Below are 236,996 nucleotides of genomic sequence, written 5' to 3' on the forward strand. Positions count from 1 at the left end.
TTTAGTGCCTTAAACAAATTTTTACTGTTAAGCTGTGAACGAAGCAGCTGTTTTACCCTTCGCATAAACTCAGTAGTTATCTCAGTTTTCATTTGCTTATGGTCAATTTTCTGCGCCTGCTTTACCCCAAGATATTTGTACATATCGTTTTCGCCCATGGCCTCGATGTTCTGGCCATTTTGCATATCGAATCCTCCGGGTTGTACCTTTCCTCTGACTATATTCAAAACACGGCACTTGTCTAGTCCGAAGTGCATGCTAATATCATTAGAGAATGTTTCTACAGCTTTTAGCATCTGTTCTAGGTGTTCTCGAGTGGAAGCCATTAATTTCAAATCATCCATATACAACAGATGATTGAGCTTCGCTACCACAGTATTATTGTTTCTAATGCTAAAACCTGAGTCAGTGGAGTTTAATAGCTGGGAAAGGGGGTTCAAAGCTAAGCAGAACCACAATGGACTCAACGAGTCTCCTTGAAACAGGCCCCGGTTGATTGCGATATTTTCGGTTTCGATATTGTTTTCACCGGGTATTTGGAGGTGAATTTTAGTCTTCCAATCTCCCATTATATGCCTTAAAAAGGTTATCATCGACTTTGTATATTCTTAATATATCTATAAGCCATTCATGCGGTACTGAATCAAAGGCCTTCTTATAGTCAATAAAAGCAGTAAAAAGGTTCCTTTTTTTTGTGAATGCCTGGTTAGAAATGACTGAGTCGATGATAAGTTGTTCTTTGCAACCCATGGAACCCTTAGCGCATCCTTTCTGTTGAGGCTCTATGATATTGTTTAGATCACAGTGTCGGTAGATACGCCGGGTTACACAGGATGTATCCAATTTATACAAAGTTGGAAGACAAGTAATTGGGCTGTACTTGGATGGATCTTGGGTGTTATTTTGATCCTTTTCTATTAAATTAGTAGTTCCCTGAGTTCAAAATGATGGTATTTCCTGCGGATTAGAAATAACATGATTAATTAATGTTGATAAACAATCATAAATACACCAAAACTTTTTAAGACAGAAGTTCTGAACTCCGTCTGGTCCAGGGGATTTCCAGTTATGAAGCTCTTTGATGACATTTGAGACCTCTTCAGTCGTGAACGGTTCGTAGTTAGCAGTAACGTAGTGGTGACAGTTGTGCGTCGTATCTTCTATCCATCCAGCATTGTTGTTAAAAGCAGCTGGTGTGGAAAGTTGATTTTCCCAAAACTCATGAATTTCTTCTTGGCTTGGGTAAGACTTGTCGGCACTTTCTACGGTGGACTTGAGTTTTCGGTAGAACGCCTTCTCGGAATTTTCAAAAAGTGCATTGTCACTTTTTCAGTTGTTACTAACTTTGTACCTCCTTAGACGCCCTGAATAGATGGAGAGTTTTTGCTTTAATGTATCCAGACACTGTTGGGCTGTGTTATTGTCTGGATCGTATCTCGAGTGTCTTGCAGTGTTCCGCATTATTTCTTCAGCTCTCCTAATAACTTTTCTACTTGGTACTCCTCGTAAATATTCTGTGACTTGGCCAATATCCCTACGCAGTAATTCAATCTTCCCTTGCAGTCTTTTTTCCCAGGGTGCAATTCTGTTACCAGTTCTTCCGTTATTAGTACCCCGTCGTGTTCTGATCTTAATGCCCATTACATTAGCAATTGCTGTAGCTGCACAGTAGATGAGCATATGCAAATATTCTAATGTGTGAGCTTCTACGACGTAATTGGGTAGGACTTCAGTGTTCACAATTTGTAACAGCGCACCTAGTTTCTTACAAGAGTTAATTCTTGGTAGCGGTGGTCTGCTAAGTGGGTTTGTTCCATTAAACTCTTGTACGGCGCAAGCCATTTCGTTTACTAGGCTATCACGTAACTCGTTTTTTTCCTGCGGTGTATTATCAGGTTGAGTTTCTGGTATGGGAAGCTCAGGAATCTGCTCATCAGGGATTTCATTAGGAACTTGATCTAAAATTAGCCCTTGATTGTTAATCTCCCGTTCGACTTCGCTTTTGATGGTATCGCGTCTAGCCTCTGAGATAAGATTATTTCTGATGATTACCTGGTATTGATCTGATACTCGTTGCTCCGATACTTGAATATCTGGGTACTCTCTGCAAAATTCGGCATACAGCTGTTGTCGGTAGCCGATCGTTTCTTGACCGAGGTTTGTCACCTTGTAGTAGAAGCGCAAAATGTTTTCATTAATGGACGCAGTCCATTTCATGCGCTGCCTCGGTCGTCCCGCTTGAGTGAGCGCCGGCTGAGGTTCCAGCGCAGCACCTTCGGCGGGTGGAGCTCTTGTTGATGTTTGGCTCGCTTATGGTTGTGGTTGTGGTTGGGCTGTAGCTGATTGTATGACAGGGGCCCGCCTCCTCAATACTCTGCCACCGACGTCCCGCATGCTGTCACGTCCAGCGCCGGCTCCAGACGTGCCCTGGCGATCCCCAGGCAGCGATCCTAAACATAAATCATAATTCTCCATATTAATGGGTTTGCATTTTATACCTACTGCCAGGTGTCAGTTTTTGTTCCACGGCAAATATCCCTGCTACTCTCTGGGTACTGGCGCTACGAATACCCAGAAAGCATCCCCCATTCGCAGAGGGCCGCGCCTGATAGAAGAACTGACAAAAAACTCCCACAGGCATTATTATTATTATTATTCCAGATTTAGCCATACGGCTCACACTCCCTCTGAGGGGAAAATTGACTTATCCCAGATACCTACGGTATCAAAAGGATTGAGCTCTGGTGGGACTCTTTCCGTGTTATCGAGCCCTAGGTGACTTGGAATGCAGGTGTATCTCCCAGTAATTTTCTTACACTTCTGGCCGTCGCAAGTAGTACAGCTTTCTGCATGGTCTTATAAATATGTTCATTGAGACCCAGCTTTTTTATGCTTTCGAGGAGGGTCTTCGGAATGACTCCAGTAGTAGACATAACAATAGGTATCGTCTGGGTACTTTGCATTCTCCATTGTCTCCGTATTTGAATTTCCAGATCTCTATACTTGGCGATCTTTTCAGTAAATTTACTACGTAGATTATTGTTGTTAGGTATCGCCACATCAATTAGTGTTGTTTGTCTTGTTAATTTATTAACTAGTACGAGATCTGGTCTATTATGTGCCACTGTTTAGTCTGTGAGCACACTGCGGTCCCAGTATAGCTTGTAGTTGCCATCCTCAAGCATACTCTCAGGAACGTATTGATAATATAGGAGATGGTCCGTTTGGAGAAGTCCCAGCTTGTTAGCTATCTCTTGATGAAGGATTTTTCCCACTGCGTCATGCCGTTCCTTGTATTCAGTTGCAACAAATGCCTGGCAGCCCCCTGTAATATGTTGGATGGTTTCTTGGGCTTGACATCCATATCGGCATCTGTCGTTTTGAACCTGAGGGTCTTTGACGATATATTTCAGGTAATTTCTGGTTGGTATAACCTGATCCTGAATGGCCAGTAATGAACCCTCCGTTTCAGGGAACATCTTTCCTGATGTCAACCAATAGTTCGACGCTGTATTGTCGACATAGTCTTGGCTAACGTCATTGGGATGTCGCCCGTGCAGAGGTTTACCCATCCAGGTGCGCAGTTTTTCGTCCTTAGTAAGGTGGTTTATGCGCATTTCTGGTTCCCTCAGTTTGATCGGTGTTGTGTCATCTACTGCGCAAATTGCGCGGTGTAGAGTAGATGTCTCAGCCTGCATCTGAAAAAAAGTTCTTAAATTAGCAATCTGTTTATCTAATTGCTCAACTATATCCATAAGTCCTCTTCCTCCTAAATACCGGGGTAATGTCGTTCGTTCTACTGCACTTTTAGGGTGGTGATTATTATTATTATCCAGATTTAGCCATACGGCTCACACTCCCTCTGAGGGGAAAATTGACTCATCCCAGATACCTACGGTATCAAAAGGTTATTATTATTATTATAATAATAATTATTATTATTATTATTATTATGTAATCGCTTAAATTATTGAATTATTTTTTCACTAACTATGTATTCAGTGATTACAATAATTTATACTATACAATAAAAACTAATACTTTATCGAGAAAAGAGGAAAAGTGATAAAGTGATTTTTTTTAATAATATATTGTTAGTATGGAACGCTTATATAAATTTTTGAACATCTTTAACAACAAAATACTTAGATCACGGAATATATCCTGGTGTATTCTCTGCTTGGATCTACCATAAATAATGAACAATAGATAACTTTTTATTAATTTCACGTCTTAAGTCAATTATTTATCAAATACACTATCAATATTATTTAATAAACAACTCAAAATATTCCTGACGTCGTGTCAACTATTTAAAATTTTCACTGTCTTGTCGGCACATTATGTTGGACTGAGTACCCTGTATGACAAAGATAGCGAATGTTCGATTTGAAAAATATCACCACGGACATGGTGTTGATTTTTTTCGAATCCTGAAAAAAATAATGTAGATATTTTTTAAAAATTTAAACGCATAATGAAATACATTATTATCGAGGGCCGAAAGTCTCTTAGAATAAACAAAAAGTTTCTTAGAATAAACAAAAAGCATTAGTGAATAATTTTGCTCCCATCCCCTTAAATATTTTCTTTTTTTTTTGGAATTTCCGTTCGGTGCTATATTCGGTGCATGCTCATGAATAGACATAAAGGTTTATTTGGCCTACTCATAGACGTACCAAAACACCGAGTCGGTACGACTGAAAGGTATTCATTAAACAAAAAATAACTATATATAACAATATTTTAGTTTTTATGAAGAAACAGAAAAACACAAAATCTTTTATTTGAATAAATCTAATTTAATTACAGTTTTAAGATCAGTCATGTTTAGGTATTCCAATATTGTATACCTTATTTCTGATGGTAACTGAGGTGCAATTTTTTTCATTATTAAGTCGGCGTCTGTAAGTAATTCCATTCTTTGCAAGCCTTCCTTAACTCTAAGTTGCACCAACGGACTAATATTACCATATATCGAGAAATCTTTAATATAATCTTCAATATTTTGTAACTCGTTTTTAATATTGTCGTTATATAAATATTTAAAAAGCGCGTTAACATTATTGGAGTCACAAATTATTTGATATAATGAAACAGTACTATTCTTTATTAATACACTCTTCATATTTGTTATTTGGTTTTGGCACTCATTATAGTATTGTAATAATTCTTTGATGAAAGGACGATCATCTTGAATAATTGTCTCAACAGGATTGTAAATTAACACGGTGTATTTGATTATTACTTTTGCAAGATCCATTAACTCTGTCAGTTTTGAAATTGGAGAAATACTTGGCAGATAATTTAAAGCTATCGATAAAGAAGATTTGCCTTTATATTCAGCTTCTTTTAAATCCGCTCCATTTAGAATTAAGAGCTCTGCAATCTCTGTGCGTAAATTGAGTATTGCAAAACATAAAGGAGTAAGTGTAGTTTTCTTGTTAACGTCTGCACCATTCTTAATCAAAAATTTAACTATTTCAATCTCACCCCATTTACAAGCTACATGCAGAACAGTACATTTTTGACTTGTACCGAAATTAACGTCTATCCCTATGCTAATAAAATATTTTACAATTTTTAGATAATTGGGTTCATATGCACAATGGAGTTTATTAGAATAAGTCCAAAATCCCTCCTCTAGGTTACACACTGCACCGTTTTTTAAAAGTAACTTAACAATTTCGAAATACTTTTTACAAGCTAAATGCAAAGGAGTCAAATTATAGATATCTTCAACATTTATATCGACTCCTTTTTCTATAAGGCCATGAACAATTTTAGCTTTGCCTCCTAAAACACCATGATGAATTGAACTCCGATTCTGATAATCTTTGAGATTCACGTTAGCGTTATTTAACAGCAAGAAGTCTACTACTTCCATGTGACCTCTATAGGCAGCCATTTGAAGAGGCGTCATTTTGGTATTTTCATTTATAATATCTATATCCATCCCCTTTTTTAAAAAATATTTAATAATTTTTATATGTCCTTCCTTAGCTGCAATATGAATTGGCATATCTCCATCGAAGTCTGAACACTGCATATTTGCTCCAGCTTCTGTGAGTAACCGAACCATTTCAATATTATTCTTGGCAGTAGCGAAATGTAAAGGACATTGCTTTTCGGGATTATTTACTGAGTTTACATCAGCACCGAGTTCCAATAATTTTTTGGCTAAGCCCAAGTCTCTGAAATCTACAGCTTTATGTAGTGCCGTAGAGCCATTGGAATCTACTTCATTAAGTATTGCGCCACCTTCAATCAACTGGTGAGCTTCTAGTTTTTCCAATTCTGTTGCCAAATGGCGTGGAAAATCACTCCATTTAGCTTTTCTCCACCACATTTAAAAATACTTGTTAACACTGCGTTGACTTTATTAATGACACAATTTTGATCTTTAAATGTCTGAAATAGAAATGGACATAAAGGTTAGAATTGTCAAAAAACACCAAACGTCAGACCGCTAAATTTCTTCTTCTTTTTTGGGGTTTTTGGTTTCGCTGCAAGGCGATTACCAGCACGCTTATTATTTTAAATTAATGAAATATTTTCCAAAAATTAACTATTTTTGAACTTGACCTTAAGAGGCTACAGTAGCGATCAACAGGTAGCAACAAACGCGTTCCAAGGTTGCGGCTCTAATGTTGAATATTTTGTCGAGATATTTGGCACACTTATTCGTAATATAATAAAGAATGGCGGTACAGAGCCCAATTTCAGAAATATGTTAGTACGTGGAAATTACTCTATAACTAAATAAAATATTGAAAAAAGGAGCCTGTACCGCCATTAAGAAGAAAGAAAAATAAACTTTCTTCAAATAAACTTTTTTATCCCATGCCTAGATTTTATGTAATCTTGGAACTACTAAAATTTTTTATTTCTAACAAGAAATCGAGCATATTATAACTAAATAACTAATTAGGCAACATAGAGAAATTATCACTGTCATTTTGACAAACATGCGTCAGATTTTCTCTAATCTGTTCTGTCATCTTTATCGATATCTGTTCAGTGCAGTAGTGTGTTAATTTAAGAATTCGTTATTGTTATTTCATTGGAAAGTAGTGTTTATTGATAGTTAATTTATTATATTTGTTGTTGTTCTATAAGTTGTTGGCCTCTTTGAAAGAATAGATTGTAGTTAATTGTGAGTTTTAGTTATATGTAGGTAGGTACGTATATTTTACGTAAAAATATTTCGAATTCTAATGCGAGTATATAAAGTTTTAGGAGGATTTTTTATTCTATAAATATTATCAATACTTTAACAAAATGGAAAAAGTAAATCAAACGAAAAATAAAGTGAAACCTTCCAAGAAAAAGTCCATTAAAAACCGTGCCAAAATTATGCGAAAATCGAAATTTGTTTCGCCTCACAAAAAAAAATGATTATTTATTATTGTTTTACTATTAGATATTTCATGCAAATACCTTTCTAAATACCTATCTTAACATAAAATTTGCACCCATTTTGGTTTATTTTTATAAATATCTATTTATTAATAATAAAATCGTTTTCTATTACATACTTCCATTTAGCGCGACTATGATATTGTCACAGTATATAGAGGTTCCACAGTAAAATCACTCTTCTGTCGACGCTTTGATCTCAGGAAGTAATACCGGCAGTACGCAATTGGTAATTCACCAGTGGTGGAAGCGGGTTTTCCCTGTTGAAAGCCGTACGTTTCTATGCGAATAGCAATGCGAAAGTGGGGCAAAAGCGACTGCCAACATTGCGCGGTCGCCATGCGCGACTACAGATTTTACTTCCAATTTTTCGGAGAGTGGTTCTACTGTCCCTCTTTATATTGTGATATTGTCAAAATATTAATCTTAGATAATGTCAAAGATTACCACTGTTGCCAAAGTTTATGATACTATCTCCCGAAGTTATATTTTGTTGCTACTTGTTGATTGCTAACTGTTTACTCTTAAGCTTTCGAGGTGTGAACAACTTCTGTTTGCGATGCTGTGTGAACAAGCGATGCGCTGTGCACTCATCAAATGGTAACTGTATTATACAAGCGGTCTGCCTTATTTATTTTTGAATTACATGAGGAATCTGCAGCTAGTGTGATGTGAGTGAAAATCTAAATGATTAAAATCAATTGTATGTACTTGTATTTTTATTTAACAGGAAATTACAACTTCTTCTTCTTCTTCTTCTTCTTTTTGTATAGACATGACTCTGTTTTCTCAATGTGCCTCTAGTAAGGTGTCGTTCCATCGTTTTCGTGGTCTTCCCACTGATCGTCTTCCTATAGACCATTCCAGGGTGACGTCATTTGACAGCGACTGGAGGGCAAAGATCTTGTAAACAAAGTAGGTTAAGTGTAGAAAACCATTGTTTAATTTAAGAATATGATTAAAATACCAGCGTTTTGTTCAGTTGTAAAGTGTTCCAGTAAAAGCAAAAGAGATAAAGTGAGTTTTTTTATAATACCAGCCGCATTTAAAGACCGAGATGTTTTAAATCACTATAATCACAATGCACTGTAAAAGAACGACGATATAGGTCAAGAAAACTGATTTTCTGATTATACCGGGTTTTGCATCCCCTATGAGGGTGTCCTAATCTAATATTTGAAATTGCTGTAGTTAAAACCACAGATTTCTTATAATAAAACGAGAAAATAGCAAAAAGAACACCGTAAACACAATTTTTGCCCCTCAGTGACGCTGTCAGTCGCGTGACCTGGTATGGTCTATTTTGTTGTCATTCGGCTTATGTGGTCATTCCATTCAATTCTTCTGTTTCTTACCCAGTTATTAATGATTTTTTTTTAATTTAGCTAATGCCTCGACAACTAATGGCCATTGGCATGGTAGGTACGGTAAATTTTTACAGTTAGGTACCTAGTGTCATGTGTAGTGTGAGTGTAGAGTCTTGTTACTTTGCAAAGTCGACGTCATTGTCTTTGCAAAGAGACGCTAATTGTATCCGAACGTCTGCGGTCCCTCCGGTGAGTACCGATCCTACAAGGACAGAAACCATTTTCATTTACTAATTTATTAGTCCATTGAAAAGTTACATTTAGGGTTGCATTTCTTAGAGGAGTCAATTTTATTTTTTTAATGTGTAGGGGGTTCAGTAGAAGCTTAAGTTCAAGTTTTTGGGGTCGCCACCCTTGTCCCCCCGGCCGCCATGTTGGAAAAAGGGGTGCAAAGGGCTTTCGCGCTGTATCTCCTAAACTAGCAATCCTACAGAAAATTTAATTACACATAAAATGTAGCAAATTAAATTTTCTACAATTTTATGTGTATTACTTTTTATCGTCAAGTGACCAACAAAAAAGTTAAAGACAAAAATTAGAGAAAATTTTGTAAGAAGTTTCCTTTTGGAGGTTATAACTTTTTTTTGTTCATTTCACAATAAAATAAGATCACAGCGATTTTGTAGAGGATTTTTCAATGAACAATTTTCACTATAAAGTTGTTTAATTTTATTTATTATCTAGGTTTTACAGCGCTCCAAACTTGAGCAAATTCTCGAATTCTCATAGGAATACAAAAAAACAATATTTTTCTATCTATACAGGGTGTTTCATTAATAATTTTCCATATAGTAATTGGAGAAACCTTAGCACATAATACGAAAATTTAACCTAAAACACTTAAATATAATGTTTTTCCTTACTGAGTTACAGGGTGTTTTATCCAAAAATTTAAAAATTATTTTTGCTCAGCATTTTAAAACTATTTAACGTATCCTTTTCATACTTGGCAGTAAGTACAGATACTGTACAAACTACTAAATTATGTTAAACAAACGTTTGTGGCTATTACCAGAGGCGTACGACGTGGGAAAGTGAATGGTTGACCCTTTCCAAATTTTACGCCACTGGCGAAATTGCTATTTTAGTTCAATTTTTGGATTCTACAATACTTTCTATGAAAATAATATACTCTTCATTCGTAACGATAAAGTCATTAGTTTTAGAGATATTTGAAGTTAAAAATGAAACGACACGGTTATTTTGATCAGTGTATTGTGTCGCTTCATATTTAATTTCAAATATCTCGAAAACTAATCATTGTATCGATACGAATAAAGAGTATATTGTTTACATAAAAAGTATTGTAAAATCAAAAAATTACACTAAAATATCAATTTCTTCAGTGGCGTAGAATTTGGGAAGGGTCAGCCAGCCACTATCCCCTGCCATACGCCTCTGGTAGTAGCTAGAAACGTTTATTTATCTTAATTTAGTAGGGTATACAGTACCTACACTTTCTGCCAAGTATGATAAGGATACGTCAAATCGTTTTAAAGTACTGGGTACAAATAATTTTTAAATTTTAATCAGATGAATCATATCATAAATTAATCAAAATACCTGTGCCGTTTCATATTTAACTTCAAATATATCTAAAACTAATGACTTTATCGTTACCAATGAAGAGTATATTATTTACGTAGAAAGTATTGTAGAATCTAAAAATGGCACTAAAATAGTAATTCCTCCAGTGGCGTAGAATTTGAGAAACGTCAACCATTCACCATCCCCTGTCGTACGCCTCTGGTAGTAGCTAGACACGTTTGTTTACCATAATTTAGTAGGGTGTATAATGGTAGTCGCACTTCCTGCCAAGTATTAAAAGGATACGTCGAATGGTTTTAAAATGCTGAGCAAAAATAGTTTTTAAATTTTTAGATAGAACACCCTGTAACGCAGTAAGGAACCATATTTTATTTAAGTGTTTATGTTAAATCTTCGTATTTTGTGCTGAGGTTTCTCCAGTTACTATATGGACAAATTATTAATGAAACACAGGCGAGCAGCATCAACCGTTAAGCCGACCACGAAAATAAAATTTAAGGTGAATGACTAATTTTGGTCTACATTTATGTTTTTGAGGTCGCTGAATCTGAATATGAAGTTTATTTTTATCTAGAGTTGGTGGAACATGTTCAAAAATAAAATTTTATACAAAAATGCCAAAAATAAATTTTGATGATTTTTCAAATTTACCTCGCTTTATCTTTGGTCGCTGTAAATATTTCCTTTTGAAAATTTTACTGTCATCTCTGAAGTATGTAGATAATAATGAAATTTGTCCAAAATGTTTAAACTCATTAAAAAAGGAGTAGTTAATTTTTAAACATTTTGTCATCATATTTCGTTAGTCGTTAGTTTCATGTTTACTTAAAAAAGTTGAGAGACAAACTTTTTAGTTTATAATTTTAACCAACACAACAATAATAGACCTGGATCCCGCGTAAGAAAGAAAAGTTGAATAATAGCAAGCTGAAAATTTGTTAATAGCTTAACGGTGTCTAGTCGGACAAACATTGATGCACGGGAACACTGAAACAGGGGAAGTTTTAACGCTGGAGCATGATAAACGTGTCGTCCTGACAAGTTTATGATGGTGAAAAATAGCAAGTTGTTTTTAAGTTTATTCAATAGCCAACGTTATATAATATATGAAAAAATGTTTGTCCGACAAAAAGGTTGGGCATTTTAACGAGTCCGACACGTAGAACATGTCACATCACACGAATTATGTTGGTGATGAATAGCAGTCTGATTTTTGCATGAGAGTTTAATGAAAGGTTAAAAAAGCAATTGGAAGTTCTGTCCGACAAAATTAATGGGAAGTTTTCGTAGTCGGACATTCTAAACAGGTAAGATATAGACAAAAATGCTGGTGATAAATAGCTTTCCGACAAAGACGAAATTTAATTAAGTAAATTATTCCTTACCAAGAATGACTGTTGTCGGAAAAAAATAAGGGGTAGATTTTGTAGTCGGACAATTTAAAAAAATAATTTTTTAAATTTCAATAAGGGGTGATTATTCTATGTCAAAAGTATCTGCAATCAATTACAATCGATATCTTTCGATTTATGTCAACATCATTTAGATACCTCACTGTAATACATTTATAGTAGATCAGGCAAATTATATTATGGATTGAGTGGTCTAGCTATCTTTGTCTGCCACATGCGCGGGATCGCTTGGTTAAAAGAGATAGATAGACCACCTATCGACTTTTTGCACTGTATTCCCTGTCTACCCTTATGTCTATGGATACATTTCCATTTAAGAAAAACTGTCACTTTTGACAATAATTCATAATAAATTACAATCGTAACTTCAAATTTAAACTAATCGATTTATTTTGGCAGCAAATTATTTCTTGCCATGTGACATATTAATTACATTATTATTTCATTTGTAGAAAGTTGAGAAAAATTACGTTATACAATTTTAGTAATAATTTATTTAGGTACCCTTTTTCAATCAAGCACAGCATTATAGCACGAATAATGATATTCAATAGAACTTTCACAATTATCTTGCAACTGAACCTCATTGAATTGATGACCAAGTATTTTACTAACTTTGTAAAATGTTCGAAAATTACTCAAAAATTTTCCGTTGAATGGTTTCACTTTTGATTTGGCGACTTAAAATTTAAACTGTTGACACTCAAAAATAGACACAAAAACACTCCATAGTTAATATAAATTTTAATTTCCAACACACGTTGCAAACAGAAACTCAGAGACCATGTACTTTCAAATACTACTTTGTATAGCACAAAGTGTCACACTGACAAATGCAGCCTTCTAATACATACTTCTAAGCATAATGTGTCATATTTACGTCTATTCTTAAAAGCACCGAAGTTTTAGACTCTTCACATTTTTCAATGTCGTTTACAGGATTAAGATTTGAGTATGGAAAAAAATGTATACAACGTTTTTTGTAGGAAATTTTCCGTACTTTCTGATGCGCCTAATTAGAAAACCCTAAGAGATTGATTTCATATGTTCTTTAACATTTTTTATTGTCATTTTGAGAATATCTAGAACAAACTCAACCCAAAAAAATAATTGTTTTGCAATATATACATGCATTGAAACTTACCTCACTGTTTTTGGAGTTGCATGTATATATATGCACATGCAAATATGTGAATATAAATAATAATATACAACTAAAATAGCTTTATCAATATGTGACTAAGTCATTCTGAAAAAATGTTTTTTATTTATTTCCTTCGATTTGCCCAAACTTTTTGTCCGACATATAACTTTTTGCGTTACAAAATATAATTTGTACATAAACAAATCAAAATTAGCTTGCTATTTATCACCAACATTTTTGTCTATATCTTACATGTTTAGAATGTCCGACTAGGAAAATTTCCCATTCATTTTGTCCGACAGAACTTCCAATTGCTTTTTTAACCTTTCATTAAACTCTCATGCAAAAATCAGACTGCTATTCATCACCAACATAGTTCCTGTGATGTGACATGTTCTACGTGTCGGACTCGTTAAAATGCCCAACCTTTTTGTCGGACAAACATTTTTTCATATATTATATAACTTTGGCTATTGAATAAACTTAAAAACAACTTGCTATTTTTCACCATCATAAACTTGTCAGGACGACACGTTTATCATGCTCCACCGTTAAAACTTCCCCTGTTTCAGTGTTCCCGTGCATCAATGTTTGTCCGACTAGACACCGTTAAGCTATTAACAAATTTTTAGCTTGCTATTAATCAACTTTTTTTTCTTACGCGGGATCCAGGTCTATAAAATATAATTCACGAAAAGAAGTTTTTTGAAAAATTTTAAGTCAAAATATAAGTACAATAGGAAAAATGTATGTTACTTCATAGACAAGCACACCCCAAAAAATGCTTATATCTCGAGATCCTGACCACGGTGCGGTGAATGGCTAATTTTTATCATACTTTATGATTTTGATATCACAAATCGTTTTTTTACTCTTCTTAAGAATTTTGCATTTTGCAGTTGCGTCATTCTTCTTCTGAACCGACGAATTTGTCCTCAAACAACTTCTTGGGCCTTTTCTATATAAATATGCTTAGGGTTATAAGTTTTATAGTGGGGAGAAAGGTCAAAAACAGATTAATAATAGCATAGGAATGTTAAAATCATAATAAATTGTATGAATAAAAAATATATATAGATAGAAAAGTAAGCCTAACTTTTGTATTTATTGTATCCCTATGAGCATTCGAGAATCTGGTCAAGTTTGGAGCGCTGTAAAACCTATATAAATAAATAGAATTAAACAACTTTATAGTGAAAATTGTTCGCTGAAAACCTCTCTACAAAATTGCTATAATATTATTTTATTTTAAAATGAACTGAAAAAAAGTTATAACCTCCAAAAGGAAACTTGTTAAAAATTTTTTACATATTTTTGTTTATATCTTTTTTGTTGGTCACTTGACGATAAAAAGTAATAGAAACAAAATTGTAGAAAATTTAATTTGCTACAGTTTATGTTTAATTAGATTTTCCGTAGGGTTGGTAGTTTACTAGATACAGCCCGAAACCCCTTTGAACCCCATTTCCAAGATGGCGGCCGGGGGACAAGGATGGCGACCCCAAAAACTTAAACTTAAGCTTCTACTGATCCACCCTACACACTAAAGAAATAAAAGAAATAAAACTCCTCTAACAAATGCAAGGTACGGCTTAAAAATGTAACATTTTAATGGGCTATATTCAGGGGTCACCAATTAGCGGACCGTGGTCCGCATCCGGACCGTGAGCTAGTTTTGTGCGGACCGTCAACAAATTCAGAATATACCTAGTGTTTGGCAATTTTAATTAAAAAACTTTATTAAAAATCGGTAGAGATCTCACTTAACAGATGAATATCTCACCCTATAACCCGGTCTATATAGACATTTCAAATAACAAAAATTGCCGGAGAGCCAAATTTTGGTGTAGAGCTAGGGTATACCATAACAAATAAAGTTTAAAAAGTCCCCATCGATCCCACGTGTGCTGCAAAAGTTATTCGGGGTCAAAGGTCAAAATTTGAGATTTTTTGGATTTTTTTCGAAAACGGTAAGTTTTATCAAAAAAAACCTTAAACCAAAGTTGTAGATCTTAAAATTCTCTAAAAAAATAGTCCTTACTATTTTTTTCCTAAGAGTTGCCATTCCTGAGATATCGCGATTCAAAGAGTCACATTATACATGATATGCACACGTTTCCACACCACCTGTGAGGTAGTGTACTCGGCGCGGTTTATGGAGCTCCAAAAAAAATTATTTGTCTTGATAAATACCGATACTTAACTTTTGTAAAAAATACGCGAAACATGAAACAAGTACAACTATCATGTCTTCCTCCAACATCAGCATCTGCTTTTCAACATTTGTATCGAGTATATTATCAAGTTCAAACATGGCTAGGCAATGAACTGAATCCAGAAGACTGGGGTTGGAAATTAATAGATAATACTCTGGAACCGATTAAAACCTTACTCCCACCTGCTCCAGAAAAACTCCTTAACACTATTTTTTGCAATTGCAAAAAAGGTTGTAGTGCCAAATGTGGATGTAAAAAAGTCGGGTTGCTGTGTTCTCTAGTGTGTACCAACTGCCAAGGTCAGTCTTGCTCAAATATCCAGTTTAGTACAACAGAGGAAGACTCCTGTGATTTTAATGAAGAGACCAATGACTCAGTCACAGTTGAACAATTTCTGAACATCCAGCAAGAGGAAGAGGAAGAAGATGAAATCGAAGAAGACTTGACTGTTGAAGTAGACTTTCAAGAATATGAATCTGATTAAAATATCTAAAGAAATCAAAACAATAGTTAACCTAATAATCAATAGCAATATCAATAATCAATATCAATAATAAGGTAATATCTAGAACTTGACCGGTATTGTTTCCTTAAATTATCCTAAAATTGTCAAAACAGTTAGTGGAGTAGGCCTACAGGGGAAACCACGGTAAAAAAAAACGCGCCGAGTACACTACCTCACAGGTGGTGTGTGTGCAAATCATGTATAATGTGACTCTTTGAATCGCGATATCTCAGGAATGGCAACTCTTAGGAAAAAAATAGTAAGGACTATTTTTGTAGAGAATTTTAAGATCTACAACTTTGATTTAAGGTTTTTTTTGATAAAACTTACCGTTTTCGAAAAAAATCCAAAAAATCTCAAATTTTGACCTTTGACCCCGAATAACTTTTGACGCACACATGGGATCGATGGGGACTTTTTAAACTTTATTTGTTAAGGTATACCCTAGCTCTCCACCAAAATTTGGCTCTCCGGCAATTTTTGTTATTTGCCAAGCATTTTGATGTCTAAGTTGACCGGATTACTAATGAGCCTCAGTTGCACTAAACTCACTCCAAACTTCAGACAGGTTGTACATAAAAAATGTCATTTTTCTCTCTGATAATTTAATTTTTAAAGAGATTTCCCCTTTATGGTTATACTTACTAATTACTAATTTTGAAATTAAGTAAACTGTAATAATATAAAATTGTCATGTTTCATTTTTTTATATTCATTTTCTCTCTACTATATGTTAAGTAGGAGTACTTTTCAGATGTGCATTTAATTAAAATAATTTTCAGATTTAATAAGTTTGCAACAAACGCCTTGCATTGCAACGAATGTAGAAAAGATATCATGTTAATTAGCATTTTGTACTATGTATGATTATTTCTTTTAAATTTCTCAGTTTTCTTTCTACAAAATTGAAGATGTCTAAAAACTTCATTAGCATTCAAAATATAAATTCATAATTTTTAAAAATATTCTCAGTAACAATTTACAATATTGCTGTTTTCAATTTACAATATACTGATAATAACATCAAAACAAAAAAAAAACAATCAGATATTATTAGTTTTTCTTTCCATATTAGTCCATGTGTGAGGCCACTTTCGTATGAAAAATGTTTCTGACTCGATTTCTTTGCGGATTCCTGTTTAAAAATGTTCCCTTTTAACAAATCAGAAGGGTGTCGGGTGAAACAATTTTTTAAGCAAATTCAAAATTACTTTTTGGCCTCGAAAAATGTATTTTTAGGTTTCTTGGGTAATTATAAACAATAAAGGTCTCTTGTCATATTTCTGAAAAGTTGATAGTTTTCGAGTTATAAGTGATTTAAAATCTGAAAAATTCGAAAATATGCATTTGCGATACTTAAAAATTCTTAAGTTTTAATAAAATGACAGGTCTTTTTTATATTTAAGATGGCCCAAAAATGCTAAAAACATATTTTCGCGGGCAAAGAAAGTGATGTTTTGAATTTGTTAAAAAATATATTAAACAATTTCTGCTTAAAAATTTCGCCCGGCACTCTTCTGATTTGTTTATAGGGGATATTTTTTAACAAGAATCCACAAAGAAACCGAATCACAACAGTCAGACACAGGCAGCATAAATCCGGACCCCGGAAGTGTCATAGGTTTTCGAAACGGACCCTCAGGGAAACTAATTGGTGACCCCTGGGCTATATAATAAACGAAAAACTTCTGACCCTGGCGAGATTCGAACTCACGACCTTTCGGATTTTTCGATCCAAAGGTAGGCGCTCTTACCACTGAGCCACGGAGGGGGTTAAAGTTATTAATGTTATCCACCTTCCATCTCCGTCACATTACAACTAACTTAAAAAATCTAATCATCTGTGTCTCTTATAATATACTACAACAACAAAACTCACATTCTCCACTTTTTCAAATTTTACAGGAACTAAAAAAAATTATAAAATTTAAAAAATTAACTATTTTTCATTTATTTCTTTTTTGTAAATAGTGTAACATAAGCAACAGTTTTGATAGCTTATAAAATTTTTCACTAGCCTAATAATGCAGAAATTCCACATTAAATGTTGGAGAATGTGATTGATGTTTATTATCGTTTTTCGTATTTTTGTTTACTTGACTTCTCTTTGCTGGAAGCAAAATATACTCTACGTCTATATTCTTTGGTGGAAGTATTAACTGAAGTAACGTTTGATTCCATTTTTTAAAAGACTTATTTAAAAATACAAGATTACATTAAGATATTAATTAATTATTGTAAATTACTAACTAAAATATCAAAAACCATTCACTACTATACAGCTAGTATAATATCCAACCGCACAATGTTTAAAACACATAGGTTATATGACCGAAATGCATGCCTCTGATTGGACTTCAGGGAGAAAAATGTGAGTTTTGAAAATGACAAGTGTTTTTGTACTTGATTTTATATTGGATATTGTTAGTTTTGGTTATCATCCTATATTACAAATTATGTAAAAATTATATTAAAAAAAAGTCATTTTTGAGAAAAGTGGAGAATGTGAGTTTTGCAGTTAGCTCACATATCAATAAAGCAACGTCCGCTCATCCATAAAGGAATTAGTTACAGGTATCTTCGGATAATTTCTTTTATATTTTGATAGGATACTATGGTGTTTCTGAAGCTGCAAAGGGTTGACTCGTATATTTTTTATTGAATTTTAATGAGCAAAACAGTCATACCAAGTTTTATTTGGTGAAATATTTGAGTTATTTAAGATTTTTGATTTCTTTAACATTTTTCAATTTGATAAATTGAAACCCATATATCCCATGTAAAATGTTAGTGGTCATTACCAATACGCTGAATTGTACAGCGGCGTTGTTCAGTATTAAAAAAAGAGGATATGCAAAAAAGCATATATCTTTTTGATGAAAGGAAAAAATCTAAAACACAACACGTTACTTGAGAAAATTATGGCTAGGTCACAATCGGAAGTCTTTACTCAAGGAACCAATTACACTAGTATATAACTACATTTTATATATTTTTCATATAGATCAGAACAAAGACTGTTTAAATATTTCCTTCTTTTGTTTTCACCCAATTTTGAAAAAAAAAAATACGAAACCTTTTAATTATCCACGTCCATCTGTCCGTCTGTCTGTCTGTGAACACAACTCCTCCGTCATTATACCAGGTAGAATGACAAATGAGGTGTAAAATTAAAGCTTATAATCCAAGGATGGTAATAAAGGTAATAAATTTGACCTAGGCTGTCTGCCCGTCCGTCCGACCGCCAATATAACTCCTCCGTCACTATATCAGGTAGAATGACAAATGAGGTGTCAAATGAAAGCCCATAATCCAAGGATAGTACTAAAAGTGAGAAATTTGACCTAGACTGTCTGTCCGTCCGAACGCGAATATAACTCCTACGTTACTATACCAGGTAGAATGACAAATGAGGTGTAAAATGAAAGCTTATAATCCAAGGATGGTACTAAAGGTGAGAAATTTGACCTAGGCTGTCTCTCTGTCTGTCCGTACGACCGCGAATATAACTCCTCCGTCATTATACCAGGTAGAATGACAAATGAGGTGTCAAATGAAAGCCCATAATCCAGGATACTACTAAAAGTGAGAAATTTGACCTAGACTGTCTGTCCGGCCGAAGGTGAATGTAACTCCTACGTTAATATACCAGGTAGAATGACAAATGAGGTGTCGAGTGAAAGCTTATAATCCAAGGATAGTATTAAAGGTGAGAAATTTGACCTAGGACGTTCGGTTTTAGAAAAGCAACCAGAAGTACTGTTTTAAAGTCACCGGAATAGTACTAGCAATATATTATTCGACGCGCCCATCGCAAGACGGGAACAAATATATACTTCCGGTTTCATGAATTTCTGTCCGTCTGTCTGTCCGTCCGTGAATATAACTCCTCCGTTAATAATACGGATAGAATGACAAATGAGGTGTCGAATGTAAGCTTATAACCCAAGGATGGTATTAAAGATGAGAAATTTGACATCAGACTTCTTGTTCTAGAGTTAAAACTGCAAGTACTGTTTTTAGAGTCACCGAAATAGTATAAGCGATATATCATTCGACGTGCCTTAGTAAGATGGGAAAATGTACAATGTCGGAAGCACTTCTGCCAGAAGTGCCAGAGTCGCAGAAATAGTACATGTAACACATCAATCGAAGCGTATTGAAAAGTTGAGTTTGAATCTTTAGTTCCGATTTTGAAATCATTTCTTTTTAAACAGTGATGATGATGACCCAAAGTTTAGTAAAAATGACTCGAAATTAGTAAAATCGTATATCAATCGACGCCGACGCAAAGTTACACGAAGAGTTCAAATATCGACTTCCAGTTCTACTTTCGATTACTTTCGGAGCGCGAATTATGAAAAAAAAAATAATTAGAATTTTTTTAGATTTAATAATAATTTTTTGTGGATATAAATATCTCACGCAATCTCGTGTATATGAATGAAACCCTCAGTAACCTTATAAACAACGAAATAACAAGTTTCAGCAAATATTATTACATAATAATATTTCCTTCTTTTTGAAATTTCCGTTCGGTGTTATATTGAGCTCATGCTCATGAATAGACATGAAAGTTCATTTGGCCTACGCATAGAAGTACCAAACACCGAGTCGGTGCGGCTGACAGATATCATTGAATAAAAATTTAACTTTAACAATATTTTAGTTTTTATGAAGAAACAGACAAACACAAAATCTTTTATTTGAATAAATCTAATTTAGTTACAGTTTTAAGATCAGTCATGTTTAGGTATTCCAATATTGTATACCTTATTTCTGATGGTAACTGAGGTGCAATTTTTATCATTATTAAGTCAGCGTCTGTAAGTAATTCCATCCTTTTCAAGCCTTCCTTAACTCTAAGTTGTATCAACGGATTAATATTACCATATATCGAAAAATCTTTAAGATATTCTTCAAGATTTTGTAACTCGTTTCTAATATTGTCGTTACAAAGGTACTTAACAAGCGCCTTACCTCTATTGAAGTCGCAAATTATTTGGTATAATGAAACAGTACTATTCCTTATTATTACACTCTTCATACTTGATATTTCTTTTTGGCAGTCCTTATAATATTGCAATAATTCTTTGAAGAAATGATAATCATCTTGAATAATTGTATGAGAGGGATTGTAAATTAACACGTTGTATTTGATTAAAACTTTTGAAAGAACTATTAAATCTGTCTGCAGACGTGCAGACATTATATATTTACGTGGAATATACTCTAAAGCTATCGATAAAGAAGATTTGCCTTTATATTCAGCTTCTTTTAAATCCGCTCCATTTAGAATTAAGAACTCTGCAACATCTGTGCGTAAATTGAGTATTGCAAAGCATAAAAGAGTAGAGTCTTCTTGTAAACCTGCTGTTTCTGTGTTGGGTAGAGTTTTCTTGTTAACGTCTGCACCATTTTCAATCAAAAATTTAACAATTTCAATTTCACCCCGCTTACAAGCTACATGCAGAACAGTACATTCTTGACTAGTACCGAAATTCAGGTCTACCCCTATGTTGATAAAATATTTTATAATTTTTAGATAATTGGTTTCAGACCAATGGAGTGGAGAATAAGTCCAAAATCTCTCTTTTAGGTTACACACTGCACCGTTTTCTAAAAGTAACTGGACAATTTCTAAATTCCCTTCTCTACAAGCTAAATGTAAAGGAGTCAAATAATGGATATCTTCAACATTTATATCAACTCCTTTTTTAATAAGGCTATGAACAATTTTAGCTCTCTTTCCTAAAACACCATGATGAATTGAACTCCGATTCTGATAATCTTTGAGATGCAAGTTGGCGTTATTTAACAGCAAATAATCTATTACTTCTATATGGCCTCTGTGGGCAGCCATTTGGAGAGGCGTCATTTTGCTGCTTTCATTTATAATATCGATATCTATCCCCTTTTCTAAAAAATATTTTATAATTTCTATATATCCCATGTCAGCTGCAATATGAATCGGCATATTTCCATCGTAATCTATACACTGTATATTTGCTCCAGCTTCTGTGAATAATTGAACCATTAAAAAATTATTATTTTCAGTAGCGAGATGTAACGGACCTTGCTTTTCAGGATTTGTGATTGCGTTCACATCTGCACCGTGTTCCAACAAATATTTGGCTACTTTTATATGCTCGAAATCCGCAGCTATATGTAGTGCCGTAGAGCCATTGGAATCTACTTCATTAATTATTGCTCCTCCTTTATTTTCAATCAGCTCTTTCACTTTAACTAGTTCTCCTAATTCTGTTGCTAAATGGAGTGAAAAATGAGCCATTGTCCACCACATTTAAAAATACGTGGAACACTCAACGAACTGTCAATACTGTCAGTATTGACAGTTCGTTATACTGTCAGTATTGACAGTTCGTTGGTAACACCGCGTTGACTTTATTAATGACATTTTGATCTTTCTTCTTCTTCGTTTTCTTTTTGGTCTCGCTGCAAGGCGATTATCAACCCGATTTACAGGCGATTTTGATGTAGGCTAGTTATAAGCCATATCAAAATCGCTCACTATAAATACACTCTGGGCCAAAATTAACCGGCCACCTTAAAAATGGGTCATTTTTGATGTCTTATATCTCCCAAACCTGTTGTCCGATTTAAGTGATTTTTTTAATATGTTATAGCCTTATTCCTTGACAATATGGTTATAATAATATTGTTGCTAAACAGGTAAATTTTCATTGTATACTTGTTGTACTAATAAAACTGTGTTTTTTTCTTAAAGTTTGCATCACCCTGTGGAATATTCTAGCATTTGTAGAATACTGAAATTAAAACCTAACTATAGCCTCATGCTTTATCAACATTTTGTTTTTTGATTGATTCGCTTACGTTGGATAATAAGAAAGTTAGGTGCTTTAACAACTAGACATGTTTTTTATCAATACAGGGTGTTGTTAAAAAAATTTGGCAAAGTATAAGGGGTCATTCTGCATGAAAAAATAATAACACTTTGCTTTGTAAACTTATGTCCGCAAATGCTTCGTTTCCGAGATAGGGGGTGTTGAAATTTTTCTGACAAACTGACGATTTATTTATTACTTTAAAACCGGTTGAGACATGCACATGAAATTTGGTGGGTTTTAAGACGTAGTTATTGCACATTTTTTGGCGTGCAATTAAGCATTTAATATTCACCATTGCCGCGCATACGGGTAATATGAGCCATCATATGCGCGCCAATGGTGAATATTAAATTCTTAATTGTATGTCAAAAAATATGCAATAACTACGTCATAAAACCCACCAAATCGCATTTGCACCTCAACCGGTTTTAAAGCAATTAAATAAATCGTCAGTTTGTCAGAAAAATTTTAACACCCCCTATCTCGGAAACGAAGCATTTGCGGACATAAGTTTATAAAGCAAACTATTATTGTTTTTTCATGCAGAATTACCCCTTAAACTTTGTCAAAATTTTTTAAGAACACCCTGTATTGATGAAAAACCTGTCTAGTTGTTAAAGCACCTAACTTTTTTTATTATCCAACATAAGCGAATTAATCAAAAAACGAAATGTTGAGAAAGCATGAGGCTATAGTTAGGTTTTAATTTCAGTATTCTACAAATGCTAGAATATTCCACAGGGTGATGCAAACTTTAAGAAAAAAACACAGTTTGATTCGTACACCCGGTATACAATGAAAATTTACCTGTTTAGCAACAATATTTTTATAACGATATTGTCAAGGAATGAGGCTATAACATATTAAAAAAATCACTTAAATCGGACAAAAGGTTTAGGAGATATAACACATCAAAAATGACCCATTTTTAAGGTGGCCGGTTAATTTTGGCCCAGAGTGTATCTGAATAGATTTCTCAAAATTTCCCAAATAGGCTATTGATTATGTTCAAAATAAGAGAGCTAAAAGGAACTACAACGTTAAGGGGATTTTATTGTCTCAAATTGTCAATGGACCTCTAAATTTGAAAAGACCGCGGCGTGCTACCATTTAGAGGGGTGCGTTTTTGAGAAAGGGGTGAATTAGTCCCTAGACACAGGGTAAATTAGGGTGAGTTATATGCACTTTTGGTACAAACACGTCTACAGGAAAATTGTTCCAGGTTAAATTTACTATCGAAGTATCACATTTTAAAGTCAAGAATCCCAACCATGAAGTACTTCAGCTTCTTGTCAACGAACCCCAGATGCGAAGGCTCAAGAGGACTAAACCGTTCAAGCTCGTGTAATGTGTTAAGTTGTGCCGGGCTTAGTTAGTGTTGTGCATTGTATTTGTAGCCACAACAAAGACGTGAGCAATTAGTGAAAAGCAGAGTCAGTGCTGTGCTGTGTAACCACAACAAAGAAGTGGATTTCATGTAAAAAAAGCTAGGATGGACCAGGTCGGTGGCGCCCAAAATCCCGACAGCCAAAATCCCGACAGCCAAAATCCCGACAGCCAAAATCCCGACGGCCAAAACACCGACACGCCAGAATCGCGACACGCCAGAATCGCGTCACGCCAGAATCGCGACATGCAACAATCCTCGCATAAACAAAAATCACGTCCACTACATTTTGAATATTTATTGTTTCCTTTTCAAATGCAATACCAAATCATATTATAGAATATCGAAATTGAAAAATTAATTAATTACTAATAAGTACATTCCTAATTATTATTTATTTTAAATGAAACAATCATTAAACACTTCATTTTATAATATAAAAGCTATACTTACTGAAATGGAAGGTTGTAAGTGACATGATAATATCTATTATATGAAAGTAAACTTGAATTCAGGATTTGATTATACATATAGTATTGGACTATATATTGGCAAAAAAAATAATGTAATTCATATACCCATGTTAGAAATTTTATTTAGAAAATTAATTCATATTAAATGGTAAATACTTTTGTGTAGTAACAAATATTAAAAAACAGATGGCCATAAACAAAAAACCAGAAATAAATGTAATTATATGTTAAAAAGGAACTTATCAAACCTGTCGGGATTTTGGCGTGTCGGGATTTTAGCGTGTCGGGATTTTGGCCGGTCGGGATTCTGGCGTGTGGGTATTTTGGCCGTAGAGATTTTGGCTGTCGGGATTTTGGAGTAGACCCGGACCAGGTAACATCTAGTTTACAAACATTTTTTAGGGAAATTGGGTTAAACAAAAAATACTGATTAATCTTGTAGATTAGGTGTATTTATATTGTTTTATGATAAGTAGAAGATGGAGAGAAAATGTATTAGAATTTAAAAAAGTAAATGGAAGAATATCTTATTTAAGGATAAAGAATAGAGCTGCTAATATCTCAATGATAAATATCTATGCACCCACAGAACAAGCCGATGATCAAGAGAAGGATGATTTTTATGAAGCTCTAGAAAGGCTCTGTGAGGAAATTAAAAATCATGACACACTTATAATTCTAGGAGATTTCAATGCAAAGATGGGTAAAGAGGAACATTGGAGATCGGTAGCAGGGAAAGAAACAGCACATGACACAACAAATGAAAATGGAACAAGAGTGGGCAATCTAGCAACAGATATGAATATGTTTGTAGTAAGTACTAAATTTCGGCACAAGCTAGAGCATAAAATAACATGGCTTATTCCAGGAAGAAATACAGGAAACCAAATTGACCACGTTCTAATAAATAAAAAGAGAACAAGAATGATCCAAGATGTAAGGTCATATCGAGGCTAGAGTTGCACAAGTTTGACTTGAATGTTTGAAATTGACTTGAGTTTGACTTAATTTCAAGTCAAACTCAAGTCAATCCTTCTGACAAATAATTCAAGTCAAGTCAAACTGGTAAATGGTTACAGGTTTGAAAATCCAAACTGTTTGTCAAACTAGTTTGAAAGAGTTTGAAAAATGATTTATTTTGTAGATTTATACTTTTTGTCGACATAGAAATGTTAGTTGCGAAATAAGATAACAAAATTATAAATATAATCAGTCCCATATGAAAGTAACTTGATACAGGCAGCGATTAAGTCAAAATAGAGTCCTAAATTCAAGAATCTATTTACGCCTAAAATTGATTGCTGGCAAGTTTCGTTTTATCGGTAATCATTGATTATTTCATGCATTCTATTCACTTTTTTCACTATGAAAAGGCGTTTGATAGTATCGAGATGTGGGCCATAGAACAAGCTATTAATAATTGTAGAATAGATTCGAGATATAGACAACTAATACATAATATATATGAAAATGCAACTATGATAGTACAACTAGACGAAAATACAAATCCCATCCCTATTAAGAGAGGCGTGAGACAAGGAGACGTAATATCGCCAAAGCTTTTCAACCTAGCACTAGAAGACGTCTTCAAAACGACAAATTGGTCAACCTATGGGATTAACGTTAATGGCAAGAAGCTAAACCACCTCAGATTCACTGACGACATTGTGATTATAGCGAGCTCATTCGAGGAACTGCAAATTATGATGGAGGAACTCGCAGGCAGCTCCCAATACGTCGGCCTGAAAATGAACATGAAGAAAACAAAAATAATGACAAACACAGATGACCCCAGACGCATAACTATAAATGGCAGTGAGATAGAAAAAATCCAGGAATATATCTACCTAGGCCAAATCCTGAAACTAGACAAAGAAAACCAAAGTGCGGAAATTAATAGAAGAGCGAGACTAGCATGGGCAGGATTTGGAAAACTTGGTTGGATACTTAAGAACCGCAAAATACCTCAATATTTGAGAACCAAAGTGTTCAACCAGTGCATCCTTCCTATCATGACATATGGGTGTCAAACCTGGACCCTAACCAAGGCAAATATGAATAAACTAGCCACAACACAAAGAGCTATGGAAAGAGCAATGTTAGGTATACGACTGTCAGATAAAAAGAGGAACGACTGGGTAAGATCAAAAACAAAAGTCGAGGACATAACAACAAAAGTTGCCAAACTTAAATGGAGCTTCGCAGGCCACACTGTTAGACAAAAAGACCAACGTTGGAATGCAACGATACAACATTGGAGACCTTACCAAAGTAAACGACCGAGAGGAAGACCACAGATGAGATGGGTTGATGATATTAAAAGAGTAGCCGGAACGAATTGGAAATATGTTGCTCAGGATAGAGACCGATGGAAGGAGTTGGGAGAGGCCTATGTCCAAACGTGGACGATAGAAGGCTAAGAAGATTAACTTTTTTATATTTTTATTTGAGTGTTACCAATAGATTACAACAAAAAATTCGTTGCATGGTTTTTTATCATACCAAGTGTAATTTAATCTACTTCAACAAAAATTTATGAAGGAACAACAAAATATAAATATATTTTGACAGAGCAGGTTCAATGAATTTTTTGTAATTTTGAATCAGATGTCGTTTTAATGAACTAGTTCCACTATTTGCCATTTTATAACGCTGTTCTTTATTTTTACATATTATGCACTTTGCAATTTTCATTGTTTTTCAATTGCCTGCAGTAACATCAAATAAATCAGTATATTGCGTTTTCTTAATTAATTCTGTTTCGTCTACAGATTTTTTCTCTTAATTTTTGCAGTGTGAATTCCTTCAAAATCAGATTCAATTTGTTCTGGTACGGATTCTGATCCGAAAAAGGTTCAGGTTCAGACATTATCGCACAATGTATACACTTCAAAACGAACGTAACAAACAAGCCAATCATATACATATTAGCAGTGTACAGGTTCAGACCAATCCAAATAACTCAAAACAAAAGGCTATCAATTAGAATTAGAAATAAACACGTTGCGCAATATGATATTCAAACTTCAAACTGTTTGAAGAAGTTTGATTTCAAGTCAAACCTAAAGATATCGAAATCAAGTCAAGTCAAACTTTTTTACAAAAAAGGTTTGGTTTCCAAGTCAAGTCAAGTTTGATGAGTAAAATCAAATTAGTTTGACTTGATGCATCTCTAATCGAGGCGCGGATGTGGGATCTGATCACTTCCTTTTAATAGCAAAGCTTAAGCTAAGAATGATAGATATGGAGAAAAAGAAAACAAAAGGAAGAGATGGAGAATAGAAGAGTTAAAAACAAAGAAACGGCAATATCAACAAGAAATGGAACAACAGCTATTGGAAAATATAGAAAATGAAAACATTAAAACAGACTGGCAAAATATACGAAAAAGTATAGAAAACACAGCAGATACAGTGCTAGGAAGAAACTATGTAGAAAAAATGAATGACTGGTTCGACAATGAGTGCGAAGAAATATTAAAGAAGAAAAAATCAGCAAGACTCAAATGGTTAAGAACGGGAGTCACAGATGATTACAGAATATACCAAAAAATCAGAGGAGATACCACAAAACTAATAAAACACAAAAAGGTGAGGTGGATTGAAGAAACCATGGATGCACTGGAAAAAGACACAAAAAACAACGGCAAGCTGTATAAATATATTAACAAGCAAAATAAAAAATTAAATATGGCAACAATAGAAAAGAAAGAGTGGCAAAATTATTTCAAAAATCTCTTAACGCAAGAATATATACAAGCAAATGAAGATGAAGTTTTGGAAATAACAGAAGAAGAACGGCCTGAACAAAACATACCAACGGCAGAAGAATTTAACGAAGTGATAAACCAACTAAAACAAAATAAAGCAAGGGGAACAGACTGTCTAGTTAATGAGTTGATTAAATATGGAGGAACAGCCATACAGCAAAGATTGCATAACCTAATTAAACAGATTTGGATAAAAGAATCAATGCCTAAAGAATGGGAAAAAGGGTTAATGGTTCCGATATTTAAAAAAGGAAACCCAAAAGTTTGTGAAAACTACAGAGGTATTACTCTTCTAAATGTAGTTTATAAGATCTTGACCACAATGATAAATAAACGATTGATGGAGCATACAGATATAAAAATAGGGGAGAATCAAAATGGTTTTAGGAAAGGAAGATCTACCGTAGATGCCATACACATAGTGACTCAGACAGTCGAGAAATTCTATGAATATGACATGTGGCTGCATATCCTCTTTATTGACTTCAAGCAAGCATTTGACAGTATTAAGAGGCCAGAAGTAGTAAACGATATGAGGAATATAGAAGTACCTGGAAAGATAATAAGACTCATGGAAATGACGATGAAAGAATCAAAGGCATCCGTATTAACGCAGGAAGGAACAACAGAAGAATTCGAATACAATGCAGGAGTAAGACAAGGAGATGGGCTGTCAACTACGCTCTTTAACATAACATTAGACGCCATAATTAAGACGTGCAAACTCAATGGGACGATCACCAACAATTCAATCCAGATAGTAGCATATGCTGATGACCTAGCGGTGCTGGCAAGAGACAAAAGAACCTTAGATGACATAACCAGACAAATTGAAAAGGAAGCGGTGAAAAGAGGCTTAACAATAAATGAAGAGAAAACTAAATACATGAAAATAGAGAGGAAAAAGAAAGATACAGAGGAAAGAAATATAAAAATCGGAAATTATAATTTTGAAATAGTCAGTAATTTTCAATACCTGGGAGTCACAATTAACAACAAAAATGAAAGAAATATAGAAATTACCAACAGAATACAAGCGGGTCATAGAGCATATTATAAATACAAAAGTATTTTAAAAAACAAAAAAATCAGCAGGGTTACGAAAATCCGAGTATATAGAACAGCAATTCGAACAGTGGTGATACATGGGGCAGAAACCATGAGCCTAACAAAGAGGGAAGAAGAAATGTTAAAAATATTTGAAAGAACAATGGTAAGAAGAATTTATGGACCAAAGAAAACAGTGCACGAAGATTATGAAAGGCTCTTGAATTTAGAAATAAGAAACATACTAGGAGGCGAGGACATAGTGAAAGCTATAAAAACCCAGCGACTACGGTGGTATGGACACTTAAGAAGAATGGGAGAAGAAAAAGATGTAAGAAAAGTTACAATGTGGAACCCAAATATAACAAGGGCGAAAGGAAGACCAAAAAACAGGTGGGAAGACCAGATATTGGAGGACATAAAAAGATTGGAAGTGGAGACAGAAAATACAGGACCGGGACATATGGAGGAAAATAACAGAGGACGCTAAGAGGAACCCTAGATTAGACTAGTTAACTTGAGAGAAGAAAGAATGTGGAGTGACTCACCACAATAAATGAGTCAATGAGCTCAATAAGAGTGGCTCCAACTCCGCACGGAGTGTATAGCCTACATATACATATATACAGGGTGAGTCACCTCTAACGGGACGGAAGATTACAGCGAAATAGTAGAAGATTTGAAATTTTTTTTAAATTAGTAGTTTGCAGGTTCATAAAATCTACATTTTAAAATTATTTTGAAATATACAGGGTGTCCCAATAAATGGCGGCGTATCAAAGTTATATTTTTTCTTATGGAACACCCTGTATTTTATTGCATTTTTTATTGTCCGCAAAAAATAAGGTATAGTTTCATAAGGCTTCCCTATACCTATGTACAGAGTGTTCTGAGTTATGGTGACTTTTCTTAAAATGTAAAGTTTTAAAAGAAGGCTTATTGTTAAGTTATTTAAGAAATTATGAAAAAAATACTTTTACATCTAAATAGTCGGATATTGGTTAAATATATTCCATGATTAATTATTACACAATTATTTACAGGGTGTTCAATATTTACAGTTTCATTATTGGATTATTCAATGCGTTATACAGTGGCGGCTCGTGGAATTTGAGCAGGGAGGGCGCAGATAATAACAATTGCACACAAAAATTTGCCCTCAGGGATTTAGTAGGAATTTGATCAGGGGCAGCGGGTTTTCATTTTTCTATCGGGTGCAAAGTGGATTTCCATTTACTATTTGAACGGTGTCTTTGCAATTTTTTCCCTAGAATGTTTGCTGAGAACTATTGTAGGTTTATATACGCAGATGGGCAAATATGACGGCAAAGCTTTTGACGCGGCAAACGGTTTCAAGTTCGTAGAAAACATTAAATTGGCGTTACGCAGGTAAACGCAATGAAGGGCAATACTCAAATAGGGGCAATAATTTTTACGATGGGCTGGTCGGCAAATTTCTCAAATTATGGGAAAAACCAACTTTACCGACTTTCGGCTCTGGTCAAAATAAAATAGTTAGGTACAACTTACAGGAACTAGGTACCTACTACATATTTAAATTTTCAAATACAAACAAATTTGATTTATAATAGTTTAATAGTTCTATTCAAGAAATACACTACAACATTGCGTTCGTAATAATTAATACATTACAATTACTTTTTAAAATTAAAATCGGCTCTACGGTCTTTCATAGCAATAAATTTTTCCATAACTTTTTCCTCGAAATCATTGATCCCATCATGAAGTAAATTTCGGTTTATGGACATCATAGCTAGGGCATTTAGTCGATCATTAAGCATTGTGTTTCGCAAAAATGTTTTTATGCGCTTAAGGGTTGAAAAACAACGTTCCGATTCTGCAGTTGTCGTTGGAGTTGTCACAATAATTTTTAACACCATTATTGTTTCTGCAAAGGTTTCGGCAAGATTATTCTCTAACATAAACGTGAGAATGTTCATAGCTCCAACAATTTCTTTTAAGTCTGGCCTCGAATATATTACTTCTAATTCAGTCTTTAATCTGGTCTTGCATAACACGGGATAACAAGTAGTTACAGCATCTAGAATATTAACTGGAAAAGTTTTCGAATATTTTGAGTACATGTCTTTGTTGAATAGTTCAGCCGCTTGCAAATGGCCCCGATAAGAGAACCTTTCCTTCATTTGTGTTGTTATTACATCACACACCTTCTTGGCAATAACACTTCGCATATTATCATCAGTTCTTCTTCTTTTAGCACTTTCAAAATTTGATTCAAAACTTTGTAACGAGTAAGCGATAGACTACCCCAGCTAATTGAAACAATATTCGAAAATATTACCCCAACTAACCAAGATAGCCATCGTTACACCCTTAGCTTAGCTCAGTCACTCAGGTGTGTGTTGGTCTTGTCCCAACCTCAGATATGAACTATGAAAATTGGAATGGAAGCAAACAAAACAATATATTTTAACTAATCATGTTTATTGTTCATAAAGATATAATAAATAAAATGACTTGTAAATTGCATTAACAAATGTATTTAAATTCTTGCCAAAAACTAACAATTCTGGATTATACTTATGGCTTTTGGTAGCTGATGGTATCTTCTTGATGTCGTATGGTACTGCTGCTGGTTCTGCAACGGGCTCTGGGGTTGTAGGTGTTGTATTCCACCAGGCCTACGGATGTTGGTCGTTGCAGTCTTGGTTATGTGGTTGCAGCCCTGATGACATGGTCCTCGTTGTTGTATCGCCGGCGATTTGAGGGTTGTTGAAACTCCCGGAGGGAGAAAAGTGGTTTCTTTCCAAAAAACTATAAAATAGAGACACATATCAATCATCAAGAAGAAAAACCAACGTGTGCCATCTGCCGTTCTAATCGTCAGAAAGAGTAGCAGATGACAAGAATAAATCAAATGAAATTTAGATGAGAATAGTTAAAATTCTGATTACTAAACGTGCATACATGTAAATTAAAAGATAATTATATTTGAAACTAAAATATCAGAACACATGGTCTGACATTGGAAGTTAGGTTAGATAAAAAACAATTAGAAAAACTGTTAGACGGAGAAATATAATCACAATATAATGTTATCCTTACCCCAAGAGATGATTTGATGAAATAGAAATGATTTATTTTTCGAATTACATGCCTTTTTAAGGATTAATTTTTCCCTTCCAGTGTATGTCAGGGAGTAGGGGGTCAAGTCGATGAAGTGACACTGTCATTGAAAACGACATTTAAAATGACAACCAAGTACTATGAAGTAGCGGCATGTTCCGTATTGAAAATACAGATATTTGGAGAGTATGAATATACGATGTATGTTCAGTATGATGATTTAAATGAAAGAGATATATTAAATAGAAGATAATAAAAGAGGGTAATAAAAGAGAGCGCCAACCGATTTTTAAAGGGGAAAATGGGTAAACCAATTAGAAGAAGATAATTATTAATGAAATATTAAAGAAAATAAGGTAAAATAATTATTTTAAAAATAAAATATCAAAGATGTGACGTTTGTAACGTTACACACTCCTCTCACCCATCAGAAAAATTTTGAACACAGGTGAGAAATTTTTCTCAAAGAAAACAGGAATGTTACACACTCCCTCCACTCATCAGAAAAATTTCGAACACAGGTGAGAAATTTTTCTCACAGAAAATAAGAAGACAAAGTTCTAACCAGAAATAAATATATGCTGTAGTAATCGTTCAAAACAAATCAAAAATAAATACTCATAATAAAGTAATTATTAAGTCAATGTATATCGTTAATTTAAATTATTATTCATAAAAAATTTTAAAGTACCAAAATAATTTTCAGATGTTACTCTGGGGAAAATAAAAATATTACCCAATGAATTGTAGTATTCATCACACTGTAAAATATTTATTCATTATAAATAAATGACATCAGAGAATATCTATCTCTGGAAAAAAAAATAAATGTACTTTAAAAAAGTATGAAATCAATTTAAAATTATAAAGATTTATATAAAGTGTAAGTATTAATCAAATTCAACTAAAAATCCAAGTAAGTAATAATTAAAGGTAAATAAGTTGACCTAAGCCAAATAATGTTGTTATTTATAAAAATGAATTGCAAATATTCAGGTATTTATATAAAGTAAAAGGCATATTATAACCAAATTTAAGTAAATATTAGGGATATCACATCCTATATAAAATAAATAAATAGCTATTGGAGCTACTAACAACAACTGAATCTCGAACAAAATAACAAGTACTCGGATAACAAGTACCTAAAGTAAGGTAATAATATATAATAATCAATATGATAAGGTGAGTAAAAGCATATAAGTAGATAAAGATAACATAAGTATAATATGATAAAAAGAAATGCAAGTGCAACTATAGATAAACCATTAAAAAAAATAAGTACCAACTATATGGAAAGCCAATAAGACAAAGTTCTACACCAAAGGGTTTGAAAAAACTGCATAAAACCAGTCCTAAAAGACTTAACCAATAAGTTAATAAAGAGAGAGAGAGATAATGATACATAATGCAAATGCTACTTCCATCAAATACATACCAGGGATCTACACTAAAGAAAAAAATATAGATATAAAAATGCATAAATATGATTTGCAAAGATGGAAAATAACAAATGCTAGTAGCTAAACTACAATCATACTTCAAAGCGCCACAATTCTACACCAGATTTCTAAAAGTAGATATGCATAGAATTGTTTGAACTCCAAAAGAAAAAATTTATAAAAGACATCATCCTAAAAATAATATACAGCATTAAACTGTATATCAACAGTCATTAAGACCAAAAAAACGGAACTCAGACTCAATAGATCTGGCCCAACCCTATGGATAACTTATATGTACCCTAGGAAAAAAAACACTAGGTGTCTATGCAGCTATATATAAGCCATACACAACTTATAAGTGCCGGATGAGGCTTTCGTGCTAATCTGTATCAAAAATCAGTACAACACCCAAAATAAAATAATAAAACAATAATATATAGATAAATAGGGCATTGTTAAATAAAAAAGATGTTAAATATGATGTTTATCATAATTAATATAAGTGCACTAATGCAAAAAATTGAAAAATGTAAAATATCAAGATTTACGAACAAAAAATTTTTTGAGATTCAACACAAGAAGAAGAAGAATGATTTAAATTAATATTCTGAATACGTAAAGAAGAAGAATAAGAATAAAATACCTCAATGAAAGAAAAGAAGTTGAAAATTGTCCTAGTCTTTACTATACAAGTAAAGTAGTATATACCATCCGAACAGAAAGTTCGACGGAAACAACAAAATTTTTGGTAGTTGTACAAAATGAAAACAACTAGGAAATATAAGAATAAGTAAAAAGTAATTGAAAATAAGTAATAAAACAAGATTTAAATGCACTTTAGAGTACACAGAAGTACCTATGAAAAGAACATAGAAGAAATAGTACGTATAAAAAGTACAGAAAATATGACAATAAATGGAAAAATTCTCTTGGGTTTTGGAAAGTTACGACAAAATAAGAGTAATTAAAGAAGAACTACCAAAAAAAACTGGTTAAATTGAAAAAACAGAAAAAACACCATGTGGACATTACTATCAAGGTCCTATCATAAAAATTAGCCAAAAAAAAAGTAGGTAAAAAATATCAAAATGTTAAAAATACCAATATTTGCAACTGTAAATGTATTTTAAATCAATTATGCTGAAATATATAATTAAATTATTGAAACTGGTAATACTTTTTGACCCATAACATGTGAAAATATATAAAAATTAGTCAAAAAGGTAGTCAAAAAGTACCAAAATAGATAATATATATAGATTTACTGCAAAAATTGAATATAAAATGAAATATGTGAAAATAGTATTTATTAATGCTTGTTGTCTGCTACCAAACCACACATTCACAGCTCGATTCTTCGGATAAGACAAGTGCGTTGGTGCGCCAGTGTAATTTAATTAAAATTTTAATTTCATCTTTAATTTCATCAGTATCATTTCGAATGTTGGTAATACTTTGCTCAAAAATTTCTAAGTCCTTCTTCAATTCAACACTGTCCTTATTTCTTGATTGGAGTTGATTATAAAGTATATCGACTTGCGGCAAGACTTTATGGAAAATCGTTAACCAAAACATAAATTCTGGATCTTCTAACGCTCGCCTCAAGCCAGAAGCCTCATTGGGAGTAACACTCTTTTCACATCTGTCCTCGACCTCTTCAAAAACTTCTATAAGTTTCTCACGATTTTCATATACAGAATTAACCGTACGAATATTATAGTTCCATCTAGTGACGGCCACTCTCGGTAATCTTTTATTTACTATTTCTTCTAAAATATCGCATCGATGGGAAGAATTTGAAAAAAACGATGGGATAGCTGATAGATTATTAAAAAACACTCGCACTTTAGGGTTTTGCGATGCGGCTTTCTGCATAATTAGGTTTAATTGATGGGCATAGCAATGTATAAAATGTGCACTGGGATATTTCTGTTTAATTTGGATTTGAACACCGCTGGTAGAACCGCTCATAACATTTGCACCATCATAAGTTTGCGCTATTAGTTTTTGAGGAGTTTTTAAAATTAACGGATCTATTTCGTTTTCAATGCAGGTTTTTAACCCAGCTGCTGTTTTATCCATAACCCTTAAAAAGCCCCAAAAATTTTCATAAATGGAATCTTCGTAGAAATACCGTAATATCAATACCATTTGACAATTATTTGAGACATCGGTGGTTTCATCGCATTGGATAGATAAAAAGTCGGCCTTTTCAATTTGATGGGAAATTTCTTCCCGACAAACTAGTAGCATACAGTCCAAAATATCATTTTGTATGGTCTTGGAGGTTCCTTTAAACACAGTTGCTTTCTGTAAATGTTCTTTAAGTGTAGCATCCAACTCTGCAGTAAAATCTATCAACTCTCTAAATATTCCTCGATTTTCAGATCCCTCGCTTTCGTCATGACCTCTAAGTGCTAGTTCAAAAGAACCGCAAAATTTTACACAGCTAATAATTCTTTTCAAAATGTGTCGGTTTTTTCTGACTTTATTATTGTGTAGTACTAAAGACTCCCTGTATGCAGAACTCAATTGTGTTAAAATATTGACTTTGCCAAGCAATGCGAACCCTGTGCATGAATTAATATGACCACGAGACGATTCATGTTTTTTTATTTTTGCAGGAAGGTGGTGAAGATCTTTTATCCCTGTTCTTGCCCAATTTCGGTCCATCCCTGATCCGGCATTGTAAAGTAATAAACACGGGAAACAGTACAATAAATTCGAAACGTCACAACCACAAATCCAATTATTTCTTGTATAAATGTCTCTTGAAAAATGGCGGGTGAAACTTCTGTTTTCTGCTTTGCGTTAACTTCAAATTTGGCAACGGCCTACCCAATTCTTTAATTTTTAACTTATCTTCAAGTGGCAGATTGGAAAAGTTCGTATTTAATATATTATGAACAGTATTCATGATGCTAAAATAAATTCGTTCTAATTAGCCCATGTGTTATAATATGAAAAATATGTGTACTTACGTAATAAGAATAAGTGAAACTTTAAACACTACTACTGCAAACTTTTCCACTGCTTTCGCTTTATTGTTGTCAGAGATAACTGCTTGCAAAGCTTCTTGCCGCGTGCTTTCTTGCTCACTGAGGCCGCTAAAGAAGTGCGGCCAAAATGCAACATCACGCAACGTCTGAAGATGAGTGGGAGTGTTGGTCGACCGTCCTCGATTGCTATGGTTTTACGTGGCCGCACTTCTCTTGCGCCCAAATATCGTGCGTGCCCTCTCAACGTGGTCTCAACCATCGCCTACGTCCTATAAAGCTATGACAAGCTGGTTGAGCGTCGAAAAAATATCAGACAGTCTTTTTATGTGAATTTCAACAAATTAAAATTAGAATAGAAAATGTTGAAGTTGGTTGTATCAGAATTTTTTAACCAACATTATATCTGGGAGGGCGCGCGGCCATGCGGCCTCAAAGAGGAGCCGCCACTGGCGTTATATGATGCTTATTTTAAATGGAACACCATGTATATTAATATACCCTTATACTAAACGGAGTCACCTCTTTCGAATGGTATATGAATGTCCTATACCTAGGTCTAATAGTTATTGCGTAATTTACAATTATTTAAATTCTTAATCTGTAAATCGAGTTTAAAACAAAAGATGTATCTCATTGTATGACATTGTCATTGTATGACAGTAGGGTCTGGTAATTATTAAAAATATAAACATCCGTGTATGATATTCAAATTTAATTGTTCCTAAAAATGAATAATCACGTTATCTACGAAAGAGTAGACATGGTACTTTGCATTGGGGAGTGTTTGCCAAATTGTATCTTACCTTCTTAAGTTTACGCTCAAAAGTATCCTAATAGAAGACACCCAAAAAAGGACGTTTTTGAGAGATTTCAATAGATTCCGTGCTACTGGTAATGTTTCACACGGAAAGTTAAATAAAAATAAACCAGTTATTTGTGATGACGTCAAGGAGCTTGATGTCCTGCTTTCTGTTACGGAAAACCCAAATACTAGTAAAGAAAAAATTTCGGGTGAATTGTAAATCAGTCAAACGACTGTTAGAATACTTAAGAGAAACCACTATTATCCATATAAAACTCAACTACACCAGTATTAGACCAAACAGGATTATGATAAATATTTAACTTATCGTTTATGGACTTTAAACTTTATGGAAGATCCTGATTTTTTAATGTATTGTATACAGACCTACTTTTCATAATAATGGTCTAGTAAATAGACGTAATTTTGATTTCATTATGATACAGTAAACAAACATTTATTTCGTACAGTTTGAAAATCGATTGTGACTATAAATATTATTTTTAAAACCAATTTACCGTTTAAGAAAATTGTAAATTACGCAAAAACTATGACTCCTAGTTATAGAACATCCCTATACCATTCGAAAGAGGAACCTGTGCTTAGTACAATAATTTATTAATATACTTGGTGTTTTATTTAAAATAACCATCATATGACACATTGAATAATCCAATAATGAAACTGTAAATTTTGAACACCCTGTAAATAAATGTGTAATAAATAATCATAAAATACATTCAACCAATATCTAAATATTTAAATGTAAAAGTAATTTTTTTATAATTTCTTAAATAACTTGAAAATAAGCCTTCTTTTAAAACTTTACATTTTAAGAAAAGTCAACATAACTCAGAACACTCTGTACATAGGTATAGGGAAGCCTTATGAAACTATACCTTATTTTTTGCGGACAATTAAAAAATGCAATAAAATATAGGGTGTTCCATAAGAAAAAATAAAACTTTGATACGCCGCCATTTACTGGGACACCCTGTATATTTCAAAATAATTTTAAAATGTAGATTTTATCAACTTACAAACTACTAATTTAAAAATTTTTTCAAATATTTTACCATTTCGCTGTAATCTTCCGTCCGGTTAGTGGTGACTCACCCTGTATATTGTTTTAATAAAAAAAAAGTCAAAAATATTTATTTTTACAAAAATTTATTCAAAAGAAAAGCAAGAAAAAAAAACACGAAAGAAGGCAAATTTGTTTTTTGCCCCATAACTTTTTTCCACAGGGATATAGCATTGCTTCAGCGAAAAATAACATCCATCCTTCCTCTTTAAAACGAAGTTAGGAAAAAATCTCTAGGATTTATAGTTTCCGAAATAGAATTTTTCAAATTTCGCCGCTCACAAATTTTTTGCCATTTTCCCTATTATTTCGCAAACATTTTTCTTTAACTTTTTTCTACGAATTTCTAGGTATATGCATTAATATGCAATGGTGCCTTTAGTAGAAAGAGAAGTAAATTTTCCTTTAAAATGGTCTATTGTATAAGATTATATGGCTATTTTTAAGCAAGTTATGCTTTTTCAAGGTTTTATACTTTTAATGATTTTTGATATTTTTAATGATTATTTTTTAAATTTTTCATTATGACTTCTTTTCTTGTACATTTAGGTATATACATTGTGGAATAAAAAAGTTTATTTTCTTTACTTAAAAATGGTGTATTACAAAAAATTCTAGGACTATTTTTAAACAAGATATCTGTAGGATATCCAAGGGTACCTTTTTAATTTTTTTTTATTATTTTCAATTAAAAGAATATAATTGCATATTATAACATAATTTTTAATTCCAAATACCTTTTCTTAATAACACTTTTCGATATTGTCAAATATAAAGGTACTTTATTCTTGGGCGAAATTCATATTTTTAACATATCTAAATATACAGGGTGTCCCGAAAAGATTGGTCATAAATTAAACTACAAATTCTGGGGTCAAAAATAGGTTGATTGAACCTCACTTACCTATATACAATAGTGCACACAAAAAAAGCTACATCCCTTTGAAGTTACAAAATGAAAATTGATTTTTTTTCATATATCGAAAACCCTCAGAAGTTTTTTATTGAAAATAGACACGTGGTACTTTTATGGCAGCAACATCTTAAAAAAAAATTAAAGTTAAATTTGTGCACCCCATAAAATTTTTATTTGTTGCATTAAACCTACCCCAAACTTTTGTGTACGTTCCAATTAAATTATTATTGTGGTACCATTAGTTAAACACGCTGTTTTAAAAACTTTTTGCTTCTTAGTACTTTATCGATAAGCCAGTGTTTATCGAGATATTTTGAATATTTGTCGAATCAACCACATATTAGTATATGGTTAAGTACGATTATAGAGACCTGTTAATAATCTGAAAATTTATTTATAATTTACATTTTTAGGTATATTTCGAAGAAGAAGCTACATCTCGATAAAAGGTGACTTATGAAAAAAAGACTAAGAGGTACAAGTTTTAAAAACATTGTGTTTAAGAGGATCGGTACGTATTTTCGGCTGCAATGCTATCCAAATGGGGATTCATTTTCTTCGAATCCTGAGAAAACTAATAAGTATTTTTGAAAAATTTAAACGCAGAATGAAAGATCACATTATTAGCGAGGGCCGAAAGTCCCTGAGAACTTCTATAATGTTTATTTTAATAAGTTACAGGGGTGAAAAACTAAGAGAAAATTTAGTGTGATTTTTAATTTCAAATATATTATTCAAAATAAACTTTTTATTTATTCTAAGGGACTTTCGGCCCTCGGTAATAATTTAGTCTTTCATTCTGCGTTTAAATTTTTCAAAAATATTTATTGGTTTTTTCAGGATTCGAAAAAAGTAAACATAATGCCGTGGTAATATTTTCCAAATCTATCTTTGTCTTACAACGCACTCAGCCGAATATAATATTGTCAGCATATATTGTCAGTCAGACACTGACAATCAGTGACAATTTTAAATATTTGACATTGCATCGGGAATATGTTGAGTTATTAATTAAATATTATTGAAATATAGTGTATTTGATAAATAATTGATTTAAGACGTGAACTTAATAAAAAGTTCTTTATTGTGTATTATTTGTGGAAGATCCAAGCAGAGAATACATCAGGATAATATATTCTGTGATCCAAGTATTTTGTTGTTAAAGATGTTCAAAATTGTAAGCGTTCCATAACAATATATTATTAAAAAATCACTTTAACACTTTTCTTCTTTTCTCGATTGAGTATTAGTCTTTGTTGTACAAATAAATTATTACAATCACTGAATACATAGTTAGTGAAAAAATTATCACATTTATTAACTGAATTAATAATTTCCAATTATAAAAATAACAGTTATCCAAGAACATTCAAAACCCATCTCTTTAAATTAATGATGACATTTTCAAGTAGAATGACATTCTAGTAATGTTTACATATCAATACCAGTGTGAATTTTACTACACGTAATTTGCCGTGTAAAGACAGAAAAAGTAGGGATACACGTAAAATATTTGCGAATTATGTACCCATAGCCTTAACTAATGGTACCACAATAATAGTTTAATTGGAACGTACACAAACATTTGGGGGTTTAAAGGAACAAAACCCCCATAAAATTTTTACGTAAATATATTGAAAAAGAAACCGCATCTCGATAAAAACTGGCTCATCGAAAAAATACTAGGAGGCAAAAAAGTTTTAAAAACGTTGTGTTTAACTAACGGTATGTACCACAATAATGAATTAATTGGAACGTACACAAAAGTTTGGGGGGGGGGGGGTTGAAGGGAACAAAATCCCCATAAATTTTTTATGGGGTGGACAAATTTCACTCTAATTTTGTTTTAAGATCTTCCTGTCATAAGAATGATACATGTCCATTTTCAATAAAAAATCTCTAATAGTTTTCGATATATTGAAAAAAATCGATTTTCATTTTGTAACTTCAAAGGGCTGTAACTTTTTTATGATCACATTTGTACCAAGGTAAGTTAGGTTCAGTCGAACTATTTTTGACCCCAGAATGTGTGGTATAATTTATGACCAATCTTTTCGGGACACCCTGTATAATAAAAAAGTTGTAATGAGAAATTTAAAAATAATCGTAAAATATATCAAAAAGCATTATAAGTATAAAATTTGAACAACCGTATCTTGCTTAAAAATAGCTATACAGCCATCTACACAATAAACCATTTTAAATATGATTGACTTTTCTTTCTAAGTGCTGCGTTGCATATACCTAAAGCTACGTAGAAAAAAGTTACGGAACAAGGTTTGAGAAGTAACAATGAAAATGGGCAAAAATCGCTGTGAGTGGCGAACTTTGAAAAATAATATTTTGGAAACTATAAATCATAGAGACTTTTACCAAACGTCATTTCAAAGAGAAAGGATGAAGTTTTTTTACTGTGAAGCAATGCCTATACCTATATCCCCGTGGAAAAAAGTTATGGGACAAAAGACAAAATTGCTATCATTCTTGTTTTTTTCTTGCTTTTCTTTTGAATATATTTTTGTAAAAAAGAAGTATTTTTGACTTTAAAATCTAATGTTTTGATAGTAAATTTAACCTGGAACAATTCTCCTGTAGACGTGTTTGTACCAAAAGTGCATAGAACTCACCCTCATTCGCCCTGTGCCTTAGGACTACATAATCAATAGCTTAAAACGTCAGACCCCCTATTTGAAATTTAAGAAATATTTTCCAAAAATTATTTTCAAACTTGACCTTAAGCTTTCAAGGTGTGAACAGCTTCTGTTTTGCCGCGCTAAAGTCTTCCACGAGTTTATGGTCTAAACCTAGCTAACAACCCCCGGTGTTGTTGTTAAGTGTGCATATATAGACGAGAAAATAAAATATTAACCTCTAACTTTTTTAAAGTAAGACAGATCGTTATGAAACGTTTGGATTGGATTCGTCAAAGCTTCAAGAAAATTGTTGACCACTTGGCATAAGGGACAAATGAAAATAACATTGTTGTAAGCGGAAAATCCATTTTTCAAAGTGCATCTCAAAGTACGTCTCAAATTAAAAATAATTGTTGCGGAATATAAAAAATAGAAGACGGCAAAATATTACAAAATATTACGGCTAAAAAGACGCATACTGATTCGTCAAAGCGAACTCATCTGATTCAAAGATATGTCCAAATTGACAAGTTACCAGTTGCTGGAATATACAGGGTGTTAGTAAATAAGAATGAAAAATTTTAAGGGCTAATTCTACATGAAAAATTAATACCAGTTTGCTCTATAAACATATGTCCGCAAATGCTTAGTTTCGGAGATACGGGGTGTTGAATTTTTATTTCAAACTGCCAATTTATTTATTGCTCTAAGACCAGTTGAGCTATGAAAATTAAATTTGGTGAGTTTTAGGAGGTAGTTATTACAAATTTTTAGACATACAATTTAGAATTTTGTATTCATCATTGGCGCGCCTACGGGCAATGGTCTGAATTTTTTTATAGAAAAAAATAGTACGCCACTGAGATATTTCGAATTAAAAATTATTTTTAAATTTCACGTCTAATTTATGATAAAAATCCTTTCTTGCCTTTTTTTATATGATGCACCGTTTTTATGCAGAAAAATAAAACATCTTGGCGCGTATTTTTCATTTCTATCATCAAGAACTATCCAATACAATAATACTAAACTAGAACAATAACAGAAAATATTACTAATAAGATTTCAACTAGATGCAAAGCTGCAAGAAATGTTTAAAATGATCTCCTTTACAGATAAGAGAAGAATTTTATATTCATCATTGGCGCGCGTACGGGTAATGGTCTGAATTTTTTGAAGAAAAAAAGAGTACGCCACTGAGATATGTCAAACTAAAAATCATTTTTGAATTCCTCGTTCAATTTACGACAAAAAATCTTTCTTTACTTTCTTTCATACGAGGCGCCGTTTTTATACAAAAAAATAAAACATCTTAACGCTTACGAAGTATTTGAGGTAGTTTCCATATGCATAGAAACTTGTTCAAATACTTTGTAAACGTTAAGATGTTTAATTTTTTTGCATAAAAACGGCGCCGCATATGAAAAAAAGGCAAGAAAGATTTTTTGTCGTCAATTGAACGAGGAATTCAAAAATGATTTTTAGTTTGACATATCTCAGTGGCGTACTATTTTTTTCTTCAATAAATTCAGACCATTACCCGTACGCGCGCCAATGATGATTATAAACTTCTTCTGTTACCTGTAAAGGAGATCATTTTAAACATTTCTTCCAGCTTTGTACCTAGTTGAAATGGTATTAGTAATATTTTCTGTTATTGTTCTAGTTTAGTATTATTATATTGGATAGTTCTTGATGATGTATTAAGAAATGAAAAATATGCGCCAAGATGTTTTATTTTTCTGCATAAAAACGGTGCACCATATGAAAAAAAGGCAAGAAAGGTTTTTTATCATAAATTAGACGTGGAATTTAAAAATAATTTCTAATTCGAAATATCTCAATGGCGTACTATTTTTTTCTTTAAAATAATTCAGACCATTGCCCGTAGGCGCGCCAATGATGAATACAAAATTCTTAATTGTATGTTATGAAATTTGTAATAACTACCTCTTAAAACTCACCAAATTTCATTTTCATAGCTCAGCTAGTCTTAGAGCAATAAATAAATTGGCAGTTTGAAATCAAAATTTAAACACCCCGTATCTCCGAAATTAAGCATTTGCGGACATATGTTTATAGAGCAAACTGGCATTAATTTTTCATGTAGAATTAGTCCTTAAAATTTTTCATACTTATTTACTAACACCCTGTATATGATGGCGGAATTGGATTTGAGTCTACCAGGCTCTCTGCATCTTCCATGCTCCCATGCATTAGTCTCTAATTATCCTGGTATGTGCTCAGGAGATGAAAGATGAGGCTTGAGCAGGCAGGATCATATCAATACAAAGAGCACTGTCTAATGTTGCGCTGACCAATAGGGTCAATTTGATAAGGGTACCGGGGCATACAGCTGAGGAAGGGAACGCACGAGCTGACACCCTGGCAAGAAGAGCTTCCTCTCTGCCTGTGGGACTTAAACCTGTGATTGCACTGCCCTTCAGTACTGGTCGAGGTAGTATCAAGCAGCGGGGGAGTCTCTTTTGTGGAGATTCCAGGATTCTTGCACCGGTGATGGAGGTATGTGACAAATAGTGGGGCCATCCAAAAGTCTTACAGTCCAACTTCTCCTTATAAGCCGTAGAAGATGCTCTCTGATGGCCAGTATGCTGACTGTCTACTGTAGACTTAGACGGCATCTACATTTACTTAGATTAATCGGAACGACTCAGATTTGGTTTGGAGCCCCTGCTAATTCTAGAAGATATGGGAGTTCGGTACAGTCTAGGCTGTTCGGATAAGGTGGGCAAAGAAACGCCGAAGACCAGATCCTTATGGACCTAGTCTGTATGGTAAGGGTGATAAAAAACCTGCCTTAGGAGATCTAAGTGACAAGTGTCTGAAGTGGACACAAATGTACCCCATCTACCATCACCATGATCACCAGGTAACGTTGACGATGCTCCTTAACACGATATTTTGATAACCTTGTATAATTTGGATGTTACTTTTTTTTGCACAGCCCCATAATTGTATCCCATATATGTCCAAATTGGTTTAAGTACTTGCCTATACAATAATAATTTATTGTAAATATAAAGAGCGAAATTTTCTCCCATCAACCAGTACATCTTTCTAAATTTAATTTCTAATTGTTTTTGTTTCGAATTGTTAAAGATTCTTCACCAATAACTAGCTAGCAAACTTCTCCAAATCGACCATCTCCCTTATTATCAATACGTCCTAGATAGAATTCTTGAAAACGACAACTACAAGCTATACTGGGATTACACGGTGCTCACAGACCAATCAATGGCATACAATAGACACGATCTCATACTTGTTAATAAACTTGGTAGGCAAACAACATTAATAGAGGTGGCGATACTTAACAACAATAATCTGCGTGTTAATCACAACAAAAATATCGCCAAGTATAGAGATCTCGAAATACAAATAGGGAGGCAATGGAGAATGGAAAGTACCCAGGCAATGCCTATTATTCTTTTTACTACTGGAGTCATCCCAAAGAATCTCTTAGAAAACATCAAAAAGCTGGGTCTAAATGAACATATTTACAAGACCATGCAGAAAGCTGTGCTACTCTCAACATCCAGATGCGTACGAAGATTCTTTGGGAGATATTCCGGCGTATCAAGCAGTGGCGAATCTACAGGGAGGGATAATGGGGAAATTTACCCCCTTCTTAACAAGTTCCAAAATTAAAGAAAAAAATTGTTGAAACATAAAAATATATTAGCTGACTTGAAACTCAAACCACAGACAGACAAATTCAACCCAATAAACTCGCTAGTTATGAAAATTAAGGGAACTTAATGCACATTAGTTATATTATTTATATCGTTTATGTAGTTTGGGTTTATCTTTTTTATGTCTTTTGATTGGTGTTTTATTGGAAGCTCCCCCCTCCTAAAGCAAATTTCCCCCCTCCCAAGGCAAAGGTCCGTAGATCCGCCACAGGTATAAAGTCACCTAGGGCTCGATAACACGGAAAGAGTCCCACCAGAGCTCAATTATTTCGATACCCTAGGTATCTGGGATGAGTGAATTTTCCCCTTAGAGGGAGCATTGGCCGCATGGTTAAATCTGCACAAATCTGCTAAATACATATTCTCTATTTGGGGTTTTTACTAGTTATTAAAAATGCTGCTTCGTTCCACGTTCACATTCCATAAATCTTCTGCATCGTCGCTCATCATAATACATAATTGGTGAAGTGTTTTGCAAAAACTCTTTTCTGCTTCGTGAAAATAAATTCCTAAACTTCAAAACCATACAAAAATTACTTAAAAGCAGAAAGTCCTGCTCATCGTTTACTCGTTTTTAAAAAACAATCTTCCATAATTAATTTAAGTGCAGTTATTTAGAGTGTTGATTAAAAATTAAATTTTTTCGCGGAAAAAACCCTTTTTCATGATTATAAATTAAATCAAAGCCAGACTCAAACCCCGTCCTGTTTCACCATTATCACGGTTGACTAATTTTCAATTTGCTTACATAGATTGGATAAAAAAAGGCCAAAATAACGACGTAAAAATAAGTTCAACGGCTTCAGTCAATTGGACTGGGCTATATTTTTATTTTTCTAAAAACAGAGCTTTCTCCCTTATAAATTTTAAATGTAACAGACTAAACAAGCCATAAAATATAATAAAAGCAGCCTTCTCTGAAAAATAAACTGCAGGCGCATTTGAGATAGATAGATTTATTTAACTACTTTACAAAAAAAATTGTTTGTAGCAAGTCAAAATTACAAAGTCAAAATAAAGAATATAAAAATTACAAGGTATATAAAATCACAAGGTATATAAAACAGAAATATAAAACACAACTTATAAATATGTATCACAAACAAGAGTATAGATTAACAAAAAATATTTTGTGTCACGGTAAGCATTTCAGTAGATGTTCTGCAATGAGTCATATATTCTTCCGAGCAATAAAAGCAATGTTTCAACAGATACCTTTTTATTACTTTTTTGAAACTGTTACAGCTTAGCTGTTTAATATCTTTTGGTAAAATATTGTAGTAGTTATAATTAAGACAATTTTTATCTGAAAGACGCAATCTAGAGCGATTTGTTCGTAAATAGTGACAGTAGAGTAGGTAGCGGCATAATTTTTAATTTGATGAAGAGAGGTCGGCAATGTTCCAGATAACTAACCCCTGCTAAAATCCGGATAGCTTTCTTTTGCATCCTAAAAATTTGAAGAGCATTTGTTGAATTGCCCCATAAGATTAATCCATAGCTTAGGTGTGAGTGAAATAAAGAAAAATATGTCACCTTCAATGTCTCAAAGTTGACAACCCTTGCTAGTTGACGAATAAGAAACAATGAACTAGACAGCTTCGCCTTTACTTGTGAAATATGAGCCGACCAGTTCAATCGATTGTCTATGGTTATTCCTAATAGTTTAGCAGTGTCTTTGTCATCTGGATCGCCATGTAAACCACTTGCAGATATAATCAAGTCCTGCGTTTTTTCAGTATTGAGTTTTAGTTTGTTCGCAGCAAACCATGTGCTAGATTTATCAGAGACTTCCTCGTAAGCCATTTTTAAATCCTCATTTTTATTACCTGATATTATGTATGTCGTATCATCCGCAAATTGTACTGATTTGTACGGAGATATGAAATGAGGCAAATCGTTGACATATATAATGAATAAAAGAGGTCCCAAGACCGAACCTTGTGGGACTCCATGTTTTACGGGTCGAAAATCGGAGAGATAACCTTTAGACACTACAGCCTGGTGTCTACCACATAGGTACGAAGAGATAAGCTTAAGAGGGATACCTCTGATTCCATAATAGTTTAATTTGTGGAGCAAAATGTCATGTGAAACGCAGTCAAAAGCCTTCGACAAATCGCAGAGAGAAATTGCTATGCGATTGCCACGTTCAAGCCCCTCAATCACCTCGCTCACAATATTATATACCGCGTTTGTAGTAGAACGAGCACTTCTGAATCCATATTGCGAGTTGCTAAAATAACTTTTAGACTCAAAATAAGAATATAATTGTTGTTTGATCACCTTTTCAATCACTTTCCCGAATGTAGAAACAATGCTTATGGGTCTGTAATTGTCAGCTTTCGAGGAATCACCTTTTTTATAGATAGGTAGTACCTTTGAGTACTTTAGTGCTTCTGGAAATACTCCAGTTGATAAAATTAAGTTAATAAGATGAGTGAAAGGTGTTAAAACTATTTGGTAAGTTTCTTTTAAAATTTTGCTATTAATTTCGTGAACGTCCTTACAATTGGAATTATTAAGAGATTTAATTATTTGAGAGATCTCATCTTCCACAACGGGTCGGAAACAAAAGGACTTACTCGGGGAAGGATAGTTTCTGTAACTGAAGAGGATATCGTTATTAATAGTGGGAAGGGATGTAATTATATTCTCTGCGATTGTAATAAAAAATTGATTTATTTCTTCTGGAGATAGATCTGGTTGTACCGAACTGGAACTTGTATTGCCTCTTTCGAAGTTTAATATTTTCCAGCAGTCTCTAGGTTTATTATTGGAGTTAGTAATAAAACCAGAGTAAGCCGACTTTTTAGCATTTTGTAACTGCCGATTATATTCATATTTTTGTTGTTTATATAGTTTGAAAATATCGGGATCCTTAGTGACATCTGCAATGTGTTTAATGAGAGAAAGATTAGATCTGTAAGACCTTAATTCGTCATTAAACCATTGCACGGGTGTTATTTTAGCAGTTTGTCGTACTTTTTTTAATGGAAAAAACTTTAATATTAAGTTGTTATAAGTTTCAGTTAAAAAGAACATCAAGACATCGGGATCGTTATTGGTGTCATAGAAAAAGTCCATCTTTGTACTAGCTAGTGCATATTTAAGCTTCTGCAAACCAGAAGAAGTAATAGACCGTTGAAGTGATTGATTAGTGTCAACAACTTTAAGATCAGAATCAATAGATATAAATTGTGCTCGATGGTCAGAGAAACAAGGTTCAAATACGCCCATTCTGTAGATATTTTCAGAAAAGTTAGTCATAATGTTATCGATGCAACTACTGGATTGAGATGTGATTCTAGTATAATCGTTTATCGTTATTTCTAGACCAAAAGACATTAACAGATTTTGAATATCATAAGAAGAGTCAGATTTAATTTTAAAATTTATATTAAAATCCCCAAGTATAATCAGTTTGTCTGCTTTGTTAAGTAAGAATGCTATAACATTCTCAAAATTCACCAAGAACAAGTCACAGTCACCATTACCTGATCTGTATACAGTTAAAACATTGGTTCTCATTGAAGGTATATAAATTGCACAAAACTCTGAAGTTTGCTCTACGTTATATTCATTTAGATTAAGAGAAGAATACATAAGATTTTCTTTTACATAAATTGCAACGCCACCTTGCTTCTTTTCAACCCTACAGAAAAAGTTAGCTAGTGAAAAGCCGGAGATGTTAATTAATTTTAGATTTTCTTCAGTTTGCCAGTGCTCTGAAAAACATATGACGTCATAGAACTTTTTATCCGCAAGAAAAGCATTGATCATATCGACTTTATTTGATATACACTGTAAATTGACATGAAACATGCTTACCGTGCCTTGTTGAATTAGGTTATTTTGAAAATTTGATGGAGGGTTAACGGTCGTTTCTTCATCCTTCATTTTATTTGAGTATGTGTTGGACGCTTCATAAAAAACCTGCTTACATAAGAGCCTACGGGCCATAGTTTTGGGTCCATCGCTAAACCAAAATGTTGTTCAAAAATTGAGACTTTAAAGGATGAATATATGTTGGGATGCTTAGGCGTTAAGGACGTACATATCACTTCTGGAAAGTGTTTTTCTAACATCTTCTTAAGATTATCTGCCGTTGTATGCTGGTTTACCCTAGTAACATGAAGATGACTAAATTTTGGGACACCACTGATTTCAGAGTTTTCATTATTGCCAATAACAATAGGTCCATTCCTTCTTTTATACCTAACAGTTTTCCATTCTTGCCCATTATTATTTGGAACTGGAACCGAATTTTTACTCTCAGTATTTATCAAATTCTCATCGTTTGTTAAATTAATGATATCTGAACATTTTGCCTCCGTTTGTATTCTTAAAATATCAGCTGATAATTGTTTATTATTTTCGATTAAGGAAACAACTTGTTTATTTTTATTGGTACTATTTTTAAATAGAGTTTTTGTTGGGGAACTCCTTTCTTTATCAACAACTAGACTTTCATTTACAGCAACATTTTTTGCGGGTGTAGTGTTTTCGTTTTTTGGATATATTTTACTGCTAGACTGTTTCGGTCGTTCAAAATTTGGGTCTCTGTTTGAATGGTTGATTGAATTCGTATTTTGTTTTGTAGATGGCGGCATGATCAGCTATTTGCATATATTTAAATAAATCTAGTTGTTCCTTCAATAAATTTATCGTAATTTGTTGATTTGATATTATTGTTTCATTCTGATGAATAATTTTCTTTAAGTACCTTATTTCAGTTTGTCTCGGATCCTCATCGTCAGCCTCACTATCCAAGGTTTTGTTTGGTGGATCACTTAACCTCACACTCTCCTCACAGCATATAACTGTCTCATCATCGATATATTTGATCGATTTTAGTTGCTTCAGGCAGCCACTATGGGATAACGTTCCACAATTCGCACATAATAGACCACTTTGTGCAACTTTATAACACTTTTTACAACACTTAACTTCCGAGTCGTAAATACGACCGTTCTTCTGAGGCGCCATGTTTCTTTTTTTTTTTAACCGATGTAATCAAAACCGATGAAATCAAAAACAACGGATGAGATTTTAATATACAAATAAGTTAAACTGGATATAAACCTTATATCATGAAAAGTCACGTCTCAAATTTGAGATACAATAAAAAATATAAAAATTTGAATTTTACTAGATAATCCAGGCGTACCCATTGACAGTAGAAAGGTTAATCGTAACACCTACACTTGGTAAAGAGCGGCCAGTGAGATTAATAGTCGTGAATTGTATTTGCTAGCGGTGAATAATAGTAAATATGTCCAAACGAAAGACTCATACCGACATAATGCAGTATGCAGTTTATAAAAAAGCCATGTTCTGAAGTAATATCTCGGTCTACTAATGTTGCCGATAGTAATAATAGGCCTATGTAATAGCATTTACACTAAGTCCTGTTGGACAAGGAATTGGGCAGGGAATTGGGCAGGGAAGTAAGCAGCGTGAATGTGTAAATAGCTCACTCGCGCTGCCGCTGCTCATGGTACTGCCATTCCACGGCGCTCCCAAAAAAGTCGGTTTTCGGGATGGAAGCCAAAGGACTGGCAGCGCGAGCGCGAGTGAGTATTCACATTCAACTACTCTCTCTCACTTGCCGCTGGCAAAGCGGCAAGTGTAAGTGAGCAACACGATGCTGTCGTCACATTCCATTCTTGACAGTCGTTCGGTAAATGAGTTGTGAGGACATTGGCGAGGAACTGATGTGAACACCTCACTCGCGTCGATATCGTATTCCGGGCAATATTTCCGGCAGAGGCAGCAGCAGTGGCAATGGCTGAGTATATATCCGGCATTAACGTCAGATGCCGGAGACTGTGTGTGTTTTATTCGGGCCTAAAGCGTGTGAAAACTTTTGATAATAACTATCATAAAACGGCTTAATTAAAATGCAGCAACTTTAAAAAAGTGTCTGAAGGTAAGATAGAAAGAGAAAAGGAACATCTTGACGAATGTCAAAATTTTCTATGTACTTTAAATGTAATCATTTTTTTCGAATCTTGAGAAAACTAATAAGTATTTTTGAAAAATTTAAACGCAGAATGAAAGATTACTTTATTACCGAGGGCCGAAGTCCTTTAGAATGCATAAAAAGTTGCATTTGAATGAAATATTTGAAATTAAAAACACACTAAATTTTCTCTTAGTTTTTCACCCCTGTAACTTATTGAAATAAACATTATAGAAGTTTTCAAGGACTTTCGGTCCTCGGTAATAACGTAATCTTTCATTCTGCGGTTAAATTTTTCAAAAATACTTATTAGTTTTCGCAGGATTCGAAAAAATGAATCCAATTTAAATAGCATTCAAGCCGAAAGTTCGTACCCATCCCCTTAATGAAATTGCAAAAACAGTAAGCAAAAATCGAATGAAACTTGTTCCGATTGTAAAATCAATTATTTTGTGCGGTCAACAAAACATTACTTTAAGAGGGCACGTAGATGATGGTACTAATCATCTGAATCAATCAATAATTCAAACGAAGGGAACTTCAAGGAACTTCTTAAATATACAGTTGATGTAGGTGACCAGATTCTGGAACACCATCTTAAAAATGCCCCCAAGAATTCAACGCTTATAAGTAAAACAACGCAAAATGACTTCATGGACTGATGTAGCACTGTTATTGAGAAAAGAATTGTTGAACCGGTTATGAAAAGCAAATATTTTTCTATTTTGTTAGATGAAACAATTTACATCAGTTCGATGAACAATTAACATTATGTGTGCGATATGTAGACAAAGAGAAGTACTGTTTAAAAGAAGATTTTTTAAGATTAGCAGGGTGCAGGATTTAACTGGAGGACATTGCCAAGCGTTATAATACGAAAACTCACAAACTTAGAGTCCGTTCACATTTAGGCGCTTACGCGAGTTAAGCGCCTGTCATGAGAACGGGACGCATCTAAACATTCCGTATATGTATTTGGACCATAGGAGTTTTCTATTGGTTCGTTGCAGCACGCGGTAATATTTTAACCAATAGGCGGCGAGGTTCCAGATGCATATACGGAATGTTAGTCGGTCCCAAATTCATATACGGAATGTTAAATATCGTACACCGAAAAAGATAAGATTTTTTAGGGTCTTTTAAAAGGAGATTGATTTTAAAATACTTGTTACTGTATTATTAAATAAAAATAAAACAATTATAGTATTTAGAATGTTATTTGGTTCGAAATTCATATGCGGAATGTTAATTATTCGTAGACCAAAATAAATATATAAACCAAAATAAATAATATTTAAAACACAACCGCAAACGTTATAACCAAGTTAACATTTATTTTCGTCTGATAGCACACAGCCCTAAACTTCAACAGAATTGAATTGAATAGCTGAAACAGATCTAAACATACTTATAGGTCTGGGTCCCGCGTATGAAAAAAAAGTTAATTAATAGCAAGCTGAAAATTTGTTAATAGCTTAAGGGTGTCTAGTCGGATAAACTTTGATATATGGGAACACTGGAACACGGGCAGTTTTAATTGTGGAACAGGTTAAAAATTTGGAACGATCACACCACGAAAACGGCACATTTATTTTGTCCGACAGAACAGACCTAAACTCTTCGAACAGAGATTAAACGCTCATGCAAAAATCAGACTGCTATTTATCACCAAATGGGCGTTTTAATGAGTGGAACATGTAGAATATGTCAAATGACAGGAATTATGACAGGTGATAAATAGCAGTCTGATTTTTGCATGAGAGTTTAATCTGTGTTCGGAGAGTTTAAGTCTGTTCTGTCGGAAAAAATAAATGTGCCGTTTTCGTGGTGTGACCGTTCCAAATTTTTAACCTGTTCCACAATTAAAACTTCCCCTGTTCCAGTGTTCCCATATATCAAAGTTTATCCGACTAGACACCCTTAAGCTATTAACAAATTTTCAGCTTGCTATTAATTAACTTTTTTTTTCATACGCGGGACCCAGACCTATAAGTATGTTTAGATCTGTTTCAGCTATTCAATTCAATTCTGTTGAAGTTTAGGGCTGTGTGCTATCAGACGAAAAATTCTGAGAAAGCGAAACCTTAGTCAAATAACGAAATATATCTCTCAAATCTATACCATCCCATTTATGAATTTCGCACCAAATAAGTACCTAATCGTTGTTTTATTTTTCTTTAATAATACATCAATAAAATAGGTATTCTAAAATCAGTCTCCTTTAACTGATTAATAAAAAGTCCCATTTTTGGTCTACGAATAATTAACATTCCGCATATGAATTTCGCACCAAATAACATTCGAAATACTATAATTGTTTTATTTTTATTTAATAATACAGTAACAAGTATTTTAAAATCAATCTCCTTTTAACAGACTCTAAAAAATCTTATCTTTTTCGGTGTACGATATTTAACATTCCGTATATGAATTTGGGACCGACTAACATTCCGTATATGGATCTGGAACCTCGCCGCCTATTGGTTAAAATATTACCGCGTGCTGCAACGAACCAATAGAAAACTCCTATGGTCCAAATACATATACGGAATGTTTAGATGCGAACGGGACCTTAACGCTAGATATTTCAACTCTTCGTGGGCAAGGTTACGAAGGCGAAGCTAATATGTCAGGAAAATTACGTGGTGCTCAAGCGCGAATTTTGAAAGAATAGTCTTTAGCATTGTATATGCACTCTGCCTCAGCAATGTATATCTGGGACGAATGAACTTTCTCCTTTGAGAAAGTGTGAGCCGTATCGCTAAATCTGAAATAATAAAGCTGTGCTGCTCTCAACATTCAGATACGTAACAAATTTTTTGGATGATACTCCGACGTAGCAAGCAAGTCACCTGCGGCTTGATAACAGCACGAAAGGGTTCCACCAGCGCTCAATCCTTTTGATACAGTAGGTATGTGGGATTAGTGAATTTTATCCTTATACAGTAGACTCTATAACGAACACGGGTATTCCGAGGTTTCGCTTATAACGAGGTACACTATATGTTCCATGAAATTCCTATTGAATTATAACACCTCTATAACGAGGCATATTTGATTATAACGAGAAAAAATGAAATCGAAGAATATGTTTCTTTACCTGTTTTTGGCGCGGTGCTGGCCATAAATAAATACAACTGTCTGTATACAGGAATACCCAACATATGTGTGCTTATTGAGGCGAATGCTGTAATAAACTCCACCGCCGGCTGTAATAAACTCTTTCCTGTTTATCTATCGACCGATATTGAATATTGTAGGAAATTTACAATTTACGATGGCCAAGTTTTATTGATGAGGTCGACCATCGACACCTAATAAACTACATAAGAGGCATCAAAACATTTCAGTGGTGGTAGTATCCACAATATTATTGCTTGATATAACGGGATCCGCTTATAACGAGGTAATTAGTTTGCCATTTCAGCTCTCGTTATAGAGGGAGTCTACTGTAGTAAGTGTGAGTGTGGCTAAATCTGGATAAAATAATATTTGCGGGTAAGTCCGCCCCCCCCCCATATTATGTATTTCTAGATCCGCGCGGGCTGAAGAAATTTCTATCTTGAACACTGCTTATTTCAGAAATATTTTGCGTATTCTTGCAAAATTGTGTGCTTATTTTGCACTTTTGTGCCATGCTTATGATTTGGTCTTTTCTGAAAAGACTTGTTCTTTGAATGTTAGAAAAGTACATGGTACTTCTACCACAAATAAAAAGGAGGCAAGGGACTATAGAAAGTACCAAGCAATTTCTATATTGCTAGTAACAGTGAATCAAAATTATAATTAAAAAAATACAAAAAATACAATTAAATTTTTATGGAATGACAAGAAAAAAAATCTGGAACATTAACAAGATAACACCTAAAGTTGAAAAAAGAAAAGAACAGTTAGAGAGTAAGATCAAAAAAATAATGGAGATTGTGAATATGTTCAACAGCATGGATCAGAAAGGAATTAATTTCTAATCTGATCCTAATTTTTTTTATAATTTAAGGAAAACCATCTTTATAACTCTATCTATATTCCTCTGTTTTACATAGGTACGTCAAATATTCGTACTAATATGCACTGGGCCAAAATTAACCGCTCACTTTAAAAATGGGTCATTTTGATGTCTCGTATTTCCTAAAGCTGTTATCCGCTTTAAGTGATTTTTTTAATATATTATAGTCTTATTCTTTAGCAATATATCTGTAATAATATTGCTGCAAAACAGGAATATTTTTATTGTATATCGGATGTGCGAATCAAATTGTGTTTTTTTCTCAAAGTTCGCATCAGCCTATACAATATTTTAGCAGTTATAAAATACTGAAATTAAAACCCAACTATAGCCTCATGTCTATTCAACATTCTGTTTTTTGATTCATTCGCTTATGCTGATCCATAAAAAAGTTAGGTAATTTAACAACTAGCCATGTTTTTAATCAATACAAAGTGTTTTTAAATAAGTATGGCAAACTTTAAGGAGTAATTCGGCATTAAAAATAATGAAAGTTTGCTTTTTAAACGTATGTCCGCAATTGCTTCGTTTTCGAGATAGGTGATGTTGGAATTTTTCTTACAAACTGACAATTTATTTATTACTTTAAAACCGGTTGAGATATGCAAATGAAATTTAGTGGGCTTTAAGACGTAGTTATTGCACATTTTTGGCATACAATTAAAAATTTGATATGCACCATTTGCGCGCATATGGGTAATATGACGGCTCCTATTACCTGTATGCTCGCCAATGGTGAATATTAAATTCTTAATTATATGTCAAAAAATCTGCAATAACTACGTCTTAAAGCCCACTAAATTTCATTTGAATATCTCAACCGGTATTAAAGCAATAAATAAATCGTCAGTTTGTCAGAAAACTTTCAACACCCCCTATCTCGGAAACGAAGCAGTGGCGGATCTACGGGGAGGGAAAATTCCCCCCTAACAAGATCCAAAGTTAAAGAAAACAAGTGTTGAAACATAAAAATATATTAGCTGACATGAAGCTTAAACCACAGACAGACAAATTCAACCCAATAAACACACTAGTTAGGAAAATAAAGGAAACTTAATGCATATAAGTTATTATTTAGTATGTCTTTTAGTTAGTTTGGATATGTTTTTTTTGCAAATTTCTAGACCCGCCACTGAAACGAAGTATTTACAGACATACGTTTATAAAGCAAAAAGTCATTATTTTTCATGCAGAATTACCCCTATTTCATGCAGAATTTACAATACTTATTTAAAAACACCCTGTATTGATGAAAAACATGACTAGCTGTTAAAGTACCTAACTTTTTTATGGTCCAACATAAGCGAATGAATCAAAATACAGAATGTTAAGAAAACATGAGGCTATAGGTGGGTTTTAATTTCAGTATTTTATAAATGCTAGAATATTCCACAGAATGATGCGAACTTTGCGAAAAAAACACAGTTTGATTCGTGCACTCGGTATACAATGAAAATTTACATGCTTATCAACAATATTATTACAGTGCCAAATCGGACAACAGATTTAGGAAATACAAAACATCAAAAATTGCATATTTTAAGGCCATTAAGCCTCACTTGAAATTCTTGTACCTAGTTAATTTTGGCCCAGAGTATCGTTACAGAAAACTCCTTTTACAACTTAATAAAAAGATTTTTCATTGAATCGAATAAAACTAAGTCGAATGGACATTGTCCCGAAAAACTGCGAGTAAAAATAAAATTCATTTCCCGGGATTATAAAAAATCATTGATTTACTGCAAGTCTTTACAGTTGGAGAGCGCGGTGGGGGTAGATGCGAACCAATCAAAATAGATTATTTCCGAGGCACGCCTTTTATAAATGTGCTCTCTTATGTTTTTATTTCTTTTTTATGAGGATTTTATAGCCCCTACCACCGCAACAAAAGCCCTCTTGTTTTTATTTCGGTATTGCTCTGTGCTGTGATGCTGTGTATATGCCATGCCACGTTACTATACGAGTATGGTCCGACAGGGTTGCCGCTTGAATTCGCACGATTTTTCCGGAAAATATTTTTGTTTTGCTTTTATTATCTGGTTTACACTTATTGGAGCTAAAATTGTTCGAAAAAATAAAAGATGGATGTATTCATTTCGAGAAAATATAACCTTACCGTACAGCATGTGAAAATATTGAAAAATTGCAACAATTCGAGTAATCTTGGAATTCTTGTAGGGGAGAATGGGGGAATGGGAACCACTTAACTATATTCTTTAATAAAAAACAAATTTTAAGTTACATAAAAGATCGGTCCAGGTTAAGAGCTAGTTTAAAATGTTAATTATCCTTCCCTATTATTATTGCGTCAATTTATTTAGTTATGTTAAAGTTATTATGGAATTACTACAAAGAGTGAATGGCTCCAATTGTCCCAATAGGTAATGTAATAGGAACCACAATTTATTTTAAGTTTTATCTGTATTAAATTTTTAATTTTTTATAACAAAAATAGTAATAAATTGTTTTCAACTCATTTTGTTTAAACAAAAGTCACAGAGATAATCTTTAGCTGTGTCAACCCCCGAACAATCTGCACGTACCCATCGACCACAAGCTGTACAGCGATACCACAGTTCTGCCATTAAACGCTTAATGGTTCCCATTACCCGTTTTGTTTAGACAATTTTAACTTATGAAAAAAATTACCAAAACCAAGTGATTAAAAAGCAAATCACATGTAGTTGTTCTTTAGGTAGTTAAATTTAGTTTGCATAAAATAGTTTTGAGGAAAAACATATTGGGACCAACTTACCGTGAATTTTGTAAACCACGTGTATTATAACGATTACTGCAAAAAGTCTATTATGCTCACACAAGAATCAAACAACTCTGAATAAACATCTGCAACGATGTCGCTGCTTCTCTGCATTGTTGGTAGCGTGTCGCCAGTTTTAGCAAGTATTTAAAAGCGCGTAATTTAAATAAAACTGGGTGGTTCTCATTACCCGATGGCTCCCATTTCCCCATTCTCCCTTACCTAGTTCTTCTTCATCAATTTCATTTATTCCAGATTGGATTGTGTAGTTTTTGCATTATTTCGAGTTACCTTACACTGCTCTTGCAAACTTGTCATCTATGTTCTCTAATCGCTGGTTACTCCTTCAAATGAGCAGTATCTTTTTCCTTTCTGTCGTCAGTTGTGGGATATCTAATTTTTAGGATGCTATATCTACTATTATTTCTAGTAGCACTTTTATTTTTCCGAAATCAAAACATCTTCTGTTTTTATTTTGAGTTTTTTGTTAAAGATTTTGCAGTGTGCTTAAATAACTTTTCTTTTCAAACCAGAATAAAAATGTGAACTGTGTTTTCTTTATATTAATGCCCTTCTAGAACATTTCTTATATTTTCTCAATTATAATCTATTTCTCAAAATAAAGTTCAAATTTCTTGTATCTGAGGTCATTTACCCCCCACCCCCGTCTCCACATTAAACTTTAGGAAAATGAATTTTTCTAAAAATAAAAAAGTTTGTAAAAAATAAAATTATTTATTTATAAAATACAATTATTACATTCTAAATAAAATCCTTCTAACCTACATCTACTAAATTTACAATCAAGATGCAGCAGTAGAAATAAACAAACCAAGACACGTTAAATGCTACTAGGAGCACTCCCGAATCATAATTTACAATGTATAAACTTTGGAAATCATGATTTGGGATTTACAATGTATATACATTGTAAATTTGATTTGGGAATGCTCCTAGCCTAGTTAGAACAGGACTAATCTGTAAAAAAACGTCTATTTTTGGATGTGAGAGGTGGCATTCGGATTTTTGCAGATAAAGTTAGGTGACACCTTCAATAATAATAATTGACCTATGCTCCTTCTCAAATATGCCCGGAACATTAATAAAAAAATTAAAATATTTAAAAATTTCGGAAAACCGATTATTTTCTGCTTTCTTTGCTTATAACTTTATAACGATTCGTTTTGGAACAAAGTCGTAGAGAAATAAAATAAAGATAATTGAATTTTCTATTATATACGACTGGTCAAAAATGTCTTAAGGTATTACCTTTTCTGCAATATAGCAATAAATACAAAATAAGGGGGCAAAATACGCCTGTTGTTATTCAATGTTTCTTAACCACTTTGGTGGCACTTAGAACCTTATTAATTCGCTTAGAAAATTCTTATAACACACTTAAAGTGTTTACCAAATTTCATTAAAATCGACCTAATAGATTTTGCATACTAAATTTTCAATCTAAATGCTTTTAAAAAAGTTCAAATTATTTAAAATCTTTCTGAAGAAAAAGTAGACCATTTAGAAGTTGGCTAATTTTTTTACATATAAAGAGGTGTTTTACCTATCTAATACACTTTACAGAATTAAAATCGCATTATTTAAGGGGCCTCAGCAATGTTTTACAATTATAAACAATTTTTTGGCTTATAAAAAAATAGCTTTATTTAATAATAAAAAAATTAATTTCTAGCAATGCAAATAATTAAAACCGGTGTAATTTGACTTAAACTTTCAAATGCTGTCAGCAGAATTGCTATTTGATTTTTTTTTATTTTATTCTGGCCTTGGTTATATACAATTATTATTCGTTCATAAGTATAAAATTGTCCAGTATACACTTAAAAATAAAAAAAATAAAGCTTACAAATAACAATGCCTACGTACATGTTAATAAATACAACTATATTATTTTTTTTTCTTTTTCACTACGGTAAGAACTAAAAACATACATAGGTTACAAAATAATATAATTAATTAGAGTAAATATCTCATTCATACATTACATAATACAAAAGAAATACTTATTCATTCAAACGATTAGTTTTACATTCACATTTTAAATTTAATTTTTTGAAGAAATGTCATAATTAGTTTAAAAATTTTAATGTTATCCACACTTAATAGCACATTTAAGTCTAGGGGAGTACTTAAACCTGCTTTCAGCAATTCTTGTAGCAGCCACATACTTGCATTGAGATTTAAGGGACAGTTAAAAAATATATGATTTAGATTAGCTATGCTAGTTCCAAAGTCACATCTGCCTGTTGGGAGAACTCCGATTTTATGTAGATGCTTCGGGAAACATCCATGATCTACTTTTAATCTTAGGATCGTCGACACTGTATTTCTACTTAGTGCAACAACTTTGTAAAATTGGTTAACAGCTACTGTTGGTTGTAATTTAAACAAATTAGTGCCTGTACTTTCACCGAACTGAATCCAACGTCTATCCCATTTACATTTAATATGCTGTTTAACGTATGCAAAAAGATTTGCTAAAAAAAAACTAATTGATTTTTTAATCAAAAGTTATTTGCGTTCAAAAATTGCAATTTTTCGATTATTTTAAAGTTCCACCGCGTTGATCTCGAAAACTATGCATCCTACAAAAAAACTTGTAAGAACATTTTTTGCTTAGAATTACCCAAGAAATACAAAAAAATGTTTTATTTTGCGAAAAATCGATGTTATGTAATTCCTCAAATTCTTTGTTTATAACAATCTTATCGACATCCAGATCAACTGTTAACCAAAAAATTCGTGTTCTACGGGTCAAAATACATAAAAAAAACTTGGGTAAGTCCATCTAAATAAAGAAGCCCGTAGCAACCCCTCCTGGCCACAGCACTAATTTGTTTATAAGCCAAAAAATTGTTTATAACTTTAAAACATTGCTGAGGCTGCTTAAATAATCCGATTTCAATTCTGTAAAGTGCATTAGATAGGTAGAGTGCTTCTTTATATGTAAAAAAATTGACAAATCTTTGTATGTTCTAGTTTTTGTTGTGCAAGATTTTAAAAAATTTTAATTTTTTAAAAAAAGTTTAGATTGCAAAATTATTATGCAAAATCTAGTAAGTCAATTCTAATGAAATTTGGTGGACAGTTTTAACACATTACAAAAATTTTCTAAGCGAATTAGGAAGGTTTCAAGTGTAACCTAAGCAAGGTGATAATTTAAGACATTTTTAACCAATCGTATCTGATATAAAATTTAATTATGTTTGTTTTTAATACGACTTTGTTCCAAAATGAATCGTTTTAAAATTATAAGCAAAGAAAGTAGAAAAAAAAACGAAATTTTTTGAAATTTTTAAATATTTTATTTTTTTTTTGTAATGTTCCGGGCATATTTGAGAAGGAGCATAAGTCAATTATTATTAACGAAGTTATCACCTAACTTTATCCGCAAAAATCTGAATGCCACCTCTCACATCCACCTAAAAACAGATCCTGGTCTAAGCAGCATTTAACCTGTCTTGGTTTGTTTATTTCTACTGCATCTTAATTGTTAATCCTACCTTCGCACTTCATGCACTATGTACTGAAAGAAAGTAGTGCCTGACTTACAAAACATAGAAATAACTTTGTCTATCCTTATTTAAACATATTTATTTGCAAAACATAAAACAAATAAAATTTCACAAAAATATTGTACAGATCACAAAAAATCAAAAATCTACATTTGGAAAAAAATAAAATGTGACTTTGTTACAAATATTTGACGACGTTTTTTGATAGTTCAATAAACAAAAGAAAACAATTAAAACGTACACTCTCTATTTATAGGATAATAATTACACAATATAAAACAATCACCAAAATAAAAAAACACATTATTTCTTATAAAAAATTAAAAGTTTGTAAAAACACTCGAAAACCTTCTCAAAAATGCAACAGGTGACAGATGGCATCATTTAGAAGTTATCAGAAATCAGTAATAATAAAAATATAAGCCAACTATTGCTATCTAGTGACTAACAGAATATGCCTCAACTTACGCCTCAAGATAATATACGCCTCAGATAATATAGATTGTTGGTTATGTGCGGTAGACGACTTTCTCATCTTTTCGAAATCTTATTTCTTTTAATTTTGGAAATACTTTTCTTAGCTTCATACTTCTGGTCTGAGATTGGTGCTCTACTTACATTAGATATAATGTAATTGGAGCAAACATATAATGACGAAGAATCACTCCAAAATATATGTGAAATCTTTAACAAGACCAGAGAAGAACATCTAATAGAAAAGAAAGAGAAGAGGAAAAGTTGGATGAATGACAATGTACTGCAACTTATGGAAGAAAGAATAAAATCAAAGAACAATAAAATAATGAACCTACAACAAGATTCAAAGACATGTCTTTACGTTTTTACATAGTGTGTTAAATTGTTTAAATTTGTTAGTACCTGTTTGTATATCTGTTCATTATAATTTATAATATTTATCTTTTAAATTTTGTGAAAATTTTATAATGTAGGTACGTACTCTTCTGATTTGTCAAAAACAAAAGAGATTTTGTATATTTGATGAAATAAATTCTATTCTATTCTATTCTATTCAAATAAGAACCGAAATACGAAAGGTCAAAGAAAATTAGGTACTTATTGAAAAAACTTACCTATATGTATGTTTTTATACACACTTCTGATAAATAAAAGGATTGGGAAGAATTATATTTTTTAAGTGTGTAAAATTATTAATTATAATTATATAATTAATAATTGATTAATAATAATTATACACTCACCGGCACAAAATTCCGCCACCTAAAATTTTTGATTAAGTTTGATAATCTATAACTTTATTACTTGTACTCCGATTTTCAAGATTCTTGACTCAGTTGGTAGCTACATGTATTGATGTCGTTTTGTTCCGGTAACAAAAATTTTTTGCTTAAATGACATTATACGGGGGTGAATGGAATGGTTGTAATTTCTCCTAACTTTAAAAAATTCTGTGGAAAAATTGGAGAGCTGATTTTGTTTCATACTCATTTTGTGTTATCCTGGAGGTATCACTAAGGTTTTGTTTTTTGAATTATCCGAATATCTCTTTTATTGTAAGAGCTGTAAATAAAAACTTTCTTTGAAGGTGTATTTCATTAAAATTATCAAGCGCACTAAAATTAACAAAACAAAACAAAATTAACACCACAACATAACAATTCAATAGCGGGTATGTCAACCTCTTGCAGCAAAAACTGCTCGCAATCAGTTTGGCATCGAATAAAGATGTGTTATCCTTGCCTGGGGAATAGCTCGATATTTCTCTGCGAAAGCCATAACTGTACCAAATTTTCTAAAGGCCTAGGATGACGGCAAATTTTTATGCATGTTATGATTGTAAGTATATTTGTTATATAACTTTTTTTTCAGAAAATGCGTATTTAAAATTTTTGCCAACAATTATTATCGTTCAGAAATCATTTTTTCTTTGTGGCATTTTTCAATGTGTTTGTGTGCGTTTTATTCTTTTATTTTTTTTTTAATTTTTGGTATTGTCTTAAAAATCACATAATATGTAGTAGAAGTATAACTTCTTACGTGCGTACAGAGTACACACACATTCTTGTTTGTTACCGGAATAATACCAAGCGATATCAATACATGTACCTACAAACTGGTGCAAGAATCCTGAAAATCGGAGCACAAATAATAAAGAGCAACAAATGAGTCAGCGCCCCCTCACTGCCCTCTCCTACCCATGCCTTTCGCTACATGTCAGGAAAATACAATGGTCTCCAGGCTCATTTATCAAGATTAACAAACTTCCAATTTACATTTTTTGTGCAGCACACTCGCTTTAGTTGGAGTAAGTGCTACTGAAAGTTGTGTTGGAGCAATATCGTATTTTGGATTTGTTTAGTCCCTGTATAACTTTTTTTCAGCCTCTACCCACCGTTGAGAAGCTAAGATCAAATGCTTAAATTAAACTCAACTAAGCGATCCTATTCGCCACGATCTAAACCTTGTCCTTAAAAGAACAATCAGCACTAGATGGACTGCAAGGGCTGATGCAACAAGAGCTTTGTCTAAAGGTTACAACGCCTTCAAATCTACTTTTCATACTCTTGCTGAAGACCCTAATCAGAAAGCTGAAACACTTCGTACGGCTAAGTGTTTGTTTGAGTTTTGGGCAACAATTTTATAACTCATCAACGCTGTCAGTAAACAATTACAGAGAGAAGAGATTGAACTTGAAACTGCAGTTCCGCTTCTTAATTTTGCTTATTACTACGAGCAGAAGGTCTGCGATCTACAATACTCTGAATATACCGACGAGAGTAAACAAACGCGAGCAAGGAAACTACATTTTGATGATGCTAATTGCAATGAAGTTTTTCTACAGGGTGGAGAAAAGTTAAAGGTTGAAACGAATCTACCAATTTTCGATAAGCTAATTATTGAGCTGAGTCGTCAACTGACAGCGTACGAGTCACTAACTCAGTATTTGGTGTTTTGTGTGTTTTTCCAAAACTGAGTGATACTCAAATAAAGGAGTGTGCTTCAAAACTACATAAAAATTATGCTGATGATATTGAACCTGAAATTTAAGATGAACTACTGCAGTTCAAATATTTTATAGTCCATATTCAGGACTTGTAGCGAAAACAATTTATTCCCGCTTAATAGTCTTTTTGGGTTATTTATGAGAACAAATTCGAATCGAAATTTCGAAATTTGTCAGTAGCTTGTAAGATTTATCTTATAGTCTAAGAGCTGGGAGCGGATTTTGTGCGTGATAAGTAATATGGAAAAACTATACGGGGATATGTTGAATTAGTTGTGTACATGACTTTCACCAACGGCCGGAAACCAGAGTGGGGGCCGAGGGTAGTTATAAGGGGTCAAAGTCGCGGTTTTTATTATTTTTTTTATGACGCTCATGATCGAGATAGTGCACCAAAATTTGGAAATAAGTAGGTTATGACGTACCCAAGTAAAATCTCTAGGGGCGCAACGCTGCGTGGCCCACAAAGGGGTGGAGGAAGGGGTGAATATAAAAAATATAAGGTTCTTTTTGCGACGTTCGTGATTGAGATAGTACACCAAAATTTGGATATAAGTAGACCATGACATAAGTAAGTAAAATCCCCAGACCCGGAAACCAGAGTGGGGGAGGAAGGTAGTTATAAGGGGTCAAATTCCCGTTTTTTATTATTTTTTTTTGTGACGCTCATGATCGAAATAGTGCACCAAAATTTGGGAATAAGTAGGTCATGACGTATCTAAGTAAAATCTCCAGGAGTGGAACGCTGCGTGGCCGACAAAAGGGTGAGGCAGGGGTGAATATAAAAAAATGTAAGGGGTTTTTTGCGACGTTGGTGATTGAGATAGTGCACCAAAATTTGGGAATAAGTAGACCATGACATAACTAAGTAATATTTGCAGAGGCGGAAACCAGAGTGGCGGACGAGGGTAGTTATAAGGGGTGAAATTCGCAGTTTTTATTATTTTTTTTTGTGGCGCTCACGATGGAGATAGTGCACCAAAATTTAGGAGTAAGTAGGTCATGACGTAGTTAAGTAAAATCTCCAGGGACGGAACGCTGCTTGGGGTACAAAAGGGTGGTAGGCAGGGGTGAGTATAAAAATATATGGGGGTTTTTTTGCCGTTCGTGATCGAGATAGTGCACCAAAATTTGGGAATAAGTAGATCATGACATTACTAAGCAAAAACTCCAGGGGCGGAACGCTGCGTGGACGACAAATGTTGTGCCAGGCCAAAAAAAAATAATACACACTACGACTTTAACCCCATAAAACTGCCCTTATCTCAAACTCTGGTTTCCGGCTCTGGTGATTTTACTTAGCTAAGTCATGGTCTACTTATTCCCAAATTTTGGTGCACTATCTCAATCTAGAACGTCGCAAAAAACCCCTTATATTTTTTATATTCACACCTACCCCCACCCCTTTATCGACCACGCAGCGTTCCACCCCTGAATATTATACTTAGTTACCTCATGACCTACTTATTCCCAAATTTTGGTGCGTCATCTCAATCATGAGCGTCACAAAAAAAATAATAAAAACGGCAACTTTGACCCCTTATAACTACCCTCGTCCCCCACCTCTGGTTTTCGGCTCTGAGGATTTTACTTAGCTTTGTCATGGTCTACTTATTCCCAAATTTTGGTGCACTCTCTTAATCACGAACGTCGCAAAAACCCCTTATATTTTTTGCTTTCACCCCTGCCCCACCCCTTTGTCGGCCACGCAGCGTGCCACCCCTGGAGATTTTACTTAGTTACGTTATGACCTACTTATTCCCAAATTTTGGTGCACTATCTCGATCAAGAGCGTCACAAAAAAAAATAATAAAAACGGCGATTTTGACCCCTTATAACTACCCTCGTCCCCCACTCTGGTTTCCGGCTCTGGGGATTTTACTTAGTAATGTCATGGTCTACTTATTCCCAAATTTTGGTCCACTATCTCTATCACGAACGTCGCAAAAAACCCTTTTTTTTATATTCACCCCTACCCCCACTCCTTTGTCGGACACGCAGCGTTCCGCCCCTAGAGATTTTACTTAGTTACGTCATGACCTACTTATTCCCAAATTTTGGTGCACTATCTCGATCATGCGCGTCACAAAAAAAATAATAAAAACCGCGACTTTGACCCCTTATAACTACCCTCGGCCCCAACTCTGGTTTCCGACCATTGGTGAAAGACTTGTACACAACTAATTCAACATATCCCCGTATAGTTTTTCCATATTACTTATCACGCACAAAATCCGTTTCTATCTCTCCGACTATTACGCTAATGATTACAAATGCAACAGGCGAACAGTCATTTTCAAAAATGAAAATTATTAAAAACTGTCACCGTTCGACAATGGCACAAAATAGACAGCATTTTCCTCAATTATGGCTACTGAGAATGATGTGCTCGAAAATTTGGAAGTTGAAAATACTGTTAAGTAGTTTTGTTTCTATGAAACTCAGAAAAGTTGCTTAGTAATAATTATTATAGGCCTTCGACACTTGCCTTCGAGCCGAAGGCAAGTGTCGTTTTTCATCATCTTTCATCTTTTTTTTCCATTATTAGAAAAAATATTATAAATTAAAATCGTTTCTTTATTGATAATTAATTATAACAAAAAAAAACTAAAATTCTTTTTTATTACAAAATTCAAGCAACATTATATAAATAAACAGTTTTTTAGCGATTTGTTTTATTTCTTCAAGCAACACGTTTTACAAAATGAAACAAAAATTTAAGTTTAAATCTACAAAATGTCCACTAATATATCAAAGGAATACCGCTCGGAGATGGAGGAGTTATCCGAGGTATTGGAGGGAAAAGACAAAAATTTCTTAAGGGGCCTCCTAGCTTGGGCTGCCTAGGGGCCTCAAGATTCTTAATCCGGGACTGCTGGCCGTATACCATTAATTGCAAAAAAAAATTTGAAGATTTTTTTTTCTTTATAAAAGGTATATTTACTTTAAAAACCCTAATAGAGACTGCGAATATAGAAAGCCTATCATATAGACTGCGAAGAAAAAATTAGCCGTACATAGTTTTGTTTTCAGAATGCAGTGGGTACGAGAGAGGCTCTCTTTAGTATACAAGTGTTATTTCAACGATGTAGAGATGTAAATTGCGATATTTATGCATGCTTCATTGATTACCATAAAGCATTCGATACTGTAAAGCACGAAAAGGTGATGAAGATATTAACCAATATTGGAATAAAATAAACACCTTTGATCTAAGAATTATTAGCAATGTTTACTGGAATGAAAATAGCGAGAAATGGACTGCTGCAAATAATCTTACAGGAACGTAGAAAGAAAACGAGGATCAGGAAGGCAAAGGATTTACTATCCGGACAGAGGTAGGAGGATCCGACGTTACCAAAATCAAACGTGAGGTCCCTCAGGGATGTATACTATCACCACTTCTGATCACAACATATTATATTCTGAGGAAATCTTTCAAGAAGCAGTGGACAATGTTGAAGCAGAAATTCGAAATAAAGGAGAATGTTTTAACTATTTAGAATGGGAAATAAGCCACAATATTATTAAAAAATGATTTTTTATTAACGTTTCGACGCCCAAATCGGGTGCCGTTGTCAAAATACAAAATACTATTGTATTTTGTATTTTGACAACGGCACCCGATTTGGGCGTCGAAACGTTAATAAAAAAAATCATTTTTTAATAATATTGTGGCTTATTTCCCATTCTAAATAGTTAAAATTGTAAAAATGCCACAAGAAAATAGCTTCAGAACAACATAAAGGAGAATGTATCAATAACATAAAATACGCAGACGACACGGTGGTGTTCGCTAACAGTTCTGAAGCCCTCCAGGAATTAATGAATAGAATTACAGGTCAGAGATATGAACTTTCACTATACATTAAGAAAACAAGAACATCTCTAAAAAAGAACAGCCATTTGGACGAACCAGTTTGAACGGTCAACACATAGAAAGGGTAAAAACTTACACCTAGCTTAGTTACTAGTAGTAATAGCTAGTAAAAAAATCAGGTTACTATGATGTTAAATCTTTCCTATACTGTTGAACGGAGTTGAGTCGTGGACTCTCACAGGCGCCAGCTGCAAGAAAATTGAGGCTTTCGAAATGTGGCCTTATTTTCGAATCCTTAAGATGTCTTATACTGACCACGTTACTAATAAGGGTGCTTTATTAAGAGCTGTTAACCACAATAAAAAAAGGCTAAATCGAATATCTCGGTCACATCATGAGGAACAGCAAGAAATCTTGGGCTGAGAACAATAATGTTCCAACCGCCATTTCATAAATTTTTCAGGAGACAAATTTCTAATTTTAAACTATCATAACTTCGTTATTTGAAGGACTGTAAATCTTAAAATTATTAACAGTAAATTGTGATAACGCCTCATGTTAGAAAATGTTATAAGTAAGATTCTAATGTGCAATTTTGTAACATATTTACTGACGTATGCAGTGTACTTGGAACCTTATTGCACTATAAGCCTTGTACTTGCAACCTTATGGAATTATAAGATAAACATTTCACAAAAATGTTAAATTTTCCAAAAATTCTTAGCGCAATTGGTGAAATTAAGATATAAGTTTCAAAATAAAACGAATATTTATTTTTAAATAGAAAATCATAACACAAAACATATTTTTCCTAAATGTAGCTTATAGGTCTGGATCCCGCGTATGAAAAAAAGTTGATTAATAGCAAGCTGAAAATTTGTTAATAGCTTAAGGGTGTCTAGTCGGATAAACTTTGATATATGGGAACACTGGAACAGAGGAAGTTTTAATTGTGGAGTAGGTTAAAAATTTGGAAATTTTCACGCGGTCAGACCACGAAAACGGCACATGTATTTTGTCCGACAGAGCAGACTTAAACTCTCCGAACAGAGATTAAACTCTCATGCAAAAATCAGCTGCTATTTATCACCAAATGGGCGTTTTAATGAGTGGAACATGTAGAATATGTCAAATGACAGGAATTATGACAGCTTATAAATAGCAGTCTGATTTTTGCATGAGAGTTTAATCTCTGTTCGGAGAGTTTAAGTCTGTTCTGTCGGACAAAATAAATGTGCCGTTTTCGTGGTCTGACCGTTCCAAATTTTTAACCTGTTCCACAATTAAAACTGCCCCTGTTCCAGTCCTGTTCCAGTGTTCCCATAAATATATCAAAGTTTATCCGACTAGACACCCTTAAGCTATTAACAAATTTTCAGCTTGCTATTAATCAACTTTTTTTCATACGCGGGATCCAGACCTATTAAACAACAGAAGTTAAAATGAAAATAAACGAAATACTTATTCATTATGGAAAAACCTAATTAAATTGGTTAATAAAAGTATATTTATTTCGTTAAAATCATATAATAGAAGTATAACTTCCTATGTGCGTAAAAAGTACAGACACATTCTTTTTTTTTATTTATGTTTTAATAAAATTTTTTAGAAAGTAAATAGTGAGTATTAAAATTAGTTTGATATTTAATTCAAATACAAATAAACTGTTACAGTGGCGCACCTAGTAGAATTTTCCTTTGGGGGGAAGTTGGCTTGGGCACCAAAATTTTTTTGTATTGTTTTCGCAAGACAAGTTACATTTTCCTACCACTCTTTAAATATTTTTTATAAGCGCTGAGTGGGGACAAATCCCCTTGGGTACGCCACTGAAAGTATATTTATTTCGTTGAAATCATAAATAATAGAAGTATCAATTCTTACGTGGGTACAAAGTACACACACTCTTAATTTTTCTAAAGTACTTGTCGCTTGGAACCTTATTGCCCGAACCTGAAAGCATTTCAGGTACTTGAAACCTTATTTCATCCTTGATTACACCGCCATCTAGAAACAATTCAACGTTTTTCAACTATCATTCGATGCCGAATTCTTTATTAAATCGAATTTTTTTAAAAAACCGATTTTGTAAAAAATGTCTCTTGAAACCCTATTGTTCTCAACCCTCGAAATATGGACTGCTGCAACTAATCTGACAGGGAAAAGTAGAAGGAAAACGAGAACCAAGAAGACAAAGGACTTACTAGCTTAAAAATCTATGTAGGTACGTGGTCCAACACAACAACCACAAATCTTTTCAGAGAAGCAGTGTGCAAAGTACAGATTGCCATGATGGTTGCCGATATTCGAAATAGATAGACAATACAAGAAGAAGAAGAAATCCATCTATGAATGCCTGAACACCAATTTCTTCCAGAAAATCTTTAGGCGATTGAGGGTACGCCAAATGTAATAATCTTTTATGAACGACTTTAAATTCTAGTAAGATTTCATTATGTTTTTGATATCGAACTTGAAGCTGACTGTGAAAAACCTGCTTTAGATGCTGCTAGCCATATCCTGCTTTAAAGGCTTGAGCGAGAGAGGTATAACTGAGTGCATTTTGAGTAATAAATTGCGATACGGTTGCCTCTCCTCTAAGTGACACTACTAAAGAAACTGTCATTTCTTTCTTAATCCAGCCATTTGCTATAGCTGCAGCTTCGAATTGAGAACGATAAGTTTCCCATGCTGGTTGATCCTTGAATAGGGGCTATTATAAAATATTTACTAGTTCTAATTGTGCCTGGTTCAACTGTGAAAGATTATGTCTCACATTGTAGACCAGGGCGCATCTGTAAAAATATTAATACATTTGGACGTTGAGAGGTGACTCAAATTTTTTTGCAGAAATTGCTTGAAAATAAATCAAATAATAATATTTGAGTTATCCTCCCTCTCAAAAAGGTCCGGAACATTGTTTAAATAATCAAAATGTCAAGAAATTAAGGAAAAATTCGATTTTTTTCTTCGTTTTTTGATTATAACTTTAAAAGTATTCATTTCCGAGAAAAGTTGTACTAGTATAAAAGTGGCGTATGTAAATTTCCTACAATATAGAATTGGTTAAAAATTAAAAAAATAGTCACTCTTGTTACAAAATAGCAATGATTGCGAAAAAACCATACAAAAACAAGTATTCGCATTTTACGTTTTTAAACCATTTATGCTACACTTAGGACCTTCATATTTCACTCAGAAAAACTTTATGATACAGCAAAATAATACTGTAAATTTCACTAAGATCGGTTTAATAGATTTTGCAAAATAAATTTCGCAATCCAGCTTTCTCAAAAAAAAATTCATTTTTTCAAAATGTTACAGGACTGAAAATAAAGCAGACTGAAAGTTGAATTTTTTTTTTGCTTATAGAAATGTACTGTACCTTTCATTTGCAATTTTGCTGAATTAAAATCGATTAACACCACGGCGTCAGGAATTTTTTTAAATAAATATTAATTATTGGTGCTACGCGCAGGACAGCGGATAGTTTGCTCTGATTGGTCATTCCAATGACCTTTGATAATGATTGATACATTTTAATTTTTATTACATTTCGATGTAAATAAATAAATTTGTTTATTGCAAAATAAAAACACATACTCTATCCTTTGAAATAACACTTTTATTAGCAAAAACTTTCTTTGTTCATATATTTTAACTTAGAGAATAAAAGTTTATTGTTTTTAAATATATGCAATAATTGTTTAAACAATATTTCACAAACAATAATAAAATTAGTTTGATTTTTGTGGAATTAAAATATTAAAATACAACAAAATATAGAGTAAGAAAATAATATATTAGATAAAGATTGGAATAAATTTTGGTGGAAATCAACTTGTGTGAATCGAACACCGCTGTCCTGCGCGTAGCACCAAAAATTAATGTTTATTTCAAAAATTTCCTGACGCCGTGGTAATTAATCGATTTTAATTTTGCAAATTGCAAATGAAAAAAAAAGTACACTTTTATAAGCAAAAAAAAATTTCAACTTGCTATCTGCTTTATTTTCGGTCCTGTAACATTTTGAAAAAATGAATTTTTTTTGCGAAAGCTGGATTGCGAAGTTTATTTTGCAAAATCTATTAAACCGATCTCAATGAAATTTACAGTATTGTTTTACTGTATCATAAAGTTTTTCTGGGTGAAATATGAAGGTCCTAAGTGTAGCATAAATTGTTGAAAAACGTAAAATGCCAATACTTGATTTTGTATGTTTTTTTCGCAATTATTGCTATTTTGCAACTAGGGTGACAATTCTTTAAATTTTCAACCAATTCTATATTATAGGAAATTTAATTACGCAACTTTTATGTTAGTACAACTTTTCTCGGAAATGAATACTTTTAAAGTTATAATCAAAAAACGAAGAATAAAATCGAATTTTTCCTTCATTTTTTGCCATTTTGATTTATTTAAACAATGTTCCGGACCATTTTGAGTGGGAGGATAACTCAAATATTATTATTTGATTTATTTTCAAGTAATTTCTGCAAAAAAATTTGAGTCACCTCTCAACGTCCATCTCAAAACAGATGCGCCCTGGACTATTACTGAGACAAATATACACAAGCTAAGGTAAAAATTTTTCTTTATAAAGATCTAGTTCTATTAGATTTTAGATCGTTTTGTTTTTTGTTCTACTATTTTGTTTTCTTATTCGTTATTTTACTAGTAATTTGACATACTTCTAACTTAAAATGTTCAGGAATATAAGATAAACTATTTATGATTTCTACCTCTAGTTTTCTACGCTTCTCCTTCTCCTCCTCTAACTCGAATTGACTGACAGAACTTCTTCTTTGACCACTAGTCCCCTAGCTGAGCTCTATAAAAAAATTGTTTTACTACTTTGCAAAAAATGACTTATATAGAACAATAAAAAAATATAAAAAAATTTTTTCAAGAAACGCTTTTCTTTAGTTACGAGTGATTAAAATTAAGAATATAAAAAAATCAACTAAAAAGCAAAAAATAAAAAAAATTGAAAAATCTAACACATTCGTCAAAGAAAAGCGTGGCGCGTCTTCATCGAATAAACTGTTTTCGCCCCACGCTTTTCTTTAACGAATGTGTTAGATTTTTCAATTTTTTTAATTTTTTGCTTTTTAGTTGATTTTTTATAATATTTTTAATTTTAGTCATTCGTAAATAAAAAAAAGCGTTGCTTTAAATTTTTTTTCATATTTTTTTATTTTTTACTTTTTAGTCTTACACTTTTCAAACATTAAAATATATGGTCATTACGTACATCCAGAAGAGAACATATCAGAAATGAAGACATTAAAAATCGAATGGGAATAGAAGGAACAATAATGAAAGATATAGAGAGAAGACAACTGATCTGGTATGGACACGTAAACAGAATGAATGACGAGAGACTTCCAAAACAATGTCTGGAATGGCAACCTCCTGAACATCGGAAGCGAGGGAGACCGAAAGTTAATTGGACCACCGGCATCCGGAAAGCGATGAGCGCGCGAGACCTCAGGGATGACCTGTGGCAAAATAGGAAGGAATGGAATTTGGGAATCGGACAACGCCGCAAGACGTTCTAAACCGATCATATATATATATATATATATATATATATATATATATATATATATATATATATATATATATATATATATATATATATATATATATATATATATATATATAAATATATCGTCATGTTTAACAAAATATGTATAAAACATATGATGTACAAACATGAAAAGTAGTCGGAATCGGCAAAAAATTTGAAACTTCATTGTTAATTTATGACGCATAACGTAAACAATTAACGTAAAAAGTGAAATTATGTATAGTTCATATCATTAGCTACAATCCGTCAAAGTTTCAAGTTTCTACATTGTAAAAAACAAGAGAATTTAAGCATTTTCCATTAAAATCTTTTTTTTTATTTAAACAATTAATAAACATAAAAAAAAATTTTATTGACTATTCGTGTATTGATTCGTGTCTGCAAATTTTCATTCATTTTCATTGAAGAAAATGCAGTCAAATTAACGTCTAAAGATTTGACGCAAACTATTGAACTAAAGAAAAGCGTTTAAAAAAGAAATTAGTTTTAACAAATTTCTTATTCTACTGAAATCAGTGACTGCAGAGAACATATTGCAACATTGTCCACGTTAAATCCACTATGTTACAGAGAAAAATGCATTTTTAATTGCCCTTCTATTTAACTTGTTCATAACATGTTTACAGTACATTGAATAATCAGCAGATAAATAAATGTTTTTGCTATAACCATTAATATGGGATTTTATATAAAATTGTTCAATTTAATTAATTTTTTAACTACCTAACAGTCATTTAGACCATTTTATCGGAAATCAGGAAACGAATTAAATTAACAGGTAAAATATTTAAATTTATTTAACAAAAACGTTTAATATTTATAAATAGTTGCTCTTATAATATAGTCTGTAAATACATATTCCAATATACTCCAGGGAAATAAGGCAAAACTATACGTTCGAGATCCTTAAGGTTGGGCCACACATATCCGAACCGAGCCCGCACCGCGAATTTACAAAACCTACACTATATCAGTGGGCGGAGGTAAATTCCTCACCAACCAGTAAAAGCATATAATCCGACAGGTATTTTCCTCACCAAATTTAAAAGTTCCTATTAATCCGGTAGGTATTTTCCTCACCAACTCACAGGTAATAAAATAAAAAATATAGGTTTAATTTAAGAATGTCTCTTATGAAATCATCCGAAATCCGAATACAAGACGTTAATTTCCTTGCATTATAATAATAGTTTATAATATAGATAATATGCAAGACGTATAAATTATTATTTTAATATTTACTATAATAAGACAGACACTTTGCAAAATCCATTCTAGTCATTTGATTAGACTGATATCTTATTAGTAAATTTACTACATTTTTCAATTTCAGTTCAACTTGTTTATCTTTGATAGGTTTTGCAATATGCAAACTTTAAATTTTAACATACGTATCTACCTGAAATTTTTTAATTTTTTCAAAGAAAATATATATGGATGGATGCGTATTACAAAACGATAAATTAAAATGCGAATGAAAAGATTCGCAAGCATTCGTAATACGAATAACAGAAGAATTTGCCTCTGTCCACAAATATGGGGAGAATATGGCATTTTCGTCTATATAAGTTTCAACTAAATAATCAACATATCTATCTTAAATTTAATTTCCTGGTTTGCATGACATTAAGTCAAACACAGAACAATCTGAAACGTCTTCTGGTTTTATATATAAGGCCAAAAGCATGTTTGAACCACTTGCCTCTTTCAGAATCATTTTAATATTCTGATAATAAATCAAGAGACCAAGACATTTCTTATAGGTACCAAGCTTAGTGTAGGTGAAATTTACAACCATATATTTCAGTGTTCGGACACATTTCAATGATTGCATTCCTTTTCAAAATCTTCAAAAATTTTACTAGCATTAAACTCAATTTTGAGAGCTTTAAAAATTTCTGATTTTAACAAATAAAAAATATTGTTGTAAATTTCTGTTTTTTTTTTGTTTGGCATTAAACAGTATAATAAAGAAATATAATGCCCATTAATTAGCCCATGAATAATGAATAATTGCAATGTGCCATCCATATAATAAAATTCAATGTGGCTAAAAGTCTTATATTTGTTTCACAACTAAATACAATTATCCTACTTTTGACACAGTTTATAAAGAGAAAATTTTCCCTCTTGGTTGTTTTTTGAGCACACCCCGTCACAAATTCTTAAACCTCATCAATATTGGAAGGAAGTCGACCAGGCATTATTTTTCGTCGATAGTTATATTTTTTTTTATGTAACTGACAACAATCGTAGTAATTGTTTCAGACAAATTAGCTGCAAGTGCTTGGCGTATAATTTTTGCTGGTTTTTTAATTCTCTTCGGCTTTACGTTTACAATTTTACAATACCTAGTTAGAAACAATTTTTCGATCTAACTTCTGACAATCTGGTTCATGATTATGTTGTCGGCTACTTCTAGATATTGTAAAAGTTGCACCAATAGTAAAAAATTTCGCACTACAAGTTGTTTTATCCTCCAGAACACTTCTTCACTTTTTAAAACTTTCACTTTATAAAACATAACATTTTCAAATACCAATACCGCGTAAGGTTTACCGCGATCAATTTCTATTAAACATGCCATTTTCGTCAAAATTCCAATTGTGACTAAAAATAAAATACTATAATTAATTAATTAATTATTATAATTGTCGGTACCTACTGTAATTTATTAGTAGATGAATAATTCAATTGAATGCCTTTTAGTAAAATCTACCTGAAATAATCTACATTTTGGTCTTGGTGAGGAAAATACCTGTGGGATTATGACATACCCTTATAAACGCAGGCAAAAGATTATTTTGGTGAGGAAATTACACACGCCGATTTCAGTCATGGGGGCGACTGAATTCGAGTAGGTTTTGTATGCAGAATATTAGTTACCTACATATCCTATGCTATTTCGGTCCAGAAATTAACTGTATCGGTGTAGGATTTGTAAGCGAAATTTTTTATTATTATTGAGCAAATGTCTATACTGTTTCAGTCATGTAAGTAAAACTAATCAAATATTTACTAAGTGGATTTATTATTATATCATAAAATTTAGATATGTTTTGAAAATTAAAATGAATAATATATATTTGGATAATATTAAAAATTAAAAACAAATAAATAATTACTAATATACGAATATATACAGTATGTCCCTGTAAGTTGGAACCATATGGAAAACTTTTTTGTCATTGATTTTACGAAAAAAAAACATATTCTTCATAAAAAGTTCTGCATGGTCTAAAACCGAAGATGCAATCATCTGATATTACTTTTGCATTATTACATCTGATATCACTACTAGTAAGTTTTATTAATAGTATATGAGAAATGTCAAAAAATATGAATTTCTGTTAAGAGTAAAGTAGATATCTTTAGAGAAAAAATTTCAATTTTTTATCAATTAGAAGAATGTAGTAGCATATTAGAAAATTATTTTTAAGTCCAAACAAATTTTCGTAATAACAATTTTCAATCTTGTGAAATATATAAAGGTACTTTACTCTTGAGATAAATTCATATTTTTTGACATCGCTCGTATACTATTGAAAAAGCTTGATATCAGATGATTGCATCTTCGGTTTTAGACCATGCAGAACTTTTTATGAAGAATATAATTTTTCGTAAAATCAATAATAAAAAAATTCTCCATATGGTTCCAACTCACATTGATATACTGTATACATATATTCGTACATTAGTAATTATTCATTTGTTTTTAATTTTTAATATTATCCAAATATATATTATTAATTCTAATTTTCAAAACATATCTAAATTTTATGATATCATAATAAATCCACTTAGCAAATCTTTGATTAGTTTTACTTAGGTACATGACTGAAACAGTATAGACATTTGCTCAATAATAATAAAAAATTTCGCTTACAAATCCTACACCGATACAGTTAATTTCTGGACCGAAGTAGCATAGGATATGTAACTAATATTCTGCATACAAAACCTACTCGAATTCAGTCGCCCCCATGACTGAAATAGTATAGGTTTTAATTAGGTATATAGTATCCAAAAAACCCATTTGCAACCTGGCTGGGTAAGGGTTAGGTCACACATCTCACCGAGTCCGAGCCAGCATGGTCATTGGCCAGCCATGCTGGCTCGGACGCGGTGCGGATATGTGTGACCCAAGTGTTAAGCGCCAACATAACAAATTCCTGTCTAGAAATTGTTTTAACTGCTGCTGCTACCAATGAACGTCCATCATCTTCTACTCTTGCAGTTCCTATTGAGCTCTTTTCTCAGGTGCAAGGATGTTTTATTAGTTGCCAAGGGAAACGTAAACCAAAAATTCGACAGAGCTCTTTGGTGTTTACTTGTACTCCTGTTATGTTGGAAATAAAACCTAAAAATGAGCCTAAAGCTGAGGCTGAGCTGAGTTAAAAAGATGAGGAAGAAGATTTTTCTAATATTTCTCATGACGATGAAAAGGACTGTGTTTGTACTTACTGTAACGACCGTTCATCATCATTCAATCTTCGCTTGTCCACTGCTGAACCAGAGCCGTAACTACGATGTTGGGGGACCCGGGGCAAACGTGATCTACCAGGGGCCCTAGCGGGGAGTTTGGGGTGTACCCCTCAGCGGAATGGGGGGTCCGGAAAATTGTTTGATGTTTAACCCCTTGAAAACTCATGTTAATGCATTCCATGACTGAAGTTTCTTGTACCTTCATATTGCTATTTTAGTTGACCTACACAAAAAATTTTGAAAACACCTTATTTTAAGCTAAATAATTTTGCAAGTACCATCTATATAACATCTTTTCTGTTTTCATAAAAATATACTATATGTAATGTTAATTACATTGTTCGACTACAGTGTGGTTCCTTTCACGTACCAAGATGTAGTCTGTGCCTCTGTGGTAAATTGGTTAAGACAAAGTAGCTGGGATTGGTGGCCCCTATTCCGGTTGCATTTTAGTTTTTATTTCGCCAAAATGACTCATTTCCTCAGTAACATTTTTTATCTTTACGAAAGGTCTCGGGGGCCCCAGCTTAGCCCGAGCCTCCTCTTCTAATGACGCTTTAGGTTTTATTACGCCGAAATAACTAATTTCCTAAGTAATAATTTAAATTTTTTATGTTAAGATCTCGGAGGCCCCTGCTTATCCCCCTAAACTTTATGTTGAGGTCTAGGGTGCCACTGTAAGGTCTTTTTAAAATTGTGTCATTTGAAAATATTTCGTTAGGATCGGCTTTTAAAATACATATTTTATTTTCCTCGTTAAAATCTATGCACGGCCAACCAAACGAAGGTCCCAGCGGGGCCCACCTTGGCCAGGGGCCCCGGGGCACTGCCCCGGTTGCCCCAATGGTAGTTACGGCCTTGTGCTGAACATAGATCCTCATAATTTTCCATTTGTTTCGATCTTGTGCCTCTTGTATCCAATTCCTATGACAACGTTTCAGATCATCAGTCCAACGTGTTGGCGAACCAATTCTGCTTAGATAGGCATCATCTCTTGCTCTCTATTCCAGTATCTGCTTTGTCCATTTGTTATCTGTCACTCGATCCAAGTGACCTGCCCAGTTCCATTTCAGTGTTGTTATTCTCTCTACTGCAACAGCCGCTCCTGATCTTCGTCGTAGCTGGCGGTTTGGCATCTTGTCTCGCAGTGAAACGCCCAACACGACTCCATCGCTCTTTGTGCCACACGGATCTATGGCATTGTTCTCATTAATCTCAAATAAATGTTGTCTGTTTTTCTTTTTCTACATATATATTTGTTGCTAAAAATGTTAATTAGTTCCGATAATTTAAAGACCAAAAATGATGGATGTACATAGGTAGGTTATGGATGTGCTGTGAACTACCCAGTGGCGGCTCGTGATTTTTACAATAGGGGAGGCTATACCTACCTAACTGTAAAATATCTAGACAAATTTGCACTAGCACAAAAAATGCGCCAAAAAATGTAATTTAAAGCCCCATTTTTTTGACCACTTTTTATTTACATTTCATAATGTCATCATAATTCATAATTTCATAATATCATATCATTTTAAAAATAGTTAGTCTAATTGTAAAAGTTTAATGCCAAAGTTTGTGTCGTTTATTTGTTAACAATTCCATCTTTGAAGTAGATGTGCATATCAAAATAAATACAGATTTGAAGTTTTGCAGTCCATACAGGTTGAAGGTTTACATTTTTTAAGATACTCGACTGAATTTTTTTAATTCTAAACGCGGCCTACTGCGAATCCAAAAACACGATAAATTACGATATTTTGCTTTGCGTTACAGATATCGGAAAAAGTTATTTGAACAAATTGTTCCAAATATTATTCTAACCCCACATACCAAATTGTAACAAAATTCGCACTTTTAGTTTTTTCATTATTTTTAATCAGGACCCTAAAATTCGTTGTCCCGAGATGCACGCAACGGAGCCGAAAAGCTAGTTAGCCTCCGTTGGTAAATCTCCGGGCAGCGTGTGATGACACCGTAGATGCCACTCTTAGGAGACCGGGTCTCCTTAAACGTCTGCTGCGCTGTGCGGAGAATTAGCAACGGAGGCTGGCCGGCTTCTCGGCTCCGTTCATGTTCATTCATCTCGGGATAACCCAGGGTCCTGCCTACAATAATAATAAAAAACTTAGACGCAATCATGCGTCTAATGCTAATGCTCCGTGCGTATGGATATTTAGTGATAATATGGAATTTACACGTTGTATAATAGTGAGAGTACTTGTTGTTTTTCGTGATTCAAGATAAACAAAACAGTGTAGCGTCTGTAGAAAATTTATGGGGAGGCTATGCCTCCCTTGCCTCCTCTGACGAGCCGCCACTGGAACTACCAATAAAAAGTTACAATACGAAAACAAAACTATACCTATGTCATTTTGTACACATTTCCCCTAATGCAATTCTCAATATAAAACACTTGTAAAACTGTTCGAAACTTATCCAAGAAAAATCTAATAACAATCTTTCCGAAATACTAAAAAAGAATAAATCCTTAGTAGATAGGTGTGTAACATAAAATATATTGTAACTTTCGTAACTTGCGCCAATTGTGAATTAATTAAATAATTTTTGATTATTGAAATTATAAATAAAAGAAAATGCTGAGTTACTCAATACTAAGTTTTCTTTAAGAATATACCATTAATATTTTACACATACAGTGGAACCTGCTTAATTCGAACTTCCATAATTCGAAATCTTCTTTAATTCGAATTTTTATTCTGGTCCCTAGCATTTTCTATATAAGTAGTGATAAAAAGTCGTGAATAATTCGAATTATATTTTGGATAATTCGAACTTTTCTGCTATCTTTTCTGAATATCTTAGAATCTTTTGTCATTACTGAGAAGCTAAATTCTAAAAAGCAGCTAAAAATTTTGGATCTCTTTGGAAAAAATAAATTCGGTCTTTTTTATAGCTTGCAAATGTTTTAATTGATATTTTTGGCCGAATTTTGTTAGCCAATTTTTTTAGGTTGACAAAACTCAGGCAAGAATAGGAACAAAATCATCTCCAAGCGATAAAAATGATCAACTACTGTTTTTTTGCTGATCATCTACTGATATTTATCATTTGCAGATGTTTTGTAGGTAATCCTTGTTTTTGTAGATTTATTTTTTAATTCGAATTTTTGGATGATTCGAATTTTTTTTAACGGTCCCCTGAGATTCGAATTATCCAAGTTTCACTGTATTGTAGTTAAAAAAATATAAAAGTAGCGAGATTATCTTATACAATCATATATTTCATTGTCTTATATTTTCACGACTCCTTTTTCAAGAAAAATAATAAAAATTCAGTATTTATTATTTATGTGTTATTATTTCCCAACAATCTTTAAAAATCAACCGAAATATCGCTGTATATCTGGTATAAAAGTGCAACTTAAGGGCGCTACAAAATCGAATCAAAATATAAAGAAAACTCCACCCCTTGAAATAGCTCAAGCCCAACCCCCGTACCGGTCTAAGGGTGGCTTTCACTACAAATATATCAGTTCAGTTAAATAGCTACCACTGCGCAGAAGGGTGCTTGTAAATCTCATCCTGCTCACTTTTCTATATTCATTTTCACCACGTGCTTTTGTACGGTATGAGATTGTCCAGTTAAAGCATCATTATGTATCAGAGTACGTTGCAATACTTGAACAGTCATCGAGAAAAGATGTTGAAGAGCATCAACAACCACCAAAATTCTTTTTCTATGGAAAATCTTCTTTCGAACGGTAAGATTTCTCCGGAAAATTTGGATACTAGCAAAGATTCCGAAGAATTCAAAACTTCCCCTAATCCCCACCAGCACAAGATGGAAGATGAAGACGACAGATTGTCCCCGATGTCTTCCGGTAGTTTGCAGGCCGAGAAAAACGACGTTTTTCTACGGTTCAATAGTTGTTTAAGAAATAGGATATGCTCGAACTGTGGTAGATTAGACTGTAACTTTTTGCAATGTAGACTCAGTGACGGTATTAAAGATTCTAAGCCCGTATTAAAGTTCAGTGTTAGTGCTATATTGGGAGACGATAAACTTCAACAAAGAAATAGTAATAATAATAATGGTAAGTTAATATTTTTTTAACCATTTATTTACTTACTTATTCGTCGATTTATACAACATATTCTGTTTGCCATTTACCACATCTCAATTATTGCCATTTCTTCTTATCATATTTATTATATATTTTATCTTCTTCAGTGAGGTTTGTTCTTTCATTGCTGTTTTTGTTCAACCGTTTCACTGTGATCTAGGACGTTCAAGCTCTTAGCGGTATTCTTATTTGGTGCATTCTTCGCATATCTCCATACCAGAGTAATTTTCGTTTTTCTATGTCATCTGTTAGTGTCTACTTCACATTCATTAGTTCCCTAATTCGTTAATTTCTCACTTTGTTCATTAGTGTTAACCTGCAGCTTCTTCTCCAAAACATCATTTCCATTGTAGTTATTCTGTTTTCTATTCTTTTATTTGTTACCCACGTCTCTGAGCTATACAGTGAGCAAATCTCCACTATTGTTTAAAGATTTATTGTTTAGTTTTGTCTGTAATATCGTCGCTCTATACAGGGTGACCCGAAAAGATTGGTCAACCCAACTTACCTTGGTACAAATCTGCTCATAAAACCAGTTATTGCTCTTTGAAGTTACAAAATGAAAATCGATTTTTTTCAATACATCGAAAACTGTTAGATATTTTTTATTGAAAATTTAAATGTATCATTCTTATGGCAGGAACATCTTAAAACAAAATTATAGTGAAGTTGGTCCACCCCATAAAAATTTTATGGGGGTTTTGTTCCCTTAAACCCCCCAAACTTTTGTGTACGTTCCAATTAATTCATTATTGGGATACCATTAGTTAAAAACAACGTTTTCAAAACTTTTTGCCTCTTAATATTTTTTCGATAAGTCAGTTTTTAGCGAGACGTGGCTTCTATTTTAATATATTTTACATAAAAATTTTATGGGGGTTTTGTTCCTTTAAACCCCCCAAAGTTTGTGTACGTTCCAATAATTAAACCCTCATTGTGGTAGTTAAACACAGTGTTTTTAAAACTTTTTTGCCTCTTAGTCTTTTTTTGACAGGTCACCTTTTATCGAGATGTGGCTTCTTTTTCAAAATATACCTAAAAATGTAAATTATAAATAAATTTTCAGATTATAACAGGTCTCTATAATCGTACTTAACCATATACAAATATGTGGTGGATTCGACAAATATTCAAAATATGTCGATAAACACTGCCTAATCGAAAAAGTACTAAAAGGCAAAAAAGTTTTAAAAACATTGTGTTTAACTAATGGTGCCACAATAATAATTTAATTGGAACGTACACAAAAGTTTGGAGGGGATTAAAGGAACAAAACCCACATAAAAATTTTATGGGGTGCACAAATTTCACTTTTTATGGGGTGCACAATTTTTTTTAAGATGTTGCTTCCATAAGAATGCCACATGTATATTTTCAATAAAAAATCTCTAAGAGTTTTCGATATATGAAAAAAAATCGATTTTTATTTTGTAACTTAAAAGGGCAGTAACTTTTTTGTGTGCACTATTGTATATAGGTAAGTGAGGTTCAATCAACCTATTTTTGACCCCAGAATCTGTGGTATAATTTATGACCAATTTTTTTTATTTTATTTATTATATCCGTTTCGTCTAATCCTGCGTTTGTTGAAGCTGCCCCCAACCATTTACATTAATTTGTAAATGGTTGAATACTAAGAAAATTTATTAATAGCAAGCTGAACATTTGTTAATAACTTAACGGTGTCTAGTCGGACAAACTTTGATGTACGGGAACATTGGAACAGGGGAAGTTTTAATTGTGGAACAAGTTAAAAATTTAGAACGTCAGACTACGAAAACGTCCAATGTATTTTGTCGGACAGAATTTCCAATTGATTTGTTACCCTTTCATTAAACTCTCATGCAAAAATCAGACTGCTATCTATCACCAACATACTTTCTGTCATTTAACATGTTCTGCGTGTCGGACTTATTAAAATGCCCAACATATTTCTCGGAAAAACATTTTTTTCATATATTGTACCCATAAAGTTTGTAATTGAATAAACGTAAAAATATTCTGCTAGTTTTTACAACCATAAACATGTCAGAATAACACGTTCCACAATTAAAACTTCCCCTGTTAAACTCTACTGACTAGACACCGTTAAACCAGTAGGTAACTTTTTTTGAGTATGCGGGATCCAGACCTATTATCTCCAGGTCTTCTGCGCTGTTTCCGATGACCATGTATTGCGATTTATCATAATTAAATTTCAAACCAACAGCTTCCAAAATCTTCTTCTAGCTTTTTCATCATGTAGATTATGTCGTCTTTTTCTTCTGCTAGAACTATTTGAGCATCGGCAAACAAAAGATATGGATATAGTTGCCGTCAATTTTTACTCCAATCTGTTCTTGCTCCACGTTTTTAGTGTTTTATCTATATACAGTGTAGATGAGGTTTTTACCCATTTTTATTACACTAATTTTTGTCTAGTTTATCGAACAATAACTTCTGTTGACAGATAAAAAGTATAGTTAAGTATAGGATAATAAGGTATTCGGTCAACAATGTTATTTACTCATAATTCGAAATTTATACTTTGGTTATAACTTTATAATAAACACGATTTACTATTTTTGTTGGGAATAATCCGCAGTTTTAATTTAAAATAAGTTTATTTTGTCGTTTCGAATACCTCAAAACACGATTTATGTATGTATTTGAAACGTGAACTACGCATAAAAAGAGTTAGATGCTGAGATAGGTATATGAGGTTCAAAATTTGAAATAAAAGCATTTGACACAGATCAAAGTGTAATTTAATATTATGTAATATGTATAACATGTTGCTTCTCGCACTTCAATCCCCGCAATCGTGGGTCTACCAGTTTGCTCTCCTATTTCTTAGATTCGCATGACGTCTATTGTGTTAAGATTTAAAGCGTCTATCTATATACATGTACCTTATTTTTGTGTTTGAATGGAGTATAATGTAAGATCTATCTAGGATATTGCTCTTATTCATATATTATAAGTGCTCGTACCAATTTTTTTTATTCAGCTTAATGCCTCGACAACTATTAGCCATCGGAATGGTACAGTGAATTTTTTACAATCTGGTACCTAGTGTAATGTGTAGTGTGTGTGTTGAGTAAGTGTCTGGTTACTTTGCAAAGTCGACGTCATTGTCTTTGCAAAGAGACGCTAATTGTATCCAAACGTCTGTGCGGTCCCTCCGGTGAGTACCGATCCCATAAGGATAGAAACTATTTTCATTTATTAATTTTTAATACCTAAATGAAAAATAAGATTCGAACTCACGACCTTTGGGTCCAAAGGTGCTCCTACCACTGAGCCACAGAGGGGGTTTCGTGGCAAATTAATTGTCGTGCATCTGTTCTTTCGTCAATAGAATTGTCTAAAACACAATCACAATAAAGATGCAGTAGAAATAAACAAACCAAGACACGTTGAATGTTACGAGGAGCACTTTCAAATCATAATTTACAATGTATACACATTGTAAATCCCAAGTCATGATTTACAAAGTTTATACGTTGTAAATCATGATTTAGGAATGCTCCTCCTAACATTCAACGTGTCTTGGTTTATTTCTAGTGTTTCCTTTTAAGTTGCTCAGTTCTTATATTATAGTAAATTTAAGATATGTATATATAAAAACTGCTCTTTTTTTAGCAAGTGCATTTTCGGCGTTTTCAGTGTATCTTTATTTTCTTTGTTATTTGCCAACTTGCTGCATATATGTAGTGATTGGTTCCGCTATACTTCTGTATAAATAAATTATTGTTGTCCTAAAGTTTTTGACCATAATAGAAAGTTTAGGCTTTGGATAGTTACTCATCCTTGAATTATTCTGTAATAAATATTATTCAGCTATACAAGTCCCTATCTATACAGATATTTATGTTCAAATGTTATCGAATCTTCTAGTTTACTTCCAACTACGATCATATAATATGTTTTATTTATAGTACCAACCAAGATATTTTAGAAAACCTATTTTAATCCTATTTCAAAGTCATTTTTATTTGAGTAGTATCTTTAAATTTCGAGAGATGAACATACTGAATAGCAGGTATCATAATTATTAAAAGTACAATAGATTAAAATTCACACCATTCACATACAAATGATTTTGTAATAAGCTTAAGATAACGGTTTTCTAAAATATCTTAATAGGTACTATACATTTTTTTGCTCACCATATTGTGTATTCTTCGATTAGTATTCTAGTCAAAAATGTCGTGTCGTTTTCATTATCCGCTATTATAATCTTGTCATCCACAAACAACACGGTATAACAAGCTAAATTTCCTTCGTTATCTTCATTATTATCTTTGATTTAAACCTTTAGATGTTTTAAAAGGTCATCATATTCTCCCTTCTGATTTTTTACTGCTTTTCATTGTTTGTATAGGTATAATATACAGTGTGTCCTAAAAGTGATGAGTACAATTCATAATTTTGTTCCTGATATAGTTTGGTAAAAACCGAAGATATGTCGATTTTTGTTTATGAACTGTATTTTTTTTGCTGTGCATCTAATGTCGGTACCTACATCTAATTTTTTCTGTCATATTTGTCGAAGTTATGATATGGTATTATCAACTTTATTTTATGTAGGACACCCTATATTTAATTGCAGAAATGAACAGCTTCTAAGACCAGTTCAACGCTATTGGATTTAACTGTCCTTCTGTTTGTAATTACTTTATGAAATATTCGAGAAAATGTATAAAAATTACTGTTCACACAATTCAACGTTATTCGTGAGTTAATCAGTTTCTATTGTTTTCGTTTATTTACCACCCATTTATTTTTGGCATTACAAAAGATATGGATGCAAAAAGTTTATGAAAATTGTATCATCATCATCATTGGTTCTACAACCCATGGTGGGTCTTGGCCTGTTCCAGAATCAACTTCCATTCCTTTCTATCCTTCGCCTTGGTTTTCCAATTTCGCACTCCTAACACTCGCAAGTCGTCTTCCGCCTACTTCTTAAATCGTGCTCCGGGTTTGCCTCTTCTCCTCATTCCATCCGGTCTCTGGCAGTCTCGGATTAAGAATCTTGAGTCCCCTAGTCAACCCAAGCTATGAGGCCCCTTAAGAAATCTAGGCTTTCTCCGTTTCTAATAATTTTCAAGGGTTGTAGGGTTGTGTTATAGAGGTAGTACCTTTAATCGGAACGACCACATCGAGCGTCATAGACGGGAGATGGTTCTTGATAACTGGTCCTCATAAGACACCCAACTCTCACTTATGGCTCCACGTGCCACACCCTGGGCAACTGCATTGGTCTGCAGGCTAAACTAAGTGAGGGTAGGTAGCCAGATATGGTGAAAATAGCAACGTCTGTACCCAGAATGGGCGGTTGCAAACGGCGTCTGTTCCATAGTGGGCGGCTGAATACTAAGCCTGGAAGTGGCATGAAGGAAGGCAACGGGATACCACCTTCATTATTTTTTCCCAAGAGAATCATGAATACATTCAACTCAGAAATATCCGGAGGTATAAATGGTTCCCCAATCGGATCTCCGGGGGGAACGGTCTTGAATGTTAGAAACATACGAGCAAACTTAAGAAAGACATTAAAGATAGGCACCTGGAATACACGCAGCTTATTTGAAGCCGGGAAGCTGGCTAACCTAACTCAAGAAATGTGCAGAATCGATCTAGATATCCTAGGGATCTCAGAAACCTGGTGGCCTGGATCCGGTAAATGCACCACAGAGAGCGGAACATTCTTTTACTCAGGCAATGACGACCGCGATCATAGAAAAGGCGTCGGGATTATGATAAGTAAAAAATTGATGAGAGCTGTCACAGAGTTTGTACCATATTCCGACCGCACAGCCTTGGTAAAACTTAAAGCGAAGCCAAATAATCTCAACATCATACAGGTCTATGCACCAACTGCAGATGCAGCAGATGAAGAGGTGGAAAACTTTTATAGTGAAATCAAAGAATTGCTTAAATTGACAAAGAAACATGATGTTAACATAATTATGGGAGATTTTAATTCCAAAATAGGGAAAGGCAGCTTTGAAGACATAGTTGGACCTTACGGTCTTGGAACAAGGAACGAAAGGGGTGACCGACCTGTACAATTTTGTCAGGAAGAAAACATGAGAGTTACCAACACATGGTTCCAACTCCACCCCCGTCGCCTTTATACTTGGAAATCTCCAGCCGATAGAGCTCAGAACATAATAAGAAATCAGATAGACTTCATTCTCATCAACGGTAGATTCAGCACAACTGTCAAAAGAGCTTGCACATATCCTGGAGCAGATGTGCCTTCTGACCATGTACTATTAGTGGCCGTCATAAAGATCGCTCCTTCATGCAAAAACAAGCCTGAAACTCAACAACAGATCGCAATGGATAAACTGAAAGATCCAATGATACAAGCAGAAATAAGTAATGAAATAAACACACAAATTCAAATATTGACGACAAACGTTACCGAAGATCTAACACCAACATGGAATACGATTACAAGTGCTGTAACAGACATCATGAAAAGCAACTTGGGGTACAAACCAAAGAACAAGAAGCAAAAATGGATGACAGAAGAAATACTATTACTAATGGATGAACGACGACGACACAAGAATGACCCAGATGGCAGCAATATGTATAAAAACATTAACAGGCAAATAAAAGCAAAGATAAGAATAGCAAAAAATGAATGGCTTAAGCAACAATGTATCGATCTAGAACATTTACAACGACAACACGACGATCGGAATTTACATAAAAAGCTTAAGGAGACTGCTGGAATATACAGAAAACGAAGACCAACTATTATAGTTAATCAGGATAACCAGGTAGTGCTAGGCGAAAAAGAGAAAATTCATATATGGGAAAACTATATCCAGGAGCTCTTTCATGACGAAAGACCCATGAGTGAAGTTTATACAGACGACCAGCTGACTGGCCCTTCAATCATAAAGAGGAAATAGAAAAGGCAATATTATATTCAAAAAACAATAAGGCACCTGGACCTGATGAAATCCCTTCAGAAATACTTAAACTCTTAGATGAAAGGGGAATTTCAGCACTACATAAAATATTTAATTTTATTTATGAAACTGGTTGCTATCCTCAGCAGTGGTTGCTCTCTACATTTATTCCCCTACCCAAAAAAGTCAATGCAAAAAGATGTGAGGATCACAGACTCATTAGCCTAATGAGTCACACTTTAAAAATATTCTTAAAAATACTACATCAAAGATTATACAAAAAATGTGAATGGGACATCAGTGATTCTCAGTTTGGGTTTAGGCAAGGTTTGGGAACAAGAGAAGCAATAGTAGCAACACAGGTGTTGGTCCAAAATTATTACGATCAGAGGAAGGACGTATTCCTGTGCTTTTTAGACTACGAGAAAGCGTTTGATCGTGTCCAACATCACAAGTTAATGCAGATCCTCAAGAAGCTTGATATAGACCAAAAAGACATAAGATGCATTGAAAACTTGTACTGGTATCAGGCAGCACAATTAAAAATAGACAATTCTGTATCCAAATCCATACATATAAGAAGGGGTGTTCGGCAGGGATGTGTGCTTTCCCCTCTTTTATTTAACATTTATTCGGAAGCCATATTTCAGGAGTCTTCGGAAGATGCAGAGATGGGAATCAAAGTGAATGGAGTATTGATCAACAACATACGATATGCTGATGATGCTGTCTTAATTTGCGACAACATAGCAGATCTTCAACAACTTGTCACTATAATCGGAGAATACAGTAAGCGAATGGGACTAGAGATTAATACCAAAAAGACCAAATTCATGATCATCTCCAGAAACTTAGATGCATTTGAAAACTCCACCATAACACTGAATACTAAGTCCATTGAGAGAGTGAGCAAATTCAAATACCTAGGAACGTGGCTTTTTGAAGACTGGGCATCGGACAGGGAAGTAAAATGTCGCATTGAGCAGGCTCGACAAGCTTTCGTAAAATTCAGGAAGGTACTGACCTGCTCAGAGTTCGACCTTACACTGAGACTAAGGTTTACTAAATGCTACGTGTGGTCGGTGCTGCTATATGGCATAGAGGGCTGGACACTCAAAAAGAGGGATATAAACAGATTAGAAGCCTTCGAAATGTAGCTTTATCGCCGTATCCTAAAGATACCATGGACAGCGAAAGTCACAAATGTGGATGTCCTTAAAAGAATCAACCAAGAACGTCAGCTTTTCGAAAACATCAAGAAAAGAAAAACGGCGTATTTGGGTCACATCATGCGAAACGAAAAATACCAGTTCCTTCAACTTATAATCCAGGGTAAAATTGAAGGCAGGAGAGGAATAGGACGCAAGAAAATGTCCTGGCTCCGAAACATAAGGCAATGGACAGGGATTAACGACATACAATCTCTGATACACATTGCAAGAAACAGAGAGTTAATGGAAAATGTGATCGCCAACATCCATTAGTGGATTTGCATTTGAAGAAGAAGAATAATTTTCACCATTTTTGACCATGTCCGTTCGCCTGTTGCGAAATAACCCAACATGACTGTGTAGCAGAAATAGTTTTGCCTGCAAGTCTTGAAGCTATTTGAACTGCTCTAGTTCATCTTCAAGTTCAGATTCAGTGTCATCAAGATAGTTTTCATGTAGTTTTACCCAGCACACTCATTTATTAGAGTATCACTCAATTTTGTAAAAACACAAAAGATCAAATACTGAGTTCACTGACCCGTACACTGTTAACCGACAACTCTGCTCAGTAATTAGCTTATCGAAATTGGTGGATACGTTTCAACTTTTAACTTTTGTACACCCTGTAGAAAAACTTCCATTGGAATTAGCATCATCAAAATGTAGTTTTCTTGCTGGTTTTTGTTTACTCGCGTCGGAATATTCAGAGTATTGTAGATCGCAGGTCTTCTGCTCGTAGTAAGAAAAACTATGTCTTTGGGATTAAGAATTCCAAAAGTGAATTTAGAAGTTGAACTGCAGTTTGAAGTTCAATCTCTTCTCTTCTCTCTGTAATGATTTACTGACAGCGTAGACGCATTCTAAAATTGTTGCCCAAAACTCATTCATTATGTATGTTTCTTTACATTTCTTTCAACAAACACTTAGCCTCATGAACTGTTTCAGCTTTCTGATTAGTGTATTCAGCAAAAGTATGATCAGCAGATTCGAAAGCGTTGTAACCTTTAGACAAAGGTCTTGTTGCATGTCCCGTGCAGTCCATCTTGTGCTGCTTGTTATTTTAAGTACTAAATCGTGGCGAATGATATCGCTTATATTCGCAGATATTTATAGTGGAGTTTCATTTAATCATTTGATCATAACTTCCCAACGGTGGCTAGAGGCTGAAAAAAGTTGTACCTACACGGTCTGAACAAACCCAAAATACCATATTCCATTTGAGGGAGAATACGTTAGCCAATCTCTTTGAATTATTGTTCCACTGATATATTGTCGAAAAACGATTGATTTTGTAAAAGTTTTGTATTGCCTTCAAAATTTCTTTTTGGTGCTGAAAAACTTTCATCAAGATTTTTACATTCTGAAGACCTTTCCCGATCCAAAATTTCCGTACTTCTTCAGTTATTGTATTCCGTAATCCTATCTCGTTTTCCGAATTTGGGACCCAATTATTTATTTAGCTTAAATTTCTAAGTTAGTTTCGGTTTCTGGTTCTTTAACTTCTTGAACTGGAATAGAACTGTTGCATGTTTTTTCATCTTCTTCAGTTACGGAAGCTTTGTTTCACTCAGATATTTCTATTTCACCACGTGCAATTTTATTGGTTGCAGCTTCACTAACTATGGATTTCCGTGTGAAACTGAATTTAAGTAAGTTTTGGTTCTGTTTTCGATCTTGCTTAAAGATCTTTTCTTTCTCCTTCTTTTTCTTGCGTTTTCCTGCTCCACTCTCGAATCGTTTTTCTTATTTCCATCTGTAGTATCTACTGTTCCTATTACCAAAGCGCATTCATTAGCGATTTATTCTTACAACATGGACTTTCTGTGTGAAAAAAAGTATGCATTGCAATGTAACTTCATACGTCCACCATCACTCTTATGGTATTGCTCGATATTTGAATTTTTCAACATTTATAGTTTTAAGTTAATTATAATTATTACTTTTTCGCTTTGGGCCCTGCGAGGCCCCCTTTAGGGCCGTGGCCCCTAGGCACCTGCCTACTTTGCCTATTAGTTAATCCGACAATGGTCTCTGGCTATAAATGTGTTTCGACGGCTCCACCTCATTCATTCTCTCTAAGTGGCCTAGCTACCGCAGCCTGTTTGTTTTAACAGATCTACCAATACTATGCTCACTATAAAGGTGGTAAAGCTCAAAATTATTGTGTCTACGTCATAATCCGTTTTCCTGCACGCCTTTATAGATACGTCTGAGGATTTTACGTTTAAAAAAGCCTAACCGTTCTTCATCACTCTTTTGTTATGGTCCACGTTTCTGACGCGTAAGTGAGGACGGGCTTGATTAGATCAATATTTTTCTGTATATCCATATTTTTGTTCTTTTTGTGACTATTTTTGGTGTTAAAAGTTTCTCTACCCCATAGTACACTCTATTTGTTACATATAACCGTCTGTTAATTTCTGCAGTTACTGTATTACTTTGGTTGATTTGTGAGCCTAGATATACGAACTCTCTTACTCCTTCGAAAGTATATATGTTCCAACCCTTAGATCTTCAGGTTCTGCTACTTGATTATTAAAAAATTATAACATAGCTGGTGATTATTTGACATAAACTATCTGAAGTGAAGTTTGTACGTTTACGTGAGAGACAAAGAATAGGAATTTTTATTATTGTGGGTTGTGGGGACAAATTACTCAGTCAGAAAGAGGTGTGCGAATTATTTAATAACAAATATGAAGAACAGAGAATTATCCTTACTAAAAGACTGATGAAAGTTATTACTACAGAAATGAACGTATTAGAAACCATAAGAGGAATTTCTCTCAGAGATAGAATAAGGGAGAAACTGGAGTCCAGAACATGCTAAAATAAACACGAGCATGACGTCGCAAATGGAGAGATCATGTCGACAGAATGGACCTAGTAAAAATCTCAACATGGCCAAAAACATAGCAATTATACATACATACATATCAATGCCCAGTATCCATGTATTTTATTGTGTCGTTTAGCAATTGCTCTTCTATGAAGGTTTTATAAGAGGACGTAAGTTTTTTACTCATTTTTTATGTAAAAAAATCTTATCTTAAATGTCCTTTTTAGGAAGCTCTGATGATGGCACGTTATGTGTTGAAAGTACTTAGCTGATAATAAAACATTTTTTACACACTATCAAAAGTTTTTTGAGAACATACACCTGTTTGCCGTTTAGACCAAAAACATATCAACCCAATACAGAAAGACCACTAGTAACACCCTGAAGAGGTGGTATGACAGTTGGATATCAATATCGTAAGAGCTGGAATGATGAAATAAACAGTACTATGTCCTACAAGAAAAAGAAGAAGAAAAAGAAAGAAGAAGAGGATTATTCAAAAAACTTTATTTGATACAAGTGGAAGCTTCAGGGGCACCAAGCAAGATGAGTGAAAATGATCAACAACTTTTTGAGTGCTTTTGAAAATCCTCATGCCTCAGTTCTTTCTTTAGGTAACAATTTTGAACTCAAAAATAAAAAATAGTATGCTTTTAAAGACAAAATTATTCAAGAATTGTAATTACACTCTCGTAATATTGAAGTTTTCTATATTCATTTCCATTACGTGCTTTTGTACGGTATGAAATTGTGCAGTTAAAGCATCATTATGTATCAGAGTACTTTGCAATACTTTACCAGTCATCGAGAAAAGATGTTGAAGAGCATGGACAGCCACCAAAATTCTTTTTCTATGAAAAATGTTCTTTCTAACGGTAAGATTTCTCAGGAAAATTTTGATTTGGATTCAGCATAATCAAAAATAATAAGCGGCCAAATCTATGAGTAGAACTTGTTACCCTAACATATTTGTAAACCAACAAAAAAAATTTTACAAAAATATAAGCTTGTTTTCCGAAACAATGTAAATTTTCGATCTACATTGACTCCCCTGTATATTATTGTGTTTCAATTTATCAATCAAAGATAGAATAAAATTTTTTATTTTTTTTTAACGCGGGCACATAAATTTGGTACACCCTGTATATTGATTTGTAAATATTTATTAGAAGTTAGCTTTCACGCAAGGTGGTTTCTCCTTAATGAATTTTTCCATGAAGAATAATAAAAACATTTGTAAATAAAAGTGAAGTGAAAGTTATTTAGGATTTTTATTTTAAACCGATTGTTTATTACGGGAAAGGTGGAAGCCATAGGTAATTAGTTCTTAAAAAATTTAGGTAAAGAAAGTTTGGAATTTTAATCTCTTTTTGTTTAACCCCGAGTAAATTTTGTAGAATTTCCCGAAAGTAATTATTATGATGGTAGGAATATTTTTGAAAGTATGAGTGGGTGTTTCGAATGAAAAAAAGAATGGGGAAGAAGAAATGTCTCTGATTGGTTTGGCAATTTGGAATGGGAAGGGGAGAAGGTTGAATTTTCAGATAGTTTTGGAAAGAGGGATTATTGTGTGTTACCGGCAGCCGAAAGGAGCAGTCAAAGGTTTTCGTGAGTAGTTCAGAAGCAAGTACTAGTGGTTGTTTTGATAGTGAGAGTAGCTGAAAAGTGGAACGAGAGACAAATCAAATCGAGAAGAAATACCTCTTTGATTCTGTAAAGTCCAAGAGAGTAAGTTACAAGAATTATCGTTATTAAAATTATTTGTGACACCAAGTAAAAACGATACTTGGGTCTCAGGAGATTATTGTTGAGAGAAAGAGAGGAGAGAGATTTGGAGTTTATTGAACGAGTCCTGGTCAAAGGAAACCTGGCTTGTGTTTTGGAGAAATAGTTGCTGGTATCCTGCTGGATTGTTTGCTGAGAACGGAGAGGGCTTTGATTGGTAGCCTAACATAATCAACAAGGAGGAGCTGTTTGGGTCAAGAGGAGACATCATTGTGTGTGAATCAAAAAGTTCAGTCAATAACCTATGTGATAGATTTTCTTTATAATCAGAAGTTAAATTTTTTTACGTAAAAGCATATGCATTTAAGATTCCAACATTTCAAAAATTTAATAGGAAGTATAAGTAATTTGCGAATACCAAATTTGTTTGTTTAGCTTGTTTTTTATTAAGGGTATCAAGAACAAAGCAATAAATATTTGTTTGAATTAGATTAATTTATATGGTAAAAGTTTCTTTTGGACAGTTATGCCCACAGGATTTAATTGATAAATTTATAGAGCATTGCTTTTGATAATAAAGGTATTTGTATGTGTTTATTTATGATTTTTCTATTTATTTCCTTTTCCTATTTTATTCCGATAAGGATCAAATAAGAGATACTGAAGCTACGAGAAAGGATAAGTATAACCTAAGACAATTTAATTAAATCTTTTTTGACAAAAGGCACCCTGAGATTTTTTTCTTAATATTTTTGTTTTATGTATGATTTGCGTTAATTAAATAATTGATCAAATAAATAATAATTAATATAAAAGTAATAGAGAGCAGATCATAACAATATAATATACTATATCATAAATTATCATGATACAAATAAAAGTTTGTTACAAGATTCTTCCTCTCCTTGTCTTTTTTCCTTATGCCTATTATTGCGTCGGATTATGGTGCGTTAATTCTTTCGCCGATTTTTTCCACTCTTTTCTCGTTTTGGCTGGGCGTTTCATTTCTTCTTTCGTTTTCCCTCGTGCATTTATTATGTCCTCTATTTGATCCCTCCGATTCTTTCGGGGGCGCATTCTTCTCCTTTTTGTCGTGTTTCCCATTTCCAGAATTTTCATGGGCATCCTTTCTGGTTTCATTCTTATCACATGTCTATACCATTCTTGTTGTTTATCTTGGATATGATATAATATTTCCGTTCTTCTTCTTATTTCTTCATTTCTTATTTTATCTCATTTTGATTTTCCTGCGATTTTTCTTAAGCGTTTCATCTCCATGGCTTCTATTTTTGACTCATGTTTCTTCTGTATTGTCAAATTTTCACTTAAATAGGCACTGGTCTTGTTATTGTATTATGAATCTTCCTTTTCACTTCCATTTGTAAGTCTTCATGTTCTAGCAGGCGCGGATACAGGGGGGGTCAACGGGTCCATGGACCCCCTATTGTATTGGACACCCACCCATGACCCCACAGACTATTTCCGTGTTTCATCCGTAACCAGGGCCGCGCCGAGTTATTTACGAGTTATTTTCGAGTAAATTTTCGAGTTATTTACGAGTTAATATGTTCATTTTTCAACAAAAAAAACACGTTTTTAGACGGTTTTTCGCAAATAACTCAAAAATTAAGTACTTTATCGAAAATAGATTCTTAGGAAAAGTTTTTTTCAAAATTCCCTTCAAAATTTCAAATTTTTTTTTTTTTTAATTAAAATCAATTTTTTTCAAAAATAAGCACTTTGAAATGGTGAAACTTCCAGATCATATAAATATACAAAGTGAAGTAAATTGTAAAGCTGTAACGATTAATTTCATTTTGGAATGCTAGTTATTAAGCGGAGATTTTTACGATGTTTTTTTGGCAAAAAAAAAGGGACCAACTTTATTTTCAGCGTTACTGGCTTACTTTTGCTGCTAGAAACTTTTTGAAAAAAAAAAACAAAAACAAAGCTTTTTCTAAAGACTTTAAAAAAGCTATAACGAGTTTTGCCCGAAAAGTGCTTCATTTTTGCGTTATTTCACGTTGAAATGTTCGATTTGGAATTTGACGAATAAGAACCCACTTTTCTCGAGCTACAACTCTTCCTCTACTAGATCTACCGATTTTATGCGTGCACAAGTTTTAAAAAAAAATTTATAAGCTATATTTTTGCTAAGAACATTTTTTTCAATAAAATACACACTTTTTGTGTTATTTGTGAAAACCGTCTAAAACCATGGTTTTTAAGTTGAAAAATAAACATATTCACTCGCAAATAACTCTAAAAATATTGACTTAGTGAGAAAACTGTATATGGAACAAAAGTTGCTTAGAGTTAGTCAGTTTATCCATTTCCGGACTTAATTTTATCGTATATTTTTTCATCCCCGACGACGCAATATCAATTATTTTCTTTGTTATAAATTAGCTATGTATATGCCAAATTTCATATCAATCCAAGAGGTTCTTTAAAATACGGAGCAAAAAAAGTAAGCAAATGGACTATATAGACCAAGTAATGAAGCTTAAAATAGGACAAAACCTCGCAATTTTTATAGAATGGATCGATTTGCTTGAAAATTTGAGAATAAGTAGTGGATAGTCCAAGGATCAAAATCTATATCATGCCAAAATGCGCTTTTACCATGGGGATGGTTGCCACCCCATCTCGGGGGTGAAAATTTTTATTATATTTTGACCACAAGAGTTGGTAAAAACATTCATTATAAGCAAAAAACGTTCTATACATTTTTTTGATAAAATTAATAGTTTTCGATTTATTCGCTATCGAAAGTGTTAGTTTTGTATCGAAAAAAAGAATGTGTGTGTACTTTGTACGCACGTAAGAAGTTATACTTCTATTATATGATTTAAACGAAATTAATATACTTTATATAATAAATATACTTACAATCATAAAATGTATTAAAAAAAAACAAAAAAGAAAGTTTCTATTGGGACTCGAACCAGCGCTGATAAGAGCGGTTGGTATTGGAATTCATTTGCCTTCTCCGCTTAGCCACGGACACTATGTGTCATTATTTACGAAGATCGACTAACTAAACGGATTAAACTTGTGATATTTTGATATTTTGAAAATTGATCAAATTATTTTAATTTTGAATTGAAATGATTTAGAATTGAAAAAATACAACAAAACATAGAGTAAAAAACAATATATTAGGTGAATATTGATAAAAATTTTGATGGTAATCAAATTATATAAATAAAAGTATTACATACTATGTATTTTGGCAGATCAAATAGGTAGGTTTATACCCATGATACATTAACAATGATTACGTACCTGTTGCTTTTAAAAACTATTTAAAAGTCACTACAATATTATAAACTTTTTTGTTTCTGTCCTCACAACAATAAAACTAATATATTATACATTTGTTTACCTTTAGCTTTACCTCCAAACCACAGCTGCCATATCGGATAATTTTTGACATGTCATTTGAACATCCAATCAGAACAAAGTTATAATGCGCATGCGCCGGGCTGATAGGTTTTAACATATAAAAAAATCACCCTCTATCGCCGGTAAAGAAGTATAACTTCAAAAATCTATGTTTTTAATCAGTTTTCTGCTCATAACTCAAAAATTTTCGTTTTCTCAAAAAAACTTTACTTAACAAAAATGAAACTAATTAAAACTAATTTAAAGTATTTAAAAATATGTATCTCCAGAAATAAAAAAATCTCTAACTAAAAAATTAAGTGACTTAGTCACTTAATGAAAAGAATATCAATCCCTATTTTTTCAGCAAAAAAGTTGTCGTAAACAACCCCCTAATCACCACCCTAATTAAAATTTTCATTGACCTGATTTGGTTTTCTTGATTTATGTATTGTTATTAGGTTCTAGAAGTTTGATCGGCTTAGAATGATTATTTTAAAAAAAAAATGGAGTTAAAAGCGAATTATGAGTTTTTGTAGTTTGGTAAAAAATACCCTTTTCTTCAGAATAGAAAGATTAGCATCAGAGATACGAAAAAATTATTTAAATATGAAATTGTAGTTTATTTAATTCCCAAGAACTTGGTTTGCAAACATTTTTTTACGGCAAAAATTGAGTGAGCTATTGACAATTAAAACTTGTAATATCATGCAAAAACCGACTTTACCAACCCTTTCAATGCCACCTCTTTTTGTGACTGAGAGTTTTAAAAGGATTTAATATTAATAGTCTTATATATCTTGTAAAAACCTACAAAATTCTTTTTTAACGAACTTTCTAAGATAAAAAATAAAAAAGTTACGGTTAAAAATCAATATATTTTTTTGAAAAAAAAAAGAGAAATCCAATTGGAAGCATAGTAATGTAAGTTAGCGGTGTTTTTAGTCATTGTACTTATTTATTCTTGTTTATTTATGTATTATTAATAGATTCTAGAAGTTTGACTTGCTTAGAATGATCAGTTTTTAAAAAACTGAAGTTTAAAGCGAATAACGAATGTTTGCAATTTGGTAAAAAATGCCATTTTCTTCAGAATATAAAGATTAGCATCAGAGATACGAAAAAATGTTTAAATATGAAATTGTAAGTAATTTAATTCCCAAGAACTTGGTTTGATTAAATTTGTTCTATGGCAAAAATTGAATGAATCGTAAATGAGTATACCATCGAAAATCATTGATTTTTTAGATATAAAACTAACACTTTCGATAGCGAATAAATCAAAAACTATTAATTTTATCAATAAAATGTATAGAACATTTTTTGCTTAAAATGAATGTTTTTGTTAACTTTTGCGGTCAAAATTTGATCCATGGACTATCCACTACTCATTCTCAAATTTTCAAGCAAATTGATCCATTCTGTAAAAATTGCGAGGTGAAAAGCTTTGGTTCCTGGACTAATAATAATAATTATATATTTATTTGTTCTCTGATAATATAATCGTTGTTTTTTGTAAATATTTATAATATTCATAATAACTTATTAGTATATTACTTTACTGCTGCTGAAAATCTAAGAGCAGAAAAAAAGGGTTACTAAGAGGGCCATGCTAACAATCACAAGGAGACAGAATACCAAATAATATCAGGCAAAGAACAAAAATCAAAGACATAGTAGAACATGTAGCAAAAAATAAGTGGAGATGTGCAGGTCGTGGCAAGAACACCGAACAATGGCTAGACTAGAAGATTATTGGAATAGCGACCGCGGGCGGACAATCGGATAAACGAAGCAGAGATCGACCATCAACGAGCTGGCGTGACGATGTGAAGAGAACTGCCGGGAACTGGATAGCTGGTAGCTCAAGATAGGGAGACATGGAGAAACTTAGAGGAGACCTATGTTCAACAGTGGACGATAACGGTTAGATTATGATGATGATACTTTCCTAACACATAAAAATAGTTTGTAGGTATACCGTATAACGTTTCACTAAGCTACAAAAAACTACTTACAAAGGAAGGACGAAAAGGGCGCCTAAAATTACTTGCCCCGGGGCACTTGAAAGCCTTGGCGCGGCCCTGTCCGTAACACGGAAAGAGTCCCACGAGAGCCCAATCCTTTTGATACCGTAGGTATCTGGGATGAGTGAATTTTATCCTTAGAGTAAGTGTGAGTCGTATAGCCTGGATAATATAATATTTGCGGTAAACCTGCCCCCTCCCCTATTATGAATTTCTAGATCCGCACCTGGGTCCTAGTATAGGTTTATTTAAGGCATAAAATATTCGTGTCGATTTTTTTCCTCTGTTTGCTATTTCAGCGTCTATTTTCCCGTCGTCAGTTATTATACTCCCTATAGGTATTCATAGGTTGATGTTTTTTCTAATGTTATCTGATTGCACTTTATCTCTTTGTTGTTTAGGTCCTCCTTGTTATTTATTATCATTGTTTTGGTTTTGTCTATGTTTATTTTCATTCTTATCATTTCAATTTCTTTAGTCCATATATTAAGGTTTTTCTGCATATTATTTTTAATATTTGCTATAAGCACCATATCATCTGCGTACAGTAGACTATTTATTTTTACTGGTTCTAAATTTTTGTACCCCATTTAGGTGGTAACTTTTTGTCCTCTTGTTCTGATATTTTTTATTATTCGGTTCATTATTATTACAAAGGAAGGGGCTGAAACTATCGCCTTGTTTTAGTCCATTGTAATTTAGCGGTCAGAGGAAACTCGTCTGACCGCTGTCCTCCAATTTGTAATGTTACAAGATCAAAATTGTTAATTAAAATTAAAATATGAACTGTATGAGATTTAAATTCTAATTTAAGGTGATATTTAATGATATGTCACTATGATATGTTGTAAAAAATACATCTGAGATCTGAGGTTGTACGCTATCAAACAAAACCGAATATTAAAGAAAATTTCATACAGTCCAACACTATTATCTTTAGAGATTACCAAGCAAATGAAAAAACTGCCCTTAAAAACATTCCTCATTTCATAACACCTTATGAAAACATCCCATTATGTAACTATCTATTAACAATGTTCAACAAACCATTGTATTGCGGGTTCACAATGGTCTTTTTTGGCGATAATCCCCCTGTATATTTATAGTAAGGATTTAAGAAACGCACCAACAAAGGGCATTTTTATTAGCTACATTGTGTTTTCATAAGGCCCTGTGAGACTGTTCTTTTCATTGCAATAAATTGAACAATATTATTCAATAATGCAGAACATGATCGTCAGTTGTTTTTTTAAGGTTCGGGTGATTTTTTTAGATCCCCGTAATAAAAAAGGGCAAAATGGGCGTACATAATAAAGAAATGTATTTCTGGGATTTGTGATGTATTAGTGTTGGGCGTGTGAATGTATATTAATAGCTTGTAGATTTATTATGACCGGATTCCCGGTTCCTATATTTGCAAGTCCCCAGATACTTCCCAAATAAACTGAGAAGTGTGAAAAACATTCAAACAGTTGCACCATTTTGAGCGTCCAGTTTGGGGTGGAGATGGGGGAGAAGTCGGTAAATTAGTAGTTTTTTTACGTTTTTCGTCAATAGTTCTAAAACTATGCTTTAGCGTACACAATATTCTATACAAAAATGTTCTACATAAAATTTAAAACAAAAAAGATCCTATACATAATTTTTATAAAATCAACGGTTCCAGAGTTACGGAGGATTAAAAGTGGAGGTTTTCGATACTTTTTATATTTTTGGGCAATTGATGATGATTTTGGGTGGTGAGGTTGACGTTTCTTCAAGGGCTTATCATTAACATACCATCGGCCACTGAAATACCAAATTTGATTTATAAAACCCAATCCTGTTAAAGAAAATCAGTAGGAAATTGGCATCTAATCTAATAAGGCAATATGCCATAATCTAAGTTTGAAATTAAATTTATTTGATGATGTTTTGATTTCCACTTGAAAATTTTTATCAAAATAAAAATAACAATTTTCGAAATGAAAATCGAAAAGTCAAATATATTTAATTTTCACTATAGTCCTATAATATTACAGTAGAGCGTCGATAATCCGAACCCTGGTAATCCGAATGTTCGCTAATCCGAACGCAAAAAAAAATTATAAAGTTAAAAAATATGATCACGGACCGAATTTTTGGATTTAATATGACAATATGGGCAAAATATGACCGCGGATTTTTGTTTTGTTTATGCAGAAATACATACAATATATTTGTTTATTATGCAGGTGTTTTATTCCTTGTAACTAAAACGTACGTACATATGTACTATGTTTATGAGCTTTGTATGTATTTTGAACATAGGTTCGATAATCCGAACAATTTGATAAAATCGGAACTACCCCTGTACCAATTAGTTCGGATTATCGACGCTCTACTGTATGTATTATGTATTCGCTTGTTTATACTACTGCTGTATCTCAAAGCTGGCATGTCTTTTTTCAGTTGCGTACGTAATTGTCCAGGCTTTAACTCCATATAAAAGGACAGAGAATACATAACATCTCAATACTCTAGTTCTAATTTATATTCCCAGTTTTTCATTACATAATACTGTTTTCATCTTATTGAAAGTACTTCAATTTCAAGCCTGCGGTCCCATTGTTCATTTAGCACACATCCCAAATAATTGTATCTGGCTACTTTCTCTAAAGCTTTTCCTTTAACGTAGAATGTTTCGTCTTCAATCTTGTTCTTACTGACAATCACGATTTTTTTTTGTGTTCAGCGCCATTCCAGACCTCTCGCAGTACTGCGTAGTGTGATAGACCAAAATTTGCTGTCCGCTATCGTCTGCATATTCTGCATGTATGAGATTTTTCACTAGTGTTACGTTAATTGATATGACTTCATTGATGTCTTCTATTGCCTCTTTAAACATTTCTTCTAACCACAAAGTAGAGGGGATAGTACCAGGGGCGGATCCAGAATATCGATTAGGGGGGAGGCACATAGGCTACAAACTCAAGGAGTCTGGAATATACACCAATAAAATCTATTCTATCTAGTGTATTTTTGATCCGCCTGGGGGTCACGTGCCCTCGTGCCCCACCCCTGGATCCGCTACTGGATAGTACACATTCCTTGTCATACTCCCCTTCTTACTGGAATCTGTTTAGATTTTTGTTGGTCTACTCGAAATATAGTTTTCTGATATTGGTATAAATGTGTAATGATTCTCACATCCTGATCATCTATTTCTGTATTCCGTAATATGTTTGGCTTCTGTGTTGTATTTTGTCGAAAGCTTTCTCAAAGTCAACCAGACATATGAATACGTCACAGTTCGCCTTTCTATGGGTGTTTGTATAGTAAATAATGCCTCTCTAGTGCCAAAGCCTTTTCTAGATCCCAGTTGGTTTCCTGCTATGCTATCGTCTAGTTTTTTCTAGACACGTCCATGGAACCCTCGCCAGAATACTTTTAAAACTTCTTCTCCTTCTCTCTCCTTCTTTTTGTATAGACATGACTCTGTCTGTTTTTTCAATGTGCCTCTAGTAAGTTGTCGTTCCATCGTTTTCGTGGTCTTCCCACTGATCGTCTTCCTATTGGGGAACCGTCTCTCTCTGTCCTGACTACCCTATTTATTGTCATTCGGCTTATGTGGCTAATCCATTCTATTCTTCTGTTTCTTACCCAGTTATTAATGTTATCCGCCTCGTATCTCCGTCGTATATCTGTACTTCTAGCTCTGTCCCATAGAGTCTTACCATCGATTTTTCGAAGGGTTTTCATCTCCGCTGTTTCGAGCCATCATTTTGTCCTCTCTGTGTCGGGTCGTGTTTCTGCCGCGTATGTCATTATTGGTCGGATAACTGTTTTGTAATTTCTGCCTTTCATTTCTTTTCCGATATTTTTATTTCTCCATATTGTGTCATTCAGGCAACCTGCGGCTCTGTTTGCTCTATTCACTTGATCTTCCACTTCTGTTTCGAGCCTTCCGTAGCTAGATAGTGTGATGCCTAGGTATTTAAACTCCATCACTTGTTCTATTATCTGACCTTCCAGCTCCAATTTACATCTTATTGGATCTGCTGTTATAAGCATGCATTTTGTCTTTTTTGAGGAAATTAACATGGTAAATTTTCTGGCGATTATGTTGAATTGGTGCAGCATACGTTGTAAATCACTCTACGTACAAACATACGTTGTAAATCTTCACTTTGAGAGATTAGTATTGCATCGTGCTCATAGCAGATTATTTTAAGTTGTTTTTCTCCCATTTGGTATCCTTTTTTAATTCTTACTTTTTTTATTATTTCGTCCATGATCAGGTTGAACAATAAAGGACTCAAGGAATCCCCCTGTCTTATCCTATTGCCGGCTTTAACTGGGTCAGTTAGTTCATCTTCCACTTTTACTTTTATTGTGTTGTTCTGGTATAATAGATGTTTTCTATCGTTTTAATTATTCCCAGAGGTACCTCTCTCGAGTATAACATGTGGATAGCGTCCTTTAATGTGACCCTGTCAAATGCTTTCTTAAGGTCCACGAAACATAAATTATAAATATATAATTTATAAATATATATCGCGTTATATTCGCTTCTCATTATAAATATATAGCATCAGTGCATGACCTTCCCGACCTAAAATCTTGTTGTTCTTCTGCTTATGTTATAATTTCATTCAATTTGTTTGTTGTCACTTTTGTTGTTAATTTTAATGTTGTGTTAATAAGTTAATCCCTCTGTAATTCTCCGGATCTGATTTATCTCCTTTTTTGAAGAGAGGTATTAGGATGCTTGATCTCCATTCTTGTGGTATTCTGTTTTGTTCTATTATTTTTTGTATTAGTTTTAATAGTTGTTTAGTTAGATCTTGTCCTCCGTACTTTAGGAGTTCGTTCGACATTCTGACCTCTCCTGGAGATTTTCTATTTTTTCATTTTCTTAATGCTTCCTTTACCTCTCCCTCCTCGATGTTTATTTCTTCATTTGTCGTAACTTCAGGTGTTGGTGGTTCATTATCGTCGCCTTTAGCAAATAGAGATCGGAGTAGTCTGTCCATGTTTCCTTCTGAATGTGTTTCGCTTTTATTAATTCGTTCATCTCCTTTCTTTGCCCTCTGATCATTCTCCATACTTCTATTTGTGTTCCGTAGAAGTCGTGTTCCATCTATTTTGAGAAACTCTGCTGGTGCTCCCTTTTTATTTGCCTCACTAAAGTATCCGTTTCGTTTCTGATTCGTTTGTAGTGGTTGTATGCCTGTTGTGTTTGTTTTGTTGTGTATTGTAAAAAGGCTTTCTTCTTTTATTCGCATTTTATCTTCACTTTTAAAACATGGTTGTTCAAATTGATCGTTCTATAGTCCTCACATTTCATTGCGTTGGGTTGTTTCGGTATTGGGATGAACTCAGTTGTTAGCCATTCTTTCGGAATTTCTCCGATTTAGTAAATTTACAATAGTTGAATAATTCTACTATAATTATAATTATCCATATGTTTCTCTGTTAGTAATCTTAAAATTTCTGTAGGTATTTCATCCGGTTCCACGGCTTTAACATGCTTCCATATCTCCATCTCTGCACTTTCAATTACTATTTCGTAATTTTTGAAATAATAAATAAATAATAAAAATATCAACATCCACGTTCAAACGTAAGGTAAAGTAACATTTTTTAAAACTCTTCTTTAGAAAATCTTCACCTCAAAGTTTGTCTTGGACTACGAATATAATGGTACAATAAAGACACAAACAGTTAGAATATGTGAAAATCTTCCCATGGATCGGTGGCACAGTTATTGCTACTTGAGGCGTCCGAGTAGCCATGGCAACGTTTTCCAGAGAGAGAGAGAGCGCGCACACTTGACGAAGGTGTTGAAGTGTGTGACGTCATTTGCTCCTCCGGTGCAGGCGACGGCTCGACTTGGCACTTTCCCGACGCCCCGACGCCACCCTGTCACAGACAACTTGATATTTACGTTGAGTAACGTGGCTGGAAGATGTAAACACCACTAATTTCTAATTGGAATAGGGATAATAGATTTACACTGCAGGATACTTCAGATGTTGAAGGGTTCGTGGAGGTTGCAGATCCTGGAAGTTTATCGTATTGTGCTTTCGGTTTCATTATATTGTAGACCAAAATATGTTTGAAAATATTGCTAACCCAAGTTTCTTTTTCTTCTTCTTTTCTTGATACTATGTTCGTTTAAATGGGTACCTGACAAATATTTATGGTTCATCATAGAAATAAACTGAATTGTGTTAAGGGTTTAGTAGTGTGGTATATTGAAATAGGTCAATATAGTACCTAACTAAGACATAGTATGCAGCATTTCACAGTGGCGTCAGTTTATTTCAATTTTGTCTAGAATATACGAATATACGTTCAGGTACTCACTGGAAAAGCCACTGGAAAAGTCAGTACTATACCTATTATATACGCGTTGCGTACGTCCTATCCTATTTATGTATACATACACATAATATAAATATATTCGTACACAATTTATTTCGGCGAGGTGATGACGGTCGCAAATTCAATACTTTTTCCCCATATAAAAAGTGCACAACCTCCCTAAAGAAGTTTTCACTTCAAAAATGTATTTCGTCGAAGCGATGACGGTCGCTAATTTAATACTTTTTTCCCATCCAAAAAGTGCACAACGTCCCTAAAGAAGTTATCACTTCAAAAATTTATTTCTTCGAAGCGATGACGGTCGCTAAATTAATACTTTTTCCCCATCCAGAAAGTGCACAACGTCCCTAAAGAAGTTTTCACTTCAAAAATTTATTTCGCCGAAGCGATGACTGTCGCTAATTTAAAACTTTTTCCCCATCCAAAAAATTCACAACGTCCCTAACGAAAACAGACTGTTCACCTTTGGTTCTCTTCACTGGACATTTGGGAAATGTCCAGTTTCAGACTTTGGCCTATATTGATATATTCTTGGACTTATTTTACCTAAATTCTATTTCTAGTCATACGTTTCGGTATGGGGTCATCTGTCTGTGCTTGTCATTGTTTTTCTTTAATAAAAAAATTGTATCAGAACAATATTTTTGTTTTGTCATTTCTATTTTAGAGCGACTTATTGGGAGCTATCCTCCATCATGGTCTGTAGTTCTTCGAATGTGCTCACTATAATCACGTTGTCGTCAGCGAACCACAGGTGACTTAATTTGTTGCCAATAACGTTGACCCCTTATGTTGACCAATTTGTAGTTTTGGCCAAGTTGGCCCAGCCGTTACAATTTCCTAGTGTAACTTATCTTCAGGGGCGGTTTCTCCATTGGTTCACTTGTGCAGTGAACACCCAATCAAATTTCAATAAAACACATATTTTTAAAAATCTCATAAATATCATTAAAATATTTTTTCTTAAATCTCATAAATATCAGTATCATTAAAATATAACTGTATTTATTAATCTCATAATTTAGCACAACACCGCTACGCTAGATGCACGTGGTAAGTGCAGAATTCAAATTGAACCCAGCCACTATACAGTAACCCTATAGAAGAACGAGAGCTCTTAAATCCGTGAACCAGTGATTCTCCTATCTTAAAACATTAACGATTTGTGCACTGCACACAGAGACCGGGGCGGATCGTTTCGATTCACAGTTTGGCATTTTCTGTTGGGGGATTTTATTAAATACAATATTGGTAGGTAGTTTTTTAGGATGGAGCCTTATTCAGTGAAGTTTATAAAAGAAAATGCAAATAGTTTTGAAAATCGACTTCTTATAAAAATAATGGACTAACTTGGCTGGAGATAAGCTTGGTACAAGAATGTGCAATAAGAAACAAAAAGTTTAAACATCGTTTTAAAGTTGAACAATATAGAAAAACTTCGTGATTGTGTGGGTGTGATAAACTACATTCTTTATTTTGTTTTCCATGTTTAGTATTTTCAAAGAATAAAACTATAATTTCAATCTCGGTCTTTGGATGCCGTTAAAATAAACGGATTTTTAAACAGTTTTGACAAAGCCATTTCAATATTCGTAACTTCTGCCTTCACCTTCACCACCGAAGAAGCGCCATCATTCAGTAGGTATCATATTCTGCACAAAACAAAAAAAAGTGTGTGACATCCTGACTAATCGGGTCAAAGATAGGTTTCATTTTACATCTTTTGGCGAGGCCCCAAAAATTTTTCGCCTGCAGCGCTTATTCACCGTTTGTATAATTACATTCTTTAATTGAACACCCTCCTTAAATTACCACGAGCCGCCACTGCTTATCTTATTCTTCCGCAGTTAGCTATTGGTTACCTACCAACAAAAGTGTATGTACATATGTGTAACAATGTTTTCGATGTTTCATTTAACGTAACCTAGTAGCATTTAACGTGTCTTGGTTTGTTTATTTCTACTGCATCTTGATTGTAAATTTAGTATAGTTGTTTTGTTTCTCTTCTGATTGTCGAATACTAGAGACGAGAGTTTAAGGCTGGTGTCTTTGCTCTTTGTTTAGGTATTCCTCCTCTAATTAAATTTTTAATTATTTCTACAATAATGATTTTAAGTCATTTTTTGAATTTATTTCACCTGCTTCGTATTTACCACTCTTAAATAGTCACTTTTCATATTTCTTCTTCTTTTTCTCGCAGCACTACAACCCAGGCTGGTCTTGGCTTTTATTTCGAACAGTCGTCCTTTTGTCAGTGGGTAACACTGTGGTTCTTAAATCTGACCATATGTTATCTCTCCATCGCAATCGTGGGCGTCCTAAGTCTTCTTTGTCCTGTCGGGGCTTCTTTCCAGATTAACTTGGGAAGGCGGTCGTTAGGGAGTCTATGGACATGGCCAGCTCATCTTAGACGTTGGGATTTAATCTCTTGGACTACGTCGCTAGTCCTATACAGTAACCTCCAAGCTAGTAGACACACGCATACGTTGAGCTTATACGGTCCTGGACCTTTCACTTGTTGCACTGTTAACTTTTATGCAGAGAAGTAAAAAGTTCACAAAAGTAAACAACTAGACTAGTAAACATTTGTTAGTTTATTTAAGTTAACTGCAGATCGAGTATATGTAAAAAACATCACAGTGCTACGGATTTCTTTTGTTTTGATATTCTTTTGCTCGTTAAACCTATCAAAAAAACAATTCTAATTTAATATACGGTTACGTGGAAGAGCGCTTCTTAGCTGGTGTTTCTAGGAACATCATCTAAGAGCGAACGTCGCCTTTTGCTTTATGATAATTATTACTGTTTGTCTAGTTTGTATTTTTTTTTTTGAAAAAAAGCAATAAAGTCATTATTAATATTATTATTATTATTATACTGTTACGATTGTTCTGCAAGATTGATCCTACATGGAAAAAATACCTTGATGTAAAGAAGAAGTACTAAATTGAAGAATATTCGAAATGTCATAAAATAGCCCAGAAATATCGAGTGACGTCTAGAACGTCAGAAAATGTACATAAATTTAGAAAGTTAATAGGCCTGGATTCCGCGTACCAAAAAAAAGTTTATTAATAGCACGCTGAAAATTTGTTAATAGTTTAACGGTGTCTAGTCGGACAAACTTTAATGTACGGGAACACTGGAACAGGGGAAGTTTTAATTGTGGAACAGGTTACAGGTTTCGAACGTCAGACTACGAAAACGTTCCATGTATTTTGTCGGACAGAACTTCCAATTGATTTGTTACCTTGTCATTAAACTCCCATGCAAAAATCAGACTGCTATTTACCACTAATATAATAATTCCTGTCATTTGATTCGGGTCTAGGTGTCAGACTTATTAAAATACCCAACATATTTGTCGGACAAACATTTTTTCATATATTATTACTCCATTAAAATGTTACATTTTTTAAGCCGTACCTTGCATTTGTTAAAGGAGTCAATTTTATTTCTTTAATGTGTAGGGGGATCAGTAGAAGCTTAAGTTCAAGTTTCTGGGGTCGCGACCCTTGTCCCCCGGTCGCCATCTTGGAAATGGTGTGCAAAGGGGTTTCGCGCTATATCTCGTAAACTACCAACCCTACGGAAAATCTAATTAAATATAAAATGTAGCAAATTAAATTTTCTACAATTTTATTTCTATTACTTTTTATCGTCAAGTGACCGACAAAAAAGATTTAAACAAAAATATGTAAAAAATTCTAACAAGATTCCTTTTGGTGGTTATAACTTTTTTTCAGTTCATTTTAAAATAAAATAACATTATAGCAATTTTGTAGAGGGTTTTTCAGCGAACAATTTCCACTACAAACTTGTTTAATTCTATTTATTTATATAGGTTTTACAGCGCTCCAAACTTGACCAGATTCTCGAATGCTCATAGGGACATAATAAAAACAAAAGTTAGGCTTACTTTTCTATCTATATGTATTTTTTATTCATACAATTTATTATGATTTCAACATTCCTATGCTAAGTTGTTTGAGGACAAATTCGCCAGTTCAGAAGAAGAATTACGCAACCGCATATTGCAAAATCCTTAAGAAGAGCAAAAAACGAATTTTTGTTATCAAAATCATAAAGTATGATCAAAATTAGCCATTCACCACACCGTTGTCAGGATCTCGAGATATAAGCTTTTTTGGGGTGTGCCGCTTGTTTATGAAGTAACATAACTTTTTTCCTATAATATTTTGACTTAAAATTTTCCAAAAAACTTCTTCATGAATTATATTTTATTGTTGTGTTGGTTAATATAAACTAAAATGTTTGTCACTCAACTTTTTAAGTAAATATGAAACTAACGAAATATGATGACAAAATGTTTAAAAACTAATAACTCATTTTTTAATGTGTTTAAATATATAGGACAAATCCCATTGTTATCTACATACTTCAGAGATTAAACAGTAAAATTTACAAAAGGAAATATTTACAGCGACCAAAGATACAGCGAGGTAAATTTGAAAAATCATCAAAATTGATTTTCGGCATTTTTGTATAAAATTTGATTTTTGAACATGTTCCACCAAATCTCGATAAAAATAAACTTCATATTCGGATTCAGCGACCTCGAAAACATAAAAATAGACCAAAATTTGGTCCTTCACCTTAAATTTGATTTTCGTGGTCGGCATAACGATTGCTGCCGCTCGACTAATACAGGGTGCGCCAAACCTCTGGTTTTCTTTGATTACGGCTAAATGATGGGATATACAAAAAAATATTTTTAACAAAATTAATGTATATCGAAATCGTCGATAATTTAAAATTATTTTCGATTATACAGGGTGAGTCAGAACGACGGTACGAACCAAAGTTTTGTTTTTTTAAATAGAACACCCTATATATTAAATCATTTTTGAATATATTTTTTAAAAATATTAAGAATTTGTATAAGGTATTATAATCCTAAAGTTAACAATTTTCGAAATATTTACACTTTTATTCAGAAAAATGGTAATATTCAAAGGGCTGTGAATTAGGCTTTCAAGGTAATAAAAATTTAAATGATATTCCAAAGTTTTTTTAGTATACTGTTATTTTTAAATAAATTAACATATTTGACATATAGCCATAGAGTATAAAGTGTGATCACTATTTGCAAATACAAAATTTTCTCATTTTTTTTAAATGGGACACCCTGTATATGAGTATTTCCTTTTGTAGTAAATATTTCAACCTTTCTTTTGGTATAAGTTTGTATGCACCTAGCATGTTTCGTTTTGTAGATATTTAAAAAAAAACTAAAGATTTTACGTTTTTGCGGATTTTTTATTAAAAAAATTTTTTGCAAAAAAAATAATTATAATCTGGTTCTAGAAACATCCATTAAAATATCAAATATGAAAATAAAAACGTAATTAAAGATTAAAATAAATCGCATACTAGTACAATTTAATTGAATTTAATAACTTAAAATTATTTTACAAAAAATATTTTACCATACTAATGAATGCCTAAATTAGGTACTAAATTAAATAAACAACCAAATATGACATCTACCCTAGAAACTTTTCTACCCTAGTAACTATATTGTACCCAATTTTGTTAGTTAAATTGTGTATCAGTTTTTAACTTTTTAATTTACCTACATCTTGAGAACGTATAAAGTATGCTTTGAAACAAATGAACGTTATAGAAGTATATTATGAAGTATGTAGTTGTGTCACAAAACTGGTAATAATCATACCTATTCTGTAACTCATTTCGATGATAGAAGTCAGTAAAATCGAATAGAAGTGACCAAGTCGAATAGAAATAGTCCAAATCCGTATTCCATAACTACTTCGGAATCTCTACAATCGTAATGTGAATAGAAATCACTTCGACAGCATTTACCCTGTCGAGATGAGATTCCGATTATCGGAATTGTGGTTGACGCAAGCGCATTTTGTTTTGTTTTGACGTTTATATTTTATATATAAAAATAATTAATTACATACTACTTATTTATAATTATTTACAGTATTTGTACCTTTTTTTAGCTGCTTAATTTTTAGTCTGTGGTGTTATTTGTTTAGAGAACTATATATATTTCATTTAGACATGTTGTACGAGTATGAATAATTGGACCTAACCTTATTTATTTGCTACTTGGCGTCTGAATGTTTCCCATTCACATTGTTGCCATATTTTGTTCGTATATTTCTTGTACAATTGCAATCAATGGTATAATGCACAAGAATAGCTTGATAAATAAATATTATACCAGTATACTTGTATATTTATCAGTCAACGCTCATAGCCTGAACAAATTATAGAAAAGATGCCATTTTTGGGAAAAGTTGTTTAGCAGTTATTTCAACTGAAATCGAATCTTAAAGATTGCATATTATTAGTAATATCAATTTTAAATAATTTATTAATAATAATGAATTAATAACATCAATTTAAATATCTTTGATTTAAAAGCATTTATACTTCTTATCTTCACTTATCTTTTTTATTTATCAGTTTATCTTCTTTTTTATATCAATTTTAATTAACTTTAATTTAAAACCATTTATCCTCTTTTAAGCTTTTTGCATCCAGTATTTACACGAATATTTTATTTACTTCTCAAAACTTTGAGGATAGTATGAAGAAAGTATGAAAACATTGAGGAAATGGCAACGGTGTCATATCTCAAGTAACAAAATAGGTCACAGAACACAATTTCGCTGGTTACTGCGCGGCTGCCACCTCCTCAGAACCGCGTGAAATAGAAGTCAGAGATTCCGATTACGATATGAGTTACAGAATACCGATCCAAACACAAAAATGACGCGATAGATATCAAACATTCCGATTTTGGGTAATTACGATTCGACTTGGTCATTTCTATTCGATTTGTTAAAAGTTACAGAATAGGGCTGAATTTCTAATGGTTTCGCCCAAAACAAATAATGTCATATCCACCAATTGTTCGATTGAAAAATTGAAATTTAAAATATAAAAAATTGTTACAAAAATTTCAACTACAAAAGTATTACCAGCTTTTGTGACACCAGTTAATATTATTTATATTAATAAATAATTTGGCTGATACATTTAACATTCATTTGTTTCAAAGCATACTTTATAATTATGTTCTCAAGATGTAAGTAAATTTAAGAGGTAGGTAAATTAAAAGTTTAACTGATCTTAGTCGTAAATACAATATACTAACTAACTAACTAACAATTAATTTGGTACAGGAAAGTTTCTGTGGTAGAAAAATTTCTAGGGTAGATATCAAATTTGGTTGTTTATTTAATTTAGTAACTAATTTATGAATTCATTAGTATCGTAAAATATTTTTTGTAAAATAATTTTAAGTTATTAAATTCAATTGAATTGTACTAGTATGCGATTTATTTTAATCTTTAATTACGTTTTTATTTTCATATTTGATATTTTAATGTATGTTTCTAAAACCATATTATAATTATTTTTTTTGCAAAAAATTTTTTTAATAAAAAATCCGCAAAAACGTAAAATCTATAGTTTTTTTTTAAATATCTAGAAAACGAAACATGCTAGGTACATACAACCTTATACCAAAAAGAAAGGTTGTAATATTTACTACAAAAGGCAATACTAATATACAGGGTGTCCTATTTAAAAAAAATGAGAAAATTTTGTATTTGCAAATAGTGATCACACTGTATATTCTATGGCTATATGTCAAATATGTTAATTTATTTAAAAATAACAGTATACTAAAAAAACTTTGGAATATCATTTAAATTTTTATTACCTTGAAAGCTTAATTCACAGCCCTTTGAATATTACCATTTTTCTGAATAAAAGTGTAAATATTTCGAAAATTGTTAACTTTAGGCCTATAATACCTTATACAAATTCTTAATATTTTTAAAAAATATATTCAAAAATGATTTTATAGGGTGTTCCATTTAAAAAAAACAAAAAAACAAAACTTTGGTTCGTACCGTCGTTCTGACTCACCCTGTATAATTAAAAATAATTTTAAATTATAGACGGTTTGGATATACATTAATTTTGTTAAAAACATTTTTTTGTATAGCCCATAATTTAGCCGTAATCAAAGAAAACCAGAGGTTTGGCGCACCCTGTATATACATACAGGGTGGGGCATTATTATGACAAAGTCCAATTACTCGTTTGTCGTAAGAGATACGAAAAAAAGTTATTTAGGTAAAAGTTGGGGAATTGATAGGACCATAATTTAAAAATATTTTCAAATATACAGGGGCGTGCCTATTGACAGGGTGACACAAACTTATGTTTTTTTTAATGGAACACCCTGTATATTTTTACATTTTTGGATTCTCCTTAATGTTTCCATTCTTAAAATATATGGTTTTGTAATGTTATACGAGGTAGTTTAAAAGTTAATTACGTTTTTTTGTTAGGTTTACACCCAAATTTACACCCTGTAGAATTGTAGTGATTTGGCATCAAATTTTTATTTTATGTTTAAACGATTTTTAATATAGTCTACTATTGTTAAGCATTAACAGTATAGCGAAATGTTAAATTTTAGTATACAGGATTGGTCGAAACTCGGAATGAGTATTTTCTTAGTTTTATTAAATGGAACACTCTGTATTTTAGTATTGTAATGAAATGATATTTTATGGTACTTATTTATTTCTTAAGCATTCCCTATACCTAAGTGCTTTAATTTGTAAGTTATTCGTGATTCTTTAAGCTAAACATTAATTGCATTAAACATTAATTTTTCAAAAAAAAATACATCATAATCTATTCTGATCCTTAATTTATTAATATTGGATGAGATATCCAAATAAATTCGTAATTAAGATTGTTGGTGCGCAAAATATTAATAAACACATACAATATTCTACTTAGTCGGTTATGACACTAAATTTCCTTAAAAATTTGACATTATACTATTTTAATAGTTTCAGTTGCTTTGTTTCCATTACTAATATGAATTTTTCTAATGAGGAACTCATAAGATTTTTGTGCTAATGGAGTATAACAAAAATGTGCTACTAGCAATAAGAATTTTTCATCAGAAATTCCCTTATAGACGACAACTAAGAAGAGAAATGTTTAAAAATATACTAGAACGGTTTTAACGGACTGGACACTTGGATTATGATAAATCTGATCGAACAAAAAGTATTGTACTAAGTGAAGAAAACAGGAATTAAATGTAATCCTTAGTGTCACTGAGGATCTGCATATTAATACGACCGTTCTTACAATCTAAGTATCTAGTCTGTTGAAACCGTTTTAGTATGCTTTCAAAAGTTTCTCTTTTTGGTTGTCGTCTATCAGGGAATTGCTGATGATAAATTTTTATTGCAAGTAGCTCACTTTTGTTATACTCTCCTAGCACAAAGCCATTTTAATTGGTTCCTCATTAGAAAAATTAATATTAGTTAATTAATATTAACAAATCAACTGGAACTATATAAATAATATAATGTCAAATGTTTAAGCAAATTTTGTGTCATAGGATAGCCAACTAGGGAGAATTTTGTATGTTTGATTAATATTTTAAGCACCAACAACCTTAACTACGAATGTATTTGAATATTTAATCCAATATTAATAAATTAAGGATCAGACTAGATTATTATGTATTTTTTGCCGAAAAATTATTTTTGATTGGATATTTTCACGGCCACCTAATAAAATTTCACTTAAATTTTGTTGCAATTAATGTTTGGCTTAAAGAATCACGAATAACTTACAAATTAAAGCACTTAGGTATAGGGAATGCTTAAGAAATAAAAAAGTACCATAAAATATCATTTCATTACAATACTAAAATACAGGGTGTTCCATTTAAGAAAACTCAGAAAATACTCATTCCGAGTTTCGACCCACCCTGGATTAACAGTAGTAGACTATATTAAAAATCGTTTGAATATAAATAGAAAATTTGATGTCCAATCACTACAATTCTACAGGGTGTAGATATTGCTATGAAATTAACAAACAAACTTAATAATTAACTTTTAAACTACCTCGTATAGTATTACAAAACCATGTATTTTAAGAATGGAAACATTGAGGAGAATCCAAAAATGTAAAAATATACAGGGTGTTCCATTTAAAAAAAACATAACTTTGTGTCACCCTGTCAATACGCACGCCCTTGTATAATTGAAAATATTTTTAAATTATGGTACTATGTATGCCCCAACTTTTACCTGAATAACTTTTTTTCTTATCTCTTACGACAAACGAGTAATTGAACGTTTTCACACTAATGCCCCACCCTGTAGATAGAAATATATTTTGTTTATTGTAGTCCTATGAGAATTCGAGAATCTGGTCAAGATTGGAGCGCTGTAAAACCTAAATAATAAATAAAATTAAACAACTTTATAGCGAAAATTGTTCATTGAAAAATCCTCTACAAAATTGCTATGACGTTATTTTATTGTGAAATGAACGGAAAAAAAGTTATAACCTCCAAAAGGAAACTTCTTACAAAATTTTCTCATATTTTTATTTATAACTTTTTTGTTGGTCACGTGACGATAAAAAGTAATATATATAAAATTGTAGAAAATTGAATTTGCTACATTTTATCTGTAATTAAATTTTCTGTAGGATTGCTAGTTTAGAAGATACAGCGCGAAAGCCCTTTGCACCCCTTTTTCCAATATGGCGGCCGGGGGACAAGGGTGGCGACCCCAAAAACTTGAACTTAAGCTTCTACTGAACGCCCCTACACATTAAAAAAATAAAATTGACTCCTCTAAGAAATTGCAACCTAAATGTAACATTTTAATGGACTATATATAAAGTTTGCTATAAACTTAAAAACAACCTGCTAGTTTTTACAATCATAAAATTGTCAGGATGACACGTTTCACAATTAAAATCACGTTCCACAATTAAAACTTCACCTGTTCCAGTGTTCCCATACATCAAAGTTTGTCCGACTAGACAATGTTAAGCTATTAACAAATTTTCAGCTTGCTATTAATCAACTTTTTTTTGATAGGCGGGATCCAGGCCTATAACAATTTATTTAACAGTTGTGTTTGAAGTTTATAGTTGTCATTGTGTTTTAATTATGGGCCGGATTAGTCCATAAGCTTAACAATTCGGTACCCCTGCGTATAAGCGTGGCGCTTACTGTTTACCAGATTGGCCTCGGCATTTGGTGTTGGTTAGTATTCGGGTCGAGATAAGGTCCAAAGATTCCTCTGAGGATGATTCTCTCAAAACATCTTAGTTTTCTTTCCTTTGCTTTTGTCAACGTACACGTTTCTCACCCTTACATGAGCAACGGTCTACTCACTGTTTTATATATCCTGATTTTTTATGTTCGTGTTAGACTCTTAGATTTAATAGCGTTGTAAAGACTATGCATGGAGAATTCAGGCAGCAGTGTTTGCTGCCTGAATTCTCCCTTTTATCGTTTCCATGATATCGTTATCTGCGGTAATTGTCGCTTTGAAATATTTAAAATTCTCCACTCTTTGAAAGTTGTATTGGTTTTTATGTGGGTTTATTGTAACATTTTGCCCCATTCTATCTCGTCTTTTCTGCCTGTTAATGCACATATATTTTGTCTCCTCTTCATTGACCTTCAAACCAGTTTTTTTGCCTCTACCTCTCGTTTATTGAAAGCCTCCTTCACATTGGTAACTGTGTTTCCCACAATCTCAATGTCATTCGAGTATTCTAGTATGTAGTAATTTTGGTCCATTTACTGTTAGTGTTCTGTTCTAATTTGTGCTGTTCTTACTACTATCTCCAGGATTTTATTAAAAAGGAGAGGTGACAGCGCGTCTCCTTGTTTCAGAGCACTGGTTGTTTCAAACGATTCCAAGAGTTTGTTATCTATCCGTACTCTGGATCTACATATATTTACATATATCTTAATGAGCTGGATAAGTTTTTTGGAACTGAAAGTTTACCATTGCATTCTCCATCTGATCCAGATCGGATAAAAAGAGTAATACGTAAGCATATCTTAAACTTTTTGTTGGTTTTTTTCTTTAGTTCACTTTTTAGTTACAGTGATTAAAATTTGTTGGAGAGAAAAGGACTACTATAGATAGATGCTAGGATGTTGATACAAAACCGCAAAGAATGGGAGAAATTCTTAGAAAGTAGATAGTTCAATAATCTAATTATTTCCCTATATATTTGATTTAATTAGAACTGGTGTTTAAATAAATGTTTTGATCATTTTAAGCTTCTGAATCCAATCCAATGAAAGTCACATTCCTTAAACGAAAATTAAGACGGTGAAGTGGAGAGAGCTTCTCTTCCACCATCAATAAACAAGGCTATATTGTCCGCTCGGCAAAAATGCTCGTCCGAGTAACAAGGGGTTGATTCTGGCGCGCGTCAGCTGTGGCGGCACTTAGCTTCGGCTTACACTGTATCCGTCCTAAAGCCAGAGGGCCCTAAGGGCCCAAATCCCGCTCGTACCGCCGCCGACTAAATCTTTTGCTCTGCCGGCCTCGGCCTGTCGAAAAAACCTGCCGCCGCATTTCGCACGTATTAATTCAAACGCGCCATTCCGAATGCTAAATTCGGGAATAAATTGACTTGCATCCGTACCAATTTTATTTTATTCCATTCAGATGCCGCCTTCACGGTCCTCGGCGCCGCCACCATCGTCGAGAGAGGTATCATATAAATCAGAGAATGTGTTAGGGAAATTTTCTCCTTCTCTGCGGGATTGTTTTTAAAATGCCTCTTTCTGCAGATGGCTGCCTTATAATAGAGGTATGATTGAAATCACCGCAAACTGGGAAATTTACAGGATAAAGTTGGAGAAAATCATCCAGATTCATTGCATAAATAAATGTATGAATTTTTAGTAGAGTATGATTTTTAGAGTAGTTCAAGGAACATGCGCGAGTCATACTATGAACAAGAATTTGGAAAGAAAATAATTGTTACAAATTTAAGAATAATCTAAATCAATTCGAAGTTTTAGATCCGAAAATCTAAAGACATCTACTGGAACCAAGTTCTGGCGACAACCCAAATTCATGCCTTCTAAAATTTGCAAAGCAAACGAACGATAAATAAGAAGATGGCTAGGGGGAATCTAAGCTTGTGTTTATAACCAGTCTATTTATCTAGAAGACCAAGGGGCATCTGTAAAAATATTAGTACATTTGGATGTTGAGAGGGGACTCATATTTTTTTGCAGAAATTGCTTGAAAATAACTCATATAAGATTTGAGTTATCCTTCCACTCAAAAATATCCGGAACATTGTTTAAATAATCAAAATGGCAAAAAACGAAGGAAAAAATCGATTTTTTTTTCTTCGTTTTTTGATTATAACTTTAAAACTGTTTAATTCCGAGAAAAGTTGTACTGACATAAAAGTTGCGTAATTAAATTTCCTATAATATAGGATAAGTTAAAAATTTTGAAAATTGACACCTTTGTTGCAAAATAGCAATAATTGCGAAAAAAAAATATAAAAAACAAGTATTTGCATTTTACGTTTTTGAACCATTTATGCTACACTTAGGACCTTTATACTTCACCCAGAAAAACTTAATGATATAACAAAACAATTCTATAAATTTCATTAAAATCGGTTTAATAGATTTTGCAAAATAAATTTTGCAATCCAGCTTTCGCAAAAAAAAATTCATTTTTTCAAAATGTTGCAGGACTGAAAATAAAGCAGACGGCAAGTTGAATTTTTTTATATATAGAAGAATACTGTACCTTTGATTTGCAATTTGCAAAATTAAAATCGGTTAACTACCACGAAGTCAGGAATTTTTTTAAATAAAAATTAATTTTTGGTGCTACGCGCATGATAGCGGATACGTTTGCTCTGATTGAGTATTCCAATGACCTTTGATAATGATTGATAAATTTTAATTTTTAGTACAGTTCGAAATAAATAAATAAATTTGTTTATTGCAAAATATTTATTTATTAGGCGCAACAGGCCTTATAGGCCTAGGGCTAAAATGTTTACATTTCTGAATACATAAATAATATACTAAATAACTTAATATAACTTATAAAACTTATAAATTCTATTTAATTACACTTCAGTCTTTTTATACACTCCTTCACCACCTCCCTCCATATCCTTCTGTCCAATGCTAGTTCTTTCCATCTCTCAAGTCTTCATACACACTGTCCTTCCATCTTTTCCTTGGCCTGCCTTTCCTCCTCTTTTGTATTGGTCTTCGTGAGAGTACCATTTTTGGCATTCGTTTACTTCCCATTCTCTCGATGTGCCCCAAGTATCGTATTCTCTGTGCTTTGATCGTCGTCGTGATCGTTGCCTCTTGATATAGTTCTTCCAATTCTTTATTATTGCAAAATAAAAACACATACTCTGTCCTTTGAAATAATACTTTTTTTTAGCAAAAACTTTCTTTGTTCTTATATTTTAACTTGAGAATAAAAATTAATTATTTTTAGACATATGCATATGCAATTGTTTAAACAATATTTCATAAACAATAATCAAATTAGTTAGATTTTTGTGGAATTAAAATATTAAAATACAACAAAATATAGAGTAAGAAAATAATATACACTCACCGGCACAAAATTTCGCCACCCAAAATTTTTGATTGAGTTTGACAATTTATAACTTTATTATTTGTGCTCCGATTTTCAAGATTCTTACACCAGTTTGTAGGTAGATGTATTATTATTGTTTGGTATTATTCCGGTAACAAAAAAGTTTTGCTTGCGTGGCATTATACAGGGGTGAATGGAAGCGTTGTATTAACTTTCTTTTGTCTGTTTAAAAAATTCTGTGGAAAATGGAATAGCTGATTTTGTTACATAATCTTGTCATATTATCCCAGAGGCATCACCAAAATTTTGTTTTTTGAATTATCCGAATATCTTTTTTCTTGTAAGAACTGTACCATTTTTTGTAAATAAAACCACTGATTGACTCATAAAATAGAGGTTGCATTGATAAGATTAGAATGGCCCGCAAGCAGCCCAGATCTCAATCCTATTGAGCATTTATGGGATGAACAAAAAAAAGCTATTTGCCGTCATCCCAGACCTTCAGAAAATTTGGTACAGTTATGGCCCTGGTAGAGGAATATCGGGCTATTCCCCAGGCAAGGAAATAGCTATTTGTATAACAAGGGAGGAAAGTGCTACTTTTCCTCCCGAGAATGAAGTTTACTGCCCGACGCGTAGCGGAGGGCAGTAATCATTCAAGGGAGGAAAAGGCACTTTACTCCCATGTTATACATATGGTTTTTCCACCTTCCTCAAATAACAAATCATTTTTTTCATTTTTACTTAATTTATGTATGTAACTAACTAACAAAATTTATTAAAACTAAAACTAACAAGTAGGTACAATATAACTGTCAACTGTCAAATTTAAGTCAAATTATTAATGTAAACATTGTTAAATCAAAATAACAATTTACTGTTTTTTACCATTCTGCAAAATACAGGGTTTTTATAAATAAACGTTAAAATGTATAGATACTTACGTAATAGAAAATAGATATTGTACAAGGCGTCAATAAGTTATATTTCATGAATGAAATACCATGACGTCACTTCTACTTTTCCTCCCTAGGGAGGAAAAGTACAACTTTGCTCCCTAAAATCAGGTCCGGAAAAGTATACTTTCGGTAGAAGTAGGTGGAAAACACATTTTTATTCAAATAATTGATGGATTCGACCGTTACTTGATGGAAGTTCATTTTATCTCACAATAAAACACTGAAAAACGTTTGTTTTTCTATACTTCCACAAAATTTATTACAACTAAGTGCCTTTTTCAAGTGAGAAAGGCACTTTGCCGAAACAGCTGTAGTAATAACATAGTTGTAATAAATTTTGTGGAAGTATAGAAAAACAAACATTTTTATTCGATGCTAAACGGATTGCGAGCAGTCGTTGCTGCAAGGGGTGCACATACCCGCTATTAAATTGATTTGTTTTGTTGTTAATTTTGTTTTGTTTTGTTAATTTTAGTGCGTTTGATATTTTTAATTAAATAAACCTTCAAAGCAGTGTTTTTATTTACAGCTCTTACAAGAAAAGAGATATTAGGATAATTTAAGAAACAAAACTTTAGTGATACCTCCAGGATAATACAAAAGGAGTTTGAAACAAAATCAACCCTCCAATTTTTTAAAGTTAGGAGAAAAAACAACGCTTTCATTCACCCCCGTATAATTCCATCTAAGAAAAAATTTTTTGTTACCGGAATAATAGCAAACGACATCAATACATGTACCTACAAACTGATGCAAGAATCTTGAAAATCGGAGGTACAAATAATAAAGTTATAGATGGTCAAACATAATCAAAAATTTTGGGTGGCGGAATTTTGTGCCGGTGAGTGTATTAGATAAAGACTGGAAGAAATTTTGGTGGAAATCAACTTGTGTGAATCGAACAGTTCCACGACATCTCGTAACGCGACAGTTCGTAACCGGACAGTTGGTAACGGACAATTCGTAAGAGCGACAGTTCGTAACGGCGACACTTCGTAACGGCGACAGTTCGTAACTATACAAATTCGTAACGGACAATTCGTAACCTCCACATTGAATTATTCTGTTTATTGTTGTTAACGTGGAAACTAACTGTTACTACAGTTATAAATGAAATTATGTTTATCAATTTAACAAATCAGTATCAAGATAAACATTTTTAAGGCATTTCATATTTCGTGTTTCAAAATGTAATAAAAGTAGTTAAACCAAGTATTAAAGTATTACAAGCCATCCCTCTTATCAACTATAGCCGTTGATTGAATGCCCCAAAGCTATTACCAATCACAAGGCTTATTATAATAACAGGTAATTATAATCTTTCCTTTACAAAATGTTTATTTAAAAAGTGTGAAATGTCTAAAGACGATTGTCAGATTAAAGATTTCAGGAATTAAGTACTTCATCGTTCCTTTGTCTAAGTATATGTAAAAAGAAAAATAAGAGCGATACAATTTTAAAAATAATGTTCAAAGTTTCTATGTATTTAAATATATTTGTTTGTGTTTCAAGACTTTCAAATATTCTGAAACACGAAATATAAAATGTTTTGAACATGTTTATCCATACTGATTCGTTAAATTGATAAACATAATTTCAATTATAACTGTAATAACAGTTGGTTTCCACGTTAACAAAAATAAACATAATAATTCAATTTGGACGTTACGAATTATCCGTTACGAATTTGTATAGTTACGAATTGTCGCCGTTACCAAGTGTCGCCGTTATGAACTGTCGCTGTTACGAATTGTCCGCTACCAACTGTCCGGTTACGAACTGTCGCGTTACGAGGTGTCTGGTCACGGAATCGAACACCGCTGTCCTGCGCGTAGCACCAAAAATTAATGTTTATGTAAAAAGATTCCTGACGCCGTGGTAGTTAACAGATTTTAATTTTGCAAATTGCAAATGAAAGGTACAGTATTCTTCTATATGTATAAAACATTTAAACTTGCTATCTACTTTATTTTCAGTCCTGCGACATTTTGAAAAATGAATTTTTTTGCAAAAGCTAGATTGCAACATTTATTTTGCAAAATCTATTACACCAAACTTAATGAGATTTACAGTGTTGTTTTACTACATCATAAAGTTTTTCTGGGTAAAATATAAATGTCCTTACATTTAGCATAAATGGTTGAAAAATGTAAAATGCCAATACTTGTTTTTTATGGATTTTCGCAATTATTGCTATTTTGCAACAAGGGTGACAATTTTTAAAATTTTTAACCAATCCTATATTGTAGAAAATTTAATTAGGCAACTTTTATTTTAGTGCAGCCTTTCTCGTAAGTGAATACTTTTAGAGTTATAATAAAAAAAAAACGAAGAAAAAATCGAATTTTTCCTTCATTCTTTGACATTTTGATTATTTAAACAATGTTCCGGGCCTTTTTGACTAGGAGGATAACTTAATTACTATTATATGAGTTAATTCCAAGCAATTTCTGTAAAAAAATAAGAGTCGCCTTTCAACGTCCATCTCAAAACAGATGCGCCCTGGACTATAGGTAAAATTCCATCGAATATTGGTTCCCTTTGCTCAGATAGGAGTAAAACTAATAGAAAATGAAAGATCGTTAATATTTCATTTTATTTCAGAAATAGACCATCATCCTGTTAAGTACGTTTCACTCTTTTGAGCTCTTCAGAGAAGCCTACGGTCTGCTCTGAACCAAAAAATGAACTGTCTCACTAAACAAAATTATAAACAATAATTTTCTTTTAGACGCTATAGCGACATCTAATTAACACAAAATTCGAAGTTTTAAAACCGAAAATCTAAAGACTTTTACTGGAACCAACTTCTGGTGACAACCCAAATTCGTGCCTTCTAAAATTTGCAAAGCAGACGAACGACTAATAAGAAGAAGACTAGAGAAATTTAAGATTGCACTCCACAAAAGAGCTCAAAAGAGTGAAAAGTATGTAAGAGGATATGGTCTACCTCTGAAATAAAATGAAATATTAACTGTCTTCATTTTCCATTAGCTTTACTCATATCTGAGTACAGGGAACCAAGATTCGATGGAATTTTTATTATTTATAATTATTTTACTTAGTGAGACAGTTCGTTTTCTTTTTGGTCAGAGCAGACCATGGGCATTTCTAAAAAGCTCAAAGGAGGGAAACGTACGTAAGAGGATGATAGTCTACCTCTGAAACAAAATGAAATTTTAGGTGTCATTCATTTTATAATAATTTAAATGTTGGTCAACTCAACCATTCTGCCATACTCCTCACAGCAAACGAAATTGTTTTTCAAAATCAGTCCTCATAACTAACTAATAAACTAACGGTTTGACTAATTTTACAACTGCACTTATACTGTCAGACAAAAATAATGATAAGCATTGGTGAGAAAAGGACAGAACTGATCGAAATCAACTGAGGAGTGAGACAGGGCTTCAGCCTTTCCTCACTCCCTATAAGATATACATTGACGGCGTCCTAAAATTGGTTTTCCAGAATCTACATTTCTTTGTTTCTTATTCTTGTGGTGCTTTCTCCATTAGTGGAGGTTAGCGACTACAGTGGCAAATCTGTCTCTATCTAATGCGGCTCCAAACAAAGATGTTGAATCAAGGCCGGTCCAGTCTTTGATGTTTCTAATGTTTCTGATGACCCCGTTTTCCTTCAATCTCATTTTCCTTTCGTTTCTCATTGCGTGTCCCAGGTAGCTAACTTTTATAACTTTGATGATCTTCGGTAGTTCCATAATATGTACCCATCCTCCTCAGAACATTTTCGTTGGTGGTTTGGGTTGTCCAAGGTATTTTCAAGATTCTCCTATAAAGCCAGAGTTCAAAGGCTTCTAACTTATTCATCAGCGTTATGTTCAGTGGCCAGGCATCGCTTCCATTTATTTGTGTAAGCTAATCAAATATTAAATCTCTTTGGAGTAGAATAAGTTTATTAGAGTTTATAAAATGATCAATTTGTTATAGAGTAATTAATAGGTAATATGTTAGAGTAGAGAGTTGTTAACTTCAGCTTTCACCATCGTCGAGAGAGGTATCATATAAATAAGAGAATGTGTTTCTCTGGGAAATTTTTCTCCTTCTCTGCGAGATTAGGTATGATTGAAATCACCGCAAACTGGGAAATTTACAGGATAAAGTTGGAGAAAATCATCTAGATTCATTGCATAAATAAATGTATGAATTTTTTTAGAGTATGATTTTTGGAGTATGACTTTTAGAGTCATGCCCTGCCCTAGGGATTTTGCCGCCCTGAGCAACCGCCGCCCCCACCCCCTTCCCTTGGTAGACACAAAAACAAAAATTTCACCATCGCTCTTAGTTTTCTGAAAGCTATCACTTAATGCGTTAAAGGTTGTGTCTATAATTTTTAAATAGAAGTAAACTTTATATCGTGTCTCTATATCTATGTACGTCTATACTTTCATCTTCAGTTTTATAGACAAATTATCTTTTCACTTTCGTATTTCTTGCAATTGCTGTGCCTCCGATTTTCATATTCTCAATTTATAACTTTGATACTGGCTCTCTTGTGGCTGTCAAATAGCCCTGGAGTTTTAAATCACTTCTGAGAGACTTAAAATGGATTTCCGTTTTTTAAATAAATTTACAGCTTGATACACTTGCATATTAATACTCTGCAGTGATTGTGCATCGCTGACTACGTTGATGTGAAGTAAAATGTCATGCCATATTACCACAGAGCAAAGAAGAGTAAAATCACGGATTTGATTTGCCAAACAGCTTGCCTCATGAGCAACCATTTTATCGTTGTTTTTATTGACAGTGATTTCTACAAGAGCATTGTAGATTTCTTCAATTTTGTATCTAATGGGAGTAATTGCATCAATTCTACTTTCCCATCTAGTTTCGAACAAAGGTTAGAAATATGATTTTTCAGTATAGCCCCACGATGAATAGATGCTGATGAAAAGTAAATTTTTGTCAGTAAAGAAAAGAGAGAAACTGCAAACTGTGAGGCTTTAGCAGCATCATTTATGACTAAGGTGAGTGAATGGCTAGTATTGACTAGAACATGGGACAAAAAATGCTCTAGGATTCATTTTCAAAATTCTGTTTTTAACTCCCAAGTTCTTCCCTTTCATGTATGCCCCATTATCATACATCACACCCTTGTCCTCTCATATCTTCCAAAGGTATTCACTGTTCATTCAGTTTTTCCAAAATAACTTCTGTAAATCCCAAGCCAGTGGTTTTCGTTTTCACACTTTGTGAACAAATCTAAATCTACAAAACGTAAAACAGTAGTTATCTTTTTCACTCCAGCAATATTAGGTATATAATCTAAAATTATGCTATAATACTTTCATCATCATCATCATCCAACCAATTCACGTCCACTGCTGGACATAGGTCTCCCCCAATTGTTTCCACACTTCACGGTTTTGTGCTGATTGTTGCCAGTTTTTACTAATCCGCCTGATATCATCTGTCCACGCATCGTGTAATACTTTGCTGATTTCAAAAAGTTTAAAATTTTATTTTTGATTTGTTCATGGAGAAGCTAAATAATTACGTTTTGGATACGTTTTCCCAAGTAGTGATGCTGTTTGGTACTACCATTCGTTGTTCTCCTAATGTGCTCTTATAAAACAGAATCCAATTTTTCAAAGAGCTCAACAAGCTTTAAAAATTACCATGGTTGTGATTAAAAAGTTTATCAGAATCGCCCCTAAATGGAAAACACTGTTGTGCTAAGAATTTATTATTGATACAAGTCGTTCTATTACATTTTAGAACTTTTTGTGTTTCTTCGTCTATGGATTTGCTCTATTCTAGTCTAATAAAATTGCTAGTTCTACCCACTGTCGCTGTGACTGTAGATGAGCTGGAGACTTAGCGTGATCTGACTTGGCGAGTAGTTTTGATACCATTATTCTTATACGATGAAGAAGAAGGAAGTGTTGTCGATTTCCGGTCGAATGAACAATTGTTATTGTTTCACTTTTTTAATTCTCGTTTTTACAGAGGCATTTTTGCCGCTCTTGTTTATAATGTTGATTTTTTATAATATTAAAAACATAATTTATTATTTCTTTAATTTCAAAAATTGGCTTTTCAAAAATTTGCCACCCCTAAATTTTTCGCCCTGGGCAGCCGCCCAGTTAGCCCACCCCTAGGCCGGGCCTGTTTGGAGTAGTGCAAAGTATACTCGTAATACTATGAACAAGGACTGTGGAAGGAAAATACCTCTTACAAAATTTAAAAATAATTAAGTTTAGGTCTACTTAAACTTTTCTTCTCGCATACTCCTCACGGGAAACAATATTGATTTTCAAAATCAGTCACCCTTAAACTGATTTTTAAAATTTAAAACTTAAATACTCCTTAAAATGATAAAGTTTTTAATTTAATTTCTAAGAAACAATCAATTTTATCAATTAGAGTGATATGAAGATGTAGATGTATGAAGATGTGGAGTTATATTTTTTGTCCTTATTGTGGGGTTGGTCAGCAGGAATACACTTATTTACCCATCAGTACTTTATTGGTTGTTAAACACAGTTGTTTAATATCGATAGTACCCAGCTGATGATGCAATCATTACATATTTCTCTAAGCGGCAGGCAACCCAAACCTAACTGAGTCTCTCGTAATCTAACTAATAATAATCCCCGTACTATTCCGGGTTTTTCTATTTATAAGATCGATTTGTTTGTATAAAATTTACTTTCACTTCTATGTCAAGTTTGTATACGTACGATATAAAAATATGTTTACTGCTTACTAAGCAGAAGTCAAAGTGTCATCAAAATGCGTGCTCACATTCGTGGTACACATTGATCGTCTGTTGGTTATTTAACAATTTATATAAACGATATCATTATCATCATCATCACGTAGCGCTACAACCCTGGGTGGGTCCTAGCTGACTGTACAACTTTCTTCCAATTTTTTCGGTCTTCCATTAACCTAAGGTCAAATGGGATGTTCATTTTTCGGAGATCTGCTTGGATATTATCTCTCCATCGCATTCTGGGACGTCCGAGTGGTCTTTCGCCTGTAGGAATCTCCTCCCATACCAGTCTTACAAGTCTCTCGTTATGAAGTCTGTTCACGTGGCCTGCCCATCTTAGTCGCTGTGATTTAATTTCTTTGACAATATCGGTGTCATTGTAAAGTGCTTTTAATTCGATGTTGGTTCTGATCCTATACTGGTTTGTGTTAATGTCGTGGTGAAGTCCGAAAATGTTTCTAAGTATATTCTATAAACAATACCCTAATTAAGAATTTCGTATTTTAAAAGGATTTTAGAATTATCTGAATATTGAGTTAAAATATTGTACAGTGGTTAAATTTATAAAAATTATGGAATATAAAAGTACGTAAGGAATGTACAAGGATTATGGAATTATGGAATATACAAGGAAGTAACACAAAAAACACTACTAGCTGTTTTGGCCAAAGTCTCCGTTCCTTGCAGGTTAGAATCAGCCTTTTTCAGCATTACTTTGAGCTAGTTGCATAGTAACGGTTAAGCCTTTTGATGCTGCTGCATCATAGATTGAATTTAGTAGTACATTATTATATATAGGGTGTAACAAAAGTAGTGGACCGGTCGAATATTTCGCGAACTAAACATCGGATCGAAAAACTGAAAAATACGTGTTCAATCATTTTCAAAAATATATCCAATGTCACCAAACACCAACCCCTACTACACCCCCTGAAGGTGGGGTGGGGGGTAACTTTAAAATCTCAAATGGAAACCCCTAGTTTTTCTTGCAGATTTCGATTCGTTACGTTAAAATAAGCAACTTTTATTCAAGACATTTTTTCGACCTGTGGATAGATGGCGCTATAATTGGGAAAAACGATTTATCCTGATACCATAGGTAAATTATAGAAACGGTCTAATATCTCGAGAAATACACTTCCAAATGAGAAACCAAAAAACAGGTTTTTAATATTTTTCGAAAACCTATCGACAAACACCAAAAATGACCCTCCAACCCACCCCCTGGAGACGGGGTGGGGGGTAAATTTAAAATCTTAAGCAGCAACCCCCACTTTTTATTACAGATTCGAATTCGTCATGAAAAATTAAGCAACATTTATTCGAAACATTTTTTAAAATTGCTGATAGATGGCGCTAATAAATCGTATTTTTCCAATTAAAGCGCCATCTATCAACAATTCCAAAAAATGTTTCGAATAAATGTTGCTTAATTTTTCATGACGAATCTGTATCTGTAATAAAAAGTGGGGGTTGCTATTTAAGATTTTAAAGTTACCCCCCACCCAACCTCCAGGGGGTGGGTTGGAGGGTAATGTTTAGTGTTATTCGATAGGTGTTCGAAAAGTATTAAAAACATTTTTTGGTTTCTCATTTGGAAGTGTATTTCTCGAGATATTAGACCATTTCTATAGTTTACCTATGGTATCAGGATAAATTGTTTTTCTCAATTATAGCGCCATCTATCCACAGTTCGAAAAAATGTCTTGAATAAAAGTTGCTTACTTTTACGTAACGAATCCAAATCTGCAAGAAAAACTAGGGGTTTCTATTTGATATTTTAAAGTTACCCTCCACCCCACCTCCAGGGGGCATAGTGGGGGTTGGTGTTTGGTGTCATTGGATAGATTTTTGAAAATGATTGAACATGTATTTCTCAGTTTTTCGATCCGATGTTTAGTTCGCGAAATATTTGACCGTTCCACTACTTTTGGGACACCCTGTATAATGAATTTCTACGGCTGTCGCCGCCTCTCCGTATCCAGCTTCCAATTTTTTCTATCGTAACACATATCTTCATCTACTTCAAGATCGAGGTGGGTTTCATGATTTCTCTGTATTCTATTTTCTAGTGGTATTTTGAAAGTGAAAAGATTGTCTACCGTTAAACGTCCCCCACGAATGCCAGCTTGTTCTTCAGCTTGTTTTCCTTGAATTTCTTGTTCTATTTCATTTTTTAATATCCTGGAGTATAATCTTCCAATCGTGCTGATGACTGCGATTCCCCCGTAGTTTTTGGGGTTATTTTAAGGCTCCTTCTTATGTATGGGAGTAATATGTGATGTTATCCATTCATCTATTTTTTTCTTTTTCTCCATTTAGAGATCTTTCGAAAAGTTTTTTAAGCATATGTCATAGTTTGGGTGGTCCATATTTTATCAATTCAGGATTCATTCCTCCAGCTCCAGGTGCTGTAGTAGTACATTATTAAATGCGCCTCCTATATGTAGAAAGTTTAAGTATACCCCCTTAAAGAATTTATTGCGATTTACAAAGTACCTCTAGAGGGACTGTTTAAGGAAGTGCAGTTGCTTAAATAATCGCTCTCTGGGGTAAACAAATTGAATAACTTATAAACTACACTGGGGTGCAAAATTAACCGGACACCTTAAAATGGGTCATTTTTGATGTCCCGAATTTCCTAAACCTATTGTCCGATTTAAGTAATTTTTTTAAAATGTGATAGCCTTATTCTTTAAAAATATCGCTGTAATAGTATTGTTGCTAAACAGTTAAATTTTATTGTATACCGGGTGTACCAATCATACTGTGTTTTTTCTCAAAGTTCGCATCACCCTGCGGAATATTTTAGCATTTATAAAATACTGAAATTAAAATCTAACTATCTCCTCATGTTTTCTCAACAATTGGTTTTTTGATTCATTCGTTTACATTAGACCATAAAATAGTTATTTATGAAACAGTTCTAGGTCTGGATCCAGCGTATGAAAAAAAAGTTGATTAATAGCAAGCTGAAAAGTTGTTATTAGCTTAAGGGTGTCTAGTCGGACAAACTTTGATATACGGGAACACTGGAACAGAGGAAGTTTTAATTGTGGAACAGGTTAAAAATTTGGAACGGTCAGACCACGAAAACAGCACATGTATTTTGTCCGACAGAACAGACTTGAACTCTCCGAACAGAGATTAAACTCTCATGCAAAAATCAAACTGCTATTTATCACCAAATGGGCGTTTTAATGAGTGGAACATGTAGAATATGTCAAATGACAGGAATTATGACAGGTGATAAATAGCAGTCTGATTTTTGCATGAGAGTTTCATCTCTGTTCGGAGAGTTTAAGTCTGTTCTGTCGGGCAAAATAAATGTGCCGTTTTCGTGGTCTGACCGTTCCAAATTTTTAACCTGTTCCACAATTAAAACTGCCCCTGTTACAGTGTTCCCATATATCAAAGTTTATCCGGCTAGACACCCTTAAGCTATTAACAAATTTTCAGCTTGCTATTAATCAACTTTTTTTTCATACGCGGGATCCAGACCTATTCGTGAAGTATGCTTTTGGCGGACGCACGCGATTTTTAGAGCACGAGCGACAACGGAGCGAGTGCCATACATCGCGTAAGTTCGCAAAAAGTACTTCACGCACAGTTTCATACAATATTTTATCTACGATAAACAAATAAAAAAACTGTAACTCTTCGTCACTGGAATTCATTCCTTTTCTATAATTTTTAGAACTTTGACATTTAAAAATCCTAACTAGTTTCAAACCACAAAACTGTCAAAAATTTTGTTGTAAGTCATTGCTCATATTGTCATCACCATGACAACGCGAAAGTTAAGGATATTTGATTATATGAAAGTGTGCCAAAAAACCCATTGAAAGTGTGCGAAAAAGTAAATCCCATTTAAAATACATTGTTACTTCACGCACACTTTAAACCCTTCACGCCCTGCTATCTATAATGACAGTTTTAGAGTAGATAAGGTAGATAGAGTAGAGTAGATAAAGAAGTTAGGTATTTTAACAACTAGCCATGTTTTTCATCAATACAGGGTGTTTTTAAATAAGTATGGCAAACTTTAAAGGGTAATTCTGCATGAAAAAATAATGACAAGTTGCTTTATAAACGGCAAATGCTTTGTCCGCAAATGCTTCGTTTCCGAGACAGGGGTTGTTGAAATTTTTCTTACAAACTGACGATTTATTTATTGCTTTAAAACCGGTTTAGATAAGCAAATGAAAGCTGGTGGGTTTGAAGACGTAGTTATTGTACATTGTTTGATATACAAGTAAGAATTTAATATTCACCATTGGCCGCATACGGTTAATATCAGCCGTTATATTACCCGTATGCGTGCCAATGGTGAATATTAAATTTTTAATTGTAAGTCAAAAAATGTGCAATAACTACGTCTTAAAACCTACCAAATTTGCATATCTCAAGCTGTTTTAAAGCAATAAATAAATAGTCAGTTTGTAAGAAAAATTTCAACACCCTCTATCTCAAAAACGAAGCAATTGCGGACATAGGTTTATAAATAAAACTGTTATTATTTTTTCAAGTAGAATTACCCCTTGAAGTTTGCCATGCTTGATTAAAAACACCATGTATTGATGAAAAACATGGTTAATTGTTAAAGTACCTAACTTTTTTATGATTAAACATAAGCGAATAAATGAAAAAACAGAATGTTGAGAAAAAATTAGGGTTTTAATTTGAGTATGTTATAAATGCTAGAATATTCCACAGAGTGATGCGAAGTTTTAGAAAAAAAAACACAGTTTCATTGGTACACCCGGAATACAATGAAAATTTACCTGTTTAGCAACAATATTATTACAGCGATATTGTTAAAGAATAAAGCTATACCATATTAAAAAATCACTTAAATCGGACAAGTTTAGAAAATTCAAGACATCAAAATTGACCCATTTTTAAGATGTCCGGTTAATTTTGCACTCCAGTGTATTTGTACGATCGGTTTAAAATTTAGCACACTTTCATAGCTTGTTAACCGCCACATTTTTGAGTAGTTGTGTTACATATCGTTATGCAAAAACAAAGTTATTAGCATTTATAGATTACATACTGCAAAAATCAGGATTTTTTGCAATTATCTCGGTCAATTATTTATGTATTTTAATTTAGAAACCCTAAAATTAAAGAACTTTTTGTGATTTACAACTTTTATAAAATGTAAAAAATAATTTTATAATGTATATTTTTCTCTAAAATGTATAAGAAACGTTTTATAGGCAAAAACATTATTTTTTCCACTTTCTAAGATTGTTTAAAAAGAAAACAAAGCAAAATCAGCTATATGTCTTCACGAATTTTTTATCAGCTATCCATCATATACCATTTTAAACCTTCAAATATTTGAATATGATTTTTACGTGAAATGAATGATTTTTTTCCAGATGGACTGGTGCATTAATTGATAAAGTAACAGTTGAAATAAACCTAGTGGTAATAACTCAGTTATAAAAAAAGCTAGGACCATAGATCTTCCTCTACAGCACTCGATCGTGTTTTCCATTTTAACGAAATTTCCGTTTGTTTGTCCACAGATAATTTAGTGCACGTAACTGCGACAGCGGCGGCAGCGGGAGTGGGCCCACCTAGTTTATTGGGCCTCTCGACGTACCTCAACAATCATTCAACGTCGATAGCCAAACCTGTTGCCAGTCGGCCGCCACATTTCAACCCCCACCTTTTACTGGCGGCGCACTGTAGGCCGCAACCCTACTTGACAGGTAAAAACAAATAAATAATAGCTCAATTAATACTTTTACTGTTAGTGCATAACAAAAAAGATTTATGGATTTTTTGTAAGTTTATAAAATATAGACTGTTTGAGTTTAATGTTTGAAACAAAAAAGCTTCAAAAATATCTTTGAGATCTGGCATACCGAATATTGTTTATGGAAAAAGCATCAAAATAATGTTGCTTCACTAATATAACTAGAGAGATTAGATTAGACTATATAAGCAATATTGACATCCCCGAACTGGATAAATAGTCCAGAGAAATAAGATTTTTCTCGTGACACATCCCCTCCAGGCCGAAACCAAATTTTTTGAGTAGTATGGACATATATAATAACCTTTTTTGCACGATTGATCAATTTTGACTGTTTACCGTGACAGATTTTACGTCAGTAGGTGACATTTACTAGCAACTCGACGGTAAGTAATCCAACTCGACGGTAAGTACTCCAACTCGACGGTAAGTAATTCACTTACCGTCGAGTTAAAAAATCTCTTAATTTTAATTTATTTTTTGATAGAATAAAGAAAACTAACGAATTATTTATTAATATTGAAACTTATGGTACAATTTGTTAAATTATTTAATGAAATCCCACTTGTTTGGGCTGTGGTTTCACTTCTAACAGAAACTCCTGCAGAATCGCATACATTAGTAGTATGTATTACTAGTATTGCACAATATTTTTTCGGCAAAATCTATTTTATTTTGAAGAGAATCTTCTACATAGCTTTCTGCCACTGTTGATGAACGCCAACCTCCATGACGCTTTAATCCGAGGACATCAACACCTTTATTAGCCAAAAGCGTTGCTGATGTCCGCCTGACCGAATGGCCAGTATGGTTCTCGGGATTAGGCAAATTTAAGAATTTGGCAATTTGAGAAGGCCAGCCCCCAATTGTCCCTTTCCCTGTTACTTGAGCACAACATTTTCCTTTGGCGTATCTTAAGAACAAATGATTTGATTTTACTTGTAATGGACGAAGTTTTATATACTTTTGCAGAATTTCTAAATATGGAATTTTATCGTCTGGTTTATTAACGACTGTAAAAGTACGCTGGATGTTCGTTTTTGTATTGGGTACTTTTACAATCATTAAACCATCGGTTTGTTGGATGTCATTCATAGTAATATTATATAATTCTTCTCTTCTACAGGCACCAGATATTCCCAATATCATTGCGACCTACAAATTATGAAAAAATCTTCATTAGAGTATTTCTTTTACCTAAACTGGCTTATATTACCTTGTGAACTAGAAATTCTTCATCCGGTGCTTCCATCAGAAATTTTTCAAATTGCTCCCGTGTAAAAATGCTTGCTTTCTTGGGCCTATAGCCAACATTTTTTCTCTTCAAATACGCGATCAAAGTTGAAAACTTGGAAATATCAATGCCATCATAAAGAAAAACGGTGGATTTAATCATTGAATAGTCTGCCCAGAGGCTTCCAGGAGCTTTCAACTGCATATGTCTTTGAACGAAATATGCCAATAGAGTCTTTTCTTCGATTCTTAAATTCTTGCCTTCGCACCATTTTTTAAAACTTTGGTAGGTATTTTGATAACGGATTTTGGATTTTTCGGGAATAATTGCGGAACACCCTTCTTCCCAAGCCCGTTCAATTTCTTCAAATTCACTTTCGCTCATATTTTAATTTATAATAATCAAAATTGTACTTAAAATTATTGACAACTAAATAAAAACTCAATTCTCCATTGTTGTTATGCACCCTAGTTACTACCTAACAACCAAAGTATCTATCTTGATAAAATGAATGAAACTAGTCAATATGACGAAAATGTTTAATTTTATAATTTATAATGATATCAGTCGTGCAAAGAACGTTATAAGCATGTCGAACGTTAAGGGTAACCGATCTCAGACAATAATTGGACAAACAATTGTCTTCGATCGGTATAAAACCCTTAGATACCGTTCTCCATACTTAATATTCTACCTATATGTTTCCTGCAGCCGATTTTGATGATATACATAGTTATAAACAAATGAAGATCAAAAAACGGTAAATTTTCGCTTTTTTCGTCTATAACCAAAAAGTTAAGCATTTTAAACAAATTTGAGAGTAAGAAACTCATAAATCGTCTAAAAAATTTCAATATGGCGTTCGCTGAATATGTCTATCCTTATTGGTTGCTTAGAAAATTTCAAAATAAATCATAAATTTTGAGTTTTTATAAATATTCATAACTTATAAAAAAATTAACATAGAACCTTCTTATTACAAGAATTGCTGAAACGTCTGATGCTTAAATTATATTTTAAATTTCATAACAATTGGTCAAATAGTTTAAAAGTTATTTAATTTGTTTAACCAAAATTCATTTTTTTTGCAACACTATAAGTCAAAAAATTATGAGGTTACAGTAAGACTTCTGACAGTTTATGGAAGAAGAACATAATTTATACTATCTACTTAATTAAAAAAAATTACAAAAAGTAATTTTAAACAGTGTAAAATTGTTTTGCAAAAACACGTCGATTTTTTGCTTACCTAAAAACAATTAGAATAACTTTTTAACCGTTACCCGTAGAAAAATTATTTTTTCATATTTGGATAGACTGAATTTTTATTACACATTTAGAAAGAAAAACAATTGTCCTAGGACAATTAGGGACGAAGTTAGCCCCCAGTTTTTTTAATTCACATGTTTTGGCAAAATAATTTTGCAGTATTTAGAATTATTTTTTGTGATTTTTTTAAATTAAATTAATAGTATAAATCTTCTTCTTTCATAAACTATACAAAGTATTAATGTAACTTTATCATGTTCTGACTTATAGCGTTGCAAAAAAAATTAATTTGGGATAAACAAATTAAATACCTTTTAAACTATTTGACCAATTGCTTTGAAATTTAGGGTATGATTTAAGCACCAGAAGTCTCAGCATTCCGTGTAATAAGAACGTTCTAAGTTAATTTTTACATAAGTTATGAATATTTATAAAAACTCAAAATTTATGATTTATTTTGCAATTTTCTAAGCAACCAATAAGGATAGACATATTCAGCGAACGCCATATTGAAGTTTTTTATTCGATTTATGAGTTTCTCACTCTCAAATTTGTTTAAAATACTTTTTGGTTATAGACGAAAGAAGCGAAAATTTACGGTTTTTTGATCTTCATTTGTTTATAACTAAGTATATCATCAAAATCGGCTGCAGGAAACATATATGTTATTGATTGGAAATATATATGTTAAAAAATTTGGTTTCGGCCTGGAGGAGGTTGTGGCACCAACAGGATATTTTTTTCCCTTATTTCTCTGAACTAAAATAGAGATCCTTTATACTCCTTATTATATCAAAAATATAGAATGTCAATCTTTGAGATCTTCAAAGTTATATAGATGTAGCCATAATAGACTTATTTGGGAGAAAATAAAAGTTTATTTGAAACTTCAAAGATTGTCAGTTTTCTTTGACTTTTTATTCACTTATTTATACTTACTTACTTACTTAAGCCGTCACTTTTTATTTATACTTACTTACTTACTTAAGCCGTCCTCTTGTATCTCGGTGTCGAGGTAAGTGGAGAAATCAGACGTCTCCATGCCTTTCGGTCAGTAGCTAGTCTCTCTTTTTCTCTCCACCCAATATTCCTTTTTGCGCAAGCCTTTTCAATATCCGCGTTCCATGTTCTTGCTGGCCTGCCTCTTCATCGTTTGTTGTCGGATGCCGCTTTCCATACCCTCATTACAGTTCTACCTTTACTCATTCTCGCCATATGTTCGAACTACGATAACTGTTTCGTTTCAAGTCTGTCAAAAGTCCTTCCAATACCGCACCTTTCACCTTTCACGTATGTCTTCATTTCTTATACGATCACGTCTGGTCACCCCGGATACCGCACGTAAATATCTGATTTCGCATGCTTGAATTGTACTACGGATGTTGTCGTTCACTGTCCATGTTTGACTACCGTAGAGTAGCGAGTAGCACCAGCTCGTATACAATTTGAAATATGTACTTTCATTTTTGTTCTCAGGCTTACTTCTTTCTTCCCAATAGAACTTTTACTTAGTGCATAGTATAATGTTATTGCACTCCTTACTCTGCTGTTTATTTCTGGTTCTATATTTCCTTGTCCATTCATTGTTGATCCTAGATAGGTACTTGAAGTCCTCTACTTGTGTAATGGTCTCATTATTCAGCTTTACATTTATATTTTCTTGAGTTTTCGATATTATTAAAGCTTCTGTTTTTTCGATATTTATATTCATCTCAAATTTCTTAAAAGCTCCATTCCAAACATTCACATTTACTTGCATTGCAGTGAAGCCCACCTAGTTTATTGGGCCTCTCGACGTAACTCAACAATCATTCAACGTCGATAGCCAAACCTGTTGCCAGTCGGCCGCCACATTTCAACCCCCACCTTTACTGGCGACTCACTGTAGGTCGCAACCCTACTTGACAGGTAAAAACAAATAAATAATAAGCTCATACAGAAGTAAAAAACTTCGATTTGTACACTGGTATAAAAGAGTTTATTAGAAAACTTCTTAAAATGTCATCCAAATGGATTGCAAAACGTTTTAGATCTAAATTAGATCATCTTCAGTGCATTCTGCTGAGTAGATGAAACTAGCACACTATTAAAAGTGGTAACCTCAAAATATATGGTTTACATGGTATTATTTGTAGTATTACTATATTTTGCTAATAAATACAAATTTAATCAGTGAACAATAATTGTTTTCATTCAATTCTCATCTCTCACTATTTAAAAGATCAGTCTAGAAAACTGATTTTAGAATATTTATCATTAATCGTTAATAAAACACGAATATATATCTACGTTATGTCAATTGACACTGACCTATGGTATAAAAGTAAAATAATCTTTAAATTAACAAGTAATTTTAAATATAGCTAACACAGCCCTTTGGAACATTTATTACTTACTTTTGATAATAGGGTACCGATAATAATGCATTTTATGATAGGGTCTATTTTTTCACCATTTCAAAAAGTCATAAACATTGTTATGTATCTGTTATTTATTTCCTTTAATAAAATAACACCACCCAGATGCTTACCTATTATTGTATGTGTTGGTTTGGGACAATTTATCAGCTTCTGGCATTACTACACTATGTACATATTAAAATTTATTTACTTTTCTGAATAATTTAATTTTGGAAATCAGAATTTTTAGAAAATATGCTATATGTCAAATATTGCAAAATATCTTGTTCTGGAAAATATTACATACGTGCCAATATGGTATATTAATCCTGTGTGGGCGATACATTGTTTACATTTAATCCCAAATATCGATATATATTGTTATATTTCTATTTGATATAAAAATTAAAATTTGATAATTATAAACAAAAGTCACTTTAATATAAAATATTTTTAATTTTCTCAACCACGGGCATATAAATTTAGAACAACCTGTATACAACAAATTGTTATATTTAATTTTAAGAAGTGATTAAAACGATACTCGGAACAATGCGCTTAAAATAAAACTAAAGTGAAATCGAAAATAGGTCATTATCGTTGTTCGCGGAAGGTTCAATCATTAGCCGATGCTAAAGAAGACTTAGTGAAAGTAGATAATAGATCATTAAATTTTGTAATTAGTAGAAAGTAATTTTTAGAATGGGAATTAACTATTTTCTTTGAAATCCATTAAGCATATTTAGAAAGTTTAAAAATTGGTTTTGAGGAATACTGCGAATGAGAGTTGGTGGTGGAATTTTGATTTGTGAATCTGGAAGGGATATTTAGAAAGGAGGGGAATGAATGACAAATAGAGATCAGAATGTTTTGAGCTGTCGAGAAGTGAAGTCGAGGAGTAGACGGTAGTGTTCGAGGAGTGAGAAAGTCGGTGTAGTTCCGTGAGTGTGGAGTATCTATCGTAGAACGAGAGGTAGGCCAAGTTGAGAGTAAAAGAACCTCCTTGAGCCAAGAGTTCCCGGTAGCTGATTGCAGTTTCGAAAAAGGTAGAAGACAGCATCACAACAGAAGCAGGAAACGAGAGCTATACGAGTTAGTTTCAGAGGAGAACATTACTGGAAGCCAGGACGAGGTTTGATTGCAGCCAAGGACAGCAGGAAACGGGTCTTATGTGAAGACATTCTCAGTGCACCAAAAAAAAAGGTCAGTCTCATTTGTTTGGACATGAATGTATGGGTTTTTTCGTAGTAAATACCACATTTAAAATTGAGGAAACATAATCAATAATATCAGAAAAGCTTCATCAAACTTAAATAGAATTGTTGCTGATAAATCATAATAGTTAAATGTTAATAAAAACTTTCAATTGGAAATCAAAAGGAAATAAGATTCCCATGTATAAATGTTATGTTTAAGAATAATAAGATATAGCAAATATTAAGCAGTGATTGCCATTTAAATAAAATAAACAATATTTTGATTACAATTGTAACCCATATGTGTTATTATTCTACTCTTTTCTTTCCTATCCCGATTAGGAACCATTAAGAAATACTTAGAAGCCACGTATGTAAGTAATTAATTTTATAAAAAAGCCCTGAGATTGAAAACATATTGATATGTGATCTGGTAAATTAATTAGATTATTATTAAAGCATTGATTAAATTAAATGACATATAAAATTATTATCTCATATCAATAATCAAGATCACAACAACTGTCGTCCAACGTGGAGGGCATTATAAAGTATTTCTAGTGGCAAATTTGAAGGATAGAAAGAGTAAAGCCGGTATTTGAAAATTTATATGCCTGTGGTAAAAAGTGAGATACTTACATTTGATAACATAAAATTTTAGATCTCTTTGGGTACAAATTTTACATAACTGATTTAATATTTTATTTTTACGATATTACATTTGATATATTTATTGACAATTTATAATATTTGGGTGAGAAAAAGTCGTCTTGGTAACATACTAGTAAAATTTCATATTTGGCGGGGACAGTACTTCTTGAAAACAAATGTCTGTGACAAGAAGCCAAAGCAAAGACAACAAAAAACAAAAAGAACATTCAAATCAAGAGAATAATTCAGACCAAGAAGACATTTTAGACACGACAATCATGGCATCAGAACAGCAAGAATTATCAGGAATAGATAAAATATTACGAATGATGCAACTCCAGTCACAAAGAATGGAACAAAAACTGGATGAAAATCAACGTGAAACGAAACAAGCCATGGAAGAAACATCAAAGAAAATGGATAAAAATCAGGAAGAAACATCAAAGAAAATGGATAAAGTGGAGCAAAAAATGGATGACAATCAACAGGAAACAAAACAAGCCATAGAAGAAAACAACAGAAATATAGAGAGTATTAAGAAGGAAATGGTTAAAAAAATAGAAGAGATTGCAGAAAAGAGCGAGAAACAGGAGTTAGAGATTAAAGAAATCAAAATCAAAATAAAGGAGATAACGAATTGCCAGAAAAAAGAAATGGAAAGTTTGGAAAACAAGTTGCAAAACGCTATTCAAGCAGACATAGAAGAAGTGGAAAGAAAGATTGCGGAAATCAATACTCAACAAAATGTCGGAGAAAGAAGAGAAATGGTTATACATAGCACAGATGACGTGAAGATAAGGTTTGGCGGGGACGTAAGAAGATTACACCCAGTGCCGTTCATAAATAGCCTGAAAAAGAAAATACAGCACATCGGAAATTTCGAAACAGCAAAAGAAACTATCAGAAACCATCTCAAATATGAAGCAAGCCTATGGTTCGATAGTAAAGAAGAAGAATTCGGCAATTGGCAACAATTTGAACAAAAATTTTTGAATTATTTCTGGGGAAAAGTCCAACAATTGGAAATTAACAAGGAATTGCAAAATGGGAGATACAATGATAGGATGGGTGTATCAGAAAGGACATATGCTTTGCAAATTTACAATAATGCAAAACATTTACAATATAATTACTCATCGGAACAATTAGTCGAACTGATTGCAAGACATTTCGAGGAAACGCTGGAAGACCATATCACATTGCAAAATTACAAAGACATAGATAGTTTATGCCAATTCCTACAAATAAGAGAATCACGTCTAAGAGAAAGAAAATCAAGAAGGTCGCGAGAAGATTACAGGCCCCGAGAAACACAAGATTACAGAGATAGAAATCAAAATAGGAGGGACTATACAAGACGAGATTTTAATCCCAGAAGGGAAAACGAAAATAGAGACAACGGAAGAGGAAATTATGAACAAAGAAATAGGCAATGGAATGAGGACAGAAATCGAGAATACCAGAATAGAAACACCACACGCTCAAATCAAGAAAACAGAAATAATGGTAGACAAAATGAACAGGGATATCGAGAAAACCGAAACAGATCCGACAGACCAAGAGAAAATAGAAGAGAAGTAAATAATACCCAGACAGATGAATATGACGGAGAGAGACATTATGACGAAAATATAAACAACGATGAGCAACCGGCGTCTTTTCACGACGGCGCTCACTAAAAACCAAAAATCAAACAGGAATCTTTTGTCACCCCAAGGAGTTTATTAAATTGGCAGGAAACAACGAAAAGAAAAATGGAGTTAATTTAAAATTTGTGGATGGATTTATCAACGAGAAACCAATTAAAATTATGATAGACACTGGATCTGAAATAACATTGGTCAACAGAAAACTAATAGAAGAAGTTAACTTAACGAATTTAATTTATAAAATACCTAGGGTAAATTTAGTGGGCGCAAACAAACGGACATTGGCAACTATAAATGAAGGCATACGAGTAATGGTACGACTGGGCAAGAAAATGTATGCACTACAATGTGTAATAATGCCAAACATGTCACATGACATGATAGTAGGAGTGGACGAATTGGCAGAAAAACATGTAGTGATAGATTTTAAAAATAATACGATGAAACTAACAGAAGAAAAAGAAAAAGAACAGGACAAGGAACATGAGAAACAAAATACGGACGAATCAGGTAAAGAACAAACAGTGGAAATGAATTTGGCAGCGAAGCAAGGACAAAGAAGAAAAAGGAGAAAAGGTCAGAAAAAGATAAAAGAAAATGAAACCTGTGGCTCCTCAAAAGAAGAGTTGAGCCCAGAAGAAGAAAATTTGAGAGTATCAGAAACAAAGGAAACCTGGGATTCCTCAAAAGAAGAGACGGGCTCAGGAGAAGAAGAAATAAAGCTAAAAAATGAAAGTGAAAAGAATATGATTGAAACAGTGGTATTTGAAGAGGAGGTATATGCAAACGAGGATGCAGAATGCACGGTAAACATGTGTGAAGAATCTGAGAAAAAAGACAGAAAATTGATATGTGGAGAAGGGAAAGAAAAAGAATTGCGGTTGATGTTACGAAACTACGAAAATTTGATCAATGAGGAAAACAGAGTGGCTAAAAAGTACGAACATTCATTTGAGGTGAAAAACTTGGGAAATTTTCGATCAAAGACTTACCCGATTCCATACAAGTATCGACAAGAGGTGAAAGAAGAAATAAATAAAATGTTGGAAGATCAAATCATCGAAAGATGTGATTCACCATATGTTAACCCGATTGTGATAGTAAAGAAAAGCAGTGGAGAATTGAGATTATGTTTAGATGCCAGGAATATCAACCAGCACACTGTATCACAATATGAATCACCTCTAAACATCGAGGCCATTTTTGGAAGAATCACCGGGTCACACATATTTTCGAAAATTGACTTAAAACACAGTTTTTGGTTGATACCGTTAGCTGAAAAGTGTAGAAACTACACCGCTTTTTCTATTGATGGTATTGTCTACCGGTTTAAGGTAGTGCCGTTTGGATTGCAGAGTGCTTGTGCTGCACTCGTCCGAGCTCTACATACCATTTTGAATCGCCACGAAGATTTCATAGTTCATTATATCGATGATTTATTAATTTTTTCACAAGATACTCAGAGTCATCTGAAACACATAGAAATAATTCTGGAAGAATTGGACACAGCGGGATTGAAATTAAACATTGAAAAATGTCAATTTTTTCAAAAAGAAGTCATTTATTTGGGTTTTCAATTGGACACCAAAACAGTAAGATTATCCGAAGACAGAGTCAAGCTCATAGATGAATTCCCAAGACCAACGAATTTGAAAACATTGAGAGGTTTTCTTGGCACGATTAATTATTTTAAAAAACTGATTCCCGATTTGAGCCAAAAGGAAATCCCTCTGATAAAGTTGCTTAAAAAAGGAATAAAATGGAATTGGAAAGAAGAACAGGAGGAAGCTTTCGAAACATTAAAACGAGAATTCGCAAAAGGAACGAAAATATACCACCCCATTTACAATTTACCTTTTATACTCCGAACTGATGCGTCCATACAAAAATTTGCAGGAGTTCTGTCTCAAATACAAAACGACCAAGAAGTTCCGATATGTTTTATATCGCGAGTGACTAAAACACATGAGAGAAAATATAGTGTTACAGAATTGGAGCTTGCCAGTGTACTATATTGCGTAAACAAATTGAGGTTTTACTTATTGGGAGCAAAATTCACAATCGAAACAGACCATGCAGCTTTAGTACATATCATGAAGAATAGATTAGTAAATAATAGAATACATAGAGGCATTCTATTATTACAGGAGTATGATTTTGAGTTCCGATATATAAAAGGAAAAGACAACATAATAGCCGACGCTCTAACACGGGATGAGGACACCGGAAAAAAGGAAACAATTACTCTACAGGTGGGACTGAATAGATTAATACAAGAAGAAGGGATATATTCGTTAAATGAGATAAGGACAAACCAAGAAGACCTAGAGGAAAGAGAGAAAAGAAGAGCGGAAATAGAAAATGACATATATTTTAAGAGAATAGACGGAAAGGAACTATATTTAGTGACACAGACATTGGCCGAAAAGATAATAAAGAAATTACATGAGGACAATGGGCATATCGGTAGCAGAAAAGTTTGGCTCGTTTTTAGGGAAAATTACATCAGCCGACAGGATTACCGCATTGCAAAGGAAATTACCCAGAAGTGCGATGTATGTCAAAAATATAAGAGTCGGAATTTCAAAAACGAAAATGTTGCCAAAAATATTGAAGCCCGAAACAAACTAGACATTGTAGCAATAGATATGTTAAGCGATCTAATTATGACCACTAAAAGGAACAAACATATTCTGGTAATGGTGGATGTGTTTTCAAAATACGTAAAATTATATAGTTGCCGCACCACAAAGGGGGAGGAAATATTAAGAAAAATCGACAATTTTATAGCCATAGTAGGAACACCAAAAAAGATTCTACTGGACAATGCAACGTATTTCCGAAATGATCGTTTCAAGGGACAACTTCGAGAACGAGGAATAGAGACAAATTTTGTCAGCATCAGGCATCCACAGAGTAATCCTTCGGAACGATTCATACAGGAAGTGACGAAATTTCTTCGCATTGCAACAGATGGTCAACATCGCCACTGGGACAGGAAAATGGCGGAAATAGAAAGGTATCTAAATACAATTCCGAGCACAGTAACAAAAGAGACCCCAGAATACATCATGAAGGGTGTACTGCCGATAAGGCCATGGGAAGACCAAGAGCCAAAAGAATATCAACAGGTGATTGAAACCGTACAGAGAAGATTACGGCGAAGCAACGAAAAATATATCCAAAGACAGGAACAAAATAGAAAAAGAAGACCAGTGACTTTCCAAAAGGGTGAAAAAGTACTCGTGAGGGCATTACGAGTATCAAATCTTCCTGGGGGCATTTGCGCAAAGTTGATGCCTGTTTTCGAAGGTCCGTACATCGTGAATAATGAAAATGGGATAAATAGTTATGAGTTGAGGCACAGGAACTCGGAAAAGATCCGAGGAATTTATAATATTCACGATGTATACAAATATCACGAATGAAAGACAGAATTACATGAAGTAGATAGTAAGTTAGGATATAAGACGTAGATTAAAGTAAGGAAATATACAGGGAGTTGGTTTTGCCTCGAGAAAATTTATTTAAAAATGCAGATAAATTTTATCGAATACAAGGCGGGGATTTGTTATATTTCTATTTGATATAAAAATTAAAATTTGATAATTATAAACAAAAGTCACTTTAATATAAAATATTTTTAATTTTCTCAACCACGGGCATATAAATTTAGAACAACCTGTATACAACAAATTGTTATATTTAATTTTAAGAAGTGATTAAAACGATACTCGGAACAATGCGCTTAAAATAAAACTAAAGTGAAATCGAAAATAGGTCATTATCGTTGTTCGCGGAAGGTTCAATCATTAGCCGATGCTAAAGAAGACTTAGTGAAAGTAGATAATAGATCATTAAATTTTGTAATTAGTAGAAAGTAATTTTTAGAATGGGAATTAACTATTTTCTTTGAAATCCATTAAGCATATTTAGAAAGTTTAAAAATTGGTTTTGAGGAATACTGCGAATGAGAGTTGGTGGTGGAATTTTGATTTGTGAATCTGGAAGGGATATTTAGAAAGGAGGGGAATGAATGACAAATAGAGATCAGAATGTTTTGAGCTGTCGAGAAGTGAAGTCGAGGAGTAGACGGTAGTGTTCGAGGAGTGAGAAAGTCGGTGTAGTTCCGTGAGTGTGGAGTATCTATCGTAGAACGAGAGGTAGGCCAAGTTGAGAGTAAAAGAACCTCCTTGAGCCAAGAGTTCCCGGTAGCTGATTGCAGTTTCGAAAAAGGTAGAAGACAGCATCACAACAGAAGCAGGAAACGAGAGCTATACGAGTTAGTTTCAGAGGAGAACATTACTGGAAGCCAGGACGAGGTTTGATTGCAGCCAAGGACAGCAGGAAACGGGTCTTATGTGAAGACATTCTCAGTGCACCAAAAAAAAAGGTCAGTCTCATTTGTTTGGACATGAATGTATGGGTTTTTTCGTAGTAAATACCACATTTAAAATTGAGGAAACATAATCAATAATATCAGAAAAGCTTCATCAAACTTAAATAGAATTGTTGCTGATAAATCATAATAGTTAAATGTTAATAAAAACTTTCAATTGGAAATCAAAAGGAAATAAGATTCCCATGTATAAATGTTATGTTTAAGAATAATAAGATATAGCAAATATTAAGCAGTGATTGCCATTTAAATAAAATAAACAATATTTTGATTACAATTGTAACCCATATGTGTTATTATTCTACTCTTTTCTTTCCTATCCCGATTAGGAACCATTAAGAAATACTTAGAAGCCACGTATGTAAGTAATTAATTTTATAAAAAAGCCCTGAGATTGAAAACATATTGATATGTGATCTGGTAAATTAATTAGATTATTATTAAAGCATTGATTAAATTAAATGACATATAAAATTATTATCTCATATCAATAATCAAGATCACAACAATATGTTCCCATATATCGAAAGTTGAATATCGATAGAAAAATATCGATACAGTTTTAAAATATATCGATATATTTAATATATCGATACATCGTTGCCATCCCTAGGTTTGACTGGTCAAATCCCGGTTTCATGAAATTAAGTTTTGACGTTTGCCTAACTAAATTAGTCTAATCTAGGTTTGACTAGTTAAAGGCCGAAATGGAATTTATTTCGGGGTTTGACTAAGAACGTTAGTCAGACCTGAGGATTGTTTAGTCAAACCTAGGAGTGCCTGAACTTCGGGGTTTGGCTATAACATATTGATGTGATCTTGATTATTGATATGAGATAATATTCTTATATGTTACTTAATTTAATCAATGTATTAATACTAATCCAATTAATTAACCAGATCACATATCAATATGTTTTCAATCTCAGGGCGAATTATAAATTAATTACTTACTTCCGTGGCTTCTAAATATTTCTTAATGGTTCCTAATCGGGATAGAAAAGAAAAGAGTAAAAAAAATACACATATGGGTTACAATTATAATCAAAATATTTTTTATTTTATTTAAAAGGCAACCAATGCTTAATATTTGCTATTTCTTATTATTCTTAAACATAACATTTACAAATGGGAATCTTATTTCCTTTTGGTTTTCAATTGAAAGTTTTTATTAACATTTACCTATTAGGAGTTATTAGGAACAACTCTATTTAAGTTTGATGAAGCTTTTCTGATATTATTGATTATGTTATTCAATTTTTTATGTGGAATTTAATACGAAAAACCCATACATTCATGTCCAAACAAATGAGACTGACCTTTTCCTGGTGAACTGAAAATGTCCTCACACAAAACCCTTTCCTGCTATCCTTGGCTGCGATCAAACCTCGTCCTGGCTTCCAGTGATGTTCTCCTTTGAAAAACTAGCTCGAATAGCTCTCGTTCCTGCTTTTGTCGTGATGCTGTGTTCTACCTTTTTCGAAACTGCTATCAGCTACCGGGACACTCTGGGCTCAAGGAGGTTCTTTTACTCTCGACCTGGCCTACTTCTCGTTCCACGATAGATACTCCACACTCACGGAACTACACCGGCTTTCTCACTCCTCGAACACTACCGTCTACTACTCGACTTCACTTCTCGACAGCTCAAAACATTCTGATCTCTATTTGTCATTCATTCCCCTACTTTCTAAATATCCCTTCCAGATTCACAAATCAAAATTCCACCACCAACTCTCATTCGCAGTATTCCTCAAAACCAATTTTTAAACTTTCTAAATATGCTTAATGGATTTCAAAGAAAATAGTTAATTCCCATTCTAAAATTACTTTCTACTATATACAAATTTTAATGACCTATTCTCTATTTCCACTTAGTCTTATTTAGCATCGGCTAATGATCTATCCTTCCGCGAACAACGATAATGACCTATTAACGATTTCACTTGAGTCTTATTTAATCACTTCTTAAAATTAAATATAACAATTTGTTGTATACAGGTTGTTCTAAATTTATATGCCCGTGGTTGAGAAAATTGAAAATATTTTATATTAAATTGAATTCTGTTTATAATTATCAAATTTTAATTTTCATATCACATAGAAATATAACAATATACATCTCGTTTCTTTATAAAATCCGTCTTTGTTATATAACAAATTGTCATTTTCAGTGTCAACCCCAGTGTCCGGTACCCACTCAGCAGTTTTCCCGTTACCTGGCTCGTTTCCATGGGCGCACAGCGGCAGGGGAAAGCCGCGAAGGGGCATGATGAGGCGTGCCGTCTTCAGCGATTTACAACGAAAAGGGTTGGAGAGGCGGTTTCAAATTCAGAAATATATCTCCAAGCCAGATAGGAAGAAACTCGCCGAAAAGTTGGGGCTTAAAGACAGTCAGGTAAGTCGATTTAACACAAAGAATGTATTTTGTATCAGTGGCGTTAAAAATACGATTTTTAATAATCCGTGTTATAGTATGATTTCAATGATATGTATTTTTCTTGGTAGAAACTAGATATATCTATTCTGTATCATAAATATTATCAATAATATAAACAAAATTGGTATCAAATTTAAATCATACTCGATGTGAACATGCTGTCGACTCATGTTTGGCACCATCTTAAGATTTCTCACTTCTGCTTCTTACGCTTTGTCCACATGAGGGCGGTTTGTCAACGTCGAATGCGCGGTTTACCTGTTTTACCTATTTACTTGATCACACCCTAATGCCGTCTTTGAAGTTACCAAGGTAAATAGGTAAACCGCGCAGTCGACGTTGGCAAACCGCACTCATGTGGACAAAGCGTTAAGGTGGCGTGCACTTCTGCGTAGGCGTCAACCGTTCATTGTCTTGTTAGGTGTGGTGTTAGATATTCATTCAGGATTAAATTATGTTTCAGCAGCATTGCAAATCATTTCATAGCTGTGGATTCCTGTCCATGGCGAATATTATGCAGCTATGACATCTTTTATGCCTTAGCCTTTTTATGACTATCATTCCTTCGAATACCAGTTGCTGAAAAGTGTATCGTTAAGTTATTTCTCGAAACAGTTAACCACGAAATAATGTTGCGTTTTATTGATAATAGTCTAAGAGCTGGGAGCGGATTTTGTGCGTGATAAGTAATATGGAAAAACTATACGGGGATATGTTGAATTAGTTGTGTACATGACTTTCACCAACGGCCGGAAACCAGAGTGGGGGCCGAGGGTAGTTATAAGGAGTCAAAGTCGCGGTTATATTATTTTTTTATGACGCTTATGATCGAGATAGTGCACCAAAATTTGGGAATAAGTAGGTCATGACGTATCTTAGTAAAATCTCTAGGGGCGCAACGCTGCGTGGCCGACAAAAGGGTGGGGGTAGGGGTTTTTTTTATTAAACACCAATACGATGCTAAGGACATTATAATCTGATCAAATAATGTGATCAATGAGCAACTTATTTCTAACCTAAATTACTACTAAAAAACTAAAGACTAAGGACAAACTCGATAGTACCCTTTAGGTTCTGTTAATATATTGCACAAATGTTAACTTGTACAATCACTTGCACCGTGCACTATTTTTCACTTAACTAACTCAAAGGGTTTCTTCCTCTTGAGTCTTCTAGCTAGATCCGTGTTGTCGAGGAGCTGGATGGCCTCAACATTGACGTGTTGAAGAAGTCGTTGTTCGTGACTCTTGGCAAATTTTTCTATGGTCTTGTTAACAGTATCCATGTCTAGGTCCCTATGGAGGTCACTGTTCCTATAGTACCATGGAGCGTTGACAATGTTCCTTAGCACTTTGTTTTGGAATCGTTGAATGATAATTAAATTTGTATTACTAGCGCAGCCCCATAGCTGGATGCCATATGTCCATATAGGTTTTATAATCTGTTTATACAAAAGTATTTTATTGTAGATCGAGAGAGTGGATTGTCTTCCCAATAGCCAATACATTTTTTTATACTTCATGTTAAGCTGTTCTCGTTTCTTTTTAACATGGGCCCTCCAGCGTAGCCTAGCGTCTAGTGTAATACCCAAATACTTTGCGGTATATGCGTATGGTATCTGAGTATTATTTACGTTAACAGGAATGTATTGATTTTTCTTGTTTGTAAAATTTATATGCACTGACTTCAGTGGCGGCTCGTGATTTTTACAATAGGGGAGGCTATACCTAACTGTAAAATATCTAGACAAATTTGCACTAGCAAAAAAATGCGCCAAAAAATGTAATTTAAGGCTCCATTTTTTGACCATTTTTCATAATATCATCCTAATTCATAATTTCATGATATCATATCATTTTAAAAATAGTTAGTCTAATTGTAAAAGTTTAATACCAAAGTTTGTGTCGTTTATTTGTTAACAATTCCATCTATTTGTAAATAGATACCTATGCATATCAAAATAAATACAAATTTGAAGTTTTGCAGTCCATACATAATGAAGCTTCAAATTTTTTAAGATACTCAACTGAATTTTTTTAATTCTAAACGCGGTCTACTGCGAATTCAAAAACACGATAAATTACCGATATTTTGCTTTGAGTTAGAGATATCGGAAAAAGTTATTTGAGCAAGTTGTTCCAAATATTGTTATAACTCCACATACCAAATTTCATAACAAAATTCGTACTTTTAGATTTTTCATTATTTTTAGTCAGGACCCTAAAATTCGTTGTCCCGAGACGCACGCAACCACGCAACGGAGCCGAGAAGCTACTCTGCCTCCCTTGGTATATCTCCGGGCAGCGTGTGATGGCGCCGTAGATGCCACTGTTAGGAGACCGGGTCTCCTTAAACGCCTGCTGCGCTGCACGGAGCATTAGCAACGGAGACTGCTGGGATTCTCGGCTCCGTCCATGCATCTCGGGATAACCCAGGGTCTTGCTACAATAATATTTAATAAAACTGAGACGCGATCATGCGTTCTAATGCTAATGCTCCGTGCGTATGGATTTTTAGTGATAATATGGAATTTACACGTTGTATAATAGTGAGAGTGCTTATTGTTTTCGCGATTCATGATAAACAAAACAGTGTATAGTATAGTATATGGCTTAACACCCCATGTGGGGTTTCGCCGCTTTCGCTTTCTAGATCCATTTTACGGGGTGGATCAGTCCCCATGATCATTGTATTTGTTCACTAATATGTCTCCATTTCTTCCGGTCTATTGCCCTCTCTTTCCATTTTGTAATTCCTGCTCCTCTTAGGTCCTCCTCTACTTCAGTTAACCATTTCGATCTGGGTCGACCACGTCTACTTTTTCCTCCTGGTTGCCACAATATCATAGCTTTTGATACTGATTCTGGTCCTTGTCTCCATATGTGACCTAGCCATTTGGTTCTTTGTACTTTTATTTTCTTTACTATATCTTCACCATTTAATTCTTCTAAAATTTCTTTATTCGTTCTCCTTCTATAGTCTTGTTCTTCAATTCTCACTGGACCCAGTATTGTCCTTATTATCTTTCGTTCATTTATCCTTAATTTCTCTTCTTCTTTTTTTGTCATAGTCATGGTTTCTGCTGCATACATCGTTATTGGTCTTATTATTGTTTTATATATATTCATTTTTGTTTGTTTGGTCAATATTTTACTCTTTAGTAGTTTTCTATTTGCTTGGAATACCCGGTTTGTCGCAGTTATTCTTTCTTCGATCTCCGTTTTTCTTTCCCCTTTGTTATTTATCATAACGCCCAGGTATTTAAATTTCTGTACTTCCTCGAATTTTTTATTTCCTATCCTTATCTCTCTGTTTTGTTCTGCTTTTCCGAGTCTCATTAATTTTGTTTTCTTTTCATTAATTCTTAGTCCCATCTTCTTTCCCTCTTCTTCTATCTCCATTAATAATTTTTTCATGATTTTTCGTGTTTTTGTTACTATCGCTATATCATCTGCATAGGCGATTAGTTGGTAACCTGATGCTCTTAGGTTTCCCTTATGGATCTTTCTTAACACAAAATCTACTGTCAGGTTAAATAGTGTTGCTGACAGTGAGTCACCTTGTCTCACTCCTTTATTTATTTCGAATTCTTCTGTTTCCCCTTTTTGTGTTAGGATACTTATTTTTGATTTATTCATAGACATTTTTATTAGGTTTCTTAGTTTTTTACTTACTCCTTGATACTTTAGGGCTTTCATTATTTCCTTTCTCTTTATTGAGTCAAAGGCTTGTTCAAAGTCTATAAATAATATTTCTATTTCATGTTGATGTTCGTGTGCTTTTTCCATGATTTGTTTAATGGTATGTATTGCATCTGTTGTTGATCTGCCTTTTACGAAACCGCATTGGTATTGTCCTATGATATTTTTTGTTTCATCTGTTAACCTTTTTTTATTATTGACGATAATATTTTATAGGCAACGTTTAATAGTGTAATACCTCTGTAGTTCTTACACTCATGCTGGTCGCCTTTTTTATGGATCGTTATAATCTGTCCAATTTTCCACTCGTTCGGCATTGTCTCCTCTTTCCATATTTTCTTAATCAATTCATGTATTTTTTCATGCAATATGTCTCCTCCGTATTTTATTAGTTCTAGATTTATTCCGTCCTTCCCAGGTGCCTTTCCATTATTCCCTTTCGTTATAATGTTTTTTACTTCTTCTAATGTTGGTTCCTGTGTGTTCGTTTCTTCTTCGTCCACGTCTTCTATTTCATCATTTATAACTGGTTCAATTAGTAATTCTTTAAAGTGACTTGTCCATATTTCTTTATACTCTTTCTCTTCCTCGACAATTTTACCTTGTTTGTTTTTTATTCCTTTTAATTTACCTTTGAATGTTCTATTGTTTTCTTTTATTTTATTATAGAATTTTTTTGAATTTCTGTTGTATTTTTCGTTCTCTATTTCCTGAATCTTTAGATCTATCCATTGTCGTTTTTGTTTTCTGTTAATTTTTTGCCCTCATTTCTCAGTAATTCGTAGTTTTCTCTGTCTTCTGCCGTGTTCGTTCTTATCCATTTTAATCTCGCTTCCACTTTTTTTTTCATAATTTTTTGACATTCGATGTTGTACCATTCTTTTTTCTTCTCCTTCCTCTTTTTGCCAATTGTTTTTTCTGCTGCTTCCTGTATGGCGTCTTTTATGCAGCTCCACTCCCGTTTCACGTCGACACATTCTTGATTGTCATCGATTCTTAGATATTTTTCCAGTTCTTCCTGATATCTCCTTCTTACTTGCTCCTCTTTTAGTTCTTCAATGTCCCATTTCGTTTGTTTGCTTTTATTTTTACTCCTGCATGTTTTTTGTTTTATTTTTGCTGTTACCATGAAATGATCTGAGTCAGCACAGGCTCCTCTGTAGGATCTTACGTCCTTAATTGAAGATTGTCTCCGCCTGTTTATCAAAATATGGTCTATCTGAGATTTAGTTTGCAGATTTGGTGATATCCATGTTATTTTATGTTTGTTAGGATGCGGGAACTTTGTACTGCTTATGACCATGCCTGTTCTTGTTGCTAGGTTGCATAATCGTTGTCCATTGTCATTTGTCCTTTCATGTATTGTGTATCTTCCTGCTACAATTTCTGTGTATTGTTCTTTTCCTATTTGGGCATTGAAGTCTCCCAGTACCATGATCGTGTCTTCTTTGGGTATCTTTTCTATTTCTTCCTCTATATCATCGTACCATTTTTCTTTTTCTTCTCTGTTCGCATTTTCTGTAGGCGCATATACGTTTAGTAGTGACAAATTGCTTGGCTTTGCTTCTATGCGCAAGTATGCAAGTCTGTTACTTATCGGTCTAAATTGTAGTATTTTTTGCCTTACATCTCCGAGTATCATAAATGCTACTCCGTATTGCCCTTGTCTTTCGCTCCCTGAGTATTTGAGGCTGAGGTTTTTGTTTTCTAATTCGCCGCTTCCTTTCCATCTGGTCTCTTGTATGGCAGCTACGTTTATACCGTATCTTTTCAGTTCTCCTGCTATCTCTTCCATTTTTCCTGCAGTTAACATTGTTCTTACGTTCCAGGTGCATATTTTCATTATTTTCTGTTTTCTTTTTTGTTTCTTTTTGTTTTGATTTTTAATACTATTCCTAAAATTATTATTCCCACCACCAATCATATTACTATTATAATAATTAATATTTATTTTCCTATTTCTAAACTTATCACTACTTAATTCTATACATTTTTTGTTAGTGTCCTGTTCACTTGCAATATCTTCTCTCCCTGTTCCTCGGATGGTCCCTACGTCGTTTCTTCCGTGTGACTGTGTTAGTTTTTTGGAGTCGCTATTTCCATTACCTTTTCTTCTTTCTGGTTCCATCTCCATTCCCTTCCGTCTACTGTAATTTTATTATATCCCATTTTTACTATTTTCCCTTTTTCTCTCATCTCTTTGCTTATATCTCTTAAGGCTTTCGCTTTCTGTTGCTCTCTTTTTGTGAGGTCTTCTGTAATCCATATTTTCTTATGCTTTACTTCTTTTAGCTTGCTTTTATTTCGTAGTATGGCTACTTTTTCTTCTTCATTTCCTAATTCGACTAGGCAGGTTTCTGTGCCAATTTTTTGTGCTCTCTTGATATCGGTCTTAATTCCTAGATGGTTTTCTAGCATGTTTGTCATTTCTTGTTTTAGAGCTATTGGATCTTCACTGTCTATAATTAATCCGCTTATGATTAGGTTATTTTTTCTTTTTTCCTTGTCTAGCCTTTCCATTGATCGTTTAAGATCAGATAGATCCTCTGTTGTCTTTTTGTTTTCTGCTTTGAGCATTTTATTCTCTTGTTTTAACTCTTTCCTCTCCTTTGCCCATTCATTCTTCATATTTTCTATTTCTTGTTTTATGTTTTTTATTTCTTCGTTGTTTTGTTTTAATTCTTCTTTAACCTCCCTTATGTTGTTTCTAATCTCCTCATTTTCTTCCTTCAATTCCGTTTTCAGTTCTTTTATTTGTGTTTTGATATCCTCGTTCATTTCTTTTAACATTTTCTTTATTTCTTCCATTTCTTGTTTTTCTTGCTCTTCTTTGTTGTCCTTTGGTGGTGTTCTTGTCGTTGATTTGCTTCTTTTAAAGACTTCCTCCTCGTCGAATGAGTTTTCGTGTTCCGGTTTATCTCTTTTGTTGCTCATTCGTTTAAGCTATGTTTGTCGTTGTTAATTAAATTTTAACTTTTAGCAGGATAAGTTCTTCCGCTGTGTTTGCTAGATATAGATCAGGCGTCCCGCACACCGCAATCCTGAGCCTACTCAATCCAACCCACGACCGATGCACGAGCTAACCTTATCTACATCAACAATCTACCTCTTTTATCCTTTATTCAATTAACTAGTCTTAATTGCCTATACTTTATAAAATAATTTAATTATTTCAAATTTTATAATTTCTGCTTATTTTTTTCCAAGCCGACTCTGTTTCTTTCAGGCTATTATAATCAGGTTCTACAAAACAGTGTAGAGTGTGTAAAAAATTTATGGGGAGGCTGAGCCTCCCTTGCCTCCTCTGACGAGCCGCCACTGACTGACTTCATTTCATTTAATTTAATTCGCCAGCGTTTAGTCCACTTGTTAAGTCTGTTAACAGATATTTGTAGTTTTCTTGCTGCTTCTTCATGGTTTTCACCTACGGCTAAGACGGCAGTGTCATCAGCAAAGGTAGCTATTGTGTTATGATCTACTTCAGGAATATCACTAGTGTATAATAGGTATAGGACCGGTCCTATCACACTACCTTGTGGTACCCCTGCATTGATTTCCTTTAGTTCCGAGTAGGCTTCTTCTTGCTTAACCCTAAAAGCTCTCTCTGATATATAAGATTCCAATAATTCTGTGTATTGTCTTGGCAAAATCCTGCTTAATTTGTACTTAAGTCCTTCGTGCCATACCTTATCAAAAGCTTGCGCCACGTCGAGGAAGACAGCGGAGCAAACTTTCTTTCCTTCCAGCGACCTCTCTATTATATCCGTTATTATATGGACTTGGTCGATAGTTGAATGACTTTCTCTAAACCCAAACTTGTGTGATGGAATTAGAGCCTTAGATTCTATGAGAGGTTTCAACCTTTTCAGCAAAAGCTTCTCGTACAGCTTTGAAATTACGGGTAGCAATGAAATCGGTCTGTACGATGATACTGTATTTGGTTGTTTTCCAGGTTTAAGGATCATTTTGACCTCAGCCACTTTCCATATCTTGGGAATATATCTTAATCTGAACGAGGTGAACATTTATGAGGGGGTAGGGGTGAATATAAAAAATATAAGGGGTTTTTTGCGACGTTCGTGATTGAGATAGTGCACCAAAATTTGGGTATAAGTAGACCATAACATAAATAAGTAAAATCCCCAGAGCCGGAAATCAAAGTGGGGGAGGAAGGTACTTATAAGGGGTCAAAGTTCCGTTTTTTATTATTTTCTTTTGTGACGCTCATGATCGAGATAGTGCACCAAAAGTTGGGAATAAGTAGGTCATGAGGTAACTAAGTACAATCTCCAGGGGTGGAACGCTGCGTGGCCGATAAAGAGGTGGGGGTAGGTGTGAATATAAAAAATATGAGGGGTTTTTTGCGACGTGCTAGAATGAGATAGTGCGCCAAAATTTGGGAATAAGTAGACCATGACTTAGCTAAGTAAAATCCCCAGATCCAGAAACCAGAGTTGGGGATGAGGGTAGTTTTAAGGGATCAAAGTCGCAGTGTGTATTATTTTTTCGTGACCCGGCACAACATTTGTTCCCCACGCAGCGTTCCGCCCCTGGAGATTTTACTTAGTAATGTCATGATCTACTTATTCCCAAATTTTGGTGCACTATCTCAATCACGAACGTCGCAAAAAAACCCCTTATATCTTTTTTTACCCCTTATATTTACCCCCACCCTTTTGTCGGCCACGTAGCGTTGCACCTCTAGAGATTTTACTTAGGTACGTCATGACCTACTTATTCCCAAATTTTGGTGCACTATCTCGATCATGAACGTCATAAAAAAATAATAAAAACCGCGACTTTGACCCCTTATAACTACCCTCGGCCCCCACTCTGGTTTCCGGCCGTTGGTGAAAGTCATGTACACAACTAATTCAACATATCCCCGTATAGTTTTTCCATATTACTTATCACGCACAAAATCCGCTTCTATCTCTCCGACTATAAGTATATTTTAAAAATATTTTATTATTTTTAATTTTTTTTTTTTGAGAATAAACTCTTAATTTTAGCATAAATTTTTTAGCTGACGTTTTGACTTTCAGTGCAAATCCGTTTTCATTTGTTTCATCTCTAAAAAATATATTTTTGAAAAATGCTATTAGATAGGACTTTGTGTTCATTTAAAGGAAAAGTTAACGACGCCGACGCAGACGCAGTCCATTTTATGATGAACTCAAATATGACGACACCAGAACTAATCTTCACTGAGAAGATTAACACATTTTACCATCTCGATAACAGGTCCCAAATATTAATGGATCTTAAACTGCCCATGGTACTGGATCGGGAGTCTTTAGTGAGACATGTATTTATAATAAATCTTACAATCTAGGTCAGTAGGTATATAATTGTGTCAGTTCTGATGGCTTATTCCTCTTCAGTAACGCAAAAACCCCTCGTGTAATCTGTTGCATGAATTTACTGCCGAAATCACTTAAAACTCCAGAAGATGATGTGACCCTAGACACCTAGTGACGGTTCTGATGGTGTATTCGTTTCCAGCAACCCCAAAAACCGACACTGGGCATGAAGTGCTCCAGGGGTTGGTTTCGATGGCGTAGTCGTAGCCTTATATAGTGACTCCAAAAATCTCAAAATAATCTGTTTGCATCAATATTTCAATATAGTGCCGATATCGCTTAAACCTCAAGATTACGTGGCTTAGCAGTGACCCTGGGCACCAGGTGCCCCGGAGGTCGGTTCTAATTGCTCTAATTGTTCTAATATTGGTGCTCAGTGATCCAAAAACCCCCTGAGTAACAAAATCTGGCCCTTAATATGCTTATTTTGACATGTGTATGTACTTTTGGATGCATTTTATGCACTTTCAAATGCTATGCATTTCCACCCTTTTTTCTATAGTAGATTTTTTTTCTGACATCATCCTGAATACACGCAAAAAGTTGAAAGTATCTACGTGCTGTATTTAAATATCGAAAATGTAGATGTACTTATTTCAAAATCGGATTTGCAAAAGGAAATCCAAACATTCAAAGTGATACAGATTTTTCGTGTGCGGTTAAGTCCGGAGGGTGACTCGAAGTAAATATTCGCATCTGTAAACGTCGTGTTTTTAAATGAAGATAGAACTACCCCTTGTTAAGGGCGCTATCAAAAACATATGTGGCAGATCTAACGCAGCCATCGGGTGTGCGAGCAGGCCTTGTTTTTCTTCAGTGGTAACTCCTTGTCTTGCTTTACCGATACCTATGTAGGCCCCCATGATACCTGAGGTCAACTACTTCTTGGACTGGGTTTACTTCCACTTCTTCATCTACGTCGCAGTCTCCCTAGAATGGAGCCAGTCGGTTATGGTGTACTATCACCGGCTTTCCCCTCGGAATCTTTCTTATTCGGTAGATAACGTCGTTAATTTTCTCCATAACAAGGTACGGACCTTTCCAGAACTGCTGCAACTTAGGAGAACAACCCTTTCGCTTCTTTGGATTATAAAGCCAGATTTTGCCGTTCTTCTTAAAACATCCCTTTTCGTTTGGGTAGGTATTGTACCGTTTCTTCATTCGATCGCTAGCGATCTGAAGATAGGAACAAATCAACTCGTGGATTTCGTCCATTCTTCTTTGCAATTTATTCACATAATCTTCACCAGCTACATCTTCGCCAGGTCGACATCCAAACTCTAGATCGCAAGGTAGCCGCATCTCGCGTCCAAACAAGGCTTTTGTTGGTGTTTGGCCCGTTGATTCATTAACAGCGGATGTTTAGGCCATTGCGAAGAACGAAAGGTACTGGTCCCAGTTTCGCTGGTGACTGGACACCATCTTTGTCAAATACTTGCTGACTGTCTGACTTATTCATCCGCTCTTTCATTCCATCCAATTGCAGGTGATATGCTGTAGTTCTTTTCTTCTTCATGCCTAGTCTATCACAGATTCTATGAAGTAAATCGCCCTTAAAGTTCCTTGGACCCCCAAAAGTTCCGGTGAAAAGCCAGTACCGCCTCATACAGCGGACTGATATGATCCCCTCTATAATTTTATTATTTATTAAGCTCAACAGGCCTTGAAGACCTAGGGCTGAAAGATTTAATTTTTTTCTTACAATTACTCTTACATTATATATTTATAACACTATATGCTATACTACTATCCTCAATAGCACAAGGACGTCCAATGGACGTCCTTCACGGACTTTAGGGACGTCCCTAGGACGTCCGTTTTCGTCCGAGGAACGTCCTTCCTCTATAATTTGGGAATATAAATAATATTTCTTAACGATTCAACTCCAATAGAGTTTTGCTTATCGAACAATTTAATTAAGTCAATAGAAAAAAGTTCAGACGCAATTAAAAAAAAGTTCTTACAGCCGCTTTGAAATGTTACATTTCATATTGGAGTGACGATACTGATAATGAAGACGATTATGATAATGATGATGATAATGATTTTTTGTCTGTGACAGAAAAAATTGTTACAAAACACGGGTATATAAAACCTGTTTTACTTATTTGTACAGTATATTCTTTTTATAAAAAAACCTACCTTGAGTCGATATCGAGGACAACCGTCATCATCCCCTTAAATATCGAAAAGGTAGATGTACTTATTTCAAAATCGGATTTGCAAAAGGAAATCCAAACATTCAAAGTGATACAGATTTTTCGTGTGCGGTTAAGTCCGGAGGGTGACTGGAAGTAAATATTCGCATCCGTAAACGTCGTGTTTTTAAATGGAGATAGAACTACCCCTTGTTAAGGGCGCTATCAAAAACATATGTTGCAGATCTAACGCAGTGGATAATATAATAGCCGAGACTTTTGACTGAGGGGAAGAATCTATTACGAGTCGGTTTCTCTGTTGATGTGCTATCGATCAAAAACATCGGTTGTGATATACAATCACTTATTATTTTGTGTTCTTATATTGCAACCGATGAACTTTTCTTATTGTGTTATTGTCGATGGCATATTTACTAAACGATGACATAAATAATTAACACAACATGAACGTTTTTTTATATAAAAATCTATTGAGTTTTTATTATTTTTCTTAATTTTATCCTTTCGATCGTATCTTACATTTCAAGCACAATCTGTTTTATTTGCTCTCTCTCTCTCTCTCTCTCTCTCTCGAGACATAATAGTAGTAGACCGATTATGTACGCAGGTATAAGCTGTTTTAATTTAAAATTGCAAAATACCTCTGATATTAAGTTCTAGCAACAACTAATTTAAATCTTATTCAAAAGCACAGTACAAATTTAAAGTCAGTATATCCTTAGGATTAAAATCGAAAATATCGAAATATAAACCGTAGAAATCAAGAGGTGTTAGACAGGGTTGCGTGTTGTGACCATTGTCTTTTCAAGGCATTTCATACACGTCTCCTCTCCTATATTAACAAGCACAACATTATAGAAAAGTCTCAATTTGGTTTCCGTGAAGGTATAAATGTGCAAGATGCACTATTAGCGCTGTGCAATCATATTTTATCGAACTTTGATAAGGGTAATAAAGTTATCTGTTTGTTTTTTGACTTAGCACGAGCTTTTGAAACTGTAAATCATCCAATACTGCTGGAAAAACTTTATCATAGTGGTGTTAGAGGAACTGCGTTAAAGTGGATCCACTTCTTTTTATCGAAAAGGTCAATGTGAATGGGAATATAATGTATTCTTCAGAAGAAAGTGTCCTCTCCGGAGTTCCACAGCGAAGTATCATTGGCCTTCTTTTATTTTTGATTTTCGTCAATGATTTAAATCAATTAATAAACGATAGCTCAACATGTTTGGTTCGCAATCCATTAGATAATTTTTCTGATGCAATAAGCGTTCGAGTAGAAAACGTGGAGCAGCAATCGGGCTGTTATGTCACTCAATTTGCTGACGATACCACAGTTGCACTAAATTCCAATAATTTTTTTCATGTAGTACAAAAAGCAAACTGTCTTGTTAAAAGTATGACTCATTACTGTTTAAATAATGCCCTAATCTTAAATGGATCAAAGACCAATATGGTAACCTTTTCACCTTCTACTATGCAGATGAGTCCATTAGTAAAACTTGACAATGGGTCAGTGGTAAATAGCCACTCCACTAAGTTGTTAGGTGGTTACCTGGATTCTAATTTGTCTTGGAGCTCTCACGTTGATTATGTAGTGGGAAGATTGTCTGTGCACTGTTATGTTCTATGGCAACTTAGGAATTTTGTCTCCCTAGATATCTTAAAACTTTACTATTTTGCTCATGTACAGTCAATTTTGCAATATTGCTTTAGACCAGTAAGGATCTGTTTTTAGGTGGATGTGAGAGGTGGCATTCAGATTTTTGCAGATAAAGTTAGGTGATAACTTCGTTAATAATAATTTATTTATGCTCCTTCTCAAATATGCCCGGAACATTAATAAAAAAAATAAAATATTTAAAAATTTCAAAAAATTTCGTTTTTTTTTTCTACTTTTTTTGCTTATAACTTAAAAACTATTCATTTTAGAACAAAGTCCTATAGAAATCAAACAAAGATAAATTTTCTATCAGATGCGATTGGTTAAAAATGTCTTAAGAGGAAACAGTAAATAAGTAGCGATCAACAGGTAGCGAAAACGCGTTCCAAGTTTGTGGCTGTAATTTTGAATATTTTTTCGAGATATTTGGCACACGTATTCGTAATATAATAATGAATGGCGGTACAGAGCCCAATTTGAAAAATATATTAATATGTGGAAATTACTCTGTAATTAAATACAATATTAAAAAAACGAGCCTGTACCGCCATTAAGAAGAACAAAAAAAACACTTTCTTCAAATAAACTTTTTTATCCGATATCTTGATTTTGTGTCATTTTGGAACAACTAAAATTTTTTATTCCATTAGTAGTTCCACAATGACACAAAATCTAGGCATCGGATAAAAAAGTTTATTTGAAGAAAGTGTATTTTTTTTTGTTCTTCTTAATGGCGGTACAGGCTCGTTTTTTTAATATTGTATTTAATTACAGAGTAATTTCCACATATTAATATATTTTTCAAATTGGGCTCTGTACCGCCATTCTTTATTATATTACGAATAAGTGTGCCAAATATCTCGAAAAAATATTCAAAATTACAGCCGCAATCTTGGAACGCGTTTTGGCTACCTGTTGATCGCTACTGTATCACCTTAATTTATCACCCTTGCTTCAAAATAGCAATAAATATAAAATAAGGGGGCAAAACAAGCCTGTCCTTATTCAATGATTTTCCATCACTTAGGTTACACTTGGAACCTTCCTAATTCGCTTAGAAAATTTTTGTAATGTACTAAAATCGTACACCAAATTTCATTAAAATTGACTTATTAGATTTTGCATAATAATTTTGCAATCTAAACTTTTTTTAAAAAATAAAATTAACATGAAGTAAAACTCCCTAGTGTAGTTGGTATATTTAATAAAACTTATAAAAATTTTTAAAAATCCAAACGGATTACGTTCAAAACGTTTTCGGACTTATCAGTCCATCATCAGTGAACCTAAAAGTAAGTACAGTCAAACCCGCTTATTAGAATACCTGTTATAAGAATATCCCGGTTTAAGGAATATAAATTTGAGGTCCCGAAACGTTTCTATTAGCCACCTATGATCGGTTATTAGAATATCCCGGTTATAGGAATATTTTTACTTGACACGAAGGCTATTCCAATAAGCGGGTTCGACTGTAATCTCACTTAGTAAAATTGAAAAGGGTGAAATTTTGAATGTTAAAAATTGAAAAGTGTGGTTACGATTACTTACTCTCTGTCCTTGCTAAATAGCCACAATGCCAAACACTGGTCAAGATGTATGTTCTAACTACATGGTGAAATCTGATCTACAATTTGGCTTACATTGGATTCCAACGGATTAGTACTAGGAACATGATGCTCTACTCCATTAATTAAGAGATTTTTTTTTATTATTAGGTCTACATTGAACTACGTTTAGTCTGTCAATGATTTAGAAGGAAGTTGAAATACTTCAAATGTCAGTAACATTGACATCCAGGAAAGGGAATTTTTAAGGTATTAACCAAGGTCAAGATCCAATGTGGTTCCGGAAATTTAAGTTTAAGACTGTGTTGGAATTTTAATTTTTAATATTAGATTTAAAATTTACTATTTTTATAAAAATATTACAACCATTACTATAAACTTGACTATAAAATTAAATTTGATCGAACTTATTGTCATAATATGGTAATGAAAACAAAATGTAAGATAGAATTATTGGTTAATGAAAGTTAATAATTTTTTTTTGGCCTAAAATAGCCTTGTGGGTGAAAGTTAAAACGTTGAAGTGATACAACAGTTGTTTAGTGTGTATAGAAATATAAATTTGTTAACTGTAATGTTGGTTGTATAAGTCTAGCAAGATATTGATTCTGTATGAAATTAACTAATTAAAAAAATTGGTGAGAATTTAGGTAACTGATATAAGATTGTTAAGTGAAAAATATAAATAATTGACGGAATGTGAAAATGTGTTAGTTATAGTCAAAAATATAGGAAGTATTATAACATTATGCATATAAAAGAAAATGGAATTATTTGATTGTTAAATTAAAACTAAGTTGATAAAATGTGTAAATGAACAAAAGATTCAAAAGAAGTGCGTCAACCGGATGCACAAGACACAAACTGTATTTGGAAAATAATTAAAAGTTAAAAATAGTAAAATAAGAATAAAGTTGTAAAGTTAGAGATTAGAGTGGCTAGAAAGTTAGATGCAACATATTAAAATTTTGAATTTTTAAGAAAAAATTTTTTTAAAAAATGAAAAATAAAAAGAAAAAGAAAGAGAAAAATAAAATAAAAAGGAAAAAGGACCTGTATGAAAAAGAAGAATTAAATGAATAGCGTAGTAAAACAATTTGGAAAAGATCAACGAACGAAGTAAAGACCCAAGCGGCGAATAGACAAATAGATAAGGTCAATGATTTATGAAGGGAAAAGTAGGGTGAGAAAATGGCAAAGGGTGAATTAGTTGTGTTGGTGTTACTGGGGGTTGTAGAGTAAATGATTAGTATGAAAGGAGATTTTGGAAATAGAAGGAAGTGAAGTATGAAAAAGAATGAAAAAGAAGGTTAAGTTAAAGGTTTTATGGGTGAGGTCAGGAAAGTTGCTAAGAGTGAAGGATAAATTGAAAAAACAAGGAATTTAGGAAAAAAGTTGACGGTGAATGGGAGTAAAATTGCGATTAAGGGAGGTTTGTCTATTCACACAATTGGGACTGGACCTCAAGTCTCGGATAATCTCCAAATCCTCATACAAGTCCAATCGGAGTGTGTTTTTCTGCTGTATATTGTGCACCAACTGGACACCCTCAGGAATCTTAAGTTCATGTCTATTGACTTTAAGGTGATGTGAGAAAGAGGAAGTAGTATCTCTCTTACTATGTTCTAGGGATCTGGTGGCAAGAGATCTACAAGTTCTACCGATGTAGGTAGCATCACAATCTGAGCAAGAGAGTTTATATACACCACTACGGTTCATGTAGTTGATTGGATCCTTAGTATTGGTCAAACTCTTGTTAAGGGTGTTATTAACTTTAAAAGAAATTTTTATATTATCACAGGAGTTGGTAATAATGTATTTAACTCTTTCAGATAGATTAGGGTTATGGAAAGGCAATGAAGCATAAATCGGAGTTGTTGTAGATGAAGTAGAAGAAAAAGCTGACTGTTGAAGTAATCTGAGCTCTCTTTTATGTTGGAGTTTATTGATGATATCAGGGTCATAACCATTGTTTATAGCAATCTGTTTAATGATGTTTAATTCTTTGTTAAATTCTGTTGATGAAAGAGGAATAGAATTTAATCTGTGGATAAAACTACGGAATGAAGAAAGTTTGTGGGAAAGAGGATGATTAGATGATGAATGAATTACCTGATCTGTTTGAGTGGGTTTACGGTAGATCCCAAAGCTGAAATGGTCATCTAGTCTGGTGATAGAAAGGTCTAAGAAATTAATGGAGTTAGAAGTTTCTAGTTCCATAGTGAAAGTGATTTTTGGATGAATTTGATTTATTTTATGAAGTAAATTCTGTGCTGAGTTGGAATCGCCTGAGATCAGAAGTAAACAATCATCTACAAAACGGAACCAGTGTAAAATCTCAGTATTTTTTATGATATAGTTGGATTCTAAATGATACCATAAAAACATCAGCTAGGAACGGGGATAAGCAACTACCCATTGCTAGACCATCAGGTTGTTGGTAAAAGTTGTTATTGAAAACAAAGTAATCTTGAGATAGACAAATTTTGAGAATGTTTATGATAGACGAAGTGGTATTAGGGGTGATAGAGTTATTTAAAAGAAGTGAGTTAACCAGACTAATAGATTCATGTTTGGGTACTGAGGTAAATAAATTGCTAACATCAAAGGAAAGCATAGTAATATTCGGATTAAGATTAATAAGTTGAAGTTTTTCAACTAATTGGCGAGAATTCAAAACTGTAAATTGGGGAGTGAAGTTTATGAAGTTCTTGATAATTTTTAGAATGAATATAGATAAATTTATCTAAATGTCTTATCTTACTGCAAAAGCGATATTACGTATATGTATTACGTAATATCGCTTTTGTAGTAAAAATACTGTAGCAGGGTAGTCTGCTAGATCTAGGGCCTACGCTATACAAGGAGGGTAACAGGGCCAGTGCTACGCTTCAACCGCGTATTATTATTTACCCCTGGTTTTACCCAAGGTACTCATTTTATTTAAGGCCGAGTCGATCTGGGGCCTATAGACATTTTAAAAATGTCTAGTTGTTCTTGCCGACGCTGGGATTTGAACACCGACCTACCAGCACGCGAGTAAAGCATACTACCGCCTGAGCTACGACGGTCCGGGATTATTTTTTACGTTTGCTATTCTTCTTGCTTGTTTAAAAAAAATTATTTTATGGATTTTACAATAAACCTTTATGGTTAATGCATGTGTTTTCTTGTTAAAAAACTGACAACGAATAGCAACGAATGGGGCCCCTAAACCTCCAGCGCCCAGGGCCCGAAGTTAACCGGCACTGCCATAACGCCATTACTTTCAAATTTCTAAAACTTTTACTGCACGATATCGAAAGTAGATAATCTATCACTTAAATCACAATTTTATCCCTACTTGATATCTTTGTCTTGATGTCTTTTTGTTGGAATTGATTGTGCTAACACATGCCTGCAGACAATAGGTCAATATAAAGTCATGCCATCCAGTAATACAATAAAACATTTTCCAAAAGAAGTAAACGTCAAGCGCCTACACAAAAGGCCGAATCAATTGTCGAAACAAAACCAAAAAATACCTCTAAAAGAGGTATTACAAATTTCATAGTGAAACCCCGACCGGGAGTAACCGAGAGAGACTTTTTCGCTCTCTCTTATAATACTCACAAGGGGTGGCCGATTCAACCCTGAGAGAAGCAACGACAGGCATTTGTTCTCGAAGAGTGGGGACTCGTCGTCTGCTATTGGTCGCTTTTCTTACATAATCTTCGTTGACGGTCCGCCTTGTAGAATATGTACGTACGGGTGGAGGGGGTGGCGAGGGTTTTCAACCCCAAACAGAGCTCTTAAATACTCGTTTAAATCACTTCCTTTACGATTAAATCTAATTTAATGCCGTTTAATTATGATTGCGATAAACCCTGATTGTTTAATGGGAAAACTGTTTTCCTTCTTTCTCTGTTGCTCCCGCTCGACGGTTCACTTTTCTCTAGACGTAAGTTTTAACTGGTTTTCCGATTTGCCATTGTCGTATTGTGATGTATATAATGATGAGGATATTAGTATTACGGCTATTTTATATGTATATCGATACAATGATCTCAATCCTATTTTATTACATGGTGTATAGTATGTATACGAAACGAAATAGGTATTTCGTCACAGTGAGAACGACAGTAGAAAATTGGATTACTAACACTAACAACGTTAGAAAAAGAAGTTGAATTATCTGATAGAAGAGTAGCTTAGATATTTATTATAAGTATTTTACAATAATTAAATATATATTAATGGTTCCTAAGTAGTTGGTTGAACTCAGTGGCGGCTCGTGATTTTTACAATAGGGGAGGCTATACCTAACTGTAAAATATCTAGACAAATTTGCACTAGCAAAAAAAATCCGCCAAAAAATCTAATTTAGGGTTCCATTTTTTTGACCATTTTTTATTTACATTTTATAATATCATCATAATTCACAGTTTCACAGTCTAATTGTAAAAGTGTATTACCAAAGTTTGTGTCGTCTATTTGTTAACAATTCTATTTCTGTAGTAGTAGTAGTATTTCTAAGTAGATATGCATATCAAAATAAATACAGATTTGAAGTTTTGCAGTCCATACAGGTTGAAGGTTCACATTTTTTAAGATACTCAACTAAATTTTTTTAATTTTAAAAGCGGCCTACTGCGAATCCAAAAACAAGGTAAATTACCGATATTTTAAATTCGCACTTTTAGTTTTTTCATTATTTGTAGTTAGGATCCTAAAATCGCAGAGGAGGCTGCTGGCCGATCAGCCGCCCTTGCCCAATCTCCGGGCAGAGTGTGCGTTAAACGATAATGCAGCTCTTTAGGAGACCGGGTCTCCTTAAACCATCCTTAAACGCTGCTGATTTTAGGATCCTGACAAGTAATGAAAAAACTAAAAGTGCGAATTTTGTTATGAAATTTGGTATGTAGGGTTAGAATATTATTTGGAATAACTTGTTCAAATAACTTTTTCCGATATCTCTAACGCGAAGCAAAATAGCAAAAAAAAACAAAACAGTGTAGCATGTGTAAAAAATTTATGGGGAGGCTAAGCCTCCCTTGCCTCCTCTGACCAGCCGCCACTGATTGAACTAATTGGAAGACTATATGCTATGAACTCGTTCTTCAATAAGAAACCGCAACGAAAATGGACATGGATCAGTCCTAACGGTCAAGTAAAAAATAAAATAGACTACATCCTTTCATCGGAAAAGTCTGTTGTACAAGACGTAATAAACCGTTCTTAACCATTTTATAACTGGTAGTGACTAGTCATAGATTAGTTAGAGCGAACCTTAGCATTAATGGGCAACTTGAAATTAAAAAGAGAACAAACAATTTACAAAATTTAGATATGGAAAAATTAAGGGAAAATAAACAAGAGTAGGTACCTATAAAGAGAAAATAAAAAACATCACATAAGATACGCTGACAATATCGTTCTTATCGCTACAGACAAGGAACAACTACAAATAATGATACCTACAACAACTAGACCAAGAAGCCAGTAAAGTTGGATTAAATATGAATTACAGCAAAACAAAAGTCATAACAAATCAAGAAGATGAGTTATGAATCGTAGTTAAACAAAACCAAATAGAAGTGAATGTGAAGAAGTGAATGAATACATATACTTGCAACATATAATAAAATTGAATAGAGACAACCAAACAGCAGAAATAAAGAGACGAACGAAGTTAGCGTAGGCCTCGTTTGGTAAGCTCAGCTTCATGTTGAAGAACAAAAAATACCCTCAATATCTAAAAACGAAACTCTACGACCAATATATTATTCCGGTCCTTAATAATATGGATGTCAAACATGGACGTTCACAAAAGCGAATATGGACAGAATTGCGAAAACACAAAGAGCAATGGAAAGACAAATGATCAACATAAGACTGTCAAATAGAAAATGGAATTCCTGGGTAAGAAACAGCTAAACTAAAATGGAAATTCGCCGGTCATACCTACTATTAGACAAGAAGACGAAAGATGGAATAAAATTATTACAGAGTGGAGACCATAGACATACAAACGAAAGAGAGGGAGACCACAGATGAGATGGGTAGATGACCTAAAACACCAAGCGGGCTCAAAATGGATGCACATGGCTCAGGATAGAGAAAGATGGAGGAGCGAAGGGGAGGCCTATTTCCAATATTGGATGTCACAAGGCTGATAGATATAGATGTAGTTGGTTTAAAATGTAAACGGACCAGTGACGTAGGTAGGATTATATTTTAGGGAGTATCCAAAATAATTCACCCCCCCCCCCCACACACTTTCAACAAAACGTTTAGAAATGCAATCCACCAATGATTTTTTTTAATAATTACCTATTTTTTATTTTTTTTTATAATTAGAATTCTTATTTTTTTTAATATATTTTTTGAGTAACGATCAATTTGTCATTCACGAAAAAACTTGCACAAAAAAATGATGACCGTACAATGGTCCTGATAAAGTATTTCAGACAATATCAATTAAGAAACGGTATTTGTAAGAAAAAGGATTGCCTTTAAATTTTACTTTTTTTTTTAATTATTAGATATAAATACAAATTTATAAATTATGTTTTTTCACCATAATTTAAATTGCATTATTTTGGTAGGGGAGCAAAGTATGCTAGATTTGCAGTCACTCGAGCATTATCGAGACCTATTGGGTTGTGATTATTAGGTCATAAAACCAAAAAAAGTTAAGTAAAATTTTCCATTTTAGTGGAGACTTTCCATTTTTCATTTAATTTTCCATTTCCAACAATCTTTTTTTTTTCGATTATCCCGCCATCTATCCAATATTCGAAAAAATGTCTCGAATAAAAGTTGCTTATTTTTACGTAAAGAATCCAAATCTGCAATAAAAATTTTGGGGGTCCCATTTAAGATTTTAAAGTAACCCCCCATCCCACCTCCGTGGGGATCGTGTTTGGTGCTATTCGATAGATTTTTCAAAAACATTTTGAAAGTGTATTTTGCAGTTTTTCGATCTGATGTTCATTTTGCGAAATATCGCGGGGTTTGTATTTAAAATTTTAAATTTACCCCCACCCCTCTCCGTGGGGGTCATGTTTAATACCATTCGATAGATTTTTGAAAAATATTGAAGACGTATTTTTTAGTTTTTCGATCTGGAAACTCAATGTAAAATTCTAAACTGTTGAATTCCTGCTTCCCTAATTATTTTGTAGAGGATTGAGAGGATTGAGAGGATTTGTCATGAGAGAATATTTGTAGAGGATTGAAATCTGTATTAAAATCAAAAGTTCAAATTGTTCTACGATTTTCTACGATAATATGTTCTATGACACATACCTACACAGTAGGTATTAGGTATGGGTGTAAAAGTTAGGCCACACGTTACTATTTAACTGACAGTGCTCACACCACTGACTGAATAAAAAATCTTTATTAGACTTTCTCCGCAACTGAGGGTATCTTATCAACTGTATTGTTTATAAACAATAAATGTTAAAATAAAAATATTGACAGTTCAAAAATGTGAAAATAATAACTTCATTGTAACACATTATTGCACTGTGTGTAGCCTAATTTTGGGCTGAAAAACTGAAATATGTATTACATTTTTACAAAATTTCGGAATATGTTTAATTCGTAGAACAATTTTAACAGGTGTTTTCAATACAGATTTCAATCCTCTACAAATAGTTTCTAATGTCTTTTGATGTAAAATAATTAGGGAAGCAGGAATTCAACAGTTTAGAATTTTACATTGAGTTTCCTATGGCCCGTTTTCCGATTCACCACCCGGTATATTAAACTATTCTAAATGGAAAATAAGTCACAATTTAACTAAAAAAATGAGTTTATTAACGTTTCGACGCCCAAATCGGATGTCGTTGTCAAAATACAAAATATTACTAAATTAAACAAAAATGTTGCTTAGTAAAAAGTTCTTCTAATAATTTATTTAATCTGACTCATTATATCGGCAGTTCAGACAAATAATAAGATCGTTCGCGGGTACCTAACCTAACCTCGCCTAATATAAATACTATCGTTAAAAGATAAATAAACAAGGTATATTTACTTTTAATTAATAATAATAACTAATTATTAAATTATAGTAGGTAAATATACGTTGTATATTTATCTATTAACGATATTATTTATATTATTTTAAAGTGCGCATGCGATTTGCTGACAATTTGTCGCAGACAGTTACCCACGAACGCACTTATTATACATTTTAAAGTAGAAGGCTTTAAAATGATATTGCCAATATTTACGGGTTGCATTCCTGGGACGACTTTACTGAAAGATATTTCATTCGATTACATGAAATCAACCCCAACTCAAGAATAGCCGACACAAAAAAATCATAGCATGTTATCTGTCTTTAAAAAGACAACCAAATGCAACGGTGACTGTAAAATTCTCGTGTTAGAGATTCCATAGTAAATCACGAGGGAAAACTAGGAAAAAACCTCGTGATAATATCCCGACATCGTAAGTATTTGGTCTTTCATTTGGTTTACTCTCAAAACTAATATCAAATTCTGACTTTAAATTATATTATATAAATATGTTATTTTAAATTATAAATAATATTAATCATACATAGAAATACAGTGAGCACTTAAAGGTTGGAATAAATTCATTTTTTCATGAATGCACAATTTTGGAAAAAAAATCCCGAAACAGATCAATTTTTATTTTTAAATTACGACTTTTTGGCATATATATCATACTAGTGACGTCACCCATCTGGGCGTGATGACGTCATCGATGATTTTTTAAATGAGAATAGGGGTCGTGTGATAGCTCATTTGAAATGAAATTCAATTCTCTACTCAGTAATATAAACATTAACATAATTATTTATACAGAGTGTCCAAAAAAAAATTTTAAATTAAATTCATTGACATTAAAATAAGAATGTATGCAATTTATTTAATTCAAAATACATTTTACTGCTCTCAGAAAACACAAAAAAAAGGTTTATTTGAAAAATAATCATTGCTTCTCGCTTAAATTAAATGTTCACACTGTCAATAGGCAGGTGGGTGGCTGCTTTAATATTGAACTTAAGCAAAAAACAATATTTATTTGTCAAATAAACATTTTTTCCTGTTTTCTAATAGCAGTAAATGTATTTTGAATTAAATAAATTACACACTTTCTTCTCTTTATGTCAATAAAATTAATTCAAAAAAAATTTTTTTGGACACCCTGTATAAATAATTATGTTATTGTTTATGTTACTGAATAGAGAACTGAATTACCTTTCAAATTAGCTATTACACGACCCCTATTCTTATTTAAAAAAATCATCGATAACGTCATCACGCTCAGATGGGTGACGTCACTGGTATGCTATATATGCCAAAAAGTCGTAATTTAAAAATAAAGATTGATCTGTTTCGGGATTTATTTCCAAAATTGCCCATTCATGAAAAAATGAATTTATTCTAACCTTTACGTGCTCACTGTATAAATAATACTAAAATATAAAATATGTACTCGATATGGTATTGACTTACTAGTCGTGGTATTTTCTTTCTATTGACTTACTCTTTTAGTATGGGTAACCACATCCTACTGCATTCTACCGAGGAATTTGCGACACAATTGGTTTCATTTAGCATAATTAGAGCCGCTTCTTTGATTTTTCTCTTTTTACTACATATCTGTTTCTTTCAGGACTACACTTGAATCTCTCCACTGAACTCTGTTCATTATCCCATGCGTGTTGACATATTCGAGATCTATCAAATTCTCTATTTTTAATATAAGACTGATATTCACTTATTCTAACGTTTAATGGTCTTGATGTTTCAGCTAAATAAAATTGTTCGCACTCACAAGGTATTTTATAAATACAATTCTTTGTTCTTTCCTGTTCATTGTTAGGTTTAGTTTTAGATAGAATAGATCTCAATGTGTTTGTTGTTTTGAATGTTGTTGAAATGTTGAATTTATTTCCTATTGTTTTAAGTTTCTCGGATAGTCTTTTATAATATATGGTATTGATATTTTCCTCGTATTATTTCTTGTGAATGTTATAGGATCCCGTTTAAGTTGTTCTGTTCCATTCGATCCAATCTTGACAATTCCTTATTTATAAATATTATTTACTTAGATTTATATTATTTTCTATTACATACTCTTATCAGATCATCTTGTGTAATTATCGCTTTTGTACAAACTCATAATAAACCTTCTAAAAATCACTCTAGTCAGTTGATTGCAATAGAAAACTGTGTATTTTCCATAAAAGTGACTTTTTAAAAGCAGGAATTCAATTTAGTGTCGTTGATCTGGAAATAATTAGGCACATACCGTATGAGTAGAGACGCACATCATCCCGTTTTGTGTTTACACTTGAATTGAAATTGTTTTTTCCGATTCTTTTTATTTCGGTCCTTTGTGTGCTGCATGGATCACTTGCAGTTGCATAAAATTAAAATCGAATTTTTATTTGGACGAGCGGAAAATGGGTCTCTCTGTTAAGTGAATATGTTAAAAACCAGTGAATATTCAAATATTCTGGTTACTACATGCAAAGCTACAAAACGAATAAGGGAATATGAAGGTCATTGTGATGTCGGACTTTAGCTTTTTAGTCCAAGTAATGAAGCTTAAAATAGGACAAAACCTCGCAATTTTTACAGAATGGATCGATTTGCTTGAAAACTTGAGAATAAGTAGTGGATAGTCTAAGGATCAAAATCTATATAAGGCCGAAAGGCTACCATGGGGGTGGTTGCCACCCCATGTCGGGGGTGGAAATTTTTTATTTTATTTTGACCGCAAAAGTTGGTAAAACATTCATTTTAAGCAAAAAACGTTCTATACATTTTTTTGATAAAATTAATAGTTTTCGATTTATTCGCTATCGAAAGTCTTAGTTTTATATCGAAAAAATCAATGTTTTTAATCAGTTTTTTGCTAATAATTCAAAAAGTTTTCGTTTTATCAAAAAAACTTTACTTAACAAAAATGTACCTTGTAAAAAACAAACAAAACTGTTTTTTTATTTTCTTTAAGACCAATAGTAATCTAGCTCTACTTTATTTTATGTTAGCTCTTCTTCGTCAAATGCTAAATATTTTAGTTTCAAAGTCAAAAGACGGGAAAACTATGCATTTTTCGAGGATAACTTGTTCAAACTAATTTAAAGTATTTAAAAATATCTATCTCCTGAAATTAAAAAGTGGTCTCTAGCTCAACAATTAAGTGACTTATTATAAAAAGAATGCCAGTCCCTATATTTTTCAGCCAAAAAGTGATCGGAAACTTGCCCCTTCTCACAACTATAATTAAAATTAGTCATTGACCTTCCTTCGTCTTCTTCATTTTTATATTAGTAATAGGTTCTAGAGGTTTGACCGGCTTATAATGATTAGTTTTTAAAAAAAAATAGAGTTAAAAGCAAATAACGAATTTTTGTAGTTTGGTAAAAAATTCCTTTTTCTTCATAATAAAAAGATTAGCATCAGAGATACGAAAAAATATTTTTATATAAAATTATAGGCTATTTAATTCTCAAGAACATGGTCTGAAGAAAAATGTTTTACGGCAAAAATTGAGTGAGCTATTGACAATTAAATCTTGTAATAACATGCAAAAACCACCTTTAACAACCCTTTTAAAGTCACTTTTTTGCGACTGAGGATTTTAAAAGGATTTAATATTAATAGCCCTATAGATCTTACAAAGTCCTACAAAATTATTTTTTAACTAACTTTCTAGAATAAAAAATAAAAAAGTTACCGTTAAAAAATCAATATTTATTTTTTTGAAAAAATAGGAGAAATCTAATTGGAAGCATAATAATGTAAGTTAGCGGTGTTTTAAGTCATTGGCCTTATTTTTTCTATTCACTAATCGAAGATAAAAACGGAAAAATTATAATCGATATCGAAGGTCAACTAATACGATGGACAGAATATATAAAGGAATTATTCGATGATGAAAGAAGCGAACTAGAAACGCTAAATGACATAAGCGGTCCTCCAATAACTAAGGAAGAAGTGCAATACACTATAAAGAACGCAAAAAACGGCAAGGCAATCGGACCAGATGAGATTTACGTAGAAACACTAAAGCTTTTAGGTGCCGAGGGCATTAAGATACTTACGAAATTGTTCAACTTAATCTACGAAAGCGGAAAAATTCCTAAAGATTGGCTTAAATCCTCATTTGTTGTACTACCAAAAAAACACAGAGCCACAATATGCAACGACTATCGCACCATCAGCCTAATGAGTCATGTATTGAAAACGTTTCTCAGAATAATTCATTAAGGAACATATAGAAAAATTGAGGAAAGAATCTCAAGTACTCAATTCGGTTTTCGCTGTGGCCTTGGAACGCGTGATGCACTATTCGCAACCCAAGTTTTAATTCAAAGATGCAGAGATGTAAATCATGACGTTTTCATGTGCGCGATTGATTTTGAAAAGGCCTTTGATAAAGTTCGCCATGAAAAAATGCTACATATTCTCAAAACTACCGGCCTGGACGGTAGGGACATTAGAATAATCGCAAATTTGTATTGGGGCCAGGCTGCATGTATTAGGGTGGCGAATCAGTGCTCTGAAGAAGTAAAAATCAAGCGCGGAGTTCGACAAGGCTGTATATTGTCACCAATGTTGTTTAATCTTTACGCTACTTAAAGGTTTAAACTCACTAAGGTACTTTTTAAAAAGACCCTTTATTAACTTTTACAAATATACTTCACTTTTAATTGATCGAAAATAACTGAAATTAATTACAATTAGTCCTGTCGCCAGGGGGGGTACAACGGCCTTCTTAATTCAGATGGACTTACCCAAGTTTTTTTTATGTATTTTGACCCGTAGAACACGAATTTTTTGGGTAACAGTAGATCCGGATGTCGATAAGATTGTTATAAACAAAGAAGTTGAGGAATTACATAACAGCGATTTCTCGCAAAACAAAACATTTTTTTGTATTTTTTGGGTCATTCTAACCAAAAAATGTTCCTACAAGATTTTTCGTAGGATGCATAGTTTTCGAGATAAACGCGGTTGAACTTTCAAAAAATGGAAAAATTGCAATTTTTGAACCCGAATAACGTTTGAATAAAAAATAAAATAGCAATTCTGCTTACCGCCTTTAAAAGTTTAAGTCAAATTATATCTGTTTTAAATATTTGCATTGCTAAAAATTTATTTTTTGATTGTTAAAAAAAGCTATAAACACATACTGTTTCCCGTGCCTAATACATGCGTTTTAATTCATGCTACTTAGAAATAGCCCCGCTTGCACTTTTAGCTCCTCTACGTACTCGTTCGATTTTAAATGAGAAATCATTGAAACATCACTCAAGCACTAGGTGTTTATAGCTTTGTTTTAACAATAAAATAATACATTTTTGGCAATACAAATAATTAAAACCGATATAATTTGACTTGAACTTTCAAATGCGGTAAGCAGAATTGCTATTTTATTTTTCAATCAAAAGTTTTTCGGGTTCAAAAATTCCAATTTTTCGATTTTTTGAAAGTTCAACCGCGTATATCTCGAAAACTATGCATCCTACGAAAAAATTTGTAGGAACATTTTTCGGTTAAAATGGACCAAAAAATACAAAAAAATGTTTTGTTTTGCGAGAAATCGCTGTTATGTGATTCCTCAACTTCTTGGTTTATAACAATCTTATCGACATCCGGATCAACTGTTACCCAAAAAATTCGTGTTCTACAGGTCAAAATACATAAAAAAAACTTGGGTAAGTCCATCTGAATACAGGAGGCCGTTGTACCCCCCTGGCGACAGGACTAAATGATATTACTTTTATATAAAATCAAAATGCTGAATATAAAAGGTAAAACTGCTAATTGCGATCGCTGACCTCTGGGGTTATTGCACCATAATTTCTCCATCCCCTTGAGAAGTTTTGTGAGGGATGAACAAAACTGAAGGCGTTGGTTCCGGATCGGCTGCATCCTCTTCTTCTTCGTCTTCTTCCATTTTCTTCTTTTTCCATAACTCTCCTAATTTGTAAACCAGGAGAATGATAAGGGCAATTACCAAGAAATATATTGGTGGTGTCCACAGATGAGAATGGTCCATTGTTGTTAGGGACACGGGTTGGAGTCTTTCTTCTTCGGTTGAGAGTTTATGCAGTTCATCTAATTGGATTCTGTCTAACTTTAGAGGCTTCACTGTTGGATCTTCGTCTTGGAATTTAATTTTGATCTTTGGCAGGGTTAAAGGTTCTTCTTTTACTGCTGCTTTGGAGTTGATGTAAACTTCGTTGTTGGTTCTGAACTCGCATCCTGGGGGTAGTTCTATCAGGAATGTTCCTTCTAGTACTTCAATTTTGGAAGTAGAACAGTGGGTGGAAATTTTAGTAGCTTTTGGGAAAACAGCAATATAGTGGGCTTCAGATAATTTTTGGATAATTGTTGTGCTAATTGTGATCGGCACGTTTTGACATTGAGCGGCGTCGTTGGATAATTTTAGGATTTGATTTATGCAGTCGTCGGTTTCTGTATTTTCTTGTGGGAACTTCTCTGGACAGATGAATTTCTTCGGTTCGCTTTTTCTGCATGGTAGGTCCATGTATTGGAAAAGTTCCGAATTAGAAACTAAATATGGCCCAGGTGGGATAATTATTGTATTGTTGATGGTGGGAAGTGAATATAAATGAAAATATGTAAATACTTTGGAATGAAGAATGGGGAAATGTAAGATAAAGACTAGAGAATGGTTGGAATAGTAACCATCTACTTCTACTATCTCGTAGTATTTCATCAGATTTTCTTCTTGGAGGTATGGTAGCTGAGAAGCTGGGTGATGTTCTAGCATCTTCTGGATGGTCCATCTGATTTCGTCTGGTTTTATAAGTCCATTGTGAAGAGTTTTGATTTTTGCAAACGTAATTGCTGTCTGTAAGTCATCTAATATTTGTATGATAGTTTGTAAGGCTAAATTCATCTGGTCTAGAACGTTTCGAACTTGCATGTAGTGGTTGAAATCAAAGACGAATTGGTTTAAATCCGTTCTGATTCTGTTGGTTTCTGCTGCTATTATCTCTTGATTGTGGGTTAGCAACGTTACTGTCTCATTATAGTTGTTCATTATTTTCTTATTAAGGCTTAATTGGTTGTTGATGTTGTTAATAATATTCTGTTGATTAAGTTCAAGTGTCTGAATTGCAGCATCATATCTTACTGCATCTTCTTGATCTAAGTTTCCTGATATGGATTTTATAATACTTCCTAAGCCATTGATAAGACCTCTTTTATTTCTGGTTGCTGGATAGATTGAGTCGAGTTTCTCTTGGGCTGTTTTGAGGAGATATTGCAATGTTTGGTCGAAGTTCTGTAGACTGTCGAAGTACGGTTGGCTGAGTCCATTTTCTATAGCTATGGTTGTAGTTTGATATTGAGATTCTAATGTTTCGATTTCTTGTGCTATTGGTTCTAATTGGAAATAGTGGATAAAATCGTGAGTGCTAGTTTGGATTCTGGCTTCTCCGATCTTAACAGGAAGGATCCCTGGATCGTCTCGAAGGTCCTGGATCTTCACTTCTTGGGCTGTTACTGAGATACATCTGTAAAGTATTTTTGGGGTTAGTTTTCATTGGTGGTTGATGTTTAATGTTCTTCTTGTGCACCGTAGTATCTTGGGTATCAGTAGTAACAGGATTGTTATTTTTGACTAGTTTAGATGAAAATCTGGGGAGCAATTTGTTTCGTTTTACTGTTTTTCGAGTGTAGATTTTCGTGCTTGTTTTATATGTTATAGGTGAGTGTCGTTTTTCGTTCAATTTTTCAATATTTTTCTGTTTGCTCTCTTGCAATTTCTTATTTATTCTTTATACATCTCTTTTGTTTTCAATCTGTGCTCCTGTGTGTAATTATTTATAAGTGTTCTGTTAATGTCAATGTCGAATGGATCTTGGGCATCTATGTGACCATTGAGAACGTTGATGGGCTTCTGTTTGGTAGCTGAGTGGATAGAGTTGTTGTATGCCATAATGGCGTAAAGCATCTGGTCTTTTATGTTAAGTGTTTTCTTTTTTTCTTTTAATATTCGAAGATGCTCTATGATTGTGGAGTGAAAGCGCTCGACCATTCCATTGGATTGCGGGTTATCAGGTGTTGTGTAGTGGATTAGAATCTTGTGAGTGTCCACGAATTCTTGAACGAGTCCATTTTTAAATTCGGTTCCACTGTCCGAAATTATCATATGTGGTAATCCATGATGTGTGATGAATAACAGGAATGCGTTTAAAATGTTGATAGCGTTTGATCCTTCTATTGGGTATGCTTGTCCGTATTTTGAAAATGCGTCGATGATGGTAAGGAATTTTTGTCCTGCTGCTTGGAATGTGTCTACGTGAACAATTTCCAGTGGTTTTTTGGTGTTGGGGTTAACATAAACTTCGGCTTTTCGGGATTTCTGTCGTATTTGTTTGTTTGACAAGTATCGCAGAGATTAATATATTCTTCTATGTCCTTTTTCAACGTTGGCCAATAATAGTGTTTTCTGATTTGAATTTCTGTTTCGTTAATTCCTCTATGGTTTGTTTTTCCTTGATGATAGTCTTGTACGATAGTTTTCTGTCTCTCTGTACTGTTTATATCTTCTAAGAGGTTGTTGCATTTGACAAGATCAAATTCAGAATTCTTGAATGTTTCACGAAGTATGTTGCAGACAGTCTGGTAGAGTTCATCAGTTTCGAATAGGATGGCGTATTTCTTTTTTGTGTCAACGTAATTTTTGAAGAAGTTGAAAATATCATTTTTCAGGTCGCTTTTGTCGAGTTGGACGTGCATTCTTTTCTTTGTTACGAAGCACTGTTCTGTTATGGGTTTTGCAGGATTGTAGTCTACCAATTTGAATATGATTTAATTGTTGTAACAGTTCAATGGTCTTTCGCTGATTGGAATTCCGAGTATTGGGTTTTCTTCTGTAGAATGCTGGGTACCATCTGTATTGTTGCCTTGTTGATATAGAGAACTTGTTAGCTGACTTTCAATTTTTTGATTTTGTTCCTGAAGAATTTCATCTATTACTTTCATTTCTTCTGCAGTTAGGCCGGATGTTTGTTTTTCTTTAATAATTTCTTCTAAGTCATCCATAGGAATTACTTCGTCTGGATCGCATACTGAACTTGGGTGGTTGACCATGGATATGTCGTCATCTTCTTTTCTGGATAATAGGCTGATTATTTCTTCCATGTGCTCATCAACTGTGTTCATTTCTTTAGTGTGGATTTCAATACGGGATAATGCATCAGCGTTGGTGTTTAATTTTCCTTTTTTGTATATGACTTCGTAGTCAAATTCTTCAAGTTTTAACCTCCATCTAACAAGTTTTGAGTTCGGATCTTTTAGAGAAAATAGCCATTGAAGTAGTCGATGATCGGAGAGAATTTTGAACTTTCTTCCAAATAAATAAGGTCGAAAATATTTAGTAGCCCATACGATTGCAAGCATTTCTTTTTCAATAGTGGAATATTTGAGCTCTGTTTCGTTCAGTGTTCGTGATGCATATGCGATGGGTTTATCTTGTCCTACAGGACCCTGTGACAGGATAGCACCTATAGCAAAGTTGCTTGCATCTGTGGTGAGGTTGAAAGGCTGCGTAAAATCCGGGTATTGTAAAAGTGGTTCGTTGGTTAGAAGGTTCTTGCAGATTTTGATACAGTTGAGGAATTGTTCAGTGTGTTCTATCTTGGCATCTTTCTTCAAACATGAGGTGAGAGGCTTTGTTATTTTTGCGAAATCCTTGATGAACTTCCTGTAATAGCCAAGTAGTCCGAGAAATCCTCTAATCTCTTTTGCTGTCCTTGGTATGGGATAGTCTATGATGGCTTTAATTTTGCTTGGATTTGGCTTTATTCCTTCAGGAGTTACGACATGACCCAAAAATTCGACTTCCTTTTTCAGAAATTCGCATTTATCTATCTGTATCTTGAACTTTGTTTCTCGTAGTCTCTCGAAGATTTTCTTAAGGTTGACCATGTGTTCCTGGAGTGAGGTTGAGTATACGATAATGTCATCCATGTATACTAAGCAGATGTCTCCTACAAATCCTTTAAGCACGTTGTCCATTATCCTCTGGAATGTAGCTGGTGCATTCTTCAATCCAAAAGGCATTCTGAGATATTCGTAGTGGCCATTTTCAACGTTAAATGCTGTTTTCTGTATATCTTCCTCTGCCATTTCTATCTGGTGAAATCCACTGGCTAGATCAAGCGTGGAAAAATATTGACAGCGTCCTAGTTTATCGAGGATGTCCGTGATATTCGGGATTGGGTATCTATCGTCTATAGTTTTCTCATTCAACTTCCTGTAATCGACTACGATTCTCCATTTGATTTTTCCTGAGGCGTCTGGTTTCTTCGCCACGACCCAGATTGGCGACGACCAGGGCGACTGACTTGGTCTGATGATGCCTTGGTCCAGCATTGATGTTATCTGCTTGTTAACTTCTTCTCGATGAACATGTGGATATCGATATAATTTTGTGAAAACTGGGACTTCATCTGTTGTTCTTATATGGTGTTTTATTTGATTTGTAAATGTTAAAGTCTCATCAGGATTATGAAATATGTCTGCAAATTTTCTGCATAAACGTCTGATATGCATCTCCTCTTCTGGATTTAGATGATCTGTTCTGATGAGGGGATCAATGTCTATTAGTGTTTCTGTTTCCATAGGAATGATGTCCGAAGTGTACAGATGATATTCATGAAGATCTATTGGATTGCTTTTAACAGGATCGGTGAGTGCTACTTGAATAGGTTCATCGGTGTTGTTGATCATTTCGGTCCAGGCTAGTTGATTGCAGGCTTCGCTGAGAGTTTCTCTTAAAATCGCCCCCTGTATTTCTTGTTTCGGTATAAGTATGGTGCCTTTTGTTTGTTTCACTGGAAGTCGTACTTGTGTGATTGTTCTGGGTTCTAATTGAATTGTATAAAACTGTGTCTTATTGGTTTCATAATAAAAAATAGGGAGAACTGAGTGTGTCGTAGTTAGTGTGGATGCTGGGAAATTAAGATGTGCTTGTAGAAGTTTTAAGTTATCAAGGCCTATAAGACCATCAAATGTTTTATGAAATTTAAAAAGGTAAAATTTTAGATTAATATTAGAATTAAATTCAGGGAAGATGGGAATTTCGGCACAATATTCTTGTGAATGGTTTTGAAATATTGAACTGACTACAAACGGTTCGTGCTTGATGAAATTTTTATAAAATTTGGAAGCAATTTCGGGGTTAAGAAATGATTTGGTTGCCCCTGTATCAAGAAGAAGTTTGAGTGGGGGATTTTGGATTTTGATATACGGAAGTTCTTTTTTGTCTGAATAAGAATTGAGTTCGACTACGTTTCTTCGTTTTCCTCTTGGGGTTTTGGAAAATTTACATCTTCTTCCTCCTCGTATTGGGTATTCTGGTAGTCTTCTACGTGGTAGTCCTCCGAATATGTGTCCTGATTTGGGTAGTAATATGCCTGTTCTCCATAGTAGGCATTGGTGTCGTTTTCGTCTTGCTGTTCAATATTAAACAGCTCTTCTACGATGATATTTGGAGCGTATTGTTGCTGTGGCTGTGGTCTAAAATTTCTGAAGCTTTGTCCTCTGTTAAATCCTGTTTGGCGTGTGCTTACAGACATCGGTGTTGGCTTGTATTGTTGCGGTGGTTTGCTTGCCCATGGGTTAGGTCTTGGAGGTTGTGTATTTGTTATGGTTTGTTGTTTCTGTGGTTGGAATCGAGCGGGTTGTATTGGCCATCTTGGATTAAATGTAGACTGTTGTGGTCGTGACGGTCCTGGATTATTTCCAAAAAATGTTTGATGTAACTGGGGCCTGGGCATGGGCATGGGTTGCCATTGTGGTGCTGTTACGAACTGCGGCTGTCTCTGGGGTTGTATGTGAGTAGTTTTATTTGGCAATGAGAAATTGGTTCTTTGTAAGTATCTGATATTGTTCTCTTCTTGGATAAATCGGAGAGCGACAGCGAGGCTTGTAGGCCTCATTGATCGTATGGTTGATCCTATTGGTTCCCTTAATCCTGCTAGGAACGTAGTTAGGGCTTGTTGTTGAAAGAATGTCTTTTTGCTTGCTTTTACAGCTTCATTATCGTTATGGAGTTCGATATGATTTGAAATTGTGTTTAAGAGTGTCATTACTTTTTCATGAAATTGTTGGGGAGACTCATTGGTCCCTTGCTTCAAGTTTACCATATCTCGTGTGAGCGAATTTTCATTGCGTTGGTCGGCAAAATTTTGTATTAGCGTGGTCCTTATTGTGTTCCAGTCTTTACACCCATATACAGAAATGACTTCTCGAGCACGTCCTTTAATTTTATTCATTACGCCTCGAGTCAACATGTGATTTTGAAAGCTTTCGGGATTAGCACGATCCCAGAAATGATCAAGAACCATTGTAGTAACTTCAATGAAGTTATGCAGTTCGTTAGGGTTTCCATCGTAATCAGGTACGACAGATAGATGTTTATTGACATCAAAAATAAGAGCGGGAGCGGGTGCCACGGCCATAATATCTAATTGACTAGCGGGAGCAGGAGTAATAATTATAGACGGTATCTCTAGGCTTATTGGAGCATTATTTGAAGAATTATCGTTAGCTTTTAAACTAAATTGAGCAACTGAGTTATTTTGCGAAATAGAAGCAGCACCAGGTTCGACAATCGATTCACTGATAGTTGCAAGAGAATTACTAATTTTAAGCGATGAAATTTGTGAAGCAATTAAATTAGGATTAGAAAAAATATTAAATTTGCTTACAGATAGAAGATTATGCTTTGGTGCATTTCTTCTCGAAGGAACTGGCTTCTTTTCTGCTTTCTTCTTATCGTCTTTCGGCATATAAATGGATTTTTACACTTTGATACTGGTCTGCCGTAGACTTCTGGGGTTGAACGGCTGTGGTTTTCCCTGGAAGTTGGTTCGTAGCGGGTAAACGTTTAAAAACGACGAGGATCACTAAAGGACTCTCCCACTTATCTTACTGCACTGTGCCACTTAAAGGTTTAAACTCACTAAGGTACTTTTTAAAAAGACCCTTTATTAACTTTTACAAATATACTTCACTTTTAATTGATCGAAAATAACTGAAATTAATTACAATGATATTACTTTTATATAAAATCAAAATGCTGAATATAAAAGGTAAAACTGCTGATTGCGATCGCTGACCTCTGGGGTTATTGCACCATAATTCGCTGAAACAATCTTAAATGAAGTGTTGGAAAACGCAAAAGAGGGAATACTCATTAATGGTATGCTTATGAACAATATCAGATACGAAGATGACACCTTGTTGCTGACTGGATCAATTGAACATCTTCAAGCGTTATTGAACCGAATGGTGGCATTCTGCACGATATATGGACTCAAAGTCAACGCAAGAAAAACAAAGTTTATGGTTATTAGTAAACAGGCAGCCGTAAATAATAATAACTATAACGTAACAATCGGTAATGACTCAATTGAACGAGTAAGTAATCTTGTATATCTGGGTACTCATATTAATGAAAGCTGGAACCCTAGTACAGAAATAAAAAGTAGAATTGCCAAAGCAAGAACAAGTTTTATGAAATTTAAGAAAATTCTGTGCAGTCATGATCTAAATTTGGAACTTCGTATAAGAATGGTCCGATGTTATATATTCCCAGTACTACTTTACGGGGTTGAAGCATGGACACTGACAGAATCGCTTTTAAAAAACCTAGAAGCATTTGAAATGCGGGTCTACCGCCGTATTCTGAAGATCAGTTGGGTAGAAAGAGTCACAAACGAAAGGGTTTTGCAACGTTTGAATAAAAGTTGCGAAGTAGTGAACACGGTTAAAAGGCGCAAATTGGAATACTTGGGTCATATAATGCATTACCCAGAAAAATATGACATACTTCACCTTGTCATGCAAGGTAAAATAATGGGAAAAAGAAGTGTGGGCCGCCGTACAACTTCTTGGCTTAAAAACCTACGCCAATGGTTTGGGAAAACTAGCTCTGAACTATTTCGTGCGGCTGTAAATAAGACAATGATTGTTAATATGCTGGGCAACATGAGAGCCAACGATAGACAAGCGGTCTCGGCACCTTAAGAAGAAGAAGAAGATTCTTTGTTATTTATGCATTATTAATAGATTTCAGAAATTTGACTGACTTAGAATGATTTGTTTTTCAAAAACTGAAGTTAAAAGCGAATAACGAATTTTTGTAGTTTGGTAAAAAATGCCATTTTCTTCAGAATAGAAAGATTAGCATCAGAGATATGAAAAAAGGTTTAAATATGAAATTGTAGGTTACTTAATTCCCAAGAACTTGGTTTGAAACAATTTTTTCTACGGCAAAAATTGAGTGAATCGTAAATGAGTATATTATCGAAAAACATTGATTTTTTCGATATCAAACCTACACATTTCCTAGCGAATAAATCGAAAACTATTAATTTTGTAAAAAAAATGTATGGAACATTTTTTGCTTAAAATGAACGTTTTTATCATCTTTTGCTGTCAAAATATAATAAAAAATTTCCACCCACGAGATGGGGTGGCAACTACCCCCATGGTAAAAGCGCCTTTCGGCATCATATAGATTTTGATTCTTGGACTACCCACTACTTATTCTCAAATTTTCAAGCCAATCATCCAATCTGTAAAAATTGCGAGGTGAAAAGCTTCGGTTCTTGAACTATTTGCAGTTTACAATTTTCTGAGTGTGTATTTTTTAATAATCTTCTTTTTAAAGCCATAAAGAACGGAATTGAAGGAACTAATATACCTGAAACATAGAAAAGGATACTTGGATTGACAGACTAAATTGCAGAAGGTGTATAAATAGTAACAAGAATTGAAGTTAGAAACGGAAATGGAAGTAACCACAAACGACGAAGTTAATATAAACTCTAATTCTGCTATTCAACAAAGGCAATACAAAATAGCTAGAAAACTACACAGTTATCAACTTGTTAAATATCACTTTGGATTACAGATTACTAGAGCGGCCCTCTAGATTAATAACTAAGAAAACAAACATACAAACAAGCATACATTTGGGAAATGTACCGATAGAAAGGGTTGATAAATACAAATACCTAGGAACCTGGATTTCAGAGAAAAATGATCAAACAACAGAAATAAGGACCAGGATAGAAATAGCAAGAAATGCGTTTGTAAAAATGAAAACAGTTCTCTGCAACAAAGACCTTAGCTTAGAACTGAGAGCAAGAGCTTTGAGATGCTACGTGTTCTCGATACTACAATATGGACTTGAAAGCTGGACATTAAAGCAAGAACACATAAATAAGCTACAGTCATATGAAATGTGGTGTTACAGAAGAATGCTTAGAATAGCATGGACACAGAGGAAAACGAACACGGAAGTACTGCGAGAAATGGGTAAAGAATGCGAAATAATAAACACAATAAAAATAAGAAAGTTACAATATCTGGGACACGTAATGAGGGGACCGCGATATGAAATGCTAAGACTGATAATACAGGGAAAGATAAGAGGCGGAAGGAGTATAGGAAGAAGGAGAGTGTCATGGTTAAAGAATTTAAGGGACTGGTTTAGATGCAGTTCTATAGAACTCTTTAGAGCAGCGGTGGATAGAGTAAAGATAGTGATGATGATATCCAGCCTCCGATTAGGAGACGGCACTTGAAGAAGAAGAAGAAGAAGAACGGCCCTCTGCCTAACACACTGCGACTTTTACAAATCTATTGTGCTTCCCTTTGAAACTTTAAACTCCTCATTCAGCTTCTATGCTCTTAATGCGCTTCCTCGGCTTGTAACGAGTCCTTTAATATAGACTGATGCTCCTGGGTTTTCCTCTCCGAGTTCTAGATTTCATAGCCTTGTGAGGCCTTCACACTGACACATAAGGTGTGAAAAAGTTATTTCTTCCTTGCAGTGGCGGCTCGTGACATCTGCTATAGGGTGTGCTGCATGAACCACGGCCAATATAAAATAATAGAAATAGAATAACATACGAAAACAAAAACAATAAAATTAGCTTTAATACTAATTAATAGTAACTAATAACGACATGCTATAAAAATCTGATTAACTTACATTTATTGCATTTTTCTAAATTGGAAATTAATACGCCGGTCCTTTTTTGTCGCAAACTTTTCGATTACTTTATCGTTAAAGTTCGGTATTGAAGCGATGAACTTTTTTCTATCGAGAGTGTGGAAAGGGCTGTTAATCTGTCTTCGCGCATTGAATTTCTTAAAAATGTTTTGATCCGTTTTAAAGTTGAAAAACTACGTTCAGCTTCTGCTGTGGTCATTGGCGTAGTCACCAGAATTTGTATCAACTTTTTGGTTTCTGTTAATGTGTCCTCTAAATTATTAGAAATTATAAATTTTAGTAAAGGCACTGCACCTTTTAATGTTCTACACTCGATATTGGAATACAAAACTGACAGTTCTGTTCGCAAACGGTTTTTATCAAAGAAGTTATAAGCTGTACAAGTTAAATCCAATTCATTTTCAGGAAACTTATTATTATATTTTTCGAAATGTTCTGAAGATAAAAGTGTTGCGGCAACTAGATGATTTGTATATGCAAACCGTTCTTTTGCATTGTTTATAATAACATCACAAACTTCTAGACAGGCAATACGGTGATCCTGTTGGCTGTTATTTGGGCGTTTCCTTTTTTGGACACTAGGCGCCGCATTTAAATTTGAAGCTTGATGTATGATAGGGTCTATTTTATTTCGGACATTGTTAATACTTTGCTCAAAAACATGTATAGCTTTCTGTGCTTCGGTTGGGTCCATGTTCTTTTTTTGAAGATTATTGTACAAAACGTCAACATGTGGCATAATATAATGAAAAACAGTCAGCCAGAAAGTAAAATTTTGATCTTCCAGAATACGTCTAAGTCCTCTTGCTTCCTTGGAAGTAATAGCATTTGACTCTTCTTCTAGTTGCTCCATACACTCAATAATAAAGTCTCTATATTCGTAAACGACATTTACTGTACGAATATTGAAATTCCAGCGTGTAGGGATTGAACGAGGAATATTTTTTCCAACTATTTGATTTAAGACAGCTATTCTTTGAGGTGAATGACTAAAAAATCCAGGTATATCATGTAAATCTCCAAAAAATACGCGTACTTGGGAATTAATAGAACATGCTCTTGACATTATTAGATTCAATTGATGGGCGTAACAGTGCACAAAATGAGCAGTTTCATATTTTCTCTTAATTATTGTTTGCACTCCGCCATGTATCCCACTCATAACAGCTGCTCCGTCATAACTTTGTGCAATGAGCTTATTTTTGTTATTCTTTAATATTGGGTCTAAAACATTCAAAATTGTGTTAGCTAAGGTTTCAGCATCATGTTTTTCTGGAAGCAAAAAAGTCCAAAACCTTTCAACTGGAGCACCGTTTTTTACATAACGAAAAACAATGACCATTTGAAATTTCATAGAAACATCCGTTGTCTCATCAGCTATCACTGCTAAAAATGGGGCTTCATTGATTTCGTTTAAAATCTCCTCAGCGTATACTTCTAGCATGCAATCCAAAATATCATTTTGTATTGTTTTTGAGGTACCTTTGAAAATTGTCGCATTTGTAAGGTGTTCACTAAGTGTTTTATCAAGTTCAGCAGAAAAATTCACTAAACCACGAAAAATTCCAGGATTATCTGATGTTTCAGATTCATCGTGTCCTCGTAAGGCGAGCTCAAAAGCCCCACAGAATTTTATACAGTCAATTATTTTTGACAAAACATACCTGTTTTTCGTCACCTCTTCATTGTGTTTTTGTATATTTATCCAATAAGCAGAGTCAAGTTGGGCCTGTATATTAAGTTTCCCAAATAATGCAAATCGCATTTCATTGTTCATATGAGTTTGCGTGTTTTCATGCTTCTTTATTTTTTCACTTAAATGCACTAGATCCCGCACTCCTGTCTCGCGCCACAATTTTTCCTCTTTATCTGCGCCGAATAATGCACACGGAAAACAGAAAAAAGCATTTTTTTCGGAACATCCACAAATCCACTGATTTCGTAGATACATGTCTTTATTAAATTTACGCGTATATGTTTTTCCACGGCTTTTACCGGACACTTCAATATTAAGATCAGGCATAGGACGGCCACGTTCTTTTATAATCAACTGTTGTTGATAGTGAAGTTTTTGAAATTTATTTACACCTAATTTAAATTGAAACTCCATTGTTTTAAACACGCTCGAACAAAACAAATTAAACAAAATTGTAACCTAAGAATTTCTAAACACGGCACAGATGCAACGGTCACGAATAACTGTCGTGAATTGCAGCTCGCAAACACATTTCCGAGGCCGTTAATCAGCCGATTGCCGAAGCACATCGGCTAAGATCGCCGTTTGCCTAATAAATGCATTTTACCGCTGCCAGTGTTTCGGTTGTTATCGACGCGGCTTCACTGGAGCAGCAAATACGTAAAAAGATTGCTTCACTGGAGCACCAAATACGTAAAAAAATTATACGGTTTCACTAGAGGAGTAAATACGTAAAAAAAATAATATTAATCATCGTTGTTGGTGAATTATTATTAACAGTTGATGTTTAATATGATAATATGGCAGATTTGAAATAAAACTATATTAATTATTCTTTAATAATTAAGATTTGCTATGGTTGTTTGGTAGTTCTGCAGCTCAGCAGCACATAAAGAAAAGCCGCCACTGCTTCCTTGTCTATATAGATAGAACCAACAAGTAACCTCTTCCGTCATACAGCTAAAATGCTTATTGATCCTACAGTGTCCACTGGTCTCGCTGCTTCACTATAACTTTGACAGTCTTTCGATTATGCGTCAGTAAATCAGCGTGAATTTGGTTGAACTTTTAGCCTGTGTTTGTTCTATGGTTTGTTTTTAAACCAAGAGGAGTGATTCAAATTTAACGCGCTGTAATGCTTGTTTGTAATTGGTCCAACCGCAGGCAAGTTTACTCCACTGTTATAAAATTTTGACACTAATGACATTTATCAAGTTTTGACACTTTTGGCATTTCATATGTTAATTCATTTATATCGGCGATTTTTGTGTTTTCTGTGTTATTTCTTTAATTTTTAGATTTTTAATTTGATTTAATATAAAAATCAGTTGTTTCTAGAACTCTTCAGCGAAGTATTAATATAATAATAGAATATTTATGGATTACCGTTGAGGGCCGACATGATCAACCAAAAAAGAAGATGTATTTGGTTATTTTTCTAGTGACTTTTTTGGGTGTGAATCTGTCTTTTTAGTTTATTCCTCCTGGTTAAAAAATAAACCATAGTGAATTTTCCCACCATTTCAAAGGCTTTTGTTGACTGCTGTTTTGTGTGTCTTCGCATTCCCAAAGCAGGGCTCCGTGCCTATTTAACGACTTCTAGAGCAAGTTTATCAGCCTTCTCCTTGCTTACCCAGCTTCTTGACTTCGGTTCTATCCTTCTTCTTCTTCTTCTTATACTTGTTGTAGATCTGTTGATCTGTTAATTCCGACGTTGAAGTATTTCTTGAGTGGTAGACTGCCAGCTATCTCTCCATCTTTTTGGTAGTCTCCCCGGTAGACGCTTGCCTGCTGGTTTTCCTTTTAGAGCAATTCTTGGTAGTCTGTGCTCCTCCATTCTTTTTACATGACTGAACCATTCTCTTCGTCTTTGCCTACCTTATCTGACTACATCTTGCACGCCACATTGTTCCCTGATGATGTTGTTTCGTATTCTATCTCTTCTTGTCTTCCCTGCTATTGTTCTTAGTGTCTTCATTTCGGCTGTTCGTAGCATGCTTTTGTTTTTATTGGTATCTTCTCTTGATTCAATGGCATAGGTCATAACAGGTCTGATGCAAGTTTTATAAATTCTAACTTTGCTGTCCATTCTCATATATGGGTTATTCCAGACCACATCTCTAAAACATCCGGACAAGAGAGCGGCCTTGTTAATTTATCCTCTTAGGTCTCTGGCTGGGTCATGATAACTTAATAACTCTACACATAGATATTTGACCTGGTTTAGCGGTTCTATCCAAGTAACGCAATGTTTCCAAATTGGTTTTTTATTCTGTAGGTACATATTTTTACCTATAGTGCCTCAAAAATTGTAAAAATTTGTTTTCTTGAACTAGTTTTGTTATCTCTCTTTCTCTTATATTGGTTTTCCTTTGTCTGTCTTTTCGGATGGATCAATGTATATTTTTATTTAATGTCTTTATTGTTATATAGTTGGAGTTGTATTTTCGGTAAGTTGTCGTGTTTACTTACGAGCTTTTTAATATTTGGCCTTAGATTTTCTTTATTGGTCACGGCTGTTGGGCAGCACTATCACTCCGGTTTACGGGCGTTTCGCACCCGCCGTTTCGGCCCCGACCGTTTCGCCCCCGCCGTTTCGTCCCCAGCCGTTTCGCCCCCGAACCGTTTCGCCCCCGAACCGTTTCGCCCCCGAACCGTTTTGCCCCCGGGATTTTACCTAACATTTTTAACTAGTTTGAGTTATAATTACAATGTTAATCATACATTTACATATTGCTAATTTTTTGTTTGTTTTTCTTAGAAGTGCTTTGTTACACATATTTATAGTAGATAGACAGGATTAATACATAATTGTTCTCAGAAATAATTTTACATATTTTCTTACATAAAGGATTTTGTTCTCAGAAAACTCATTTTGCCTTACTTATAATTTACGGACCTAACCTAACCTAACCTAAGCTAGGAACAAAAAATGATCAATAGGTAAATGTATTACTAACATTGTATTTATAACTCAATGCAACTAGTTCAAAATGTTAGGTAAAATCCCGGGGGCGAAACGGTTCGGGGGCGAAACGGCTGGGGACGAAGCGGCGGGGGCGAAACGGTCGGGGGCGAAACGGTCGGGCGAAGCGGCGGGGGCGAAACGTCCGTATCCCAGCACTCCTGTTTCCCTTATTTTAGTGGCATGCCTTTGTTGTCAATATCAATATTTGTTTGTTCACTTGTATCTTGTACATCGTTTTCTAAGGCTTGTATAATATGTCTGGCTAGAATATTTTTATATAGGCCGTTGTTTTCTGAGAAACCCATTTCTTCTTTGAATGGTTGACTTGACTTCGGTTGCAGGTGAATCTAGCTTTTCCTATGCGCGGTCTTATATCTTGGTTGTTAGTCCATTCTTCATTTATTATGGTGCCGAGTTGCCGAGTTAGTTGTAGTGCGTCACTCTTTCTACAGGGATTTGGTTGAGGTAGAGTTGACTTTCTGTTATCTTTTTTGCTGATAATCATAAGCTTTGTCTTCTTTACGTTTATATTGAGTCCATGTTGTTGGTTGTAATACATACGTTATTTTGTTCATACGGACTTGTAGGCAGTGGCGGTTCTAGACCAAAAAAACTGGGGGGGGGCAAGGGAACACAACCGGTAAATAAACAAGATAACGTGCCTTTTTAACGAAGATTATAGTACAAAAGTCCTGTAAAAACAGAAGGGGGGCGGCTGCCCCCCTTGCCCCAGGCTAGAACTGCTACTGCTTGTAGGTCTTCTAGGTTGTCCGCAAATATTATAGTAGGTATCATCTGCATATTTGATTTTCTTTGATTCTATTTTCTTCAACCTCTTATCAGAGGTTGAAGATTAAAGGAGACAAAATAAACCCTTGCCTCACTCCACGCATGATTTTCATATATTAGGTGTGTTCACTTTCAACTCTCAGAGTTGCGGTCTGATTCGGGTAAAGGTTTCTAATTATTTTTAGATCTTATTTGTTAATTCGTTCTTCTTTTAGTATTTGCATTATCTTGGCGTGCTGTAGGTAGGGGAGGGCGGGTACAATTGTAACATTTTTTACTTGTAAATTTTTATTTAAAAATTGGTTTCATATAAGTGGGATATAAAAATAGGAGAATATAGGTTGAACATTTAGCTTCAATTTCCAATTATATTTTGTAAGTTTTATTGATTAGGTAATTAGAAAAATGCATCATTTTAACTTAACAAGTGTTACATCTGTACCCATTGGAGGGACAATTGTAACACATAAAGGGGACAAATGTAACAACGTCAAGATCATCGAATTTTAGCCGAATTATTCCCAAAACAAGTATTTATAAACAGCTGTCTTGTAAACCTATAAAGAATTAAATATTATATAAACACCTACTTACTACTACTACTACTACTACTTGAACTGAACATATAAATCAAAAATGTATTCTAAAACACACACACACACACACACACACACACACACACACACACACACACACACACACACACACACACACACACACACACACACACACACACACACACACACACACACACACACACACACACACACATATATATATATATAATATATACATATATTATATTAAATATATATTTATATATATTATACACATATTATATAAATATACACATACATAGTGATACATCCCTAATATAATGTATATGTATATACTGGTATGAGCAATACACGTTACAATTGTACCCGTTGCTAGTGTTACAATTGTACCACAACGACATGCCAATGGTTTGTCAGAATTTTATAACACATCACGAAATCTAATCTCAATTTAATAAATATATTGATAAATGTATAATATAAGTCAATTGTTATGCCACCCTTTCTAAAAAATTACTCTAAAATTCTAAAATAGTCTAAAATTTTACTCGCGAGGCGTAAAAATCAATATTTTCATCTAACAACTTAACTCCCTCACTGAACATGGCCAAACTACGTTCAACTGTTCAACATTGCATCACTAAACACTTTCTCACATGTAGCGTTGCCAGCTCTAGTAGACCAGAAACAAGATGTTTATAAGCAATGTTACATTTGTACCGCGTTACAATTGTACCCGCTCTCCCCTACTCGATCAAATGTTTTCTCGTAATCAACCAGACATGCGCATATGTCACAATTGACGTATCTGTATCTCTGGAATAAGACTAGTAATGAGAACAAAACCTCTCTCGTACCAACAGCATTTATGAACCGGAACTGGTTGGGGGAAATTTGACTTGTAAAATCTTTTATGGATTATTTTTAGAAAAAATTTTAGGAGATGACTCATCAGGCATATCGTAAGGTATTTTTCGTATTATTTGACTCCTGGTTTTTTTGGAAGTGCAATAAACTTAAACTTCAGCCATTCTGTTGGTAGTTCCTCTGTTTATAATTTTAGTTTAGTAAGTAGTAATAATTTTTTTTTCTTGCCTTTTTCATATTTTATTTATTTTAATATATCCAACAGGACCAAACCTATACGTAAAATACATTCCAAAACAAATTGAATGCCTTTAATTTATTCCATTCCTCCCAAACCATCGATTTATTACCACCGCCTTTCCCCACATCAATCATAAAGACAAAGTGTAAATACACTAACAAAGCTTATTATATCTCAGTGTGGTTGTTTCCTGCTCGCAATTTAATCCGTTTCTGCATTTCATCGATCTTTATCTAATCTTTGATTCGCTAAACGCCGATTTGCCATCCTTAATATCCCACAGAGATGGATTTTAATCGTTCTGCTGAAGAGGGAGTTTATTAAAAGGGCAACTGCAACTGTGCTAGAAAATAGCAAATAAAATCAAGGAAAATAAATCACGAAGAAAGAACCAGGAAAGAACCTCATCATACTATTTTGTATTTTATGTATTTTTGTATATAGACCTGGATCCCGCGTACCAAAAAAACGGTGTCTAGTCGGACAAACTTTTATGTACGGGAACACTGGAACAGGGGAAGTTTTAATTGTGGAACAGTTTAAAAATTTGGAACGTCAGATTACGAAAACGTCCCATGTATTTTGTCGGTCAGAACATTCAATTTATTTGTTACCCTTTCATTAAACTCTCATGCAAAAATCAGACTGCTATTACTAACCAACATGATTCCTGTCATTTGACATGTTCTTCGTGTTCCACTCATCAAAATGTCCAGTTGGTGACAAACACCAGTCTGATTTTTGCATGAGAGTTTAATGAAATGGTAACAAATCAATTGGAAGTTCTGTCTGACAAAATACATGGAACGTTTTCGTAGTCTGACGTTCCAAATTTTTAGCCTGTTCCACAATTAAAACTTCCCCTATTCCATACATCAAAGTTTGTCCGACTAGACACCCTCAAGCTATTAACAAATTTTCAGCTTGCTATTAATCAACTTTTTTTTGGTACGCGGGATCCAGGTCTAATAATATTTGGTCTTACATTTAGTTTACTCTGGATAGTAACACCAAAATCTGATTTTATATGTGTTATTTTAAAATGTAAATGACGTATCCTCATTTGGGCCGATTTTTTGTTAATCGTCTAGTGATTTGATATAGCTCTCTAGTTCTGTTGTGTTGCATGTTGTGCAGCTGTTTCTGCTTGTTTTGCCAGTTCTTCAGCCCATCTTCTTTTGTCTCTTCTTGCATTCCTTTTAACTACTTTATTTTAGTGTTTCATATTCTTGTTGTCGGTTCGCTCTTCCTTCTCTCTACAGTTTTTACTTGCAAGATATCTTTTTTTCGTTGTTTTCTTTCCTCGATCGATAAAAATCAATTTATTTTTTCCTAAATGCCCTGGTTTGGTATTTGAAATAGTTATTTGTATAACAAGGGAGGAAAGTGCTACTTTTCCTAATGAAGTTTATCATTCAAGGGAGGAAAAGGCACTTTACTCCCATGTTATACATGGTTTTTCCACCTTCCTCAAATAACAAGTCATTTTTTTATTCTTACTTAATTTATTTATGTAACTAACCAACAAAATTTATTAGAACTAAAACTAACAAGTAGGTACAATATAACTGACAACTGTCAAATATAAGTCGAATTATTAATGTAATCATTGGTAAATCAAAATAACAATTTACTGTTTTTTACCATTCCGCAAAATACAGGGTGTTTTATAAATAAATTTTAAAATGTATAGATACTTACGTAATGGAAAATATATATTGTACAGGGCGTCAATAAGTTATATTTCATGAATGAAATACCATGACGTCACTTTTACCTTTCCTCCCTAGGGAGGAAAAGTACAACTTTGTCCCTACAATCAGGTCCGGAAAAGTATACTTTCGGTAGAGTTAGGTGGAAATAGTTATTTTCCAAACTAGTGCGGAAAGTGATACTGCCGTTGACCCGAACGACGCGATAGCGGAGTTCGGGCAAGCAGTCGAGTGCGGGGAAGACACTTTCCGCATGAGTTAGGAACAATATTTTTTCTAAGGCCGTACGTTTGGAAAAAAGCCACAAAAAATAGAGTTATATCAAGTTTTATTTAGAAGTGAAAATACACAAATTCATTCTTTGACAAGGTTGTCAAAACCAAACTTTTAATATTATGGGTTACCACGACGACGATATTGGTTTTCATGACGACGATTAAAAACCATCGTACTACTGATCTGACTTTTAAATATTATGTCAAAATAATTTTATTTCATCGAATTATCAGTAGTAATTGCACAAGAGCTCTAAAATTCTATATTAATTTTAGAGTTCGAGTGCAATTTGCTACGATTATTTCATGAATAAAACTGTTCAAAACCAAAATTTTATTGTAATTTATTTATGTAAGTACAAATTAGTACAATTAAACACAAAGTTTTTATAAATATTTGACGATTGAAAGTCATCACTTTTATAATTTTTAAAACATTAATTCTCATTAATGTCACTGAATGTATTTTTTCGTAGCAACGAAGGGCATCTGACGTAATATACTTAACGACGGGCGATTATCAAAAATTATCGATTTAATTCAGATTTCTGTAGCTTTCTATTAGTCAGAATCTCCTATGCATCGCGCTAATTTCATTAAAACATGAACACAATAAGATAAATTTGAAATAAATTACTAAATAATATCTAAATATTAGTTTATTGCATGTATTATATTATAATATAATGTCATATTACAAAGTATTTTACTTTCGTGAATATGCGTGCGTGAAAGTGGCTCTTTTAGCACGGCCGTAGAAAATAGTTATTTTCAATAGTTAACAAGTGCAGAAAGCCATATTTTTCCGCACACGACTGTAGTTTGCCGAACGACGCGAAGCGGGAGTTCGGCAAGCAGTCGAGTACGGAAAAGAGACTTTCTGCAAGAGTTAGGAACAATATTTTTTCTACGAGTCTTTAAAAAATGACCAAATCTTAATCAATTAATTTAATTAATATAAAAACACATACACAAATTAATTCTTTGACAAGGTTGTCAAAACCAAACTTTCAGCATAATTGGTTAGCATGACGACGATCTTGGTTTCCATGACGACGATTTAAAACCACTGTTATTGTCTACTGATTTGACTTTCGAATATTATGTCAAAATAATTATATTTCGTCGAATTGTCGCGTTATTTCATTAAAACAGGAACACAATAAGATACATTTGAAATAAAATAGTAAATAATATCTAAATATTAGTTTATTGCATAAACTATTATATTATTATTATAATTATTTTAAGGCCATATTAAAATATCTAAATACAGTGCGGAAAAGTAAAACGCGTGCGAAAAAGTAAAACTTTCTAAACTAAAACGCGTGCTCGAAAGTAAACATTTTTGCACGCTCGTAGAAAATAGTTATTTTCCTAACTAGTGCGGAAAGTGATACTTTCACGCACGAGACTGCCGTTGACCCGAACGACGCGATAGCGGAGTTCGGGCAAGCAGTCAAGTGCGGGGAAGACACTGTCCGCATGAGTTAGGAACAATATTTTTTCTAAGGCCGTACGTTTGGAAAAAAGTCACAAAAAATAGAGTTATATCAATTTTTATTTAGAAGTGAAAATACACAAATTAATTCTTTGACAAGGTTGTCAAAACCAAACTTTCAATATAATGGGTTACCACGACGACGATATTGGTTTCCATGACGACGATTCAAAACCATTTTAATTGTCTACTGATCTGACTTTTAAATATTATGTCCAAATAATTTTATTTCATCGAATTATCGCACTAATTTCATTAAAACATGAACACAATAAGATAAATTTGAAATAAATTAGTAAATAATATCTAAATATTAGTTTATTGCATGTATAATATTGTAATATAATGCCATATTACAAGGTATTTTACTTTTCCGCACGCCGTGCGGGAAAATTTATTTTCACGCACGCCGTGCTGGAAAGTGCAACTTTCGGGAACGAAATGCGTGCGGGAAAGTGGCTCTTTTAGCAAGGCCGTAGAAAAAACTAATTACTTGATCATTTAGCTACAACAAAAGGCCAAACATAATTCTTATACAATTTTAATTTTTTTTATTTAAGTTTAAATGTTTGTATTTATTGTTAGTTTTTTTCTTCTTGATGAAAAAATTAGCCGCATTTCTAGATTATGTGATAGACGAGCACTGGCATTATTATGACAAAGACAATGGAAATATTTATAACTTCAACCAAAATGATATAAAACGAAACACTCACTGATCCTTCCCTGGAAACACACAGCCCTTAAATCCACGATGCCTTCTGTAGCTAGCTCCTCATCGATCTTTCTCTCTTTCCCTTCCGCTTTCGCTAAACGAATTATCACCGAACGAACACAAGCCCTTGTGGCAATAAATGATCTTGCCGTATTTCCTGATATTGTTTTATTGAGATGTGATATTCCAGATTTCCAGAATACGGTATTGTGGGACTTGAAGGGAGCCTAATGACGCTTTAAACCAAAGACATTTAGCTGGAGATTTTCTGGAGAAATATGTGATTATCGATTATGTATTGAAAAGGAATTGAATTTAAGCTTTAAGGGCTTGGAAATTTTTATAGTAGAGGCAGATTTTTTTATCTGTTTTAATATGCAATCTGTTACATCATAGTAAGTAACACTAAGCATTTTTGTTAAATGAACATACCTACTCTGTAACGGTTACTGGATGATGTAAAAGAAGACATAAGAGCAATGGATGTTAAAGTCTGGAATGTTCTGTGCAAGGACAGGAAGAAATGGAAAAGAGTTACAGCAGCAGATATAAATGACATAGAGAAGTTATCCACCTCAACCAAGAATAGGATTTTGGACGCCATGGCGTTAGCTATAACCCCTAGGGATTTTAATGCTTCATGAATGGATTAATGAAGAAAATTTTTAGTCCAATCACTATCAACTCCTAGTGGGCTTATTACTAATAATAACTAAACTAAGTATAGACGCTTATTTCTAAATAGTAAAGAGGAGTTCGAATGTTTAGTCTATTATTATTATTATTATTATCACTGCATTTGACGATCATTTGCCTAACAGTCTCGATCTTCAAGTCCTTGTAAATTTCTGCAATTGGAATGAACCACAGCGCATTTGTGCCATGAAGAACCTTATATTGAAATCGCTCTAGTATTGCTAGGTTGCTATCTGCTACAGTTCCTTATGATTGCTTTATACAGAAATATTTTTTTAGATAAAGTGCATTTACGGCAGAGTAACCAGTAGTGTTTTTTTTTATTTCATTCCTAATTGCTTCCTCTTCTTCCAGATGTGTGTTCTCCATGTTGGCCTCTTGTCAAGGTGTAATACAAGACATTTTACAGTATCATTTTTAGGAATTTTCTTGTTATGCATTTGGTTATTTGGTGTTTCTTTGTGACATTTAGTAAATACTACGTTAACTGATTTTGCTTCGTTGATCTTTATCTTTAGCCCATATTTCAATTAAATGTATGTTTTGTTGCAATATTTCATCTGCTTGTATGTGATCTAGGTTTTTTACCAGAATTGCAGTGCCATCTGCGAATGTGGCGATTTTGGATTCTTCTCCAGTTGGGAAATCAGCTGTAAAGATTGTGTAGAGAATTGGTGCCAAAATGCTGCCTTGCGGGATGTTAGACACACTTTTTTCGTATCTCGCATTAAAAAGTCTTTCTTCGAGTATGATTTTAGTATCGTGATTGAAGATGAATAAGATGAAGAGATTGCTTTCTTCAGTTTGAATGGCATATTAGGGCATTAGTGGGGTCACAAGCCCTTGTGGCAATAAATGATCTTGACGCATTTCCTGATATTGTTTTATTGAGATGTGATATTCCAGATTTCCAGAATACGGTATTGTGGGACTTGAAGGGAGCCTAATGACGCTTTAAATCAAAGACATTTAGCTGGAGATTTTCTGGAGAAATATGTGATTATCGATTATGTATTGAAAAGGAATTGAATTTAAGCTTTAAGGGCTTGGAAATTTTTATAGTAGAGGCAGATTTTTTTATCTGTTTTAATATGCAATCTGTTACATCATAGTAAGTAACACTAAGCATTTTTGTTAAATGAATATACTATGTAAAGAAGATGACTGGATGATGTAGAAGAAGACATAAGAGCAATGAATGTTAAAGTCTGGAATGTTCAGTCCAAGGACAGGAAGAAATGAAAGTTACAACCGCAGTAAAGACACACAGCAAGCTATAAATGACATAATAAAATAGAGAAGTAATCCACCTCAATAAAGAATAGGATTTTGAACGCCATAGCGTTAGCTAAAACCCCTAGGAATTATAATGCTTCATGAATGGATTAATGAAGAAAAATTCTAGTCCAATCACTATCAACTCTTAGTGGACTTATTACTAATAACTAAACTAACTATAGACGCTTATCTTCTAAATAGTAAATCAAGAGTATTGGATCCCGCGTACCAAAAAAAGTTGATTAATAGCAAGCTGAAAATTTGTTAATAGCTTAACGGTGTCTAGTCGGACAAATGTTGATGTATTAGAACAATGGAACAGGGGAAGTTTTAATTGTGGAACAAGTTAAAAATATGGAACGTGAGACTACGAAAACGTCAAATGTATTTTGTCGGACAGAATTTCCAATTGATTTGTTACCCTTTCATTAAACTCTCATGCAAAACTCAGACTGCTATTACTAACGAACATGATTCCTGTCATTTGACATGTTCTTCGTGTTCAATTCCTTAAAATGCCCAGTTGGTGATAAATACCAGTCTGATTTTTGCATGAGTTTAATGAAAGGGCAACAAATCAATTGGAAGTTCTGTCCTACAAAATACATCTGACGTTTTCGTAGTCTGACGTTTCAAATTTTTAACCTGTTCCACCATTAAAACGTCCCCTGTTCCAGTGTTCCCATATATCAAACTTTATCTGACTAGACACCGTTAAGCTATTAACAAATTTATTTTCAGCTTGCTATTAATCAACTTTTTTTTCTTATGCAGGATACAGACCTATATGATAAAAATTGGTAAGTTCCCTAGTGCCTGTTATAGTATATTAAGTATGGAGAACGGTAAGGGTTTTATACCGATCGAAGACAATTGTTTGGAGGAGGAGCGGAGCGACGACTCCAATTATTGTCTGAGATCGGTTACCCTTAACGTTCGACATGCTTATAACGTTTTTTGCACGATTGATACCATTATAAATTATAAAATTAAACATTTTCGTCATATTGACTAGTTTCATTCATTTTATCAAGATAGATACTTTGGTTGTTAGGTAGTAACTAGGGTGCATAACAACAATGGAGAATTGAGTTTTTATTTAGTTGTCAATAATTTTAAGTACAATTTTGATTATTATAAATTAAAATATGAGCGAAAGTGAATTTGAAGAAATTGAACGGGCTTGGGAAGAAGGGTGTTCCGCAATTATTCCCGAAAAATCCAAAATCCGTTATCAAAATACCTACCAAAGTTTTAAAAAATGGTGCGAAGGCAAGCATTTAAGAATCGAAGAAAATACTCTATTGGCATATTTCGTTCAAAGACATATGCAGTTGAAAGCTCCTGGAAGCCTCTGGGCAGAATACTCAATGATTAAATCCACCGTTTTTCTTTATGATGGCATTGATATTTCCAAGTTTTCAACTTTGATCGCGTATTTGAAGAGAAAAAATGTTGGCTATAGGCCTAAGAAAGCGAGCATTTTTACACGGGAGCAATTTGAAAAATTTCGGATGGAAGCACCGGATGAAGAATTTCTAGTTCACAAGGTAATATAAGCTAGTTTAGGTAAAAGAAATACTCTAATGAAGATTTTTTCATAATTTGTAGGTCGCAATGATATTGGGAATATCTGGTACCTGTAGAAGAGAAGAATTATATAATATTACTATGATTGACATCCAACAAACCGATGGTTTAATTATTGTAAAAGTACCCAATACAAAAACGAACATCCAGCGTACTTTTACAGTCGTTAATAAACCAGACGATAAAATTCCATATTTAGAAATTCTGCAAAAGTATATAAAACTTCGTCTATTATAAGTAAAATCAAATCATTTGTTCTTAAGATACGCCAAAAGGAAAATGTTGTGCTCAAGTAATAGGGAAAGGGACAATGGGGGGCTGGTCTTCTCAAATTGCCAAATTCTTAAATTTGCCTAATCCCGAGAACTATACTGGCCATTCGTTCAGGAGGACATCAGCAACGCTTTTGGCTAATAAAGGTGTTGATGTCCTCGGATTAAAGCGTCATGGAGGTTGGCGTTCATCGACAGTGGCAGAAAGCTATGTAGAAGATTCTCTTCAAAATAAAATAGATTTTGCCGAAAAATATTGTGCAATACTAGTAATACATACTACTAATGTATGCGATTCTGCAGGAGTTTCTGTTTGAAGTGAAACCACAGCCCAAACAAGTGGGATTTCATTCAATAATTTAACAAATTGTACCATAAGTTTCAATATTAATAAATAATTCGTTAGTTTTCTTTATTCTTTCAAAAAATAAATTAAAATTAAGAGATTTTTTAACTCGACGGTAAGTGAATTACTTACCGTCGAGTTGGAGTACTTACCGTCGAGTTGGATTACTTACCGTCGAGTTGCTAGTAAATGTCACCTACTGACGTAAAATCTGTCACGGTAAACAGTCAAAAATGATCAATCGTGCAAAAAGCATATTATTGATATTATGACTGTAAATTTTAAGTTCAATTTAAAATTTTAACATCCTATAAATTATCAGCAACAATGTAATAATAGGTACCAATTTTATAACGTTTAAAGGTTTTTCACCCATGTATTTACTGGCTTTTAACATGTATAACTTGTAGCAACACCATTCCAAAAAAGTTCTGTGATGTAGCCCGAAAGGATTTTTTTAAATAAATATACCTTTTAGAAAGAATTTTTTAATAAAAAAATTAATAAAATATTTTCTTATTAAAATAGATTTTTATCGTTTTCTTTTATTCTTTTCAGGTGAAGATATGGTTTCAAAATCGTCGAATGAAATGGAGAAACTCAAAAGAACGGGAACTTCTAGCAGCCGGGGGATCCAGAGAACAAACTCTTCCAAACAAGAACAACCCTCATCCCGATCTAAGTGACGCAGACGGAGATAAACCGAAGTTGGATCTCAGTGATATGCAAGATATTTCTCCTGCGGGTTCGCCCGTTGACCACCAAAGGGAACCATCCGGGAATTCTGTCAATTCTGGGCCAATCAATTACCAGATGTATGAAGGAATGGACTATGAGAGCTCGAACGATAGTGACGAGGAGATAAATGTCACCTGATTTGTTATTAGGAAGAAATTAGAGTAAACAATGAAGATTTAGTGTTTTAATTAAAAGTTTATTTTGTATATATGTATATTATTTGGTCTTTGGTGTAAGAAATAAGAATATTGTCCATTCTAACAAAATTATTTCAACATTTTTTTTAAATCTATGTTGTTATTAAGAATTTATCTATACAGTAATGAATTGGGCGTTTATATAGATCTTTCAAAAACTTAAATAACCTACAAGGTTAGAATATGAATTGAAAATGAATATAAACTATGTTTCACATCAAAGTATCTTCGGTCTTTTACACCGTATTAAGATGGATCAAACTGTTAGGCCTGGAAGTTTCGCTGGCTAAAGCAGTATTTTACCATTTAATTAAAGGGTACATTTCTATGGTAATTTTTTTCCGCACCCGTCTGATCCAACATATCTCCATTGAGGCACTGAGGCTAACAACAGATCTCCATTGAACCACTGAGGCTAAAGCTTATTCCGGCAGTGGTTTCCAACCTTTTTGTACCTGTGTCCTTAAAAAACAAAAAATTATTGCGCCCTCTTATAGGTCTGGATCCCACGTATGAAAAAAAAGTTGATTAATAGCAAGCTGAAAATTTGATAATAGCTTAAGGGTGTCTAGTCGAATAAACTTTGATATATGGGAACACTGGAACAGGGGCAGTTTTAATTGTGGAACAGGTTAAAAATTTGGAACGCTCAGACCACGAAAACGGCACATTTATTTTGTCCGACAGAACATACTAAAACTCTCCGAACAGAGATTTAACTCTCAGGCAAAAATCAGAGTGCTATTTATCACCTGTCATCATTCCTGTCATTTGACATATTCTACATGTTCCACTCATTAAAACGCCTATTTGGTGATAAATAGCAGTCTGATTTTTGCATGAGAGTTTAATCTCTGTTCGGAGAGTTTAAGTCTGTTCTGTCGGGCAAAATATATGTGCCGTTTTCGTGGTCTGACCGTTCCAAATTTTTAACCTGTTCCACAATTAAAACTTCCCCTATTCCAGTGTTCCCATATATCAAAGTTTGTCGGACTAGACACCCGTAAGCTATTAACAAATTTTCAGCTTGCTATTAATCAACTTTTTTTTTCATACGCGGGATCCAGACCTATTAATTTTTCTAACTATCTAATTTCATAAATACTCAACTGATATTATAATTTATTTAATGGGCTACAAAATAATAAAATTTGCTTTTTCATAGTATTTACCCCATTTTTAAATTAATTTTCAGAGATTTTGTATTTTCCTCATTTCCAGACAATTTCCTAATTGTAACAAACAATTGTAATAACAGCTGCATGCCCCCCTTGCAACAGTCTGGCGCCCCCTAGGGGGCGCGCCCCACAGGTTGGAAACCACTGGTCTTTTACACCGTATTAAGATGGATCAAACTGTTAGGCCTGGAAGTTTCGCTGGCTAAAGCAGTATTTTACCATTTAATTAAAGGGTACATTTCTATGGTAATTTTTTTCCGCACCCGTCTGATCCAACATATCTCCATTGAGGCACTGAGGCTAACAACAGATCTCCATTGAACCACTGAGGCTAAAGCTTATTCCGGCAGTGGTTTCCAACCTTTTTGTACCTGTGTCCTTAAAAAACAAAAAATTATTGCGCCCTCTTATAGGTCTGGATCCCACGTATGAAAAAAAAGTTGATTAATAGCAAGCTGAAAATTTGATAATAGCTTAAGGGTGTCTAGTCGAATAAACTTTGATATATGGGAACACTGGAACAGGGGCAGTTTTAATTGTGGAACAGGTTAAAAATTTGGAACGCTCAGACCACGAAAACGGCACATTTATTTTGTCCGACAGAACATACTAAAACTCTCCGAACAGAGATTTAACTCTCAGGCAAAAATCAGAGTGCTATTTATCACCTGTCATCATTCCTGTCATTTGACATATTCTACATGTTCCACTCATTAAAACGCCTATTTGGTGATAAATAGCAGTCTGATTTTTGCATGAGAGTTTAATCTCTGTTCGGAGAGTTTAAGTCTGTTCTGTCGGGCAAAATATATGTGCCGTTTTCGTGGTCTGACCGTTCCAAATTTTTAACCTGTTCCACAATTAAAACTTCCCCTATTCCAGTGTTCCCATATATCAAAGTTTGTCGGACTAGACACCCGTAAGCTATTAACAAATTTTCAGCTTGCTATTAATCAACTTTTTTTTTCATACGCGGGATCCAGACCTATTAATTTTTCTAACTATCTAATTTCATAAATACTCAACTGATATTATAATTTATTTAATGGGCTACAAAATAATAAAATTTGCTTTTTCATAGTATTTACCCCATTTTTAAATTAATTTTCAGAGATTTTGTATTTTCCTCATTTCCAGACAATTTCCTAATTGTAACAAACAATTGTAATAACAGCTGCATGCCCCCCTTGCAACAGTCTGGCGCCCCCTAGGGGGCGCGCCCCACAGGTTGGAAACCACTGGCTTATTGTGTTTGCTGCTCATTGTTGTTTCATACACCCAGTCTAGAATTGATGTAGCCTGTAGAAGTTTCTATAGATCTTCTGCTTCTGCTTGGTGTGTCCTAAATATACCAGGTTCTTCCCTTGGTTGCCCATATTGTTTTTGACCTTTGCGGTTCAGCTTGTAATTTTACTGTCTAGGTCTGGAGCGGTTCTGAAGAGTTCTATTGTTGTTTTTCCACTCCACAGCTCAGGCCCGGCCCCAGGGGTGAGCGAACTGGGCAGATGCCCAGGGCGGCAAATTTTGGGGCGGCAAATTTAAGAGGACAGCCAATTTTTGATATTGAAGAAATAATAAATTCGTTTTTTATTATTATAAAAAATCAATATTATGAACAAAAGCAGTAAATACGCAACTGTAAAAACGAGAATTAAATAAGTGAAACAATAACATTGCAAGGTTTATTCGACGGGAGATAGACAATGCCGCCTTCTTCTTCATCGTATAAGAATAGTGGGATCAGAATAGTGAGGGGCGATTCTGATAAAATTTGTCATCACAACAAAGGTAACTTTTTAAAGCTTGTTGAGCTCTTTAGAAAACTTGATTCTGTTTTACAAAAGCACATTAGGAGAACAACGAATGGTAGTAACAAGCAACGTTACTCCTTGAGAAAACGTATTCAAAACAAAATTATTCAGCTCCTCCATGACCAAATCAAAATTAAAAACTTTCTCAAATCAGCAAAGTATTGTGGCATAATTTTAGATTTTACACCTGATATTTCTGAAATTGAACAGATAACTATTGTTGTACGTTTTGTCGATATAGGTTACTGTTCACAAAGTGTTAAAATTGCAGATCTTTGATTTGTGCCTGTACCTGAATCCACAGCCTTGTGACTTACCAAAGATATTTTGCAAAATCAAAACTGAATGAACTGGGAATACCTTTGGAAGATATGGAAAGAATCTGATAATTTGCAAACATGAAAACGAAAAACTTGAAAGTTCAAAACATAATTTTGAAAATGAATCCTAGAGCATTGTTTGTACAATGTTCTAGCTATTCACATTCAAACAACTTAGTCGTGAACGATGTTGTTAAAGCCTCTCAGTTTGCAGTTGCTTCCTTTTCTTTGGTGACAAAAATTTACAATTATTTCTCAGCATCTATTCATCGTTGGGCTATACTGAAAAATCATATTTCTAGCCTACCCTAACATTGAAGAATTTGTCCGAAACTATATGGGAAAGTATAATTGATGCAATTACTCCCATCAGATACCAAATTGAAGAAATTTACGATGCTCTTGTAGAAATCAGTGTCATTAATAACAACGATAAAATGGTTGCTCATGAGGCAAGCTGTTTGGCAAATCAAATCCGTTATTTTACTTTTCTTTGCTCTGTGGTAATATGGCATGGCATTTTATTTTACATCAACGTAATCAGCAAATCACTGCAGAGTCTTGATATGGGATTGATCTCTGGACCCCTCACAAGGGCCCCCTATCAAAGTTTGTCGCGGGGCCCTTTTCCACGACTGATATGTGCTAGTGCTAAAAAAATGTTTAACAAAAGCAGCAAAAACGCTTGTATAGATTAGAATAGAAATATACTTTATTATCACCGAAAGTTTTACAATTTTATGGACAAAGATTACAAAGGGAAGGAAAAAAACAACAAATACAAATTACTGAAATTTCCTAAATCATCAATATTACAAAATAAAAGATAATAAACTAAAACAAAAACAATCTATTTCAAAATTTAAATAAATTGCAAATTGCCTAATACAATCTTAGGAACTAAGTAATAAGTTCTCCGTATCACATCCAAATATACATAAAGATACTTTAGTTACTTGTACATAAGGGTAAAAAATGTACTTTCTTAGTTATAAGAAACTCTTCTTCCGAATACTATGGACTTTCAGATCGATAGTCTTTTGTCATTTTACGGAACTTGGGGAAAGATGTTGCAGTATAACTTAGTGGACGGGATCGGTAAATAAACATCAAGAGTTGAATTTCTGGTGGAGTAGTCATTGTTAAGTCTTGCTAGAAAGATATTTATGTACTTAGGTGTTTACAAATTAAGCAAACAAACAAGTAGCTTCTGCAATGTGTTGTATTGAGCTGCAATAAGGTAGCCAAACAGATACCTAATTGCTCTCTTTTGTAATTTAAAAATAATATCTGACTCGGCAGCTGTACTAGAACCCCAAAAAGGAAGACCATATCGAAGATGAGACTCGAACAAAGAAAAATACGTTATTCTGTAAGATTCTAAATTAATTTCCTTCGAAACAGATTTCATTGAGTAGAAAGCTGAGGGGAGTTTCTTACCGATAAGAAGGGACCCTTTGAGTTTGCTGTCTAAAAAAATACCAAGAAATTTTACTGAATCAACGGTACTAATCTGGTCGTTATTAAGAAGCAAGGGCTGAATATTGCTACTGTCTTATCCACCTTAAAATAGAGTAAATTAGGATCGAACCAGGTAAGAAGATCAGAAACTATAGTTGCATGAAGAGTTGCAATATTTGAGTTGCTTCAAGTGATACTCGTATCATCAGCAAAAAGAACAATGTTTACATCGATTTTTAAATTAGGGATGTCATTTATAAAGACAAGAAAAGTAGAGGGCCCAATACTGAACCCTGTGGTACCTCACATATATTGTATGTGAGACTAAAGTCAGTATTATTTGCTCTAACCAGTTGTTACCTCGAATCCCGTAGAAATGTATATAATACAATATATAGATAAATTATAGATTACAGCAGAATATACCCAAACAATACGCACTGTTTCAAAAATATTCAAAGGTATAGCGATTACAGAAATTGCAATCTGGCATTATACATTATACAGTGTCTCACACTTAGCCAACGGTGAATGGACAATGGACAATGAAATGTAACTTGAAAATAAAAAATGCTCTGTTGTTATGGAATAACCACGAGCGTCGGCAAATTGATATACACACGTATATACAATTTATAATAAGATAGATGAAGAATCCATTACCGACATGAAAATGTCGATATCCAAACAATACCGACTGTTTCAAAGCGGTTTAAGAGTGAAATTGTAGAATATTTTGTTCAATTTTTTTAAATGGAACTTTTGTTTCGACATGACGCGCGGGGCCCCTTAATGTCGGGGGCCCCGTATAATTGATACGGCTGGTACGGCGGTAGCTACGCCTCTGATTCCGAATAATTGTATCTGGGTACTTTCTCCTAAAGCTTTTCCTTTAACGTAAATTTTTTCATTTTCTATCTGGTTCTTACTGACAATCATGTTTTTTTGTCTTCAGAGCCATTCCATACCTGCGATTATACAAAATTTGCAGCCCTTCTCTGCTGTTCGCAAAATTATTGTATTGTCTGCATATCTGAGATTATTCATTGATGTCTTCTAGTGGCTCTTCAGACATTTCTTCTGAGCACGTATTAAAAAGTAGAGGGGATAGTACATATCCTTGTCGTACTCTTTTTCTTATTGGAATGGTCATATTCTTCTTCTTCACGTGCCATATCAAAATTATCCGACGTTGGCGATCACCATTGCGAAGGCTTCTCGATCTTCGGCAATATGGAATAATTGTCCTGCATTTGATATCTGAGTCCATTCAAGAATGTTTTTTAACCAACAAACTTGTTTTCTTCCTACACCTCTACGGCCCTCTATTTTGCCTTTAAGGATCAGATGTAATATTTTATATCGACTTCCCCTCACTATATGTCCCAGATAAGACATTTCTCGATGTTTAACAGTCTTTAGCAGCATATTTTTTGGCCCTCCTTAGTACTTCTTCATTAGTTTTTCTTGCTGTCCAAGGTATTTTCAGCATCCGTCTATGAATCCACATTTTCAATGCTTCAATTCTGTTCATGATGGATACTTTTAGCGTCAGGGCCCCCGTAAACGGGCGTGCAACGCGTGCGGCGCACGCGGGCGTAACCCCAAAGGGGCGCCAAACCGAAGGTTTTGTAAATATGAAATATTTATTTTAAATGAGATAATAATAAAATAATTATTCCCGTCCTGAAATGTTGAACTTACTCCGTCAAAAATATATTACATTTTGTTGTTTAATTTTTTTCTTTGAAGTAGATTGAATTACGCTTGGCATACCATCCAATCGATTTTATGTTGTAAGCTAAAGCGACACTTAAAATAGTCAAATAAACATCAAATCACACTCCTTGACAAGTAGAAACATAAATTACCACCCATAAAACGCAACTTAGCAGTTTTACTCCAACAAAAACACAACTTGCTGGAACAAGCAGTTTTACTGGTATAAAGTGAATCTTTTAAATACTCGAATCTATGATAATTGCCCTTAAATAAACAAATACTCTATGACTTATGATTATGTATTTGACTTGAGTATACTTGAGTTACTGGTGAATGGGTGATTTCCTGCAGTGAAAGGTTTAAAATTTTATTTTATGTATATTGGTGTTAATAATTACTTACGACTATTATTGCAATATCCGTTGGGTTTGTTCTGCCCTGATTTTAAACTTTTGATTTCGTGTAAAAAATATTGGACAATCTTTTTTATTTGTTGTTATTTTAAGTGGTGTGGAAATTAAATTAATTGTGAAAATGGTAAGTATCATAATCATTGGATAGAATAATAATAATTTATTTTAAATGTTATAATCGGGTTTTATCTAATAAAATCCACAATTTACAATTTATTTTGAAAAAAAAAAGAAAATAATTAAGACATTGCATCTGCGTAACTTGGAACCATATGGGAAACTTTTTTTCCACCTACCTCTACCGAAAGTATACTTTTCCGGACCTGATTGTAGGGAGCAAAGTTGTACTTTTCCTCCCTAGGGAGGAAAATATTTTTCCGCCCTAGGGAGGAAAAGTAAAAGTGACGTCATGGTATTTCATTCATGAAATATAACTTATTGACGCCCTCTCCAATAGCTTACATTTTTACGTAAGTATCTATACATTTTAACGTTTATTTATAAAACACTGTATTTTGCAGAATGGTAAAAAACAGTAAATTGTTATTTTGATTTAACAATGTTTACATTAATAATTTGACTTATATTTGACAGCTGACAGTTATATTCTACCTACTTGTTAGTTTTAGTTTTAATAAATTTTGTTGGTTAGTTACATAAATAAATTAAGTTAAAATGAAAAAATGACTTGTTATTTGAGGAAGGTGGAAAAATCATATGTATAACATGGGAGTAAAGTGCCTTTTCCTCCCTTGAATGATTACTGCCCTCCGCTACGCGTCGGGCAGTAAACTTCATTCTCGGGAGGAAAAGTAGCACTTTCCTCCCTTGTTATACAAATAGCTATTATTATTAATTTTACGGAAAAATTTATTCTTCATAAAGTGTTTTGCATAGTCTAAATGCAACCATTTGCATAGTCTTAGTCTAAAAACTAAAATGCAACTAAATATAAATTTGTGTCAATTTTATGAGTATCAAAAATATGAATTTCGATCAAGAGTAGGTACCTTATTTCACAATATCGAAAATTATTATTATGAAAAGTTATTTGGAATTAATTAAAAACTATGTTGTAATATGCAATTACATCCCTTTATTATAATTGTTTTTCACAAATTACAGATACCCAAAGCCCTTTTCATTTATTACGAATAATGCGATAACTCTTTTATTGTTATTGATTAATTAATTAATAATAATAAAAGAGTTATCACATTATTTGTAATAACTGAAAAGGGCTAATTATTAATAATAAAAGACATCACATGATCTCTAATAAATGAAAAAGGCGTTGTTGAAAAGTACAATTAATGTACGATAAAAAGTTCTTTTTAAAAAGATTTGCATGGTCTAAAATCTAAGATGCAACCATCAAATCCTATCAATTTTATATGAGATATATGTAAAAAAATATGAGTTTCGATCAAAAGTAAAGTTCTAGATCACAATTTATTTCAATTAGAAGGATGTTATTGCATATAGAAACATAGTTTTTAATGCTGAACAACTTTTCACAACTTTTCAATATTGTGAAAACTAAACGTACTTTGCTCTTAACCGGAATTCATATTTTTTGACATACCTCGTATAAATTCATAAAATTTGATATTTGATGGTTGCATTCTAGACAATGCAGAACTTTTTATGAAGAATAACTTTTTCTCGTAAAATTAATAATAAAACAGTCTCCCATATGGTTCCCAGTTATGTAGACACCCTGTATAAAATTTGTTTGAAAACTTTGAAATGACAAAATATTATTGTTTATTTACTTAAATTTATATTTTTAATTAAATATGCAGGGTGCTTCACTAATGTTGCGAAAATTTGAAGGGGAAGTGCGCAAAATGTCGCCTGTCAAAATTTTCAATGTGTTTTAAATGTATTCACTTTTTTCGAATCCTGAGAAAACTAATAAGTATTTTAAAAAAATTTAAACGTAGAATGAAAGATAATATTATTGCCATTATTGAATTAAATATTTGCAATTATTAAAAATCACACTCAATTTTCTCTTTTATTTTCACCCCTGTAACTTATTAAAATAAACATTATAGAAGTATTCAGGGACTTTCGGCCTCAGTAATAATGTCTTTCATTCTGGGTTTAAATTTTTCAAAAATATTTATTAGTTTTACATATATGTATAGTAGATTTAAAGGGCGCCAAAATATGTCCCGCACGCGGGCGCCAATCAGCCTTGCGGGGGCCCTGTTTAGCGTCCACACTTCTGCACTATATAAAGTACGGACCAAACATAGCACTTAACCATTCCTTGTCTTAGTTCTAAACTGAGACGATTATTGCAAAGAAATGACTTCATTTTTATAAAAGTAGTTTTATTCATTGCTATTCTACGTTTTATTTCTATATCTGTATCTAGTTGGTTCGTTATCACAGTTCCCAAATATGTCATTTTGTGAACTTTCTCAACTTGGACTTCGTTTAATTGAAGCTTTGCATCGGGATGTGGGTCACGACTAAACAGAGTCATATTAAACATCCTAATTCATTACTGTAATAAACCTTCGTCTCCAAAATAATTTATTTTAATATAAATTTGTAAACATTTTAAACATGTACAAAGAACCTTGTGAATAGCCATGTATATTATGTTGTGTGATATTGACACCAAATATTTTTAACTAAGAGCACAATCACATACGATTTTGTTTTTGTACATATTTATTGTAATTATCATTCACTTAGAAATAATTCAGATATTAGATAACCTTGTAATTACTAGTATACATCAAATTCTTGTACATATATACTTATACCTCACAATTTCCAAAATATAAATGTATAAATAAACAAAGAAAATGCTATGAGTTTTTATTTATCTGTAAGTTAAAATAAGTACGTCGACGATTTTGCAATGGTCTTAAGGTTTCCAAAAACACATTTTTTTGGAAATGTGAATTCCTGTTATCAAAAAGGAAATCATTTTAAGAAGAAAAAAATAACTGTTAATATTTTCTTACAATAGACATAGCAACATGTGGCTAGATAATAAGTATGCTACATATATTTAAAGTCGCCAAAAAGGAATCAATAGTTGCTGTAGCACAAAACGTAAAGCCAAAACTTATAAAAATGGATTTTAATATAATTAGTCCCGAAAGCCACTGCGCATCCGCTAGGAAAAATACTCTGATTCGAATTTTTTGCACAATCTTACTCAAAAAGGACTCCTTTTAACAAATTTGCATGTTGCCAGGACCAAAAAGTGGTCAAAAATTTTTTAAACATTTTTTTTTTGTTTTTTTTTCTAAAATTATTTTTTTTTGCATGGAAAAAAGTTTTTTTAGGTTTTTTGGATCATTCCAAACAGAAAAGATCTTTAGTGACTTTTCTCTAAAAATGATAGTTTTTCACATATAAGCGATTAAAAATTGAAAAATTGCGAAATCGGCCATTTTTAACCCTCAAAAACTATGTGAAAAACTGAAAATTTGAATGTTGCCAAGGTAGGTAGATATTCTTTAAACATCGATTGATGAAATTCCGAAGAGTTTTTTGCAATACAATAATCAAAACTCCTTTGTTTTTTAATTGCTAATCAAGCGTGCGCGACACTATTTTCCACCGACATGTAACAGCATGGTGCAAATGAAAGGAATAAATTCGTTATTTCGTAAACCGCCGACTTTAAGGAAAAATCCCGAAACAGGTCGATTTTTATTTTTAAGTTATGATATTGTGGCATGTGGCATATATGGTATACTAGTGACGTCATCTATCTGGACGTGATGACGTAATCGATGATTTTTTTAAACGAGAATAGGGGTCGTGTGCTAGCTCATTTGAAAGGTTCTTCAATTCTCTATTCAGTAATATAAACATTTACGTAATTATTTATACAGGGTGTCCTTCTACTTCTTTTTTTGTCAAATAATTTAATTTAATAAAAAATTTTTGGACACCCTGTATAAATAATTATGTAAATGTTTATATTACTGAATAGAGAATTGAAGAACCTTTCAAATGAGCTATCACACGACCCCTATTCTCATTTTAAAAAATTATCGATTACGTCATCACGTCCAGATGGATGACGTCACTAGTATACTATATATGCCACAATATCATAACTTAAAAATAAAAATCGACCTGTTTCGGTATTTTTCCTTAAAGTCGCCGGTTTACGAAATAACGAATTTATTCCTTTCATTTGCACCATACTGTCGGTGGAAAATAGTGTCACGCACGCTTGATTAGCAATTAAAAAACGAAGGAGTTCTGAATATTGTATTGCAAAAAACTCTTCGGGATTTCATCAATCGATGTTTAAAGAATATTTATCTACCTTGGCAACATTCAAATTTTCAGTTTTTCACATAGTTTTTGAGGGTTAAAAATGGCCGATATCGCAATTTTTCAATTTTTAATCGCTTATATGTCAAAGACTATCATTTTTAGAGAAAAGTCACTAAAGACCTTTTCTGTTTGGAATGATCCAAAAAACCTAAAAAAACCTTTCCATGCAAAAAAAATGATTTTAGGAAAAAAACAAAAAAAAAACGTTTAAAAAATTTTTTACCACCTTTTGGTCCTGGCAACATGCAAATTTGTTAAAAGGAGTCCTTTTTGAGTAAGATTGTGCAAAAAATCCGAATCAGAATATTTTTCCTAGCGGATGCGCAGTGGCTTTCTGGACTAAATATAAAGTAGATATAGAGCAAAGAAAACAAAAGATTTTAATCAGATTAGTTGCTTAACAGGAGAAAATTATACTAGGGCACGAGAAAATATCAGGAAGTGATGGAAAAAATGCTTGATATTTTAGTAAAGAAAGAATTTAAGAGAAAACCACTAGAACTAACGAAAAAAGTAACAGAGGCGATGGTCAAAATAACAAACAAGGAATAGTGTAAGTATTTGTCCAAGCATTATAAAAAATACAGAAAAGTAAAGTTAAGAGGATCAAAAAAAGAGAAAGGAATAGAAAATGAGCTGTTAAACACAAGAAAATCAGCCAAAATCGCATACCTTGTTCACATCATGAGAAAGAGTGAAAGATATGGACTGCTGTAACTAATCTTATACAACAAAGTAGAAGGAAAACAAGGACAAGGATGGCTAAGGATTTCTGAAAAGATGAGAAGACGAAGAAAGAAAAAGAGGTGTTAACCATAATAAAAAGAGCCAAAATCGAATACCTCGGTCACATCATGAGGAACAGCGAGAAATATGGACTGCTGCAACTAATTTTACAGGGAAACGTAGAAGGAAAACGGAGACCAGGAAGGCGAAGGACTTATTCAACGTCTACAGGACGTTTCAGGAAGCACTATCCTAGACTTAAGAAGGTTTTGTAGCCAAGGAAAGTAACAACAAATACCTTAAATATGCTGATTATAAGTACGTCCATTTTTTCAAACGACATGGAAGTGTTGAAACTCGGGTACTTATACGTAGAATGTCCTGACTGTGATATCTAATAGAGAGGTTTGGTTGCAGCTAATGAGACCAATGAATATGGATGATATTCACAAAATACATATTAGACAACGAAATAAAAATTCTCTGTTAGCAGACGTCAGACGACGTAATATTGATAGCCTAACATCAAGATAATCAGCAAAGATTAGTCCACAGATTTAATATAAGAGCAAAAGAATTCAATATGACAATCTCAATTAAGTAAAATAGAAATTGATAACATCAATAGGTATTGATCTTATTCTTCTTTATGTGCCGTCTTCTACCGAAGGTTGGCGACCATCAAACGATAGGTTTCTCTATTTTGTGCCGCATCCGCATGTATTATGTTCGCAGCTTCTGGTATTTGAAACCATTCTCTCAAGTTTCTCAGCCAGGATTTCTTCTTTCTGCCCAAACCTCTTCTACCTTCAATCTTGCCTTCCACGATAAGCTGTAGCAGACTGTACTTATCATTACGGAACACATGGCCCAGGTATGACGCTTTCCTCCTTTTAACAGTTGTTAACAATTCCACCTCTTTACCCATTAGTCTCAATACCTCTGTGTTGGTCACTCTGTCTGTCCAAGGTATTCTCAGTATGCGTCGATACAGCCACATTTCTAGAGCCGCTAACTTCTTTATAGTTGCTGCTGTTAACGTCCACCCTTCTACTCCGTAAAGTAGCGTAGAGAGTACGTAGCAATATTGAACAAGTAATAGAAATAAAATATCTTGGAATTACACTGTACAGCTACGTAGACCTGGACAAAGAAAAGAGAAATCAAGTAAGTACCTACAAAAAACAAATATACTGTCTTAATAACACTATATGGCGAAACCGACATGTTGAGTCCGCGTGTCTTTACCCGTGCGTCATCATTTAAAGCATACGAAATAAGTCGGAAATTTACTAAACGCAACGGCAAGTGGATATTATTCCGATCACGGGTTATAGTATAAAATTTGACGTTATCAAATAAATAGAATGTCAAATTTAAGTTTTGCTTTAAAATTTTGGTGCATAGTTACAGCTACATTTGAAGTAGCTTAATAAATTATTTTATTATCATTGATTAATAAATAAATAAACAATTTATAACAAAATTCGATAACATATTTTCTTTTTGTTATTTTATTCACTTTGGCGGAACTTTAAACACAAACATTCAACTGCGTCAACAATAAGGTTAGCTTTGTACGTTGTCAAAATTTATCGTAAAATAACATAAACTTATTACAAATTTCTAACTCCAATATAAAATTAGTTGTGGAAACAACTGTTTGTATACTATAAAAAAACTTCAAAATGCAAAAATTCGACAAAATATCAGCAAAAAATTCAACAAACTGACAGCCACAAAAGTAAACAAACCAAAACGTCAGAAATTGTACTTAAAATATGTGAAGTCATTCCCAATCGTCTTTCTTTGTACCTATCTCTTTTCAATGCACTGAGTCTAAATCGTTCATAAAAATAACATGTGTCTTTACTTAATAACAGGCGGCAGCGCTGGTTTGTCATTAATTTCATGCGTGGAAGAGAATGATGCTAAATAAAAAGTATGTGTTTTATCTCGCCAGGTATTAATGACGCACGGGTAAAGACTCGCGGACTCAACTGTATTTACCGAGATGAAGTAAAGAATTTATAAAGCCAGCGTAAGGCCAATAATGACATATACCGACATCAGAAGCAAGATCCGACCCAGCCACAAGGCCACAACACGAAGACAATAGTGATGTTGAAAAAGTAACTATTCGTTACAAAGTACTCGTTACTTACGAATACCGAAAGTAACGATTACTATACAGAGAGGCAAATCGTTACTTTAATTACTCTGATTACTTCGTTACTTCGTACCAATCGTATCAGAGCGAGTAACGACTATTGTATCTACTTTGATTACTCTTATTACTTCTTTACAAAATACAAAAGTAACAAAAGTAAGCATAGTAATCAAATCATTTTTATCCCTTAAACAGATCGGTGAAGGTCGTTGTTATATCGAAACACCTATACAAAATAACTACCTACTGAGAAATACGATTCTCGATATGATTAGCGGTACTCAAATACAAAAGTAACAAAAGTAATCATAGTAATCAAAGTGATGAATACTGTAAATGATTACTTTATACAAAATACCTACCTACTGAGAAATACGATTCTCGATATGATTAACGGTACTCAAATACAAAAGTAACAAAAGTAATCATAGTAATCAAAGTAACGAATACTGTAAATGATTACTTTCTACAAAAGTAACGATTTGTAATGAATACTCGAAAGTAACTATAATCAACATCACTAGAAGACAACCGAAACGGCAGAGATTAGAGTACCTACCTACTGAGAATTGAGAAGAATTACAGGAAATGCGCTGAGAGAACGAAAGAGGAAAGAGGAGTGAAGACATTAGAAGAAAATGTAACGTTCAGTGTCTAAACGAATGGACACTAAATAAAAAAAGGAACGGAATAACCACATAAACAGAATAGGGAAGACATGCGACATGCGTGGTCAAAATAGCAAGAGATAAATCACCAATTGGCAAAAGAAGTTTATATCGGCCGACCGCACAAAAGATGAAGTGAAAACCTTCCATAGATCAATCAACCTTCCATCAATCCACCAATGAACAAGTAGAATTGGTTATAATCAGTCCAGTAGGTAATATAAGGAAACTGAATACCTATTATTAGCTGAGTATTAAGTATGAAGAGCTGGATAAATCAATTAATGTGGAAATGAAAAACTTTTGAGAAAATAGTTTTATCTCAAGTCACTTAGACATGAACTATATCGTTGTTTTCTAATGGTACATTTAGTTTTATTGAAATTTTAGGGTTTAAAATTTAACACAATGTTTGCGTTGGTGCAATTCTCAAAAAACCATGCTTGATTTGTAGAGAAAATAAATTGAGAAATTGTGGCAAAGTCTTGATCCTGCTTAATAAAGCAGGAACAAAAGCCTTACAAAATTCGATAAGGCAGTTTGTAGATTTCTTATATTATCAGAGCCCAGCGCATCTTTTTATTTGAAGAGTAGGTACTTACTTATTACAAATTTGTCGAATTCAAATGTTGTCCCGTGTAAAAGCCCGCAAAATAGAAATAATTATTAGAGTTGCGAAAAAGAAGATCTAGTAATTTATAACAAAAATGATCATTACATTTATTCAGAATTACATTAAATTTTTTACCAAAATGCATAGACCTTAGGCGACATCTATCGGAAAGTGCCTTAAGCGCTCTGCTCTGAAATCGATAAATTTGCTCGACTTCCAAAGTATTGAAGAAACCCGTTAAAAATAACAGACGGATAACATAACATAGGTACTTTAATAATATAAAAAAAGTATCATAGATGTTAATATTTAAGAATAAAATAAGTAGTAAAGATAATTTTATTATATTTATCATTATATTAATAATATCATTTTCTTTTGGTTAGTTTCCATTTTGAAACCAAGCGCCATCTTTGAAAAGATAATACATGTATTGAAAAAAATAACATTTTTGAACAAAATAATAAATACTAGGAAATTATTTTTTAATTAGAAGTAAATTATAAAGCTCTTACAGTAATAATTCAAAATTATGTATATATTATTTATAAAATTAAGCTATATAATAAATTTTTTTCTTTCTCATTTTTAAAACTTTGATAACCGTCGTGAAGATGTCGTTACACAGCCTAGGAAACTAAGCATTTCAAAATCGCAAAATTACTGGCCCCTATTTTTTACAGGAATATCTGGGGAAAGTGAATAGAAAAGGCGTACCATATCGTGGGTATCGAAATTTTTACTGCGCCATTTTCTAAGGTTTCTAAGGTTTTCTAAATTAAAAAATTTTTATGGTAGGGGAGCCCAAGAGGGGATTTTTTCAGTTTGCAGTTACTCGAGCGCCGAGCGCGTCAGATTATTACATGGGGAGAAACCTTGTACCCTGTAAAGTGTAAATGTACCCTGTAAATGATAAGGTGAGTTAAGTACATACAAAACAGTTTATATTTCAACACTCTGACGATTTGAGCGGGGCGGATGGAAATGGGCGAGTCCCAAAGTTTCACAAGAAAAAAACGAATATTTCGCGAAATGAACCTATTTTACCACTAGGCCCTTGAGGCCCCTGCCTCGGGCCCGCATTTTAATGGGGCCCGAAAAGATCACTAAAAGAATATTTTTATTGAAAAAACAAAATAGGTACTTACATTTTCAAAATTATTTCATTTTACGAACAGGAAATGATAAATGATGAATCAATGTAAAAAAAATCAATAAATGGTGGTCATTGATATTATGTACAATATTTCAGTGCACTTAAGCATTTTAAACCTACTTGCAGAGTACGATCCTTTTTAACCTTTATGTTGCTGACAATTTTTATATAGGTATGTCGATTATGTACCTAAAAGGTACACCAGTACCTACAATAGGTTTAAATGGTTTTATTGTTATTTTTAAGATTACTTTATAGTGCACTGCATTGCAACCCCAACATCTGGCAGTGGCAATAAGCAAAAAATAACCTTACCAACAGTGAAACCCGTTATATCTAAACTTAGACACCCACCCGAAAATGGCTGGGGTGTGAATCGGTCACATTTCAATATCTTCAGTTGTATTGAACTATTTTTTATAATTATTACTGTGGTGTTTGAAAAATTTTGTGTTTATTATGAGATATTGTTATTTAAATATTAAAATGAAAAAAAAAACGTAAAATAAAAACATCTCATTAAAATGAAAAATCGACTTGTTTTAGACTTTTTTCAGAAGGCTTTTAGTTTAGAAGATATCCAACTTATTCCATATTTTACAGACACACTGTACATTGAAAATACATATTTGTAGTCTGAATTACTTATTCTATGGGCCGGCGTAGCTCGGCGGTAGTATGCTGGGCTCGCGTGCTGGTAGGCCAGAGTTCAAATCCCACCGCCGCGGCCGGCAAGAACAACTATACATTTTTAAAATGTCTATTATAGGCCCCAGGTCGACTCAGCCTGAATAAAATGAGTACCTTGGGTAAAACCAGGGGTAATAATAGGCGGTTGAAGCGTAGCACTGGACCTGTTACCTTCCTTGTATACCGTATATAGGCCCTAGATATAGCAGACTACCCTGCTATACTCCCAAAGCCACGTGAGCGGTATAAAACGGGAGACTATTATTATTAGAGTATTAGGTAGATAAAATATTGACAGACTCGTTAAGGAAAGCTCGGCTTGTTTCGAATTCAGCTCCGCTCGTTTCGAATTCAGCTCGGCTCGGCCCACAAACAATTTGGCTCGGCTTGAAGCTCGGGTCGTAAGAAACGAACCGACTTGAGCTCGACCCGAGCTAAGCTCGAGCTTGTGACCATGCCTATTACAAACATTTAAGTGGCGGTAAAAAACGAAAAAAGGAAAAAAGAGAACAGGAACGGCCGGCACAAAAAGATGCAATATTATCATATTTTACACCCCACAACAGTGCGCAACAACAAAGTTCGTCCTCCCATCCTGTTCTTCTTCTTCTTCTACGGCACTACAGCCCAAATTGAGCCTTGATCTCCTTTATTTTTTGCCTCCACGCTTGTTTATCTGTCGCTGTTCTTCTTCATACACGGGCTCCTAAAAATGCTTGTGCACCGCTGCGCTGCTTACTGCGTGTCTTCCCAGCGCTTTCTTGATTTTCCAACCGGTCTCTTTCCCTGCATTCTAGCGTTCATTGCTCTTTTTGGTAGCCTTTCTTCTCCCATTCTTATCACGTGTCTGGCCCATTGCAATCTTTTTATTCTAATGAAATCTGACAGGGGTGTTTCCTTATAAAGTTGATAAAGCTCGTTGTTGTATCGAATTCTGAAGATTCCGTTTTTCCTCGCAGTTCACAGGTCCTAGTATTCTCCTCAGTACTTGCCTTTCGAATGTGTCGAGTTTGTTTTTGGATGTTTCTTTCAGGACCCAGGCTTCACTGCCATGCTATTGGTCAAATTAAGGTTTTACAGATTCTCATTTCTTTGTATTTCAGTGGACACTTTTAGACCGAAATATCATATATCTTATAACATATTATGGGAGAGGGCAAAATAAGTTCCGTATTTCTCCATCTTCTGATCCGTCTACATGTATTTCTACTCCCAGGTATGTAAACTTTCCAACCGTTCAATGCCATCTTTATGTGTAATGTTTTGTGGGACTATATTATTATTTATTTCCGTCTGTATTAATATTTTAGTTTTTTCTGTGTCCAGACCTAGCCTTTTCGTTTCCGTTTTTAACTCTGCGTATGTTTCCTGTGCTCCTGTTGACGTTTTGCTTATAATATTAATATCATCGGCATAAGCGGCCAGTTGAACGGTTCTGTTGGTCAGTAGGTTTCCTCGTTTGCATTTGCCTAACCGCATACTCCAGTGCCAGGTTAAACAATGTTGGGGCCAGCCCATCTCCCTGCTTCAATCTATGCGAGGTTTTGAAAAAGTCTCTCTAAACATTTGATCCATTGTCGATCTTCCCCATCTGAAGTCTCCAATAATATATTCTGCTAGTGGTTGAAGCCGCTGATTTACATTTATGCTGCACATGGTAGAGAAATTCCACGGTAGTTTTTGCACTTTAAACAATTAAAAAATGTTTAATTATTTAAATATAATTTTTATTTTTCGTTAGTATTTCGTAAGTTTAAATCTCTGGTGCAACTATATTTCAAATAAATAATGACTACATTTAAAAAAGTTATTATTATTACTATTAAATTTTTGTTAGGGGCCCGAAAATTATGTAGTGCCTCGGGCCTGATTTGAAGTAAAATAGGCTCTGGAAATGAATGACATATCGACAAATTAAAATATACGGACTCAATATTTTTCAAAAAACTATCGAATGATACCAAACACGACTTCCCACGGAGAGGGGTGGGGGTAAATTTATTATTTTAAACACGAATTCCGCGATATTTCGAGAAATGAACATCAGATTTCGCGAATCAGATCGGAAAACTGAAAAATACACTTATTCGATATTTTTGAAAAATCTATCGAATAACACCAAACACGATCCCTTACGCAGGTGGGGTGGGGGATTACTTTAAAATCTTAAATGGGAACCCCTGTAGTTTATTGCAGATTTGGATTCCTTACGTAAAAATAAGAAACTGTTAGTCGAAACATGGCGCTATAATCGGAAAAAACGATTGTTGGAAATGGAAAATTAAATTAAAAAATGGAAAGTCCCCACTAAAATGGAAAACTTTACTTAACTTTTTTTGGTTTTAGGACCTACTCTTCACAAGCCAATAGGTCCCGAAAGCGCTCGAGTGACTGCACATTTAGCATACTTTGCTCCCCTACCATTATAAACAAAAAGGTTATTGCAAATTAAACCCATAACATAAGCATTTCATCAACTGTTAATAATTTTTAAATGAACAATAAAAATATTTAAAACACATTTCACAATCAAAACATGAGTTTTTATAATATAGTCCTGTCGCCAAGGTTGGGGGTACAACGGCCTCCTTTATTCAGATGGACTTACCCAAGTTTTTTTATGTATATTGACCCGTAGAACACGAATTTTTTGGGTAACAGTTGATCCGGATGTCAAGAAGATTGTTATACCTAAACAAAGAACTTGAGGAATTACATAACAGCGATTTTTCGCAAAATAAAACATTTTTTGTATTTTTTGGGTCATTCTAAGCAAAAAATGTACTTACAAGTTTTTTCGTAGAGTGCATTTTCGAGACAAACGCGATTGAACTTTCAAAAAATAGAAAAATTGCAATGTTTGAAACCGAATAACTTTTGATTAAAAAATAAAATAGGATTAAAAAATTAATTTCTATCGGTTTTGATTATTTGCATTGCTAAAAATTAATTTTTTTGTTGTCAAACAAAGCTATAAACACATATAGGTCTGGATCCCGCGTATGAAAAAAAATTGATTAATAGCAAGCTGAAAATTTGTTAATAGCTTAAAGGTGTCTAGTCGGACAAACTTTGATATATGGGAACACTGGAACAGGGGAAGTTTTAATTGTGGAACAGGTTAAAAATTTGGAACGGCCAGACCACGAAAAGGGCACATGTATTTTGTCCGACAGAACAGACTTAAACTCTCCGAATGGCTATTAACAAATTTTCAGCTTGCTATTAATCAACTTTTTTTCATACGCGGGATCCAGACCTAATAGTGCTTGAGTGATGTTTTCAATGCATCTCACATTTAAAATCGAACGAGTAGGCGAGCCTACAAACATGCAATTTCTACGTATCATGCGTTAAAACGCTTGCATTGGCTATTGCGGCACGGGAAACACTATTTGTTTATAGCTTTGTTTGACAATAAAAAAATTAATTTTTAGCAATGCGAATAATCAAAACCGATAGAATTTGACTTGAACTTTTAAATGCGGTAAGCAGAATTGCTATTTTATTTTTTAATCAAAATTATTCGGGTTAAAAAATTGCAATTTTTCGATTTTTTGAAAGTTCAACCGCATTTATCTCGAAAACTATGCATTCCACGAAAAAACTTGTAGGAACATTTTTTGCTTAGAATGACCCAAAAATACAAAAAATACGAAAAATCGCTGTTATGTAATTCCTCAAGTTATTTGTTTATATCAATCTTATCGACATCCGGATCAACTGTTACCCAAAAAATTCTGTTCTACGGGTACATAAAAAAACTTGGGTAACTCAGGAATAATAATTATTACTATATGTTCAAAAGATGTGCCAATTCTATTTGTTTATTCATTTGAAAAGAGGCTACTTTCACATGGCTGTTCAGGTGCTTTTTCAAAATTGAAAAGGACTTTTTAATCTCATTCTACTCACAAGGTCCCAAATTTTCATGTTTTAAAAAAGTATATTAATTTTTAATTGTTTAATTACAAATAATTGATGCAGAAATTAGTACCATTTTTCGACTTATAAACAATTAAATTATTTGCGTCGTTTTAACCTTAAGAAAAAATCAAAATACACCATCTGAAAGGATATGCCAAGATATATCTTGTTAAAAAAATTAAAATAATAAAACTAAATAAATATATCCACGGATCAATCCAAAAATACATGAGAAGACAATAAATAATAAGTATATTATATCAGTTTTATAGCGTTCTACGCCTTTCCGTTCCTAATCGGCACTCCTTTCTATTGTGGCAGTCTTCCACTCTTAAATTTCTTTCCGACATCGCCTTGGAGATGCCTTTATCCATGTAGTTGCTGGTCTACCTCGTTTTCGTTTATCTGTGGGGGTCCATTCTAACACTTTTTTGGGGATTCTCCCTTCGTCCATTCGTCTTACGTGTCCGTACCAAACTAGCTGTTGTCTTTCGATGTCATCTATGATTGTTCTCTCTATTTCCATTTGTTGTCTAATGTCGTTTTTATGTGTTCTAGTCTAGATCTTCTTGCTGACCTTATCCAAAAATCCATCTCAGTAATTTATCTTTGTACTTGTTGGTTAATTGTCAGACTTCAGCTCCTGTTCCAGGTTCAGGTTCTCCGTTTCTTCCTCTCCTACGCATAGATATTGTGTTATTTTGGTATTCATTTCCAGGTCCCATTTTCTATATTCCTCTATTAGTTTCCTTGCCATATATTCAAGATCTTCCTTGTCCTGTACAATTACAATTTGGTCATCTGCATAGTGCAACGTGTAGAATATAGCATCTCCTATCGGTAGTCCCATTCCATTGCACTTCTTCTTCCATTGTCTAAAGGCTTCGTCAATATATATATATATATATATATATATATATATATATATATATATATATATATATATATATATATATATATATATATATATTGAATAACATTGGCGATATACAGCATCCTTGCCTTAGACCTTTAGTGGTCAGGAAACCTTTTGATACTTTATTTCCGCTTTTAATCTTGGATATCGAGTTTCTATATAGTTCTTTGAGTGCCTGTATAATAGATACATTTATGCTGGTCTTTTCTAGTACCTACTTCCCATAGTCTATTAATGGGGACCGTGTCATATGTCTTCGTTCGTTAGATCTACCATGAGTAAATTCAACTCTTGGGCTCTTGACAGCCTTTTTTCTATTACTTGAGTTATAGAGAAAATGTTGTCTATTGTGGATCTATGTTATTTACTGTTCTTGAGAAAGCATATATAGACCAGGGCATTTAGCACAAAATAAATCGACTTTTAAATACAGCACCTAGAGACTTGCACCTTTTTGCATTGTGTTCGGGATGACGTCAGGGAAAAGTCTACTATAGAAAAATGGGTGAAAATGTATAATTGTACTTTAAATTGCATTAAATGCATCCAACTGCGCATAAACATGTCAAAATTAGTACATTAATGGACAGATTTTGTTATTAAGGGGGTTTTGGGGTCACTGAATACGAATACGTAACCATAACCGACCCCCGGAGCACCTTGGGCTCAGGGTCACTGCTATGGCATGTCAACTTCTTAAGTTTCGTGGGTTTTCGGCACTAAATTGATACAAACGACTACTCGGGGGTTTTTTGGGGTTGCTGAACGCGAATATGGTATTAGAACCGCCCTCGGAGCACGTTGTACCCAGGTTGACTGATACGCAGATCTTCTGAAATTTCGAGGATTTTCGACACTAAATTTATGCATGGAAATTACTTACGGAGTTTATGGGGTTACTGAACACTAATTCGAGGGTCGGTTTTGATGTCATATTCATGTTCTGCAACCCAAAAACCCCCGAATAATCTATTTTTATCAATTTAGGGCGAAAAACCCACGAAACTTCAGAAGATGACGTGCCCCAGCTGTGACCCTGGGCACCAGGTATTCCGGGGGTCGATTGTGATGACGTATTTGTGTTCAGCCATCCCAAAACCCCCAGAGTAAAACATTTGTATCAATTTAGTGCTGAAAACCCTTGAAACTCCAGATGACGTGCCTTAACAGTAACCCTGGGCACCAGATGCATCGGGGGTCGGTCTTGTTTGCGTATTCGTGTTCAGTGACTCCCCTAAAATAACAAAAATCCCTAAAAACTAAATAGCAAAACTAAAAAATCCCCTAAATAAGAAAATCTGGCCCTTAATATACTTATTTTGACATGTTTATGCACTTTTGGATGTATTTTATGCGCTTTAAAGTGGAATTATGCATTTCCGCCCATTTTTTTATAGTAGACTTTTTTCCTGACGTCATTCTGAATACGACGCAAAAAGTTGCAAGTATCTAGTAGTCTAGGCGCCAGAGGGGTCACCGTGTCGTTTTCAATTCTGATGGAGAAACTCAACGGTTTCTTATAGATTTTTGGCTGCTGATTACGAATTTCGAGGGTGGATTTCGATCCGAATGGTCAAAAAATTGTTATAAACAATTTAATTGTTTATAAGGCTCTGACTCATAAACTAAAAGATATAAAAAAAATGTTTCAAATAAAATTTGTTCCTTTATAAAAAACAAAGAAAAAACCGTTTACTAAACTTAAATCCAACAATTAGAACTCAAGATATTGTAAAACTAGTGCACAATGCAAATTGCAAATTGCACAATAAGTATTTTTCGAAGCTTTATCGATCGTAACTCTGCTTCTACGCATGCAAATGAGCCATAGAAGGTCTCATTTTAAAATTTATAGGCTTCCAAAAAATGCTTGTTAAATTATTTTATCTTTATTTGTTTTAAAGTTATACCCGTTTGAAGTTATAATTTTCTTAAAAAAATTGTACATTAATTTGTTTATAGGGGTTTCAAGCAAATTTGAGCTATAAACATTTATACTTTACTTAACAATAATGATAGAAGAACACAAAGGGAACAATTTGAGCTTATAAAAATGTTCGTGTGTTTATTTTTGGCCAAGATATAGATGATATATTTTAATGGTCGCTATGAAGCTAAAGATCGGCTCACAGCCAAGTAAGTATTTTTCGACGCTTTATCGATGGTAACTCGGCTTCTACGTATGCTAATGACCTTTTCAATTTTAAATATCTCATTTGAAAGCTTAATTAATAGACTTACAAACAAAGTTTGTCACATTACTTTATCTTCATTCCTTTTGAAGTTATACTCGTTTGAAGTTATAATTTTCTAAAAAAAAATTGTACATTAGTTTGTTTATAAGGGTTTTTAATAAATTTTAGCAATAAACATTTATACTTTAATTAACATTAATAATAGAAGAACTCAGAAGGAAATAGTTTTAGCTTAGGAAAGTGTTCGTAGGTTTATCTTTGGCCAAGATATCGATAGAGATTTACGCTGTGAGCCGATCTTGCTCCTCATTGGGCGCTATTAAAATATCAATATCTTGGCCAAAAATAAACTTACGAACACTTTCGTAAGTTCAAAATGTTCCTTTTGAGTTCTTCTATCATTATTCTTAATTAAAGTATAAATGTTTATAGCTCAAATTTGCTTGAAACCCTTATAAAAAAATTAATGTTCAATTTTTTTAAGAAAATTATAACTTCAAACGGGTATAACTTTAAAACAAATAAAGATCAAGTAATTTAACAAACTTTCTTTGGAAGCCTATTAATTAAGTTTTAAAATTAGATCTTCTGTGACTCATTTACATGTGTAGAAGCCGAGTTACGATCGAAAAAGCTTCGAAAAATACTATTTTGCAATTTGCATTGTGCACTAGTTTTACAATATTTTGAGTTCTAATTGTTGGATTTAAGCTTAGTAAACGGTTTTTTCTTTGTTTTTTATTAAGGAACAAATTTTATTTGAAACTTTTTTTTATCTCTTAGTTTATGGGCCAGAGCCTTATAAACAATTAAATTGTTTATAACAACTTTTTGACCACTCGGATCGAAATCCACCCTCGAAATTCGTAATCAGCAGCCAAAAATCCATAAGAAACCGTTGAGTTTGTCCATCAGAATTGAAAAGGACACGGTAACCTCTATTTGGCGCCAAGACTTTAGTTGCTGTATTTAAAAATCGATTTATTACGAGGGTTTGAGCGATTTTGTGGTGAGCATTTAATAAGAAAAGAGTTTCCGGTGAGTATGGGAAGTTCGTGAGAGACATGTATGAGTTACAACTAATATTAGGACGGGTATGAAAGAGTTATGTTAAATTTCATGTGAAAGTAGAATTGTGATTAATTTCCTAAAATATAATAATTAATATAAATAAAATTGAGATTTAAAAATTTGTAGAATACACACTATTTACTATTTACCTACATTTGTTTCAAATTAAAATAATTTGTTATTTTTTGAAAGTCATATAAATAATAGCATTTTAATTATACGATTAACATACCTATTACTGCAAGTATTGTTAGAGTGCAAAGTGTAGATATATCTTATAGGCCATAGGCTATTAAATTTACATATTTTTTTCTGAAAGTTGTGAAATAGAAACCTTGAAATGTTGTATTTATTGTGCAACCCTTTCCTAGAATTAATAGAAATCAGAGACGGATTAACGAATCTTTGTAGTAAGAACATACGTCTTATGTTTTTACTATAAACATAGAAAAAATTATGTCAGGAAGTCATTTAATCAACGCAGCAACTAATCAGTAAGCCAGAATGTTCAAGAATTATATTGAGTCCTTTGGTACATTTTATGGGTTTATGATTTAAATTAGCAATTTGGAATGACTTAATTATTAATAAATTTAATAGAAATAAATTAAATTCAAATTTTGTGGTTATTTTAAATAAAGGAGTTTATCAAGGGTGCGTTCCATTCTTGTTAATGTTCAATTTATATTCGAAGCAGATTTTTAGAGAGGCACTAGATGTTAGAGCAGGTATTAAGGTAAAGGTAGAGCATATATTAAGCTTAATGTCGAAGACAAACAAGACTAGACATGTAAATAATAGCATATTAATTGCAGGTGATCTACAGGGACTGCTAAGACGTAAGTATTAATTAATTTACACAAAAGAGCACATACTCACATTGAATAGAACAAGGACGAAGTATGCATCCATACGCAAGCCAAACACACAACCCATTTTTTCTTCCTGAAGTTTTCTCGCAAACGGGAGATTAGAAATCAGTATAGATATTAATAGTAATCATTAGGGAGCGGATTTTATGCTAAATGCATATTGCATGCATATTTCGCATATTTGAGAACTTTACTAAATTTTGCATATTTTTAAAGAAACATGCATATTTTGTGCCTATTTAAAAACATTTAAGTCCAAAAAAAATTTTAAATTTTTTAATTCAACACAAAATATTTCCCCACATATGCTGTCGTATGTATATATGAAGGGCTTAATGTGAAACAATGACAAGCCACACATGATTTCAAAACAAGTTAGTGTTATTCTTGGTTAAAGTAATAGTATAACAAGCCACTAACAAATTATCTCAGCCCTTCGTTAATAGATGGCCCGATAAATCTATGGTCACACTATTGCATAGGTCTAGTTTGTCTCTAGTATCTACTTGACATAATGACAAGCCACATCAAAATGGCGAACATGGGCGGAAGTAATTCGGATAATGATTGAGTTCTGATCATTCTAGCAAGAAAAATAGTCAAGACTTGACATTCGATGACAGTGACCGTAACCCTGACTATGTACAGTCTAGAAGTGACTCAAGTAATGAAAATACAGCGATATGTAATTTTTTCCTAAATGTGGCTTGTCACATTATTACCATTCAAGATTAATGTAGTGGCTTATGACGTGGCTTATATTATTGCATTTGGTTGTAGGATAATGAACAAGGTCCGTCAATAAAAAGGACAAAACCAAACACACCCGTCAAAAATTCCAACAAGTTGATGGAGACAAAGAAATAAACACTGTTTAACACGTATAGGGTTGAAACCACCACGAACTCAGTCAATAATAGAAAATTCTGAATCTACATATATCTAAAATTTGGGTATTTATTATTAATGGAATAATGTAACATGCCACATTTTTTTTTAAATAAATGCTGTTTTTTCTCGAGTTTCAAGTAATTTTATTAATATTGTTGTCAACTATGATCTCATAGGGCATGATGCATCGAAATATCTAAACTAAAACAATAAAAGTTGTTACTGGATTTTTTAATATTATTTTTAACATTCAAAGTCAAATATCTCATTTTTACCTTTTTGAGGCTTGTCATTGTTTCACATTAAGCCCTTCATATATATTAATTCGAGAACTACCTGAAGAGAGACGGTTCATTCACTGCCTTTCATTTTTTCTTAGAAAATACCCGATCTTTACACAAAGTACTTACTAGTGCTTATCGTACGCCGTTATAAAATGATTGTAGGTTGTAGTGATGAAGGATGGTTTACCCGGAAATCAGAATTTTATTTACTTTTATTATATTTAGTAGGTACATGCCTATAATTCTGGTAATTCTTTTAAATCCTCTATTGTTAAGAGAATTTACACCTTTAACCATACTTTTACGATTTTCTCACGGAAATTAGCAAGTTATTTTAAATACGCCTTAATTACTTCTATTGATGTTGAAAGGAGTTTTTCAAGTTATAAAAATATTTTATCTGATCAAAGAATATGTTTCCTCGTAAAGAATTTGGAAAAACACATTGTAGTGAATTATAATCGAAGATAATTTATAGTGATATTGTTGTTTTATTTTAAATAGGTAACTATTGGTAGCAGTTTTTGTAAAAACTGTGAATAAATTGCATATATCAAAAAAATGATTTTATTTGAAAGATAATAAATAAGATTGCCACCCCCCCTATAAAAGAACCCCCTCGAATAGAATAGAACAGAAAATTTGTGGTTTCTTGAAATGCGCATTTTTTGAATTTTTGTGCATATCTTGCGCATATTTCGTAATTTTTTACCGCATATATATGCGCATATTTCATCAAAATTGATCGCATATAAATCCGCTCCCTAGTAATCATACAGTAATCATTATGGAACCTATAAGACGAGAAATTATCCATTTTCCAATGATGCGCTTGCCCTTTATATTTCTTTCCACTATTAGACATAGTATCTCATGTCTGGTTCCCCTAATTATTTGACAAAAATACTTCTCTTTTTTAGTGTTCGTATTATTTCCTGTTCTTTGTTAATTCTTCGCAATACTTCTTCATTTGTAATACGGTCTATCCACGGTATACGTAACATTCTACGGTAGCACTATCTTTCCAATACTTCTAATCTATTTAGGTGTGCTTTTTTAACGTCAAAGTTTTTAAATAAAATTTGCATTAACTCGACGGTACTACGATATCTTTTTGTCAGAGTGTCCTATCTACAAAAATCAAAATGAGTTTTAAAGGCGAAGAGTGCACCTTGGGTATGCCATTTTTTCATTTTGCCACAAATGAAGTCAATTTCTATAAAGCCTTAAATAAATAAAAGTTGCGCGATTATTGCCATTTTTTACGATTCTCATGAGATCAATAAAATTTATTACTTCCATTAACCGATCACCACGGAAATTACATTGTTAGAGCTTAATCTTCAAAACCACAAAATTTCGATTTGGAGTTTTGGCAACAAATATGAGGCATTTAAAATATGCTTACAAACACAAACCATTCATACTCTAGACTCTAGACTAGATGTTCCACGACCATGTTAATCTTTGGGATCGAGTTAACGCCATCTCTTGATTGGAAAGGCAACTCAATTGACAAATTACAGTTACGCGGGAATTTCAAACTATAAATTTTGCGGGTTGTTTGATGAAATTTTGCTGGAAATTAAGAAACAGAAAGACAATTCAATGATTTATTAATTAACAATTATACTATATCTTAAAATGACCTTAAAAGTTTCATCTACATAAAAAATACTAATGCCTGGTTGCACCAACAAATCTTAAGTTCCAGCTTAGCTAAGCTCAGCTTATAGATAGGGCCACCGTAAGTATCACTTACATTGCACCATAATTTTCGATTCTTACCTTACTATCAATTATATCTATTATTATATTATAATATTCTTATCATATTTTATTATATTTATATTACATTAATTCTTATCTTATTCTCGCCTTAAGCCTAAGATCTGTTGGTGCGACCAGGCATAAAAGTCTTACTTAAGTTCTGTCTAAAGTTATGATAGTAGCACCGTAGCAGGTACCTAGTAGTGTTTTAATCGGGGCTGAAATACCAATATAAACAAAAATCATAGTTTTACTGAAATCTTCAAATATTCCAATTTGATTTCAAAATGCTAAACACTACTGCCATATGTCATGTGAAACCTGAAAACATTGTTTTTGTAATAAATCAATGTTTATTATTTAGTTGAATGAAAATTTTTGAAATAATATCTTGTAGGAAGATTTTTTAAATAAACACCTTATAATCTTTTACAAACTTCCGAAAAATATATAGGCCCGAAATGTTGATGAGACACTTGTCTATTGGAATAAACTGTTTCAGGATACATTATACTGTTTTTTTACATGAATGTGGAGAAACACAGCACGAGATGATCCAACGCTTAGTGTAAACTAAAAAGTCTACTCATGAAAGAAGGTTAATAAAATTGATTAAAATTGTGATTATCTGATTAAAAATGCAATACCACTATAATAATTAAGCCACAAATTGTAAAGTAGGTAAATACAAAAATACCCCATTAATTTAATTGTCAATTGTTAAATGTGACAAGAAAATTGACTGAAGGCGACATCTCTGGATTGGAAAGGCAACTAAATTGCTGTCTTGACCATTTACGTGAAAGGTCTATCTAGTTTGTGCTTAAAAACCGCTGAATTTAAATTGTCACATTACAAATGATCTCACCTCGCTGGAAATGCATCCACGAAAATGGATGGCATTGGATGGAATTTGTAGCTGAAGTTGTATGATTTAGAAACAGTTACTTCGCCATAGCAATATCCTGAAAAATAGTTAACAATGTGGTTTCTCGTTGCCATCACTATTTTGACTTTAGCCACCTTTAACATGGGTATAAATGCACCAGAAGTTAAAAACAATCAAAACTACACTAAAAATGCTCCTAAGATCCTGAACGGGCTCCAAATAGCTTAGGTTTGCTCCTCTAATAAATTAACATCTTCTCTTTCCCCCAAAATCAATAGGTGTGTCGTCAATAACCACCTAATTCTTGCCAATCGTAAAACTGTCGTAATAAATATCATTTTAGTTTTATTCAAGAGGAATTGTCACTGTCAACACAAAGCTGAAATACAGATCATCGTTTTCAACTTTTGCCATACTTCTTCCTCTTCAGTTTTTCCCCTTATAGGTTCGGCGTTTTCGTCCTCTATAGCACTCTATTCTCTTAGTCAACCTTCTCTGAGGACTCTACCTATTATAGTATTTACTATGTACCTTTTCCATCTCATAGTAGGTCTTTCTTTGTACATGCCCGTACCACGCCAGGGCTCTGTTTTTTAAGTTTTTACTGTAATTGAGCATTCTACTTCCATTCTGTTTCATATTTCCCCTGTTCTTATTATATCCTCTCTGGTAGGTAGTAGACATCTTCTCATAAATTCCAATTTAAGTATTCTTATTTTATTTCGTATTGTTGTTGTCATTGGCCATACTTCCGCTCTATATAGGGTAAAATTCAGCATTTACTCTGAAAGATTCTTTTGTGTTTTCTTTAGTTAGAGTGTTGTTCCATATCACTCCATGGAGTGCTTTCCTAGCTTGTTCTCCCCGTGCTATTTTCATTTCTATATCTTTCATACAAGTACCATCTCGGCTTATCATTGACCCTAGGTACTTAAGTCTTACAACTATTAGTCCAGTGATACTCAACTTGCGGCCCACGGGCCGAATGCGGCCCTCTAGCGTTTTTTATGCGGCCCGAAGGCTAACTAAAGGGCCCTGTGAAATTATTTGTCAAATTTCACGTGTTTTTCAAATTATTTGATAGTGTGCCGAGGCGTGTTTGGGCGTGAGGCAGACAATTGAATGACTTTAATTTTAAATTATATTGAAATTTCTAAGAACTGTGATTAAAAAGCAAAGTATTATTACCTTTTAATAATAAATTATTAAAGTTAATGAATAAATACTCATTTTAAAAATAATCAATATTTATTTACTACATTGCAACGACTCATTTAG

General features: G+C 33.5%; 3 protein-coding genes and 1 long non-coding RNA gene across 4 annotated transcripts; 1 reads left to right on the top strand and 3 right to left on the bottom strand.

Annotated features, from left to right (window-relative positions):
• Positions 1-4,770: 4,770 nt before the first annotated feature.
• On the bottom strand, positions 4,771-21,937 carry LOC114339395 (ankyrin-1-like). The gene is made up of 3 exons (XM_050647682.1): positions 20,341-21,937; positions 17,515-17,519; positions 4,771-6,338 (listed from the first exon to the last, which is right to left on the bottom strand). The coding sequence occupies exons 1-3, from the start codon at positions 21,913-21,915 to the stop codon at positions 4,784-4,786; spliced, it is 3,135 nt and encodes a 1,044-aa protein (XP_050503639.1). The 5' UTR covers positions 21,916-21,937; the 3' UTR covers positions 4,771-4,783.
• A 9,725-nt stretch (positions 21,938-31,662) lies between these two features.
• On the bottom strand, positions 31,663-33,081 carry LOC126882463 (uncharacterized). Its single transcript, XR_007697357.1, has 2 exons — positions 32,244-33,081; positions 31,663-31,952 (listed from the first exon to the last, which is right to left on the bottom strand). It is a non-coding gene; the product is annotated as an uncharacterized LOC126882463 (long non-coding RNA).
• A 3,377-nt stretch (positions 33,082-36,458) lies between these two features.
• LOC126882702 (uncharacterized) lies at positions 36,459-49,756 on the bottom strand. Its single transcript, XM_050647683.1, has 2 exons — positions 48,246-49,756; positions 36,459-36,630 (listed from the first exon to the last, which is right to left on the bottom strand). Exons 1-2 carry the CDS (start codon positions 49,754-49,756, stop codon positions 36,459-36,461), a joined length of 1,683 nt encoding a protein of 560 aa, XP_050503640.1.
• Positions 49,757-82,537: 32,781 nt separating this feature from the next.
• Positions 82,538-215,287, top strand: LOC126881586 (H2.0-like homeobox protein). The gene is made up of 4 exons (XM_050645945.1): positions 82,538-83,056; positions 135,246-135,431; positions 150,450-150,673; positions 205,276-215,287. The coding sequence occupies exons 1-4, from the start codon at positions 82,618-82,620 to the stop codon at positions 205,591-205,593; spliced, it is 1,167 nt and encodes a 388-aa protein (XP_050501902.1). The 5' UTR covers positions 82,538-82,617; the 3' UTR covers positions 205,594-215,287.
• Positions 215,288-236,996: the final 21,709 nt, after the last annotated feature.

Source organism: Diabrotica virgifera, chromosome 3, assembly GCF_917563875.1.
Source record: "Diabrotica virgifera virgifera chromosome 3, PGI_DIABVI_V3a".
Classification (NCBI taxonomy): Eukaryota; Metazoa; Arthropoda; class Insecta; order Coleoptera; family Chrysomelidae; genus Diabrotica; species Diabrotica virgifera.

Excerpts from the sequence above, each read along its gene's own strand:
- LOC114339395 (XM_050647682.1), bottom strand. The coding sequence starts at position 21,915 with ATGTGGTGGACAATGGCTCATTTTTCACTCCATTTAGCAACAGAATTA.
- LOC126882702 (XM_050647683.1), bottom strand. The coding sequence starts at position 49,756 with ATGAAGGATGAAGAAACGACCGTTAACCCTCCATCAAATTTTCAAAAT. Across the intron at positions 36,631-48,245 it reads GTATTTCCAGAAGCACTAAA|CATCATGAATACTGTTCATA; the intron begins GTACTCAAAGGT and ends AATTTATTTTAG.
- LOC126881586 (XM_050645945.1), top strand. The coding sequence starts at position 82,618 with ATGTATCAGAGTACGTTGCAATACTTGAACAGTCATCGAGAAAAGATG. Across the intron at positions 83,057-135,245 it reads AAATAGTAATAATAATAATG|ATAATTTAGTGCACGTAACT; the intron begins GTAAGTTAATAT and ends GTTTGTCCACAG. Across the intron at positions 150,674-205,275 it reads TGGGGCTTAAAGACAGTCAG|GTGAAGATATGGTTTCAAAA; the intron begins GTAAGTCGATTT and ends TATTCTTTTCAG.